At 53.5% G+C, this 284198-nt stretch overlaps 1 protein-coding gene and 2 long non-coding RNA genes across 3 annotated transcripts; 2 read left to right on the top strand and 1 right to left on the bottom strand.

The window, feature by feature from the left end:
• On the bottom strand, positions 70078-73501 carry LOC106508409. Its single transcript, XR_002338853.1, has 3 exons — positions 73417-73501; positions 72134-72256; positions 70078-71488 (listed from the first exon to the last, which is right to left on the bottom strand). It is a non-coding gene; the product is annotated as an uncharacterized LOC106508409 (long non-coding RNA).
• On the top strand, positions 74025-257214 carry TCERG1L (transcription elongation regulator 1 like). Its single transcript, XM_021073719.1, has 14 exons — positions 74025-74085; positions 76139-76648; positions 76753-77006; positions 78988-79134; positions 80073-80253; positions 113831-114016; positions 199337-199428; positions 203331-203419; positions 211784-211938; positions 224045-224114; positions 243641-243773; positions 250465-250554; positions 253403-253521; positions 256272-257214. The coding sequence occupies exons 1-14, from the start codon at positions 74025-74027 to the stop codon at positions 256426-256428; spliced, it is 2244 nt and encodes a 747-aa protein (XP_020929378.1). The 3' UTR covers positions 256429-257214.
• On the top strand, positions 185759-187162 carry LOC102166328. Its single transcript, XR_001301290.2, has 2 exons — positions 185759-186251; positions 186841-187162. It is a non-coding gene; the product is annotated as an uncharacterized LOC102166328 (long non-coding RNA).

The following is a 284198-nucleotide window of genomic DNA, read 5'->3' as shown; positions in this document are numbered from 1 at the left end:
GATGCGGCGGCATGGACAGTCCAGGAACGGCCTCCGTCACCCTTGGATGAGGGACCTGAGCCGGGTCTGCAGAGACAGATCAGCTGGCTGATTCCCTGACTGGAGGTGGGCGTTCGATCAGATTTCACGTGGAGGTGCCCAAAGGGCCTCTGGCTTCTGTGGCTGTGGTGCCAGTTTCCGCCTGAATGTTTGCAAAGCTTCGGAAGCATTTGCTCACAACAGATCTGCACCTGAGAAAACACAGACGGAGGAACGCTGGGCCCAAGAGGGAGTCCCACGGACCGCACTGCCTCTAGGTAACGCCTGCATCTCTCAGCTTCTTTGAACCTGTTACCTCTTCCGAATGGCACAGATGCCCGCAGGTCAGTGCTGTCCGTTCTTCTTCCTCAGGAGGATGCTCGAGGCACAGAGGGTCTGTAAAGCTGCTCCCGGGGGCAGAACTGCGCAGGGCTGGACCTGGACGTCTCAGACCTGGGACCCCTGAGCTCCGGTCCTCGCTGCCTCCTCAGAGCCCAGCCTCCCTGAACTGGCGCGGCCCTGGACATCCCGTGCTCCCGCTGTGCTCACAAGAGACAGTGCCCAGCCCACACGCGGGCATCATCCCCACTCTCATCCTCCGTCCCCTTACCCCCACCCCCAGGGACCTCCAGGCTGCGGCACCCCCTCCCCACACTTGGAGGCATGACCTGCGTGCCAGCCCTGATCTCTCCATCTCTTGGGGGCTTCGGATGTCCCCCAGGCCAGGGCGAAGAGGAGCACGGCATCCTGGGAAGTGCACCTCTCAGCACACGTCTCCTGGGCTGACCTTAAACTGCCAGCCAGGGTGCTGTGGTGCCCAGGTGGGGCCTCCGAGGATGCCTCCGGTAACCTGCCCAGAAGGTGCCAAGGGAGTCCTTCTCCAGGTGGCCCCCATCCAAGGTTTCATGCCACCCCCATGTCTGCGACGCAAGATGATCGATCGTAGTAAGAAGCTGAATCCACCACGTGGCTCCAACAAGCGTCCCGCCTCCACTGAAGGCGCCATAGCCAGTCCAGCCCCCTCCCCGCGCCCCCCTGAGGCTCACCAGCCCCTCCCGGGCCCCCCACCCTGCACCACGAGCACGTGCTTCCAGGAGGCCTCGTGGGGGTCGACTGTGAGCGCTGGGGGACGTGGGGCCACACAGGAGGGACGTGGCTTCCCTGCCTTCCCCTTGGGGCCACTCAGACCCGGGCCATCCTCACTGTCCCCATCTCCTCACCTGCAGGGCGCCTTCTACCAGGACGGGGAGGCGAAGCGAGATGACGCAGGTAAGCCCACCCGGGGTCCAGCGCAGAGGGTGCTCCTTGAAGCCAGGCGGAGTTCCCGTTTCTTTTGCCAGAAATGACACATCCTCTCGTCGGCTCGGTGAACTGCCCTGCCCATCTCCATGTCCTCGTGTCCATGTCTGGTCCTGCTGGAGCCACATCCCCCCTTCCCGAACCCTAGAGACCACTGTTCGGCCACAGGGGGTGGGGATTTGTCGCGTGTCGGCGTCTCCCCCCGTGAGGGAGGGTCTCCCCCGTGACCGCAGGAGCCCCCTTCTCTGGATCCTGCCAGTGTCTCACTCAGTGCTCATCTGGGGGGATTTAACTGTCTGTCCTTGGGTCCTTGAAGAAATGACATTTATATCTGTTTCAATGCTCCTCACAGATAAGGCTTCTGATGTATAAAACGTTTTTGCGTTATTTATTGCCATTTCCAGGAAGAAAATCTGAGTTTAGATCTGAGCCATCAATATTGCTGAGTATTTAGAGCCCCACGTTAATGTGTGATTCTGAAGTAACCCTCTCCATTTATTGGTCCTGCTCCTGCATCCCAGCAAATGGAGCCTACAGTTCTGGGTGAATTACCAGCTGATGCAGTGGTGAGTGAGTTTCAGCTTCTTCGTCGCCTCTGACTGGTTACACTGGTTGGCTTGCTGGGCACAGCCCAGATGTCCCCATGAGAGGCTGCTGGTGACTCGGCCAATTTCCTCGTGATTGACAGCGAGGCCGGCTGCGGGCTGCACAGGGCCCGCTGCAGCTTGGTGCCAGCCGTATGCACCTGCAGACCCAGGTGGGACCCCTGTGCCTTGCTGAAGGACCAGAACGTGAGATGAAGCTGACGTCTCTCTGCGTGGGGGCCTCTCCTGTGACCTGTCGCTGCAGGGTCCCTCCTCTGCTTGGTGCTTTGCACTGTCTCCAGCAGGTGCCGCTGGGGGATGGGGGGGCGCCAGCTGGGCAGTTTAGGTGACTGTGGCCTCTGCCAGTCCAGCGTTTGGAGGTCAGCTCAGCCCTAGGGCCTGGGAGGGTGGGCAAGGGGGTCGGTCCCCCGTGTGCCCAGCCCACCGAGCTGGAGCTACCCAGCCAGGATGTCAGGTCAGGAAGGCAGCGGCGGGGGGTGGGTGGGGGGGTGGCAGTCAAGGCTCGCTCTCCCGACCTCTGCCTGTGTCCCTGGCCCCAGGACACAGCTGGAGGGCCTTCTTCCCATTCTCACCCTGCAGGCAGCTCTCCTCCCACCCCTTTCCCTCCAGGCTGTGCTAGGAACTCACTTTTCCCAATGCTGCTTTGGCTCCCTGGGGGAGTTAAGGGGACATTCGCGGCGTGGCTGCCTCCCTCCCCGGGTCCAAGGTGGGAGCTGCATTGTGCAGGGTTCCTGCCAAGGGCCACTTCATCCAGCGTCTCCAGGAGCAGGTAGAACCCTTCGCCGGAGCAGAGTTCCCAGTCAGAAGGCAGGCCATGCTCTCTGGGGCCCGAGAGGATGAGAACAGGCGGCCTTCTGCCTGCCACGGTGGCCGCGGCGCCGAGATGGCCCGAGAGCCAGGAAGCACCCCCCGAGGAGGAGCAGCTGCCTGTAAATGAGCACCTCCTCCCGCCTCGGACTCTCCCGAGCTGCTCTCCCGATGGTCCGGCTTCTCCTGTCCCCAGATGGGGCCTCATCTTCTTCCCTTTGTGCATCAAACAAGGCGCAAACTTTGATCTAAAAATGGAAAGTGCTGGAAGATTTTCAGGGTCGATCTCCCGGCTGATCCCCGTGCAACCTACTTTTATTTTATGTTTTGGCCTTGAGGGGACGATCAGACCATTGCTTTTATGCTGGGATGGTGCCTCACGGACTGGCAGGAGGCCAGGAGCTGCTTTGTCCCTACAGCCCTGGCCGCAGCAAAGCCGTCCACTTCTCGGGGGGAGGGGGCGGGGGGGTGTGATCCAGGTGGGCGCTGTGCAGAGGGCCTCCTGCACCAGGGTTCCTGGTGCAGCAGGCCTGGCCATCCCCAGATCTTTCATGGCCAGATGGAAACGGGCTGATGCACTCTGGGCCTCTCTGGGGTTTGGTGCATTAGCCTCGGGTGGGCGCGTGGAAAGCACGTCCTCTTGTGCGTGTGGATTTCTTAGCCTCCCTCCATCCAGTTGACGCATGGCCTGGAATGCGCCAGGAAGGGACTGACTTTCGTGCCTCCTCCTTGGGCCTCTGGGAACCCCTGGGACACCTTAGTTGCCCACCAGCTGAGCAAAACAGGCAGCTCAAGACTCGCTCTCTAAACATCACTGAACATTATCCAGTCGCAAGTAACTCATTTTAATGTCATGAATGCAGAACTGTTTCTTCTGGTGGTCAATACATATTTACCAGGCCTGGATCTGAAAAATGCCATCCTTTCATCAGCATAAATGTTGCCTGTTTATGACAACAGAATACCCAAGGCAGCTCTTGTCACATCGGCACCACGTTAATTAGATTAAAAACGAACCCTCCACCTCATTAGCAACCTTTAGGATTAGGGACTACCCGACGTTTTGCAAATCTGCTCATTTTCAGCAGAAGGGTTTGATGCGGACGCGGAGGGAATCCTTAACCAGCTGGGATCAATACTAAGAAGACTCGAGACACGGGGGCTGTCTAGATTGGACTGTCCCCAGACTTGTAGGAGATCAGCGAACACTGCGCTTGCTCCTGGAGCTTCGAAGGATTTTCACCGGGAGACGGGAGAGCCGAGAAGAGCTGTCACGACCTGGCGTCTGAGTGGACGCTGCTTTCCAGGGCGAGGACATGCACACGCAGGCGACAGATTATGATGAGAAAGGAGGCCCATCCAGCGCAGGAGACGTAGGTGGCTGAAGTACAGGAACTCACAAGTCACCACCCACCGAGGCAAGAGACACAAGCTCTCAGGCTCCTTCTGCACACTCACAACCCCTGACCCCAGAGGCCAGGTCCTTCCCCAGGGCCACAGCCCACCCTGGCCTCAGGCTCCTTGGTGCCATCCTGCTGCAGCTGTTCACCCACATCTGGGCAGATCACACTAGCTTGGCTGTAAGAAGAGAGCTTCCTTTGTTTTTAAATCCTATTTCTAAGAAAAACTCGATGTTTGTTATCAGTTCCCAAAAGCACAGAGCGAGGGTTTAAGTCAGCCCTGAATCTTTCAAGGACCCAAGGATATGCTGTTGGAGCAGGTTGAATGCCATGTCCCCAGGGCCCTGGGGTTCTCCAGAAAAGCAGAGCTCACCGGATATGTGCACAGAGAGACTTCGCATAAGGAACTGGCCCGGCCAGTCCTCACATGTGCAGGACAGGCTGACGAACTGGAGACCCAGGGAGCGGACGTTTCCGTTTGAGTCTGAAGGCAGGAAAACCCAATGTCCCAGCCCAAAGGGAGGTGAGCAGGAAGGAGTCTCTCTTACGGAGGAGCAGCGACCTTCTTGTCCTAGTCAGCCCTTCAGCTGCTTAGATGAGGCCCACCACACTGGGGAGGGCCACCTGCTTCACTCCATCGACTCATTCAAATGTGACTCCCGTCCAGAAACAGCAGGAGTGGAATTGGACCAAATTCGGGGCTTCTTCCGCCGAGCCAAGGTGACCCAGGAAATTAACCATCACACACCCCATAAACCTCAAGGCTCATGCCCATGATGCACCACCTGGGTTTGTCCCCTGAGCTGCCTGAACCCTCCGTGTCCCATGCGGTGGCCCTGGTTTCACACGCATCTGGTCCTCACCTCCAGGTGAGTGGTGGTTGGCTCACTGCCCCCCAGCCTTAGCACCCATGCGTCCTCCCCCCCAACCCTCACCCCCAGCATGCTCGCCACCCCTCTCCTGGCAGCTGACCTGGAGGCTGGCTCTGCCTTTACCCTGTTCTCAACCTGAGGGTCCAGGGCAGGGTCCAGATCGGACTCAGCTCAGCACTCAAGGCAAGTTGGAAATGGAGACTAAGCCTGATCAATAACCACTGGTGTCCACTCCAATGCACACCCAACATACGAAAGGGCCAGTCGCCAAGAGTTCCCTCTCAGCTCCGGGGCACAGGGCAGCCTCTGCCTCTGAATGGCGCCCAGGGGCAGGGGGACCCACAGCCAAGGCTGCGTTGCTCCAGGGGCGGGGCTGAGCGGGCATGTCTTTGGGATCACACTTGGTCCTCTTACCCTTCTACATGCTGTCCCCCTGCTTCTGTGTCTCATGTCCCCGAGGAATCCTGTCTGACGCTGGTTCACGAACCTGCCGCCTGGCCGTCTCCTGGCAGGGGGTCCCCTCCCCAGAAAACACCTGTGCCGAGAGCCGGATCTCTGATGGTCTGGTGGACCTGTTCCCCATGGAGACCTCGTCTTTCTTGAGAGGGTTTTCAGCTCCTTGTCTGCCTCCATCCACAGGCAATGCAGCATCATAGTCAGGTGGTCCTGGAGTGCAGCCGGAGGAACGGAAGAAAACCACTCGGTGTCAGAGCTAACGTCTGCTGTTCTCCTTTCAGCGACACTTCTTCAGTTTACTGTTGCTTTAGGCTGTGAAGTGGGGGAAGCAGGCTTGGGGCCAGATCTGGGCCGTCCTCAGAAGGGCTTCACTGGAGGCGCACTGGTGTTGGTTGGACTGTGGGCTTTTCGCATCTACTTACATTACAGCTGCAAGCCTGTTGCTCCAAAAAATCAATAATTAAGCAAACAAACCCTGTGTTGACTTTTTAATCGTTTGTTTGCATTCCTCTTGCAAACACAACAGACCGTGCAAAGGTGTGTGTGCCAGGCACCCGGGAGGGAAGAGCAAAGCCAGCTCAGGACACAGTCGGTGCATCAGAACCAACGCCGGATGGTCCCGCCTGAGAGAGGAAGTGACAAGTGATGAGGCTGACGTAGGCCTTTCAGAGCGAAGGACACGCCTGCTTCCTTTTCCTGACTTGGGGTTCGGGCAAGATAATCAAAGTCAATGTGGGGGCGCTTAGGGTGTAGACCTTGGCAGGTGGTGGTGGAGGGGTGGCGAGGAGGCCAGGGCACCTGAGCAGGAGCCTGTGGGCACAGGGCTGCTCTTAGGCTGCCATCCTGCTCTCTCTGTGAGGCTCTGAGAACCACCTGGACCTTAGCGTCCACTGAGCCAAGTGCTGACATCTGGCTCTGCAGTCACCAAACTGTGGCCTGGAGAAGACCCGCCACCCACAGGGAGCCATGCCAGCCAAGCGAGGGCCTGACTGTGCGGCTTCCTGTCCAGGACCAGGAGGGGCACAGTGGAGGCGGCACCTTTTTGTGAGGGTGGCACCATGTTGTGGGGGTTGAGAGTGGAAAACAGAGCCCAGTCTGCTAGGCATTGGCTGGGCGCCCTGGGGAAAGGTACTTCTGCTCCCTGTGCCTCGAGCTTCCTGGCTGGAAAGTGGGGCAATAACAGTATGTACTTCCTAGATTGTTGTGAGGAGGACAGGCCTCGAGGCGGGCGAGATGCCGAGGGAGCAGGTGCTTACACTACTGTCCCTGGCCGGCCCCACGAACCCTGACAAAATGCAGCTGGGTCCCTGGGTTCTGCCCTCTACTGTGGCCTATGCGGAGGCGGGCCTAGCGCGGTGAAGAGCTCTGTCCTGTGACTCTTGGGCGCTTAGAGGCCACCTGGAACTTGAGGATTCACACTTTCCTCGAAAACTGAGTGCAAATAAATCATCAAGAGAGGGTGGAGGGTGTGGGTGCCGGGAGCGGGGCTGGCATTGTCTAGACCCTTGCCGTGAGCTTGGCAGAAACATTTTTGAATTAATCTGCCATACAGGACACTCTGCAAAATATTATGGAATGTTTCATATGTGCAAACTGTAGCTGCATCTTTATGTTCTTAATTTCAGCTGTATCTCTTGGTTAACGTTCAGAGATTTCCAGCAGGCTAATTTAAAATATAAATACAAATCAGGCATCCACCCGGCTGGTCCAGCTTTCTTATCCAACTCTGAGAATTCCACCCGCCTCCTTGACTCTGGCCTGGGCACCTTTCCAGCCAAACGCTGACCCCAGGGCATGAAACAGAGTTGCAAAAATGAAAAAAAAGAGTCTACCCTGCTAAGTCTTTTCTGCTTAGGCAACACACAATTACCTTCGGAATGGATAGTGAGGACCTCCTGGATAGACCACGATGGAAAACAGTCTGAGAGAAGGAATGAACGTCTGTGTGACTGGGTCACTCTACCGTACAGCAGAAACTGATGCAACGCTGTCAATCAACCACACTCTAATGGGCATAAGACAAAATGGAAAGAGCAACGTCCACGGCGAAGGCTCCTGAGAAAAGAAAAGGTCTGAGACACGTGGCAAGTGTACTTGGTGGCACAAGCCATCGTCCCGCAAAAGCTGGACTTGAGGTCAGGGAAGGGTCAGGACGGATTCCCGCCCAGAGCCTTCCAAGGACCTTCAAGCCCCAGAAGGATCAGGGCCTCATCAACCAGGACACTCTGTGCACACGGCACTTCTGCTTCGTGGGGACTTGACTTCCCTTCCCCTCGTAGAGGCTGCGATGTCCTCTGAAAGGTCACTCTTCGCTTAGACCCCAACTCGTGTCAAGGGCCGGCTTTAACCATCTCGCAGGCACAGCTGTCTTCAGACGGTGTCCGTGCCAGCAGGCAGTTCCTCCCGTCACCCGTCAGAGGGCGTCTCAGGGGTCCATCCCAAGGCCAGCCTGCCCCCAGCTCTTACCCAGGAAGAATGAACCTCCACACGACAATAAGACTTTTCCTAAGTGTGGACGTTAATTTAAGATGAGGTCACGCTGTTGGTGGCTTAGGTTGAGACAAACAGTCCCTTCGGCCTCCTTGCTGGGCTGTGCAGATAATCTCTTTGTGCTCTTGGTTCTTTGTATTATCTTGGAAGGCAAAGATAAGCAGCCTCTAGTAAATTCCATCAAGCTCATCCTTATTTCTCTTTAAGTAGCCCCCTCTGGAGCCTCTTTCACATTATTAAAACGTGGTTAACGCTTCAACCATGTCCATTGTAGGGTACAGACAGTGGGAATCCACAGGAATGGAGGGGTCCTTCCCAAGTATCGCTTTCTGGGTTTTAGGCTTTCACGGATCAAATCTCTCCTGGATAACACGGGCAGATGAACCCATCTGCAGGGCTGAGAACTTGAAGAGGAGAAGGTCAATGGGCACAGAATTCAAGGTCATGGACAGGCATAGGTTAGCATTAATTTCTTGGAGGGAAATGTGTCATTTATCTCCTAGGTCACAAACAATTGTTGAGCAACTCAGATACAGAGATGTGAACTCCTGCTTTCAAGACTCCCCTCCTGGAGTTCGTGAGTCCAGTGTGTGTGTGTGACTCGGAACATGCACCAGAGGCATCATCCTGTGGCTGCTGGCTTCCTCCTGGTGGGAGCAGGGGCTGAGCCTGGTGGGAGCTGCAGTCAAGGCTCAAGGCAAGGAAGGCTCCGGTCCAACCCCGTGGCTTGGCTTGCAGAGACAGCCAAGAGGGGGCGTTCTCGAGGCAGAGGCAGGCGTGTGCACTTGCAGAGGAGTCTGCACCGTGATTGGCTTCCTCCAAAGCCTTTGTACATGGAACCCTGATCTTGGTGTTCACATGGGGTGGTTTGCGTCAAGAACCAGATGGCTCCCTTGCGCTGCGTGCCATCGAGTGATCAGCAAACCGCCTGTTCTGGAAGATCAAGGTCTGAGCTTCTTCCCTGATCCTTTTCATGTCCAAAAAATATGAGCTAGTAATAATTGACCTAGACGAGCCTGGTTTGAGATTTAGACTCGCACAGGTACAAGCACCTGGGCTTCTCCCAGGCTGAGTGCTTGTCCCATGGCTCAGCGCGGGTGTTGGAAATATCTGCCGTGGACACAGGCTTTTTCCTCTGTCTGGCGGTGCGTTTTCTGCCACGTGCTCCTATAGGTGTCGGTGGTGTGGACTCTGCCCAGCTCAGAGTCCAAGCGGATGGAGGGAGGAATCCACACGAATTGGCTCTGACTCCACAAGCATAGAGGGACAAGGAGAACGGGATTTTCTTCAAGGTAAGGCTGAACCTAGGAGGGTGCCAGCACAGCAGGGCCACTTAGGAATGGCCTGAAAAGAAAGGCTACCTGGATTGAGCCGGCTCCACACCAAAGTGGGTCCCACCGAGCCGTTTTGTACCAAGGCTGGTGTGGAGCCTCCTGAGTGAACTCTGGATCTTGTGGAAGGGGGTCCACCCCCGAACCAAGGTGAGAGTCACCTTGCACAGGGCCCCCACGGCACAGGTCCCCATGGCACACATCGCTGCCAACTTCCAGGGTGCTGCGCTCAGCCAGCTGCCTGTGGCGTGGCGCCTGAGTTGGCAATTAGCACCATCCGCGTCTGTACATGTCGCTTTTTATCACTCAAGGTACTTATAAATAACACCGATTCCATCAGACGTACTGGCTCTGATTTGCTGGCGGATGGCTTTATTGAGGAGAGACGTTCCATCGGGTCTGGCCTCTCTGCTTCCTGAAAGTGGACGCTGAAGAAGAACAGGCAATGTTCAGTGAGGGCTATTGTCGTGAGATTGCAAAACTCATTTCTTAGTGAGTATCTGGGATGAAAGAGTCTTACACATCCTCTGATCGCCCTAAAGGGTCTGTGTGTCTATCAACACCATGTCTCGACTCTTTAGACTGCAATATTCATGCTTCTGCTCCTTGTGGCAAGTGGCCAGCCTGACCCGGGTCAGGGCCCATCCTCCAGTGTCAACGGCCTCGTTTCACCGTGTGAAAACAGCTCCATGAAATAGACAAGCTTCAGGCAGGGGGCTGAGCATAGGGGTAGAATTGGCTGGGGTTCTGGTGTTTAAATACATGGCTTGAAGTTCAAATCGATGCATCCTGTCAGTTGTTTCATGTAATTTATTACGATGCAAGAAGATCCACAAAGTTGGTAATTATTATTTATGAAGGTCTGTCTCTTCCACCTAAAGCTGAATCAGCAAACATGATTGAAATGATAGCCCATTAGAAACCCCCCCTCCATGCAGAGCTAAACATCCCGCTTGAAAGAACAAAACCCAAATAAAAATGCATTGTGTTGACATAGTTTTTGAGCACATTTTTTAAAAAACCAGGAAGCTCTGCCGGATGTGAGGAATTTGGAAATATGATTCAGAAAATGGTCTCCACCTTCCTCCAACTTGAACACGTAGCTGGTGCCTCAGTTGGCTAATAGCCTCTTTGCAGCTAGAAGAGAAATTGAATGTCTGCCTCTGTGACCAAGGGCACTAGGGCAGCGGAATAAGCTCAGCGTTTACGTTTGAGGCGGCTGATGTTTCAGCATATGAACAATTCAATTTTCCATAGATGGGTGCAACATTTCCGAAGGTCCCTTGGGGATGGTGGGATATGTGATACCGCCTCCCAAACACTAAGACGTAAGTTTGTTCAGAGTATCAGTGTCCGTCCCCTGAATCCATTGCTGCACCATGCAGACCGGCCGGGGCACTGTCACCACAGAAACGGAGTTTTAGTTCCCGACTCATTGCCCAGGAGGCCACAGTCCTGACAAGCCAGGTGGCACCTTCTCCGAAGAGCTGTCCCCAGAGCACAGACTCTGGGGGTCAAGGCCAGGGGAGCCGCCCACAAGCAAGTGGTCAGAAGTCCAGGAAGGAAGAAAGGGCCAGCATTAAAAGGGACCACGATGAAGCCATGAAGCCAGCCTGGCTGAGAAGGACGTCACATGGCTGTGGAAGCAGGAGGCGGGACGACGGAGTGAGTGCACCAGCTGAGAGGTGCATGGGGACCCCACTCTGTGCACAGAAAGGGTGGAGCCCTGCCCATCTGAGCTCATTCCCAGGACAAGAGGCTGCCCAGGGCCTGGACCACAGCAAGGCTGCCTTGTTTTGGCAACTGCTCTGGATACAGTGCCTCTCTGCTCTCCCCAGGGCTAGCAAGGATTTGGCTACATCAGAAATGCCATCCAGGAGTTCCCATTGCAGCTCAGTGGGTTAAGAACCCGACATAGTGTTCATGAGGATGTGGGTACAATCCCTGGCCTCGCTCAGTGGGTTAAGGATCCGGCATTGCTGTGACGGCGGCTTAGTTCTCAGATGCAGCTCGGATTGAACCGCTAGCCCGGAAACTTCCGTGTGGCCATTAAAAAAAGAAGAAATGCAGTCCAGAGAGGCCAGTGGCCAGAGAGGGGACCGCTGTAATGAGTAATGGATTGACAGTATTACCCAGCAGCCCGCCGTGCTGAGGTGGGTGGAGGAGCTGCGGAGAAATGCTTGCAGGGGGTACTGAGCTGTGGAGACCCCCAGAGATCCTGGCAGCACTCGTTTCCTGTGACACTTGCCCTCCAATGACCTTGAAACCAATCCAGGTTGTGCAATGGCCCAATTCACAGCGCTGTGTTTGAGGTCCCTCTGGAGAACAAGGAGCATCTGTGAAAACAAATGTCTTATTTTCCAGACTTCCAAGTTCGTGCAGAATCTCATAGGAATTAACACCATCTAACCAACGGCTGCTCCTCTAAGCATCCCTTAGAGGCATAAGTTAACACAACTGACTGCTTGGACCTCGGATTAAAATTTGAGGGTGAAATGGCAGATCACCCTACAGCAGCCAAAATCTCAGATGCACCATGGAAAGGGCAGTGAGTCTGCCGTCTCTGTACCGAGGACAGTGCAATCAGGCTGACTGTGCCACAAATAATTCCACTCATTGATTGCTGATGAGATGCGGGCTCAGCGCCCACACCCTCAGAAGCCAGGGTTGTTTGTAAGTGTAGCTGAGCTGTCCATGTTCAGATGCAGCAAGAGAGGTGATGCAAATGAGAACCAGGTGCATGTGGGGGCTGATTCCTACCTGGGTGCCTTGTGTTGGGGGTCCCTCCAAATGCCCTGGGTATATGAAGCAATTTCGGTACAATTAAGACTCAAATTATATAATCGCTCACATTTATAATTAATTACATTCCACTTCAATCATGATTTCTAATTGATCCCAGTCTGTTAGCTCAGCACCTGGAGACCTTGGTGACACTAGGAGCCACTAGCAGGTGGCCCGGCCCCCTGCCTCATTGCCCATACTCAGTACTCCACTGGGAAAAGGTTTCTGGCAAGCACAGTGAGTCTGTGTGCCGTGCACCTATGCCCACAGCACACGCCCCATGAGGGATGGGCCGTGTGCTGGCAGATCAGAAGCTGGAGAAACAAAAGGCAGACCGGAAGGCTCTAAGCCCCCGCGTCTGAGAAGAGAAGAATCCTGGTGGTTTTGGAGAACTGGACTCAAAGCCAGCTCAGCAGCATGGACCACACCCACCCTCTTCAAACAAGCCATACCTCTGCCAGAATGTAGGAGACTAAGCATACAGGTAGGAACCACACTGCAGGAGTTGGGGGCTTGCCAAAACCACGGAAAATGGCAATTGTGTGTGGCCTCATAGTTTCTGGAAGAATCTCCAAGCCCCAATCAGAGTCATCAGATGATCTGCCAAATTAGTGCTAGAAATCACTTTAACTAATGAGAAAACTGGTGCGTGAAGTGTGCGAGAAACAGCAACGTGGATATATCAGAATGTGGTCCAAACCTTCTTTGTCATAGGCGCGGCTGCTCTCTGAGTGTTAGGCCAGCATGACACCCCGGCTTATGCAGAGAAGCCCATGCAGGAGCATGTGGGGTGGGGGGAGGGAGTGGGATGGACGGGGAGTTTGGGGTTAATAGATGCAAAACTATGACATTTAGAATAGATAAGCAATGAGGTCCTGCTGTACAGCACAGGGAACCATAGCCTGTGATTACTTGTGAGAGAACATGACAGAACATGAGAAAAAGAATGTTTATGTATGTCTGACTTTGCTGTACAGAAATCATCAGAACATTGTAAATCAACTATAATTTAAAATTTTTAAAAAAAGAAAGAGTGTGTCCTTCTGAATGAACATCCTGTGACTTTCCTGTGGCGTCATGGTGCCAGGTCAGAACAGGCCTCTTTCACTTGTATTGAGAAAGAAGCCCTTTCCTCAATCACACAAAGACACTGTGTCCGCTAGCGGGGGTCCGAGACTCTGGTGGCTAAAATGTCAGGGCCCAGAGGGTTAGACGGCCCAGGTGTTGACATCCTTTGGGGTGAGCATGGATGAAAAGGGATGGTCCAGGCGGTGGCCAAGAAGGATGGCGGCCCCTGGGATGCTCTGGGGAAGGTACTGGGGGAGCGTCCTGGCTCCTGAGTCCCTTAGGCTCTGCCGTATCTCCCTTTTGTCGAGTCTGGAGGGAGAGGCTGGCGGAGGGGTGAGAGGAGCTCAGAGAAAAGTAAATGCAGAGGGAGATGGCGGAGAAGCAAGCTCTCCCGGCACTGCCCCCAGGGAGCTCCTTCTGTCAAAAAAGTGCAGACCAGAGTGGGGGCAGCGCAGAACGGGCTTTCGGCTGCTGAGGCTGGTCCACGGCCGCTGTGGCCAAGACAAACAGCTAGAGAGGGACACGGACACTCCCTGTATTTGTTCCAAGGGTGCGTGTCAGAGACTCGGGACTGAGGGACACGGTGCCAGAGGCGGGGGGCTGGTGTGGATGCGGGCGCTCCAGGCGGGGTCCGCCACGGCGCCTCGCCCAGACCCGCGCTCGGGGCTCTGCTAGTTTAGAGGCCGATTTTGACAGCTTTTCCCAGGTCACAAGTTCTGTCCGCTCCACAGACGGGCAGAGTAGAAGGGAAACTAAGATGACGTCAGTGATGAAACCAGTAGGAATGAAGGATGCGTTCTTGGCTTTTTCCTTAATTATTTTTTCAGTTTGTCTCTTTAAAAATGTTTTATGATGGTTGATTTACAAAGTCCTGTCAATTTCTGCTGTATAGCAAAGTGACCTAGTTATACACACACATACTTCTTTTTCGCAGAGCTTTTAAAAATCATGTAAATAAGCAGTGTCATGCCAGAAAGAACACACACAGTTGATGAAATTAATCTGTAAATCTAAAATCCCTTGGCAAGAATCTTTTTAAGAATTCCTTGAGTCTGGTAAAATTTTTAAAAAAGGTTCAATATACTCATAGCCAAGAGAGCCACAGGCTTTCTATCATTCAAAAGAAAGAGACAAGAAAACAAGCGTTTATTTTTATTTATGAGTCAAAAATCAGGTTTGACACGAAGTCATCTGTTTTACTGGGATTTGTGTCCTCAAGAACACACAGCGTGTGGCCACATGTGTGTGTGTGTTTGTGTATAGACAACTGGGCTTTTTAAAATTAAGTTTATTTTTATTAGGGTCTATCTAGTTGGTTTCCAGTGTGGAGTCAGTGTCTGCTGGACAGCATAGTGACCCAGTCACAAATGTGCCATACCCACTCCTGGGCTTTTGCTTGTCCTGCTTTTCAGGGCTGTACCCATGCCTGTGGTCATTCCCAGGCTAGGGGTCGAATGGGAGCCACGTCTGCAATCTACACCACAGCTCACGGCAACACCAGATTCTTAACCCAGTGAGAGAGGCCAGGGATCGAACCTGCGTCCTCGTGGATACTCATCGGGTCTGTTCCCACTGAGACACAGCAGGAACTCCTCTGGGTTTCTGAAACTCTCAGCATCATGAATGAGAAACGCTGGTGAGCTGGCAGCACCGAGGCTGATACCTGGGCTGTGTGTCGGCCCCAGCACCGAGAAGCCGAGCTCTTGCCAGCCCCCCAGGACCCCGGGCGGTGAAGCCTCCCCCAGGACATCAGGAAAGACTTCTCACTGCCCGATGTTCCACACGTTCCTCCCAGCAGGCGTCTGAATGTTTTCCTGATGGTCATACAATGAGGGGGATGCAGCCCCCAGTTAGGTTCCCCAGCTGAAGGCTCATCAATCAAAAACCTCTGCTCACCTGTTCCATGGGGCCTGCGCGGTGGGACGGGAATCCTCCCGCTGCGCCAGTGTGCACGCAAGAAGAATTCCACAGAATCTAAAATATGTGGGCCGGATGGAGGCTGATAGTGGCTGGTCATGAATAACATGAGCCAGTAATTCCGGCTGGAGACTTATCCCTCGGAGATGATTACGCAGATAGAATGAATTTTTCAAAATCTTTTAATGGTTACACACTATTCTAAGCTCTGGATGGATGTACCTTTCTTTCCCCTTTGTGTTTATTTGTATCTGACTCTTCCCCCTCCAATCCGATGCACCATTTATGAAAATGGCTAATTTTTCAGCAGGATACCTTTCGAGCCCTAGCCGCACAAGGTTGGTAGCAAGGGTCTTAGAATTTGAGGAAGCCCCGCATGAAGTTTCAGATGGCCCAACCCCAAGTCTGCAGAGCTGTATAATTGCAGGTTCCAGCTCCGCGTCTGGAAATAAAAAGAATAGAGGACACGACGTATTTCCAGGAGGAAGCAGTTGCATTTGCTTTTGGCGGTTAACATTTCGGGCCAGAGGGTGTTCACTGCGGAAGGTTTATATCAAGTATCCAAATAAAGCCAAGGAGGTGGGAATCCTTGTGGATTTAAACATCCCCGCCCCGCATGTACCTACATGCCCACACACTTCCACGCACTGTGCTGGGTCTCGTCCACTGACGGCCACCTCAACGGCCACGGCAGCAGGGGTTGGAAGGTCAAACAGGAGACCAGTAGCCAACGGCTTTTGAAAGGAGCTGCTGGGTGTGGAGGTGAAGGTGTGGGTGTTGGGGCCAGACAGCCCTAAGCTGGTGTGCGTTTGGGGGCCGGACGGCCCTAAAGTCTCTGGTGGTGACAGAGCCTCAGGCTGCTCTGAGAAGTGACACGGGGTAACCTCATGGGCTGTTGTGAGGCCCTAGGAGGTGGGTGAATAACTAGCATGTGGAAAATTCATGTCCCCACGTTGCAGAAGTTCAGAGTATCCTCTCTGCTTCCCAGCACCTGGCTCTCTGCTTGCGCCTCTCACCTGAGATGCCAGGCGCCAGGTGAGCCGTTGCTTCCCTGTGCCTGGGACCATCCCAACCCACAGTCCCAGCCACAGGGGTGGTGGGCACCTCTTGCCCTACCTCATCCCACACACCTCCTCTCACTCCCAGAATTTGGGAAGACGCTGATTGTAGTGCTGGTAAGAACACGACTGGGAGCCGAGGCGTAGGAAACAGTCTGGTCCCTTCACAGCTTAACTTAAGACCAGGAACTATAATGCATGAATTAGTCTAATAACAGGTGATTCCCTATTAAGCATTTACGCCTGTTCAAAGACAAAGAACAATTTATTGACCTCAAAGATCCCAACAGAGGACTTGATCCTGTCTTAGGTAGAGTTTTGTATGTATCATTTTTTTCACATATAGTAAAAAAACCATTAGAAGTGGTTGTGTAAATATTTCCATTTATTTTCTGTCATTCAAAAAGGTTGCCAAAGAAACAGTAAGCATTCTACCAGCACGGATATCTTGTTACTGTTTTCCAAGAGCTGATCGCTGTGACAGGCAGACTGTTGCACGCCCCAGGATGCTCACATTCCCCTTCTCAGAACCTGTGACCACAGTAACTCACATGGCCGGGGGCGGGGGTCAAGGCTGCTCTGACCAGGGGACCTTCCAATAGGGGGGCTGACCTGGCCGGATGATGCAGAAGGCCAGTGTCATTTCAGGGTCCTTAAAGGTGGAGATAGAGGCGGAAAAGAAGGATCAGGAAAGAGACGGGACCCTGCAGCCTTGATGGTGGGGAAGCAGCCTCGGGCCAGGGAATGCAGGCAGCCTGGAGGGTGGAAACGCCAGGGCACAAGCCCTCCAGGAGCCTCGATTTCAGCCCGAGGAGGCAGGGCTGGACATGCAGGCTGCAGACGGTGAGGTGGTGAATTCCTGTTGTCTAAGCCTCTGTTCGTGGTGACTTGTTACAGCAGCAACAGAAAACGAATACAGCAGCCTAAGGGATTTAAGTTATATACATGTAAATTACATACAAACACATATGTATTTTACTGGTAGTCGTTTTGGAGAGTGAAAAAGGAGCTGGCACTGCCCTTAGTCATCTGCTTCCAGAAAACCCACAGAGAAAGCGGGCCGAGGCCCCCTTGGGTTGTTGAGAACCAGCTCTCCAGGGGGTGCTGGCTGGAAGATCCCCCACGTCCATGGTGACGATGGGGTGGCCCAGCTGTACCTGGGGGGTATGTACAGGTGGTCACTGAGCCAGCTGCTCCTGGGGGGTCCCTGATGACACTGCCCTCACAGGTGGCTGGTTTTCAGGGCAGGGAGGGTCAGCGAGGGTGTGGCATGGGCACTGGGGGCCTGGGGGCTGCCTATGGGTGGGCTGGCTGATGGCCTTCAGACAGGTCAGAGGTGAGGCAGTGCGTGCAGAAGGGGTGGGGTGGAGAGGGAGGCTGCAGCCCTAGACGGAGACCGGAGTGGGCCCCATGGCCCCTCCTATTCCAAGGTGCAGTGCCCAGCAGCGCCCCTGCTGGACCGAGTCAGGGAATCTCATGTCTCCACCTCAGCCAGGAAAGTTCCATCACGTCCACGGTGCAGGGGGCACACTCAGGCACAGAGGTCAGAGCCCAGGCCAGGGAGAAGCCCAGATTCACATTCAAAGGTCTGCATCCAGCTCTGCTCCTCGACCCCCGGCCGGCCCAGAGCAGTGGACAGAAGGCCGTCTACACAGCGTCCAGGTTTGCAGGGTGCGTCCACTCCTTGCTGGCCCTTTGAGGCTGCAGAAACCAGCTCCTGCTTCTCCCACCTGCTGGCTCTTCCTCTGTGGACCACGCATGGGCAGAGCCTTGCGGTCTGTAGAGGGGACCCTGCCATCACGACGGACCCCAACACGCCCAGAGCCCTGCCACCTGGGGCCCAGCTCCCCTCCCCCCACTGTGCCCGAGGCGGCGACGGAGGGGCTTTGGTCGGATGGGCCCAGGGCTAGTGGCTGGTTGCTTAACTGGAAACAGTCCATTGAAAAGGAATTCCTTCAAAAATAAGAGTCAAAGCAAACAAAGAAACAAAAAAGGAGATCATGCTAAATGTTACACAGGTTACATTTTTTGTTTTAAATGAAACATAAACACAGAGTCTCCCGTGCCACTGGGGGTGGAGCCAGGCTTTCCTCCCAGAGGCCCTGCCATGTGCTCAGGGCTGCTGTCCTTTCCCTCGCAGGGGCCACTTGTCAAGGTCGCTTCTGTGTCGTGGTCAACACATCATCCTCCAGCGTAGCAGCCTGAACGGCTCCTGCTTTACCTGCCAGGCTGCTGCAAGCGGGGGCTCTGTGGTCGTCTGCGAGGTGGCCTGATGGGGCCATCGGCGCTGGCTGCCGCCCCCTCCGCCCCCGTGCACCCGGCACTCTGCGAACGAGCCCTGAGCAAAAGGAAGTTACACCCGAGCCTCTCCGGAGTGAGACGTGTCCCGGGTCCTCCTTCCTGTGGGCTGGGGGTCTCGGGACCCCAGGAGTCTGCCCTAGAGCCCGAGGCTCAACCCCAAGGCAGTGCCCACCGGCCCCTGAAGGTGAGGAGAGCCGCTGATGGGACCCCAGAGGTGAGGCGAGGCGTCTGCTGCGCAGGGAGGAGCCCTTGGGCGGTTAGGGTGAGGGTTGCTGCTCCAGATTCATAAACCAACCATGTTTCACTGTGAAAACCCCGCAGGGGCTGAAGAAATTCAAATATGGGGGCTTCTCTGTCTGGGGAAGTGTGGTGGGGTGGGGGTAGGGGTGGGGGGCCTGCGGGCACAGCTGGGGGCAGAGACACCCTCCCTTCCCGGAGCCTGAAAATCCCCACTCGCCCGCTGCAGGGCTTGGCAATCGCTTTCTTTGACTTGGGAAAATCAGGGCATTAAACCCCACTGTGCTCCCACCACGCCGGTGTCTGCGCAGAGGCTGCGGAGGGAGGGAGGCACAACCAGCTCCCCCGCCCCGTTTTGTTTAAGTTTTGCCTTTTCTAATGAATTGCTTTTCTTGGCATTAGCTTCCTGCGTTCGTAAAACATTAAATTGGCATTTAAAGGTTTAAAATATTCCTTTCCAATGTCTCTGTGGATAATGAGGAAATAAAGCAGGATATCGTATGCTGACGTGGATGTGGAGGTGGCGTCTCAATGTCACTTTTGTGACACCACCACTACTTCCTGCAGGTGTAGCAAGTGGTCAAAGCTGCCGGCAAACGGGACCTGTGATCTCATTCATCCCACACGCCGACCCTGGCAGGTCAGGAGGTCACTGAGGCGGCTCAGGCTGGGCTCTGTCCACCCTCTAACTGGCAGAGGCTGGGCTGCGGAGGGCGGGCTGGTTCCTGGGCGTGAGGTGCCCAGGGGCTTCCAGGACTGTGAGGCCAGGGGTCTTCCCACGTGTTCACGCACTGGGTGGCAAGAGTCTCGTTATGGGCAGAGGGGAGGCTCGGGAGCCGTTCAGGGAAAATCAAGCTGAAGGCACGGGGCATCTTGCCAGTGGGTGAGAGTATGGAGTTCCTATCCCCTGAAAAAAGATTTTTTAAAAATTATTCGTAACACCTTTCAGAGCGGAACGTGATAAGGATTCGCCAGGTGGGCACCTGCAGTGGCAGGAAGACATGTTACAGCAGAGGTTTGCAGGGTCCGAAATGTGCCTTGGGGCGAGTGTCCTCATTCCGCGGACTCATTCCTCGGACTCAGGCTGGGACGTCACTTCCTGTTGAGCCTTGTGGGGGCGGGGCGCGTGCTCCGAGGGGGCGGGCAGACCGCGCTCCTGGGATCACGCAGCCCCTCTCCCTGACCAGCCCTGGGCCGGGCATTGGGCTGGGCACAGGATGGGGACAGGCCCTGGGAAGGGACACAGCCCTGGCCTCTGGGGCTACGGTCCAGTGGGGGACACACAAGTCCAGTCACCACACACTCGGCGGAGGCTTCCGTGTCACAGGTGTTCAGAAGAGGGGTCTGCGGTGAGGGGCGGGGGCCGGGCTCGGCTGGGCTGGGCTGGGACCAGGACATCCTCTGTGGGGTGAGAGCTCCGTGACAAGCAGGGGGTGGCAGGAAGGATGGGGAGCAGAAATGCGGAGAGCGCAGCATGTGCAAAGGGGCTGGGGCCGAGGAGGGAGCTGGGGCCGAGGAGTGGGCTGCAGCCTGAGGACCTGTTAGAGCTAGGGTGAGACGATGCTAAGGGGTGGGGGGCTGCCCAGACAATCACAAAGCTGTGGTCACATCTCTCTACCTAAATTTTAAATAAGTAAATTGTGCTTAAAGTCAGGTCATCGATGGAAATCTTGACGTCAACTATGGTTTTAAAAGGAATTTCATTTTTCCGTTCATATGTAGTCATCTTTGTGAGGGGTTTAATCAATGTAGAGGAATTCAGTCATTTAAAAAACTGCACTTTGGGTTGCTCGGGGTTAGAAAATCTCATTTAAAATATCCAACTTTAACAAAAATCATATTTAGCCACTGGTTTAGTATGTTTTTAAATTCTTTTGTGACAAAACATTTTCTCCATTTATTATGCTTCGGGCGAATGCTTGTCAGGGCTAACAAAAGGACATTTCTTGTCACCTCAACTCTGGACGTTGCCCTGATTTTGCAGACAGAGGCTCACTTGAAGAAAACAGTCTACGAATCCCTCTGTGAATCACCTTTTTGGAGACCAGGGCGGCTTTGCTGCCTGAGTGCGGAGGGCTGGTGTTCACGACAGGGAGCCGAGGAAGCCCGCTGTGCAGAATGTCTCACACACACACACACACACACACACAAAATCTCTAATTCTCGTGTAGTGCCAGTGTAATATTTAAAATGGTAAAGAAGAATCAAATCTGGAGTTCCTGTTGTGGCTCCGTGGGTTAAGAACACAACATAGTGTCTGTGAGGACACAGGTTCGATCCCTGGTCTCATTCAGCAGGTTAAGGATCTGGTGTTGCTGTGGCTGTGGTGTAGGCCAGCAGCTGCAGCTCCAATCTGACCCCCTACCCTGGGCACTGCCATATGCTGCAGGTGTGGCTGGAAAAAAACCAAAACCCGAAAATTCTTTCAACTTTAAAAGGTTTAAGAGATTTGGATTCTAAACTTTGTGTAATGGACACAAGCCCAGCCCAAGACCAGAAAGCCTGACCCCCACCCCTTTCCATCACCCCTCCCCCTGCACACCCCCTTCCCCCCAGTCTCCCCTCGCAGGTTGCAGCCTTTGTGCGGGTCCTGGGCTGGGCTGGGCTGGGCTGGGGCGGGGCTGACCCACACTCGGATGAGATTCTGTCTCTAAGGCTGATTGACCAAGGCCATGGCAGAGGCACACAGGGTTGAGAAGCTCTGGCTGGGGACAGGGGCACACAGGACAGTGGTTCTCAGCCTTGGCAACCTGTAGCATCACCTGGGAAGCTGGGAAACCTGTCACACCTGGAAGGATCGGAACAGAGTCTCAGGTGAGGGAGTCAGGAGCATTCCTAGACCCCTGGGTGATTCCAAGAGCAGCTGAGGCAAACCTGCTCTTGGGAGTGAGGCTGGAGCTGGGGCTTGAAGGAGGAGGCGGGGGGCCTAGGAGGAGGGTGAGCGGGGCAGAGAGTGTTGGATGGAGGGCAGAAGGGACGAGGGGAGGATGGAAAGCAGCAGAGTGACAGCAGGTGGTTGGGCGGGCGAGGCCTCCTGTTTCTGGGGGGCTTTGGCTGTAGCCAGGCGTCCCCTTCAGGAGGCTGCTCCTTGGAGCATCACAGCCACATTGGCCGGAGGGGCTGCAGGTTGCAAAAGCTCCACAGGGACCAGGGGAGAGCCCAGACATCCTGGGTCCACTACACCTCAGCTCAGGCAGTCACCTGCCCTTGGGAGGGCCCCCTCTCCCTAGAGACCCGGGGGCATCTTAGCATCTTGGCTGCTGATGGTCCCACGTCCAGAGCTCAGGGCCCCTCACTGCCCACGGAGCTCAGCTCCTGGGCTCCTCCCCCAGCTCGGACCACCCGGCTCCCAGACCTGAGAGAGGCTCTGCCAAGGCTTCTTGGAATCCTACTTCGTGTTTGTTGAAGGGAAAATAGGAGCTGGTCCTTGGTGAAAATGCAAGTCAGTCACATCCTGGCCCTGCCGTCAGGGAACCCTGTCTCTCTGCTAAAACGACTACAGCGGAGCATGGGCGGAGATGGAAACGGAGTTAGTTAGAATCTGGTTCCCGCACCGGCGGATGGAACGTGATGAAGAGGGACATGGGTGCTGCCACCCGAGATCCACTCCACCTCCGTCTGCTCGCCCGCCCCCACCTGGGAGGCCCCACCATTGTCCAGGGGCTGCAGTGAACGGACGTTTGGTGAGGAGCTGGAGGGGTGTGGACAGCTGTAAAGAGGCCTTCGAAGCTCCAGTGAGAGGACCGCGCGAGCCCCTTTGGTTACCTGCCGTCATCCTAGAGGCACCGGTCAGGAGGGCTTGTTGAGAGCGTGGAACTGCAGGGGCTGTACACCAGGCCTGGCATCTGCACGCGACCCAGACCACCTCAGGGCGCTGTCCCCAGGGGGCCTGACAACTACGGTCCAGGAGGAACCACCAGAACCGCTGTGTGCTTCAGTTTTGGAAAGACTGTGCTGAAAAATCATTAAATAGATGCTTTGCGGCAAAACCTGCACTAGCTAATGTGCATTCTGGATTCCTCAGAAGGAGATCTTATCAAGTACCTCCTAGATTTAGTCATCCACGGGACATTTCTTTTTCCTTCAAGGCATCTCTTGGGGCTGGTGTTGCAGAAAACGCATTTTGGAAAATACAGTTTCATACCAATTTCAGCTCCAGCGCAAAAAAAAAAAAAAAAGACAGTGTTACTACCAAGGAATGGGAATTTATAAAGATAAATTAGAGATTCTAGAAGTGAAAAAATATTGACGGAAATGAAAAATCTGTTGTGGGGGGGTGTAACGGCAGATTTCAAAGGACAGAGAGGGATGCGTTGGGAACAGGAAGCCAGGCCAGCAGGGCGTATCCAAACAGAACCACGGTGAGAAAGGGTCAGTGATAAGACAGTTGAAGAGCAAAACTCAACCTGCTGTGACGTTCTAACATACCTGCAATTGGATCCCCAGGATGAGAAGAGAGTGTACACGGAAAGAAGAAAAATTCAATGACAAGGATTCAATCCGATTAGCAAGGATTCTCTGAAAGGAAGAAAGGGATGCTGGAGGCCGAGGAGGCTGGACTTTGCAGGGCAGAGCCTCCCAGGAGAAGGAGCCCTAGACATGCACGAGGGGGTCCCTGCGAGCCCTTGCCTGGCCACTAACCCGAGGAGGCACCGTTAGATTCTGTGCGCTGGACAAAACCCGGTGGCAGAAGAGGAGGTCCTGAGCTCACGGGGGCATCCAGCCTCCAACCAGCAAGACCCAGGAGGCTGCACTGAACGATGACCAGTCCCATTAGGGACCAAGGGGAATCCTACCTTAGACATAGCGACGCTAGACGTGCTCTGCAATGGCATAAAATCAAGCAAGCAACACAACCAGCAGATGCATCACTGACTTGATCTCATCGCACACGCGAAACTCAGCTTAGGACAGACTAGACCAAGAGGTAAAGGCTCAACAACACAGCCTCCTGGAAGAGACGTGGAGTCCATCTTGGATTAGGCGGCGATTTCTTATCATTCTTAATCATAAATAAAAGGAGTTGATAAGCGGGTCTTCCTCAAGATGAGAAGCTTCTACTCATTGTCCAGGACCATTAAAACAAGAAAAAGTAAGCCACGCGCTGGGAGAGAGTATTTACCACACGTGTAGTTGGGAAGAGACGTGTATTCAGCACTTAAAAAGAGGCAGCACAGGGTGTGGAGAGGTGACCAGTAAGTATCTCAGCCAGCTCGGGCCACCGTCACGACGCCATGGACGGGGCAGCTTCAGCATGTGTCCCTCACGGCTCTGGAGTCTGGAGGACAGGGAGCAGGGACCTGCGGGTCTGGTTCTTGGAGGGGCTTCTTCCTGGTCTAAGGATGGTTCTCCTCCCATCCCTGCGCCACAAGGTGGAGAGACAGCTCTTGTTCCTTTCCCCCTTATAAAGGCACTGGCCCCGTCGGGAGGTGCCCCCATCATAACCGAGTCATCTCCCCGAGGCCTCCCTCCAAACGCTGTCACGTCACAGGTATTTACACTCCGCAGCTGAAGTCGGGGGTGGGGGGCGAGGACGAGGATTCAGTCCATGGCAACCTAATTAAAAACAGGCAGATGCAGATATTCCTCAAGAGAAGATATCTGGCTGACCACTCAACACACAGAAGACAAAACATCTTCAGTCATCAGGGAGAATTCAAAGCAGAACGAGCACTCTCCATTCAATTTTTGCCATGAGCCTAAAAACTGCTCTAAAAGAGTCCACTAAAAACAAAACCCCCAATGAACTGACATTATTCCTCTACCAAAAAGGCTAAAAATGTTGTAAATGAGAATATCCCTTGTTAAGTAAGAACAAGGAAGAGCTAGGAATGTGTGCTTCAGAGGTTGGGAGTGGAAGACTCTACATCCTGCCTGGGACAGTTTGACAGCTTCCTATAAGGTTAAATACTCACTTGCCATAGGACCCAGCCATTCCACGCCTGGGCATTGACCTGAGAGAAGAGAAAACCAGAGCTCAAAAGGAGATATTATGCTGTCTCACGCATAACAGCAAAAAGCTGGAGTTGGTCTTATGTTTCCAATAGGATGATGGTTAAACATTTTTCGAAATAGTCATACAATGAAATAATAGTCAATAATATAAGTGAGAAAATACGGATATATGTGACAGGGATGAATCTCAAAGACATAATTTCCACCAAAAAGAAGCGGGACACAAAACAGTACACGCTGCGTAATTCCACTTATCTTAACGTGGAATTCTAGAACCATGAAATCAAGCTATAGAGTCAGAGAGGGGTCAGTGGCTGCCTCAGCACAGGGGTGGGGAGCTTGAACAGAAGGAGCATCAGGGCCTTTTAAAGGTGATAAAAATGGGTTTTTGTCAAAACTCATCAAGCTTTTTATTCAAAATAAGTGTAAAATATGTAAATTGCAGTTCAGTAAACTTAAGACAATGTTGTACTGTTACATCCTCAACAAAATTGTTCAAATTGAAACAATAGATAATATTGAGCGTTTGAGGAAGCCTAGAGCAACTGGAACCCTGACATCCTGCTGGGAGGGATGCAAATTACAGTGACATTTTTTTGAAATCTGTGTGGCAGTTCTCCTATATTGAAAACAGCATATAACTGAGCAGTTCCATTCCCAGAAAAGACTCCAGCAGAAATGCACACACGTTTAACAAAATGCACGGGCTAGAAGGCCATTGCAGCATTGCTGGTGACAGCTCCACGCGGAAGGAAACCCAGATACCCATCCTGGGTGGCAAGGATTACAACAGAATCCCGCCTGGCAATGAAACAGCTGGATTGCAGCTGCATGGGTAGCATGAGCAAAGCTCACAGACCTAATTCTGCTTGTATGACACCTGCAAACACACATTGTGACCCTAGTGGCACAGAGCTCAGACTACGCAGGTACACTCTGCTGTCACAGGGGGGATGTGGGCTCCCCCGGGGGAGGAGGGTATGGGGACAGGACGTGCGCTCCACGCGGGGCAGGGCGGGGGCGTCCGTAAATGAGGTTTCCTGACCTGACTGCGGTCACACCTATTGTCAGTCTCCTGAAAGCCCATCGCACTGCGCTTTCATGTGGGCAGCATTCTGAATGCCAAATAAACGGAGACAATTATATAGAAGGCCTCCCGAACACGTAAGTGTCCCAGTGGAATAATGACGCAATATTTTGCCAGAATTCAAGAAACACGAGCTGGACAGAAAACACAACCACCCAGGTGGGTGGTGACAGAGTGCTGCGAGTCGGGTGGAGGTGACAAGATCCAGGGAAGGCGACAGGAAATTCAGAGCCCAGCCCCCGTCCCTATGGGCCCCTGATGGATCCTATCACGGATGTATTTTTCCTGGAACAATCTGGCACACGTCTTTGCCTGAGTGCTCTTGTATTTGCAAAAATGTGTCATGACTGATACTGAGAGCTTTGTGAGTGTTCCCAGGATCCTAACTCGCTGTGGGGGGAAGAGACGGTTTTTCCCTAGGATATTTGGTATTTACCAGTCTTTTTTTTTTTTTTTAATGGCCATACCCTTGGCATGTGGAAGTTCTGCAGCCAGGGATGGAATCCGAGCTGCAGCTGCAACCCACTGTGCAACTGCAGCAACGCCAGATCCTTTAACCTACTGCACCCGGTGGGGGATCTAACCCTGAGCTGCCACAGTTGGATTCTTAACACACTGTGCCACAGCAGGAACTCCTTGCCAGCCATTTTATACATTTATTTATAATAAATAAGCTCAGCAAAGGGCGTGAGTACAATGCCATCATACAAAGTCAGTAGTCATCCTTTATGTTGCTTTGAAAATGTGATGGGGTGTCAGGGCCTGAACATGACGAGGGTGAGTCTATACGGCCGGCCGTGAGCAGGGAGGGTGGCAGGCAGGTAAACAGAGCAGGGGGAGGGGGCCTGTACACAAGGAGGCCCCCACCCCACCTGTGTCCCAGAGCCACACATGCTCACTCGGCCGACAGCTCAGCTTTGCCGTCTCGTATGTGGTTTTATAGAATGTGGTCTCAAAAAGTCCTCTATGCTCCAGGAAGGGATGGATTATTTTTTTCAGAAGGATTATTTGGAAATAGACAGCCCATGAGGAAACTAGACGTCTGTCTGGCACATCCTTCCCCTTGTTTTCTACGGAATACCACTTATTCAAAAGTAGTGATGTTGAATACATTTGAACAGAAAGAAATACACTTCTGTAAGTGCATGAGAAAAAAGTAGGCTTGGAACCCCAAATACTGGGTGAGATTGTGCCACCCCTGCAGTGTTGCCAGGAAAAGAGCCGGAAGCCTGGTGTGCAACCTCACCGCCCAGCAGGCTGCATGGAAGCCAGTGGCGGAGAGTGAAAGGCAGGCAGGACCCTGGACAGAGTCCTGAGTTTCTGTTTCTGTTCAGGGTGATCCAAGACCTGAGAGAGAAGACAGGCGAGGAACTAGCTTAACTTGCTCAGGAATCTCGCACCAGCAGTCAGTGAAGAAATCGGGAATCACTCAGTTCAGTCCCTCAACTACGTGAAGCAGCCCGTTCAGACACCACTCACTCTAAGTCGAACCCTGTGTTTCAGCCTCTAGTTCCTGGAATTTTGTTTTGAAAGATTTTCATTTTTATTTTTCAAATGTTAAATCTACCTGGCAAAGCAGAAGACCTAACTTGCTTACTTACGGAGACACTCTGCTTTTGCCAAGGTTGCTGAGGGCCCAACAGCAGCCTGATGACACCGCAGTCCTCCCGTTCCACACCAGAGAGGGCTCTTGAACCCTCTCATCACAGACAGCATGAGGGACCCTTTTCACACTTAGCCTCTCCCCAAACCCACCCACACAGCCACTGGGCCAAGCGACAAACTGCCCTGGAGGTTCCATTCTAGGGTACAAAAACAGTGCACATCTAATTGCTCAGGGGAGCGGAACTGCTATAGTAAATGAGGCAGCTTACTTTGGGAAAAATTATCATTCCAATAATGAAGGAGAAAAATGCGTAAGATGTTTTAAATTCTTGTGTAGAACTAACGTTCACACAGCACTCGCTTTGTGAACCACGCACACACAATTATCTGGGGCAGAAGCAATAATTTAATTTACACGTCAGAAACGCAGCCAAGAAAACACAGAACAGCTTGGGAATGTGATGCTGCCAAGTAGCACAATTTAAAAACTCAACTTTGTAAGGAAAATATTTCTCCTCCCACTCCTGCAGTGCCCAGAAGGGAAAGTCCCAGGAACCCTGGGGGCTGGGGAGAGAGGGTGACAGTCACCGTGGGTCCCTGACCTACCCTGGAAGATGCAGGGCAAGGCAGATAAGGTTCTGAGCTGCCCAGGCGGCCGTGCCCAGAGAGGGAGGGACTCCTGGGGCAAGTTGCAAACGGTGTTGTCTGGTTCAAGGTCCTCCATTGCCTGTGGCTGTGAAGCTGCAGGAGAACCTTGCCCCCCAATTAAGAGAACAAGTATAGGAGCCCCACTTGGGGGTTCAGAAAGCAGATTCTGGCTCACAGACTCGGCCTCTAGAGAAGTCAGATTGGACGATCCATGTGGTTAGAACACGCACTGCAGTGGATCCTCCAGAGCGGGGCTGCATCTGCTCCTCTTCTGTCCCTGCATGTGACACAGCCCCCCGCACCTAATGGGTGCCACCTGATGTCTCTCAACCAAACAAACCTAATAAGGATGCCGGTCCCAGCACAGCAGAAGTTACCTCTACCATCTGTGGGCATCACTTTGGACCCGTGCCCCAGACCTGCTGCCAAGACCCCTGAGTCCTCACGCCAGAGGAGGGATCTGGGGTCCCTGGTGGCTAATAAACCAGGTCAAGGTTGCACTCCCAGGGAGAGGCCGAGCCATGATGGGAGCCACATGTGCATGTCTTCTGGTTCCAGAGCTCTGTGATTGCAGTGGGACTCCTGGGTATGAGAGCATCAACACTGCCTCGAATAACGAATAACGCATTTTGCTTAGAAAGAGGAGGGGCCTGTAAATGGCAGACAAGCACAGCATGTGGAAAGTTTGTGCATGGAATAGAAAGTGTCCCTGCAGAGGTGCTGGACACCAGGTGCTTCATCCACTCTCGAGTAAGCTGGGCATCAGGCACAGGGCCCTCAAAAGGAAGACACCCCGGGGGCAGTGGGGGCAGCTGGTGGTAGAAAAGAATGATTGATGGCATGGCACAGGCATGTTAGAGGAACTTCCGGTTATTCTGAGAAGCATCAGGGGTGTTCTGACTGTCATCGCCAGAAAAGGGCATCTGACCTGGATCTTGAAGTTGGAGTCAGACAGGACGATGACGGAGGGGGGCCCAGGGCTGGCAGGGGAGAGAAGCTCGTGGCTGCTCCGTACAGAGCCTGTGGTGAGGGAGGACCAGGAAGGACCTCAGGGGGGTTGGGGAGGGAGTCCGGAAGGTCAGGGATGAGTGGGGGGTGTCAAAGACCTACTGGGAAGGTCTGGACACCGCTAACCCTGGGGGACCACTAAAGATGGCAGAACATGACATGCAGAGAGAAGCCCACAGCTGGGAGACCTGGAAGAACTTGGCCGTCGTCTCTGACTCAGACTTACAGGCAGCAGGGTGGAGAGGATGGAGAGATGTTGATGGATCCAGAGGATCCAGAGACAAATGCACTAGAGGTGGGTGGGGTGGGGCATGTGCGTAGAGAAGCTAGTAGTGAAATGCCGAGAGCAGGTGTTTGGGCAGCGGTGGCATCTCAATCAGAGTAGGAATTCAGGAGGAACCAGATGTTTGGGGATCTTGGGAAAAGATAATGTACTCTGGCCATTAGCACGAGGAGTCAGCTCTTCAGCAGGAACTCAGTGGAGCTTGGAGTTCTGGATGGTGGGGGGGGGGGTCAGGACCAGTGATATTTGAGGGGTTCAGCGGCATGTAAGCGAGGTCACTGGGGGGGAGTTACATTGAAGGAGAAGAGGTGGAGGAAGGGAATGGATTCGAGCAACACCCAATGGGAAGTACGGGCTGGGGGAGCCTACGTGGAGCGTCTTGAGGTGTGGTTAGAGGCAGAGGGGCATCTGGAGAGGATCGGGGCAGGGGGAGGGGGAGGCAGACGTGGCGGCGAGGCGCACAGTGGGCAAAGCCAACACCTGTCCTCACCCTGGGAGGGAGCTCAGCTGTGACCCCGGCAGACCAGGCAGGTGCCCAAGGGGCAAAGCGTGGAATGTTCTTCTTCCATCTGGAATTAGAGCCCAGGGGCTCAGAAAATGTTTTGAATGAGTGGATACAGGAATGAACCTCTCTTCCCTGTAAGACTGAGGTATGAGCTACAGAATCTGTCAAAGGGCTTCAAGGGATGCCTGGTATAAATTTGCACCAATGAAACCCTCAGTTCCAAAAGTGCTTGGTTCATTCACTCGGCAAAGTTTAATTGAGAACAAATATTGCCATTAAAACTCTCAAGACCGCTGCCCCAGGCGCCTCAGCCAGTGAGCATCAAGGGGCCCGTTGATCTCGAGTCTAGGACCCTGTAAGGCCTTGGCTGTCATTCCCTTTGGAATCTGTAATGGAGCCACCGTGCTTCCCCGGGGACGGCACCCATCTTCACCCACAGCTACACTAGGACCCCTCACGCAGGGCAGCTCTGCCTGGGAAGTAGGGCCTCCAGAGTAACGTGGCTTTGGATCCAAATTTGTTGCCCCCCGATGGTCTCCTTGGTCGTGGGACATCTCGGTTTGGAGCAGAGGCTGTGCTCAGGAGAAAACCCCCTCCTTGCTTCATCTCTGGGAACTTGGAGATGGGGTTGTGAGAAGCCAGTGTTCTCCCAAATCTCTCTTGCAATGAGTAACTGCCTCTTGGCAGCAGGACCTTCTTCAAGCATCCCATTTCTCACCTACGGGAATTCTTTGAAGTTGAACCAAATGTCCATGAACCAGTTCTTGTCTGAATTTTATTGAACAGATGCAATTGAAATGGAAGGGCCAGAATATTTTCTGTGTAAAATTAGCATGTCTTTTCCTCTCAAATGCTGATGAGCCTCAATTTCTGCAAGAAATGCCTCCATTCCTGCCTCCAAAGCTGAGCCCAGGCCAGGTCTTCCTGGGAAGAGTGGGATTGTGTGGGACAGTCTCTTACCAATAATGGGGTGCGATCCTTAGCATAGCAAACCAGAGCCCCTAGAAGTTCTGGGTCCTGGTCAGCCTCTTGAGTGGCCACATCTCCACAAACTCTCCGGTTGATATCATCGGCTCACAGTTTCTGGGCTCTGCATGGTGGTCTGGAGCCTCTGTATTTCCTGCTGTGATCAGCATGCCTGCTCTTCAACAAGGCCCAGTCCTCTCTCCCTCCCAATAAGTGCAAGGACAATCCTCCAGGATGGGCTCAAAGTTAGGTGGACTGCATGACTCCTTGGGGGCAGGATTGCTATGGGTTATCATTTGGCAAGTGTTTAACCTTCAACACCAGACACACTAACAGTGTTCAGATGGTGCCATTTCTAGGCCTGGCCTTTACCTCTGATTGCTGAGTCTCCCCTTGGAGGAAAGTTGCTCTGAAGAGGTCCCAGAACATCCTATTTGCATGAGCAAGAAATTCAACTTTGTCTGCACACTCCTGGGGTCCATGAGATGTTTGTTACTGTGGCATAACTTTACCTATGCTGACAAATACATCTGCTTTGAGTACTCTCAGCTCCCTCTTCTAAGTACCACCCAGCGTCTCCTTTCCTTGACAGTCATGGTGAGGAGCTGCCTCTGCTCCTTTAGGCTCCAAATCTCCTTTGGAAACTTTGTATCCAAACTCACTGTTGGCTCTCTTGGGGAACTTGTCAGGCTCCATTACAGCTGCTCATTTGCATGTCTGCCTCTCCCTGTCTGGCTGGAGCTCCTTAAGGATAGGCATGGTGTCTGTCTTATTTACTGTTATAGCCCCAGCGTGTGTTCAGGAATGTCTGTTAAACAAATGAGTGAATGAAAGATTTGCAGAGACAAGAAAAAAATTGCATGATGCCAACAACTACTCACTAATTTATTGCAGATGTGAATTAGGGGTATTTTATGTTGGGTTTGTTTTAAATGGTAGACGCATATTTTACTGCTGCTAGAAGTTGACTTTAATTAAGCAGACACTTCTGCTGAAGTTGTTTTGGTTTACTCTCTAAATGTCTTGTGTTGTTCGTGAACAGTTCTGCTGGTTACTTTCTCTCCAGCCATGTGGGAGACTAGAAGGCAGTCTGGATTTCGTGAACAGATCTCTGCTTTTGCCTCAAAATGTAGTCACCTCAGATGTGAGTGGACCCCTGTCTAAGTGGGGGCCCTGAGGATGGTGTGGGGCTGGTGGGTCTCATTCTGGGGCGTGAGATGGGCTGGGAGGCTAGAGAGAGGAGTCTTCCCCGCCTAGTAAGGGAATGGTTCAGTCTTCCACGTGAAGTCTTTTCTGGTTCTATTTACTGCTCTCTCACCCACATTTTGGCTCATTTACTCTCTTTTCAACTCACCATGGGGCAGCATTTGAGATTCATGGCAAACAAGCCACAGCCCCTGTCATCAAGGTGCCTGGAAGTTCTTTCTCTGGTTCTTGATATGCTTAGTCCATGGACCTACGATCCTTCCCCCCAGAACACATGCGCGCGCGCACACACACACACACATACATACACACACACACGCACACAGAGACACATACGTATGTGCACATGTATGCAGGATGCATATTCACACATATACACACATGCACATGCATGCATGCATAGGAGGACACACGTGCACACCCCGACCCGCAGGCACAAACACACATGCACACGTGTTGAGATGAACACAGGCACACACACCCCGACTCAGCTGGGTGGGAGTGGGCTGCTGCATCCAGGGTAGCCAGGCAAGGGGGGTGCCAGGAAGCACAGCGCTCTCCGTGGCAGCTAAGCCTGAAATCTTTCCAGCATAACCTTCAGAGGAGCCATGTACATCCATGGAGCATTTTAAGAGATGCAGTAGCACTGCTGTCACTGGGATATGGTGACACTTTTCCTGAGCACTGATACTGCAATCTTGACTTAACAGAAGGGACATTATCTGCTTTTGGAAATTTCACCATGTGCTTTTTCTTCTCAACTTCAAAAGCAAATGCAGGGAGCCTGCAGACCACGTGAAGAGATAATCAACTGCCTTCAGGAGGGAAACTGCTGAGATGCGACAAAGCTCTGGGAAAGCTGATGGGACTGGCCATCACGCCCAGCCCGCCTGGCTGTCTGCCCTTTCCTCCCGTGAGCCTCCTTATTAAGGGAGAGTTAAGGATTGAGGGCGTCACTCGGGTGACTCAGAGAACCTTACTTCTGTATAGGTCGGAGCCTCTCACTGTATTTGTTTGAAATTTTCCAACGGGAACTGACTCAGCTCTATTACGAGATTTTAGCTCATCGTTTCTGGAAGGGAGAACACAGAGCAGGAAGAGAACCCTCAGGTTTGCAGCCCCCGATGGTCCCTGTGAGAATTTACCAAGTGCTTGCTCTGCAGCGGGACCTTCCTCTTCACACTCAAGACCTCGCCTGGGCCAGGAATGCGGCACACGGGACGTGGGTGCATGCCGAGGACAGGCTGGGCGAACGAGAGGCTCGACTCTAGAGGGCAGTGCTCTCTATTCTTTCCCACCAGCCACAGTGAGTGATGGCCGGGAGAGGAGGCCGCAAGAACCAGGGGCGTAGAGATGGGCTGCCCGTGCGTTCTCCCTTGGGTCCTTCTAGTTCTGACCCTTTGCCAACATCCACAGCATTGGAACATTTTATGCCTTTGAAACAAAGGAATTGCCTGGGAGAGAAACCCTGTGATCCAGAGAATGGGATATTGAACTCCTAACGCAAGGGGGAGAAAGAGCTTTCGGTTCTCTCCTTTGGGGGCAACCCAGCTATGTCTCAGGGCTGGGGCTCTGGTTGGGAGCTGCAGAGCCAGAAAATCAGAATATTTCTTGTTAATGTGGAGGACGGAAACGGTTCTGCTGAGTAGACATTTTCCCTCCCGAAAATCTGCAGTAATTGATTTTTAAAGCTCCTGTTGAAAATGCTATCTTTCCCATTCTTTTCTCTGTTGTGAAAATATGGTTTCACGTGAGCACATTTCCGATCCTATCCCATCATATTTCTATGCAACAGCTAATAATTTTGTCAGATCCTTTTGCCAGGAGATGCTCTCATATTTCTTCACCCAAACTTTCATTTGTAAGCAGCAAGGCTGCCTGAGCTGATCTGGAAATTAAAAATCAGGAATTATCTTCACAAAGTGACAGAGACATGATATGCATGCTTGACTGATTTTGAAATGCCTGGCAATTAGTAAAGAGGAAAACTTCTGTTCACCCACCATCTCTTTACAAAATAAAATATGTTGCATCTCCAGAACCTGTGGTCAGCATTTGGAAACCCAGATCTGGAATCATGTGATTGGCCTCAAGAGGTATCAGCATTCCACACTAAACCTCATGATTCTAATGAGCTGCATGTGTGATTCAGGGAAATTCCAGGGCATCCCCATATCAGACGTGCGCTACGAGCTTTCTCTAAAAGCCCATGTGTGACAGCATCGTGCAAGCGCCATCGTCCAAGATAATCTACCGTCAGGCTGATAGCGAGGGAAGGGCCAGGATGACTGAAGCCCACATGGTGATTTGCGGGGGCCTGTGTCCCTCACATGGAGCTTCAAGTTGGATGAGAACCGCTAACAAGTCAGGGTACAGACAACTGGTTTTATGAACACAGAAATAAGAGCCCATCAGAGCAGCCTTTTTGCCAGTGGGAGATGTAGGTCTTGCATCTCAGTTGAACTTGCGTGTTTTTAGAAAGCATCCCCACTGAAGGAGCATAACGGCTCTGCCTTGTTCACCACACTTGGTTTAAATTTTTAATGGTGCCCAGTGATTTTTAACACTGCAGGATTTGTGGGGTTGGCTTCCAGTCTTTAGGGTCCAATCGATCCGTATTCCTGAGGTCCTTTGTGCCCTGGGAAATCTCCTCTGTCTTGACAGTGATCAAAATCCCTCTTGTCAGAATCTCGGTGTTAGGAAAACTTGGAGACAAGAGTTCAGGGGGAAGGGTTAGCAACCACGGGCTCAATGGCACAGCACCTTTTCCGTTGGAACTGGTCATCTGGGGGGTGGGGTGGGGGGGGAGAATACGAAAATCTAGAAGGAGGAAATGGTTGCTCTGTGACCCCAGAGCAAACCTAAGCCAGTCGGATTGGGAATGCAGAGGGGAGCTTGGGTGATGTGCGGGAGCTTGAGTTCAGGGGGAAACCACAGCTTGTGAACCACAGAGCGTCTCTCCCTGGCACGTGTTCTCACCCTCATTCTTACGGAGAGGTTGGCACGGGGAGGGGACAGGGACATCCTGAGCATTCGCTGGCTGTCCTCCTCGATTCTATGCGGCAACACTTCCAAGGGAAGGCCTCTCCCTGACACTGAGCTCTGAGCTGCCCTGGACTCTTGAGACAAACCCGTTTGGAAGGAGGACGATTAGCCCCCTGCACGGCAAAGGGGAGGAGAGGAACGGTTGGCTCACGCTGGGAAGAAAGCCTCGATAAATGGGAAGCTCGGGAAGCTCGCCGCTTCTGGCATTGCTTCAAAGCATTTTCAGCTTCTATTTTAATAAGGTGACATTGAAAATAACCGCAAATTTCTTTTTAAGCTGAGAAAATGAAAAATCTCTTGGGATATTCCCTGCCATAAAAATATGTCCACAAGTTCGGTGAGTGGGGTTCTAAATTATAATCTAGACGCTCCTCGAGTTGTCCTGTGACTTTCAGCCCCAAGTGGTCCAGTGACCGTCATCACTGTCTTCTGCCAGGCTCGGAAGAAGGTCAGGAAAGACAGTTCCTAGGGCTGCCCATCCCTTTGATCTCATTAAGTGATGAGATGGCAACGGAAGCTGCTGCCTGACAGTGAGGGATGACACAAATTCAGTTCCAGTGAAGAGAAAGCTCGCCCTGCAGTGGGGGACCTGAGCCCTGGTTCCTTCAGCCACTCGCATCCAGCCAGCCAGCCCCGCGGTGCCCGGCTCTGTCCAAGGTGCTGAAAGCCCCGCGGTGCCCGGCTCTGTCCAAGGTGCTGAAAGCCCCGCGGTGCCCGGCTCTGTCCAAGGTGCTGAAAGCCCCGCGGTGCCCGGCTCTGTCCAAGGTGCTGAAGACACCGCCGCGAAGACAATACATTACCTTGTTCTCCAAGCGGGGTGTAAATGAATCCAACCAGAAGACTGGCCCAGGTCACAGAGCCATACACTAACCTACAGACCTCTGAGCAACAATAAATGCATAGTTTTAGGGCAGAAAATCCCAGCAACAAAGTCTCTGCCTCCTGGAACTTACAGCTCCAATCTGAGCACATAAATACAGAGAATAAAGCGAAAACAAGTGCAGGCTGTGGTAGCTTCAGTGGTAAGTGCTATGGGGAAAACCAAGCAGATGTGACAGAGGGGTGAGTCACAGGGGTGCCTGTGCCCACAAGGGCACAACTCCTCATGGGGCTGAGCCGCCCCCGGTATTAGAGCGATGGCGAGGAGGCCACATGGGAGGGGGCATGGCAGAGGGGGGAGGGAGGGGCAAGGCAGACTGGGCAGGGACTGGCCGGCCCAGACCTGAGCTTCATTCTGAGAAGGGCATCATGGGGGGCAGGGACGGAGCCGCACATTCCCTAGGAAGGCCCTCTAGGTGAGCACAGGTGGGGCAGTGAAGGAGCAGGAAGCTGTGGTGGTGCAGGACAGAGGTGGGAGCTTCGGGGATCCGGTGTGGTGGGGCCAGGGTGCCGTCCAAGGCACACGGATGGAGAGTGACAACGGAGGGGATGTGGGTTTGAGGGCAGCAGAGGAGCCCAGTGTCCAGTGCTGCGGCCTGAGCCTTGAAGGGCAGGGACAGTGACATGCGAGAGTAGGGAGGTTATTGGGCAGCAGCCAGCCCACCTGAGGACTGGAGCCCAGATCTGAAATGAGAGCATTTCACCTGGCATGATGAAATGGCATGATGACTCCTCAGCCACATCCGGGCAGGGGGGCAGCAAGCAGCAGGCATGGATTGGGTTGAATCTGGTTGGTGGTTTGGTAAGAAAAAAGAGGGTAAAAGAGGGAGGGTGCCCTCGAAGAGTCGCCGTGGAGTTGAGGCAGGAGGAATGGGCTTGGCAGGAGGGAGGGAAGGACACGAGCCGGGGGTAAGGACCCTGGAGTTTTCGTGTGGGCTGGGGGCCCTGCAGCCAGGTGGGGGTGCCAGAGGGGTGGGCTGCAAAGCAGAAGGCAGGATTCAGGGGTGAGCACCTGGGTGCTCGGAATGTAAGGGAGCTGTGGCTCTCAGAGCTGACGAGGGCGCACGTGTGAATTTGCACAGGAGCAGCCACGGCGGGACAGGAGAGAAGGTGCCCAGGAAGCCTGCGTGCTGGCGGGTGACTTAGGTGAAAACTGAAATGACCCCAGACTTCGGTGGGGTTGAGGGAGGGAGTGACAGTGGGGCAGGAGTGTGGACAGTGGGTGGGGGCCGTCAGCCTCAATCTGGGCAAGGGCTGCTCTGAAGTGTGACAAGCCAACAACTAGCCCGAGGAGCCCAGTCTCCTTGGAGGGCCTGTGGGTGGGGGATGGGGCTGGTGTCCCCAGCCTCAGGTGAACCCAGAGGCCTTGGTTACTGGGCTGTGGACACTGCGTGGACTAGGCTCCAGGAGCCACATGAGAAAGAGGCTTTCCGGTGCCCGCTCCGTGTCCCCCACTGCACACTTGCCGACCCCAGTGCTCCGAGGTGGTGTGGGGGGAGGGGCAGAGAACCAGCCCATCACCAGAACTATTAGCCCTGCTGGGGTGTAGCATCTGTAGTCGACTAACACTGCCTGTTTGTCCTCACCTGCCAGGCAGGTCAGGTTGTACTCTTGCTTCTGTATTCAAATAAAGAAACTGATGCTGGAAGAATTTCACTGTCTCATGGAGCCTGGGCGTGGCCAGGGTCTCCTCTGCCTCTTAGGCTCCTCCCACTAGGCTGGCAGGGAAACCCCTGGGCAGTTGCCCCTGGTAAGTGGCTGTGAAGCTCCGAATGGGGCCTGGCTGGCCTGGTGAAAGGGAAGGTCTACAGCTGGCAGCAGCCCTGTCCACGGTCCCGAGGCCACTGTGGGCACCGATGGGGAAGTGTGCTGTGGGGGCCAGAGCCCTCCCGAGAGTCAGCCCATCTGCAGCTCTGCCCCCACCCCCACCGCCAGCCATGAGGATCTGCCTGTGCAGTTTCAGAGTCACTCTCCCCCAGTCACCTTCTTCCAGGCAGGTCTCAGGTCTCCTCTGGTCTCAGGGCCGCCTCCCTCCGAGGAAAGGCTTCCGTTGTCTGCCCAGTGGGGGTCTGGGGTCGCCCCTTCTCTGACTCTGAAAGCAGAGAGCTGAGGGTCTCCAGGCCAGACCCGGGCCTCCACACGCACGGCTCTGCATGAAGCAGGATAAGGCGGGAGGGGCTGACTGTGCAGACACCCTGCTCCACGGAGGCTCCAGGACGGGCCCAGCACCGGCAGTGAGACCTTTACCAGTTTCTAACTCGGGAACAAGAAAACAGGGGCGTCTCTTCCCAGTTTGGACCCTAAACACTTGAGCAGGGAGACGGGCAATCGGCGTCAACCCCGCCAGTCTGCCGGGCCGGTGACAAGTCCAACGCCAGCCCGGGTGTCGCTGGAGCACTGTGCGGACCCCAGCTTCGCTCGCTGACTTTTAAGTAAGGCAGATCCCCCTTCCTAAGGTGCGTGGGCCGCCAGGCAGGTGGAGGCCTCAGAGCCAAAACTGGGGTTTCCTGGAGAAGGATGCCTGGGACAAGCCTGCAGCATCAGCACCTGCCTGAGCTTGAATCTGCCTGAGCCCGTCGTGGGGGCTTAGGACTCGCTGGCTCCGTGACACTTTCGTTCCTTAAAAAATGCCTCTCTGTTGTCTCTATTTACATCGCCTGTACCTGCCTTTCTCTCTGTGTCTATACCTACACTCTGTGTGACACACACACACACACACACACACACACACACTCCTGATGGCTTCTCAGAACTCCTGATACAATTGGTCGTAACAAAACATAAATGCAGATGAAATTTCTATGGCTTTCTCCTGGCAAATATTAGAAGAACCCTAACTTTCCCCACCCCAACTTCTGCCCAGATATCAGACAAAACACATCTAATCGGGAGCTTGGGGGCAAAGGGAGCCTGAGACATCTGTCACCTGCTTCCAAAAGGACCACGTCACGCTGAGCTGCTTCCTCATGTGGGAGAATTTTATGTGAAATTATTAATTCTGAAAGCAAAATTGTAAATAAGCAGATAGTTTGAATGCTCTGGAGTCCAAGTCACTGTCCACTTAATTTATCCCCCAGAAGCTGGCAAGTTGTGTCAGAAATTGAGAACTCGGGGTGTGGGGGTTGATACGCTCCGCTTTTGACAAAATAGCCAAAAGACATGACAGCAACAGCCACCATGTAGCCCTCAGGTTATTTGTCACAGGAGGTTATTTTCTTTGTTTTCGCTTATATTCAGGAGGAGGTCAAGGCCAAGGGCACGATCACAGTTTGAAAAGCCCTGGTGACGGTCAGAAACAAAGATGAGGCCTCCGCTGAGCCTCCAGACCAGCCAGCTTGTTTCAGGCCCCACAGGCGAGGTCAGGGCTGGGCCCCTGGGAGATGCAGGATTGAGAAGCATCAGGAGTCAGGCTGGCCCTGGGGCCAAGACGGCCCTGGCTGACCCGGCCCTGCCTGTGCCCCTGGGCGGAGCGAGGGGCCTCTGGTGACACTGGCTGTCTATGGACATCCACCAGTGAAGTGCAGCTTATGAGGCGCTGCACACACTCCTCTTCCAGACCTTCCCGCCCCCCCCATCAGGGCTCCTCTGTCCCCCCGCCCCCCACTTTAAGGCACCCTCCAACCCCTCCTCCTGAGCCCTGTGCTGCCCTCCCCATGGACTCTGGCTCCTGATGGCCAGCAGCCCATGGGGTCCAAGGCCAAGCAGTTAAAGTAACAACAGAAAGAAATTCCTCCTTAGAAGATGGGATGAGGCGGTGAGGGGGCAGAGAGAAGGGTGTTGAAATGGCACGCATGCCCCAACCACTCATGCATAGATAGCCTCTGCCTCTCAGCACTCACAGTGAAACACAAGGTCTGCCCGTTGGTCACTCAGTTCCAATCCCTCTATTAGCTCTCAGCTGTTTGGATCAGATGCAGAGAGACAGAAAGAAGAATTGGGGTTGGGAAGGGCCTCAGAAAGCAGGGTCACCTCAGGCATCCGCGGAGGTCCCTGGTCTGCTGGGGGCTCAGCTGGAACAGAGGCGAGACTTGTGGCAGGTCCGCAGTGCCACACTTCATGCCAGAGCCCATCAGTGTGTCTTGGCGGGGTTTCCACTCACCCAGGGCCTGAAGGCTCTGCCCTTCCCCCTCTGCAGGGGCACAAGATACAGACGGAGCCCCTCTCTGCCCACTGCCCGTCCGTGAGCCGCCCCGGTTTCCCTGCTTCCACTTGGCTCCTGCGTGATGCATCGGCGCTTAGGAGAGCCATCCACCGAGAGAAAGCCCACCCTCCTTGCCTCTCCCCAGCCCGCCCACGGCTCGCTTTTCCACTTCTGGGAATAGGTAGTAACTTCAGAGACTGAGATTTCATCAAGAGACTGTTGCCTTCCAGCAAGGACAACTGCAGTTTGGCTCTTCAAGATTTATGGACAATAAAAAACCCTGCCCCCATAAAGAAATGCTCACCGCAGCCACATGATGTGTCCAGCGGCAGATTGCCGAGCAGGAGAGACGTCTCTGAGATATCATTCTGTTATGCCGGCTGCCTTTTAACCTCGGGGTGTATTGTTTGCATCAGTGGTGAGGAATGTAAATGCGTCATAATTCAGCTGGTTGCACCAGCCGGAGGACAAGCGCGGGGCTCCAGAGAGAAATGGGCTCGACTAAACAATAGCCTGGATAAATATTACACCAAACAGCAAAGCTCTGGGGAGCCCCTGATCCCGGGTCATAAAGACAGAGCACGGGTTTCCCTCAAAGGTGACCGGCGCCACTGACACTGAGGGAGATGGTTTCCTGTCCGCAAAGCCACCGCCAGTGCCTGGCTTGAGGCTGCTGTATTTGCATGTGTCGAATCCAAGGCAAGAGGGCACCAGGAATTAGGCAAGTCAGAGGCCTCTCGTGGGGGCTCCAGGCTGTCAGCCTCCTCCATTCGGTCTCAGGCGCCCTCCTTCCCCCCCAGCTGAGGGGGTCACAGGATGCTCTGAAGAGGAAGTAAAAACTCAGCGTGCTTACGCTCAGACCGCAGCATACACGGCAATGGCCCGGGGAGCTCAGGGGGAGATTTCGCCTCCCAAAGCCTGGGGAAGGGCCTGGGAATTTGCACTCTAGTGAATGCACAGGTACGCGAATGAGATACAGTCCACCGCCTCTCTGTGAAAAATGCTGCCCTGGAGGATGACGAGGGAGGGACAGCCTGCTGCGTCTGCTCTTCCAGAAGAGCAAGTGCTGCTCCGGGTGAAAGAACCAAGGCCAAGGACCCGAGGCTCAAGACCAGGAAGGAACAGAGGGGCTGCTGCAAGCTGGAGGACACGAGGAGAGCAGCTCCCTTGGGGGTTGACCAGAAAGCGCAGCTGCTCAGCGCCGGCCAGAATGAAGGCAGTGGGCAGGTGGCCCTGCCAGGGGGCCTGGGTGTGTAGCAGGCTTTGGGCTCAACCCCAACCTCCCCAAGGGCCACCTTAGAAGTCGTGTGGAGGGATTACTAGTAAAAATCTCCCAGAGTGAAAGCTCCGGGCGACAGAGGGCACATTGCCAGATGTCACTGCAGAGCCCTGTACGGGGAAGAATCCAGCTGTCAGAGCCAGCCCAATGGACGCATCAGATGGCAGTGGGGCAGGGGCAGCTCACGTCCACCTCCAGCTCCTTCCAGAGGCCTCACTTGCTCTTAGAGAAGGAGCAGCAGCCAGGGAGGGCGGTACCAGGTGATGCAGGCTGGCAGGTCACCATCCCCAGGCCCTGCTTTCAGCTGCCACCTGGAAGCTTGGCAAGAGGAGGTGACAGCGCAGGGAAGCTCTTCCCAGGAAGCTTATGTTGTCTGGTTAGGACTGGGACCGAGCCGGCCGTGTGTAAACCCAAACGCCTTCTGCCCGAGACCCGGCGTGTCTTGGCCAGAGTCCTCACCGGAAGGACTCCGCCCAGGGTGGTGAGAGGGCCAGCCTGCACCAAGATGCCTCCTCCTGACCATCCTGTCACCACCATGGGCTGGCATGGGCTCTACGTGGATGACCAGGCCCTGACCACAGGCACATAGCCCCCGGCCTGGGTCCAAGAGTAGGGCCGCTGGGGCGCAGGAGCCACAGGTGAGCACTCTGCGCAGGTGCACACCGTGGAGGCTTCATGGGTGTCGGGCAGTGGCTTGTCTTTGCTCTGGCAGCTGAGGGCCATGGGTGCCAAGGGCTTCCCCGTCTTCAGGGGGCTGATCTTTTGAAGGTCCCTGTGCTTTATTTCCTGCTCGAAATCCTGGAGGTTTGTGGGCAGGAGTCGCAGGGACCCTGGTTTTGCCGTCAGCTTTGTCACCTTGATGCAAAGCAAGTGATGATGCGAAAAGCAAGACAGCCGCACAGCGCACATCTGCACCGCACTTCCTCCCAGGCACTGCCTCACCTGCGCTTTTCAGATGTTTCAACTAAAGCGGTTTAATTTTTAGATGCTTGTGCATCTCAAACAGCCTCAGTGGTCAGGAGACCTTCTGACATGTGATGTCAGCTTTGTAAGTGGTCGATCATTTTAAAGAAAAGGAAAGAAAATATTTTCATCCAGTTGCCTCGTCCACGGCACCTGCTCGGTTTGTCTTCACCGTCCCTGTGACTCCTGAACCGGGGCAGGTCAGCAGGCGTCTGGCCAGCAGGGCTCGGACAGGGGTTGTTGGAAGGAAGGAAAGGAAGGAGGGAGGGAAGGGAGGAGAGGGCAGTAGGAGACGGGGAGGGGAGCGAGGCAGAGGGACAGGGACACGGCTCTGCAACTCCTCAAGCCACCTTGTCCGTCGATCTCCACACTCCAAGATTGCAGCCCCTGTGAAGCTGCCCCGTTGGTGTTTAATAAATACCTATTGTTGCATAAACAAGTTGGATTGTTGAGCAAATATTTCTCGAGGTTTTTTCCCACCTAGCTCTGCACCAGCTGCCGACCTGCGACACCAAAGAAGCCTTCTGCCTCATGGGACCGACCCAGTGTCCGCGCCGTCCACCCCGCTCCCTTTCACTCGAGAGGACCCCACTTGGCGTTTGGGTGTCTGTCACCTCATCCTCATGCCCACGGAGTCACGTGATGTTCCGAAGACGTTCCCGGGTTTGAGGAGGGTGACTGTTCACACCGAGGCGGATCCCAGGACGTTCACGCCCCCAAGCCAGTGGTTTTCCTTGGGACATCTCTGGACCCCGCTGTCTTAGACACAGGAACAGAAAAACCACGAAGATAACCTCAAATCTAGGGAACTTCATCCTGTGTGACTTAAGGATCCCGATTTTAAAAGGTATAAAAGCACGTGTGGTTGATATTTTATTTGTTGCTTCTAAATCTCTCTATATATGCATCTATCTCCCCCACCTCCACACACACACAGTCCCTACTGATCTTCTCTCCGTAGCTGAAGATCACTGCTGGTGTCCAGAGAGCCAGACGCAAAGTGAGATGCTGCTGGATCTTAAGGGATTTTTCCTCCGCGATGGCAGAGGCTGTGTCCCCTGGGGACACTGGGTGAGCGCTGGAGGTTTTGGAGAATGGACGTGTCCTCCTCCACGGAGCCCTGGGGCATGGGCCCTCACCAGCCGTGGGCTTCCATCCTGGCCACCCCTGTGAGACTCAGGAGAAGGGTCCTTCTTAGGGGCCCTGTCTCACTGCAGAGGGTCAGTCTCAGGCCACAGCACTGGGCACCCAAGCCTTGGCTCCTTGTTTGAGATGCCCCTGCTCAGCGGTGGACCCCTGGCCCCTCCCATAGCTGAATCTCCCATCCCACCCCTGATCCCCCCTAGCTGATGACTGGGGTGTGTGCCAGTGTGGCTAGGCTGGGCCCTTGGGTCCATGCCACAGGCCACAGAGGGCACGGGCGGCTGCTCTGGCCCACAGAAGCCATCCGTGCCACAGGGTCCATGTGCAGAGGCAAGCTCCTTTTCTAGGCCCGGCTGGTCTTTTTGCCATTTCTTGGGCCGCTCCCACGGCACATGGAGATTCCCAGAATAGGGGTCGAATCGGAGCCTTAGCCACTGGCCCAGCCAGAGCCACAGCAACGCAGGATCCGAGCCGCGTCTGCAACCTACACCACAGCTCATGGCAACGCCGGATCGTGAACCCACTGAGCAAGGCCAGGGATTGAATCCGCAACCTCATGGTTCCTCGACAGATTCGTTAACCACTGCGCCACGACGGGAACTCCCCAAGCCCACCTTTGAAGGGGGCCACGGTCAGGATGGCTGTCGGAGAGAGCCCTGCTGTGCGATGGTTCCCAGCACTGCCCAGGCTTGCGGCCCTTTGCCGGCGGAGCCCCCTTGCTGACCACAGACCCGGCCAGGTGTGCCCTGTCACAGGCTGTTGCAGACATGCTACAAGCACAGCCTGGGGCACTGGAGTCCCAGTGCTTCCCTCTGCCTTTGCCGTGTCCCTACTGCTGCAGGAGGATGGCACATGGGTGGAAACCAGGTCCTTCAAGGGTCTTTGACAAAACATCATAGACCCACCGATGGCCACCTGAACTCCAGACGTGTGAGAGAATCTGGCCAGCTGGTCAGCCCACGGATTCTTGGGCTAAGTAAAGGTTTGTGGTTTGATCCCCTGAGTATGGGGGTCCTTTGTTACGCAGTGTCCTGGGGCAGAAGATGACTCATTCACCTGGACTCCTGAGCTGACAGCTGCCCACCAGGCCCAGGGCCTCTCCCACGGGAGCCAGATGCCGATCCAGGCCTGCGCGGCTGGGGTGAGAAAGACCAGCCTGGGAGGGGTCCCTCTGCCTGTGACAGAGCTCAGGGACACTGCTTACCGCAGCAGGGGAGGGCTGCCTGCCAGATCTCTCTGGTCCAGATTCCCTGGTGATTAGAGAGGGACCGAAGGATCACACCAAGGACCTCATGGGGGAAGAACAGCCAGAGGCTGGACGGCTCCCTTTCACGAAATGAGAGTGGCGCCTTCCTGGGAGCAAACTGCGCTTCTAGAGAAAGAATGAGTCATGGTCATGAAAGCAGGAACGGCAAAGCCTGATTTTTCTTTCTGAAATGGAGTGTCTAATCTCACCGTAAATGCGGCTGCATGATGTGACAAGCTTTTATAGCATGATGATATAATAATCAATACTAAAAAGATAAAATGATGCATTTGGACAGTGATGAACCCAAGAAGAACAGGATTGGTAGAATTAAATTAAACAAAAATCTGAAACAGAAACAGACACTGCCTTCCCATTATTTGAGCTATAGAAAAATTCATTTCTGTAAACATTTTTTAAAAAGATTTCATCCTGTTATTTCAGGACCTCAATTACTCTTGAAAATGAGACATGCTGGCAATTTAAAATAGCTTCCTTTTAACTCTTCAGTGCCAAAGGACAACATAAAAACCACTCTATTTTAATGAGTAAAATTTACATGTACTATTGACCTCGCATGCATCCCGTCACATGAAATATCCCACGCCCTGTGTCATGTGATGTACCCTCTTCCTTTTACTCAGTTGACATTCAAAGAACTGCTGAGAATCAAAAGAAATATCACAGAAATTTTGCTTTTCCATAGTTGAAACAGAGGCAGGGAAAGAAACATTTCTCGTGGACACAGGGGCACAAAGCCGAAATTCCCACCGAGCCAGCCCCCAGCGTGTGTCTCCTTCAGGAAGCTCCTGGGGGAGGGGGGAGGCCCCATTGAAGTGGAGATGAACTTTGGGGCATCTGAATGCTCAGGGAGAGCTGCCCTGGTTCCTGTGGAACAGGATACTGTTACCTGGCAGCCCAGGGACGGGGCTTCTGCGGAGCCTGGGCTGCACTGGCGTCCCAGCACGGCGTCTGCGCAGCCCGGAAGACCGGAGGGATGGCGGGGGTCCACCAGTGTGTCCACCACCTCTCCTCTGAGCTCCCCTGGCCGCTCTTTGCTGGGGCTGGTGATGGAGTCACTCGGGCTGTCTTCTGGCAGAACTGACAGGCAGCCTCTCTCAGCGCTCCAGCTTCCCTCTTTGATCTGAGAAGTCTTTTGGTCCTTATTTCTGCCTCCGGACTTGCCTAAGACCAGTCTCCCCATTTCGCCTCAAATTGGCCACACTGGAACGGTGGCCGGTTTCTGCAGCATCTCTTCAGATGAAGAGCCAAATATCTCTGCTGCTGCCCCTGCCCCGTACCTGTGAGCCTGGAACCAGGAGCCCCAGCAGCGCCAGAGCAGCAGCACGAACTCCATTCTCCCCCCTCCATCCCTCCCTCCCTCCCTTCCTCTGTCCAGGCAGCGTTTATTTAGGGCCTGCTGTGCACAGGCAGATGAGTTAGACTTCCTGTCCTCAAGAAAAGCAAAAGAAGGAATACTCAGCAGTGTAATCCAGACATATGCAGTGAGCTACTGGAGGAGAGCAAGGTGTGGGAACAGAAATGCCACAGAGGTAATAAAATGCTTCATAGGTGAAGATACTTGATTTAGGCCTTGAGGTATGAGGAGGAGAAACAGTGGGTAACCTTCTTAAGGCAGAGCTCACGTAAGGAAAAGACTTTTGTACCATGGAAAAATGAGCAGGGGCCGGTAATTCACAACAGAAGTCAGACACACTGACACTAGCAAATAAACATCTTTTAAAAAATGATTCAACCTCAGGAGGAATCCAATCTATGTAAATCAAAACTGCAAAAAGAGATTACTTGCTGCCAGCCAGATTCCGGGATTTCAGAGGGCATGGGATGAACCGACCACACTTCTAAACCACGAGTGAACGAGACGTATCAGGGAGTGTGAGAGGTGAATACCCTTTGTCTTCCATGTTCTGGGGATCAAGGTGTGTGTGCAAAGACTTTCGTGCAATTTCTTGCACATGCTGGGGAACCTGGGAAGCCCTAAGTATTCAACCCAGGAATACGGAATACTCATAAGTGGGTCATCAGGTAGATGTTTAAAATCATGTTTGTACGAAATGGTTAGAGACATGGAAAAATAGTGGTATACATTAAATTTATGTTATAAAGTTGCACCTAATGAGTGTTACCAGGGCCTCATAAAACTGCGTCATTAGGGAGTAAGCTTTCAGATGCAAGTGACAGTAGGGACTTAGCGTGTCTTATAAATAAGGGGCTGACTGTCATCCCTAACAGGTCACTTGGGTGCGGGTGGCCCAGGGACTGGTGTGTTCCACTTTCAGGCACTTGGCCCTCGCACTGCCATCCTTTCCGTCGTGGTCCCGTCCTCAGGCTGGTTCCTCCTGTGCCCTCAAGACGACTGCCAGCAACACGAACCCACAAGACACGCACAGCTGTGTCAAGATGGGAACCAAAGCAATAGACATCTGGCCCCTTTACATATGTGTAGGATATAAAAATATTTTTTCTTTCTCTTTTTTTAGCACAGCACCCACAGCATATGTAAGTTCCCAGGCTAGGGGTCAAATGGGAGATACTGGCCTCTGCCCACAGCCACAGCAACATGGGATCAGAGCCTCGTCTGTGACCTCCACCATAGCTCATGGCAACCCCAGGTCCTTAACCCACTGAGCAAGGCCGGGGATAGAACCTGTGTCCTCACAGACACTATGTCAGGTTCCTAACCCACTGAGCCACAATGGGAACTCCAAAAATATATATTTTCTTCTTTTAACTCTTTCAACCAAGTCCCTACTGGGCCAGCCCTTACATTCATTGACTGTGGTTCTCTATGTCCAGGCCAAAACTTACTTCTTGGAACGAACAAGACCATCTGACGCTCGCTTTCTGATGGTGGGAAGGAGCTGTGTTGCCTGGACACGTTGCCCCCTCATATCTGAACAGGGTCCAGAACTTCGCCAGCAAAGACTGGGAGGCGAGGAATAAAGAGCAGCTGGGAAGACAACCAGCAACTTCCCACAGTATACATGGAGTCGAAATAAAGAAAGAAATCCTGCAAAAAAAAATTAACAGTAATGATGCCTAGGTTATTGTGGAATTAGGGTTGAATTTCATTTTCTTCTTTCTGCGTCTGAATGCTTACAGATGGCTTCTATCAGCGTGTGTGCGTGTGTGTGTGTGTGTGTGTGTGCGCCCGCGTGCGTGTGCGTGCGTGTGTTGTGTTTAAAAGACAGAGAACAACTAAAAGATAATTTGAAAAGAAGTGTCTGTATGAAGAAGTTTGAATACACGTGAGGCTTGTTTTGACAGCCTGTAATGAGCACCTATAGTCACTAAAAATGGATATTTCAGCAGAGGGAGTAGATGAGGTGTGTATCAGAAGTATCAAGACAAAAGTTACCTTGCCTTCTTAAGAATTTCTGTAGAATGGCAGAGGGATAAGAGGAGGCGAGGGCTGTGGATGCCAAGACCAGTTGCTCAAAAACACGAACACAGAAGACCAGACTTGAGAGAAAACTTAAAAATAAAACCAAGAAGGTAGAAGGAAGACTTTGGGAAAGACAGTGTGTGAGACAAGTGGAGAGCTATAATTTTAAAAACAGAAGTATTTAAGGTTAGAAATAATAATAGGTAATTGTAAATACAAATGCATTTACTAAAACTAGCAGGTGGTAAAGAAAAGCATAAAATAATGTAATTCCACCTCCATCAATGGCAGATTAGCTTATACAGACTCATCTCCACTCCATTAACTAGAGAACGTAACAAAATATGTAAAACAAGATTTTGGCGTCTTTCATCAACTGGCCATTTGAGACGCAGTCCCTGGGAGAAGGTAAACAGATTATCCAGCCTTGTCCCTTCCTTTTCTCCCTGAAGGCATTTGCCAGACTAGCACAAGGAGGGGACCCAGTGGTGCGTGACCATCTTGCCAGCTGAGGACACAAATCAGAGTTTAGCAAGGCTGATGTGGCCAGAATTCACCAAGCAGCTCACCGGAGAGGAAGGAGCTATACAGAAACTTTCATGAGATACCACCATAGGTCTGGCTGAATATCAAGCTGCACGGGAACAATGTGAAACTCTAAGAGATCGGTGAAAGCATGACGGCTGCACGACTGTAAAATGCACAATTCCCACAGCTGACACAGAGCGGGAAGATGCGTGGCTGGGCAATTAAAGGATGGGGCTTTACTGAGCACCAGATCCTTTTTCAAAGACCTCATGGGAAGCGACAGTATACTGCGGCGTTCATCGCACGTAGTGGAGTGAAATGAATGGAGAGGACATAAAGGGTGAAAGCGAAAACTGAAAGATACAGATCTAAGTTTCTTACACTGAGCAGGAAGTCGTAGATTAGTAAAGGCTGGTGTGATAGTTTCATCATGCGTATTCCCTCAGCTTCTGCTAAAAACAAACAAGAGGTTTCGCTCATAAGCAAGGGGGAGAGAAAACTTAAAAAAACAGAATTTCTCAATCCATCCAAAAGAATGGCGAAAAAGGGGAAAGTGGGAAAAAGTTAAAGAGGAACAGATGAGACAAACAGAAAATAAAAAGCAAAACGGTGGGCTTACGCCTAACCACACCGATAAGTACATTAAACACAAACGGTCCAGGAAAATGAGAAGACGGAGACCATTAGCCTGGAAAGAGGCAGTACAATTGCGTGCTGTCTTTCCGAAATGCACTTCAAGTGTAAAAAGGGGGAAACATTTAAAAATAGGAAGATGACATACCTCGCCACATCAACATTAGTAACAGAGTCTTTACCTGGCTCTGTAAGTCACAGAGCAGCTATAATATTTTCGGAAGTTTTCAGAAAGAGGGTATCTCCTAGGAAATAAATAGCGAACTTTCACAGTGAGCAATGGGTCAATTCTTTAGGAAAACTTAATGTTTTACGTGTGCACGCACCCCTAACAAAGCCTCGAGGAACTTCCGGAATTTAATGAAGAGAAGGGAGATCAAAACTACAGTCGGGTATTTCTCGGCTCCTCTCTCAGTTGTCTAAGGCAAAGGAGGCATAAACTCCGAAGGACACAGAAGACTTGGAAAGCGCTTCCAGCCAAACAAACCTAGTGTTCACTGAGTACTTCATCCCGCAACAGCGAAACACACACTGCTTTCTCAGTACGCAGGAAACATCACCCTGATATGCTGGGCCACCACAAATTAAACTCAATTTCAGAAGGTTGAAATCACACAGATTATCTCCTCCGAAAAAACTAGAATTAAACGAGAAATTTTTAAAATCTGGAAATTTTCTAAGTACTTGAAAATTTAAAATATTTTAAACTTCTTGTAAAAAACACAATTTTATCAAAATTTGTGGGATACAGATAAAGCCAACAGAGAGACGAATGTGGAAATTTAAATGCTTATATCAGAGAAGAAGAAGGTTTTAAAATTAGTCAAAAACCACCTTAAGGAGTTCTCACTGTGGCTCTGTGGGTTAAGAACCCAGTGTAGTCTCTGTGGGGATGCGGGTTTGATCCTTGGCCTCAATCAATGGGTTAAGGATCCAGCACGGCAGCAAACAGCAGTGTTGCTATGGCGGTGACGCAGGCCTGCAGCGGCAGCTCTGATTTGCCCCCTAGCCTGGAAACTCCCATGTGCCTCAGGTTCAGTCATAAAAAGGGGGGGGGCTACATTAAGAAGCTGGGAGAGGATGTCCCCTGGTGGCGTAGTGGGTGAAGTATCCAGCGCTGCAGCAGCTGCAGCGTGGGTTCAATCCCGGGCCCAGGAACTTCAGCATGCTGGCCAAAAAAAAAAAAAAGAAAAAGAAAAAAAAAAGGAAGAAGTTGGGAAAAAGAGAGATGCTATAACCCTAAAGTATGTAGAAGAAAGGAAAGCCAGGGACATTTTTTAAAAGGACAAAGAAACAGGAAGTGATAGATTAAAATATCCACAGAATTGATGATTTTCTATTTAGACTTATCTTTAAAAATGGAAAAAATACAAGTTATTGATACCAGGAATGAAAGGGGTGATTTCACTGTAGATACGACAGACATTAATAGGATAAAAAGAGATTAGTCGGAACAACTGTATTTCAATAAACGTGAAAAAATAAATGAAATTGGCAAATTCTTTCAGAAGTAATAACGTACCAAGAATGATACAAAAATAAATGTCTCTTATCCAGCAACGCAATTGATTTTACATTTGAAACCCACTCACAAAGGAAACTGCAAACCCAGATGGCATCAGTGGTGAATTTTCTCATGTTTAGAAAAGATGTAATATCAATATTACATAAGTTCCTTCAGAAAATAGAGGGAGGGCACTTCCCAAGTCATTTATGAAAAATATTACAAGAAAGGGAAGCTACAAACCAATAGTCCTCATGAATATGGATGCAAAAATCCTTGGCTAAATATTAGCAATTCAAATCAAGCAATATATAAGAGAATAACATATTATTATCAAGTGGTGATTACTCTCAGAATGCAAGGGTGACTTTACATTAAAAATCAATCATTTTAATTTACCATATTACAAGAATAACAAAAAAGTGACCTCAATATATGTGGGAAATGTGTTTGACAGAACCCATCCCCAAGGAGCAAGAAATAAATTCACAACAAATCATGAATAGAGAGAATTTCCTTGCCCTGCTGGAGGGCATCTAAAATAAACTGTGGACCTTGTTACATGCTGACCTTGCTAAATTCATTTTATAGGTTCTCAGTGCTTTTGTTCTTTTTTAAAGTTATTTTGGCCTTTCTGGTTTTTTTATACACACACACACACACACACACACACACACATTTTTTTTTTTTTTTTTTTTTTTTTGCTCTTTCAGGCCGCAACAGCGGCATATGTAGGTTCCCAGGCTAGGGGTCAAATCGGAGCTGCAGCTGCTGGCCTACATCACAGCCACAGCAACATCAGATCTGAGCTACGTCTGCAACTCAGATCTGATTGAACCCACAAGCTCATGGTTCCTAGTTGGATTCATTTGTGCTGTGCCACGACGGGAACTCCTCTGGTTATTTTTAATTTTCATGTGATTATACGATCTGATTTCAAGATGTATGATAAGCTACCTTAATCAAGAAAATGTGGGGAGTTTCGTTGTGGCTCAGTGGTAATGAACCAAACTAGTATCCATGAGGTTGCCGGTTTGATCCTTAGCCTTGCTCAGTGGGTTAAAGATCTGGCATTGCCGTGAGCTGTGGTGTGGGTCACAGACGCGGCTCGGATCTGGCATTGCTGTGGCTGTGGCGCAGGCTGGCAGCTGCAGCTTGGATTCCACCCCTAGCCTGGGAACATCCATATGCCGTGGGTGCAGCCCTAAAAAGACAAAAGGCAAAAAAGAAAAGAAAAAGTGCAGTTTGCATAAGGCTAGGTCAATAGAGCAAATGCACAGACTATAATGTCAAGGTAAGATAGTGGATAATAGCCTTTTCAGAAACCACTTCCCGAATGGGCAGGACCCCTGGAAATCTATTACCCCATACAGGTAATAAGAACACTAAAGCACTGTCAACATCAATTTTTTCAGGACTATGTAGATTAACCATAGCCTAGAAACAATCTGAGGAGCATTTATTCAAGAAGAATGGCTGAATCTTGGAACTGTATTCAAAACATAAATAACCCATACAATTCAATAAGAAGACAAACACTCCAATAAAAGTGGGACAAAGGTTTGGACCAACCTTCAACAAAGAAAAGTGTTAGGTTATCCATAGCTACCCATGAACTCTACGCTTTAAAACAAGTGCGTTTTGTTGGGTGTAAGTTAAATCTCAAGGCAATTGACTTCAGATTTGAACATTCCAGATATTTTAGAAAACATTTGACAAAGCAATAGGCATGAGTGGCCAGTGAGCACATGAAGAGGGGCTCACACATCGTTAGTGATCACCAAAAGGCACCTGAAGCTCCAGGGGGAAGGACTACGTGTGCACTGGCACAGATAAAAGCTTTAAATCTCAATTTAAAGGGAAAATAACAAGCACCTAGAACCTTCTATATTTCTGAGGAGGCTGAATAAGGCACAGCCATTTTGGACAGTTTGGCCACTTATTATAAAGTTAAACATACATTTTCACATAACCCAGAAATTCCACCTGTATGTTTACTAAAGAGAAATGAAAACGCATGTCCACATAACAACTGCATGCAAAGGTTTAGAGCAGGTTTACTCATTAAGCCCAAACTGGAGACCACCAAGAAGTCCATCTGCAGGTGAACGGATAACTGAGTTTGGGCACAGCTGCGCAGTGGAGAACTCTTGCAGTAATAAGAAGGAACATAAAAGCCATCCTCATAAAAAGATGCATGAATCCGAAAACACTGCGCTGAGCCAAAAAAATCAAGATGAAATAGGCGACTATCACAGAAATGCTTTTACATGAAATTCTGGAACATGCAAATCTTACCAAGAGAATAGTAAGCAGGTCAGTGGTTGCCTGGAGCCTGGGGCAGCCCTGGGGATTGAGTTCAAAGGACATTTTGGAGGCAGTGGGCCTGTCCTAGATCTTAGTTGGAGGGGTGGTAGTTGCACTGGTGTTTATATTCGTAAAGACCCACATTCAACATGGACACATTCGTTGCATAAAACATACATTTCAATAAAATTTATTTGAGGCCCAAGAAGAAAAACAAACAAAACCAAGATAATTAGTGCTTTCTGACAGCAAATTCACCCATGCAGGAATTTTAACTTGCGAAATGTCTCATGTTTCCCCAAATTCTAGGAGACTCAACCACACATCCGGAGAAGAGTACATGGCCAGGTGACTGAATAACAGTGCGGGTCCCTAAATGGATGAATTGTGGGCGTGAGGTGGCATCTGGGAACCTCCCACGAGGGAATGGCTGGTCCTCACGTGACAGCGACAGCGTCACATGGAAGTCACTTTCAGAAAGTTGTGAGTGGAAAGGGGGCTTTTAAATTGAGAAATAGTTAATTGACGGACTTGTGTTAGTTTCAGGTGTACAACAAAGCGATTCAGTTCTGTATTCTTTTTCAGATTCTCTTCCATTATAGGTTATTATCGGATGTTGAGTACAGTTCTCTGTGCTATAGAGAGAGTCCGCATTCTTTTAATCTATTTTATATGTAGCGGTCATATACATTAATCCCAAACTCCTAATACATCCCACCCCTTTCCCCTTTGGTAACCACAAGTCTGTTTCCTGTGTCTGTGAGTCTCTTTCCGTTTCGCAGATAAGTTCATTTGTGTCATATTTTAGATCCACGTATGGGTGATATCCTACGGTCTCCGTCTTTCTCTAACTTACTTCACTTGGCGTGATCGTCTCTGGGTCCATCCGCGTTGCTACAGATGTCAGTGTGTCATTCTTTTTGATCTTGAGACAGTCAGCCAACCAAAACTCTGTTCACTGGAGCCTCTGGAGGCCACTTCTCCTGCTGCCTGCCCAGTGCTGAGCAGGCTGTTCCCCTGGCAGCTCGTGTGCATGGCCAGGGGGCGGGTCTCCTCAGCCCGTTTCACTTTGTGCACAAGACGTGGACACTGAATGTGAATGCCTGCAACGTGCCAGACCTAGAGACCTCAGGGGTCCTGCTTGAGGCCAGAGTGCCGATGCGTCAGGACACAGACTTGGGCACTTGCCGTGAAGTATAGAGTGCGGCATCTCCCAAAGGGACATTCTCGTGTTGTGTGTGGCCAGTCCCAGGTGTGGGACTGTCCACGAGGCAGCTCTGAAAACGTGAACAAAGTGTACCGCAAACTGGATTCTTTGCAAAGTGTAAATTCTCGCGGGCTGTCCTCCTTGGTTGAGATTTCTAACTGTTATCTAAAAGCCTTTTTCCTGGAGCTCCTGCTGGGGCTCAGCGGGTAAGAACTGGACGTTGTCTCTGTGAGGATTCGAGTTCAATCCCTGGCCTCCCTCAGTGGGTTAAGGGTCTGGCATTGCTGTGAGCTGTGGTCTAGGTCGCAGATGCAGCTCTGATTCAGCCCTTAGCCCGGCAACTTCCATATGCCTCAGGTGCAGCCATAAAAAGAAAAATAAACAAACAAACAAAAATAAATAAAAGCCCTTTTCCTTCCTGCAGACTAACAGAGTTTCTAGCTAAGACACCCCCCCACCAGGTCTAAGCATTGGATTTCCCAGAATCCACTGCAGACAGGTAGGCCATGTGACTAAAGAGCACCTGTAGGCTCTCAGTGGATGTGCGTCTTTGGAACCTTCCTTAGAGATCAGCTGGCAGGCACCTGGTGACTTTTCTTCTGCCCTTCTTCACTCTGCTCAGCTAGAGCTCGAGCTCTCTGGGACCACACGGAACGTACCAGGAGGACTTGTTCCCAAAGTCGTCTGGGAACACAGCCTGGCCCTGGATGCTTGTCCTCAGTCCTTCTACATGTAACAGAGAAACCCCCCAACATTAATGCTTAAACAAAATAGGTGGAAAAAGCAGAGAGAGGTTTATTTTTGTTTACTAATTAGCTGAATCTAATATCAACCATTGGCAGGAAAGTACATGCAACTTTATTTCCGAGATTATCGTAACTGAGGAATTCCTATCAGGTGCCTTTATAGAGGAAATCACCTGTCTTTTGCAGAAATGAAGAGGGTCGGAGAAGCAAAGAAAGGGGCCCCAAAGGCATCAGCTCAGAACTTGAAAGGGGGCACACGGGAGCCCCTGTTTACCTGACGTTACTGGGCACAGAGCAGCCCCATGGGCCCTGCGAATGGGCAGACCCAGCCTACACCCTCTTGGAAGCAGGGTGCAAAGAACTCTGCTGAGAGGGGACGTTTCCCTGGCTCTGCACTGTCCCTCAGGGCTCTGAGGTGAGTGTTGGGATGCCCACTCCGTTCCCCACAGGAGATGGAAGCGCAGGTGTTAAAGGCCTTGCCGGGTGTTGCTCAGAAAGAGCTTCAACCAGGACTTTAACCCTGACCGTCAGGGTCCAAAGCACGTGTCGTCCAGAAAGCCTTCCTGGAGCTCACCAGCCCACCGAGGATGAAAGGGGGACAACAGAGCAGGGAGAGGTAAGGGGGTTGCAGGAAGGAAGTGAGGCTGCAAGAAGAGAGAGCCAGGGACAAAAACTGCCAGCATCAAAGCACAGACTCTTAGAGTGAAAGGCAACCCACAAAAAGAAGATACTTGCAAGTCGTGTGTCTGATAAGGGGTTAACATCCAAAATACATAAAGAACTCCTACAATTTAACAATAAAAAACAAAGAACCTGATGGAAAAATGGACAAAGGACTTGAATGAACAGTCCTCCAAAGAAGACTCACAAATGACCAAGAAGCACATGAAAAGGAGGCTGAACAACACTAATCATTGGGGAAATGCAAAGCAGACACAAAGAGATGCCATCTCAGCTGCTAGGCTGGCTGCTATGAAAAAAACAAACAAACAGACATCAGGAAAGTTGGCGAGGAGGTGAAGACGTTGGAATCCTGTGCACTGTTGATGGGAATGCAAAATGGTGCACCTGCCAAGGAAAACAGTATGGTGTGTTTCCTCCGAAAATCACAGGTAGAAGGACTGCGAGATGCAGCAGTCGCGCTCCTGGGCGTACCCCCAAAGAACGGAGAGCAGGGTCTCAAGGCGATATTTGTACATCCACATTCGCGGCAACATTATTCACAATTAGCCGCACGTGGAAGCAGTTCAACCGTCAGCCGTAGATGATGGATAAACAAAAGCGTGGTCCATACGTACAACGAAGCATCAGTCACCCTGAAAGAACAGACACTCTGACACGCGCTGCAGCATGGACTGACCTTGAAGACATCATGGCACGTGGAATAAGCCGGTCACGAAAGGACAAACGCTGTATGAGTCCATTTTTTTTTTTTTTTGGCTTTTCTTTAGGGCTGCACATGTGACATATGGAGGTTTCCAGGCTAGGGGTCAAATCGGAGCTACAGCTGCCATCCTGCACCACAGCCACAGCAACGGAAGATCCAACCTACCCCACAGCTCACAGCAACGCCAGATCCTTAACCCACGGAGCGAGGCCAGGGATCTAACCTGCAGCCTCATGGTTCCTAGTTGGATTTCTTTCCACTGCACCATGACGGGAACTCCATGATTCCACTTCTATGAGGTCCTTGGAATACTCTGACTCATGGAGACAGAGTCTAGATCCTGGCTTCTGGGGGCTGGGGGAGGGGAAGTGGGATTTGTCATTTAAAGGACAGAGGTGAAAAGTTCCCTAGGGATGAACACTGGCACTGGTGACACAAAGACAGTTGCGCCCTCCATGCTATGGAACTGTGTGCTTGAAAAAGTCTGAGATGACGGATGTGATGCGGTGTGTATTTTACTATAATTGTTTAAACTTAAAAGAACATAAACGAAGGTACACGGAGGCACTGGACCAGGCCTCCTCCCTACGGACAAACTGGGGAAGAAGAGAGGAGAAACCAGACTCATCAACTGCAGAATAAACGAGGGGGATGAAGCAACCTGCTGGGAGCACTGAAACTAGGGTGCATTTTGCCAAGGTGGCCTTGGTCCCAGGGTGGACAGAAGTAACTGTAAAAATGATATGGAAAAGAGGTACACACAACATTTTTCAGTGTCTGCCTCCCACCATCCACCCCCCTGAAATATTCTAAATAACTCCAGGCGATCCGCTTACCAAATGTCCTCTGATGCGAAGGCTTCGCACCGCAACCCCTTCTTGGCAAATTGTGAGAAATGATGAAATAGCGTGTGGGCTGATGGTAATTAATGCCTCAGAAAAAGTCTGTCCTTGGCTTGAAATATGACTCCCTCCCCATCAGCGGAGGGAGTGTGGGTTTCGCTTGGTGCTGGCGGTGCGGCTGGGTGGGTGGGTCTCTGGTCCTTCGCACCTTCCCCCCGACACCCAGAGAAGCCCGGGGATGCTTTGGAAATTGCCTGTCTGGGTCATTGACATTATCGTTGCAACAAAGCCGACTTATGTTTGCTGGAAAGGGTTTTGTGTGCAGACTGACAGACTAAAAGAGGACCAGTGTCCTTTTGTATTTGTAAGAGATTTTGCATCTTCTTGGTCTTCTACACCTAACCGTGATTGGAGGCGGCAAGGGCGCACTTGCAGGCCGACTGCATCACTGCCATGGATTCCGTGGGTCATGGCCACAGCATAGGGTCCTTTCACCCACGTTTTCATTCATTCCTTCATTCCTTCCTCCCTCGTGCACCCGGTGGTCTGCCAGGCCTTGCTGGAATGCTTGCTGTGTGCTGACCTCCACACTGGGTCCCGGGAGTCAAAGGTCTTCCAGGTTGGGAAGGGGACCAGCGCCCCTGTTTCACAGCCCCCTGGCGGCGCCACGTGGACCTGGAGGATTCGGTGAGAGCTCTGCCTGGAAGGGCCAGGCCCACACAGAAGTGGCTTTGAGATGAACTTGGAGAGAAGGGAGGGTTTCCGCAGAGGGAGGGCATAGTCCGGCCACACCACGCCCCCCGCCCCCTCCGCGGACTCCGGGCTGGATCACCCCCCACCTGTGACAAACCTGCCCTCTGCCTGCCCTCACGGAGGTTCCTGGCTTCATCCGCGCAGCCGTGTCCACTTGGGGACTCTGCAGGAGGAAGCCTTGGCCCAGGGAGGAAGCCTCTAGAAGAGGAGCAAAGGAGGAAACGCTGGCCCCAGAAATCTCACTGGAGCTCACCGCTGGCCTCAAACCCGTTTTCCCTCTCCGGGCCCTCCTGGCAGGTTTGCGCATGCGTGATCCATTTCATCATCCTTCTCTGGGAGTTCTGTCCTGCTGCTCCCAGGCTCGGTCCGCCGGGAGGAATCCGGGAGACACGCCGTTCACATCAGGAGGCCTCGGTCGCGGGCGAGCTTCCTTCCACAGCGAGGGGCCGCTCTGGTGGTCTTCACGGCAGCAGACACGACTCTGGGCTCCAACGGGTGGAGGGCGGGGGTGGGGTGGCTGCACCGTTCCTGGTGCTGGGAACGTGCTCAGGCTCTGGTGTGAGAGCCACCTCGCCTCTCACCACCCGCCAGCTTCTGCCGAGCCCAGGGATGAGTGCCTGCTTCGGCATCTTTTATTCATCCGCCCTTCGAGAAGCAGGTTCCCCGGGGACATCCGCAGCCGCGTGAGTGATGGTATTTAAAATCGTCTTGCCACTTGAGAGTAAAAGTGGAATTATTCTTGTAGCTCAACTCATCCATCTCTAAATATGACTTTGTGATGCTTTTTGCTATGGAAGGTCAAGTTTGAATGAAATACCAGGAAGGGCATCCTTGGTGGCTGTTTGCTGTGTTATGCTCTTCCTTAAGGTATCTGAATAAGGGATTCATTTTGGATGTTGTTCAAGAGAAGACTCTTGTTCTGCAGCAGGAAAGCAGCCAGATGTTCCCTGAGAGCGGGGACCGCCTGTGCATCACACCAAGCTGGACCCTGCAGAGCAGGAGGCTTCCTCAGCTGGGGCGGGTCCTCACCCCGGCGAATGGGAGCTCCCCAGCCTGTGCGGTCCTCTGAGGAGGAGCTGGAATCGTGCAGACCAACGTCGTGGTGCAAAATCATGCTCATCTTTTCATTAAAATCGGGAACGGGAAGGTTTAGAATCCTGTTTGCTGACCTCCACAAAAAGGTCACAGAGAGACGGGGTGGCATAGAGAGATGGGGCTTCCGTCACGGAGTGAGGAAGCCAGGGTTTTAAGAGAAGGTCACCAAGAGGTCCATGCTGCTCCAGGTCCCAGACGCGTTGACAGGCCGGCATGTGTGCTCACCACGGGACCTGTTCCTAAATCCCCGTGGGATGGTTCTGCTGTGCCGTAGGTGATGGACCTATTGCCATGGCTCCAGGGCTCTCCTTTGTTGCTATTCTCTTGTTCTGTGATGCTGGACATCAAGGCCGGGCGGAGGGATGTTTCCTCCGAGGGATATTTGGCCGTGTCTGGGGACATTTCTTGATAACTATGATGGGAGGGGTGCTACTGGAACCCACTGGGGGAGAGGCTAAAAGTACTCACCACGCTGCAAGGGCCAGAGCAGCCCCTCAGTAGAGAATGCCCCAACCCAGGTTTTTTTTTTTTTAACACACTGTGAACAGCTTCATTGAAATATATGATACACTGCCTATTTAAAGCGTATATTTAAAGTATATAAACCAAAGTGCCTTTTAGTTTATTCATAGATGTGAGCAACTATCACTTCAGTTTTAAGCATTTCATCACCAGAGAAGAGAGCCTGCAGCCGTTTATCCATCCTGCCCTGATTCTTACGTTTCCTCCAGCCTTAAGCCGCCAGAATCTATTTTTCTGACCATATAGACCCGCCTGCTCTGGACACTTCATAAAATGTAATATGTCATCTCTCGTGCCTGGCTTCCTTCACTTGACACTCTGTGTTCAAGGTCCATCTGTGTGTAGCAGGTGTTAATGCTTTACTCCTGTTTATGGCTAATGTTCCACCGGCTGGGTGTGCCTCTCTGTGTCTATCCATTCATCAACTGATGGACATCACGGTTGCTTCCACCTGCCGAGCTAATTCCTGACAAAGGCGCACAAGCAACTCAAGGAAGGAAAGATATTTCTTTCAACAAATGGGTATAGGAGCCGTTGGAATTATATAAGCGAAACAAATAAACATGAACTATGACCTCTAACTCACCCTTTATTCAAACTTTAATTCAAAGTGAATCATGGGCTTCATGTGAAATATTAACCATGAAACTTTTAGAAAGAAAAAAAAGCACAGGAGTAAATGTTTGATATCTGGGGTTAGGCACAGAGTTCCTACATTTGACACTGAAGATGGGACCCATGAAAGGGAAAAAATTATAAAAAGGACTTAAATTTAAAATATTTTGCTCCGTGAATGACTTTGTTTGGAGGATGAAAAGACAAGGTAAACACCGAGGAAAGGTTTGCTCATCACCTCTCCGACCAAGGATTGTTGTGTCAGCCGTGGCCAGCATACTCGTAACGCCACCATCACCGTTAGTTTTCAGTAGAGTGTAGTTGACACACACTAGCGTGCCATTTCCGCTGTACAGCGCAGTGAGTCAGTTAGGAATATGCAGACATATTCACATTCCTTTTCTTACATTATCTTCCATCATGATCTGTCCCTGGAGACTGGACATAGTTCTCTGTGCTGGACAGCAGGACCTCCTTGCTCATCCATTCTAAACATAATAGTTTGCCTCTGCTAACCCCAAACTCCCGTCCATCCCACTCCTTCCTCCCTCCTCCCCTTAGCAACCACAAGTCTGTCTCCGTGTCTGTGGGTCTGTTTCTGGTTTATAGATAGCTCCGCATGTGCCATATTTTAGACTCCACATATAATATGGATATCACATGGTATTTGTCTTTCCCTTTCTGACTTATTTCACTTAGCATGAGACTCTCTAGTTGCACCCATGTTGCTGCAAATGGCATTATGTCATTCTTTTTTATGGCATTATGTCATTCTTTTTTATGGCTGAGTAGTATTCCATTGTGTATATATACCATATCTTCTTTTTTTTTTTTTTTTTTTTTTTTTGTCTTTTGTCTTTTGTTGTTGTTGTTGTTGTTGTTGCTATTTCTTGGGCCACTCCCGCGGCATATGGAGGTTCCCAGGCTAGGGGTTGAATCGGAGCTGTAGCCACCGGCCTACGCCAGAGCCACAGCAACACGGGATCCGAGCCGCGTCTGCAACCTACACCACAGCTCACGGCAACGCCGGATCGTCAACCCACTGAGCAAGGGCAGGGACCGAACCTGCAACCTCATGGTTCCTAGTCGGATTCATTAACCACTGCGCCACGACGGGAACTCCATATACCATATCTTCTTAATCCACTCATCTGTTGATGGACATTTAGGTTGTTTCCATGTCTTAGCTATTGTAAACAGTGCTGCAATGAACATAGGGGCACATGTATCTTTTCAAATTATAGTTGTGTCTGGATAGATGCCCAGGAGTGGGATTACTGGATCATACGGTAGTTCTATTTTTAGTTTTCTGAGGAACCTCTGTCCTGTTTTTACTAGTGTTGCACCAATTTACATTCCACCCACAGTGTAAGAGGGCAGAACAGTCATAACTCAATGTTAAAAAAACAGCAATCCCGTTAGAAAATGGGCAACGATATAGGAGACATGGCCACACAAGTTTAGTCAGATGGCAAATCAGCACATGAAAGAAGTTCATAGTATCACCAATGAGGGAAAGGAAAAGTAAAACCACCAAGCACACACCTGTCAGAATGGACAGTTTTTGTGAAGTGTGGCGCCAAAGGCTGGTGAGGCTGGGGAGAAACTGGATTTCTCACACAGGGATGTGGAGTGGTAACGGCACTGCACAGCAGCGTGACAGCGCCTCGAAAAGCTACACTGCCTCCCGTGTGACCCAGAAACTGCACTTCGGGACATTTATCCCAGGGAAATGCAAACGCGTTTAGACAAACCATGTGCGTGAATGCACGTGGAGGCTTTCTTTATCATAGGCACACTCGGGAACCATCCAGGGGGCCCTCCGTGGACAATGGTTAAAGAAACTGTGATGCAGCCACACCATGAGATACAGCTTGACTGTGAAGAAAAACACACTCCTGCCGCTCAGGTCAACCTGGGTAAATAAACCTCCCGAGAACGACGCTGAGTGACGAAGGGCCACCGCAAAGGCTACACGTCACAGAATTCCATTTGCGCGACGTTCCTGAACTGACAGAGTGAGAGAAATGGAGGTGAGATTAGGTGCCCGGAGTTAAGGAGTGCAATTGCCTGCGCTGGACTATACTAGGGCAACATCGGCGGCCCTCGTGATGGTGGAAGTGTCCTACTTCTTGGCTGTATCTCTGTCCATCTCCCGGCTGAGTGCTGGTCCATAGTTTTGCAAAACTCTTACCTGGGAAGGACCGGGTGAAGGTACCCAGGGCTGCTCCGTGTGATTGCGAACCATTGCGTGTGCATTGATAACTATCTCAGTGTAAGCATTTAATCTTTTTAGGGCCCCATCGGCGGCATATGGAGGTTCCCAGGTTAGGCATTGAATCAGAGCCGTCGCCACTGGCCTCCACCACAGCCACAGCAGTGCTGGACCCGAGCCACATCTACGGTCTACACCACAGCTCACGGCAACCCCGGATCCTTAACCTGCTGAGCAAGGCCCGGGATCAAACCTGCGTTCTAGTCAGATTTGTTTCTGCTGAGCCACAAGAACCTCAAGCATTTAATTTTTAAAAGCATAAAACAAGTGGTTCTCTGTGATAGAACTCTTGCTCCTTAGAAGTCTCTTATTTTGTTTTTACAAGACAAGCTTACACAGAGTGAAACACACAGATCTTAGGTGGAACATTTGAAAAGGCTTGATAGATGCTCACACCCCTGTGGCCTCGTCCACTCAAGGTATGGACGCTCCATCATCTCAGAACCTTCCCCTGGCCCCCCCTCAAGTCAATCTCCACCCCCATAGCAACCTCCGTCCTGATTTCTCTCACTGTACCTGACCTTCGCCTGTCCGTGGGTCTCGTACAAAATGGGCTTACCAAATTCGTGTTCCCTCGTGTCTGGTTTCTTTCCCTCCACATAACATTGCTTGGTATTCATCAGTTTAGCAGTTATCAGTAATATACTCTTTTATTGCTGAGGAATAACCCATTGTCTGAATATGCCACAGGTTACTTTTCCATTCTCCTGCTGACAGACATTTGAGATGTTTCTAATTTGGGGCTGTTACGACTAAATCTGCTAAGACAGTTTGGATGAGCCTATTTCAGACCTAAGGTCTCGGGGATCTCAGGTCAGTAGCTCGGAGTGAGATTGTTGGCCACCTGACAAACAGACGTCCCAAGCAGGGGACCCCCCGTCCCTTCTCCTCTGCAGGGCACGGGTTCTGGTCACACCACAGCCTCGTGACGTTCAGAATGGTCAGTTGGTCAGTTCTTTTGTTTGTTTCTTTGTTCATTTTAGCCACCCTGAGGAGGTGCGAAATGGTATCTCCCTTGGGTTTTAATTTGCCTTTTCCCTGGGAATTAATAAAGTTCAGCAAATATTCATGAGCTTACTATTTCATTGCATCGGTCATCTGTGTACCCTATTCTGTGAAATGACCTATTTCTTATTGGACTACTCTTGTTATTCTTTCATTGTTGATGTGTGGAAGTTGTTTATACAGAATGGATATTCTTTTTTTTTTTTTTTTTTTTTCTTTTTAGGGCCATACCTGTTGTACATGGAGGTTCCCAAGCGAGGGGTCAAATCGGAGCTACAGCTGCCAGCCTACACCACAGCCCCAGCATCGCCAGATCCAAGCTGCATCTGTGACGTGTACCACAGCTCACGGCAACGCCGGATGGATCCTTCACCCACTGAGCGAGGCCAGGGATCAAACCCGCAACGTCATGGTTCCTAGTCGGATTCACTTCCACCGTGCCACGACGGGAACGCCTAGACTGGGTATTCTTTATGCCGGATCCTTTGTGAGATATGCGTGTTACAAACTTCCTTCTGCCAGTGCGTGGGTTGTGCTTTCATTTTGCATGTGGTGTCTTCCAAAAAGCGAAAGGTTTAAATTTTGACGCACACTGATTTATCTGTTGTTTCTTTTGTATTTCATGCTTTCTGTATCCTCATTTACTGTCAGCTCGAGGTTGGGAAGATTTCCAAACCGTGTTTTCTTTGAAAAAGCCTTCACACCTTTGCATTTTACTTTCCGTTCTATGACACACCTTGCATTAAGTTTTGTGTGGTATAAGATGGGGGGTCGGCTGCTTGTTGTGTTGTGCTGTGTTTCATATATTTATCCGGTAGTTTCAACACCATTTGTTGAAAAGATTTTTGAGGAGGTTTTCATTTCCTGGTCCTTCTCGCCCTTTACACTCGTATACATATTTTAGAATTAGCATATCGGGTATACATACACACAGTGTATATATATATGTGTATATAGAATATTTATCCACACTTTTGATGACTTGTTTGCATGAAAATGATACATTCTTTTGGGAAGAACTGGCAGCTTTGAAATATTGAGTCTTCCTATCCATATACATGGTCTTTCCACGTTTTAAGTTTTTTTCAAATAAATATCTTCAGAAAGTTATGCAATTTTAGCCATAAAGAAATTACACATTTTTTCTTGCATTACTCTTAGGAACCTCATTTTTGTTACTATTTTAAACATTACACATGTTTAAAATATATGTTCCTCTTGCCCGTATTGCAAAAATGCAAATAATTTTTATATATTGATTTTTCAAAACTTGCCAAACCCTATTTTTATTCTTTGAGTATTTGCTCTAGAAATTCTAACATGCATATGAAATTAAACTGTAGCATCTTTTAAAATGTGGTATCTTTGCTTCATCCCAGCGTTACATGCTATTTTTGTGCAGTGTGTTAGTTCTAACTGAATTTTTGCCTCCGCCAAGGACCATCAGATCGATGCAGGGTGTATTCCACGTGAACTTGACTAATTTCTCTGCTCAATGCTCCTGCCGGCGGTCTCGACCTCCCTCCCGGCTTCATTTACCTTCTTTCCCTAGTACCTCATTATAAACCCCTTCGGTGAGAGTCTGTGGGACTAAGCGCTCTCCGTTTTTATTAGTTTTCACCAGCCTTTACTTTGCCCTTGACTTGAGAGTCCGCAGATGTTGGGGACGGTGTTCCAGAGTTATCAAAAGGTGAACTTCCTTATCATCTTTTACGGGGTTTTTCCTGTACATTTGCTGATGGCTACATCTGTCTAGCTGTTCTATTGGTTACAAACAGAGAGGTGTCAAAATTTCCCCGTGTGTTTACTCATTTGTCTACTTTTAAAAAAAACTCTGCTGATCATTATTTTTTACACTTTGAGGTTATGTTATTAGGTACATATACCTTCAGAAGGATGTTATCTTCCTGTATCATCATATGCTGCTTGTCTCTAACCCGTAATGCTTTGATATCGGGGTTCTTAGACCAGCTCTCTTTGGACGAGTGTTTGTAGCCAAGGCTGTCCCTGGTGTTTGGGTGGCCCTGGGCAGATATTTTATGTGTGGTACCATCTATGAAAATCATTTCATTTACAAATATATTAGAGAAGCCATGGTCCATTCGAGGTGCCACCATTTGTCCACGAAGGTTTAAAACAAAGGACAAGAAGCAGGTTTACTCTCCACTCGGCGGGCACGCGTCCGGAGATGCTCGTCGTTCAGAGACGTCGCCTCTTCCTGTTCAGGTCCAGGAATCGCCTTTTTGTTATTTATTGCCAAAGGCACTGTTCCCAGCATCGTCTCTTGACAGGCGACAAAGACGGCCATGCTGTTGTGACCCACGTACGTGGCCCTGGGAACCTATGTGCCTGGAACAGCCTGGGCCTCTCACCCCTGCGGTTTAATGCAGCATCATTTCTCCAGAAGCCACTCCATCAGGGCCCCTGCCCTTGAGCACTGGCTTCGAGGAGCGCTCAGATCTCATCCTTGGGCATCCCCGATGGGGAACATACCTGTGAGTCTCCTTTGGGGCACTGGGGGATGGGCTGGAATCCGTCACACTTCCAGAAACTGGGACCTAGAGATTTCCGTATATCCGGGAAAATATCTGGCCATCATCTCTGAATTGCCTCTCTCCTCTTTTATCTTTTTCTTCCTTCTGGGAACACTTAAAGTTGCACACAAGCCCTTTTACTTCATGCTCCATGCTTCCTCCGCTCCCTTTCACATCATCCAAAGCTTTCCCGCTGCAGTGTTTTCTAGGTCTTTCCTTCATCTGGCTCTCGCTCATTTGCTATCTTTCCAGCGACTAATCAGCTTTTCAATGCACACATTGTGTTTTCAACCTCAAACACTGCGTTTCTCTTTTCTAAAATGTTTATGACATCAAGGTACGGATTCACTTAGTTGTTTTTAAGAATCTTTTATTTTAAAGGAAACTTCAGGAGTTCCCGTCGTGGCACAGCAGAAACGAATCCGACGAGGAACCATGAGGTAGCGGGTTCGATCCCCGGCCTCACTCAGTGGGTTAAGGATCCGGTGTTGCCGTGAGCTGTGGTGTAGGTTGCAGATGCGGCTCAGATCTGGCATTGCTGTGGCTGTGGTGTAGGCCAGCAGCTATAGCTCTGATGAGACTCCTAGCCTGGGAACCTCCATATGCCACAGATGTGGCCCTAAAAAGCCAAGAAAAGACAAAAAAAGGGGAAACTTTAATACATTATTATAAAATGTTTTTAAATGTTTTTGAGAGTGCCCTAAGCTATTTAAATTGTATTTGACGATGTTGAGCATACCTATTCCATATTCCATGTCCTGTAATGTTCTAACGCTCTTCATCTGTTGGGGTCTGATCCTTATGTTTTAATCTTCTCCCACAAACCCCCATCACTCCTTTCCTCTACTGCTTCTTGCTGGGCCATGTCCCTTTGATCTTCCATGGTGACCTCCTCGAGCAGCATTTGCTCTGTCTTCCTCCAGAGGGTTTATTCTTACTGCCAGGTGCCTGGGGCCACCTCCCATCAGGGACCACTTCAGAGATGTCCTTTCCCATGTGGGGACCATCCGTGGTTATAAATGATCCAAGGAGGCGTTCTCCACCCACCGGGGAACCCTGCGCAGATGGCAGGTTTCCAGCCGTCCCCTTTGTCAGGACAGTCTTCCTGGTTCACACGAAGGACGCTCCCTCCTGGATCCCAGCTCCACGCAGGACTCTCTGGGGCAGCCTCCGCCTGTCCTCCAGCAGCCGCACATGTGGGCATGTGGGAACCAAGAGCAGGAGATGTCCAGCTCAGAGGATGGCTTCAGCTTGGTGATGTCTCCATTTGGGGTTCTTCTGTCACTTTTGGTCTCTCAGGAACCACTCTACTTTTTCTCCCCAATTCAGCCCTGTCTTTTTTCAGTTGTAATCCTACTTTAAGAAAATGCTTTGAAATGGAGCAGGCCCCTCTGGGCTTTACCAGGATCGACCACATAGTCCCCTTCACCCTCCATTTGCCTTTTGTGGAAAAACTTTGAAGTCACGGAATAACTCTAACCAGAGAAGTGAGAAAATGCAGAGGCAGAGGAAAACAGTCAAATAAGAGCAAATAAGAGTTCAGTCATTAGGCGAAGTCGCGGACTTTAGTTCCCCCTCCAGGGCTGGATCATATTCTGAGCCGTCCCTGAGAGCTGCCTTGTAGACACTGCAACCCCCAGCAGGTGAAGACGTTAACGACTTGATGACCAGCTTGTAGCCGTGACAGATGCTCCTGCAGCTCTGAGAACTGGCCTCGAGAAAATGGGACCAGACTGACCCTGGAGCGAAGACGAGCTCTGCCTAAAACGATCCAGGTGAGGCTGGTCAGACCACCCACCAGACGTCACGGTGAAGGTCAGAACTGACTGTGCTGTTTCTGTACACAGCCCCTCCCTTCAGCTGGGAAGGCTCAGGTGCACTGGTTGTCAGTGGGAGGAGTGGGCCTCTGGACACAAGCCCCCCGTCCCCCAACCAAGGGCAAGCCTCTGAAATAAAACAAACACTGCTTTCCACCAAACTTCGTCTCCAGTTTTGGCTTCAGAGCCCACTTTGATAACGGTTTGTCTAGAAGCTTTGTTCAAGACACACGTCATGTGGTGAGCGTGTGGGGGAGTGCTGGGTCATTATGTTCCTGGTTCTGAGAACACGATGCCCACAGTTTACTGTCCAGAGGCCCCTGTGCAGCTGGCAGAGGTTGTCCAGATGACTCTGGACCCCCGGTGAGGGCCCTTCCCACTCCCAGGAAGTTCTGTCACTGTGCCTGAGGCACCTGCTAGGGTGTGGGTGGACAGCTGTAGTCACCCGTCCTGAGGCAGGAAGACAAGGGGGTGACAGGTGGCCCCCGGACAGGGAGTGAGGGTAAGGGGCCCAGTTAGAGCCCCATTGCTGGGGGAGGGGTGGGACAGACCCCAGGGGCTGCCGGGGCCCCCAAGGGCTGTGTGGGGGAGGAAGAGGGGAAGTTAGGGGATAAAGGGGCTCCAGTCATGGAGAGGCGGCCAACGTCCTGCAGAGCCGGCTCTGGGCTGGCCTGAACCCGGGCTGGTCCCCATGATGGTCGGAGCTGAGCCCAGCAAGTCACCTCTGTGCAGCCCCATATGCAGGCAGCACACAATTTTATCATTCAAACCAGAAAGCGATGTGGCTGCACTCAGCTGAGGGCCGCCTGCAGGCTGAGGCACCGCGACAAGGCTCGCTCCCCTGATGTTTGTCTCTGCTCGTGCAGAGCGGGATGGACAGGAGCTGCAGGGCTATGGGGAGCATCTGCATTGACCTGGAGGCGGCAAGGCAGGGGCAGCCAGCCTGTCGCTTCTGGTGGAAGTGCAGCTTTCACAGACCAGATGGTCGTTCTGGTCAGAAAGAGAGGCCAGGGGAGGGCGGGTGCCACTTAGAAGAGCCACACGTGGGCAGGCACTCGCCAGGCTCAGGGTGGCGCTGGCTCTGCAGGGCCGGACCTTTCATGGTGATGGCCCCCCGGGCACCCTCTCTCTTCTGCAAACCAGTCTGTCCATCTGCAATCCGTCGTGGTCTTTCAGGTGGAAGAAGGAGCACTGCCTGCTATTATGGGCTGGATGTTCATGCCCCCCTGAAATCCTAGGTTGAACCCCGCCTCCGCTGAGTCATGGTGTTGGGAGGTAGGGTCTTTGGGAGATGATCAGATGAGGTCATGGGGCCTCCGGGACGGTTCGGTGTCCTTTCAAAGTTCCCAAGAGAGCTGGCTTTCCCCCGCCCTCTGCTGTATGTGGACCCGGGGAGAAGATGGCCATCTGGGGACAGGAAGCAGCTCCAAGCCAGGCCCGGGCTCTGCGGGCACCTTGTCCCTGGATTGACTGCCGCCAGACTCTGGAGAGCAAAGGTTTGCTGTCCAGGCCACCGTGGCTACGATAATCTGCCATGGCAGCCGATGGCCTAAGACACCTGCCTATTCTCTCACAGAGCTGCTGTGTAAGGCCATGGTGACACAGCAGTGACAAAGGGCTGAGGAGTGGTGCATGTGCTGCAGGGCAGAGAAACCAGGTCCGAATGGGGCACGGCTACTTTAACCCTTATCAGCCTCAGGGACCTCCCACCTCAGTGGGTCCCGCTGGCAATACCCCCCACGGTCTCCCTCTTTTGCCTCCAAAGGACCCCTGCTAAGTTGACGTGACTTCTGTGACTTGCTTCCAGCTTCCACTGGGGGAACAGCCTACGAAGGTGGCAGGACTCTTAGAATCACAGGACCACGGGACGCAGAGTGAGCTCAGGGGCTCCTCCCTGCATGTTCCCATTGGCTCGACCCTGACCTTTCTCGTGAATGGACGCCTGAGGTCCAGGGGCGCTGGGGGCTTGGCCCGAGGATGCTTGGGGGAACAGATGCCCTAGGAGCTGCTCAATGAGGATCGGAGCCTGGGGGGAGGGCCTCTGCCCCCAGGTTCTGTGGAGGGTCTGCATGGAGGGAAGCGTCTGCCTTAGGACGAGTTGTCTGCCCTGTCCAACCTCGTGGCCCCTCCAGGAAGCTCCTGGAGCAGGTGGCGGAGCAGAAAGCTGGTGCAGCTGTCCCTCCCCAGCTCCCCATGATCACCTCACCCTTGGAGCCCCTGCTTCGTGGCACACCTTTATTTTACTACTCAGCTCCTTAAGTAATCAAAACGTTTGCCCATCTAATTCTGAACGTGGAGAAAGGCCAGCAGTCGGGTGCCCCAGAGATCGGTCCCAAGGCAAGTATATTTCAGCGTATTTGTTAATGAGTTGGAAGAGCCAGAGATAGAAGGTTAAGTGGCAGAATTTGCTGAATACACAGAATTATTTAAGTTAACGTTCGGGGAAGAAAAAATACAATCTAGTGTGAAATTTTCCTTTTTCCGTCCCCCTGAGAACGTTTTCCAGGTGACAGTCACGAGGCCGGTCAGTGGTGCAGACAGTACTTCGGCCACCTCCTCCTTTTCGCCCGTGGGGACAGAGGAAGGCGGGGAATTAGGACTTAAAGGATTATGACCAGGACTCAGAGTGGCCTCCTCTCAGGAACGCATGCTGCTTGGTAAAATCAAAGGCTTTCGGAAAACAGCTGCCAGATCAGACCCGCCACCGGGAAGGGAAGCCTGCCAACACGTCCCGGGGCAAGGACAGACGTGTCACCCTGAACTGGACGTGACCCCCTGTGGCCGGTCTGCTGAAGGACCCCACTTCCACCTTCTCAGAAGCTCCCATGCCTGGTGTGAACAACACACCACAGCCTGGACCTGGACACGGGTGGTCACGCCACCCAGGGAGCCTGTGTGGTGGCCTTGCATGAGGGCGGCTTGGATGCTGCGGACAGGCGGGAAGGTGCGCTGTGACCTTCAGCACTCTGGGCAGCTCTGGTCCTGGGGGTGATACAGGCCGTTCTCTCCCCAGGAATCTTGCTCTTCCAGGGCCTCGAAAGAAAGGTGCTCTGGGCTATGTCGAATTCAGGCCCAGCGCTTGGGAGCTCGTGCTAACTTGAGCCTGGTTGGAGCTGCAAAGCGCAGCCTGGTACAGGGGCACCTCATCAGCCTTGGGAAAAAGGGAGGCTTTCAGGCACTAACGACCAGCGCGTCTCCGCTGCTGGGGGCCCAGCAGGGCTTCCCAGACCTTCTCCTGTGCTCCAGGTTGAGCCTCCAAACAGCAAGACTGATAGTCCGCCTTCTTTCCCAGTTCAGACCAAGCCGCTCCTCCTCCAGAATTACTTCCAGTTGTCTGGGCGGAGGTTACACGTTTCCCAGTCGTGGCCCCTCTTGCGAGTCAGCCAGTGGCCCGGCCACCATGTAATCAAGCTGAGTGACAGCCCACCGTGCCTCTCCACGGGGACACGGGGACACAGGACCCAGGTGATAGGAATGCCTGCCCCCTCCTCTGCTCTAGTTAAGAAACCTGGGGAACCAGTGCTGTATGGTGGCCGGACAGCAGCAGGGGTCACACCACGTCGGCTTCCTCTGCCGTGAGAGCCTCATGCTCCGATGGGACGAAGAACTGTTCGCACGCACACATGTGAGTCCAAACTGAGGCTCGATGTCGTCTGGTGGAGGCCCGAGGAGCACGCATTGTGAAGGCTTTCGAGTTGCGGGGCTGGGCTCTGTAGATAAAATGCTCATGATTTCAAGTCGCCCAGCCCCACCCACCAGGCCAGCAGATGAGTGTGCTGAGACTGAAGCTGATAAACCCTGTGGCCTTTCAGCATCTCCTCTGCCCGCCCTGTCCTAAGTGCCCCTAAACCACATTCTATTAGGTGAAGGCCCCTCCCCCAGCAGCAGGGGTCACAGCCCTGGACACCAGAGGGCACAGGCAAGGCTACAGGCAGGGGGCGGAGGCGGCAGGACCCCCGACACTGCCCCAAGCCTGTCCCCGGAGTGCCCAGCCAGCCACTCAACCCTGGCCTTCCTCCCCTCCCAGGTATTCCTGGGTCAAAGAGCACAAAGACCAGGACAGGGGAGGGGCACCCTCGGAGAAATGCTGGGCCAGGCCCTCTCCCACCGTGGCCTCTCTGGACCGGGCCCCTGGTGTGAGCGGGTCACACTGCCGTGTTTGGTGCTGTCCTCCGCCCCCAGGCTCTAAGCTTTGCAGGGGACAGTTGTCTGCTCCCCGCCTCCTCTAGAGCCCGGCACCAGGTGCCCTGTGGGGGTCCTGGAAGTCACCTAGTTGGCTGGACCCCAGTCCCCTCTCATCTCCCCGCTGGGCACCCTTCTGCAGGACCCAACCCACCAAGCCCTGGCTGCATTACCGTCTGTGGTCATTCAGCTGCCCTGTCTTTGCTCCCTCCGGGGACTCAGGAGGATCCTGGCTGGGCTTCGGGCCAGCATGAGGACTGCTCAGTCACTGGACACGACCAATTTTTCAGTAGGTGCTGGGGACAGAAGAAGGAAGAATGCATGGTTCCTGCCACCCAGGGCTCCCCCCGCCAAGCTGCCCCGAGAGGCATGGCGGCTCCAGATCAGTGTGGAAGTGCTCCGGGGAGGGCGGCGGCTGTGGGCACCGGGAGGGGCATCTGCCTTGTCCTGAGCATCCCAGAGTCAAGCCTGAGGTAACCGTGGGGGTGCCTGCTCTTCAAGGGCCTCATTGCGCCCCACAAGCCCAATGCACGTCAGGACCTGGGACAGCGGACATCTGCCCTCGAGAATCGGAGAAGTGGGCGGTCAGGCCAGCAGGTAGGTGGTTCTTTATAACCAGACAGGCCCGCCACTGGCCCACGTCAGCTACAGATTCCCACTCGGAGCAGACTCACCTCCCTCCTGCATGGCTGTCTGCCCTGCTGTTGATAAGAGGGCTCCTCTAGGAATTTTTAACAATGTGGGGAACTGCTCATGCTACAATGCTGTGTGGAAACTAAGGTTTAAAACTATTTATTAGGAAATGCAATTTACCATAAAGCGTAGTATTATGAGATGCGCTATAACGCAATGCTCATCATCACATTTTATACAGAGAGGAGTAGAAACAAATACTACGGAGAGGAGATCAGCAAAGGTTCAGAGTCCCGTTTTCCTGTGATGCTTTTCTATATTTTCCGGACACGCTGCAGTTCCACTTTTATCATAAAAATCCTAATTCACTTTGACAAACAAGCGCACGCCCGCCCCTCCAGGGCAGTTTCACACGACCAGCCACCTCAGCTTATCTCCGGGTTTCCCGGAGCACTTCATTCCCCACCACCTGACCCCTGAGGGCCTCTCCTCTCCCAACCTCTGCTCTCTGCCCTCAGCGAGGGGACAGCTGCGCCTCTCCATCCTCTGGCCAATTCCAGTTCTCCTCCCAAGACTTGGCTCCTGGCTCCAGGCTGGAGTGTCCACCTGGGATGTGGGTGGACCTTCCCAGCTGTCCCTCGGAGCCTTCAAAGTCGTCCTGTCTAGATCAACCCCCTTCTCTGCTGCTCACCCCCAAAGGCCCGGCATCCCTGGGGAAGATTCCCAGCTGCAGACTCTGGGGTTGAGCGGAACTTGGAGAATCACTCTTACACTCGCCACTTCTCACCCATCACTGAGTCAGGCATCAACATGCCAATCCCACCTCTTGAAGACGCCAGCCTCCCTCCAGCAGCAGGGGCTCGAATTCCTAGCTTTCATCCAGGGCCTCATCATCAGCTGGCGAATCTACAGTAAGAAGGACCCGGTCAGACCAGCGTTTGTTTTGGAAAGATGTTCCGGCAGTGTGAGCTGGTGGGCAGGGCAGGGCCCTGCAGGGGGACACCTGTTATCACCTCCCCCCACCCCCGTTCCTCTGGGGATTATTTTAACTCTGTAGGTCTGGAGGAAGCATCTTTCTCTTTCTCTTTGGGGAGGGGACTCTTTTACATTTTACTTAGACGAGAAAATAACTTGGAAAAAAAAACCTCCCACAAGCTTGTAAAGTCTTATTTCATTGATCTCTCCCTAATACCCAACATTCTTTTTTCCTGAAAGGTAATAAACAATTCAGAACTCATTAGCGTATAAGAATAATTCACAGGTTTCTCTCCGTGTGGGTCGCGTCTTTCTCCAGTCTGTCACAGATTAGCTGGAAATTTCTGCTGGTTTTGCCTGAATAATAAGGACAGGCTTAAGATTGTTTTTATCGGTTAGGGGAACTTGAGACTAGGTTGTGATACACCCCTTCACAAGGAGAGTTTCTCAAGAGAGATGAAGAGGCAGGAGTTTACGGGGTGCCAGCCCAGGGCTGACCACCTGGGGGCGCTGATAGGTAAGTACACCTGCCCACCAGCAGCTGGATCTCGCTGGCACGAGCCTCCACTCACAGATGGACAGTCCCCTGTGAGTCCCTCAAGGGGGACAGGGCTCTCTCTTAAACACCCCTGGGAGTAAGAGCATCTGGTGGGGGGGGGCTTCTCTCCGTGGGGGTGTACAGCTGTTCCTGGGTTGACTGGGGTGCAGGGAAACCTCGAGATGAATATGGCAGAAGTAGGGGATAAGCCCAGCTCCTGGGCCCCCATAATCACACAAATTGACTAATTAGGGAAGATCGCTCTGCATCTGTGTCGTCCTCTGCTGTGTCCCCAGAATTCAGTACACAGCACTGTACGGAAAAGGGTTCAAGGCGCTGTAATGGATGAATGCAGTCAAGCCCATGGCAGGAGGTAGCGAAGGGGTCTGGGCTGCTTTGAGGCTCTTTGCGTGAACATGCTTCTGATTTCTCAGCTCTTGTTCAAAGCCAAGCAGTTGCCCACGGCATCCTGTGCTCAGGCCACCGGAAAGCCCTGGGGGCGGGGGATAAACATCACCAGCTGACAAAAGCTGACTTTAGCAGAACCACCCCAAGGACAGGGCTGTGTGGTTTGTGGTTCCCCCCAGAGTGCTTGTGGGTGTACCCACAGATCCTGGCTGAGCTCTGCTTCCCAGGAGTGTGGGGTCAGTGCATGTTGCACTTGACTTTTGCCGAGAGCAACATGGAAGCCAGGCACTGCCAGCCTCCGTGCAATGGAGAGAGGACAAACAACCCCTCTTCAGACAGGACCCTTTAAGGAGTGCACCTGAGCCTGCCCAAAGCACCTGCCCCGATTCCTCAGTCCTGCCACAGCTACCAAGACCAAGACCCTTATATCCCAGGTATGCACACATGCAAATATATGCGCATGAATTAAGGGCTTAAGCTGACGAGTAACAGCCTTCTAATCTGCAGAGCTTTCTGATTGTAGGTGAGAAAAAACAAAATCTTGCCAGAACTTTTGCATCAAAGAGAAATAAACTTGCTAATTGAAAAATGGTTCGCATGGAGGAAAACCTGGAGATGCCAGCTATGCAAATTAGCATATGCCTGGATCTAGAAGAAACCATGCCAGGCCAGGAGGAAATTAAGCAAATTAGGAGAATGAGGGAACAGCCCTGGGAGCAAATTGAAAGCTCTCCGGTGCTTTAGTTTCTCTCAGGAAGGAGGTCCGTGGACCTTCCAGAGGTGAAGACAGCTGTGTTTGGAGAGTCCCAGGTGTGTCTGTGAGGGTACTTGGGTGGTTGCACGCTCCCCTGCCCAGGTCAGGGTGGGCTCTTCATACAAGCTCTTAAAAGCATGCTTCATAATACCTCCTGTCTGCACGGGGCCCCGGAAGGCCCTTCGCCAAATGCTCCTAAGACGCACCGGGCTTGCGCTGTTATTTGCGGTGGGTTTCTCTGGCTGCCGACGACCTACGGAGTTCATTAGCACATGGAAGTCTTCCCCCAGCTGTCGGCACAAACTGCCCAGCGCTGGGCTGGGGCTCAGAGTGGGGATCACAAGGAGAGACATCGCTAACGAGGTCAGCTGGGGCGCGCGCCGCCTGGCGGTGACTGGTGTAACCAGCGCGGAGCCAGGCTCCTGTGCAGGCCAGCCGAGCCGGGGTCCTCGCAGGGAGGGGTCGGTCCTAGGTCCCAGGCAGCTCGGGTTGCACTGCAGAGGCTGCGTGCGGTGCGTAAAGCAGGAGCACTATTCTGGGTCTGGGAGAATCTAGGGCCAGTTCACAGTGGGCGACGCCAGCGACAACCGGACGTTCTGTGCAAAGGCCCAGAGGCGACCTGCCTGGAGCGAGGCGCCTGAGCTGGGGGGCGTAGGGTAGGGGCTGCAGGCAGAGGACACGCTGGGAGCTTTAGAAAAGCGTTTGGCAGATTTCCCAGAGAGAGAAATCTACCTGTCGCCAGTGGCAATCCGTGCCCACTTGGCGTCGGGGGCCGCGGCCAACATCCTCTCCCGGCCCTGCGCCCTTGACCCGAGCTAAGCCTGGCAGAGAGCGGCCCACGTGCGGTCCTCGCCGGCGCCCCCCGCCCAGCCTGCGGGCGGGACGTGCCTGACTCGGGCGCGGCCACCTTGGCCTCTGCTCGCGGCTGCGGGTGGATTCCGGGTCCCGGCCCCGCCGTGCGCTCCGTCCGCAAGAGCCGGCGGCCTTCAGCGGCTGCATCCGAGCGCCGGGCTCCATCTGCGGGATCCCAGCCAGGAGCGCCCTCAGATCCCCGCGCCCCCACCCTGTCCCCTGCCGCCCGCCGCAGGGGGTCCGGGGACCCTTGCTGGCCGGAACCTGGAACCTGGGGCGCGGCGTGCCGGGCCCGGGCCCGGGGGGCGGCGGCGGCGGCGGCGGCGGCGGCGGCGCGGGCGGCCGCGCTTGGAGAGGAGGGCGGCGGGCGGGAGGAGGGGCTCCTCGCGCGGGGCAGGGGCGGAGCGAGCGGCCGCGCCGCGGAACCAAGTGAGTTCGCTCCGGAGCCCGCGCCGCCGCCGGCCCGCACCTCGGGCGCCCGCCGCCCCCGCCGTCCCCGCCGCCGCCGCCCGCGCGGGGATGTAGGATGCTGGTGGGCGCCAGGCTCCAGCGGCGGCGGCGGCAGCTGCAGCAGCAGCAGCAGCAGCAGCAGCCCCGGCGGCGGCAGCCTCTTCTCTGGCCGATGAATGCAGACCCGCCGCCGCCGCCGCCGCCGCCCTGGGTTTGGATGGTCCCCGGCTCCGCCGGGCTGCTCCGGCTGGGCGCCGGGGTCGCGCCCCCGCCAGTTCTGCTAGCCTCGGCCCAGCCCCCCGCCGCCCCGCTGCTCCCGGGGCTTCCCGGCTGGCAAGCCCCGGGCGAGCCCTTCCTGCCGCTGCTGCCGCTGCCCTCTGCGCCAGACCACGCCGCCGCCGCCGCCGTGCACCACTACCCCTTGCTCAACGGGCAGGTAACGTGTCCCCCGTCCCCTGGTCCTGGGCTCAGGGTCGCCGGCTACACCCTCTGCCCCCCGGCGCGGCCCTCACCCCGCTCCGGCGGCTCTGGCCCTGTGGCTCGCTCTTGCCTCCCTCGGAGGTCCTCGGCTCCCCAAACCGTCAGGGCGCAGCCCGGCAGCCATGCACAGGCAACAAAGTTCATGCTTCGACGTCCCGTGCTGCCTCCCGGCAGTTTTTGCGGTGTTTCCCTCGGTCTCTCAGCTGAGCAGTTTGGAGACCCGCACCCCAAGGCCGGCGTTGGGACCGCCTTGGCCATAACTTTCGCCCGGGCCGAGGTCGCTGTCCAGAGAGCGGTGCTGAAGTAGCCGACCCGGAGCTGAGCCTTGCAGCTGCGGACCGTGGCCGACTTACCGAATAGAAGTTAATACTTTTACAGTCTCTGCCAGGCTTGAAAAGCAAGCTGGGAATCAATACCTATTTCTGATTGTTATCTAGTTTTTTCCCCCCATTTGAACATAGACTCAGGACAATGCTTAAGGAAATGCAAACCAATGGAAGCCTGCAGGGCAATCCTGCCATTAACACTGAGAAATGCTGGCGGTGATTCCCACTCCCGCCCTATCTCTGCCTGAGCCCACCGAATTAGCCAGGGTCACATTGTACTTTAGAAGAGTTTGGCGTGTAAAACCTGGCATTAAAAAGGAAAAGTGACTGCACCTTTGATTAACGGTGCAACAGAGCAAGATAAACTGGTTTTGGCAAGAGCCATTGTTTGCTATGTAACTATGCAGATGCATGTAAATCAGGGAATAACATGTATTTTATTCCAGTGACTGTCCTCATTAGCATATTCAAATGAGTAGATGTTAGACTACACCATTTAATTAATTTAATTCCAATATTATCTTGCGAGCTTTTCTAAAAGATGTTGTTAACTCTTCCTAAACTGGTCTTTAGACTTAATGATATACCACATATGTGACGCTGAATATGGTATTTTGATGTGTGATGCGGTTCATATTGGGGGTTTTCTGAATAAACGTTGGTAGCTTTTTTGGTATTTTGTAGGGGTTGTTATAGCCTAGTGCTACCACTAGAGGTATATAATGCCAAGGAACTATATTTTTTTCCCTGAATGTAAAACTGCATTTTTTTTCTTGTGCAAATTTAAAAAGAAAAATCTCCCCCAAACTTAGTATTAATCTTCAAAATGTTTTGTGCTGCATATTTTCTGTTAAATAACAATATTTAGAACCAGAAGAATATTTTCACATAACAGGAAAATTTATGGTTTTAAAACAAATACATATTGAAGCCTTCCATATTACTGAGCAATGATTTTATTCTCCACCGACATTGAGTTAATTTAATTAGGGAGACTGTCTCCTAAATTGCCTGCTCCCTTTCCATGTTTGCTCTGCATGGGGCTCTTCAGTGACGCTATAAGCTCACTTGAAATTTCTCTGCCTTGAAATTGATTTGCATTTGTGAACCTTGGGAAACTTTGAATCTTAACCTATTTGAAAATACTACTTGTGCATGTCTAAAAAATGATAAAGGTAATTAATACAAAGGGTTATATGGGAAAGACTGTCACAAGATACATCTCTCTGCTTGCTTGAGAAAAGAATCCAAGAACGATAAAAGGAACACCCAGCATTTTGCCTTTCCGTTGTGGGTTCTCATTTTCTCAGGGCAGAAACCCATTTCTTACCATCTTCCCATGGTTTTGTGCTGAGCTCTTTCTTAATATTAAAGAATGTGGTGTTGCTAATGGATTGTGGTGATTCAGAGACAAAAATGTTTATAAATTTTTAGAATTTCTGAACATTTATGGGTTTTTTTTTGGACTGGGAAAAAGGAGATTTTTCTCATAATCAAAGAGATGCATTTTTAAATTCCCTTTTAAAGCAGCTCTCCCAGCATCTTTTGGGACAAAGTAGAGTTGATTGACATAAGCTAATGAGCACGCCTGTCTCTTCTCTTGGGTTTTAGTGGCTATTTGGTGGTCATTCTCCATCAGTTGGACTGTCCCCCTCTTCTGCTGTGGAATTGGTGCCCATTTTCCCACACGTCTGCCCATCCGTCCTTGCACCTTCTGTTGGGAAGAGTTGGATAGACAAAAGGATGCCTAACTGCAAGGTAAAAAAGGAACTCATTTGATTGGATAAATGTGCTTTAATTCTTAAGTTTTGGGGTCTTTCTGCAATGAAAATCACTGTGTGTTTCTACTTTTTAATCACAATAGATTGACCATCTAGGTCTAGAGAGAAATCTTTTTAGAATAAGATTGATCTGTTCAAAAGCACCAGTAGATGGTGATGGTGGTGGATTTTGCTTTAGCTTAAAATATTCAGATTCCATAGAACAATATAAAATTTCGAATTCTGAAACAGAATCTGCTTTTTAAATTTTTCAGTTTTTACATCTGTAACCATTGATCCAAATCTAGCTTTAAACATCATTTAACGCATGTATACCTTTCCAAAGCAAGTTTTCCTTGCTATCATTGCTTTGAGTGTTCGTCTTCCTGATGGTTTATCTTGGCTTTTGAATTCAGATATACTGGCTACACTTAGTTTACTCGAAAACCAGCAGAAAGTAGTACAGTGACTTGTATGACACACTGCTTACCTTGCTGGGATAATTCTGTAATCTTTCAACTGGCTGCTGGGCAGAATTAGCCGAGTCAATAGCTGAAGACCGGGCCACCGGATTTGACCAGAGGTGGTTGGTATCAGAGTTCTATGGATCCTCGGGTTTTAAGATGGTGCTTTTTTTAGAGTCTGTTCACATAGAATCTGCAGCCTTCCATGTAAGACAAGATAAATAGTTTGCAGTGTTATCTTTTTCTTTTGCTATCTTTTTCTTTTTTCCCCTGTGGCTGCTCCTGCAGTGTATGGAAGTTCCTGGGCCAGGGGTTGACTCAAGCTGCAGCAGCCAGCCTATACCCAGCCACAGCAACGCTGGATCCTGAACGCAACAAGTAAGGCCTGACCCCCCTGAGCCGCAGTGGGAACTTCCCCAGCCTTTAGCTCTTATCGTGTGCGTGGTCTTAATTGTTGCTTTCTTTTGCACAGATCTTTTTTAACAATGCCTTTGCTCTGGACTCAACGTGGATGTATCCTGAGGAATCAAGATTGTTCCATGGGCACGACAAGCCTCAACTGTTGGGAAATCAAGTAGCCTTGTCTCTGTCCAGGCCAGCTCCTGCCTCCCGGCCTCTTCCCACTGTGGTGTTAACGCCTCAGCCTATACCAGGTCGGTGCCCAAATAGTGGGTTTTTTTTTCGTTTGTTTGCTTTGGCCACAATTTAGTTTTAGATGTAAAACTGTATCTGTCATTTTAATGAAGCAATTCTTTCAATTGTTTTTCAGTAAAACATAATTCCTTTTTCATTGGGTGCGATTCCTTTTTATAAAGAAATCGAGTTTAGGGTAGCTGAGTTGCTATTTTTTGGAATATGGGTCTGCTTGAAGGTAAAGAAGTGGCTGAGATGGTTTGTATAGAATCGTATTTTTATGCTCTATTTTTAGAATTGGACCACATCTTCTGCTGGTAGCTCCTAATAGGGGCCCTAATTGATCAAACAACTCATTTTAAAAAATGTCACATATTTGGGGTAAGGTGCAGCACTCCCTGGTCTGAAGGACACAGGCTCATGTACGGTTTTTGTGAATTTTGTCTTCACGCAGTTGAGGTGGTGCTGGTGGTAGTCTATAAAAGAGTGCTGTTTGGAAGATGGATTTTGTGCTATCTTTGGAGCCTAGTGACCTGAAAGAACATTTGTCTGGAACAGACTCCCCTGAAATAATCCCTAGCTGACAGATTGTATAATAAATCTATGTAATAACAAGAGAAAAACATCATCTTATGAATTTTTAAACTGATTTTAAAAATCACCTTAACATGTGATCATATTACAAAAGCAAATGCTGCCTATGCCACAGTTACCTCACAACACCTTCCATTCTGGAATATTTTATGACTTCAGAATTATATTATCTTCCCTGTAATTTGCTACCTACCCAGCTTGTCTCAATACGTAGCCCCAAAATTTAGTAAGGAGGACATGTTCCTGTGTCTAGTTCAATGCTGGTTTACGGGATATGTCTATTTCCTTCTCTCATCGTCTGGCTTATGTGTTCTCATTTGCTATGGGTCTCGTTTGGTGATGTCAGGAAGCACACTCGACTCTTTGTGTCCTTTCACAGACCTTAATGATTCTTGGCTGAAACTTGCCTTTTGTCCTTGTGACCATCTATTACCCAGTTCCTCAAATCTGAATAAGCGTCACACACACACACACACACACACACTTACACACAGTTTACACTAAGGTGATCCTGATTCCCATTTAATTGAATGATCAGAGGCAATGGTCAGAGAGCATGTGTTATACAGGTATTCCAGGGCTTTCGATGCCTCGCTTCACATACAAAAGTTTAATATTTTAGTTTCCCAAGACATGGGCAATACTGTCACTAAAATAATCAGCAAATTTAGTTTAAAGAATAGTGAAACTAGTTCACTGTTCCAGTAAAAGCTCTGAGTGACCTTTCCTCCTGTCAGCTCCCTCTTGAATATCCCGTAGACATTTGCAGCACACCTTAATCCTCTTAAGAAATTCATACTGTGAACATGCTATATATACATGCTTAGTTGAAGAAGCTTATGACAAATTATCCTAGCTTTTCTATCAAATAAATAATTTTATGTGCCATCATGTGGCAAATATTTTATACTTAAAGCGTATTTGTGTTCCTTTTACCTTTTGACTTTTTGAGTAATCTACTTTAAAGGACAAAATAAAGTAATATTTCTTCCTAACATGGTCGATAATAGAATAACCAGCCCTCCTAACCCCATCTGCTGCTTGTCAAATCTCTACTTTTATTCTTCTCTGGATATTCTCTTTTGGATTTATGAACCATAAGAATATAACACGGCCTTACTTGTCTTTTGGGGAGTAATGTATCTGTCTTCAGAAGTATTTTTAATAACAGTCAAATTCATTTGTTTTGAAATAAGAATTTCTGAACTGCTTCATGAAAATTTTGATTTTTCAGAATTCTTAGAAATTACTATTCTGGAAAGTATGTTTTAAATGACCTTTAGTCCAAAGAACACATTTAGGGGATTGTTTGTATGTTACAAACTGTTGAAGAACCTAGAAGGTGGAACAAGAAAAAGTCAAAATAGGGTCAGTTTCTGGTGGGTTAAATGTTGGTACATTGTTTCAATTGTAGTGTAATTAGTGAGAAAATATAGCCTCATTAAAACATTTTACATGTAAATTTTCAGATATATCGTTAAAAATTATTTTACAATTGTTATTACGTTTTATATCCTGTTATAAATCGATAAATTTAAGTACTATATTTGACTTACATAAATTTATATATTTATAAATATAAAATATATCATGCGTTTTATACAATGCAGTATATATTATATAATTGATAAGTTGATCCATCTTGTAAATTGTTATGTACAGAGGTAAATGGTCTTAGAATCGGATATATTTTATTCGTCAAAGAAGCATGATGAGACTTCAGAAGAACAAGGATAGTGACTCAGACCCACACTCGTTTTAAATAGGCTTGGCCAGCTCAGCGCTTGTTTCTTTCTTGGACAGACAGTGCACTTGTATAATAATCACTCCTGACAGTGGCAGTATGAACCGTGAGCGCAAATGATGGGACATGAGAAAGTGGTTTTGTTTGACTGAGCGTGTGGTTTGCTGAACTGAGTTAGAAATCACGATGGGCAGAGGTATCCCGTGGGTGACCACCGAGGCTCATGTTAAGACGGCGCCCTTCCTGATCAGTCACTGGTTAAGAACCAGATGTGTGGTGGCAGGGTCTCATACAGTATTAGCGCAACTTGAATGAAGTTGGGAGCACCTACAATTTAATAAATATCTTGAAGGGCTTTTTTTTTAAATTTTTTAATTTTTTAAATTTTTATTTTTTTAAAGGACTTTGTTGTTGATATAGGTTAGACTCATCATTATATGCGATGATAACGATGATGATATACCATTTTACACAGACCCAAAGAAAGCCTGTTGGCCACCTGGAAGCATAGAACTGAAGGTCAGCCATGTTCTGCTGGTCCTCTGTAGGTGGCGCAGGTGACACAGGAGGGGTGTAGGAGGTGCAGGTGATGCAGGAGGTGTAGGAGATGCAGGTGGTGCAGGAGGTATAGGAAATGCAGGAGGTGCAGGCAGTGCAGGAGATACAGGTGGTACAGGAAATGCAGGTGGTGTAGGAGATGCAGGCAGTGCAGGAGATGCAGGAGGTGCAGATGGTGTGGGTGTAGGAAATGCAGACAGTGCAGGAGGTGCAGGCAATGGGCTTAATGGGAGGTTTGGGTGGTGTGGGCAGTGCAGAAGCAGCTCCTCAAGGAGCCTTCACTACTCACACTCTCCTGGGCATGCACCCATCTCTGTGGGCCTGGAGTCTCCCTGTGGATGTTGAACATAAGAGGAGGGTCTCGGGAAGGTCATCAAGGATGATCTCCAGGGGCTGATGTGCCCGAAACCCACCATGAAGACTCTGCAGAACTTGACCAGGGGAGGAGAGGGAATGAGAAGTGGAACCTGCAGAGTCACAAACTCATGAGGAATGTTTTGTCAGGTGATGACAAGCAGTGGAGCAGCCTAAACTGAGGAGGAGAGCAGGTAGCAGACCAGGAAGTGGTGGCCTGGGGCTTCTTCTTGTGAGACTGATCCAGTTATCTTAAAGGGCCTGTGTAAGCCCTGGGCTCTTTAGAGTGTCATGGGACTTCCCGTTGTTCATCAGCTCTGGAGCTGTAGTTTATTCAAGAAAGTGTGAACCTGTCCTTGGAAACAGAGCAGCAGACAAAGAGAAGGCAGAATCTTCTCACTGAAAAATAAATGCGAGTCTACAAAAATATGCACAGTTACAACTGTGCTAGAAACTAAAGTCTCTAGTGAATAATTTAGCCACTTTTAAAGGAATTGTCCCTAATTACAGTGTGAATGGGTTGAACTAAGACCTAGGATTAACTAAAATGCATTCCTGGGCATCAGAGATCCATTCAGGACCAGACTGCAGGACAGGCAAGAAAGCTGAGGCCAGCACAGGCTGCCCTCCTCTTCAGAAGTCTCTGCTCTTAGGACCTGGCCCCATCACTTTGCCTCTTCTGTCAACATCTCCCTTCTCCTGTGACATGCTGAGTCCCTCTTCATCCTGGGGAGAGATGGGCTTGCCTTGCTTCTGAGGATATGAAGTTTGTCACAAGTAGAAATCGGGGCAGGGACCCTAACAATGAAATATCTGAAAAAGAAATAAAGAAAACAAATCCATTCACAATAGCATGAAAAACAGTAAAATACTTAAGAATACATTTAACCAAGGAAGTGAAGGATCCGTACAATGACAACTACAGGACTTTGATAAAGGAAATAGGGAGTTCCCATTATGGCTCAATGGTAGAGAACCTGACTCATAACCATGAGGTTGCAGGTTCTATTCCTGGCCTTGCTCAGTGGGTTAAGGATCTGGCATTGCTGTGAGTTGTAGCATAGGTCGCAGATGCAGCTCAGATCCTGCATTGCTGTGGCTGTGGTGTAGGCCAGCAGCTGCAGCTCTGATTTGACCCCTAGCCTGGGAGCTTCCATATGCCGTGTGGCCCTAAGAAGAAAAAAAAAAAAAGACTTTGATAGAAGAAATAGAAGAAGACAAAATAAATGGAAAGATATCCCATGTTCATGGATCGGAAAAATTAATATTGTTAAAATGTTCATATCACTCAAACTCATATGTATTCAATGCAATCCTCATCAAAATTCCAATACCATTTCTCATAGAAATAGAAAAAAATCCTAACATTTGTATAGAACTGCAAAGACCCTGAATAGCCAAAGCAATCCTGAGAAAGAAGAACAAAGTCAGAAATATCACACTTCCTGGTTTAAAACTATATTATAAAGCTTTAGTAATTAAAACAATGTGGAACAAGCATGAAAATAAGCACATAGACAAAAGACCAATGGAAAAGAATTGAGAGCCCAGAAATAAACTGTGTATATACAGTCAATTAACATTTGACAAGGGAAACCAAGAATAGTCATTGGGGAAAAGATAGTCTCTTGAATAAATGGTGTCTAGAAAATTAAATAACCACATACTGAAAAATGATACTAGACTTCTAACGTATACCACTCACAAAATTACCCTGAAATTAATTAAAGGCTTAATCATAAGACCTGAAACTATAAAACTTCCAGAAGAAAATATAGGAGAAAATCTCCTTGGCATAGGTCTTGGCGGCATTTTCTACTATATGACAATAAAAGCACAAGTAGTGAAAGCAAAATTCAACAGGCGTGACTATATCAAACTAAAAATCTTTGGCATAGCGAAAACAACAGAATGGGAGAAAACATTTGCAAACTGTATACTTGATAAGGAGTTAATATTCAAAATATGTTAAGAAGTCATAAACCTCAGTAACAGCAACAACAGAACACGAACAATCCATTTTAATGAGAGGAACTGAATAGACATTTCTCCAAAAAGACACAGAGATGGCCAATGTATATATGAAAAGATACTCAACATCCCCAGACATCAGGGAAATGCAAATGCAAACCACCATGAGGCATCACCTCACACCTGTTTGAATGACTGTCATCCAAAAGACAAGCTGTAACAAAATGTTGGAGAGGGTGCGGAGAAAAGGGAACCCTACACACTGTTGGTGGAAATATAAATTGGTGCAGCCAATGATATTCCACTGTATTCCGTACATGGAAAACAGTATGGAGGCGCCTCTAAAAATTGAAAACATACCTACCGTGTGATCCAGCAATTTCACTTCTGAGTATTTTTCCAAAGGAAATGAAAAACCATTATTGAAGAGATGATATCTGCACGTCCACAGCATTATTCACAAAAGCCGAGACAGGAAAACAACCTAAGTGTCCAGGTACGGATGAATGGATAAAGAATATGTATAAAATATCATGCAGCCATCAAAAAGGGAAGTCTTGCCATTCGCAACAATATGGATGGACCCTGAGGGCATTAGGCTGAGATGAGCCTGACAGAGAATGACAACTATTGCATGATCCCACCTCTGACAGAATCTGAAGCAGCCACATGCATAGAAACAGAGAGTGGAGTGGTGGTTACCAAGTGGGAGGGATGGGGAAACGGGGGCCACGGGCTACAAATTCCCAGCGATAAGATGCGGTAGGTTCCGGGGATCTAACGTGCAATGTGGTGACCATGGTCAACAATGCTGTTTTATATACGGGAAGGTTGCTGAGAGACTGGATCTTAAATGTTCTAATAAATAAATAATTAGAAGTTCTCAAATCAGTAATCTAAATTTCTACTTTGAGTCAAGGGAAGAGAGAACTAATTAAACGGAAACACGCATAAGAAAGGAATTGTAAACGTAAGAGCAGAAATCAAATAAATTAATAACAAAAAAATAAGGAAAAATCAATTAAAATAGAAGCTTTTTTGAAAAAGAAAGATAAAGCAACTGGTTACAGAGCCTAAGAAAAAAGAAGAGCAGCACTGCAGATTGTTGATGTCAGGAATGAGAAAAGGGACAACACCAACAACGTAACAGGAAAATGGTACAAACTACCACTTGACAGTAAACTCAACAGCTCATACGAAAAAGGCAAATTCTTTGTAAATCACAAACTACTGTGCTCACTCAAGAAGAAACAGGAAACATGAGTAGCACCATATCGACTAAAACATTAAATCCATAATTTCAATCCATCCAACGGAGAGATTCAGGCTCAGATAACTTCACTGAACGTCGACCAACATTTTAGGAAGAAATGACACCGAATTTAAATAAACTTGTGCAGAAAGTAAAAGCAGGAATAACATTTCCCAAGTTATTTTCCTCTGAGGTCGGCAATCCTCTGATACAAAAAACAAACAGATATTACAAAGAAAGACAATAAAAGACCAATGTACTTCATAAACATAGAAGCAGAAATCCTCAACATAATATTAGCAACATATAAAATTGACGGTACATCATGACCAGGTGGGTTTTCTTTAGAATGAAATGTCCGTTCAACGTTAGAAAATCAATGTTATTCACTTTATCAAAAGAACAAAGAAAAACAATATGATCATTTCAATAGATGCAGAAAATGTATCTGTCAAATTCAACATCTATTCAATATTAAAAACCAACCAACCCACCTCTACGTCAACTCTGAATTGAAGGGAACTTTGTCAAAATAAATAAATAAATAAAATAAAGGGGACTTTGACAGAGGATATCTAGGAAGGAACCACAGCTCACACTCTGTGTAATGGTTAATGCCTCCTGTTTTCTCTCCAAGTTGGAGAACAGGCAAAGATTTGTGCTTCCACCACTTCTACGCAAAACTGTACTGGAAGTCCTAACCAAAGCCTTGGTGGAAAAAAAAAAAAAAAAAAAAAGGAATGAAAAACATACAGACTGAAAAGGAAGAAACAAAACTGTCTCTATATTTAGGCAAAATTGTTGCCATCTAGACCATCTCAATGAGCCTACCAGAAGCTGCTAGTACCAATAAGTGAACTTAGCAAGGGTGCAGAAGACAAGGTGAGTGTGAAACTCAGTTGTGTCCTTGTATGACCAGTAATGAACAACCAGACATTAAAATAAAATAGCAGTATCACTAAAGCCCCAAACCCAGTAGATATCTATGGATTAACCTAACAAACTATGAGTCCTGAAAACCACAAACCATTGAATGGAGAAATCAAAGACATGAATTGAGAGAGAGAGAGACTTTGCGTTAAGGAGCTGGACGCCTCAGTCATGTTGAGATGGCAGTTCTCTCCGAGGTGACCTATGAATTCTGTCCAATCCCAATCAAAACCCCAGGGTCACAGAAATTGACAAGCTGATTCTATGGCTGATATAGAAAGCCGAAGGAAGTAAGAGGGCCACCACAATGTGGAAAACGAGAGACACCTGATAGAGCGACAAGAATGAAGGTTTTGTGGAACTGGCAAAGGGAAGGAACAGAGACTAGCCAACCACAGTAACAGAGCCTTCAGACACACACACACACACACGCAGTCAACTAATTTTTGACAAAGGTGCCACGGCATTCAATATAGAACAATTTGCCCTTTCAATACATGGTTTTGAAGCAGGTGACTATTCCTTTTTAAAATAAATAAATGACCCTTGACCAATACCTTGTATCATACATAACAATCAAAGTTGCAAATAGACCAGATTTTAAAGCCAAAGTCCTAGAACTTCTTGAAAGAAAACATAAAAGAAAATTTTGTGATTTAGGCAAAACTTTTTTAGATATGACATCAAAAGCATGAACCATAGGATACAACGCATTCATAACTGGATTTCACCAAAATGAAGTACGGTCGCCCTTTGGAATGACTTTCAATACAGTGAAAAGGAAAGCCACATACGGGGAGAAAATGTTTGTAAAGTGGCTATCTGATAAAGAATGATCTACAATATATAAAAAACTCTCATAAGTCAATAATAAGAGAACAAAGAACCTAGCAAAACATGTGACCAGACGCATTACCAACAAAGATATGTGATGACAGTTGAGCACATGAAAACATTCTCAGTGGTATCTATCATTAGGGAGATGCGAATTAAATCCATAATCCCTACACACCTGTTGGAAGGGCTGTAATTTAAACAATGCATGGGCAGTACCAAGTGCCTGTGAAGAAGGGGGCAGCTGAAATTTTTATAGCCCTTTGGTGGGTGTGCAACATGATACAGTTGCTTTGAGAATCAGTTTGACTGTTTCTTATAAACATTCCTGTATAATATACCCAGAAATCTCACTCCTAAGTACTTACCCAAGAGTAATAAAGAAATGTTCCCCCCCACACACACATAAATCAACTGTACACAAAGGTTTATAGTGGCTTTATTTGTAACCAACAAACCTAGGAATGGTCCAAATATCCATGAACTAGTGTGTGGATTGACAAACTTGGAAACCTCCAAACAACAGAAGCAGAAGCAACCAGAGTGGACTTCTGATATGCACAGCCATGTGCCTGAAAGCCAGGAGCATCATGCCGAGTGGCAAACCCAGGCTCAAGCATTTGTATCGTAGATAAGTCCCTTTCCATGACGTTCAAGGAAAAGAAAAACTGTAAGACTCAAAACAGAGCAGTGGTTTCAGGGACTGGTGGGAGGGGGACATTGACTGCAGAGTGGCATAGGGACCATTTGGGATTTGTGGACACCCACCTACTGGTGGTGGTGGTGATGGTTCCATAACTGCCTTTGCTGAAATTCAGAGACCCGCACATGCAAAGAGAATAAATGCCGCTGTAGGAAATTATGCCTGAATGCACCCAACTGTTTATTCTTAAAGAGAGAGACACTCCCAGTAAAATGTGCAAATTTTAGCTGACCCAGGCTTGAACAAATGAAACAAAAAATTGTGAGACAACTGGAGAAAGTGGAACACTAATATTTAATAATTTAAATTGTTAATTTTGTTAATTTGTAGGTGTTAGTAAGAGTTATATGCTTGTGCTTTTAAAAAGATCCCTAATGGGAGTTTTTGGTGTATCCATGAGGATGCAAGTTTGATCCCTGGCCTCACTCAGTGGGTTAAGTGTTGCTGTGGCTGTGGCGTAGGCCAGTGGCTGCAGCTCCAATTCAACCCCTAGCCTCAGAACCTACCGATGCTGTGGGTGTGGCTCTAAAAAGCAAACATAAAAAATTACAAAAGTAAAAAGATCCCTTATATTTTAGAGATGCTTGCAGAAACATATATGGCTCAAATAAAATATGTTGTTATATCAGTAATGCAGGTGTGGGGGCTGGGGAGTGTGGGTGTAAAGATGAAACAAGCCCAGTTAAGCTGCGAATTGAGGAAGCTGGGTGAGGGGGACATGGCATTTGTTACACTATTTTCTATTATTTGACTGTTGAAAGTTTTCATAATAAAAATTAGATAAAAATAGGGTAAAAAGTCATGCCATGAAGCACACTTCAGGAAATCACGAAGCAAGATTTTATAGATTTCACATACCTGCCACCGTGCAACAAATAGAAACCTTAAAACAAACCACAAGGAGACACCCAGCAGCCTTGAAGTTAAAAGACTAAAAATAAATGAATGAGACAGAAATCAATATTACAAATAAACCTTTTTATAAAACAAGCAAACATGATGTGCCCATATCAGAAGTCATAAGTTCGGGAGTTCCTGTCGTGGCTCAGCGGAAACGAACCTGACTAGCATCCATGAGGAGGCAGGTTCCATCCCTCGCCTCACTCAGTGGGTTAAGGATCTGGCGTTGCAGGGAGCTGTGGTGTAGACTGCAGATGCAGCTCAGATCCCGAGTTGCCATGGCTGTGGTGTAGGCCAGCAGCAACAGCTCCAATTCGACCCCTCTCCTGGGAACCTCCATGTGCTGCGGGTGCGGCCATGAAAAGACAAAAAAAAAAAAAAAAAAGCTAAAGGCAGTGTTTCCTACATATTAATCGTTATTTAAATGTAGCAGCAGGGGTGAGCCTCTCTTCATGTGCCTTGGTCAAAGCATGAAGTTCCTGGACACACCATCAACACGAGGAGATGGATCAGAGCTTCAATAGGAATGAAACTAGAAAAGAAAACAAAGAATTTTCTAAAAATGATATATTTCAACTGGAGAGACACACGGAGGGCTTGGGTAGGAAAACGAAAACTGATGATGCCCGTTCTTCTCAAGTTAATTTATGGGCATATGATCATGCCAATTGTATTGCTTTTTTGGAGTGTGAGAAGATCATTTAAAATTGTTGCTCATGGAATACACACATGAGATGAACAAATATATCCTTTAAAAAATCTAAAAGAGGGGTTTAACTTACTACCCTTAAGTTACGTGAGTGTTTTAAAATGTGTACTAATTTACATATAGATTAATTCAATGAGTTTTAAAGGAATTGTTATATAGGATGATATTTTAATACCATAATAAAAAATAGACATAAACAGATGACTCAGAATAACCATAAATGATCATTATGCGATATGTGGCTTTACTCACAAGTAATTCAAGGAATGCAAATGTAAGTCACGGAATGTGATACTCCCCCTATTAAATTAGCACAGAAGTTCAAAAAACCTTGATGCTACTTATCATTTTGCAACAGGACAATAGAACATGTATCTATTCATGCATGCTCTTCAGCGTAGTTGGTCCTGGTCATGCGAGTGGACTTTCAGATCCTTTAAAAATATTAATATAATTTGACTCATTGATTCTCCTTCTGTGGCAAGTTAAAGAAAGAACAAATACATACGTACAGGGATTCAGCACATCGTAATTTGTAATACCAACAGGAAAAATAAAGTCTCAAATGTCCATGACTAAATAATTGGTTAAGTGATTTATGATGTATCAAGAAAAATGAGCAGTCTTCGACCATTAGTAGAATCATGTTTGGAAGATTCTTTAGAGAAAAGAAAATGCTTTTGTTTTTCCAGTAAATTTTCAAAAGTAGGTTCCCAAATTTATGAACAGGATGATACCAGTTTGGAGAGCACTGTACACACATACAGACATGCTGACGAGAGGGAAGGAAGCACACGAAGAAGTGAATAATGGTTATTCTGGATGCTGGGATGAGGGGCCGCTTTTATTTCCAACTATGCATTCTTTTATTATCTTTTTTTTTTTTTGGCTTTTTAGGGCCACACCCACAGCATATGGAGGTTCCCAGGCTAGGGGTCCAATCAGAGCTGTAGCTGCCGGTCTACACCACAGCCACAGCAATGCCAGATCCAAGTCACATCTGTGACCTACACCACAGCTCAAGGCAACGCCAGATCCTTAACCCACTAAGCGAGGGCAGGGATCAAACCCGCAACCTCATGGTTCCTAGTCGGATTTGTTTCCACTGGGCCATGATGGGCACTCCTTTTATTTTCTGTTTTTAATGAGCAGGTGTTATGTACATAATAAAAATGCCATAAAATACATGAAAATACTTCTTTCTTCTTCATGCCACTCAAAGAGAGACTATTACCTGCGACTTGAGCCTCTCATCAGCCATGTGACTCTGACACAACAGCTGTGGAGTTGTGTCCATCTGGTCCAAAGAAATGGCCGGGCTAAGGCGAAGCTTGATTTTTAACCCCTCATCGTATCTGGGAAGGAGGCCTGCTCCCTCTCACAGGCCAGCCTCAGCCATCTGGAAGGGCCTTGGGAAGAGGGCTTTCATGTCCTCCTTGGAGCCAACCCTGCGGCTCCTTGGGGCAGCTGGCAGCACTGGTCTTCCCTGACAGTGAGCGTCCCTGCAGGCCACCCATCCTGAGCGGTCTGGTCTGTCTTCACCTAAGACTGTGTGTCCAGAGAGGGTGATAGGGTTGGAGTGGAGAGTAAACTCTCCGTGGAGCTCCTCCTGGTCAAGAATCAGCCTGACTTACTGGGAAGTAAATCGGAGATGCCACCACTGTCCCTCGGCCTCAGCTTTCTAACTTGGGGTGGGGGCTGCCCAGGGATTTCTGCAGTAAAAGGGTAAACAGATAAATCTTTCGGACTCCACCTACTACTTAGAGAGTGGGGCAGACACACTGCTTTCACATCGTGGAGAACAGATATTTTGGGAGAAAAATGCACATACGTCTGACTCTTAGAGATAACAAGAAACCCCCAAGGGCACCTCAGGCTCGTGGTGGCCCGTTTAGGGTCTGTCCTTCACCCAGCTAGTACATCGATGCCTCCTTCCAGTTTCCAGGAAAACTGTGGAGAGGGGGAATCCAACAAGTACTGTAAATTATGCAGTCTGGAAGATGTCAGAGAAATCCTCGCATGTGAAAAACGTTTATCCAAAGCCATCGTCCAATAGGTTGTTTGAAATGCTGTTTTTAGAGAAGTGACTTTGGAGTTCCCGTCGTGGCGCAGTGGTTAACAAATCTGACTAGGAACCATGAGGTTGTGGGTTCGGTCCCTGGCCTCGCCCAGTGGGTTGGGGATCCAGTGTTACTGTGAGCTGTGGTGTAGGTCGCAGATGGGGCTCAGATCCCATGTTGCTGTGGCTGTGGTGTAGGCTGGCGGCTGCAGCTCTGATTGGACCCCTAGCCTGAGAACCTCCATATGCCACAGGAGTGGGCCTAAAAAAGGCAAAAAAAAAAAAAAAAAAAAAAATAGGGAAGTGACGTGACAGCGTAGACTTTTGGTGCCAGACTCCCTGGCTGGATCCCCGACACTCACCAGCTGTGTGGCGTTGGGAGTGTTAGTTCACTTTTCTGTGCCTTGGTTTTCTCTTCTGTAAAGTGGGGCCATTTCAGGAGTGTACTGCATTATTATCGCAGTATTAGTCATGGCTGTAAGTGGCTAATGTCCTCACAGCGTCTTTGATGCCGGCACCGTTCCTACTGCCCTACACAGATTTCCCTACAAGATGCTCCTCCAGGCAGGATGGAGGCAGATGCCTCCTTGGAAACCATTGAGTGAGCGAGCTCTCACTTCGGATCACTTCATGTTTTCTAGACTGTACTTCAAGGCTCCATTTGTAGAAAATTGGCTGTGTCCCCAGATCCAGTGGTAAATTATTCAGACATCACCTCAAATTGAGTGACTGCCTAGATAATGAAAAAATTAAATGAGATTTCTGCTTACCGACATAACTCATACTGTGTTAAAGAACCAGGAATTTATGTCCTGGTGCTCACTTTTGTCCTTGAATTTATGGGTGACATTCCACAAAGTAATGCATTGGTTTGTGGAAACCTGAGGGTTCTAAGTTACAGATATGATACTGAATCATTGTACTAGAGCTGAGATACCATTAAGAGATAACTAAGATGCAGTTCCTGTTGGGGCACAGCGGAAATGAATCTGACTAGGAACCATGAGGTTGCAGGTTCCAGCCCTGGCCTCGCTCAGTGGGTTAAGGATCCAGCGTTGCTGTGAGCTGGGGTGTACGTTGTAGACTCAGCTCGGATCCTGTGTTGCTGTGGCTGTGGTGTAGGCCGGCAGCTGTAGCACGGATTTCCCTAGCCTGGGAACCTCCATAGGTTGTGGGTGGGGCCCTAAAAAGCAAAAAAATAAAAAAATTTAAAAAAAAGAAAAAAGAAATAACTAAGAAAATGCAGGTTTCATGATAACTGCGGATTTAAAATCTCGAGCAGTCACGGTTATCCTCATACTTTCTTCTCGGAAATTTCCAGATGCCGATACCCGTTCTAAAGCAGCCTTCCCCAGTGGAAATAGGATGTGAATCGGGCATGGAATTTAAAATGGTCTGGTGCTCGTCTTTTAAGAGAGTGTAACAAACCATGCAGTTACTTTCGTAACTTATTTCTCGATGGATCTAGAGCGCTATCATTTTTCTCACGTAATCAATCACCATGTAAAACTGGCATCAAGACCGTCACCTTATTTTGTTTTGCATCATCTTGGAAACCCAGTCTGCACGTGACACTCCCTCCCACGGGACAGCGCAGCACTGGAAGGTAAAAGCCGCAATTATTTGTGACGATCCAAAGATCTCTTGCTGAGTGTGTTTTAGAGAGACCACTCGATACGCATTTCAAATTGAGGCAGCATTTCAAAGAAATTTAATTCATGCCTATTCTGTGAACACCTTGAATTTAGGTGACCTTTCTATGCCTACAAACTTATAAAAATAGCATCTGTTTTATCTTACATCTAAAATATTTTGAAAGGTGTAAACTTGTAAGGTGTACATATTTACAAATGGCCTTTTATCTTATTTTTTAATTAAAATTTTTTATTATGGTTGATTTATAATATTTTGTCAATTTCTGCTGTACAGCAAAGTGACCCAGTCACTCTTACACACACACACACTCACACACACACACGCATGCACGCATTGTTTTTCTCATATAATCTTCCATCATGTTCTAATCACAAGTGACTGGATATAGTTCCCTGGGCTAAACAGCAGGACCTCATGACTCATCCACCCCAAATGCAGTAGTTTGCATCTACAAATCCCAAACTCCCCGCCCCTCCCACTCCCTCCGCCTCCCCCTTGGCGACCACAAGTCTGTTCTCCAAGTCCCCGAGATTGTTTCTCTTCTGTAGAAAGGTTCATTTGTGCCATACTTTAGATTCCACATGTAAGTGATACCATGTGGTGTTCGTCTTTCTCTTAATATGAGAATCTCTAGTTCCATCCATGTTGCTGCAAATGGCATTATTTTGCTATTTTTTATGACTAAGTAGTATTCCATTGTATATATCTTCCACACCTTCTAAATCCATTTAGGTCGTTTCCAGGTCTTGGCTATTGTGAATAGTGCTGCAGTGAACATACTGGTGCATGTGTCTTTTTGAATGAAAGTTTTGTCTGGATATATACCCAGGAGTAGGATTGCTGGGTCGTATGGTAGTTCTACATTTAGTTTTCTGAGGTGCCTCCATACCATTTTCCGTAGTGGTTGTACCAATTTTCATTCCCACCATCAGTGTAGGAGGGTTCCCTTTTCTCCACACCCCCTCTGGCGTTTGTTATTTATGGACTTATTAATGATGGCCACTCTGGCCAGTGTGAGGTGGTACCTCATAGTAGTTTTGATTTGCATTCCTCTAATAATTAGTGATGTTGAGCATTTTTTCATGTGCCTGTTGGCCATTCATATGTCATCTTTGGAGAAATGTCTATTTAGGTCTTCTGCCCCCTTTTCAACTGGGTTGTTTGCTTTTTTCCTGTTGAGTTGTGTGAGTTGCTTGTATGTTCTGGAGACACACATCTGGAGATGCCCTTGTCGGTTGCGTCGTTTGCAACTATTTTCTCCCATATTCTGTAGGTTGTCTTTGCCTTTTATTTTAATACATTTTGTTTTTCCTAACTTAAGGATCATTCGTATGTGAGGTATTGAAAAATTAGAGACTACCAACATGTAGAAAGAAGAAAAATAAGTTATCCACAGCTCCCGTAAATATTTTCAAACAATGCTAACGGATCAATGCATTGCCACGTATGATTCATGTTGTAACCACAGTTTGTGTTTCTCTGTGACTTAATGTTTTAATATGTATATTTCTCCATCACAGTATCAGTTAGTAAATGTCATCTTTAATGAATTTTTTAAAAGCCAGCTGAGTCAGAGTTTACTTAACATAAATACACCAGAGGGAACTATTTCCAAGTGTTCGCTGTCTGCAAACACTTTGAAGGCAACTTAGCATCATTTCTTTGTAATAATTTTCCGGACTTCTCATTGGCGTCTTCATCTAAGTTGCCAGTCTTCCACTTGTTTGAAGGACACGAGGCTGCTTGGCGGGAACCACAGACGTGCTCGTGCTCAGGGAAAGGATTTGTTTCTTCCTTTCCCTTCTCGAGCTCCTTAGCTTTGCTTCTAAAATCTCATTTTTGCCTTTGCTGTCCAGGACTTTGAGTGCCGCATCTAATGGGGTAGTGACGCTAGACACTCCGCAGTTCCCATTCCAAGGGGACACAGCTAACACTTCCCACTAACAATGACGTGTGTTGTGGTGTTTATTAATGACCCTTCCTCGAGCTTGGGAAAGCTCACTCCTCTCCTAGTTTGCTAGTGGTTATGGATTGTTATCGTAATTTAGGGATGGAAGATTCTGTGTTTTGCATTTCTCTGTCTCATACTTTTCTCCTTTTGGTCTATATTGCAAAGCAAGGTATTTTTTAAAATTATAACATCGCATCATTTTTCTTCCTGGGATAAACTCGCCTTTTTCATGACCCATGGCTCTTTTTGTTCAAAATACTGCAGTGTTTGTCATGACTTTGCTCAGGTTCATGGATCTGTGTTCCTGTGTGAAACTGCCCTGCTGTTTCCTTTTCTTCTACTCGCCTTGCCTCCTTTTAGTGTCAAAGTTGTATTGATTTCGTGGCATCAATGGAGATGTGGTCCCTCCTTTTTTAAATCTTTGGAAGGGCTTTGCTGTCTTAAAGGAGGACACCAGACAATGTGTAGGACTTGCTTCTTTAAACATGAGGTCCTGTCTTTCCAGGATGTTTAACGACTGACTTATAGGGTATTTAATGGTCCTGTGACCATTCTTGCTATTTCTTATTCTTGAGGGTAGGATTGACGGCTTTTCTTCTCTTTTAGCAGAGACTTTGTTAGAGATTTATTAGAGACTACTTTTATTAGATATGCTGGGATTTTTAAGGGAATATCATCAAGTGGTAACATCTCTCTGTTTTTGCTCATCTGAAAACGTTTACTTTTTCATTTTTAAAGGATGATTTTTCTGGCTCATTGTAAATGTTTCCTCAACTCTCTGAAGATATTATTACAATAATTTGTGGCACGTATTAATTTCTGCTAAATTTTCTGTTATTCTACATGACGGCCCTGTGTGGGTAAAATCTGTCTTTACTCTCTGAATTTTGTAGCTATTCCTCTTTGATTTGACGGCTTACAGTTCCATCACATTGTGTCTAGATCGGATTCCTCTATTTATCTATTTATTTATTTATTTTTGCTTTTTAGGGCCGCACCCGAGGCACATGGAAGTTCCCAGGCTAGTGGTCTAATCAGAGCTTCAGGAGCCGGCCCACACCACAGCCGAAGCAATGCCAGATCCTTAACCCACTGAGCAAGGCCAGGGATCGAACCTCCATCCTCGCGGATGCTAGTCAGATTCGTTACCTTTGAGCCACAACGGGAACTCCTAGATCTGCTTCTTTTAAAAATTCATGACTCGTATGTTGTGCTTCTGTGGATTTATGTCTTTCATTTCTGGGGGAACTTTCAAATGCTGCTTTTTCTCCGTTATCTTCATTTTTTCTTTCTGAAATGTTGATAAGGAATATTCTAAATGTTATTATTTTAATCCCATATTTGTCTTCCTTTCATACTATTTGTCTTTTGTTCTCTGTGCTGTATAATTTCTTTGGATATATCTTCCAGTCAATACGTCTCAATTCTTCTGTGTCTAATCTTCTGTTTCAGCCCTCCATGAAGTTTTTTGTTTTGAGAATTATCATTTTAATCTCTAGCACGTCCTCTGCCTTTTTTTTTTTTCAAATCAGCTTCATTGCTTACAGTGTCTTGATCCTTACTCCTCTTAAAAAAATCTTATACATAATTAGTTTATATTCTGTGCATGAAAATTCTAATATCTCTGGTCTTCGAGGGTCCAGTTTTGTTGTCTGTTATTTTAAGGCCTCTCACTCCTGTTGCCTCTGCCTCTTTTACCTGGCGTTCTTCAGTTAGGAAGTTATAATTGGATCATAGTAGGTGGAAATTTAGCGGGCCCAGGTAGCTTATGCATTCCTCCAAAAGGTTGTGCACCTGCTTCTGCAGAACTAAGGGGTACCACTAACCCAGGACCAGACCCACCTCCGCCACGAAGATGGAGCCCCTGCTCAATTCTAAGATCTAGACTCAGCGCCAGCAGCTCACTGCTGCCCAGCCCCCCCATCTGCCCTTGTCCGCCACTTGTCCACCCAGGGCGGAAGGTTTTCTGGGGCTGGGGAGAGGTGGGACCCTTGGAGACTGCTTCTGTTTGGGAAAGTTTAGCAAAGCAGCAAGAAGCGAGTATCTTCAGTGAGGTTCTTTCCAGGAGTTGGGGAGCCCCTAGCATACCTGACTCATCACACTGCTAGACCCCGGAGTTGGCTCAACTTTTTTAGCTCGGAAGACTGGGCAGTTCACTGGCCCAAGCCCACTTATCTCTACAGCTGTATAATAAGGACTATTCATTAGAGTATATATTTTTTGTCAGATTGCATATCCTTGTGATCTGCTAGCCAGGCAAAGGGCTTAATTGGTAGGTTCATAGATTCCTCTTGAATTACGGATATCACAAGGGCTTTATTTTCATCAAAAGTTAGGTCCAAGGAGTACCTGTTGTGGTTCATCAGGTTGAGAACCCAGCATAGTGTCTGTGAGGATGTGGGTTCAATCCCTGGCCTCGCTCAGTGGGTTAAGGATCCAGTGTTGCTGTGAGCCGTGGTGTAGGCTGGCAGCTGCAGCTCTGATTCAACCCCCAGCTTGGGAACTTCCATATCCTGCAGGTGCAACCCTAAAAAGAAAAAAAAAATTATGTTCAAGACCTGTAAGAAATTAACTGTGAGGAGTTCCCTTCACGGCTCAGGGGTTAACGAACCCAACTAGCATCCATGAAGATGCAGGTTTGATCCCTGGCCTCACTCAGTGGGTCAGCAATCCAGTGCTGCCATGAGCTGAGGTGTAGGTCACAGACATAGCTCGGATCCCGAATTGCTGTGACTGTGGCATAGTCTGGCGGCTACAGCTTCAATTTGACCCCTAGCCTGGGAACTTCCATATGCCCCAGGTGTGGCCCTAAAAAGCAAAAATTAAAAAAAAGAAAGAAATTAACTGTGAGCAACAATGTTTTTGATGAAAATTAAATATCCCATTCCCCCCCCACTGACATTTTTCCTTTAAACATTCGGTGTCAAGGTCATGCAGGCCAGAATGCAGGTGGCCTTGTCTGTCTAGTCTACTACTGGATCCCCCGCACCTGGCAAAGTGTCTCGTCTCTAACACCATGGCAGATATCAAATCAATAATCAATACCTCAAATATGGATTGAGCACCTGCCTTGTACCCTGTACTGGTGTATGTGCTAGGGAGAGAGCAGTAAAAAAAAAATTAAAAATTCCGCTTCCTTAGGTCTTAGATCTTACAGCCTAACATTTTGTGCATCTCTTGGTGTATTAATAGACTAAAATACTCCTGGTGGGGAGTTTCCAGACCTAGTCTTTCAGTCTCACAATACCTGAGGCTACCGTTCCTGGTTTCTATAATGAAGAATCAGTTCTCCAAGCTTACTAGATACTACCAGCACTGCAAATGTTGCCCCAAATTGGATGAGGAATCTTTCTTAAAAAAGTATAATGCTTGTTTCTAAATCTCCCTGCATATCATGGCCATATTTGTCATAACTGCATTTGTTGAATATGCATGTACGTGTGATTTCAATGAGAATTCTCAGAAACTGGAAAGCTTAAGATCTGAATATCTAGCTATTGTACGTGGCTTAGGAGATGGCGATTTGGGTCAATTCTTTCTAAGTGGCTTTGCAGAAGAATGGTTCTACATTTTTATTGGGCAGTATTTACTTTTAGGTATTGAGGGTTGTGTGCAGGACAGCGCAGGTGTTTTGAACCATAACATTCATACAAACTTAGTGTCCTCTTGAAGGAGAAGAACCAACATCGCTAATAGGAATTAGGGCTTGAGAGTTGGGAGAGGTGGTGCAAGTGAGTACCTGGCAGGTTAAGCCTTGTCCGCTTCAAGGCAGATCTGCCTTTGGAAAGAATAGAAAGACAAGTGGTTCCCAATGGCCAAGGCTGGCATTTTCTTCTTGTGGTAATGACCTAGTGGTCTTAGATTTTACTTGCAATTTCCTTGTTCCTCTGGCACCAACACAAATGCTGTTTATATAAACAATATATTATTCACCCTTTTAAGGAAAATAAGTATTCATTTCAGGCAGCATTATCCTCAGCAGAGCGGGTTTGTTTGTTTTTTTTTTTTAATTGGAAGTGAACCTCGCCTCGCCTCTGATCTCATTAGCCTGTTTGCCTTCATCCCCCGTGGCAGAGACAAACCGCAGGTGGCTCTCCTCCTGCCGTGGGAGCAGCACAGGGCACTCTTCCCACGCGTTGCCACGAGGCCTCGTGACGGACACTTGGACATGTCTGAGGATTCGGAAGAGGACGAGGCGGGCAGGTGGGAGGCAGAGAATGGGCTTTACAAGCTGCAGGAGGAGGAAGGAGGCGCGAGACGGTTGCTGTTAGATGGTTGCTGGGAGATGGTGAGAAGGAGGCATGTGGACCCGGGGGGCCGAGGGAGAAGGGCCTCCCAGAGGAGCACGGCCGCTCTCACGGGCAAAATGTGATTGACTCCGAAGTCAGGATCTCATGTTGAGACGGAAGAGGAGGGCAGAGCTTGCTTGGGTTCACGGATGGCAAACCTTTTCTTTATGCTGGAGGGGTGAAGGGACGGGGCCCAGGAGCCCTGACTCAGAGTCCCTCTGGCCGCAGAGCCCCTGGTGACAAGGCCCGCCGCTGCCTGCCCTGAGCCTGTCACAGGTGCCTCTCCAAGGCTACGCAGGTAAACGAGCTGCTTCCACCTGAAGAGACAGGGGCGTGTGTATCTTCCCGCAGGCACCGATGTCCCGTGTAGCTTAACAGCCAAGGACGCAGCCTGGCTCTGCCAGGCCTCATTACAGAGAGGGCCTCTCCCCAGGGAATGCCCCATGGGGGCAGGGAGCATGGCTGAGAGAGCCGTGTCCCCACCGCCCTGAAAGACAGAGGGGCGGCTTCGAGTGGGTTTGGACACATTTGCTTTGGGCGTTTCGGCGTCTGCGAGCGGCTGCAGCCCGGCTGCGCCCATGCGTTATTCCCTCGGGCTCTTGAGGGGCTGTTTCCCCGACAGCCCAGGGGGCCTGCTGAAGCAGGACAGTCCTCTCAGGACGCTGGAGTCAGGCCCCTCCAGTCGTCTTCACTTTCCGCCTCTTCGGTTTGGGATTTTCAGAGTCCAGGCTCACGTGGTCTTCTCTCCGCATCACACGTTAGACTCGTGACCCCAGTCTTCCAAGTGCCCCTTCTCCCAGGCGCCTCCACTCTGCTCCTGACCTTGGAGGTGGAACGATCCTTTGGCCTTCCCTGGGCAGGCTTTGGGCCACAAGAAGTCTGGGTGTGGCAGGATCCCTGGAACTCAGCGGCAGGAGCAACAGCGACGGGGAGACACACTGCCCCAGACATCCTGTGCTCCTGCCTGCCCGCCGCCTTCCTGCTACCCCCCTCCCCGCCCACCCTGCCCAGAGGCGGCACAGGTGCAGAATGCCTCCTAACGGTCATGACAATGACAGGTTTTTATTTTCACATGCGCTACACGCAGGCACGCTGCAAGGGCCTCTCTGTGCACAGGGACGTGCTCCCTGGAGGCTCACAGGCCACCACGCAGGTAATACAGTCCCCGCCCACCCCGGGAGCGCTTGGTCCTGCCAGGAGGCTGGCCTGGTTCCAGGAGGGCCATGTAGAACCAGACCTCACAGATGCCCGAGCTGAGGTTCTTAGCCTGCTCCAGGCTCCCTGGGCGGGGTTTGCGTGTGAGGGGCGAATTCTGTTCCCTAGGCCCCTGTGACCGCAGGGGTAAGCCCTGCCACCCCCACACCGATGCCTTGATACTAAAACCCAAATTCTTGTCCCCCTGGGGGAGCAATTCTACAAGGACAGGCACAGTCACACCTAATTTCGCTGCAACACGAGTTCAGCACAGCAGCTACGTATGATTGAGAAAGTTTTTCTGAAAATTCCTGTCTTTGAGATTTCTATTCTCGAATACTGTGTGTCTTCAGCGGGGCCCTGTAGGGAGCCCAGTTCCAGAGGCTGTTTCCTGGGAGAGTGTCTGGGTTTGGGGGAGTGGAGCTGTCCGTGTGGACGTGATTATCCCAGCCCATCCCTTAGAGCCCCACCCACCGCCTTTCCAGGTCTTGTGACGGACCGCACACCTGTACCAGGGATTCAGGGGATGGAGCTGCTCTTGGCAGGTGCAGAAGGGAAAGATGTACTTGGTGTCTCTATTATGAGACACTCAATCATCTTAATTTCTAACGAGGAGCGGAACCTCAAAGCGGGAAAAGTCCTAAAACTCGTCAGCTGGTTGATTGTGCCGTTGTCTAAATGTGTCTCTGAGAGACAGACACGGCTGAGGATAATTCCCTGCGCTTTATGGCTGCCGCAGGCTGTTGTGAGACAGGTGAGAGGTGAGTGTAAATTGTGTGCGTGGAGCATGATGAAGTGGCCGGGAGACAGCTGCCTGGTGGGGAACGGCGCCCTGTGCTGAGCAGCGTCCCTGCTTTTGCTGTGGAACAGACTCCGGGGACTTTGTCCCGCTTCAAGGTCACTGAAACCTCGGGCTGCCTGTGAGGGACAGAATCCACCTGCTGTGGCTTTCAGGGGAAAATGCATTTATTTCAAGGCAAACAGCAAAGTTCTGCTGACGCCACTGTGTTCCATAGAAAATGACGCTCCTTGCAGGCACAGCCGCACACACGCTGGGACCCTCACCCCCATGGGTGGCTGGATCTCCCCCAGGGGTGGCTGGATCTCCCCCAGGGGTGGCTGGATCTCCCAAGGGGGACCCCACTAGAGTAAAATCAGAAGGAGACTTGAACCAATTGAACCCACTAAGCCGCTCATGGAACGCAACCCCCAGGAAACGGTTGACTAGGGGCTGTTCAATTGACATGCATTTGCTAAGCACCTACTGTATACACCCCCGGCCATGTCCTCTGAGTGTGAAGACCCTCCTGCCTTCAAGGAAGTCATGAATGTGTGTGGTCATGGGTGTTCTGGTGGGAAGTGAGTCTGGGAGGGCAGTTTCCCCGCTGAGCCAGCCCCGGAGTCCAGCTAGGCTGGCGTGCATGCTCTTGTCACCATCCTTTGCCACCCCAGGCCCTTGCGCTGCACACCCACTCCTTCTCTCCAGAGGAGGTGCCGGCCCAGAGGGGAGGCTGGGCTTCCATGCTCAGTATACATTATTCTCAGTCTGTCTGTTGTTTCTATCTGTCTTTCATTCTTTCTTTTTTCTTTTTTTTCTTTCTTTCTTTTTTTTTTTCTTTTTGGGCCATAACTACAGCTTATGGAAGTTCCCAGACTCAGGGTCAAATCGGAGCTGCAGGTGTCAGCCCACACCAGAGCCACAGCAATGCAGGATCTGAGCTGTGTGTGTGTCTGTGACCTACACCACAGCTCACAGCAACGCCGGATCCTTAACCCATGGAGCGAGGTCAGGGGTCGACCCCACATCCTCATGGATCCTAGTCAGGTTCATTCCCGCTGAGCCGAGACGGGAACTCCTGCCGTAGCTTCCTGATGAGGATGGTTTGCCATCCTGCCTCTTCCCGTTTCCTTCCCTGACTCAGTCCCTTCCAGCAGTCAGGATGTTCGCTTTACCCAGTATTAGCAGCAATTTGTTCTTTAGGGTAGTGCAATTAATCTCCAGTTTTAATAAAGTGAATATTCACATTATTGCACACAAGTTACATGAAATCATAAAAATAACAGTATATTAGCATCTCTAAGCTGACACACAAAGCTAAGTGAATTCACCCCCTCCCAGTAACTCGTACGTCCTTGCCTGGCACCAGGGGCTGTGGGGGCTGGGGGAGCTGGGCACCCCCCCCCAGCAATGCGTGTGGCTCCAAGGGAGGGGTTGCTGTGCCGCGGTGGGGGTGGGAGCTGTTCACAGTGACGAGGTGGCTCCACTGCACTGATGAGTCTTGTGTCTTCAGTGTCCCCGAGAGCCACACCCTCTGCTGCTCTGCTCGAGGGAGGGGACCCAGCCAGGTGGGCCCCCAACTGGGAGGGGAAGGCTTTGGTCCCTTCGAGGCACTGGGTCCCATCTAGCTGGCGGCCCCTTCGATCTTATGGTCAGGGACATAAGGGACCATCCGTTACGGGATGAGGGGCTCCAAGCCCACCGTGGGGGCCTCAGGGTCTGTGCCCACAGCCTGGATATATTGGGGTCCATGGGGCATTGACTTCTGGGCGTCCTTGGAAATGTGTAAGGATGTGCGGTCCAAGCTGGAGGGAAGTGAGTCAAATAGCAGCAGCGCCTCCTGTTGGGAAGAGCTGGGCACCAGCATGAGTCCCCAGGGAACCATCCAGGCTGCAACCCTCCCTTTGAGGAGCGGTTCTGTGCCAGACACGCCTGGAAATCAGCAAAGGCCAAGAGGGCTCTGTGGCCGGTGAGGGATCTGTAGGGAAAGCCACCTGCCGAATGCCGAGATGGGGGAGGCAGAGAGGGAGATGCTGGGAGGGAAATTCAGCAGAGCTGAACATGCGCCTCTGGGAGCCGGGCTGGCGTTACCGAGTTAAGTCCTGTGACCCCAGCCTGGCTCGGGCCCTCAGCCTCGGGTTTTCCTTTCCCGCCTGAGCAGCCAAATCACGAAACCGAAGCTGAGATCTACACACAGGCTTTGCGCAGTGGCCGAAGGAGAAGCCGGAACTTAGTTCTCTCACTCACATGGCAGTTCGGCTGCACCTGAGGCTGTGGATCCTTAACCCATGTGTCCCGCGGGAACCTGGGTGGGATTTGGATTTAAAGAGTGAAGACAAGGGAGGAGGTGAGGCTAATGATGGGCAGGGCTTTCCAGAGGCAGGTGCCACCCTCATCCCTGTTTGGTCTGTGACTTCTTGGTCATGGCCCTCGGGTGGGTGTGTCCTTTGGCTGCTCAGGTGATAACGTCTCACTGCGGTTGCTGGAGATCAGGTTTGTCGCCATGTCGGTTCCCGCTGATTCCATCTGGTTTTGGTTTTCCGCTCGATACAGCTTCCTTTCTTTGTCTCCAGGCCCTGGAGATGTCATTAGTTCGTGTCCGAGGCGGTGGGGCAGGGGGTTGCTGGAGGGTTTTGAGTGAGCACCAGCTCTGGCCTTGCTGGTGCGTCTCCACAAGCAGACAGGACTGAGGGGTGGCCGTGGGCGCCCCCTGCTGCCCCCCCTGCGGCCGGGCTCCACGATGAGCATCGTTTCAAGGGACCCGGTGAGCCTTTGGAAGGGAAGAGGACTTGGGTCCCTCGGGAAGTGCCACCCCCGTCCCGGTGCCTCTGGGTCCAGGACCTCGGGGTTGGTGCAGGGACAGCACAGCAGGGAAACAAGGGGACAGAGCTCAGAGGCTGTCATGCTCCTACGACAGATGCGCCAGGCCAACAGGCTGCTGTTCCGGTGACCAGACGGTGGGAGACAAGAATGGGGCTGCGCTTTCCATCCAGGCAGCTTTTCCTCCGGGCGTGGCCCTCCCATCACTGACCCTTCTTTGAGGAGAGGTCCTGATATTTTCCTCTTCCCCAGAAAGAGGAGGAAGAGGGTTTTCTGGCACGGGTCGTGCGCAGGCTCACACAGAAGAAGTGGGCGGGGTGCCCACCCGAGGGCTGAAGAGCTTGGGGTCCCCTGGGTCAAAGGGCATCATCAGGAGAGCCCTCCCTCCAGGGTCCGAGACAGGACTCGGTTGCTTGTGGGCCAGCCTGTAAGGGGGGGCGTGGGAGGACACGGGAGATGCCCTCGGGGGGGGCTTGTGCTTGCTCCATGGTGGGAGGGAAGCTGGTGGTTCCAGCGGGGGAGGGGAGAGCCCTCCTCCCTCTAGTCTCAGGCTCAAGGTTTGCACAGGCACCCTGGGCACAGCGTGGAGGACGGAGCGGGGTGATGTCAATGGCAGGTTGACAGAGCCACTCTCCTGCTGCCACTGGGGGTTCTTGGCAAAGGGACACACCCACAGCAGGGGGGCACAATGCTGCCCAGGGGCCAGGGTGGCAGAGAACAGCACAGTGGGTGCCTTGAGCAGCTCCTGTCCCACCAGAGCACAGTAGATACTGCTGCAAGGTGAGAGTGACCTTGGAGCTGGGGTGACCATCCAGCCCAGATTAGGGTTCACTTCCTGGGAACGTGGGAACATTTAGCTGTACTAGGAATTGCTCGTTTCCTTCAGAAAATCACCGGAGTGGCAGCTACCAGACGACATCAAACACGCATGCGGGGTCTTGGTGCTGGCCCGTCGCTGGCACACCAAGGCCCGTCTGTCACAGCACTTCCTAAACAGAGCTGAGTGAGTGCTGAGGCTTCCTTCTGCCAGGAGCAGGGCGTCAGCACACAGAGACATGAGGCCCTGGCAGGACCAGAGCTAGGAAGACGCATGCTCTTGACCTGGGCCCCTCATTCTCCCCACCCCGGGTCAAGGGCGCACATGCTGCCAGAGACCCCAGACCCGCCTCCTGGTAAAGCCCTCATACCTGTACTGCTGCCTGATGCCACCTCCCGCCCAGACCTTCGTGTTTGCAGAAACGATGACCAGCTGGTGGATGCGCTGCAGGAAGGATCCACCGGAGCTGAGGCATGTGCTAAACGGACGTAATGAACAAAAATCAGCACGGCGTGTTGTTCTGAGGATGTGGCTGCCGCAGCACAGCCCTGGGCGTGGGGGTGGCTGCTCGTCATCTCACCCCCGCCCCCGCCCCCCCCCCGCCCCCACCGCCGCCGCCACCGGCATCCTGAGGTTAAGGTCTCCAGCTCCACGAGGTGTCCTCAAATTCAGATGCAAGTCAGAGGCCTTCATCCCACTCTTTGTAAAGGTACGAAGGTAAATGTCCAGCTTTTTATCGGCCCTGCAACCGGCTGGCAGTTACAACTCCAGGGATCCTCCGATGCGGGAGCAAGCAGCCTTCCAGGGACCGCGGTGAGGGTCCCCTCCAGCCAACTCTGCAGAATGCAGCCAGTGACGGAAGACCCTCAGGCCGAGAGCGGGCGCGCGCCCCCACAAGCCTAGGGGAGCAGGAGCAGATGGGGCCGTCCAGGCCAAGTGGACACCCCTGAACTTGCAAGGTGCCTGATCAGCATCTCAGCCTGAGGCCAGGTGGTTCCAGAGCCCCTACCTGTCCCACCCCCACTGCCTGTCCCAGCCCCTGCCTGTCCCACCGCCCCAGTCCCTGGGTGCCCAGCCTTTCTCTCCCTTTCTTTCTGCCGAGTCCAGGCGGGAGCAGAGTCCAGCTGCTGGCTGGGTTCCAGTGTTGGAGGCCGACGCCGGGCGGGCGTCAGCAGTCAGGGTGCCTGGAGCACAGCCGCCTGCTCCCGTGAACATCAGAGTGTCAGGGCCCAAGATCCCTGTGGGGACGGCAGGCGGGCTCTGGCAGCACAAAGGAGCAGGTTCTCCGGAGGCTCCAGGGATCCAGTCGGAGGGAGGGGCAGGTGTTCAGCCGGGTGGGGTCCTACACCAGCCCGGCAGAAGGGACTTGGGGCAGACACGCCTGGCTGTAGAGTCCGTGCATCTCTCTCCAGCGCTTTCTGTGAGTCATTGACCTTCACTGACCTCACTGAGCCCTGCTTCCTGGCCCCCAGTAGAGACCACGCAGGTTCCCGTGGCCGTCCTGGGCTTACTCAGAGTAAAAACGCACACGTCGCAGGTCTGGCCATCAGAGAAGGGGGTGGAGGGCTGTGGTGGGACGTGGCGTTGGACTGTGAACTCAGCCGGAAGGAAGTCCCCCCCGCAGGGGCCACCTGCCTCTGTCCTCTGGCCGCCTTCAAGGGAAGCACATGGTTAATTACTGTTTTGCTTAAAACATTGATTTTTATAAGTCATCCTTATGGGATAGCATTCCTGGCTTATCTCTTAGCTGGCTTAGCAGGTTTTTTTTGGCTGGAACACTTATCTCAGTTTATTTACTCAACTAAGGGAGTCTCTGTAGTCCTCTGGGGAAAGTGAGTTAGGATAATTACTTATCAGTCGAGCAATTCATTGAGTGCTGCTCATCTTCCAAGACTCGGCTCAAGAGGCGTCTCTGGGGAGCTGCTGGCATCCCAGGTCCCATCGGCCCGCGCCTCCCGGCTGGCATCCTCAGACCGCGCGTACCTGCAGTCATTACCTGCCTGCATCCCACCTCCTGAGGCATCGTCTTTCAGGCCTGAGCTGTGCGGAGATGCCGAGATGCCGAGATGCTCCATAAAAGTCTGACTGAGGGGGTGGGGGTGGGGGAAGGGGTGGAGAGGGAAGCAGGGAGCCGCCAGCAGCTCCCCCGACGCTGGGCTCCAGATGTTTCCTCCCGCGGATGTTCCTAAGCCCTCCTGCCACAGGGCACGCTGCCTCTCCCACCTGCCCGCGAGGATGGAGCTCACCTGTGCTCTCCGTGTCTTGGGGGGAGTGGGTCCTGCTCCCACACGGGTGCCTGGGTCTGCTTACTGTCAACACGCAGCGCACCTGGGCAGGGCGGGAGCCTGGCGGGAGCCTCTCGGGGGTGAATCGCAGACTCGCCTCTCTGTCTCCTCCACCAGTGGTGACAGTGATTGTATCAACGTCGTCATTAACTTCCTGTCTCCCCCGATCTTATTCAGGCAATTTTGTGAACTAACTGGTGAGTGATGCAATTTGATGTAACCAGATGAATTCAGAGCAGGTTAAAAACCACCTTTCCACTTCTTTTTTTTTTTTTTTTTTCTCCGTTTTGGTTGATTCATCATTTTTGACCGCAAAATCGTGTGCTGCTAAAACTCCCATCTCTAAAATGCCTTGGCACCTGTTTCTTTTTTTCTCTTTCGCTGGCCACACCCTCAGTATGTGGAAGTTCCCAGGCCAGGGATTGAACCCGCGCCACAGCAGTGATAACACCAAATCCTCAGCTGCTAGGCCACCGGGGAACTCTGGCACTGGTTTCTTTTAAATCGCTGTTAGTTACCTTCTCATTCTTTGCTGTGGTCATCTTCATTTTGAACAAAAGGTGAAGTTCATTAAACAAATGCGCCAGGTATCCTGTCCCTGAGGTCTGCGCTTGGCGCTGTCTTCTCCTAAAGGGAAGGCTGAGGATCGCACTTCCCTGAAGCCCTGGGTCCTGCCAGCAGGTCTGTCTCTGAATAGAGCCAACAAGTGGTTACATTCCAGTGAGAACACCTGCAGTGAAATCATGTAAAGCAGGAATCCAGAGGCAGGAAATCTGAATTTACAAAGAAACATTTCCATACAGCTTCAGAACTGCCTCATTAAACTGACGAGTGTGCACCCTAAAATGCTTACCCTATTTTGACCCCGAACACGTCCATTCTGGAACAGGTGATAAATGCACACATTGTCACATTTATTTATAATAGGCAACACCTACTCTGGTGGGGGCCGGTTAGTGAATACCTCTAATGTGTGGCAAGTCCACTGCCAGGAATACTGGGCTCCCACGAATAACTGGACATTTATTCTATGCCTTGTGGGAGAGCAGCGCGTGCAGCGTCCTGGCGGGTCAGCACCCATATGGCCAGACTGTGCCGCTGGAAACTTCCAGTTGGCTGCATAATAGAAGGTCAGCGGTACTCAGCTGGGGCACCACACAGACATTTTTATGTGCTAATTTACTCCATTGTATACTTTTTCTGTAATGTGTTTTTATTGTTAAGTAAGACAATATGCATTGAATAGTGGGGGGTTTTCCTGACTTTAAATCTGTTTGTGACCACGGAGAGACATCACTACAGCCCTGCCAGCACGTCCCAAATGCAGATCACGGATGCCAAGTGCTGGTGAGGATGTCACAGCAGGAACGCTCCTTCACTGCTGGTGGGATGCAGAGTGGTGCAGCCACCTTGAGAGGCAGTCTGGTCATTTCTTCCAAAAGGCTCAAGGCAGTCCTACCACGTGACCTCGCGGTCACATTCTTTGGTATTTCCCCAAGTGAGCTGAGACCCCAAAAAAACATGCACACAAATGTTTAGAGAAATTTTATTCATAATCATAATTACTTGGAAGCAAACAAGATGTCCTTCTGTAGGAGAAAAGATAAACTCGTCCATCTAGACAAAGAATATTATTTGCTAATAAAAAGAAAAGGGCTCTCGTGCCATGAAGAGATGCAAAGGAGGAATTCCTGCTGTGACAAAGTGGGTTAAGAATCTGACTGCAGTGGCTTGTGTTGCTGCAGAGGTGTGGGTTCAATCCCCAGCCCAGCGCAGTGGGTTAAAGGATCCAGCGCTGCTGCAGCTGCAGCTTAGGTCACAGCTTCAGCTCAGATTCAATCCCTGGCCCGGCAACTTTCATATGCCACAGGTGCAACCATAAAAAACAAAAGAAAAATACAGAGGAACTTGAAATATATCAGGCACACCTCGGAGATATTGCTGGTTTGGTTCCAGGCCCTGTTATTAGAGGAATGTGGCAAAAAAGCTTTTTTTGTTTGTTTGTTTGTTTTCCAAGTGCATCTGAGTGTTACATTTACACTGTAGTACAGTTGACTAAGTGTTCAATAGCGTTCTCTCAAACAATGTACAGACCTCAATTAAAAAGATTTTGTTGCTGAAAAATGCTACGCATCCTCTGAGCCGTTGGTGGGTTTGTCATCTTTTTGCTGGAGAATCTCTGCCTGGATGTTGAAGGCTGTGACCTAATCAAGGCGGTGGTTGCAGAAGGTTGACGTGGCTGTGGCAATTTCTTAAAACAAGACAGCAGTGTATTTGCCGCATCAGTTGACTTCCTTTCAAAAATGACTTTTCTGTCGCAGGCCATGCGGTTTGACAGCAGACATTCTGTAAAAACTGGAGTCAGTCCTCTCAAACCCTGCTGCATTATCAGCTAAGTTTGGGTCATACTGTAATGCCTTCATTGTCCTTTCAAAGTCTTCCCAGCGTCTTCACCAGGAGTAGATTGCATCTCAAGAAAACACTTTCTTGGCTCATCCCCGAGAAGCAACACTGCATGTCTTCAAGTTTTATCCTGAGATGCAGCGACTCAGGCACATCTTCAGGCTCCACTTCTAATTCTAGTTCTCTTGCTGTTTCCACCACATCTGCAGTGACTTCCACCCCTGAAGTCTGAAACCCCTCAAAGCCATCCATGGAGGTTAGACTCCACTTCTCCCAAACTCCTGTTGCTGTGGATCTGTTGACCTCTTCCTGTGATCACAAATGTTCTTACTGGTGTCTAGAATGGCACATCCTTTCTGGAAGGGTGTTAATTGACTTTGCCCAGATCCGTCAGAGGCATCACTATCTATGGCAGCTCTAAGCCTTACTAAATGCATTTCTTACCTAAGAAGACTTGAAAGTCAAAACGCCTCCTTGATCCACAGGCTACAAAATGGATGTCGTGTTCGCATGAAAACGGCATCTCATCAGAGCTTGTGGGTGACCAGAAGCTTTGTCAATGAGCAGTATTTTTGAAAGGCATCTAGTCTTTTATTTTCTCTGAGCAATAGGTCTCAACAGTGGGCTGAAAATGTTCTGTAAACCATGTTATAAACAAGCGAGCTGGCATCCAGGCTTCATAGTTCCCTTTGCAGAGCACAGGCGGGGGGGCCTGAGCATGATTCTTACAGATGCCAGGAGTCTCTGGTGGTCGACAAGCATTGGCTTCAGCTTAAAGTCACCACCTGCACTGGTTGCTTATTTAAACTACCCTGTAGGAGTTCCCGTTGTGGCTCAGTGGTTAAGGAACCTGACTAGTACCCATGAGGATGCAGGATCGATCCCTGGCTTGCTCCGTGGGTGAAGGATCCAGCGTTGCTGTGAGTTGTGGTGTAGGTTGCAGACGCAGCTCAGATCTGGCATTGCTGTGGCATAGGCCAGAGGCTACAGCTCAGATTTGACCCCTACCCTAGAAACTTCCTGATGCCGCAGGTGCGGCCCTAAAAAAAAAAAAAAAAAAGAAAATGAAAATCACTAATTATTGTAGCTGGAGCTTCACTCACCGCAGCTTCCCCCTCAGCACCTGCTGCCTCCCCCACACGTCGATGTTACTGAGGCGCTCCCTTCCTTGAGCCTCGAGACACGCCCTCCGCTGGCTTCAGACTTGTCTTTTTCCCTTTTTAGAGCAGCACCTGCGGCGTATGGAGGTTCCCAGGCTAGGGGTCCAATCTGAGCTGCAGCTGAGGTCTACACCACAGTCACAGCAACGCCAGATCCTTAACCCACTGATCAAGGCCAGGGATGGAGCCTGAATCCTCACGGATACTAGTCGGATTCGTAACCCCCTGCGCCATAAGGGGAACTCCCCAGACTTTTCCTCTGTGGCTTCCTCTCCTCCCTCAGCCTTCACAGAACTGGAGAGAGTTGGGGCCTTGCTCTGGACGAGGCTCTGGCTGAAGGGGAGCCTGGGGCTGGTTTGACCTTCTGTCCAGACCACTCACACTTTCTCCATCTCAGCAAGAAGGCGGCTTCTCTTTCTTACTGTTTAGTGTTCCCCGGAGTCGCACTTTCAACTTCCTTTGGGAACTGTTCCTTTGTGTTCACAACTTGGCTAATGGTACCAGTCATTGGCCTAGCTCAGCTTTCTTTCCTTTTTTTTTTTTTTTTTTTTTTTGGTCTTTTTAGGGCTACACCCACGGCACATGGAGGTTCCCAGGCTAGGGGTCGAATCGGAGCTGCAGTTGCCAGCCTACACCACAGCCATAGTGACACAGGATCTGAGCCACGTCTGGGACCTACACCACAGCTCATGGCAATGCCAGATCCTTAACCCACAGAGCGAGGCCAGGGATTGAACCCATGTCCTCACGGATACTCGTCAGATTCGTTAACCCCTGCGCCATGACGCGAACTCCTGTCTCAGCTTTCTACCTGCCTTCCTCGCTGGGCTTAGTTGTTTCCACTTTGCGGAGCTAAACAGACGGAACCTGTGGGGGAATTAGTTTCGCATTTGGCAAAATTCATAGAAAGTACAACACAAACTGTGAACCTTAATGCAGAGCAGGGACTCTGGGTGAGGATAATGGATCGGCGTCGGTGGTGCCGTCAGGGGTAACAGGTGCAGCACCTAATGAATAGGGTGAGAGGAGGGGAACAGGTGTGGGTGAAACTGTGAGAATTTCCTCTCCCTTCTGCTCAATTTTTCTGTAACCCTAGACCTGCTCTATAAAAAAATTACATTCAGAATCTGTGTATGCCCATCAGAGGACATTTGGAAAATAGGGAAAGACAGAAACCAAGAGAAAGTCTGCAGGCTCTGGCACTGAGTGTGCCCTTTGGATTTAAAGTAAGAGGCATGCGACTCTGTCCCTAAGAGCTAGGATGCTTGGCACCTCATCATCCAAGTGACAGTTTGTTGACTGAGTGGCTACATAGCGTGGAGATGGAATTGACGTAAACTGAATCTGCTTCCTTTACTGAACATGGTGTTGTGTGCTGCGGCAAAGTCGCTTCTCTCTAAGGCGGGCATGTCCCCTGATGACTGTACACGTCCGATGACACACAGCTCTGTGCACAGGTGACATCTGGGCACGTTGAACGTGCATCACATTTATTTCTGGGACCATGGCCAGGGCATGGACATGAAAGGGGTTCCCTTGCTCTTGTTTTCTGGGTGCTTGTCTGTTGCGGAATGAAATGGCCTCGTCTCTGTGGACACCAGGCATTCCTCGCTGACCTCCCTGTCCCCTTCTGCAGGTGGTTGTCACAACAGCCTTAAGCCTGTCGGCAGCAGCCCCACCATTGCCATTGCAGCTGCCGCCGCAGCCATGGTCTCTGTGGACGCCGAGAGACGTGGAGGCCCGTCCCCCTCCAGCGTGCAGCCCTGCCACTTCCTGACGCTGGCGCCCATCAAAATCCCCCTGCGGAAGGCGTCCTTCTCCGGTAAGCACAGAGCCCAGGCTGTCAAGGCCTCGGGCCGGCTCCAGCGTCCACAGCGTGTTGAGCGAGGCAGGGACACACCTGCTCTAGGTCTGTGGCTTCCTGGGTTCTCGTGCAGGACAGCCGGGCAGGAGACTCGGCAAGGCTTCCATGGGCTTGTTCATCTTCCAACCACACGACGGACCTCAAGGTCTTGTTAGTTAGTCACTCCAGGCATTTTCTGCCATAAAGCAGAGTGTTAAGTTTCTGTGTGAAGAGATGAGACGTCCCTTTGCCAAGTCTTTACGGGGAGTGATGCACACAGCTGAGGAATTTCTGTCTCATGTGTTGCTTGGAAGAAGTCAAGGCAATGTTCTAGAAGATGGTTAAGCATCTGAGTTAATGAAAGAAGAACTAGTACAAAGCCCTTACGGAGCCCTCGCTCCTCGCCTGGCCAGCTGGGCCTGCTCTGAACACACGGGTGGGTGGGGTCCTGTGCAGAAGCCACCAGAGCTGTGGCTGAGGAGGGGGAGCAGGTGTGAGTATTGGGTTCCTGCGTGCAGTGGGCGTTCTGTTCTGAGGCCTTGGGGCGGAGGTGGGGCTGGTCGACGATCTGGTGTCGGGAGCCATGCTGGATGCAGGGTGAGGGGCTCAGGAGGAGGTGGTCCTTGACTGGTTGCAGCCGTGTGGTCCAAACACATTCTCAGCCATACAAGCCCATCTGCTGACTGTCACCTGGTGAGCGCACGTTTGGGGCCACCCTTAAATGTAGCTGGAACGGCTGTGTTTCGTAAGGTCTGGAGGCACGAGCTAATCTTGCTATTTGAGTTTTAGTTTTTTAATGTGATTCAATAGGACTTGGATAGAAATTTTGTGGAATTATAATATGAATTTTATACTCGAGTTCATGCTGGAAGGATGTGCTGGTATCAGAGCCTGGATTGCAAGGTTCTCATTGACACACACTCTTTTTTCATGGCAGAAAGAGAAAAAAACCTAGTTTCATTACTTTCTAGTTTTGGAAGTGTTTTTGGTTTTCTGGTCTTCTTCTGGCAAGTCTGATGTGGTTTTCCCAGCATGGGACCTTGGCTTCTGCATTTCTGTGTTGGCCTGATGGATTCATTGGTCAATAGAATGCTGTATTCTCAAGAACCAAATCTTATTTCTATTTCAGCGTGTTTGTGAACATGCACTTAGGGTTTGATGGGGGAAATAAATAAAACACATGGATAATCTCTTGTGTGGAACGTAATTTATAGCTGTGTCAAGATTTTGGTTCAAATCCATCAGTCCATTGGCATTTATTAAGGATGACTTACTATTTTCTGAGCAAATTAATCTCAGAAAGAACCCGAACCAAACCCTGTGTACTCCGGGGACAGCTTCACTCTGCATGTCTCCTACGTGATTGATAAAGCGACATAATCATTAGGGTCTTTTCCATGTTTGTGTTTATAAGGCTCTCTAATCAAATTTGCTATAACGTGCATTCCGTCAGAAAAGGACACCTTCCCCACGACCGGGCTTGTAGATAACTGCCACAGCAGGGCCAGAAAGGCAGAGAGACAGCACTCAGCAGGTGGCTTCAGAAAGGGCCTTCGTAGACCTGTTGATCCTTTTGGTCTGAAACTCCCACCATTGCAGAGGGTGAAGCGGGAGCTTGGGGCCTGGGCCCACGAATGACCCCAGCCTGGCGGGCAGCCTCGGAGCTCTTTGGCCAATCTAGGCATCTGTGGTGGGCGGGGTTCTGCCCAGGGCTGCCCCTGTAAGTGGTTTGTGGGGAGGCAGGACCACCGAGTGAGGTCGCCCTGGCCCTCTGGTCTTGACGTCAGCAGAAGGGATTTGAGAGAGACTGGCCGTGCCCGTGATGAAACCCGTCCCAGAATTTCCCTTGAATATTTTAGAAAGGCCTGAAGGAGACTGAGGGCAGACAGTGTGTCTAGCAGAGCTGTTGTTTTAGCCACTGTCAGTGGCCCCGCAGAAGGAGGGTCCCTGAGACTGAAGAGCTGATGGTCCTGACGACCTTCTCAGGGAGGCCCAAGCGTCTGCTGAGACATTCCTACCCTGCCTTAGCACAGGTGCACTGCGAGGGGAGGGCAGAGGAGGAGGAGGGCTGGGGGGATGGGGCCAAGGGCACGGGAGGGCATCGACACCAAAAGAGATTTCATGGGCACGAAGAATACACCTCTCCATGAAGTTTGCTCCACATTCAAGTCGATTTTATAAAAGCTCATGAACTTTAATTTTCCTGCTGATGAGCGATCCTGTTTTTATTCAGAAGCTAATAATCCCTATTTTAGAGAAATGAGTTAGACTATATAAAAGCCAGTAAAAGCCAGATAACTTTAGAAACCCTATGCGGCTTAGCTTTGCTGTTCTCAACGGGGAGGGGGGGGCAGTTTTGTCCCCAGGGGACATTCCAATGGCTGGGGACGTTTTTTAGTCATCGAAACTTGGAGGTTGCTACTGGGCTCTAGTGAGTAGAGACCAGGGCTTCTGTTACACGTGCTACAACCAAGGACGGCCTCGTGGTAAGGAGATATCCAGCGCCTCCATCGCGAAATCCTGGTTCGTGTTCTAGAACGCCGAGAAACCCGGTTGCTGTGTGAAGATGCTCCCGTGGGAGAGTTCTGGTCCAGTAGCAGGAGGACCCCGAAAGGAAGAAGGCTTAGGACTGGAGAGATCAGCCTCAAGAGTGGCTGAGTCATATGCTGTGGACGTGATTTAGAATTTCAAATAAGATAGCCTGTTTATTTATTTACTTACTTATATTTTGTCTTTTTAGGGCCACAGCTATGGCATATGGAAGTTCCCAGGCTAGGGGTCCCATTGGAGCTGTAGCTGCCACCTACACCACGGCCACAGCAATGTGGGATCTGAGCCGCATCTGTGACCTACACGGCAGCTCACGACAATGCTGGACCCTTAACCCACTGAATGAGGCCAGGGATCAAACCTGTGTCCTCATGAATGCTATTTGGGCTCGTTAACTGCTGAGCCATGACAGGAACTCCAATACCGTATTTAAAGAACCCCTAGACCAGTTCTAAATTCAATCAAATGTGGGTTTTCTCTTTCGGGGTGTTGCTGACAGGTGCAGCCCTGTTAGTCCTGGCGGCTGCTCTGCGCAAGGACACTGCGCCCATCCGGGGGCTCCTGCTGACCTTGTGCTCGCAGTCCATTCACTCACCTTCCCCTTCCAGCCTGTGAGTCGCCCGCTGTTGGTTGTGTCGCCCTGTCCCTGGCAGAGAGGGGCACCCGGGTACGCACATCGCCCGCAGTTTCTCAGCAGCTGTCCACTCTCTGTAGTGGACACCCACAGGCTTGATACAGCCTGTTCTGCTTACGTGACTTCTTTCCGATTTCTCCCACGTTTGTTTGTGAATCAGCCGCGAGGGAGGGGAGCGTAGGCAGAGCTGAGGGTTGACCTGGAGGGGTTTCGTTTGTGGGCACTCAGCGTTTGTGGGAGCCAGTGGTTGAAGGTAGGGGTGCTGTGGCTCCCTTTCCTTCTGGTAGGTCTCAGCTAATCCACAGTTGCGTTGTCCCTAAACCTTAAGAGTTTCAGGTTAAAGAAGGAACACATTTGTGAGAAAAGTGTATCTTGTCTCCTATCTATTTCTCAGTTTTTAAGGAGAACGTGAAACTTATCAGGGGAAAATATGAGCCGACGTATTAAGAACCACTCTCCTGGCTGGAGCCTGCCTGACCTGCACCCCCTCAGCTGTGCTCCTGCATGTCATGTGGAAGCTGGAGGCAGGTGCCCACCCTGGGGAGATACAGGTGCCAGGCAACTCCAGCATCGGCCCCTGTGTGATGAAATAAATGAAGCGATTTTTAAAGAATGAGGGTAACTATTTTTAAACTTTTGCCCACCATTTCATAAGCATTCGAGGGAGAAAGTTAGAATAGGAGTGAGCGCCGTGGTCTCCAATACAGCAAGAGACTGTCGAACGCAACTAATAAAAAGTACCATCTGCCTCGGAAGGCATTTACCACCTGTTCCTTTGCTTCCAGAACCATTTAATGGTCTAAATTTAACACTGTGTCCTGCCACAGAACAGCTGGGAAGTGACGGTTCTTTTTTCTACCAGGAACTCACCAGCCAGGCACATAACAAGGCAGGAAGGTCGCTGAGCCAGGCTCTCCACGCAGTGCTCCGTGGGGCTCTCTGCTCCGCCGGCTGGTGGGATCTGCGAATGCTGGAGCGGGCTCCCCAGAACAGCGACCCAGCCCTGGAGATTCAGGCTTTTCTCTTCTTGTCTGAGAACTGCGACCTCCTCCATTCGAATCAAAAATGTCATGCATATTAACGTTGTAGAGATTTGTAGAGACACAAATTCTGTTGCAATGTAATTGCTTACACTCCACAGTGCCTGGGACTCTTCTGGGAGAAAGATATATGTGTTTCTGATGGAGAGATTGAGCTGCTTTTGGTAGAAAAAAATATTGGATTTTAACAAACCCAAATGGACTTTGTAGAGTCTGTTTTTCACACGAGAGGTCATATTAAAGATGCAAGATACGCACAGGCAAACCAGTGTCATGAGGCTCAGGCCGTGTCAAGTGCAGCGTTTTCTAAATGGAGAACCTGCTGCAAATCTTTCCATCAGGAAGTAGGCATGTTTTCGGTTTCGTACCTAGAAAAGTCTTCCTGGTTAGGGTTTGGGTTCGGGTTAGTCCTCTAGAGAAGCAACCTGCGTGCTGTCGCCTTCCCTGAGACACCAGCTGTGTTCACCACCTGCGCTGCTAGCTCCAAATCACCCTTTCTTTGCAAAGAAAACGTGGCAAATCCACCAGGCACATGCGGGCGTGTGTGTATGTTTATTCCAAGTACAAAGAAGGCCGATACCCCTTGGAGCCCAAGAAAAGAGATGTTTCTGTTCCCCTAGCGTCCCCCTCCACCCAGCCTCCACCCTCCCCCGGAATAATTACTTCCTGAATACGCGCCAGTCATTCCCATGCTGTTTTTGGAAATACGTTTATGTTTAAGCATTATTTCTTTTTTCTTTTTCTTTTTTTCTTTTTTTTTGGTCTTTTTGCCTTTTCTTGAGCCGCTCTCGCGGCATATGGAGGTTCCCAGGCTAGAGGTCCAACCGGAGCCACAGCCACAGCAACGCGGGATCCGAGCCGCTTCTGCGACCTACACCACAGCTCTCGGCAACGCCAGATCCTTAACCCACTGAGCAAGGCCAGGGAACGAACCCGCAACCTCACGGTTCCTAGTCGGACTCGTTAACCATTGCGCCACAACGGGAACGCCTCAAGCGTTATTTCTAACAGCATAGTTCAGAGTTTCGGCACTTTTTGAATTTTACGTCAGTGTAATCATGGTTGGTGGATTCTCCCGTGATGGCCTCTTTTCCCTAAAACAATTTTTTTTGTGTAAAGTCGTCTCCCCCGGCGCTTGTAGGTGTGATGCTGTCGCGTTCACTTTGGTGCTGCATTTGTCGGTTTCTATGAATCCGGGTAAACAGACCACGCGCCTCCGATCCACTGTCGGGAGGCAGGTGGGCAGTTCCCTGAATGACCAGGCACAGCTGTCCCCTCCTTCCTTTTGGACGCCTGCCCCCCCGTTACCCATCCTGGGTTCGGCGGGGGGAATCTTTGCACAGAACCGGGGTGTGCAGGACCCTCTCTCGGGTGTGCCACGCGCCCTCATCCTGGGTAGTAACTCACCCGACTTTATCTCAGGCCCGTTTCTCCCGCAGGCTCTAGGCTGACAGGCCCAGTTTTTCACTGGATGCTTCCTGCTGGGCGACTGGTATCTCAAACGACGCTTTCTAAGAAAAGCATCGATTTCCTACCCATGGTCCCGCTCGTAAAAAGAGCCAAAGAACTGGTGTCTCCCGGGGTCTTCGGGGTCCGCGCTCTCCTGCCCTGATTCCGAGACCACAGCCCAGTCTGCCTGGCGTCTGAGCCCAATACCTCCAGGCGTCCTGGGGGGCCTCCTTTTGCCTGATAACCTCACACGGGGCCTCCTGACCCAGACCCCAAGCCCGACCTCTCATCCGGACCCACTCAGCTCCCGCCTCAGAGGCTGCTGCTCGGGAGCACCCTGCTCCCCCCTCTCCCACCTCTCAAATCTCTGCACCAGACCACGCCACCCCCTGCTCCAAACTCCCAAACACTGTCTCCCCTGGAGCTTAGAAGCGACCCCAGACTTTTCCCAGAGGGTCTGCTGCCCACTGCATGTGACCTCCACCTGAGCCTCTGCTGCCACTGAACCCCCTCTGCTTTCACACCGTGTACCCCCCCCAGCTGTGCGGCTGCCTCAGGCCCTTTGCACTGGCCACTGCCTCCCCTTCGAGGTGCTCCTGCATCACTCAGGCCCAGCGGAGCAGCCCCACGGCCCTCTGGTTCTAAAGTCTCAGGAATCAACACTCTGTCACCTGTTTGCTTCCTCCGGAGCGTTTCTCATTGTCTGGAATTATCTTGGCATCTGCTTCTGGCTGGTTTTCTCTGCTGCCCTCCACCCGCTGAAGGTGAGATCAGGAGGCCAGGCCTCTCTGTCCTATTCACCCCCAGTTTCATGCCAAGGACAGTGCTTGGGGCAAAGCTGTTGCCCCTTGATGCTGCTGTGGGGCATCGGCGCCCTGTGTTCTCGGTAAGAGAGCGGGGGGTGGGGACAGGCCTGCTCCACCAAGCTCGTCTTCTTCGAAGCTCGACCCTCACAGGCGAAGTGGGGAGCCACATGCCAGGCTTTCCCAGCGGCGCCTTCCAGCTGCTCCTTGACTGGACGGCCAATCGGAGCTCAGCAGAAACCAGGCTCTTTTTTTCTGTCTTCTGAGGGCCGCACCTGCAGCACATGGAGGTTCCCAGGCTAGGGGTGGAATTGGAGCTGCAGCTGCTGGCCTACACCACAGCCACAGCAACACGGGCTCCGAGCTACGTCCGTGACCCACACCACAGCTCGCAGGCAACACCAGATCCTTAACCCACTGAGCGAGGCCAGGGATTGAACCCACAACCTCACGGATCCTGGTCGTGATACGTTTCTGCTGCACCATGATGGAAACTCCGAGAAACCAGGCTCTTTTCGAAGGACTTCAGAGGAGTGGCTGTTCTCCAATTGCCAGATTCTTGAAGACTGGCCTTTCCTGAAATCCCAAACTTTCACCCTGAGACACCTCTTGGACCCTGTGCAGCTGAGGGACAGAGTGGGAGGTGGTCGAAGACCCAAGTTCCGAAGCCTGGAAAGGGAGAGCAGGCCTGGACCGCAGCCCCATCCCGAGGGCTCTGCCTTTCTTCTCTGGGCGCCACCACCTCCAGCCCCTCCCTCATCACCCTCCCGCCACCTGCCCCTTGACTGGACTGCCGATTTGGAGCTGAGCAGGAGCCAGCCTCTCTCTTTTTGTTTTCCTTTTGGTCTTTTGAGGGCCGCACCCCTCCCCCTCCCCCCTCCCCTACCCACCCCTCCCCCATCATAGTTCTCATTCAGGACTAGAGCAGTTGTGCTAAAATCCATGGCCTGATGACCACGACTCTGGTCAGGCTGCTGGGGCTGTGGGGACATGACCAACCCAAGCAGAGAGGGCAGCGAGGCCACACTCACACACATCAGGCATGTGGTCTGGACCCCGGGGCTCATGCTCTTCTGGGGTGGGGGGTGGGTGGGTGGGGATGGAATTTTTAGAAGGATCCCTGAAGGGCTGAGAAAACAGGTCCGCCCGCAGACGGAGGGAGGAGGGGAGAGCCAGGAAGACTGGTCTCCAGTGGGGAACAGCCTCTAAGAGGCTCGGCTGCTGCATCCGATGCTGTCGCCATGGCCACCAGCCAGAGCGCTGTCTCTGCGTGTAAGTCCCTGTGACTTGGCGTGAAGCTTTCTGTAGCCAGAGCAGCTGCCCCTTCCTGGGCCGGGCCTGTCATCTGACCCGTGATAACTGTGCTGTTGTAACAGCATCCGAGGCCAGTGTCTGAAGAGTGGCATCTGGTTGGGGATGCAGGAGGGGACGAAGCACCCTGGTGTCTGCGCGCTGTAGGGTGGGGTCCAGGGAGCACCTAGGGGCATCCGCAAGCCCAGCCGTCCGGTCTTAATTCCCAAACGACCCGCTTGGGGCATGAATAAGATCAACAGAGGGCTGCACACGTGTTGGGGACAGAGTAAGAGCTCCTGAGCCTCTAAAAAGACCTGACCGAGTGGCCCAGACCCCACAAAGCCCTGCCCACCCCCGCAGCCCCAGAAAGCTCTCTGCTCTCCACCCCGGCAGAGTCAGCCGTCGGCCCTGTGGTCAGGCAGGGGGTCAAAGCGCTGGCCCAGGAGCCAGGGTTGCAGGTGTGCCTGGGCAGGTGCGAGCTGCCTTCTGCAAGCAGAGCTCTCTTCACAGGTGGAGACCCGTGTCCAGGTTCTTCTGTGAGAGGGCGGACAGGACCGTCTGTGCCGGGTTCCCAGCTCCCAGCCCGAAAGCTTTGCTTTCCCACAGAGGTTGAAAGGGAGGAGGCCATGGCTTGCGTTCCCACCAAGCCGGCCACGTGCGCGTGCCCGTGGGCCAAGGCCAAGGTCAGGTGGACCTGGGGGAGCCAGCGGGAGCTTGTGCTTCCAAGTTTTGCCGGGGGACGAATGTGTCATTTGCTGATGTGCACATGTGGAAGGGGACCTACGTACACGCGAGGCTTTTCACGAGAGAACAGGAGTTCCCGTCATGGCGCAGCAGAAACGAATCCACTTGGAACCATGAGGGTGCAGGTTCTGTTCCTGGCCTCGCTCAGTGGGTTAAGGATCCGTCCGGCGTTGCCGTGAGCGGTGGTGTAGGTCGCAGACGCAGCTTGGATCTGGCATGGCTGTGGCTGTGGCTGTGGCCGTGGCCAACAGCTACAGCTCCGATTTGACCCCTGGCCTGAGACCCTCCATATGCTGCGAGTGTGGCCCTGGAGAGGACAGCTCTTGTCTGGGACTCACAGATGCAGAGCTGGGGACCAGTGGCGTGTACATGCTGTGTCACCCTGAAGGATCCAGATGTCCCGAGACGCTGTCCCCCTTTGCTTTCCTTTGTTTTAATTGGGATGTCGCATCTGCTGAGGCCGCTGCTGAACCTGCACCTGTCTACTCAGGACGATGGACTCTTCCCGCAAAGTGTGTAGAGAAAATCCGAATTTTCTTAAGTAGATTTCCTTAATCCCATTCCCCACCCAATACCCGCCCCCTCAATTCCTGAGCACCTCCAGTGTGGTTCCCAACTTGATGGGACCAGGTCAGCGACCACCGCGTCCTGCCCTTTCTGGGGCTGGTGGGTCCTGCGGGGAGCCAGGCCGGGTACATAGGACATGAACCCGGTCCTAGGATGGGTGCCCCCAGCAGCCCATGAGCATGGGGAGAGGGGCTGGTGAGGTGGGCAACGGGAACCTCTAGGGGTGTGAGCCCCCTGGCGGTAGGGTGGCTGAAGGTCCAGCATATTCTTCAAGCAAGGAGGAAGGAAGCCGGGTTCTTTTCCCACCCATCTTGTGAGGGCAGCTCCCGAAGCCTCTAATTCCCTGGCCTGTCTGCCCACCCCACACCTAAGCCCAAACTGCTACTCAGACGCAGCCCCGGGGCAGCAAGAGTCCTAGTGGCTGTGGGCGGAGGCCCCTGGCATCCGGGGTGAGCACTTTGGGAGTGTAGGGGGCAGCGGGCAGTGCCAAGAGCCAGGTGCAATGGGGCCCTCTGCAAACCAAGCTGGTTGGGTGACACCGCCGGTGGGCGGGGTTGGTTTTGTGACCTGGCCTCCCCTAAAGGTCATAACCATCCAAGCTCAGGGGTGGGGCCATGGAGACGGTAGACTCTTCTCAAGCCGTGACAGTTCTTGCCAGGGTGGGGGCAGGGCCTGGATGCCCGCGGTGTGGGCGCAGAGCATCTTCCGAAAGAGGCTTCTGTAAAAGGGACTCCCTGGCTCCCAGTGAACTGAGATGCTGACCTGGAGAGGAGGTCCTCGGGTTCCAGGACATCCTTCAGCCCCCCGGCCTCTCTTGTCCTTAGGACACCTCGCCCCCTCGGGGGTCGGATGGTGACATTGGCCGGGCCAACAGGAAGGAGCTGGGTGAGGGGCAGGCGGTGACTGTGCGGAGAGACGGGGCCATGACTGGGCTCGGCCCTCGGGACCATCCGTGCACGGTGGGTGTTCAGTGAGTGTCCACGGGAAAGGGAGGCAGCCCGTGGACGTAGGAAGAAGAGGCCAGCAGAACCACCGTGAAAAGCAGAGGTCCATGGAGGTCCAAGCACCAGACCCACAGTGGGGGCCCTGCGGAGATTCAGAGGGTGTGTGAATCAGGGGGAGCCCCAGGGGCTAAAGGGTGCCGTGACCTTATGGCTGGTGGCAGAAAAGGGGCTGCGTCCCGAGGACCCAGCAGGGTGATGTCGCCTGAGGGGTGTCTGCTCTGAGGAGCTGTGAATCCACGGATCAGGGGCCCCGCACTTTCCAAGGTCAGGGCAGCCCCACCCAGGCCACCAGGCGCAGCTCCTGCGAATGCCGTCATGGTCTAGTGCTCTCGCATCAGCCCGCTGGGTCTTTGTCGTACACGCAGGGCCCCTGCGTGTCTTCCATTGTGCTCGTTTGTTCTGTTTTGGACACAGCCAGGGTCGGGGGTGGGGGGGGGCGCTTCCCCAGTGACACTGTTGGCGATGCTGGAGCTTGGACCAGGCCGATGGTGACGGGGGGAGTGGTCTGACCTGGGTTCATACTGAAAGTACACACGGCGGGCTGGTTGGCAGACTGCGTGTGGGTGTGAGAGAAAGACCGGATCAGGGTGGCATCGAAGAGCTGTCCCGAGCATCTGGGCAGATGGAGGTACCCGTCATCACACAGGACCATCTGGCAGGGCTGCCTTGGGGCTCTTTCTCTGACCTGCTTCTTCCTGCGGCATCGGACTGCATCGCTCTCGCCTTAAACGGCATTCTTCTGTGAAAGCCCCCTACTGCTGGTCTTAATTTCTCTCATCTGATTTTTTTTTCTCTCATCCTGCTTGGTTTCTCAATCCAAGCAGACCTGGCTCCTCCATGCCACAGAAACAGCTCTTACTGTGGTCACCAAACACTGGATTTTCCTGAATGCGTTTTCTGTCCTCCATCCTGACCGTTTATCAGCATTCGATGGGCTTCCTCACTTTCGCCTTCTCAATACATCCTTGTTTGATTTGCGTCTGGGTTGCCACAAGCCTGGGTAATCCCGCCTTCTGGGGTGCAGCTCCCCATGCCCTGTGTGCCCCCTGTTGCCGCCACCCTCCAGAGACAGAGCCAGCCCAGGTTCAGTCCTTCCTTCTCAGCCTATACACTGCTTTGCAACACAACTGCCTGAGGGATGGGTCCAAACTCCCAGAACCCCCCCCCCAGTCCCATGGCTCAATTGTCACCTCCACTGTTATCCCCCGATTTCTGCCTCTAAGGCTCTCCCAGTTCCAGACTTGTGTGTCTAGGTGTGTCTGTGACATTCTCACTTGTATGTTAAGAGCCACCTTGCACTGAACAGATCCTACTGGGCCTGAATGTCCTTGTAAGTCCCTCACATAAGCCATAATGTTTATTGTACTCATTTTTCTCAAGGCAGCATCTGGGGGAAATAAAACAGTAGGGGCTGTGGGGTGGGAGGAAGGGCTCATGCTGGACATGGCTAAGGGCTGGGAGGCAGGGACCCCCGTGGCTCTCTGGGCCTCTGTGGTCTCTGAGGCTGTGCTCTTGTTCCTGGAGAGGTTGCGTAGGTGTGATACGAGGCCGGGGTCCACAGGGAGGAGCTCACTCCCCACACCAGCCAATCTGCATGAATCATGTAGGGAGTAGACATTCTCCATGTTTCATAGAATCATTATGTTTGTTAAAGATTCATCTGGACTTGTAAAAGGACAAGTGAAAGGATATGTGCAAGATACAGAACCCAATTAGTGAATAAGCAAAGGATCTGATAGATGTTTCTCCAAAGAGGACGTACGTGTAGCCTATAGACCCGTGAAAAGATGCTCGGGATCATTAGCCATCCGGAAATGCAAAGCAAAACCACAGTGAAGCCCCACTTCGCACCCGCCATGGCTAAAGTAAAAAGGCGACAATGATAGTGTTGGTGAAGGTGTGGAGAAGTTGGGACCCTCGTACCTGCTGGAGGGAATGCAAAATGGCACAGCCACTCGGGAGGCAGCCCGGGGTCCCCAAGGGGCTGAACGTAGAATTCCCGGAAGACTCGGCAGTTCTGCTTCCAGGTACAGACCCAGGTGTAGACATGTGCTTTCACACGTCCACACAGACCCTCGTACCCAGGTGTTCACAGCAGGGTTATTCAGAGCGGCCCCCAAGTGGAAACAGCCCGGATGTTCTCCAGCCAGTGAGCGTGGGCGTTAAATGTGGTCCATGCACCCGTGGAACGTGAGTCAGCAGAACTGGGGCGCCGACATGGGCACGCTTGGAAAACGTTACAAAAAGTGAAAAAGTTGGTCTCCCCAACCAAGTTCTTCCACGACTCCGTTTATATGAGATGTGCAGACTAGACAGAGCCACGGAGACAGAGAGTAGATGAGGGTGGGATGGGGGGTCCCGGGTAGAAAAGGAAAGTGATTGCTAAGAGGTCGGGGGTCTCGTTTTGGGCGACAGAATTTTCCAAATTTGGTTGTGGGGACAGTCGTACAACCCTGCGCATCGCGTGAAGACCACCGCCTTGGACGCTTGAAGTGGGTGAGCCAGAGGGTGGGAATTAGAGCTTCAGAAAGCTGTTACAGCGAAACAAATGTGTGCGCAGCCCCAGTTCACCCCCGCCCCCTCCTGCGGGCAGCTTCTCGGGGAGGGTGCCGTGCCCCCGAATGAAGAGACGTGTGGAAACCACCTCGGGCCCCAGCCGTTAAGCATTCCTCCAGGAGAGAGCGGGCGTGGTCTGTCCTACCCACTAATTTCAGTAATTTTTTTTTTAATTTTTTTTTTCTTATTAGGGCCATAGTTGTGGCACATGGACGTTCCCAGGCTAGGGGTAGAATCTGTGCTGCAACTGCTGGCCTACGCCACAGCCACAACATGGGATCCTTAACCCACTGGGGGAGCCAGGGATCGAACCTGCGTCCTTTTGGATACTAGTCTGGTTTGTTAGCACTGAGCCACAATGGGAACTTCGGTCATTTTCAGCCCTTCCTTGGTATCTTGGTAGATCTGCATGACTGTGGCCATGGGCACATCTGAGGCCCGGGTCCTTCATCAAGGGATGCCCAGGCCTGAGAGGTGGGAGCTGGGATGTCCCCCACTGCCTGCTGCACTGGTCTGGCCCCTTGCCCAGGCCGCTGGACTGGAGGGATGGGGGCCCAGGAGGAGGGGCTGTGGGCGTGCTGGATGGACGGATGGGGGACGCGGGGCGGACTCAGAGCCCGAAGGGGGCCAGGCTGGCAGCTCTGAGATGGGGTCAGAGAGGAGGACCTGCCATCGTTTGCAGTGTCTGCTGCTGCAGGATGGGCTAGGCCTGGATGCCTCGACCTCCTGAACACTGAGACAGGAAAGCTGCCATGGCACCTGTAAGCCGAGAGTCCACATCCTGGCCAGACGCGAGGCCAGAGCAGCACCCACACATCCTGCGAGTTAAGTAACTGGTAAAACTGTGAAATGGACCTAACCGTTTTCCCGACTGCACGGAACGTTATTTTGGTATTTGTGTTCACACGTTTGGGAGCGGCTGCTCACACCCTTTCCTGCAGTGATAACAGGGAGGTGACCTGCAGGCCAGCGTTGCTTGTAGCAAGCAGTCCTGCCAAAACCGCCGACGAGCCTTCAGTGTCTCAAAGAAGGAGGGAAATTGGGAAACGCACGGCTTTGCCGGAGGGAATGGTTCGGTTTACCAGCTGCTGTTTCTTTCCCTTTTTTCAAACCCAGATAGCGGTTCCTCCTGTGTCTGTAACGTCCTGCCCTCACCAGCGCCCTGGACCAGGACTGGACCTGGCAGCCAGGAGCCGCTGGCTGTGGTCAGGATGCTCAGAAGCCCCCATCGTCCCCCAGAGAACAGACAAGAGGCGTCCCACGTCCTTCTCACGGAGGAGCAGGCAGCCGGGGTGGGTTCCAGAGGCAGGACGTCGGCTGCAGGGAGCAGCCTCCTTTCTTCCCAGCGCTGCCCTGCCCTCCCAGCTCCCTGCTTCCCAGGCTGCGGTTCTGGCACCGCCTGATGGAGGGGCTGGATTCTGGTGCCTCCAGGCAGCCAGCTGCCCCCGCCTCCACTCCAAACCCCGTGTTTGCAGGTCTGCCCCTCCGCCAGCCCTTCTGGAATGTTTCAACTCTCCAGGGAGAGCAGCACAGAAATGTAGCCCCACGGAGCTTCAGAGGAAGCAGCGGGAGAGGCTCAGGTGTGGCCCCCTCTGCTCCGGGGATGGGTTTGGGGTTGCCGTCGGGAGCAGTTAGACCCACAGCTCTGGATGCGTCTCCGCGGCTTCTGCGTCAGGATCCCTTCAGGCTGGAAACCTCACACTCATCACACGTTTCCTCACAGGGGAGCCACGCCAAGGAACTGGCTTGATCTTTCTGCCTCATTTTAAAGCGGATAAGGATCAGAGGGCCTGGCATTCCCATCCAGAATCCGTAACGTTTCCTCTGGTTTGCTCGGAGACTCACACAGGTTCACGCTGTGTGCACAGGCGTGCAGGATTGTGTGCAGGGTGTGCGCGAGGGTGTGCGAGGGCCTGCGCTGCCGGGGGTGGGATTTGGGCAGGACCCGAGGCCGGGGGACCAGGGCTGGTGCTGTGGGGTGGAGGGAGGCAGCGGATTTCAGAACCATTTGGAAACGAGGGGACGCACCAGACTTGGGGACCCGTCCAGGGTGGACGGTCGGGAGAGAAGTCCGCAAGGATGCGTCCTGAGAGCCCCTTGGCTGTGCTCTTTTGTGCTTCTTTTCATCATCTCTTTGTCCTGTCTTTTCTTTCTTACTCTCCTGCCTCCGGAAACTTATACCTTGTTTCCGCGGTGGGGCTTGGGGCTTGTCTGGGGGCGTGGGTATGTGAGGGCACTGAAGGCAGGGACCCCAGCGGGGGCAGGGGGGACACAAGCCACGTGCAGTGGACGCCTCATCTACGCACTCACGTCTCGAAATTTGATCACAGTGGGCCAGAGCGTAGGTTACAGCTAACGCACATGCTCAAACAGGGGCTCCTTTCTAGAAATTAATTGAAATGCACACACGAGGCGCTACTCACGCCCAACACAAAATAGCTTTGAGTCATGTGACGTTCCTTGCTCCTTCTAGTGAAAATGTGCCAGTTGTGTGGTGTGTGTGTGTCTGGTATGTGTGTGTGGTGTGTGTGTGTGTTCATGTGTGTGCTCACAGCTGCGCACAGGCATAGTCCATCTTCCCACCTCTCCCTGAGATGGTGCTGTGTTCATTGCTGAATGAAGTCACTGTCTGCCTCTCTGCACACCCATGACCTTGGGAATCCCTGAGCCCAGCCTCCTGAGAGTTGGATGCAGAGGGTGTCTGGGGAGGGGGTTTGAACACAGTACTAGTGACTCTGTCCCTGGAGCATGTAACTCTGGGTGCCAACCAGTGGCACCCCTGCCTTTGGTGCTTAGAGGAGGATGATGCCAAAGGGCATCTCACCCCCTGCCTGGTGATGGTCCCACCTGGGGGGCAGAAGGTGAGCCCAGGCTGCTCTCTGAAGGGAGCCTTGCCTCTGCTCTGACTCTGGCCACAGCCCCGGGGAGCCCTGGGTTCTGCACAGGCAGGCACAGGCGTCACAAGGAGGAGCCCTGTGCAGGGGTGCGGGGAGGAGGGCTGTCTGAAGGTCCCATGCTGGGGGGACCTTTGTTGGGAGAGGATGCGGAGAAGATGCGGGTGGACAGGACGCGGGTGGAGAGGATCTGGGTGGAGAGGATGCAGGTGGAGGGGACACGGGTGGAGGGGACGCGGGAGGGGGGACGCGGGAGGAGGGGACGCGGGTGGAGAGAGGATGTGGGTGGAGGGGATGCAGATGGAAGAGAAGGCTCTGTGGAAGGAAGTGAGTGCCCTTTACAAGTGAAATTACTGCAGGCACTTAGGAAGCTAAAGCCGATGTAAACCTCTCATAATTTTTTTTTAATTTTATTATTTTAAACCTATTAACAACCTATGATGTGGGCTGCTATTTCCAAAAATAATTAATCATAGGCAAACTCAAAGAATTCCGAGGAGGTTAAGCTGGCAGGCCTGCCTAATGGATTAAATGCTGTAATTAATATTGCTCCTGCGGCCTCCTTCCCCGCCTCTGTAATCATGTTTCACTGACACTTTTCCCAGTGTGCGGTGGGTCACAAGCCCTGCTCTGCATGCCAGTGGCAGAAATACCAGTGAGGCCCCTTGGAGAAAGTGTGAGAGCCTGCTGGCCCTTCTTCACACAACGCTGTCTCCTGGGCCTTCTGTGCTCTGGTGAGGAGGAGGCGCCTGGATGCAGGCTCAGTTCCAGGAGGCACCTGGGGTCCGGGCATGATTGGCGGTGACAGCCCCAGTGTTGTCCCATCTCTAGGCAGGAACTTGCCTTTTTCCAGGTGCCGCCACAACTGCCCTGAACGGGCTTTTGTCCACTGGCTGCCCTATAGGACCTGCCTCTTCCTGTAATGACCACAGCCCCTCCTGCTCCCAGGCTACTGCCCCAAGGCCAGGGTGTCCCGGCCAGGAAGACGCCTGGCCACCTATGCTCAGGAGACAGAGGTGCGCTAGGTCTTTGCTGGCCTCCGATCCGCCAGGGGAACAGCATCAATCTTCTAGACAGCAGTGGGGCAGGTGGGGGCGCCCGGACCCTTGAGTCACACAGAGCGCTCTGTCCAGAGGGAAGACAAAGGCTGACCATGACTTCACTGGGCGTGAGCAGGAGGAAGCCGTCCCCACGCGGTCACCTGGACCAGAACCCATCAAGGACATCCCAGCACACCCGGGACACCTGGACGCTGAAGTCCTGGCCGGGCTGGTGGCGGACCTGACAGCCACACTCTGTGGGAGCTGGCTGCTGTCTTCTCTTCAGCCTAACTTTCATTCTAATTGTACCCCCGCCCCTACTACGTGCCTGTGGGGGACACTGTGCCTGCATCCTTCGCCATACACCTAAGTCATCCTCAGAGGCTCTGCCGAGAGCTCCCTCCCTCCCTTACCCCCAACACCCATCCGCCAACCCCCAGGTGCGCTGCTCTATGGCATGATGCATCCAGCACGTCCCGTCTGGGCTCCGGTTCCACCGGTTTCCCTTGGGGCTGGATGACCAAGCTCAAGAGCGAGGGTGTGCACCCCCACCCCAGAAGCTGCTTCTTTCAATGGCTGCCTGTTCTGCAGTTTTGCCGGTTAACCTTTCCATTGTAGCCAGACTGCTTATAGTTTTATTTCTGTAATTGTCCATTTTGGGCCATGGCAACTACATCCCACGAAAGATGAAGAACATTATTGGCCATCTTTGGTTGCGTGATGGGAAACTGAGCCTCTGCCCACTAACGAACTATCCCATGCAGTGGCTTCAGAGAGTGACCACTTGTTTAGCCAGTGACTCTGTGGGTCAGCCCTTTGGGCTGGCTCGGGCAGGTGAGTCTCCTGCTGGTTTAACTCTCTTGACAACTTTGTGGCTTTCCTATGTGTTAGAGGCAGTGAAAGCCACACCCACATGAATGGTTGAAATAGAGTCTCAACAACCACAGGCTTAGGCTTCTGTAGGATTGCACCTGCACGGTGTCTTAGAAGCCTGTTCACCTCGCTGCTAGACGCCGCCCTGCATCCTCCACAGTGTTTTACAGCAGGCTCATTTCTCTGGCTTCTGGCTAAGGCTTCACTTCACTTTCAGGACCGCTTACCAGCTGGGGGCCCGGGAATGGGAAAGGGTTTCTTTTTCCAACTCAGCAAGTCCTGCTGTCTCATTTCCACTGCAAACTGCACAGTTCTTTCTTGAGCTTGTCTTGCTGGCCTCCTGTCTCATCACAAGCAGCCGAGAGGCTGACACTTGTAGCCTTCTGCCGGCACAGGATCTTCTGAGGTCACTGACTCGGGTCCCTGAGTGTATTTTCCATCTTCCAAGTGACCGCAGGCCGCGGCCTTGCCGATTGCCTCCGTGCTGCATAATGGGATCCAGCCCCCACTTTCCGCCTGGTCCTGATGTAAACGCCGTGCTCGTTAGGTTTCTGCCTTAACAGCTCTTTCCGCAGCCCTTTCTGAGACCGTCACCCACTGCTAGAATAAACCTCCCCAAAATTTAGGGACTGAAAACAACCACCACTGACTCAGCTGCTGAGCCCTGGGTCTGTCACTCCGGGCCGCTCCCTCACACACCAGCTGCCGCCTTGCCCGGGGTCGGCTGCGTCCAGGGTGGTGGTAACCACATGTCTGTCCGTCGGCTCTGCAGGAGGAAAGGGGGACAGACACGTGCAACCACATTTTCCACGTGGAGGAGGCTTCTCGGGTCAGCGAAGGGGGCAGATGCCAGTGTGCAGGCCGCTCTCCAGTCCCTGCTTGTGTCTCACTGGCGACGCAGGTCTAGCGGTCAGAGTGAGGGCTGGCGTGGGTGGACGTCCAGGGGCTTGGACACAGCGAGCTGGGAGCCCCCAGGAGTCCGTCACCGCCACAGCCCCCTCAAGAGTGGAGCGATCTTACCCAAGCCCACGCAGTGAGGCTGTATCGTCTTAGGCGTTCCAAGCTGAATCCTCTTGCAGTACACGACAGGTAAATACAACCCTAAACTCCTAACTCTCCTTCCTCAGGAAGGGCGATGACCTCCCTAAGGCGTGACTCCCTGTTCTATAGTCTGAGGGCGGGGGCCCACTGCCCTCCCAGCCCACCCGGTCCTCCCTCGGGCCCCACTTACCCGGCAGGGGCGTTGATTGCTAACCTTCTCTAATCACCACTGAGATTCTTCTGGAGGCATTCATAGACTGGCTCTAAAGTTAAGAAACACATTGATGAATAAATCAACTTTTTTCTTTTCTTTGTAGGGCTGAACCTGCAGTTTATGGAAGTTCCCAGGCTAGGGGTTGCATCGGCTAGCTAGGGATGGAATGTGGCCACAGCCACAGCCACAGCCACACGGGACTCGAGCAGAGTCTGCGAGCCACAGCTGTCGGCAACGCTGGGTCCCTGACCCTCTGAGAGAGCCCAGGGATTGAACCCGCGTCCTCCTGGATGCTAGTTGGATTCTTAACCCACTGAGCCATGAAGGGGACTCCAATCAATAAATAAATTTTCAATGAGATAATTAAGAAGATGCTGCTCCAGAGAGAGCCCCACCCCATCTGGGACCACATGCCATCAGCAGAGCCAGACAGATATGGCAACTCCTAATTGCTTCGAATCATGCCCGGTAAAGCTTGGCTTTCCTATGTGTCTTTGTCCTGTGGTTCTTTGCTCTGTAGTCTCACATGTTTCCAGCATCTTTTTCAAACTCCTCACTGCGCTTTTTTTCTCTGGGGGCCCCTCCCTCCTCAAAGCATCTCTCTTTCTGGTTCTCCTGCTCCTGCGGCTCCCTCCGGACTGGGACGCTAGAACCCCACACCACACTCTGCTGGCCCCCAGCCTCGACCTCTCTCCAGTTGAGAGTCTCCTTCCCTCATCCTCAGCCACACTTTCCTGGAGCGTATCCTGAAAGAATGTCCCAATGCAAACGCTTCAGACGTCTTTGATGTTTAAAATTCTCCCTCGCCTTCCAGCCTGATGGGTAGGTTGTGCAGTTACACAGCCTTTGCTTGAATTGTTATTCCTGTGAACATTTTTTCTCATTTTTAAAAGTTTTATTGAGGTGGAGCTGATGTAAGGTTAAAATCACTTCTGCTGTGCAACAAAGTGATTCAGTTACACAGGTGCACACACCCGTTCTCTTTCAGAGTCTTCTCCCACCTAGATTGTCACAGAACTCTGGTTCCCTTCAAGTTTTAAAGCCATTGTTCTAACATCTCCTAAACTCTGAAGCTGCAAAGGCAAAGGACATTCCAGGAGATGTGACTTTATAGGTGACTTGGGTTTGCTTTGTAGAAAAATGCAGTGGTTACGGTACGTTTATCTCTGGGGGGTGGTGATTTTCTAGTGATAGGATACATTCTCCAAACATTAATTTTGTGGGCGTTCCCATTGTGGCTCAGTGGGTTAAGAACCCAACTAGTATCCATGAGGACACAGGTTTGATCGCTGGTCTTGCTCAGTGGGTTATGGATCCGTCATGGCTGTGGCTATGGCTTAGGTCGCAGACGTGGCTCAGATCTGGCGGGGCTGTGGCTGTGGCATAGGTCAGCAGCTGTAGCTTGATTCGACCCCTGGCCTGGGAACGTCCATATGTTGTGGGTGTGGCCCTAAATAGAAACAAATATGTATATAAATTTTGTGGGAAATTCTATGAGATTTTTCAATACAAGTATCCACGTTCTTCTTTATCTCTGGGAAGTTCTCTTCTGTTTATATGTAAACACGCACATATTCACACGTGCGGTTAATCTGTATTACGTGTTATATTGTTATGTTATATTCATGTATCAGGGTATATGCTATATATAGTATACAGCATAAGGGATTATAAAGTATACTATATACAATATATGTACTGCATTATATGTAGTACAATAAAAATGAGTGTTACATACGGTCTGTTCTATGTACCCCCCGCCACAGGCTGCTGCTTGGCTTCTTGGTCCCATGAGGGGCCATCTGCCATCGGATTGTCCCTCCTGGCTCTCTTCTTTCCTCTCACTTTTCTGCCTCTAACTTTTTTCTACATCCTGGGAGAGGTCGTCATCTTGGTTTTCCAAATGAATTGAATTTTTAAAGCGTATTCGCGAGTTGGAGCATGTTTTTGCATCCTCTGAGCATCTAGTTCCTGTGAGGCATGCGGCCCCCCTTCTCCCCCTCCCCCGTCCCTCTCTCCCCCTCCCCCCTTCTCCCCCCTTCTCCCTTCCCCCCATCGCACTCATTCATCCTGTTTCTGGGTTGGCTCGGCTCTGCTCTTCTCTCACCTCATCTGCTTCCTCCTCTCTCCTTCCTTCCCCCCTCCTCCCCCTCCCTCTTCTTCTCTTCCCCCCTCCTTCCCCCTCCTCCTTCCCCCTCCTCCCCCTCCTCCTTCCCCCATTACCCCCCCATCGCTCTCACTCATCCCATTTCCAAGCCGCTCTGCTTTGCTCTCTGCCTCATCCAACCCAACCTCCTGGGTGGCACTTTCTCTTTGAGCAGCTGGCTGTCTCCCTTGCTCCTGGGTCTTGTCCTATCTCCCTCCTGAGTGCAGCTCTTCTTTCCTAGGTGAGGGGAGGCTTGGGCATGGCTGGGGCAGCTTGGCCAGAGCCTCTCGGGCCTCAGCCACGTGACCCTGATGCCTCTGACTCCAGTCACCTGGGCTGCTGGCTCCCTCTGCTCCTCACCTCCCTGAAACCTGGGGCCCCTCCCCTGGTGTCTTCCCCCTGCTCCCCCTCATTGCTGGTCTTCTCTGCTCCCACATCTGTATTTCCGGAAGGGCTGGGCCACAAGCATGTGTGCCTTCTCTGCGGTCTCAAGGCATCACGATTGCTTAGTCTTCGAGAACATTCTGCAGACATCCCCCCACGAGGCTAACTCCCACTCGGGGGGGGGGGGCTCTGCTTGTGGCCACTGTCACATCTCCATGCCTGCCCTCAGGATCGACCTTCACACATCCGTCCAGCAGCTACTCATCAGGTTCTCGCTTGTCCCCGGTGCTTGAGGTGTCAGTTTATGAGAAAGGCCAACAAACTGCTTGCTCTCAGGAAGCTTCTGGGCCAGCAAGAGAACCAGGGAATCAGCCCCTTAAATGCAGGCAGTGAGTAAAGGAGGCCGTGCAGGGGCAGGATGGGAACATCCCTGATTCCTCTGCAGACAAAAAAGTGCCTGTGGCCAGAAGGGGATGTGGGCGTGGGGCCACATGGCGAGGGCACTGCCTGGCAGTCTCACCCACGGGTCCCTGCTGTTCCTGCCCAGAATTGGCGTGACAGGTGACTGTCCCCCAGACAAGGCCACGTCTCTGCATGGAATTAAAGTTGGGGGTTGACATGGTGTGGCTGGGCCCCCAGGGCCAGCGTTCTAAGGTCACATCCCATCCTAGGGATGGGCAGCAAGTGGTCCGGGGGCGGGGGGACTCTCCCCCCAACCCCAGGGCCCCATTTCCTGCCCCCACCCGACCTGTGCCCAACTGGCTGGGGGCGCAGTCCTCTGTATTCCGGGGACTTTACGATCCGCCCCCACCACTGGGAGGGGCCATGAAGAGCCCTGAAAGGGTCTTGGCTCTGACCCAAGCCGCTGTGGGGTCTCTGCCGATTAGGACGTGGCTTCAATCACCTTTATGGAGGAGCCAGGGCTGAAAGTCAAGTGGCAAGATTTCCACAGCGCAGGAAGCAATTTCTCCTTGTGTGCGCGGAGCCCAGGTCTTCAAGGTCAAGCCCATAAAAACCCTCTGCTTCTGCTGCTCCGCCGACCTCGCTGTGCTTTTTATCTCAGCAGTTGGGCTCTGAACGGCCGAGGCATGCGGCAGGCCCTGCAAAGAGAAAGCGGTGCCTGTGGCGTTTGAGGTAGACGTCTGATAATTAACCAAGTTGTTTCCACCATTTGACCCCTTGTCAAAATATGCAGCCAGCTTTCTTTCGAGCTAATAAAGAAACAGATAACAAGCGGCATAGTCTTTGGTCGACGTGGGTTTATTGTGGGAGATAAGATGTACGTTGACATTTAATTCTCGTTTTTTCTCTGGGCGCCCCATGCGTGTCCTCGGCAGCCGTCTCTCTATCTGCATATCTTCGGTTCCCATATCAGCAAACAATTTATGGACTGTTTATGCCTTTGTTTATGCCGAGAAAGGCTGCTTTCAAGTGAGAGCGTGGCATTCGACGTCATTAAAGGGGCAGCAGATGTGACTGCCTCTGTTGAGAGTGAAAGGCTGTTCCAGCGCGGCTCTGAGCTGCACTGTGTCCCCACTCCAGGGACCCTGCACTGTGGACTGTCCTTCAGGGAAAGGGCCCTGCCGGCTTCCGACAGATGGAGGCCCATACATGTTACTCAGGGCCTTTGCTTTTATGTTCTTGGAGCTCCCGTGTTTGGGGCCAGGAGACCAGGCAGCAGGCAGGCGAGCTGGCATGCAGTGCCGGCCAGGGATGCCCCCATGACAGGAATGATGGCTCCTGCCTGTTTCTGATCCCTGTGGGCAGAGGGTCCCAGGCAGCCAGCTCTCCTTCCTGCAGCCTAGAAGCTCGGCCATCGCAGGGCCTGTCTCCAGCCCGCTGCCCCGGCACTCCTGGAGTGACCAGCCTCCCCGGAGTGAGCTTCTAGTTGGCCCTGGTGCTTGTTGCTCTAGCTGATGCTGCAGGGTTGCGAGTGCAAGCGTCATTTCTTGTTTCCACAGAGTTGCGGGGCACTCGGACCAACAGCCGAGATGATGACCGCACAGAGAAGCCTGGCCTCTCCCTGGATTAGCTTCTTCCTGTTGTTCCCTGGGGGCCTGCGCTGGCTCTCACCGGCACTCATGCCATCCCATGTGCTGGCATTTTGCACATGGTGGGCCTCGGGTGACGTTGGAGGAGAGCCCCCTCCCCCCCGGAGAGCGCTGGCTTGCTCCACTGAGACCTTCTTTGGGGCTGCAAGCTGCGTATCTCCTGCAGAAATGTTTCAAAATACCAGATTCAGGGAATAAACAGAACCAGCTGTGCTCCAGTGAAGATTCCTTAATGAGGTGGCCGTGCAAACTGGACGGCACACATTCAAGGTCCTACCGTGGGCAGCACCAGACTGAAAGGCGAGCCTGACTCAGGCCCTGGCAGGGTGGGCTGCGGTGGGAGGGCTGTGAGGGTGGCAGGAAATCGGGCAGTCCCTGCCATCACTGATGGTGCCGTGATTGTCCAAAACACAGTAAAGAAGGTTGATGAAGACAAGGTAGTTTATTTCATCATGAGTTAGGAGTGCTCTACATTGGGGGCGAGAGGGCTGCACGTAATACTCTGAAACCCATAAAAGAACATGTGAAGATGAGCAAATGCAACTCAGTTCTCAGCACAGGTGATAAAAGGGCATTGCAACTTGCAAACCCTTAGGTGCCGTGGGGGGGCAGCCCCTTTCCACCTGTTGGGCCTGTTTAAAGGAGAAGGGGTTTGGCCAGTAGAACCATGGAATCGACATTTTCCTGCCCAGCTGACCTCGTGACCAGCTGCTCAAGCAACGTGTGCAGGTGGTTCCCCAGTCGTTGCCAGTGTGAGCACAGGTCTGGCCATTATGAACCCCTGGATGAATGGTCCAGACGTGTGTAAAGTTGCTGGCTTGTTTCTAGTGTCTCAGGTTCAACCATGAAACTGCCCTAACCCCACTGCCTGCATTAAGGCTGTGGAGTATTTGCCCTCAGTGCCTCCTGGTCTCCATGAAAACTCTGCATGGACTTGCGGGAGCCCCACGGCCTCCACTCGGATGTGGGCTCAGCCAAGCACAACGCGTCGCGGTCTCAATCCCCTGCTCATTCAGCAGAGAGTTACTGCCTGTCTGCCTCGCGTCAGCACGAAGGACACGGGGCTAAGTGGAGTGGTTCCTGGCCTCGCCAAGCACACAGTTCTGCAAATAACAACAAACACCCACCATCACAAACCACCAGGAGCTTCAAGTACATCTGAGAGAGAGAATTCTCTCTTCTTTGGAAAACATTAACACCCTTTTAAAGTATGGCAGGAAACGGTGGCGTTTTATGCGAGCCCCTCAGGTTATCCAGCTGCAAATTTATTTCATCAGGTACAACAATGACACTAAGTATTAAATTGGTGGATGCACTAACTAATCTTCCTTTTCTTAGTCACTCATTTCAATAAATAATCATTAAGTACCTACTATGTGCAAAGAGCTGTTCTTGGTCTGGAAATCCTTGAGAAACAAACTAAAAACCTTTGCCCTTGGGTGCACATGGCAGCAGGTGAAGCACATGCAAGAGATGAGGTATGTTAGGGGTTACGCAGAATGTTGGAAAGTGACTGTGTTATGGAAAACAGACTGCAGACAATAAGCGGACGCACGGAGCAGAAAGAGGCTGTCGCAGTTTAAGTGAGGGGCAGAGAGGCTCACTAGGAAGTGACCTCTTGGGCAAAGCTGGGAGGGGGTGAGGGGCTCAGTGTGTGGCTACCTGGGGAAGATTGTGCCAGCAGAGGGATGGCCACCATGGAGACGCAAGTCGGGAGCGAGGCTGTTGCACTCAGGGACCAGCAGGGAGGCTGAGACAAGTGTGGTGGGAGATGGGGTTGGGTCAATGATAGGGAACTGGGCCACGGAGGAATTTTTGTTGCTGAGTCCAAGCCCATACTGCTTGCTGCATGACAGGCAATAAACTGAGAGACAAGCTGTTGGGACAAGAATAGAGATTTTAGTCAAAAAGCCAACAGAGGGAGTTCCCATTGTGGTTCAGGGGGTTAGGAATCCAGTTAGTATCCACGAGGATATGGGTTTGATCCCTGGCCTTGATCAGTGGGTTAAGGATCCGGCATTGCTATGCGCTGTGGTGTGGATTGCAGATGTGGCTCGAATCTCATGTTGGTGTGGCTATGGCTGTGGTGTAGAGTGGCAGCTACAGGTCCAATTCGACCCCTAGCTTGGGAACTTCCATAGGTGCAACCCTAAAAAAGGGGGGGGGGCAAACAGACTGAGAAGATGGTGGACTAGTGTCCCAAAAAACCATTTCCGGCTTCTTCTATAGTAAAAGCGGGGGTGGTTGCAAACTTCCCGGTGCAGGAATCCTTTGTTCTTGCAGCTGTTCCCCTAAGTCAGGTCACAATGTTCCGGCAAAGCTCCAAGACAAGTATTACTCTCCGTTCTGCAACTTTGTATCTCTATATGAATGGAAAAGCTATACCTTCAAAGGTCAGAGCTCTGAGAATGTATATTTCAGGTTATAGGCAACATTCTTAACCTGCAGAAATGGAGTACAAAGCTTAACATGAAAGAAACAGATTTGGATGGATGCAGGTTTGTTCTTCCCCTTTACTTTTTCTAGATTGACCTGCACGGCGACTCTGCAGGCTTGGGATAAGGATGTGCCACCATGTTTCATGGTTAGAAAGTACCAGTCTGACTGCTAAGAATAAACTGTGTGGGGGCAAAGAGTGAAGCAAAAACTCACACCATAAAATTTATTGGAGTAATAGATGGTCCGTTCACGTCAAATTGATGTCAAACAAATGGATCAGATGAAGGTCTCGTCCGCACCCGTCTGTAGGGTCCTTGGACTCACTCACTTGCCTTAGTGCTTTCTTCCCAGAGTCTGAGCTCCTGATGGATTCTCCTTATAGACACAGGTGTCTCCACACAGTGTCCTCACCCCTGGGTCATCAAGATCTGTGATCCAACTCAGGGAGAGAGCTGATTAAAAGATTTAGAGCTCTTCTACCCAGTGGGGATGGCTGTGATTGAATAGATGTCATTTTTTAGCTACAAACGAGCTAAATGCTATGATGCTGTGACAGGAGGGTGCAGGCATCACCTTCAAAGATGGTTCTCGATGTTGTAGTTAACTCCTGACCCCTCCGGTCCTTCTCTCTTCGAGTCAGGAAGCACTAGTTCCCTCAAAACTTCCCTGTAAGAGCTTTTCATAATTTTGTTATAAGCTTCCGTTTTCATTCCCACAACTTTAGCAACTTGGTGTACTTAACAGCTAGTGATAAACTGCAAAAATATTATTACGCATAGCAGTCGTTCATGAGATTACACTAGTAAAATTTGCTTATTTTACTATGAAGGGCATTTCCAACAGCGTACTTGAAAAGTGTATTGGATCTTTCACATGCAATGGATTGGGATTGAATGGAGCAGGAAATAACCAAAATAAAAATACTTGATGATCTGTTTCCGAGAATTTTTAAGGAATTAAGTAACTTCTCAAAAGCTTGGTGGAAATTAAAACTGCAAATTCTTTTTGACTGCGACATATTTGATAGTTTCAAAATTCATGATTTAATGTACCATTAAAAATGGATTATAAAGTTATGTATAACAATAGCACTCACCAGGGAAAACATCTGGATGAGAAAGGGTGAAAATTTCCAAAAAGACTGAGAAACTTGAACGTTAATCCAAATTTCTGTGTATGTGAGCGTGTATCACATAGGCACCTACACATGAATGTCATACACCTGTGTGTGAACAGGATCTCTTGCTTATAAAAACATGATGCTATGAATGAAGAGAACAAGTAGAAATATGCGAGTTAATACAAACGCAGAATAAATGAAACCTAGCTAATAACTGAAAAATGCACATTTTAACGACGAGATCTTGCTCTTTGGCTGCAGGATCCCTGCCCCCTCTTCTGTACCATTTCACCCTGTGCAGGAGAAAGTGGCGAAAACAGAGGCTGCTTTTAGCCCGTAAAGTTGGGGTTTTTTTTTTAAACGTTTTGGGAAAAATTGTATCGTTTCCTTAAAGGAGTTGGTCTCCTGTGACCAATACTTTTCCTTGGGGGAATTTACTCTCAGCGCACAGGAAATTGACTCCAGGCAGAGGTCTCTGTGATACTTAAAATTGGCAGCAACCTACCTCTCCAACAGTATCGTACATACACTATTCTTTGATATAACTGTTCTGTGTAGCCCTTTAAAAAGGCCATTTACAGGACTCCGGAGTAACATGAAATGCTGATCGCACATGGTATTTTTCAGATGTGGAGACTAGAGGCTGGTGGGGAATTTCAGAAGATGAGCCTCGGTCCCCAGCCCCCATCTCATGAGCTGGAGAAGGCACTTGTGTGATGGAGACAGGACGGAAGGGGCTTCCAGCCGCCTTAGAGCAGCTCCCGGCTGATGACTTTCCATGCATGACCTTTCCAGGCTCCTCTAGCACAGTAGCTTCTTTCTTGGCGATTGTCTACATGTTGCAATTTACAAGGGAAAAAACAAAAGCTATTTCAAACCTCGTTTCAGCACTCATCAGCCTCTCACTCGCTGTCTGTGAACAAAAATGAGCTCTGGACCCCAGCGCAGGAGATGGGTTTGGTTTTGCACTTTCTCAACGCCTCTCCTGGGAGGCACGGGTGTGCTCGTGCTGGTTTTAAGTGCGAGAGGTGTATCAGTTTGCTCTCCTCCCAATGATGCCGAGTAACAAGCAACCCCATCCTGGTGGTGGGCAACAGAAAGGGTCACCTGGGCAGCTGCACAATGGGTCAAGGGGTTGGCTGGCAACCATAGGGCCAGGATGGTCTCATACTGAATGGTGGGTGTCCGCCACAGCCCTCGTCTTTTGGCCAGGCCCCCCAGCCATTGTCATGGAGATGCAAACGGGTGAGAAGGAGCCAACCAGGTGGCACAGGTGCTTGAAGCCACAGCTACATCGCATCCGCTAACACACCTTCAGCTCTGGGCCAAAGGGCTGAGGGTCAGGGAGGAGGCAGGACTGGCCCATCCAGGAAGGGCCGCATGGAACCTGGCCGTGGTCTGCCACACACGGGAAGCATACGTGAGCCCTGTGCTCCGAGTCATCCGCCCACTGAACTAAGAGGAGCTCTGCAGTCTGTCTACAAGGTCTCTATTCTCTTTAAAGATTCAGTCTTTTCGGGAGAAAGCTCCCCATCAGGGTTGGTTAAGGCAGTCTTTTTGGAATGCTCAGTCTGCGGGTGACTTCTGATCACCTCTGCTTCTGCAGGACAAATCTGTCATGTCCCTATAGTGTTGGGGCCTCATGCCCCCCTGGGTGTGCAGGCTGGTGTCCCCCGGGAGACTTGATCTGAGACCTTCTGATGAGCTCTGCAGGCTGTTAGCCAGGTCTCTTCATGGGTCTGTGTCCCAGGCAGGGTCTTCCTGGCTTGATGGGCCCCCTATTAGCTCGGGGAGTCTACGGGTGGCTGGAGGTCCACTGTGCCCCAGGCAGTGCCCCACCCCCAGCCCCCCAAGCTCACTCCATCCCCTTCCTCCTGCCTCCATGACCACGTCCTGCTGCAGGAAGCCAAGGAAACCTGAAAGGTCATGGAAACCCCTACCCGAGCATGGGGTGCCTGCCAGGTGGGTCTACCTGCTGTTTGCACCCAGGACCCTAAATGGGGAAACCAAGTCCCCCCAGCCCCCAGTGGTCCTGAGCTCTGAGACAGGTGAGTCTGCGTCCCCCTGCGAAGTGGAGGTGAGAGCTGATGTCCTGGGTACACTCTGCCCCTCAGCCCTTACCTTCTCGCCTGCTCCAGAGGCCACGTCTCTCCTCCAAGGCATGTGGGTCCCCAACCAAGAGGAAGGCCAAGAGCAAGGAAACACCAGAGAAGGGCCTGACATGCTTCAGAGCCCATCCCCTGCACGGCACCTGCCTGCAAAGTCTGGACTCCGTCATGTGACTCACAGCTGTGGCTTAGTAGGAAGTGGCACTGCCAGGGGGGTTGGGGTGAAGGCTGAACGGCCAGGGTCCAGCAGGGCTGAGGGTGGCCTGAGGTCAGCCTGGTTCCAGGGGCTCAAACTCTCTGAGCCTCAACTGTTTGTGGAGCCTATGACATTTGCCCCTAGGTGTAGGGCTGGGGAGGTGGGCACGTGCGCCAGGCACATAGAGGGCGTGTAGAAAGCTGTCTGTCTCCATTACCCAAGTTGGTTTCTTCATTTTCCAATGACAGCTCTGTTATCGCAGATGGGGAGCCCCCCGGGGGAGCAGCTGAATGACCTGGTGGCCCTTGACTGTCCGAAATGCTTAGTGTCACCCACCCACCCTAAAATAAAGGTTGCTACCACAGGCCTGCTAGGGCAGTAGTTGTGACTCAAGTGAGGGGCCCAGAGCCTGGGGAGGCACTTGATGGCCAAGCCACCAGGTCTGGCAAGATGACGAGGTCAAAGCCCAGCTCCAGATCCGATGGTCCTGCCACCGTGGCCCCAGTCATGACCATCCTTTAGCAACACCTGCTTATGCATTTGTCCTAGTTCAGGGGTGGCTCTTAGGGTCTGTTTCCTTCCAAGCAGATGGAAGTACTTGATTTTAGCCCAGCACATGCCCCCTGGAGTGCCCCCCCCCCCAGTGCTAGCGTGGTGCACGCTGTACCCCTCAGCCCCTTTGCCTTGGCTGCCACATGCCCGCTGGGAGCTGCCCCCACCCCGGGCTGGTGCAGGCCTGGCCTCTCCGCAGCCGGGGAGCCCCGGCAGGGTCTGGGAGCTGCCCCCAGGGGCAGGGCTCTGAGAGCAGCTGCTGTCAGTGGACGTGCTGGTGACCCCTGTAGCCCCCAGCACTGTAGCCCCGGAGTAGGGCCAGGGGCTGCACGTCCACAGCTGTGGACCCCTCTTTGCTGATGGGAGAATCTCTGGGGCCTGTTCTCTGTGGGTTCCCATTCCTTCCACACCAGCTTGCACTGCCTTACAAGGTGGCTCACCTGTCCCTCTGTCTCAGTTCCCGTCTCTGTGGCGAATATTCCTCTATTTCTTGGGTTGTCTGGGGTTTCCACGCGCCTCCCAGAATCAGAGGTGGACTGCACTCACTGGCCCATGGCCTTGCCACTTCCCGTCGCTCCGCCCTCGCTCTCACCCAGACCTGCGCCTTTGGGTTGAGTCCGCGCAGCCTCGTGCTGGGGACGCACGTCCACAGACCCCTGGCCCTTGGCAGGTGAGGGCAGGAGCATAAGACACGCGTAGGTCACTGACTGCCCAGGTTTGTTCTCCTTAAAGATCTTGATGTTTTATGTGAAGGCTCTTAGCTTCCCCCGAAGTCCATCCATCTGGACTGAATTTGAATTCTGGAGGAAGGTTAGCCTCGCAGGCTGGAACGCGGCCCCCCTGGCTGGGAGGGGACTGACGGGGAGGTTGCCCCGGGAGGAGACACTGGCACGTCACTGAGGGTGACCTTTCCTGGTCCCTGCGGCCCCTGGAGACGGTCCGGGTTAGTACTCCTGAGATGATTCTGAGAGAGCAGAGGGCGGCTGGGGGCTGGGCAGGAGAGCGTGGCCTGAGCGGGGGTGGGGGTGGGGGTCAGCTTCAGAACACGGGAGGCTTGGGGTGACAGGGGCAGAGGTGGGACCGCCGGGCTGCAGGGATGAGAACCGGGTGAAGGAGAGGTCTCCTGCCTTGCGTCCGGGCTGCTGCGCAAATTTTAAAAATGACGGTGAACAATCCCAGGCTGTTCAAACTCCAATCCCCGCTGGCAGCAGGAGCAGATTCCCCTTTCCTGCTAAAAAATGAGGCATCAGGGTCATCACCCCTGAGAGATGGACGTGTTAGCAAGTGTGACTGTGACCTGTGATGAGGGCCGCGCCCCCTAGGCTGTGCGCTCTTGGCCTAACCCACCCGTCTGTCCCGCCTGAAGTGGCTGATTCCGAGGCGGCAGCCCGATGGGTCTCCGAAGTCCCGCCAGGTGCTGGGCCGAGCGGAGAGGTCAGTGCAAGGCAGCCGCGGGGGGTTCCATCGCAAAAGATCTGGCCTCTCCAGTATCCCCTCCGGGCCTGAGCCTGGTGGTCCCTGGAGGGGCTGCCCGTTCAGGGCTGAGTCAGCGTGTGGGGTGGGCTCCCTCCTGCCCCCGGCCCTGACAGGGGACCACGGCGCTGGGAGGAGGAGGAGAGCCCGAGGCTCTGGGGCGTGAGTCCGTCCACCTTGTCCGCACACGTGGCCCCCAGTCTTTCTGATCTTCGTTTGGCAGCCCCGGGAGGGCCACCCTGCCCTCTGCGGGGACAGGAGCTGGTGGGGCTCCCACTTGCTGGCCCTGGTGGTCACTCCTCATTCAATCCTCATTAAAGGAAAGCTCCCTGCCCAGGACCAATGGCCATGCCCGTGGAACGTTCTGGACAGCAGGCTTCTGACAGGGTGTGGCTCTCTCCCAGGACCTGCGGGGTCTGAGGACCAGGCCAGTTTCTAGCCTGACTGTTGTGAGGAGGCCTGAGGCAGGGGACACACCTGGGGGAGCAGGTGAGCACCTGGCGGAGGGGGGGGGTGTTTCCTCTCTGGCCAGAGCTCACCTGGCCTCTGCTGCCGGGAGCTGGCACAGGGGCTGGCAGGTGTAAGAACACCGCCCCCCCCACCCCGCCCCAACCCAGTTCCGGTCTTTGGTTTCAGTACTTTGCAGCAGGAAACCTCAGTTTCTTCCAAGTCTAGCACAAACATTAAAAGACAACATTTTCTCTGTCCACATGCCCGCAGGCAAAAACAGGATTTCTCTTTGTTCAAATTGAACTTAGCTTTTGTTGCCTGGGCTTTTAAACTTATAAACTATAATTATTTTTGATTACATGTATTTACTGTGCGGCTAATTTACTTTGAATGCCTTGAAATTGAATTTGCGGAGGTATTTCTCTCTCTTTCACACCAGCTGTTCCATTGATTACCCCTCTCTCCTCCAGTTGTCTTCTTAATAAGACCACGCTTCAGCTCCTTGGCTGCAGAGCAGAAAACTGCTTCTTCTGAATGCTGATTTCCATGGCCGAAATCTTAGCGTTTATGGCTCTGAAGGAAAACTTGGAAACCCAGTCACTTTCGGATGCTCCAGTATCCTGGAAAGGCAATCACCCGTTTCTGGGACCGTCTAGAATTCTGCTGAGTGGAGAACTGTCAGGCAGGTTAGGGGTTGAAGGGAAGCTCCCATCAGAGTCTCGAGCGTGTGACTGAAGTGTGTTTCCTTCAAGGGATTTCATCTCATTAGGATAATTTAAAACAAAGTCATTAGTTTTGAATCTGCATTCATGAGGCTAAGGACATTTTTCTTTTTTTAGTTTTTTTTTGGCCCCCCAGCAGCATATGCAAGTTCCTGGGCCAGCGATGGCATGCAAGCTGCAGCTGTGACCCACGCCACAGCTGCTGCAGTGCCAGATCCTTAAGCTACTGTGCCTGTGTGGAAACCCCAGGGGACACTTTTCTTACGCTGAAGCTAATGTGGGTGTCATTACGCACACAGACCACTGGTGGGTGATGGCCAGGGTTATGTGTTGACATGGAAATTTTCCTTGATCTGCATCTCACGGAGTCCATATCCCGGTACGTTGTAGGGACCGCTTCGGCACCAGTTGTGAGATCTGGGGTTTCTCTTCCAATGTGTGGCTTTGGTCATCCGCTGTAAGTGGCACCTGCATCTTGAAGGTAATCAGCGTGTGTCCTTGTCTGAAATGAAAAGCAAGTGCAGGTGCCTGAAGGCAGGGCTCTGAGCAGGTGTCCTTGGAGTTGCTGCCTTAGTGCAGACTGCCTGCGTGCTCCCCGCCCCACCCCGTTCTGAACGTTCCCAGATCTTCTGTGAGCCGGTCTTGGGTCCTGACTCATGGGTTGGCCTGACTCAGTGGTGCTGCAGGTCCAGCCTGAGCTGCCTGGCCAGGTCTCTGTCTCTGGGCGTTGCTGTTGGGCGCCCACGTCTGGGGCACATGGTCCATTACAAAGGAAGCTTCATGAGCCTGTAGTGGTTTTGCTGTCCTTGCAGTCTTTGTCCCCTGATAAGCTAATAAAGTGCATGAGGCAGAAGAAGCTCCAGGAGAGCATCCCAGGGGAGCGAGCTGGGACCACGGCGCTGCCCGAGCTGGGCCCTGGGCAGGGGCGGCACCCCCAGAACCCTCTGAACCCGCCTGTGAGATGGGATGTCCAGGTTTCCCCTCGGTGACATGTTGGTGACGTCGGTGAGCAGCAGCGCTTTGGGCACCACAGAGGCGCAGTGTGGAGTGACGAGCTGTGGTGAGGAACCAGGCTGGGGTCGCCGCGTGTCATCTCCAGATTATTCCTGCTCTGTCTCCAGTCACCACAGACACGTTCTGCTTATCCCTGCTGCAGAGTTCCTACAGCAGAGCTCCTTGGAGCAGAAACAGCGGTTTCATCAAGATTGGACCTTGCCAGAATTGCTTCTTTCTGGTTATTTCCATGGACGATTGGTGCTTTCTTACGTTTTATCTGGGAGAATTGCAGAGGGACTTGGGACAGCGTGACCGGGGGACCCTTGGGAAATGCCCAGTGTTGGAGGGGCTCGGTGGGTGAGGGGCAGAAAGACGGGCAGCCCTGACCCGGAGCTGAAGACCTGCAGGCCAGTGGGGCCCGGGCGAGGCTTTCCCAGGACGGGCATCCACAGCAGCCAGTCCCTGAGCCTGCGCCTTTGTAAAGTCACCACAGCAGGAGCCAAGGTGGCCTGGTTATCTTGTCACCTGGTTGTCTTATCACTCAGAACAGAGTCAGATGTTTCAGGAAAGTGCGCTCAAAAGAGGTCAAGCAGCAGTAACCGCACAGCAGCCGGGTCGGAGCGTGTGAGTGTGTGTGTGTGAGTGTGTGTGTGAGTGTGTGTGTGTGTGTGAGTGTGAGTGTGTGTGTGTGTGTGTGAGACTGTGAGCGTTTGCTTAAGCACGCTGTGTGACGCTGGGCGTGCATGTGCACACGGGGACAATCTGGTCTCACTTTTGGCTGTTGGTCATTAGGGCCAAGACACTGGGATCTGTTTCTTTTCTAAGAAAAGAGTCAAAGGAGAGACACTGGGGCAGAAGGAGTGATCGGGAAAGATGCACATGAAGACACCGTCGTGGTGCCGCGTCGGCCTCCCCGGCGCAGAGCAGGGCTCCGCTGCGGCCACGAGGGGCCTTGGGGGCAGGGCCCGGGCGCAGGGAGGCGAGACGGCCCGGGAACCTGGCGGGCAGGCCTCTGCCGGCTCTTCCTGGGCCGCTAACTGCCCCCCGGGGGTGCCGACCTCTCTGAGCCCCGCCCCCTGGCTGCAGAGGCCCCACGTGGAGGAGGAACCGGACCCAGGGAACTGGGGAAAGGCAGGGCTCTGCGCAGGACACACGTCACGTCTGGTCTCTGCCCCCCTCGATGCACAAGCTGGTGGGGTGCCCTGGGGACCCCGCGCCTCCTGGCTGGTTCATGGGGGGTGAAGAGCTGGGCTGGCGCTCTGAGCCCCCAGGGAGGGGCTGGGGGACAAAGCACCGTCGAGGAAGCAGTTCGGCTGCCAGGTTGATGCTGGGCCACAGGGAGGCCGGTGCTCAGACTGGGCATACTCCCCCCGCACCCTCACTGGTGGACCCGGGCCCCTCTCGCGACCTCCCCAGAAGGCTCTGGATTGGGGGGACCTGGTCCATGCGTGAGGGTGTGGGACAGGACCCGGTGAGGATGCCCGCGGGAGAGAGGCCGCGCCCATGACCACATGAGAGCTGTCCTCTCCTGAGCGGGACGGTCCCAAGCTGCCAGGCCAATCTTGATTGTCCCGTGGAGCCTCACTTCTAGGAGTTGTGCAGGAAGCCTTTGCAAAGACCCGCCGTGCTGCGCAAGCTGTGTAAGGACCTGAGACTCTCTCCTCGCTCCTCTGGAGCCTTAGTCCCCAGGCCACACGCCCTGTGGTCACCTTCTGATCTCGGTGGAGAAATCATGGCAAGTCTTCCGTCTGCCAGTGGAGACCTTTCTCAGAACGCGGGGTTTTGTGGAAAGAGGCTGGTGCGTTTTCTAGGCTGCTGGGCCATTAGAGGAGCAGGGATGCACACGTGACTAGTGAGCAGAGAGGTAGCTCAAAATGCAGCCGTCGCTGTCCAAGCAGAAACAGTGCCTGCATAATTCTGAAGAGTTTGTCAGATTTGGGACACGTAGGGACCTGAGGAGCATCAATAATTCGCTCCCAGAATGAGTCGTCCTTTTTGCCAGGATAAAATCAGCGCCTCAGAGCAACAGCATCGTGGTGGCCTGGAGCCTGTGGCCGCTTCACATTTGCTATGTCACAGGTGACACGGCTGAGCACCAGGCTGAGGAAGGCAGCCTCTCTGCGGGCTCGGGCTGCTGCAGAACGTGGGCTGCTCCCAAGGTCTTGAGGGGTATTGTGTGTTTCCTTGTTCCCGGGGCATGAGGACCTGGGAGCTGCAGGTGGCAGGACGCAGGTGCAGTGAGCACACGGCAACCACGCCCACCTCCCCCATTCTCGGCAGGCTGGGTGGGGTCCCTGTGGCTGGGTGGCCATGGCTCTCATGTGAGACGGGGTAAGCAGTCTGCAGAGACCCCCGCTTCTTGCTGGAGGATGTCAAGGCAGCTGGAAAGCGGTCACACTGCCTTTTGTCTGTGGGCGACGTGTCCTGGGCTCTGTGTTTCGTGAGCCCCAGGTGGCAGCCGGGGACTTGGCTGGCTGTGAAAAACGGCACCAGGGACACAGATCTGTTTTCATGAGCAGTCAGTCACTCATGGACTGCTAAGGCCTTTGGCATGTCTGTGAAGTGTGTTACTGTGGGTGCTGGGCACCTGCTACCTGCCTTTGGGAGTCTCCCTGTGGCGCCCTGGTCGGGAGACCTCGCCTGCCGCGGGCTGACAGGCTGCGTGGAGGAGGTGGGTTTCCAGCTGTGTTCTTTCTTCCAGCTGTGTTCGTCCTCCCGGCCGCCTTCCCCCATTCTCCCCTGGGGGATTTGTCCCCAGGGCACCTCTCGGCAGTTTCTGCAGAAGAGGCGCTGAGAGCAAACCCCAGTTCAGTTTACTGGCCTTTTTTACCGTCTTGGAACTGCTTACCTCACAAATAAGAGCACGCTTCTCAGAATAAAAACCGCGTCTTGCTGTATCTTGGTAGGTCCATGTCTAGACTGGTTTAGCCTAAAAGGAGAAGCACGGTTAAATCTTTTTAACAAACAGGAGATATGTGCTTCGGGAATCTTTGTAAATTAAATGCATATAAATATACGACGGGCATTACTGGTGAACTCTGCCTTTAAAAAGAGGTGATTTCCTTGATAAAATTTTAAGGGGCGTCCCACTCTGATCGTCTTGGAGGCGCAGGTCTGAAAACCCTGAACGTGCTCTTTCTCTAAAATCGGTTGATGAGATCGGAGACAGCGCTTTGGGCTGAAAACTTGCTGGAGGCTTCGGTGGGACACGCGGGGCTCAGTCAGGGAGAGAAACTTTCTATTCACTCTGCTCTGTCCTTGGGAGATCCGGGGTCTCTAGTCTGACCCGTTACCTGGAGAGAAGCTGCCACTCTGTGCGGGGGGACCGGCCGGGCGCGGTCCTGCCCCCCACGCTTAGGATCCGGGGTCAGCCCTCTGGTGTCTGCAGAGTCGGGGTGTCCGTCTCTCCCAGGGTCCCTTCCGCTCATCCTCTGATCCTTCCAGGATGGACGGAACCAACCCTCTGGTTGGTTCATCAAATCTGGGAAGGGCAGGGCTCCCCCAGTGTCACAAAGTCGTGGTCACAGAGCATCGAGCATTTGTTTGACGCTTGCTCACATGTTAATTCTGCTCGCAGTAAGCACTTCCTCTCCACCTGCACTTTTTATACATCTCGGCTTCTGTGACCCTCCAGCCAAGCCTGAGAAAGTGCTGTTCTCACCTCCGTGTCACAGAAGAGGACACGGCGGCCCAGGCAGCTTACAGACAAACTCCGAGGTGCTGAGTCCAGAGCCAGCACCCCGGTGTCTGGTCCAGGGCCCGGGCTCTTGACCAGGACGCGTAGACGGTGCAGCGTCAGGAGGGAAGCAATGGAGGCCTCCGAGGAGCGGCCGGCACTGCGGGGCTGGCTTTGTGCTTTGTTTTCCTTTGGTCAGTATGGCAGCAGGTGAGAACCAGGCACAAGTCTGGGTGTGTGCCGCGTGGTGTTGGGAGGGGAGTGGTCCCGCGGCTCTGCTCTGAGCTGGGCCCCCAGACCCAGCTGGGTAGTTAGAGCTCCACCCGGGCTGGGGTTCAGGCCACCCTCCAGGAGGGTCTTGGGGTGGGCTTTCAACTGCAGCGTTGATGGAAACGGCCAACTTCGGCCTTGCCTTCTGAGTCGTGCTACAGAACACAGTTGTGTAATGGTGCCAGTTCTGGTTTAAATCGCTTATGGTGGCATAGATGGGAGATGCAGGTCGATGAGTCTTAACTCCTGTGGCCGTGGCCTTGGAGTGCCTGTCCATCAGTGGGCTTGGTGCCCCAGAGACTCCCGAGGGGTGGGCCTGGCCGGAAAACCTACCCCAGGGGCCGTGAGGCATGTGGACAGCGGGGAAGTGCCCCACGTAGCTTAGGGACAAAGGCCACAGGCTACAGAGTGGTCTTGGGCCAAGGGTCACTCAACTTCCCCAACAAATATTCATTGTGCCCACTGTGTGCCAGGCTCTGTGACAAGCATGGGGGGCACGCGGGAGCTGAATGGCCCGGCATTCATGTTGCTGCTGTGGGCAGGGACCACTCAGGGCAGAACGGGTGGGCTGGCTGTGAGAGTGATGCCTAAGAACAGCCCGTGGCCAGAGAGCGGCCGGGACTCTGCCAAGCAGGAGGGGGCACAGGCATCTGCATGGGGGCCTGGGGTCGACAGGGCCACTTCAAGGTCCTTCCAGGAGCAGGGCCTCTGGCCACCTGTGTGTTTTCTGCAGCTGGAACACACCTGGGCCGCGGAGCTTGTGCTTCTGTCTTGGCAGAGGAAGCGCTGGTACCTTTACAAGTGATTTGCTCCCTCTGTGAAGACAGTTACACCAGCAACTCTCCCGGCTTTGCCCAAATGTCCCTTGACACTGAGCGGTCCCTCCAGCCGGGGGCTCCTGGGCACGTCCCCGCATTCCTGGTGCCACTCCATCATCTCGTGATGAAAAAGGGCAACTAGGATGCTCACCCAGGACCTGCCATGAGGGCTGACGAGGTCTCCACGATGTTCGGACCAGCGCCAGGACACGGTGCCCTCTGGATGGCACCAGAGCAGACTGTCCTGCGAGGAGCAGAGACTCAGGGCTCAGGGTTACGTGATTCATTTGACAGCTTTGCGAAGGGGGGGTCCCATCGTGACAGAGATGGTGGCGAGGAGTCTGCCCTAGAACAGGCACCGACCTGTGTAAACCAATGGAAAGAAATAGAATCAGTGACAGTGGAGGTTAGGCCAACGTTGATAAATAGACTACATGGCAAGCAGCTCTCATGAGTCCACACGTCCTAGAACTTGTCCTGTGGCGCCATCCGCGGTTGGGCTGCTCCGTCCCACACCCCGTGCTCGTGGACCCACACAGAAAGGAGGAACTTTGGTGTGAATTGGGGATCCTGTTCCCTGACTGGGGACCCTGCTGGTTTGTGCCCCCAGGGGCAGGAAACATGGAGGGCCCCGGGCTAATCGCAGGCACAGGTGCTCTGCTCCCTCCGAGGGGCTGGACGGGGTTGGCAGCCCTCAGAACCACCCAAAGGCCTCCCCTTCCCTCCTGCCTCCTCGTTTCAAGGCGGCTTTTGTCTTGGCCTCTCGCCATGGGCTCCCAGATGAGGGGTGGGCTCCAGACGATGCATGGGCCAGCTTCTAAACCACTGACCTTCAACCTGCTATGCCCAGTGCCCCAAATCAACAGGTCTCCTAATAGAGAAGGGAGACAGTTACCAAAGTGGATTAATGTTTACTGGGGTCTGAACTCACTCTGAGTTGTCATACATGAGCTATGAGTCCACATGCGGTGTTGTGACACCTCCCAGGCCAGAGAGGCGCCAGGATACCTGTGGGGGCGGGGAGCAGCTGGGCAGCGTTCGTGCCTGGAGTGGGGGTGGGTAGCCAACAAGACGACAGGGTGTTTCCCCGGGTGCTGTACCTTCCTGGGTTGCGAAACAGGCGTTTCTAGCGATTTCATTGCTCTGTTAGATGCCCTGGCGCTTTCCAACACTGCATTCACGGCGCCTTCTGTGAAACATAACGTGACTCCTGTACTGTTACAGCGATGAAATCAATGTGCCAGGAACACACTCAGGGTGACGGGAGGAGGGAGGTGTTGGCCAGAAGGGACGGCCCGTGGGGAAGAGTCAGACCTCTGATGGCCCAGGCGACTCTGGCCACCGGCTCTGCCTGCGGCTCACGCCTCGGGGGGCGAGCTGTTCTATCCCTTAGTGACGAAGCCAGCCACCACCTAGGGTCAGATGGGAGCTTTTCCCCTCACCTGGCTTTGCCACACAGCTGTCATCCCGGGTTCTGGTGCTTGAGTGCCATCGCTGGTGGCGGGGAGATTGAATGAGGGAGGTTCTGCAGGTGCCAGATACCAGCCTGTGTCTCAGACTCGCACCTGCTTCAGTCCTGCCTCCTGGCTCCTTTGCCACCCACCAGGCTCTCTGGACACTGGTGTGTTCCTCTTCCACCTGCAGGCAAAAGCCTGTCCCCTCCAGATCTGTCGGGACATGGAGACGCACGTGACACGCCTCCTATGACCAGCATGTGGTTGGCATGAAATAGGCTATTTTATAAAATGCATCAGCATCTCTCTGCCCCCTGTGGTCAGTGGAGGTGAAACCCAGTGGCTCTGGGCTGTGGCAGGCTGTTTGCTTCGGTCTGTCCTTTGTCCGCTGCCGGAGCCCCAGTAACATGGAAGAGAAAGGCTGGTGCCAGAGAGGGCGTTCCTGCCTGTCCCCAGCTGAGGAGACTCAGTTTCCTCCTTTGTCATACATGAGAGAGATCATAAAACCTGCTTTAGAGTTTCTAAACCAGGTCCAGGCCCGTTTTATCCCAACATTCTCAAAACTGAAGGCCTTACTGTAGTGAAACGAGCAGGCAGCTGTGGGATCTGAGACAAGAGATAGGCAGACACTCTAAAGGTTCAAGGGCTTAGTGCTTCCAAAGCAGCCCCTGCAGGCTGTGTGGGCTCCACTTTGCCCCAGTCACCACCCTGCCCTATTGTCTTATGCCTGACCCATTTGGGCTTTATTGCACGGTGGGACTGTTTTTCTATTGCTCCATCTTCATCAAGGGCAGAATGAACAGGAAATGACTCACTGATGTTCCTGAGTGGTTTTTGTGTTTTGTTTTGTTTTTTGTTTTTGTTTTTGTTTTTGTTTTTTGGCTGCCCCACTGCACATGGAGTTCCCACATCAGGGATCAGATCCAAGCTACAGTTTTGTTTTAGGTGGCAGCTGCGGCAACACCAAATCCTTAACCTACTGTGCTGGGCCAGGGGTCAAACTTGTGTTGTAGTGCTGCACAGATGCTCTGATCCAGTTGTGTCCCAGCGGGAACTCTGAAACTGTTTGTACTTAAAATGAAGGGCTTCTCTTCTGGTCCAGCTCTGCCTTCATGGCTGATGCAGGGGCAGCACCGGGCAGCCCAGGCCCAGCTGTGCCCATGGCTGGAGGTTTGCTCAGACCGGGGCACCCGCAGCAGCAGCAAGTTGGCCTCCTCTTCGTGCTCTGGTTTGCTCAGTTTCTCTGGGTTTGCGGTCTTGCTGTTAAAGATGTTTTTGTGCGTCTGCAGCAAACTCAGTTTGGTCTTGTCTTTGCCTAGTTTCTGGGTTTCCGACCCACGGAGGTCAATAAACGCTTGGCAGCCACTCTCTCCATCGCGACTTTGTCCAAAGCCCTGGGTGGGGCCACCTCCCCCCGCCCCCAACAGCCGCTCCGTCCAACCAGAGCCAACACAGTCCAGGGCTGGGCCAGGAGTCCTTGGGGCCCGCCCCCCGCAACAGGTGCTTGCACCCAGGCTGGGGTCTGCCCTTCCCCGAGGGCTGCAGCGTTCCTGCCATCGGACCCCTTCGTCTCAGCAATGAAGACAACGAAGACGGAGCCCAGGGCGGAAGGCTCGTGTGTCTGCCAATCCCGTTTACTTCGTTCCGATCAAACTGGCTCGGAATTAAAATTTCCCTTTATGTTTGAACACACCTTGTAAGGTAATTTTCTCTTAGCTGTTGACGTGTTAATCTTACCTGGCGGGCCATTCATGTCTGGCTCGTGGGGTGCTGTGGGTGGGACAGGAGGTTGCAGGTGTGTGGGGCGGCAAAGCCCCTGGGACAAGCGGGTGGGAGGTCTCCAAACGGCCAAAATCTCTCCGTGGGTCCGCACCAGCCCTGTTTCTAAGTAGAGCAGCACCGACAACTGCGAATAGAAGTGTCACACCCAGGAGGACGGGGAGGGCGCTGGGGGCAATGACCGAACCCAGCCTGGCCCTGGCCCTGTGCCCTCCAGGCAGGCTGATGGCGCTGGCTCTGAGCGCCCCTTCCCCAGTGTCTGTGGGGACGTGGGGACATGGGGACCAGACAGTGCCTCCTAATAGGGCTGCTGTGAAAATTGAGTGGCAGTGCCGCTGGGGCACAGCGGGTTACGCATCCCGCCTTCAGCGGCTTGAGCCTCTTCAGAGGTGTGGTTTGATCCTGGCCCAGTGCGGTGTGTCAAAGGATCTGGCATTGCCGCAACTGCAGCGCAGGAGTCAGTCCCCGGCCCGGGAACTTCCATGTGCGGCAGATGCGGCCATACAAAGAAAAAGAACATTCAGTGAAAAATGTATAACAGGCTTGGGGATGTGCAGGGCGTGGAACAGGCCCCCGCTGTCGTCATACCATCGGCGGTGCCAAAGTCCTTCCTTCAGCTGAACGGAAACCTGTCCCCACCCCCTCGTGTCTGTCACCTCCTGAGAGCCAAAGGCAGTGGGAAGCTTGGCGGGAACCACGGGGATGAGGGAGGAAGCGCCTTCCCCTCCCGATGCTCGCTGACTCCTGCACGGAGGGCGTGGACTGGCCCCAGCCTTTTATTCAGCAGCTCCATGTAGACCCTCTGCTTCCTCGACCGCACAGGCATCTCTTTCCCAGAAGGAGGGTCCTGATCCCGGGAGCAGAGGCCGAGGGGGAAGGTGCTGCAGAGGCTGAGGAGCCCCGCGTCTCCAGGCCTGGCGGGAAGGAGGGAGGAGAGAGGCCGGAGCGTGTGGCTCTGTCGGCTGGGCTGACCCGCAACCGGGCACAGGGAAGGCGTGTGAAGCTGGGGCGGGCCACCGGTCTGACCAGAGGGCCTCACCTGGGATGCTCAGGACCAGCCAGACTGGCTGAGATGTGAGCCCTGGCCCCTCAGAACCCACCCCTCGCTTGGCGGGGTCTCGGAGTAGGTGCCAGGGACGCCAGCGGGTCTCTGCAGGGAGCTGGGAATTCACACAAAAATGCCCAGTTCGAAGTCAACAGGCTCCCCGAGTTTGGTCTGTTTTACATTAAAATCGTGTCCCCACCCTCACACACAGTGAGTCAGCATCTGCTGGGTTAAACAGACTCACTTCTGCAGTGTCCAGTGTCCTCACTGCAGGATGCCCAGCAGCTGGGGGGGGTGCATCTCGGGACCCAGGAACCACGGTCCTCCCACTGAGCCGTGCACCTGGCCTCTTGTGGGGCAGGTGTCTGGTTTTCTCCTTTTTTGTCTGTCGTGCAGGAGCAGAAGCACCTGCCAGCGCGACTCCTCTCATCCGTGTGTGAATGGCTCTTCAAATTAGGCATTTGCTCAGCAAACACAGCAGAGAGCAGGGTACAGCGTCGCATTTGCTCAGGGCTTACCTGGAGCCTCGAGGTGCTTTGCTCAGATGAGTCCATGGAGCCATCCGAGCAGCACTGGACACGGGCCATTGTCCAGAGCAGCAGACAGGGCCCGGGGCAAGCGTGCCGGACAGACAGAGGGGCGCCCAGCGGGACAGGGATTCCCTGAGGCTGCAGGGCCCCCGGAGTCTGTGCTCTTAGCTGCTCTCTGAGAGTTTACCAGGAACTCAAAGGACAGAATCATGTGTGAATACCTTGTTCTAGGGAAGAGTTATTTTATTATCGTCTGAGCTATCGCTCCAGCGACACCTGCTTTCTGTGTTTGAGTTTCTGTAGGAACGTCCTGGAGGCCAAGCCCCCCAGCATCTCAGGGGGGCTTATGTTCAGGGGCTTATTCTGCAGAGTCTGGGGGTTCCTTCCTCCCACCTTGAAATGAGCCATGTTCCCAGGTGTCAGGGCTGCGCTGGCCATGGGAGGGGGGCCCTACCTGGCTTCTAGGGGGCTGCAGCTGCTCCTCAGGCCCCCCACACACCTGCTCCTGGCTCACCTCACAGGAGCAGAGAGGGCCACTTTGGGGCTGGCGAGAGATGGAAGTCTTCAGACCCAGGACGTGCTGAAGGTCGCACAGTGGGCGGAGGGGAGGGCGCCTTTGGAATTTTTTGGTAACGTGTGCTCCAGGGGCGTGGCCCCATGTGAGGCATCTTTGTCAGCGTCACAGCCCGTGTCATCCGGGGCCTGTACCAGCCGTCTCTTAAACCGTCCTGACTACGCACGCCTCAGCAGCTTTCATTTATTGTAAAAGGAGCTTTTATTTGCATGTGTGGCTACAGCATTCACAAGTGAATTTGTTGTTTGATTAGCCATCAGTAAACGGGCCTAATTTAGTAGTGTCAAGTGTCCTGAAGAATCTTGGAATAGCAGACTTGTGCGTGTGTGCAAATTAGAAGGACCCGGGGACCCTTCAAAGAGTTCTCTGCGCCCATTTGTCCCCTGGGTCCTCGTCCCTTTCATTTACTGTTCTTTTGTGGAGACCAGATTTCACTGCGGGTTCACTAGGTGACGTCTAGTAGCTGTGATCTTACAGATGCCATTTCTAAATGAACGAGTTTCCCATCATGGCGAATGAGTTTCCCATCATGCCTTTAGGATACTCTTAAGGTCAGGTCGTGGCTCTGGACCCTGAAAAGGATTTTCAAGACCTTTTCTTGGAGACCCTTCAAAATAAACTGGGCCGTGGGGCTGAGGACCGTGGAGAGAACGGATAGTTTTCCAGGCTGGTATCTGAGTCTGAGATGGTGAGGGCAGGTGGAGTGAGGCCACAAGGAAGCAGACAGAAGCTTATCTGACCCTGCCCACACTTCAGGGCATCAGCCGGGTGCTGAGACAGCCTGTCGTCCACCTGAGCACCTTGAGTCTCAAAGCCTTGGAGCTCTGCTAGACAGGACCACACCGAGAATTAAACTCAGCTGGGAGGTTTTAGAACTGGGAGCAAGTGTACGCTTCCAGTCTGAAAATACAGTGCTCTCTAAGTCAAGCCGGGGTGCTAGAGTGCTCCCCTAAGGCAATCCCGGCATCCCGGATGCAACATCCCTCTAATCCCACGGGAGCAGTGATAGTAGGAGCATCGGTCATCCTGCTCACGTTGCCAGCCCGTGGGAAAGCGCTGGTCGGTGCCAAGACAGTTCCCTCCCCAGATGAGGATGCTGAGGCCCAGAGGGGGTGTACCTCTCTCCTAGGAACACACAGCCAAAGGGGCAGAGGGGTCTCTCTGTGGAGTCTCCTCCCTGTGCTTCCCCAGGCAGCCCCAGCTCCCACAGAGAGAATGCACACTGCTAAGCGTGTGTGTGCACACATCTGCACAAAGCTTACAGTTACTGCGTCTTATCCGCGTTGCTTCACAACCTGGGGAGAAAAAAGTGAAATGACCTATGAACCACTGTGCGCCTTCACAGCAACGACCCAGGGATGGTTTGCCCGAGACCTGTGCTGTGGACTGTACTGGCTCTTGGATGACAGGTGCTTTAAGGTTCATGCCTAATCCTTTCAACCAGAGGTGTTCAGGAGGTGCCTGTGGGCAAGTGGCCAGGCGGCCAGCTCTCGGGCACTTCCAGGGGCAGAGTCCCCTCTCAGGCCCGCATCCACATCCAGAGGAGCCCTCCTGTCCTGTGCTGCGGTGCTCAGTTCAAAGCTGTAAACCTTAAGGACGCAGCTTGCATGCATGGAAGAAGCCCTTTAGAAACTTTCTCGAAGATGCCTTCCTTTGGCTGAAACTCGGGCTGCAGACTGGCTGTCCTTCCAGAGACAGGGAGGTGAAGGAACGTGTCCCTGGGCCCCAAGGCTTAACGTGTTGGGCAGTTGCGAGCTTCCAGCAAATCTAGCATCTGAGTCCTGGGCTCTGCGACCTCTCGCCACCCCAGTGTCCTGTTCCACCACACTTCCCCACACTGTGGGTCCTTGTAAAGGGTTTTCCTCCAAAATAAACCACCCCGAAGTCATAGTTCCTTTTCCAATTTGAATTAGGTGTTAATGATTCAGACTTGAACCAGTGTCTTTTCACCTGTCGGCCATTTGCTATGTGTTCTTTGGAAAAATGTCTATTCAAGTCTTCTGTCCATTTTTTAAATCGGGTTTTCATTTTTTTTGATGTTGCATTGTATGAGCTGTTTATATACTTTTTTTTTAATTTTATTTTCCCACTGTACAGCAAGGGGGTCAGGTTATCCTTACATGTATACATTACAATTACAGTTTTTCCCCCATGTTTATATACTTTTAATATTAACCCCTTATCGATCATATCCTTTACATATATTTTCTCTCCTCCCGTAGATAGTCTTTTTGTTTTGCTGATGGTTTCTTAAAGCTTTTAAGTTTAATTAGGTCTAATTTATTTATTTTTGCTACTATTGCCTTTGTCATAGGAGAAGCAGACAAAAAAATATTGCTATGATTTATGTCAGAGTGTTCTGCCTATGTTCTCTTCCAGGAGTTTCATGGTTTCCAGTCTTACGCTTAGGTCTTTAATCCATTTTGAGTTTATTTTTGTGCATGGTGTTAGAGGATATTCTAATTTCATTCTTTTATGTTTAGCTGTCCATTTTTCCCAGCACCATTTATTGAAAAAAAAAAACTGTCTGTTCCTCATGGTATATTAATGCCTCATTTGTTGTAAAATAACTGACCATAAGTGTGTGGGTTTATTTCTGGGCTATTTCATTCCAAACAGATCTATGTTTCTGTTTTTGTACCAGTACCATACTGTTTTGATAACTGTAGCTTTGTAGTATAGCCTGAAGTTGTAACAGGGAAGAACAAATCTGGCTTCATGTTGGATCTGTTCCTTTTCCTTTAACCTCACTTTCAGTTTTGTCTTCTGTCACTTGTGCTTAGTCATCCTGGCTCTGCACCTTCTGCAAAATGTTGCTGCCTAAAGCCTGAAATAGTATACAGGACAGCCTATTCTCCAGACTATGGCCTTGAAGAGTATGCCATTTTTAGATTCAAATTACCAGAAGAGAGAAAAGAATTTGTCTTGTTGGGGGTTTACAGGAACATGGTGACCTGACCTATGTGGATGGCTACAAGAACAAAGGGTCAGCTAGCAAGAAATGTGCAATAATTAACCACACCCTCCCTCTTCCTACCTCTAAAAGGGCTTTGCTGGAGCCTTCAGGGAATTTGGGTCTGTTTTAGGCACAAGCTACTTGTCTCCTGCATGGCCCTGCAATAAACCTTTCTCTGCTCCTAATTGCGACATTTTGGTACTGTTTAGCCTCACTGTGTGTCAGGCACACAGACTCGTGTTTGGTAACAAAGTCAGGATATGTGATTTCTCCAGCTCCACTCTTCTTTCTCAAGATTTTTTGGCTACTTGGGGCCTTTTGTGCTTCTATTCACATTTTAAAATTATTTGTTCTAGTTTTGTGAAAAATTCCTTTGATGATTTGATAGGAATTGCGTTGAATCTGTACACTGCCTTGGGTAGAGCGTCATTTTTTAAAATTAAAGTGTAGTTGGTTTACAATGTTGTGACCATTTCTACTGTGCAGCAAAGTGACCTAGTTACCTATCTATCTATCTCTACTATTTTCCTCTTACTATCTTCTATCACGCTCAATCCCAAGAGACTGGATATAGTCCCTGTGCTACAAAGCAGGACCTCCTTGCTTATCCATTCTATGTAGGATACTTTGCATCTGCGAACCCCAAACTCCCAGTCTATTCCCACTCCCTCTCCCTTCCTCCTTGGCAACCACAAGTTTGTTCTCTATGTCTGTGAGTCTCCTTCTGTTCGGTAGATAGGTTCATTTGGGACATATTTTAGATTCCATATATGAGTGATGTCATATGGTATTTGTCTTTCTCTTTCTGACTTACTTCACTTAGTATGAGAATCTCTAGTTGCGTCCATGTTGCTGCAAATAGCATTATTTTATTCTTTTTTATGGCTGAGTAATAGTCCATTGCATATATGTACCACACCTTCTTTATCCATTCATCTGTCAATGGACATTTGTGCTGTTTCTATGTCTTAACCATTGTGAATAGTGCTGAGATGAACATGGGGGTGCGTGTATGTTTTTGAATAAGACTTTTGCCATTTTAACAATATTGATCCTTCCAATCCAAGAACGTGATATATCTTTGTGTTGTCTTCAATTTCTTTCATCAGTGTCTCAGCGTTTTCTGAGTATAGTTCTTTTACCTCTTTAGGTAGGTTTATTCCTGGCTGTTTTATTCTTTTTGATGCGATAATGAATGGAATTGTTTCCTTAATTTCTCTTTCTGATAGTCCATCACTGTCACTGCACTGAGATGTTTCATTTCACCTTTAAGCTGTCACCCCGGGCTGCTCACTGGTGAGGGTTGTGCCCTCTGAAACTTGGGAGATGGTCCATGGAGTTCTCACTACCCTCCAAACTTGGGGCCTCTGTGTCCTCAGTTTGAGAGCCCCTGCTCTTTAGTTTCTAACTTCTGGGTGCAGGAGGGTCTCACTGAGGCACTGAGAAGAAATGGGAAAGCTGACACTGGACTGATGGACCCTCACAACATAATCAACAGCTGACTCTTCTCCAAGAGTGGATCTTACCTCATCCCATACAAACGATTACTGTGGTTCTCTGTACTACTTCCTGTGTTGGCTAATTTCATCATAAAAATGTCTCCTTTCACTGATGGGATGTGGCAGGTTGTGGTGGAAGTATGACTCCCAGCGTTCGGTTTTCTGATGTACACGAGCCCATGTTTGAGCAGGGGGGCAGGAGAGGGGGAGGCTAGACTGATGGGAACCCATCTTTTGCTGCCCGGCTAGGTTCTCCTCAGGGATGCCATCCCCTACAGGGCCTTGGTTGGGCTGGGCTCACTCTTCTGGGTGCCCTGGCCTCAGCCAGCCCTCACTCCCAGGTCAGTGTCCAGTGCACTTCCTTATTTTGCCCTAGAACCCTCCCTGACCTGTGCCTCCATGCTTAGTCTCTGGCCATGGGGTGCTCCCTGGTCACAATGCTAGGTGACAGTCATACATGCGTGGCAGAGCTCAGAGAGACCCGCGAGGCTCCGGGGAGGAGATGCATGAGGAGGGGGTGGACATTTAGAACTGATGCTCTCGCCAGGGAAGCCAGCCACTGCCCAGAGGACTGGAACACCTCCAGCTTGGTTCCAAGGTGCAGCAATATGAGTGATAATTGAGGGATGCCCAGGAGCAGTATCTGGATGGGTGTCAGGAGTGCCAGCCTCGCCTTCCCGGCAGTCATGGTCTGGTGCTAGGAAACACACCTCTGGCCCAGCGATGAGGAGAGTGGAGCTGGTTAGCACTGGACAGTGTCAGGGCCCTAACAGGTGGTTTAGGGCTTAGACGCCAAGGTCCTGAAGTCTCATGTCTTGGGTTCAACATTAAGCTTTTTCGGGTAAAAGCTGTCTGATCTTAGGCAAGTCACTTTACTCTTTGTTCTTCAGTTTCTTAACTGTGAAATGTGGATGTTTTAGTGCGGAGGGTAGAGGGAAGATTTGAATACTGTATGTAAGGATGACTAACGCATGGCCTTGCACAGAGTTAAGTCTCCGAAAGTGTCAGCAGGTACAGTGAAGATGGTGATGGAAGCTGCCATGGTGATGGTGATGGCGGTGATGGTGACAATGGTGGTGACTGTGATGCTGGTGGTGGTGGTGCTGGTGGTGGTGCTGGTGGTGGTGGTGATGCTGGTGATGCTGGTGGTGGTGGTGCTGGTGGTGGTGCTGCTGGTGGTGGTGATGCTGGTGATGCTGGTGGTGGTGGTGATGGCAATGATGGTGCTGGTGATGCTGGTGATGGTGATGGTGGTGGTGGTAGTGCTGGTGGTGGTGGTGCTGGTGGTGGTGGTGATGCTGGTGGTGGTGGTGGTGATGGCAATGACGGGAGGTGGTGATGACGGTAGTGGTGGTGACGGTGATGCTGGTGGTGGTGGTGCTGGTGGTGGTGGTGATGCTGGTGGTGGTAGTGCGGTGGTGGTGGTGATGGTGGTGGTGGTGATGGCAATAATGGGTGATGGTAATGGCGTAGGGGTGGTGATGGTGGTGGTGGTGCTGGTGGTGGTGGTGATGCTGGTGGTGGTAGTGCGGTGGTGGTGGTGATGGTGGTGGTGGTGATGGCAATAATGGGTGATGGTAATGGCGTAGGGGTGGTGATGGTGGTGGTGGTGCTGGTGGTGATGATGGCAATGACGGGAGGTGGTGATGACGGTGGTGGTGGTGACGGTGATGATGGTGGTGATGGTGCTGGTGGTGACGGCGGTGTGGTGGTGGCGGTGGAGATGGCAGCAGTGCTGGCAATGATGGGTGATGAATGCCAACGCTGGGGGAAGTGTCGTGTCTAAGAGCAGCATCCCCATCACAGAACGGGTCCAGAACACCAGGAAGCGAATTGCAGCAGGAAGCCCTCCACCATCCCCTGGGGCACGAGTGTGGGGTAAGACACAGCCGGGGGTGCCTGTGTCCTCAGGGGCCAAGACGCACTCCAGGCTCGGCAGACACGGTCCTGATTTAGGGCACCTCACCTAATTCTGGTCCTCCCCGATGGAGGCCTGCGGGCCCAGGTTGCCCCATCAGGCTGGCTCCTTCCTGTACTTGCAGCTGGAGGGCTGGGTGGTGCTGGGCCTGCCAGCTGTGCCACCCCCATGGCATCTGTAGTGGGACCTCCCTGCCCCCTGTATAACTCTTGGCTGCCCTCCTCGGAGCACAGATGTGCACACTGCAGGCAGAGTCCAAAAACAAGCCTCAGAAAGTCCCCAAATAGGACTGAGTCAGAAGGGGAGAGTGAACGCAATGTCTCCAGACGTTTTATTTTGATTAAAACATTAAAGTGCATGGCAGCTCCTTGTGGAAATTGTAAATCTTTACTGGAGGAAAATGAGAAAACAGGAAGGACGTGAAATAATGGCTTGGCGTTTCCGTGAAATAATGGCTTGCAGTGCCTGCTCGAGTTTACATGGGGAACTGGGTATTGTTGCTCCCAAATTAATTTTTGGAAAATAAATTATTGACTGCAGATATAATTTATTACTAATGAGCAAAATATGTTTGTAACCCGGGCCTGATGGGGTGGTTAGCAAAGCTGGAAGGAGGAATAACAGGAAGAGGGAGGAGGAGGAGGAGGGCGCCAGCCCAGGGCAGACCCGCTGGGCTCCTCCTGACCTGAAGTCCATCCCGCAACGCTGGGCACCCAGGACCCTTCTTAGCATCCTCAGTGACTTCGTCACCAGGTTTGTATGGCTCAGCAAAGCCACTCCACCCGTAGGAGGCCAGGCCTGGATGCCGACCATGGTCGGTTTTCCAGGAGAATCTTTCTCCTGTTTTGCCCTTGACATGGCCCTTTGGCTGTCTCCCTGCCAGGCGGGGCTTTGCAGCAAGGGACCCCTCAGGGGCCAGCTGACAAGAGGGACCAAAGCAGGGAGGGCAGGTTCTCAGCTCTGCTCAGGGTGGGCTCAGGGCTGGGGGCAGCAAGGAAGCAGGAGATGCTGGCATCGCCTGGGAGCTGACACCCCTTGCAAAGCTGGAGCCCTAGGGAAAGCCAGCTGCGTCACTCCCACCTCAGTCTCTGCATCTGTGAAATGGGCCTAAGAGCCACTCCCTGAGTTCCTGGGGCTATGGCAGTAACGAGAGAGGGGGACATCAAGATGCCTGAAAGTCTGGGGCTACACTGAATCTCAGGTCAGCCCTTTTTTTGCCTCCTGTTACTCTTTATTTCAATGATGTTTCTTGCTTAGCCAAAAATATGTTTTCAAAAACTAGGAGAAGTATGTTTCCAAGTTTTATAATTCTCACTTTTGTTGGTATGACCAGCTCACTGAAATTATGAGAACTTCATCATAGTCTAATCCAGGAATGCTGCAGTTATAGGTGTACAGGGTATTTGTAATACAGCTATTTGGGGGGTTGTATCATTAAGGTTCTGATTATTAAGCTATGATATTTATAAAGCATTTATCTTTGAAAATTAATATTAAAAACATAAAGTATTCTTTCAGCTTAAAATTATTTAAGTGCTTATATTTCCTTAAATAATTTAAAAATGTCTTCTTTCATAACTTATTTTAATAAAAATTTAATTAATGATCAAATATAATGATTACTGTCATGCTGTTGTGTGGTGCTGGTCATTGATGGGGGAGACAGAGGGGGTTTCAGCTGCCAGAACCTGCGGAATTTGAACAATTATTCAGAGAAGGTTGGCAGGCTTCACAGGTGGTGGGAGTTATTTATTTTCTATTTCTAAGTACATTTATGTAGACCAGTTACATTTGTGATAATAGAGGGATTTCATTTCCCAGGCCATGTGCATATAAAAATGTCTGTTCCTCTAAGTTCTTGGTGATTTCTTTCTTTCTTTCTTTCTTTTTTCTTTCTTTCTTTTTTTTTTTTTTTGTTTTTTAGGGCCACACCCACGGCATATGGCAGTTCCCAGGCTAGGGGTCGAATCAGAGCTACAGCCGCGGGCCTCCACCACAGCCACAGCAACAAGGGATCTGAGCTGCGTCTGTGACCTACACCGCAACTCACAGCAACGCCGGATCCTTAACCCATGGAGTGAGGCCAAGGATCAAACCCACAACTTCATGGTTCCCAGTCAGATTCCTTTCTGCTGCGCCACGACGGGAACTCCATCTTGGTGATTTCTTAATGATTTTTAAACAAAATTCCGTTGAAAATCCTCATGTCAGTATCAGCTGCGCCCTTGCCCTCCTCTGTCCCCCTGGAAATATCCGTAAACTTGGTTCGTGCTTCTCCGTCAGTGGCTGGTGGCGGCCCTGAGCTTCTGTGTTTGTTAAGAATGGGCTGAGAAGGGGGTTGGGGCGGGCAGCCGTGGTTTTCCTCCTCCTGAGCAGCGGGCAGGTGGGGACAGATCACAGGCCACTGGGACCTCAGTGCTGTTTTATATTTTGACTCCGACCACGCACCCCTGTCCGCTAAGATGTCACCACCCAGAGGCTGGATGGGCCTGGGCTGGAGCCCATCGTCTCTAGAGCTGGTGGTTCCGGATGTGGCCGGAGCCAGGGAGCCGAGCTGGGGCAGGCCAGGCTGGCGGACCCTCTGGGGCGCAGTGGCCAGGGCGGCTGTGAAGCTCTGTCCCAGCCTGGACTGTCACAACTGAGATAATCTGGTGTCCCCACGTGGAGGGACATTGGTTTAGGGTTCCTGTGGGGGCAGCGCTGGGCCAGGCCTCAGAGCAGGTCAGTGGAGGAAGGCCAGGCTTGTGGACCCTCCCAGGCGTGGTGGCCACAGTGGCTCAGGTGACAGGGCTGGGGGTAGCTTATGAAGCCCAGCTCTATCCTCTGGTCCTCAGGCCCTGGGCTGTTAACATGGTCTGGGATTTAATTTATAGATGGAAGAATTAGGTCACATTTCCTGGGTGGGCTCGCCACACCCCACGGGCCCTGGGTCAGGGAGCAGACGCAGAAGCAGAGACGCTGAGGCCAGAGCCTTCTCGGAAGTTCCTCAGAGGGAGCAGGCAGGGCAGGGAGCAGCTCAGGCCCTGCGGGCCTGGGCGAGGGTGGTCTCCGTGGTCTGGTTCTCCCCTAGCAGGGGAGACCTGTCCTGCTGTGGAGGCGGATGGGGGGTGTGGACCCTGGACTGGCTGGTGCGCAGGGGCTCTCTTCCAGGCCGGGGAGCCCAGCAGAGGCAGCAAGCCCGGGGGAGGGAGGGAGGGCCGGCTTGCGGGGCAGGTCAGGCCCCTGGGGGTCTCCCACATCAGCCCGAAGCTGGCTGGCCTGGGGGACTTTCGAGGGGAGTTTGGCGTTCAAACCCTTCCCTGGCTGTGACGCTCTTCCTTCCAACGATGCTGCTCCGTCAGAGACCCACTTGGAGGTTCTGGATGGGCTTGGTTTTTCACAGCTGATTTGCGTCTGGAAGGTCACAGAGAGGAAGGTCGCCCCGCCCCGGCCCCTGCACCTGGAGAGGAAGGCCACGGGGAGCCCTCCGTGTGCAGGGGCTGTGCTGTCATCCCGGCGGGGATGCCCTGCCTCAGGCTGCAGCACCCCTTCCTCCATCTCTAGTGTCTGCCCTTGGGTGTTCCTGAACCCCAGCCAGCTCTTCCTTGCTGACTGGATGCCCCGGCGGCAGGTAAAGACAGGTGCAACTGATGGGAGAGGATGCCTCCTCGGGCCCCTCCCGCAGCCTCATCCTGGCATCAGGCCTCGGCCAACAGCACGTCTCTCCATGAGGCTCAAGCACAAATGAGCAGCACCCTTGCCAATATGAGCTGATTTGGGAAGCTCAGGGGACATCACTATGTCCCAACAGAGCCTTCCTTCGGAGAAGCTGGCATCCCCTGCCTGGAGCAGAGGGGGAAGGGGGCCCCCAAGGGCTGGGCTCAGAGCGAGGAAATGTGCCCACGAACAGCCGTGCAGCTCTCTCCGGGCCGCTCCCCACGCCGGAGGCTCCCGGCTCAGGTCTGAGGCAGGCAGAGGCTGCTCCCCGTTAGGAGCAGAGGAGGGTGCGAGACCACCGGCTCCCTGGTCTCCCTCACACACCCTGGAGGGAAGCGCCTGCCCCAGACCCTGCTGGGCCACAGGGAGCCCCCGATCTTCCCCGATGCTCCCCTACCCTTGCTCCTGATGGTCTGTGCGGTGAACCCCAGCCTCCAGCCTCCCCGTGAGGCCCACTGGCCCCGGCCGTCAGTGCCCCCATCCCTCAGGGTCTCAGCCCTCCCTCCAGGCTCCTAGGGCAGCAGGAACTCTCTCCGCGACGCCCGGGTCCCTGCTGCAGTCGCTGGTTTGGGGTACAGCTGCTGCGGCACCCTCCCCACACCTGCCCACTGGCTGTGGTCTCAGGGTGCTGGTCCCCGTCTGTGTGGCTCACACTCAGTCTCCACCATGCTGGTCACACGCAGAAAAGGGCCACGATTCTGCCTCCTGAAGCCAGGTCCTCCCAGCCCAGGCCCAGAGCTCCCCAGACCACTCTGTCCAGATGCCTGTGTCCGAACCAGCCCCCGAGGCCACCCGGAGGACCCTTCCCCGCTCCTCGCCGCTTCCACCTCCTGGATCGTGGCTCCTGGTCACCAGACCAGGCCTTCTGGGGGGAACCCTCCACCTGCCACGTGAGCATCCCCCGTAGGAGGTCAGGTGGTGCCCAAGGCACCGTTTCAACGCTGTCTGTGCTTCTCATCCTAGAATGCAGAGCCCCCAGCCGGCTCTCCAGATTGGGCTCTGGTGAGGGCCTGGGCAGCCGACTCTGCCCCACAGAGATTCCCAGGGCCTGCAGACCCGCAGAGGCTCAGAGGTGGGGCGCTGGGGAGAGAGCCCCCCCCCGGTTCTGTGCCACCGGCCATGTGCAGGACGCCGCATCCCGGGACTCGCTCTGCCTCGGGTCCACTTGCGCGCTGCGGGCTGGAAGCATCAGATCCTTGCAAGGCTGGGCCCGTGGGGTCCGCGGCCTCCGTGAGGCAGCCCTAGGGGGAGCGCTGCCTTCACGGGCGGGCAGCGGTGCCCTCTGCGGCTGGAGCTACTTACCAGGACATCTTCATTTTTTCCAAATAAAAGTTCAGCCTCCTGTTAAAGCACTTGGGCGCGCGAGAGCGGCTGGAGTGAGGCAATTCCACAGAGAACTCATTGTGGGCATAATTCACACCTGATGGAGTTTTGTGGCAGACGCTGTTTCCGAGTCTGTCTCCTTCTCCCTTTTCTCTCCCTCTTTGACTTTATTGCCATTTTTTTGACATTAGGAGAAATTGAAAACCTGTTTAGATTTCATAGCCTCACATTTTGGACGTAAGTGACGCAGCCGGTGGCCAGGATGCGTCTGATTTCACGGCTGGGCGTGACCCTTCCTTCCCTTCAACTACGCAGCGCTCGGCAGAGGAGCTGCGTTGGGATGAAAGGATAAAGTGCTCAGATGAACGTTTTCTTTCCGTCTTTAAGGGAACCACTGACCAGGTACAAAAGGCAGTAAAACCAGGTGTGAGGAGACTGGTTGAGGGAGCACGGGTCTGGTTATGAAACGAGCCAGTCGCTGTGACGCGGCTGGGTTCTCAGAGCGGCCCCAGCAGGAGCCCCGGGGCCGGTTGGGGGCCAGGCCCAGAGACCAAGGCCTGGTCCTGAGTGCACGAGGCTGAGGCTGGGGCTCCTCGGACCCAGACCTTCCAGCCTGGACGAGAACCTCCCCCGGCCCGTGAGAAGGCCGGGGCGAGGGGGAACGTTCTTCCCCAGACCCCATCTCAGAACCCGGGACAAAGGGGCCTTTGGAGCTTGGTCTCGGGTTTTCGTCCCTGACCAGCATCCTGCGATGGTTTCCGTTGGGACCAACTCAGAAGCAGGAACCACACGCGTCGCCTCTTCTAAGAAGAAACCTATTCCAAAGCGTAAGCGGGTGAATAGCGCCCCCCCCACCCCCGAGCCACGTCTGCTGGGAACCTCAGAATGTGACTTCACTTGGAAGGGGGGTCCTTGTAGACGACCTAGTTTGGGGCTGTGAGGTGAGGTCTTCTTGGGTTGAGGAAGGACCCTCTGTCCAGTGACCAGTGTCCTGACAGGAGAAGGACCGGCAACCAGGGATCAAGGCCACATGAGGACAGAGGCAGAGATGGGGGTGACATGACCAGAGGCCCAGGAGGGACAGAGCCACCAAGCTGGGAGAGGAAGGAAGGACCCTCCCCCGGAGCCTCAGAGGGAGCGCAGCCTGGCGACACTGTGACTTAGGACTTCTGGCCTCTAGAGCACTGAAATAATAAAGTTCTGTTATTTTAAACCAGTTCATGGTGACTTATTTTGGCAGCCCCGGGACACTGAGCCATAAGAATTCTTCGGAAAAATGGGGGGGGGATGTGCGATGCAAGCGACACCCCCTCCTTAGACACCTGTCTCCCAGGCCTCCTGCCTCCCCCCAGCTGCGTTGCTTTATCTGCTCTGGGACTCTTCAAAGTCCAGGCTCTGACGCATCTGCTCCCTGCCGAGCGCTGACCTGATGGAGCATCCCCTCCAGCAAGGGGCCTCTCCCTTAGGGCCTCTGCTCTGGAAGCAAGGCTTCCCTGAGGGCGCTGCAGGTCTGTTGGTTCGTTGTGGCCTCTGGAGGAAGGAGGTTAGACCAACGTCCTTCATGCCGAGGATGCATGCAGGTGGCTCCCCCTGCGCCCCGCCCCCAGAGCCAGCGGGACGTGAGAGCCTCTGCCAGTGTGGATGGGACACCGCCCTTCAGAGAGGCCTTGGCGGGGGCCCACCAGCCCCGGGGGGGCTCTGGCCCTCCTTCCCGTGTCTCAGCTGCGCAAATGGCGGGGAAGAGACCCCGTCCCTTGATGGGGTTTTAGGGATCTGACTGCGGTGGCTCTGCACCAGGATTCCTGTTCCCTCCCAGATCCCTGCCCAGCGCCCCTTTCACCTCCTCCCTCCCAAACAGAGTCAAGTTTGCAGACCGTTGAGAAGAAGGAGCTTGTCTTGGATGGGGAGGGGCGGGACTGGACCCCTCCAGGCCCACCGACGCGGCTCCTCCCAGCCACAGCTCCTGGGACCTTCCTCGCTGCACACCCTGGGCCCCCGAACCTTTGCCGTCAGAGCAGCGACAGCCCAGAAGGTGCCACAACCCTTGAAAGGAATAAAACTCAACAGAGGAGCCCAGCAGCTGGAGCGTCATAGCTACGTGCCTGCTGCCGACGCGTCAAACTATTTCACTGGTTTCTACAACTTCCTGGAATCCACGCCAAGTGACCCAATTAAAATGACAGTAATGAAGAGCAAACATTATGTCATCATCTCCTACAAAAACGGCCATTTTCTCCCTGGGCGAAGCCAGCTTTGGACACGGCACCTCTGTCCCCTGAAAGTCCCCAGGGCAGGAGGTTGACGCCAGATCGCCCGGATGCTTAAGGGGACCCACACGAGGCCCCTGATGGTGGACCCTGGGTGACCTGTGAGCACCTGGCAGGTGGAGCCGGTGACGCCAGCCCACTCCATGGTCTGTGACCCCATCAGCGCGCTCTCAGGGGGTCCAGCCCCTGTGGAGGTGTCGGGGTGTAGCTGGGATGTGGCCGCTGGTCCAGGACTGCACTTCCCTGCAGCCCTGGGTCAGGGTGGCCCGTAGATCCAGTTCCGACCTGCTGACAGAGCCAAGTGATGGGCGTCGTCCCCACCTGCCTTTGGTTCTGGCCCCTCTGGGGCTCTGGGGAGGGCAGGACCCCAAAGGAAGGGACTGTGTCCCAAAGCCACCGCTGCTGACGCCTCGGGTCTTAGGTGGTGACTCATCTGCAGCCTGAGGGGGTGAACACTTCGGGACGTTTCCGAGGAAGAGCTTACAAGGCGCATCTAGGTGTGCGCGGGGCCAGCTTGGGCATTCCACCAGACACGGCTTGTCTGACGACAGAAGAGCCGTCTCGGGGACTCCTTTGTCCTCATTCTCATTAAGCATTCTGTCCTTGGCCGAGCTGAGCTGGCCTGAAGCATGGCCCCCGGGGGTGGCACCGCGCCACACGTGGGAAGTCAAGAAGCAGAGCCTCCTCCTACACACCTGCTCCCGTGCATCGCCTGCTCACGGCTCTGAGGGCTGGCGGTGGGTTGAAGCATCATTCAGAGCCGCAGTTATGACTCCTTGAGAAGCCGTCAGTCATTCAAACTCTTGGAGGGCTGTTCGCGGTGGTTCTTGAGTCTAAAAGAGGAGCTCCTAGCACGGGTGAAAAACCAAACAGAGGCACCACTGCGGGGTCTTGCCCCTCCCCCATCATCCGTGAACCAGAAGCGGCCTCTTCACCCCAGATGGCCTCTTAGGATGGCAACTGGTGAACAGCAATCATCAGGCAATTTTAAGCTGAGGAGTGTGTCTCAGTAGACCAGAGACTTAATTATTTAAATGTTTACTTTTTTTTTTCCCTAATTAAGCAGTACATTGCGAATGGGTCCTATTCAGGAAATGGAGACAGTTCAGAGGTACATACGCTCTGCCCTCCCAGCCCTCTTCTCCTCGCAAAGGAGCGTCTATCAGCTGCGTGGCGTGCTCATCAAATACTTCCAAGGCCTCATGGCAGTCACAAGTGTTCATGGAAAGGAGAAGGATTTTTTTTTTTAAACCTGCATGGGGTTGTCTAGCACGTGCATTTCTGACTTTTTACTTAGCAACAGACCTCGAAGACCAAAATTCAGTGATGTAGAAAGAATTTCCATCTTAACAGCTCTGGCAGTACTCTGTGCTTTCTGCATAAACATAGTTATTTGCTGTTGGGCATTAAGCTGTTTCTTTTTCTTTCTTTTGGAGCCTGGGGAAACTCGAAGTTTATTTTTTGTTTTTTAAAGTTGTATTGAAGTATAGTTGCTTTACAGTGTTGTACCATTAAGCCGCAAATAATTCTTCGGGTGTTTTTTGACAGACTTCTTCATGCAGGTGGTGGAGCATCGGGTGGAGTTGGTGAGAATGTAATTTGTTACAGTGTTTCTGGAAATAAAAAGTGTTGCCACAGACCAGATTTGCAGTGGAGCGTGTGTGAAACAGTGAGATGCCGTGTCTCGGTAGCACCTGGTTCAATATGAGTTCTCTCCTGTTCCAAACACACTTCACGTGCAGCATGTGCAGTGATGGTCACAGCCCCAGAGCTCACCTGAGCGCCTGTGCCCGTGGCCGGGGACCCTGCAGCGCCCCCCCCCCCCCGCCCCCGCCACCACCTCGAGCCCGCTGAGCGCGTCTGCGTGTGTGGAAGCAGCTCCAGGTGTGGCCACTGTCGGCAGTGATATACAGGGAAATGGAATTCCATTGCTAGTCTTCTCTGGAGTAACGCACTGGGTTACAAAATGATCATGTGACGAAGCCCTGGACACGAATGCAGCCCGAAAATAGAGGAGCAGAAAGAGTTGTAGAAGTATGAAAGACTGTTGACATAAATAACGCTCTAGTATTTTTTCTTGACTTGGTGAGATATAGATGTTTCTAATTTTCAGAATATGCTGAATTTTCTTCCCTCATCCTAAGAACGGTCTCCCTTTTATACCTCATTTTGGTTTCGTAATTGCATGGGACTTTTCCTCATGAGACCCCAGGACTTGGAGAAGCCCTGCTCCAGCTTCTACGTGAGTTTTCTATCCTGGATCACTTCAGCTGGGCAGACGCGTTTCTTGGTAAAGATTCGGGTGTAAGGGAAGTATTCACGAGGGTTGAGTTATTGGCTCATAATACTGGGTTATGGACAGTCTCTTTTTGCTTCATTTTGCATTTTGTTCCTTTACAAAAGTCAGAAAAAGCAGAGGGAGAGGGGAGCCCATGGGTGAGGCTTCCAGAGGGGAGCCTGAGTTGAGTTCCAGTGGAAGCTGTGATGGGACTTCTGGTCCCTGAGGCCAAGGGACCAGGGCGGAAACGGAAGTGCCGAGTGTGGGAAGGGGAGGAGGGGCTGGGCTTCCACCTGCAGCTTGTCACTGCCTCGCTGCGTCTCTACGGCAGCACCTACTCTTTTACGTTCCGCTGCCCACTTCCCCCTTTCTGCCTCCTTTTGAAGGCCAGGTCAGGGCTCTTCCTAAGTACCCCCTTCTCTAGAATGTTCTTGCTCTCCCTCAGCATCGCTGGTACCCACAATACACACCCTCCCACTCACACTAAGAGGGAAGTGACTGCGCCGTTGTCGTCGGAAAGATGATTGGGTTTTCTCTAGATGCGCTTTGGTTCTAATTAACGGCTTGGTACCCCTCCAGTCTGGCAAGGCCGGGTCAATCCATTCAGGCCTCAGAAAAGCTGAGACTCTGGGCAGCGGCCCCTGCTTCCACGGCCCCTCCTGCCCGCCCTCTGAGTCCACACTGGTGGAGGCTCAGGCCGGTCACAGACGCACTTGCAGGGCAGTGGGGGCGGGGAACCTTCCAAACCTGCAGAGTGTGCGCCAGCCTCGGGCCTGGGCACCAGCACCCCAGCGCCCTTGGCCCAGGGCCTCCCGCGTGCTGCCCCCTCTGCCTTTGGGAGGGAGGACGGCCCGCCTTCTCCGCAGACGTGGGGCGTGATCACACCGTGGTTGCGCCCCCATCTCGGGTTCACGGCGATCACAAGTGAGCAGAGCGGCTGTCGCCGAGCGTTCAGATGGCGCTGAGCCTGTGAAAGTCCCGTCGCCAGGCAGAAGTCAGATCTCCGTCTGCTGGGACAGACGGTGACCTCACAGTCAGTGGACGTTACTCTCTTCCTTACACCAGGCGCCCCGTACCCACGGCTGCCAGGGTCAGAGGTTACCCCCAGGCTGAAGCTGTCCGGCTGGTGGGTCAGTGGGACCCTGAAGCCCTCACACACCGCATCCGCCCAGGGACTGGCCATGGGCTTGCTCAGTTACTAGTTTACACTGTATTCCGACCATCTGATCAATTTCCTTTATCCATTCACTTTTTATCCATTGATTTTCCCTTTACCAACCACCCAACACCCCAGTAAGGTTAACAAAAGTGAGGCCACAGCCAGTGGTCAGGGCGGCTGATCCTTATTCATCTAACCTAGTGTGTCCACTGCGTACCAGCCCCCGGCCAGGCTCAGGACGGGCTCTCTGTCCCCAGGTGACATGGCTAAGCTGAGACTTGGATGCAGGTGGCTGTGCTCCCACCCCTCGCCTCCTGCCCCCTGCCCCAGGCCACTAGAGCATGAGCAGAGCTCCTGCCCCAGTGTACAGGGGGCCCTGCGGTGGCGTGATGTCTGAGCCAGGCAGCCACACAGGAGGGAGGAGCAGGCCTGGGGGAGGGCAGTGGAAGTCCCAGGCCAGGGGAAGAGCCATGCCTGCAAGGAGAGCAGGCGTGTGGGGACCAGATTCCACCAGCACAGGAGATCCAGGCACCTGCAGCAGGCGGGCTCTCTATTGGTCGGTCTGTGGGCCCCTCCCTGGCAGTCCTCGGGGAGAGGAGCTGGCAGATGGTCCAGGAGAGCCTCTCGGGAAGCGAGCAGCCTTTCTGTGGCCATTTCAGGAAGAGGTTCCCAGTGCTACTCGACCTTGCCATTCGGGGAACTCCTTTTTCATTGTCAGCTCCGTCTCATCAGCTGGTCTGGTTATTCTCAATGTCCCAAGCCTTTGGGATGCGGGAGTCTGGGAGGTGCCCTTCCATCCATCCGCACCTGGTCCCTTGTTTCTGAGCTGAGATCTGCACCCAGGCGTGAGGAGGACGCCGCCCCCACCAGCCACCTGGGCTGAAGACCAACAGGCTGGGACTTGGGCACGGTGCTCAGAGCGCCAGGGCCCCTGGTGGTTTGCCCATCTCCCTCTCGCCTCTGTTCCCTGTGCTCGTCAGAGCACATCCCAAGTCCTTGGCCCTGAAACACAGCCGGGATAGAACTGCAGACACCAGAAGGCCTAGCTCTCTCGGGGTTTCTGCCTCGTCCATCAGGGACCTCAGGAAACAGCAGTGAGAACCTCAGTGATATGTAACACATATCATCCCAGATGTTATCTGAAATAGTGTGTGTGTGCGTGTGTGTGTGTGCGTGCGCGCAAAAATACATGGTCAGATGGGGAGTTCCCACCATGGCACAGTGGAAATGAATCTGACTGGTAATCATGAGGTTGTGAGTTCGATCCCTGGCCTCACTCAGTGGGTTAAGGATCTGGCGTTGCCGTGAGCTGTGGCGTAGGTTGCAGACGAAGCTCAGATCCTGCATTGCTGTGGCTGTGGTAGAGGCCTACAGCTGTAGCTCCAATTGGACCCCTAGCCTGGGAACCTCCATCTGCCACAGGTGCAGCCCTAAAAAGCAAAAAAAAAAAAAAAGATGTATTGCTAATAACAATTCCAAACATTGCCTGGCAATGCAAGGTTGCCACAAACCTTCAGTTTGTTTAAAAAAAATAAATAAAAAGCACAACCTCAACATCTTCAAAATAAAGCAGAGTGCGATAAAATGAGGTCTGCCTGCATCCAAATATGTGTGCACAGGTCCACGGGGAGCCGAGCCCGCTGCAGGGCTGGTGTGTGGTAGGGAAGGCATTTCCGATCGAGGGGTGAAATGGACTGTTGGGGTGATGGCGTTAAGATAACAGGGGAGTCACCTGGGGGATTGCAAGGCATATCCATACCTCAACCTTCACTGGATAAGGTCCTGATGGAGCCAACTATGACACGCAAACGGACACCGTGAAAGTCCCGGGGAAAATGATAAGAATTGCTACCAACCTTTGGAGAGAGGCAGGTCTTTCCCAAGACAATTGCCGAGAGACAGAATGGTGGCTTTGATCCTTTAAACTTGGGGCATAGAAGCTGCAATCACGATCGCAGCCACAAGGACTCTGCAACTCTTATCCTGGGCAGAAGGGCCCTTAAGTCCCTGTGACAGCAGATCCAGGGCAAAGGGCAAACGCGTGAGGACAGGGTTCACAGGAGAGGAAGTCCGGCACAGAGGTCTTGTCAACCCCTGGGTAGGCACTCTGATGCCATGGTAACCACTTCCCCCTTTTTTAGGATGTAAGTCCCGAGGGGCAGGGGGTTTCATTTTCATTTCTGTTCCTGCCTATCCCTTCTCCCAGGCCAAGAAGAGTGCCAAGGACCCAGTAGGTTCTCAGGGGTATTTGTTGAATGGAGGAGTTCAAGTTAAGCCAATCCCTATTAAGACCTGCATCTTCACCCGTCAGGTTGGCACCGGTCAAGGATGCCCACTGGGAGGTCAGGATGCAGGAAGCCAGGCACTCCTTCCAGGTGGGAGGCTGTCACCCATTACAGACAAAGATGAGATGGTCAACTTGGCAGCGTTTTCAAAACCTCAAATCACAAGGAGCCCCTGACCCAGCTCCTCCCGGGGGGCTGACCTCAGTAAACCCCATGAAGGCGGGCGGGTGGGTGTGGAGCTGTGACAAGACCTCTGACAGCAAAAGACTCAAAAAAAGTCTCCTCCATCTTCCTGGGGGAGATGAACCAAGGCTGGAGCATCCGTGCCCTGGGTGCCGGCACCGTTAAAAAAAGGCCAGTGTGCACTCTGGTCGCCTGGCTCCTAAGGGTACAGGGTTTTATCTGTGAAAATTTAAACTGATTTACAAAGAAATGTAGGGTCACGTCTCCCTTCCACTTGCCAGAAATCCGAAGTCTAACTACCGAAGCGTTTGTGTGCGACGTGGTTGGATTTTTCCGTAATAATTGTCCTGAATTCGTGTTAACTGTGTGCCCCTTATTGAACGTGGGAGTAATTGAAATGTAGAAATTCCGCTCTCTTTCTCGATGCTAATTAGATGCTAATTAGATGCTGGGGCTGCTTACCAGTAAAATAGCTTTCATATACATGTGCCTCTTATTTCAGGAGTTCCTTTCTCTCTGGCTGGCCTATTTATTTCCAAAGTGGATAAAGTCATTGTGCAGGGAAGAGGGAGCTTTTATCTCCCTGTGGAAACCTCGAAGCCCATTTTCTGGGTGTTCTGCATGGGACCCGCAGAGCAGCATCATTTTTATTGTGCTCTGTTGCATCAGGCGGTACCTTCATGCGCACTATTTTAACTCCTAAACGTTTGCCATCAGTGAAACTAATTGCATCAGAAACAGCCAAGGAACTTCACAAGCATTCAAAACACATAAATAACACCCCCAATTAACCACCACGACGCGAGCTCTCCGTCTTCTTGTCAAAAGCCACGTACTCCCGGCTCTAATTGCACCCAGGCGGGAGGTGGAGGAGAGGCTGCCTTTCCCCAGGGAAAGAGCATCTCAGAGCCGCGTTTAGCCTGCAGGTCCATCCCTGTCCACCCGGCCGGCAGGAGGCTGCCTGGGACGGCGCCCCCTCCGCGGGAGACAGCGGGGTTCTTTTCCTCTCTTGACCTGTTTCTCCTGCGCCCCCACGCTGGGGACAGCCCGCTGCACGGGACCCTGAGGCTCCCCACAAGGACCAAGTGGCCCAAACCCACCATCTCGGGTAGCATTGCCGTGAGGAACGCGGAGGCGGTGGCGGGAAGCTGGGAAACCGAGGGCCCGAGGGAGAACCAAGGAGACCCCGGCCACAGGGGCGGGAACCCAGCCTCTGGTTCTACATCGTGGAGTTTAGGGCACCGTGAGGAGAGCCTGGCACCTCACCCCAGACCTGCCCTCCTTATAAGCACAGGAGGGGGAGGGACAGGGCGGGGTGGGGACGGCCAGTCCCGAATGAGGCCCCTGGTGGAACAGCAGCAGAGCCGAGAGCCAGCTGGGATGCTCCCTGCTCGGCCTCTTGGATGTCCCAGTGGGACGGCCTCCCCCACAGGACAGCTGGGACCCTGACGCAGAGGTCACGCAGCCCTAGCAGAGACCTGCTGCTCCACAAATCAGCCCTTCTTTCAACAGACCCTCCTGCTTGCTCGGGAGCTGGGGTGGGGGTGGGGCGATGGTGAACTTGACCCTGGTGCCCTCCATCCCCAAGGTCACTGTCTTTGGTGTCACAAGTTTCTACCCTTTGTCCAGCTTTTGGCCTGTGCATCTCTGTCACCCTGGGAGCTGCCCTGTGTGTCAGGACCGGAGGACTTGCCTGTGGCCACGAGGGCCACAGCTGTGTGTCACTCAGAGAGGCGTGAGGCGCGGGGTGCCGGTCCGCTGAGCTGTGGGGAGAGTGCGGGTCCACCCGTGATGGCTCCCCCGATGCCACGCTTGTCCCCGGAGCTCTGTATAAGTATCACCCACTTAGGCTAATAGCCGTTCTGTGGGGAAAGCAGAGACATTATCTTTATCCCTGAGGGACTGGCGAGAAAAAGCAAACCAGCCAAGCAGCAGCAAGGGTGTTGAGGGCATCTCCGTGGATGAGCTGGGACCTGGGTCTAGAAGCTTCCGTGCCACAGCCCTCCTGCCCGTCCTCAGACCTGATCCTCAAGGACAAGGGTCTTCCTAGGACCACAGCTGACGCTTGGCCCCTGCAGCTTGCTGTCCTCCTTTTGTAGGAAAATAGGTTTTCTTTTTCTTTCTGGAACTTTCTAGATGGACGCTTGTCACCAGAGTTTCAGATATGTTCTTGGCATGTCAACACCAAACTCCACAGCCATCAGATCTGAAGCCTTCAGAAACCGTCCCCTCTCAGTCTCGGTTCTCTTTCTAGGTCTATTCATTGGAGGTTCCACTTCCTGGGCTAATTCTCTGTATCTCTGTGTTTCTCACCTGTGTCTTGTTTTGAATGCAGTAAAATTCACACAACACACCATTAGCAGTTTTGAAGTGAAGGACTCAGTGGCATTTGGCACCTTCACGGTAAGGTACAGCCACACTTCTGTCCCGTTCCAAAACATTTTCATCACCGCAAAGAAGACCCCCAATCAGTCCCTCCTCCCTCCCCCAGCCCCCTCCGTCCCCCACGCTGTGCCCTGTGGGTTTACCTGACCTCACTATTCCACGTGAACAACATCACACAAAGTGACCTTTGTGTCTGGCATCTTTCACGCAGCATCCTGCGAAGGGTTTATCCAGGTAGGAACAGGTGTCAGGGCTCCATATGCTTCACGGCAGAGTCACATTCCACAGCATGGATGGGAGAGACCACGTCTTGTTTATCCAACCATCCGTGGTCACCTTTGGTGTAGTTTCCACCTCTCGGCTGTTAGGAATTGCCCTGCGGTTTACAGGGTTTGTTGAGTACCTGCTTTCCATTTTTTTGAGGGGTGCAATTGCCAGGTCTTATGTTGATTGTGTGTTTAACTTTTTGCAGGCCCCCCAAACTGTTTTCCACAGCAGCTGCCCCATTTTGCATTCCCACCAGTCATAGGTGACGATTCCAATTTCTCCATATGCTCGCCGACACTTATTTTTCTTTCTTTCATGTTACCGTTCTGGTGGGTGGTTTGAATTTGCATCTCCCAAGCAACTAATCACGTCGAGCCGCCTCTTTGTGGGCATTTTGGCCATTTGAACATCTTCTCTGGAGAAACAGCTGGTCAAAGTCATGTTCATTTTTTAGTTGGGTTGTCTTTTCCTTGTTAAGTTGTAAGAGTTCTTTATATATTGAGGATACTAATCTTTGTCGGATACATAATTTGGAAATATTTTCTGTCATTCTGCAAGTCATCTCTTTATCTCTTGGTATGGTCTTTGGATGCACAAAAGTTTTCAATTTGGGCGACACGCGAATTATCTCTTCTTCTCTTTTGCCGCTCGTGCTTTCAGTATTGTATCTAAGAATCGATTGCCAAGTCCAAGTTCAGGTCTCTCTCTTTTTAAAATCCTTATTGCATTCTTCTCTAGTTGGGGGTATTTATGGGATGTTGACTTTCAAACCCCTATTCATTTTTTTTCTATTTAGATGATACGAACATATATCTATATTAAAATATATGTTCATATAAATACGTACATATTTATATATATTAGCTAGAGCGTGGGAAAGAGATCTTTGGGGGAATATAAATATAAGCGACATAAATATGATAGGAATTATTTATATATATTTGTATATAGTTTCCTAGGGCTCATTTACGCTTTCTCGTTATTATTGTTTTGTTAGCATTTGTTCTTCCTTCATGGATAAAGTACCTTATGAAGTCTCTGGAAGGACCATCTGTAAACGTGACGAGACCCTAGCTGGGAAGCCTCGCCTTTTGCCCTCTGTTGCATGAGCTCCGCTGTCACTCTCAACCTGAGTGGGCAGCTGCCCTTGGGCTTTCATGCTGCAGACGTGCTCAGGGGTCCGGCCGTCCTGGGCTGCCCAGCCGCACTTTAGAATCAGCCGCTAGAAAAGCGACCACTGTGTTTTCCAGCCGAGCCTCTGGAGACAGGCTTCATGGGAGGTTGGGTGCGCCGGGGGCTGGCCTTTGATGGAATGGAAATGGATGGAAGGCTCCTTCGGCGACTTCAGAGGGGAGGTCTCTGCTCTGGAATGGAAAGCCGCCATGCCCGCTGCCCTGGCTCTTGCCAAATGTCGTGTCCAGTTTCTTATTTCTTTGCTGATTCGTTTCCCTTTCGTTTGATTGCTCTGCTCGTGGGAGGGGACGGATGGACCAGGCCACTTAGCTCCTCTCGTAGCTGGTTGGGGCTCCGCCTGTGTGCACACGTACCCAGCCAGTCCGCATTGATTAAGCATCCGTTTTGTGTCAGTCACACAGTTGATTTAAAGTAGGTTTAAAGATGGCTTCTGTTTTCAGGGAACTCACAGCTATGAAATGAGTCATTTAAGTAGGATATGCTGGGAGTCGCCGCTATGGTTCAGTGGGTTAAGAATCCGACTGCAGAGGCACGGGTTCGATCCTCGGCCCAGCATAGTGGGTTAAGGATCTGGTGTTACCTCCTCGGTCCAGCATGGTGGGTTAAGGATCTGGTGTTACCTCCTTGGCCCAGCATGGTGGGTTAAGGATCTGGTGTTACCTCCTCGGCCCAGCATGGTGGGTTAAGGATCTGGTGTTACCTCCTCGGCCCAGCATGGTGGGTTAAGGATCTGGTGTTACCTCAGCTGTGACACAGGTGGCAGCTGAGGCTCAGATCCGATCCCTGGTCCGGGAACTTCCTTATGCAGCAGGTGCAGCCAAAAAAAAATGTGATATGCTGGAATAGAAATATGTATCAGGTATTTTAAAACCCAGAAGGACCTGAGCTCCTTGCCCTGGGCAGCGCGCTGAGAGCAGGCTTCACAGAGGAAGGCAGAGGTGGCGCTCTTGGCAGTGAAGGAGGCGGGACGCCGGGCAAAGAGGGAAGCGAATTCCAGCAGGTGGAAAGCTTGCGGGCAGGGTGCAAGCGCAGAGAGAAGCTGGAGAAGCCCCCGGCCCAGCCCAGCCAGAGATGCGGGTCAAGGCGGGGAGGTGACTTTGGCCAAAGGGGTCAGGTGGTCCCCGCTGAACACCAGCGCCACAGGTGGCAGCTAAAACTGCAAAGACATGGGTCTGACCTTGTGGTTTGCCTTCCAAGAAGGAGCGGTGCCTCGGCTGAGAATCTGACTCAAGAGCTGAGAAGGGGACATCGCGGAGGGCAGAGCAAGGAGGGGCAGCCCCGAGGGGAAGGGCCCTGAGTGCCCTTTGCGGGAGGGCTGGGCCATTATGCCAGACACGGGGGACAACTCCATCCTGTGCTTGTCTGGGGAGGGGCTCCAAGCAGGAGGGGTCTGAGAACGAGACACGACGAGGGAGAAACGGGCTGGATTCTTTCCTGTGGAGCAGGAGGTGCTGTTGAGGTGCTGGTTCAGGGACCAGAAATTCTGCTTCTGGTGGACAAAGAGCCGACCAAGGGGTAACTGGCCGCCTAGACGTAAGAAAAGATAAAGCTTCCATAGGGACCTTCATTTGTTTCCCAAACAAAGGGTCTCTTTGTACCAGATGCTTTGTGGAAGGTGTAGGATTGACTGTTTTTAATTTTTAATACCTTTAAAAGAGACAGTCACTGAACAGATGGCCAACAGGCACAGAAAAAGATGAGCCACATCAGCCATTATTAGAGAAATGCAAATCAAAACTACAATGAGGTACCCCTCACACAGTCAGAACGGCCGTCATCAAAAAGTCTTAAAATAAATGCTGGAGAGGGTGTGGAGAAAAGGGAACCCTCCACATTGCTGGTGGGAAAGTAAATTGGTGCAGCCACTATGGAAAACAGTAGGGAGGTTCCTCAAAACACTAAATATAGAACCAACATATCACCCAGCAATCCCACCCCTGGGCATGCATCTGGAGAAAACCATAATTCAGAGAGAAACATGTACTCCAATGTTCACTGCAGCACTACTCAAAATAGCCAAGACATGGAAGCAACCTAAATGCCCGTCAACAGAGGACTGGATTAAGAAGCTGGGGTGCATATATACAGTGGAATACTACTCAGCCCTAAAAAAGAATGACATCATGCCATTTGCAGCAACGTGGATGATCATAGAGATGATCACGCTAAGTGAAATACATCAGAGGAAGGTCAACATCATACGACATCACTTATATGGAAGCTAATAAAAACGACACAAAATAACATTTATAAAACAGAAAACACCTCACAGATTTCTGAACTCCAGCGTTTGGTTATCATGGCGGGAGGGATAAATTAAGAGGGTGGGATTGACTCGTACACACTACTGTATATAAAATAGACAACTGGGAGTTCCCTTCATGGCTCAGTGATTAACCAACCCGACTAGGATCCATGAAGATGCAGGTTCAAGCCCTGGCCTCGCTCCGTGGGTTAAGGATCTGGTGTTGCTGTGAGCCGTGGTGTAGGTCACAGACTCGGCTCAGATCCCACATTGCTGAGGCTGTGGTATAGGCCTGCAGCTGCAGCTCTGCTTCGACCCCTCACCTGGGAACTTCCAGATGCTGCAGGTGTAGGTCTAAAATAGCAAAATAAATTTAAAAAATAAAAGTTAAAAAAAATATATATATACCTAACGAGGACCTCTGCATAGCCCAGAGGTCTCCTCAATATTATTTGAAAACCTATGTGGGAAAAAGAATAGACATATGTATACGTGTAACTGATTCACTTTGCTGTACACCTGAAAATAATAAACACTGTAAATCAGCTATACTCCAATAACATCTATTGTAAAAAAAATGATTTGCTTAAACCCATCAGGGAGTTTGGGGTTTTTTTTTTTTTGCACATCAGCTGTTCCCGATTCCTTGTCGGCAGCCTTACAAATAAACTGTCCACTTTCATTTAGTGCGCGCCAGCGGTGCAAGCGCACACGCACGAGCAAGAGAAAGAAAGATGAAAAATGCAAATTCCTCGGAAAACTTCTACTCCATCTGTAGCCAGGACACAGGCACCTGGCCTCCTTTTTCCCATCATTCCACGTACCTGCCCTTGTCAGGAATGTACGCGTGTGCGGGGATGGGCTGGCTTCGCGCCGGCCTCCGCAGAGGCATCATTCTTTCGGGTGATGGGAGCTTTGCTCTGACGCCGAGCCCCGTCGGGCTGTGTAGCTGCCATGACAGATCAGCTCGTGAGCACGACGCATTTTTTCTCCAGTAGCTCACAGACCAGCAATTCCCGGCCTGTGTTTTTGTTAAAGGTTATGTTTGCCTTAAACTCATTAAAACCGTTTGTATCAAATGACTGGAATAACTTCCTTTTGAAAATAGAGAAATAACCGAAAGAAGTTGGTTTACGAGGAAAAAAAAAAAGAGGTCCGAGTTAATTTCATCAACTGAGATGAGAAGAGCACTATTAAGTTTATTACACGTAAATGTGAAAATAAATAAGCTTGCTGAGGACTGCATTTTCATATAGATTAGTCTTTGAAAAGTCAGAGCTGCCTCCGCGTGGGCTCTCTGGAGGGGAACCAGCCCGCAAATGCTGCAGCGGCAGGTGTATAGACCCAAAGGCTGCCACCCTCCAGTGTGCAGAGGCGCTGGGCAGCTCTCAGGAAGCCACCTTTGGTTTGTCATATGCACAGTTACAAGAAACTTAAGGACTCTTTCGTGCATCGGGCATCCAGCCCTGTAAGAATCTGTTCCTTCAAATCCTGCAAATGGGTGAGGCTAGGATGAATTTATCAAAACTCATGATTTATCTCCAAGGGAAAGTCGTAAACAGACATTCATTCCTTTTAAAATATATACCTAGTGAAGCCTTGCTGGTGCCAGGCCTCCAGCTAGGGGCAGGGGACGAAGCACCCGGCTGTGTTTGGGCTCATCTGCCCTCTGCGTGTGCTTTCCTGTCTTCTGTACAATGACAAGGCAAGATGAACCTCTTTTTTCGGGGCAGTGCCCCAGGGCAAATGGAGTTTCCAGGCCAGGGATCAGAGCCGAGCCTCAGTTCTGACCTACACTGCAGCTGTGGACACATTGGATCCTTTAACCCACTGCACCGGGCTGAGGATCAAACCTGCATCCTGGTGCTGCAGAGACACTGCCAATCCCATTGGCCCACAGTGGGAACTCCCACGACGCCCTTTTAAGAGGGATGAGAAAATTCTTCAGGCCTTTTTTTTTTTTTTAATGTCCACTCACAAGGGAGACTTGGGTACCTGTACAACTATCTAGAATATTCAGCAGTGTGCCCTGCTTTAAAGCCCAGAGATGCACACACAGAGGCACAGATTCACTGCTGCATCAGGATGGTCTGGACTCCTGTGTCCTGATTTGTAGCTACATCCTAACGTGAGGGTTGGCAGCTGGGGAGGAATGAATGGTCTGTCCCATCCTATTTGCAAAGGAGCGTCAGAAGTGTCCCTGAAAATTCTCCTGATAGAATAATCGCCACCACAATTTTTCACAACATCTGATGAGAAGAACAGGCTGCATTTTGCAAAGAGGAGAGCTGATCCGGGGGCCAGGGAGGCGGACGGCCCCTCTGCTCCTGACTCCCAGGGCCCTCGGGGGCCTCCGTGTGGGCTGGGGTCCGCTCTGCCTGCGCGCCCCCAGGCAGACCCTGTGCGGTAGGTGAGGCTGACTCGGGAGGCTTTGGCCCAGAAACCGCGAGGGTCTACTGCAGGAGCACACCCTGCGCCCAGCACTGTTCTCGCGGGATCTTTGGGAGCACACCCTGCGCCCAGCACTGTTCTCGCGGGATCTCTGGGAGCACACCCTGCGCCCAGCACTGTTCTCGCGGGATCTCTGGGAGCACACCCTGCGCCCAGCACCGTTCTCGCGGGATCTCTGGGTGCAGCCAGGGCCTCCCCGCGGTGTTTCTATGGACCGAAGATTCATATCCTGCGGAGGCCTGCGATGAAGCCCTCACCCCGGGGTGATGGGCTTTGGAGGTGGCGCCTTTGGAAGGGCATTAGGTTCACGTGTGGGCATGTAGGTGAGGCCCTGCTCGTGTGATCAGTGACTTTCTAAGAAGAGACACTGCCGTGTGAAGCCAGGTTGATAAGGTGGCATCTGCAGGCCGGGAGGCGCACCCGCATCAAACTCCAGGATGCCAGCGCCCTGCCCTTGGACTTCCGGCCTCCAGAACCTCCTGGAGAAGTACATGCCCGTGAAAGCCGCCTGGTCTGCGGAATTGTGTCGTGGCAGCTGTTGCGGACCGGGGCTCTCTGTCCTGCTCTGTTGGAAAAGCTGACACCCAGAGCAGGTAGGAGATTGTCCGCATACTTCAGGCCCGGTAAGTGGCTGAGCCGGGTTCGGCTCCCAGGCCTGTGTGATTCCGGACACCAGCCTCCAGGCTAAGCCCAGTCTGATCCCCCGGGCCTGGCGGCCGCTGTCCCATCCTCCCTCACTCTGAGCTTCCCGGACCAGGTGAAGGGAAGGGTGGTCCCTCGGGGAACCCGCAGCAGCGCCCCCTCCTTGGCGGGGGGCCCAGCCCCTGCAGGGGAACCCGAGGGACGCTCTCACCCACGTGGACCCGGGAGGTTCCCAGGCTCGGGGAGGCTCGTTCAGTTCCACAGCAGGCAGGGGCGCTGGGGGCAGGCCGCACCCGTCCTGGCCTGATGAGACGCCCCTGAACAACCAGGTCAAACCCAGAGGCCCAGCCTCACGCCTCCCTTCACCGTGACCATTGCTGATAATGACACACACTCGGCGATGATAATTCCTATGCCAGAAACACAGGCGTCGCCAACGTCCCTTCCCTGTGACACGGGTTTTACTGCTGCACTTCTTCCTTTTAACATAAATGTTCCTATCTGATACAAGTTAATGACGTGATTTAGGATGTGAATATATTTAATCATGCGTTTCTCTTCCATATCCAGCTAAAGGTTACATACAAAGGTACTTTGAGGGTGTTTTCGAGTCTGAAGCCACGGATGCTCGTGCCGAGATAACCGCAGTGTCAACTGCAGTGTCTGGATCCCAAGAGTCCAACACTTCCTTTTAGCATCGTCAGTGTGCTCCTGAGAACACTACAGGCCCCTCTCGAACTTGGTTGTCTTCTATGAAACAACAGTAACAGTAGACAGTAGCCTTGGAAGCAATCTTCAGTGTGAAAGTACCATTTAATTATTGTATTGCGTGTACAAAACACGCTATAATATATACTATATACAAGGTAGTGTGTATAATATTATTTATGTTGACAATGTCGTGTCTTGGCATATTTTTTATCTTTCACTGCTCCTGGTCACAGCCACACGGGTCATGAGCCCTCTGTCCTTGGAGGACTGCTGTCCCCAGAGTGGGGACTTTAGAACCTGCTGGTGTCACCTCTCTAGTCAGACCGGAAGGCACCGTGGGGGATGGGGGGCATGGGCCAGCCCCTCCCAGGGGGACCCGCCTTAATCTGCCCCGTGACAGAACGGTCACCTGCAGGCACCGTCTCCTTCGTGGTCTCAGGTTCTGTTTGTCTGCTGTGGATTAGAGGTTGGCGACTTTCCGGTGAACCTCAAAACCCAAAGCAAATACAAATCCGTGAGCCTTGCTTAATAAGCTCAGATTTGAAGACATTGCAGGGAGCCCCTGCCTCCAGCCCTCGGAGGCCGTCTTGCTGGTGAGTGGGTTTTGCCTAACTTCCCAGCGGCTTCTGGGCCACTATGCAGTTGGAGGAGGTGGCCCCCCAAGCGGACGGGGGATCTGGAAGCTGAGGCAGAGCAGGCTGAGTGCTCCTCACACCCCTGCATTGGGCACCCCTGAATGTACGGAAAAGCTTATAAATTAACTTAAATGATGCTGATTTAGGAGTTCCCGTCGTGGCACAGTGGTTAATGAATCTGACTAGGAACCATGAGGTTGCGGGTTCAATCCCTGGCCTTGCTCATTGGGTTAACGATCCGGCGTTGCCGTGAGCTGTAGTGTAGGTTGCAGATGCGGCTCGGATCCCACGTTGCTGTGGCTCTGGCGTAGGCTGGCAGCTACAGCTCCGATTCGACCCCTGGCCTGGGAACCTCCATATGCCACGCGAGCGGCCCAAGAAATGGCAAAAAGACAAATAAAAAATTGATTCTGATTTAGATGTTTCTATATTTATAACTTGAGCCACTCCAGCCCTTTGGCACAGCTTGACCTGTCACCTTGACCCAGGAAAGGAACAGAGGTTTTGCCCTGGGGCAGTTCCCAGGTGCAGTGCCCACCTGGGTGGCCCCTGGGACCCTGTCAGCCTGCCCTGCGAAGGCCCGGCTCACCCTCCTGGCCCATCTTCCCCACCATGCCCACAGGAGACCCCCGGGGCCCTCCAGGCTGTGACGTTTGCTCTGTAGGCTGACCTGGTGTCCCCACAAGAGGGGACCACAGGGCCCCCTCAGGAGCCTGTCCCCGAGGGACCAAGTCAAGCACTGGGGAGCCCGTCGCATTGTCAAAGCCTTGAGTCCCATGAGGGAGTAGCTCTGCCTCTGTCGGAATTGCTGTGTCTTCTCATTAAACAATTAATCCAGGGCTCCCTGGAGTGTGCTGGAGTCCCCGTCTCTAGATCCTCTTATTTAACGTGATGAAAGAAAGAGGCAGCAAGTGTGGAAACTAGACACTAACCTGGCGGCATCTACACTGAGGCGGATGCTGGGTCCTGAGGGATCTGGGGACGTGGGGGGTGGGGAGAGGCCAGCCTGGGTTGTGTGTGTTCCCTGCAGCCCCCGGGCGATGGCGACCTCACCTCTGGAGTGAGGGTCTCACGACCAGCTTCTAAATGAAGGCCAGTGCCCGTGAGAGCAGGGTGCCCTGTTTCTGAGGGTGGAGGAGCCCCGCCTGTGGGGTCGGGTCTTGGAAGCACACTCAGCAGTGAGGGGCCTCCTTCAAGCCTTTTGAGGCCCCCCAGGAGGCGTGAGATGCTAGCCATCACCTCTGTCAAAGCTCAGCTGATGCAAGGGAAGGCCTTCCAACTCCAGGCCAGGCCAGGGCCACAGCCAGGAGGGTGCCCACCCGCAACCGGAAATTTCACCAGGCTCCTGGGAGCATTGCCCGGGGCCGCTGTCTGCCTTTAAAACCCTCATCCTATTAAAACAGGCAACCTGGGTGCAGAGGCTGACAGCTTCAGGCTGCCTTCCTGGGCAAACGTCACCACGAGGCTGAGTCCTCAGGGGCCCAGGGATAGACCCGCCCGCCGGCCAAGGTCTGCACCTCTGCCATTTTGACCCCACCTCGTAAGACCCTCCCTCCCCCGGGGGGCCCTGTGGAAGCAGCTGTGTGTTAAAGCTCCGAAGAGGACACGGGGAGCTTGCAAACGCCTCAGGACAAAGGGAAGGAGGAGACTTTGTAACTGTCCAGGTCGGCAGAGGCTGCTTAGCTAAGAAGTGGCAGCGTGCCAGGCTCCGTTGCTAGAGGAAAAAGATAAGTGGGAACAGGCTGTAAACTACAGCGGAGGGGCTTAGGGGCCGGCCGGCTGGTGTCTGGGAGCGCGGGCGTCGTTAGAGGAAGCTGAGGTGTGGATCCAGAGCCCGCAGGCGTGGGTGGCGGTGGAGATGGGGTCGGGGCGGGGGCGGGGGCGGGGGCGGGGGGGTGTGTGTCCTCGGAGCCCTCTCTCCAGCCTCTCACCTTTTTCTCCAGCGGACGTGTCTGATGCCCGCTGCTGGCATGTGAGCTGTAGCCGGGGAGGCTCGCCCCTCACCCGTGCTGCGGGCTGCACAAGAAATGGATCGGTGTCCGCGGAGCCGGAGGAGGGAAAAGGATACACCTGAACGTTTCCAAAGTCGCTGCCCATGTTTTGAAAGCCATGCGTCGTACATAGAGCTTTTATAAAAGAGACAACTTATTTTTGCTGTCACCTGGAGACCAGAATCACAGGGCTGACCTTCTGCTGGTTCATTTCCACACACACGTCTGCTGCCCCCACCCTTTTCTGAGCGGAGCAACCAGAGACCAGTAACCTGTCCAAGCAGTGGACTTACCTGCTCTGACGACTGAAAAATCATCAATACAGTAGTCTTGTGTGTGCGTGTGTGTGTGTCTGCGTGTGTGCGTTGCGGGTGCACCATCACCTCTCGGGTCGGTGGCACCCTGGTGCCAGTTCAGGTCCCCAGGGTGATTCTCAGGACACCCTCTGCAGTGCAGGAGCCTTGCCTGGGGTGTGCCCTTGACACCTGCGGCGAGGCGGAGGGATGGGCGGCTGTTGTCCTTCTCTCAGTGGCTGTCGCTGCCGCGCTGCCCCGAGAGGCGGGCGTGGCTGGGCCGACGCAGCCGGCCCTGCGAGAAGGATTTGTGCTTTGGAGAGAAGGCTGAATGCTGTGCTTTCTCAATGCGCTCTGCCCGAGCCAGAAAGGAGTTTTAAATGACGGTTTGCCGTCCTCCGGGGCCTCTCTCCTCGCTGTCCCCCTCCTCTTCCCTGGGCCCAGTCTGTGGGAAGGTTCTAGCTGGCCCACCATACATCTGACACACAGAATATTTTCAATTTTTCTCTGGAAATTGTCTCATTGAGTGTGTCTCTTTTGCCTTTGATCTCCCTACTTGGGAGTGATAATTAGAATTTTGAACATACATTTTGAAATTGCACAGGACTGGTCTGCAGCTCACCCATTCATCCTTCAATCACGTGTTCATGGGAACGGGGAGGCGGCCTGGGCAGCTGGCCCTCCTGGTCACTCCCTGGGCATGCATGGTGCCTGGACGCTGGCCTCCTCTGGGCCCTGGCGGGACACCCTCTGTTCCTGGGGGGCTCTGGTGCCCAGGTGACTTTGGAGCAGCTTCTGGGCTGGTGCAGAATTGGGGCCGTTGCCATCACAGACCCTGACATTCCTCTGGGCCAGGAGACCCACGTCCCGGGACGGGCAGGGGCTGTGCCCTTCACTCTCCTGCAGAAAACGGGGCAGGAGTGCTCTGACCGTCCACGCTGAGACCCTCGCCGTTGGGCATGCAGGTGTCCCCCGTCTCCGCTCTTGTATGGCTCCCCATCCTCCGAGGTAACTGCCTTCGTGCGTGAAAGGACGGGGCTGCTTCAGGCTCTAGAACATTCGGGTGAAGCTGACCCGTCATCTCCACAGCCGCTCTGTCCCACGGTGACCTCGGAGCCTTGTCAAGCCAGTCAGGCCAGCAGCAGGATCTGGAAGCTCTTGCCTGGGGTCTTGGCTGGGGTCACGGGACTGGGGGATGGAGACAAGTTCCAGAAGTGGCCTAACAGCCGTGTTACAGGATGGGGCCACGACGGGGGTGGGGCCAGATACGGGGGCGGGTCCATGTACGGGGTGGGGCCAGATAAGGGATGTGGCCACGTGGAGGGTGGGGCCAAGCACAGCGCTGGGAGCCCTACGGAGGCGGGGCCCCCTTTCTCTGAGTGACCCTTTCTCGTGGAGGAAGCCAAGTTCCAGTCCTCTAATGTGAGTGTTTTGAAAACCTTTTGTTCCCACAGAGGGAAAGCCAGGATGTTATAAACAGGTAGAAAATGAAGTCTCTGCAGCTTGTCAACACTGTGAAAGCGCTGCCTATGAAACATTTAGGAGGACCCAGAAATGATGTGCCATCTTCCTGAAAATGATCTTCAGTTTCAGTGGAGGCAAGAACTCCTTTGCCAGCCTTTGCTGGGGGCTCGGGAGCGGGGGGCCTGGGCGAGGCCGGTCCGGAACTCAGGACCCAGGTTCCTGCAGCCCCAGGCACGTCGCCCACCTGACCCTGGGCCCTCCAGCACACAATGTCCTGAGACCCTGGGCACCACTGCTCTGCTGGCCCTCAGAGCGGGCCTCAGAGATCCCCCTGCCATCCACCGTCTGTCCTTCACCCGGTGTACCGTGGCCCCAGCCCCGTGGTGGCTCCAGCCCATACTGTGCAACACGTGGCCGCCAGGACTTCCGGCATTGCCACTGGGGCGTGGCCACTGCCTGCACTGTCGCTGTGTTCTCTGTGACATGCACTCCTGTCTCGGCGACTGTGTTGGTAGTGGACATTCCAAGCCCAGCTTCAGGCCCAAGCAGCTGTGGTCCCAGGGGTCTGGGGACTTTGACTCACAGCCTCAGGGCCCTGGCCATGTCGGCCACTCTGCAGTGACCTGTCTTGAGAAGGTGGGAGACCCCAGCCTGTGAGCCCGAGAAGGCGAGCAGGAGAACAGAATCCCCGTGACCCTCGCCTTGGCCACATCTGCTCGCGTCCGCGCTGACCACCCAGCTGCCCTGCAGCCTAGAAACTGGCCCTGGGAGAGGGGCTTCAAGGAGCCCAGGCCTCTGCCTCCCCTTCCCGTCTCCGAGCTGGGTGGCCCTCGGGTCTCCTGGGGGCAGCTGGGGGCAGGGACAGAAGGAGCACCCTCTCTGCTCGCCGCCCCCCCCCCCCCGCCGCCGCCCCTGCCCCGGACCAGCTCCACAGGCCCACGTGCCCGTCTCCTAGTTACCGGCTTCCAGCCCTGGGACCTGTCTTTGTCTCTCCTGTCCCTCTGGTCCCCAGGGCAGCAGCTCTTGCTAAGTCACCACCTGGGCTACATTGAAACTGGACGCTGGCCACACCCCCAGGGACCCACTCTCTTTGATAGTCTGGGTTTTATAGAGGAGACAGACTCTGAAAATCAGTGCCTTGTCCAGCCTCATTCAGAACCACACGCAACACACCCGAGTGTGTCATTATTAGTAACTTAAACATAAATTATGTTTTCCCCTTATTTTATTATTTTATTTTATTATCAGAATTTTCCCAAGGAGCTCAATACCACTTAAATTGGCAAATAGTTCCATCCCTCCCGAATGGCTTATTTCGTATCCTGGAAAATGGCTTTTACCTTGTCTAGTTTGCTTAGGGGCCAAATGGGATGATTTTCTACTTTGCCTGAGCATCACGGGAATTATTTTAAGACAGCACTTGCGGGGAGACGGTGTTCAAGATTCAAATTCCCCTCATTATTTCCCAGAGTGGACGGTATATTATTTGTTCTTGAGGCGAGAACATTCATATTTGGAAGCGGGGGTCACTAGATCACGGCAAACACAGAAAATGGGACCCGTGACTCCAGGATTGCAGCCTAGCACCTGAATCCAAGACAAGCCTCTCCGGGACCGGAGGTCACTGGAGAGAGACCCCTGTCGCCAGGCCTGGTCCCCTGCAGTGACCGGTCTGTGCGTGCGGGCTTCACCACGTGGATCGGCTTTGTAAACCTTCCGGTAACGGCCAATGGCCTGCAGCCACCAGGCAATTCAAGTCACCCTGGTGTCCCCCACCCCCAACCTCACGGGCACCCCCAGGAAGTCACTGCTGTGTCCTGTGCACAGATCATCTGTGGCTCACAGGTCCCCTCAGTCTAAGAGATTTCTCACTAGTTCTAAGTGTGTTATTGGAGGTTGATTCCAAAGGAACAGCTCATCAGAAGTCACTGCTGGTTTTCAGAATAGAAGAGTGGAGTGTCTCGGCTGTCCTCTTCCTTGTGGCTCATCCACTTCCATCGTCCCAGCAGGAAACCCGGTGACTGTTCTCACTGGCCCTCCTGGGTCCCTGTCTGCATCTCCCGTTTCTTTGGGATGACCCCCAAACAGTTCCAGAGAGCCTGCTGACTTTTGGAACCCCGGAATGGTGAGAAATTTAGGAGATTAGTTCATTTTGTAGGTGATGAAACTGATCCAAGAGAGGACAAAATGTGTTGGGAAAAATGAGCCTGAACTTCAGGCTCCTCCTTTGAGTGAGAAGCTGCTGACAGATCTTCATACTTTTTTGACACGTCGGATAATTTGACTTGTCTGCAGGAGTTCTTCATTTGAATAATTTAAAGAAGCAATTTTTAAATGTTTAAAAAGATCCCAGTGCCTTATTCAATATTAGTAGCCTTGGCTGAATCTCGGGATACACAGCTGCTGTCCCGTTACCATCATATATAAGCTGTCTTTGGTCTGAGCCCAGATTCCAGCTGGTGGCAGATCCCCAGGACTCTCAGAAAGCAGGTGGCTTAGACGGGGACTAATGACCAAGAGGTGAAATGCCGGGCAGCTGGCACGGACCCCTGACCCCAGATTAGAAGCCTGCAGGCCCACCTCACTCTTCTTCCAGCCAAACGAGGTGGACCGATTGCTGAGCCAGGTGTTTGCACCGCAAAGTCTTGCCCACAAGAAGGAGTGTGGCCTTTCTGTCCCCTTTGTTCGAGGGGGCACATTACTGCCACTATTCACTGTCCAGGTGCTATTGTCTGTTCCCCTTTGGTCTGTCGCCCTGGCCACTCCCTGCAGCATTTTGAGAGAAGATGCTGTCAAACCGCCCACAACACCCCCTCCCGCCCCAAGCAGCTGGGTTGTCCTGGATTCGGTACCCGCAGGGATAAACATGCTGCTCAGTGGACTGACGTGGCTGTTTTCACGCAGGCCCCCTGTCTCCTTCCTGGGCCTTGTCGCTCGGCCCTGCCAGGAGGAAAACCAGACCACAGGCCCTCTGAGAGCTCTTCAGGTGGCGGAGCCGGGCTGGGTCAGTAAAACTGCGCAAACAGAGGGACCGTCCTGCCTCCCGCACAGGCTGGAAATGTATCAAGTGTCCCCACCCGCTTAAGCGTCCAGCGTTTCCTCCATAAACAAGCTCCCTTTGACCCCAAGGGAGCGTTTGGCGGCAACATCATGGGGTTTGCGGAGAGGCCCAGAGCACCCAGCGGTCAAGCATGTCAGGGCGAGCCCTGGCGGGGCCCTCAGGGAGCCGCAGCGTCAGCTCTCCCAGGACCGACGGGGAGACGCAGGCCACTGCGAGGGGACCCGGGTGCCCCGCTCAGCCGCGTAGCAGGTGCCTGGGCAGTCAACATCTGTGAGAAAGGGCTGAGTGGGGCCAGGCCCAGCGTCGTCACAGGCGCTCTGGGGGCGTGTGCGGCTTAGGGGCTTTGAAGTGGCCATCAGGACCGTCTCAGGGACGCGGTCACAGCGAGCGGGGCCATGCGTTTATCCGTATTTGAAGAGCTGATTTTAACCAAGATCAGTGGTTTTCAATCAAGGACAACGATTGGGATGCCTTCTGGGGGGACAGGGGCATACAGGTGGGCAAGCCCTCCCTCACTGCGGACGGCGCAGGGGCCTGCTGTCAGTTTCCACACACGTCTATTTTTTTACGACGTGTGTTATTTGCACAAGCTGAGAAGACGCCGCTTGCCTTTCCGGTGATGCCAGTCGGCTGTGTCTTCAGTAAGGAGCCCCCAAGTTGTCAGGTAGAGGGCGTGGCCTGGGAGGCTCACGCGGTAGGCGGGGCCTGGGGGCGCACTCGGGGGCGTGGCCTGGGAGGCTCACGCGGTAGGCGGGGCCTGGGGGCGCACTCGGGGGCGTGGCCTGGGAGGCTCACGCAGTAGGCGGGGCCTGGGGGCGCACTCGGGGGCGTGGCCTGGGAGGCTCACGTGGTAGGCGGGGCCTGGGGACGCACTCGGGGGCGTGGCGTGGCGTGGCGTGGCGTGGCGTGGCGTGGCGTGGCGTGGCGTGGCGTGGCGTGGCGTGGCGTGGCGTGGCAGCGCACGCATCCCTCCTCCTGGTAGGGCCGGCGCCGACTGGGAAGGAACCCAGACCACGTGCTCAGCTAGTGGTGCCCCCGCCTCCGGCCTCGGTGCAGCCGTTAGACAGTGGAGCCCAGGGCCGTGACCTAGCCGAGCCGCCTCGTGGCAAGTTCAAGCTTTCCTCCCCCTCCCTGGGCCTTGGGGGTGGTGTTGGCTTTCTTCTATTCTCTGGTCTCCGTCGCCGAGCAGGGATCGAGGGTCTCGGGTCCTTCAGGCAGTTCTGGGGAGCTTTTGCAGCCTTGGTGTCGTGGGCGAGGCAGTGTCCCTATGTCCCCGGCCACTTTCTCAGGGGAGCGGATCTGGCGGCCGTTTCAGACGCCACCCTCCATGGCTGTCTCCTTGGCGGTCCCCCCGGGCGGGCCCTCATCCTCTTCCAGCTGGTCTGGAATTCCCGCTAAGGCCGCCGGCACCCCGATGTCATTGCAGACCCTTTGCCCATCCTGGGCACCGGCTCCCCATCCTGTTCCTCAGCTGCAGTGGCGAGAAGGGCCGGGTTCCAGAACCGGGCCTCAGATGCCTCCTGGCAGATCTCGCTCCCCTTTGCCACAGGGTGGGCAGCTGGTGGGATCTGGGCATGGGCTAAGGCCCAGACGGGCTCCCTGGTCCAGACCTCGGAATGGGTTGGGGGCTGCGGGACCAGTGCTGACAGGGTGTTGGAGAACTGGCTCTCGGTCTGACACCGTCCCCGTGCTGGCTTCACGGCTCTTCCCACCAGGAGAGGGAAGTCTCATTGCTGGGCTGCGGGTTTTAGAGCCCTGGCTGGCCACCTCACAAAGGGGCTCGGAGTAACGGAGAGGCCTGGCCATCCACGGGTAGGTGTGGACACGGTGGCCCCGATGTGGACGTTGGTGAGGCCCGCATGGTTGACTTGGGGGTGAGCTGTCCCGACACAGGACGGGGAGACCTGAGGAAACAGCGTCAGTCTTACCCAAACACATCACTTCTGTGGGGACTGTCCACATGTTTGGTCCAGGTCCAGAGCTGGCCCTGTGGTGCCCGGAGTGAGACACTTCCTCACCAAGGGCAGTGGAGCAGCTGCCCTGCAGTCTGGACCCGGCTCTGCAGCTGTAGGGGTGCCAGGTAACTATGCCCACTGTGGGCAACATGGCCCCACGTGGGGGCAGATGAAGCCCATGCACACACAGATGCACACACTCACAGGCACATGCATGCATGTGCATACACATGTGCACACACACACATGCACAGAGATTCACATACATTGGCACACATGTGTGCACACATGCACACTCACAGGCACGTATGCACACAGGAACACACTTGCATGCACATACACTCATGTGCGCACAGGCAGATGCATGCACATACACACTTGCACACAGAGAAACACACACATGCACAGAGATGCACACACATTGGCACACATGTACACATATATGCACATTCAGGCACTTGTATGCATGCACACACACATGCATATACACACATGCACACACAGAGATGCACACACAGAGATGCACACACAGTGGCACGTGTATACACATACAGGCGCACACACACATGCACACATAGGCACATGCGTGCATGCACATACACAGATGCACACAAACGGGCACACACATACTTGCATACACACACTCACAGGCACGCGCACACACACACACACACACACACACAGTGATGCTCGTTGTCCCTGTTAACTCCATTCCTCGGGGAAGGCGCTCCCGAGACCTCCCCCTGGATTGCATAGACAGGAGCTCCAGGTCCAGTGATCCCTCCTGGACTTTCCAGGGCCTCCTAAAGTTTCCTGTGGGTCAGGCTAGTGCCTGGTTGGATGCTGGGGTTTTCTACTAGTCCTTGGTCCTGACACCCTGGTTAATCTGTTGCCCATCACTGCCCACAGACTCTACTAGTCCTTGGTCCTGACACCCTGGTTAATCTGCTGCCCATCACAGCCCACAGACTCTACTGGTCCTTGGTCCTGACACCCTGGTTAATCTGCTGCCCATCACTGCCCACAGACTCTACTGGTCCTTGGTCCTGACACCCTGGTTAATCTGCTGACCGTCACAGCCCACAGACTCTACTAGTCCTTGGTCCTGACACCCTGGTTAATCTTCTGACCGTCACTGCCCACAGACTCTACTGGTCCTTGGTCCTGACACCCTGGTTAATCTGCTGACCGTCACTGCCCACAGACTCTACTAGTCCTTGGTCCTGACACCCTGGTTAATCTTCTGACCGTCACTGCCCACAGACTCTACTGGTCCTTGGTCCTGACACCCTGGTTAATCTGCTGACCGTCACTGCCCACAGACTCTACTAGTCCTTGGTCCTGACACCCTGGTTAATCTGCTGCCCATCACTGCCCACAGACTCTACTGGTCCTTGGTCCTGACACCCTGGTTAATCTGCTGCCCATCACTGCCCACAGACTCTACTGGTCCTTGGTCCTGACACCCTGGTTAATCTGCTGCCCATCACTGCCCACAGACTCTACTGGTCCTTGGTCCTGACACCCTGGTTAATCTGCTGCCCATCACTGCCCACAGACTCTACTGGTCCTTGGTCCTGACACCCTGGTTAATCTGCTGACCGTCACTGCCCACAGACTCTACTGGTCCTTGGTCCTGACACCCTGGTTAATCTGCTGCCCGTCACTGCCCACAGACTCTACTGGTCCTTGGTCCTGACACCCTGGTTAATCTGCTGCCCGTCACTGCCCACAGACTCTACTGGTCCTTGGTCCTGACACCCTGGTTAATCTGCTGCCCGTCACTGCCCACAGACTCTACTGGTCCTTGGTCCTGACACCCTGGTTAATCTGCTGCCCGTCACTGCCCACAGACTCTACTGGTCCTTGGTCCTGACACCCTGGTTAATCTGCTGCCCGTCGCCACACGCAGACTCTACTGGTCCTTGGTCCTGACACCCTGGTTAATCTGCTGCCCGTCACTGCCCACAGACTCTACTAGTCCTTGGTCCTGACACCCTGGTTAATCTGCTGACCGTCACTGCCCACAGACTCTACTGGTCCTTGGTCCTGACACCCTGGTTAATCTGCTGCCCGTCACTGCCCACAGACTCTACTAGTCCTTGGTCCTGACACCCTGGTTAATCTGCTGACCGTCACTGCCCACAGACTCTACTGGTCCTTGGTCCTGACACCCTGGTTAATCTTCTGACCGTCACTGCCCACAGACTCTACTGGTCCTTGGTCCTGACACCCTGGTTAATCTGCTGCCCGTCACTGCCCACAGACTCTACTGGTCCTTGGTCCTGACACCCTGGTTAATCTGCTGACCGTCACTGCCCACAGACTCTACTGGTCCTTGGTCCTGACACCCTGGTTAATCTGCTGCCCGTCGCCACACGCAGACGTCTAGGGCTACGTGACAGCGTAGATGAGGATGAAACCTTACCCTGTTTTCACGTTCAGCATCACGTTCCTGCAGCCTTCTGCTCTCCTCCCAGACGGTCACTGTGCAGACCACCCACGGAGCCAGAGCCCACGTTAGTGACGAGCAAAGAGTGGCACCAGAGTGTGACCAGTGTGGACATGCCTCCCCCCTACCCCCATCAGAACTGTGGCCCAGGGCGTCCCATCTCAGCCCCTGGCTATCGAAGCCCAAGAAAGCCTGGCTCTGCTGCCTGTGCTGGCTCCTTGTCCTTGTCAGGGAGGCCTGTGTCCCATCAGTCATGACCCACGTGACCTGGTCCAGGAGGCTGGCCAGCCCCACTATGGGTGGTGCTGTGTAAGCCCAGGGGGAGTTGCTGGGAACTTTGTCCTGAGGCCACAGTGCGGTCACACGGTGTGGTCGGCCTCGCTTTCTGTGGGATGCACTGTGTGCGCCACCACTTTGAATTCTCAAGGCTGCTGTTTGTCCTTGTTCGGTTATACAAACTGACATGACAAGTGGATACTCATGACGGTTGCTTTGGCCCCGCAGATAAAAGCAGAGAACACAGCCGAGCCCCCTGCCCGCCAGCCCTGATGCTGCACACAGAGAGGAAGAGCCCGGCGGAGGACGGAGAGGACAAGGTTGGTGGCCGTAAACACCACAGCTGGGGACCAAGGGGCCCACACGCCCTCCCCGCTGGGTTCCCCCTGGCCCTCGGCTGTGCAGGGCCAGCCCCAGCGGGGCAGCTCCGGAACCCTGCACAGGGTCGGGCGGTGGGGTGGGCACAGCAGCCTGGCCTTCCCTTCCCTAGCTGGGTCCGGAGCTTGCGGGCCGGTGCTGCTCAGAGGAGCTTGGGCAGTGACCCTGGCATCCTACGTGTACTGTCTGCATGTCTCAGAAGGCATGTGCAGGCCTGGGCTTCCCGGCCCGAAGCCCCGGGACCAAGCGGAAGCCTGCAGCTATTTCCCTGCTGCACTAAACCCAGTGTGCGTTTGCATTTTCTGAGCACGTGAGGATCTCAGGTCCTTCCTTTTGCTGTTCCTCAGACAGCACTTTACGGGCCGAGGGGGAGTGCATTTCCCATCCCACGAAGCCAGCATTTATTGCTGCCTTTGAAAGTCACAAATGGCCCTTGATTTGCTCTGATCTGTCAGGTGCGCCAGAGGCCTCAGTCTGCCCCCTGGCTTTTCCTAAACAGTTTTTCCTCGTTGGCTGCTGGCAGGTGCGTCTGCCTCAGGCCTGTTAGGTCCCCGCCCCCTCTGGTCTTCACGCCAGCTCCCCATCTGCAGTGACATCCCTGGGGACCGTCACTGGTGGGTCACACCCGCCCCCCCCATCATTAATGCCGAGGCCACGTGGCGTAAGTGGATCACGGGCGTTAGTGCCCATGAAGCTTGCTCCCCGTGGGGAGCCAGCCGTGGGGTTTCTCGGTAAGGGATGGATCTCATGCCAGAATGACGTGTTTCTCCCGTTGGAGCTCCTTCCTCTATCTCAGGCTCTGAGTCTCATTCCCTTTCATTACTTCTGCGTGGAAAGGCGGCGTTTTATGCCATGATGAGCCATTTCCATCACCAACAGGAAACCCTCACCAGCGTGAAAAGAAGAGGCGACCTTGGTAATTAGCAGTGGGGGGTCCCAGCGGCGCCGAGCTTGAGCTTCTGTCCCGGTCAGGAGTCACGTATTTACTCGGATCACTAGCCTGGGACGGGGCTGCTCAGGGTCCCTCCTTGGCTTCCTTGGTCCGTTAGGTTCATAATGAAAATCCCCTCTCGTTTCTCTGATTGGATCAGTAATATAAACCCTGGTCTTAATGTATACTTAGTACTTTCATTTTTTTTTTTTTTTTGTCTTTTTGCCTTTTCTAGGGCCACTCCCGCGGCATATGGAGGTTCCCAGGCAAGGGGTCTAATTGGAGCTGTAGCCGCTGGCCTACACCACAGCCACAGCCATGCAGGATCCGAGCTGCGTCTGCGACCTACACCACAGCTCATGGCAACGCCGGATCCTTAACCCACTGAGCAGGGGCAGGGACCGAACCCGCAACCTCGTGGTTCCCAGTCGGGTTCGTTAACCACTGCGCCACCGCGGGAGCTCTAGTATATTCACTTTTCACCAAGTGTTTTGAATGCTCCCTGTTACGGTGATTGTTTATCCCGACCTCATCCTCGCACAGGAGACAAAGACAGTTTCTGCTTCTCAGGAACTGTGGAAGTCACTCATTCAGTGGAACCTTCTGGCACCCTGGGGGGCCTCAGGAGGACCCCAGTGAGATGCCAGGCTGGCGGTGCCCGGAGCAGACCACGGGGTCCTGGGTCCTCCTGCGCCAACCCTGACAAGGCGCCATCCCGCGGGGCCCTTGCTCGGAGGCCGCGCTGGGGCTCGTCTGGATGAAGGGGCTCCTCCCGGCTCCCCCCGCCCATCCTCCGGCCTCTGCCCGCGGCTGCCATTCGATCCCGATGATGTGGCCGTTCAGGTGTGAGTGGGCACAGCCTCCCTCGGGGGCCACCGGCTTTTCCGGAGCCCGACCTCCCTTGTTTGGGGTCTGTCTCACCACTTACACCTTTGGGCATCTTTTACCTTTATATTTGCATTTAATTGCTTTTTCGTTTAGGGCAACACCCAGGGCACGTGGAAGTTCCCAGGCTAGGGGTGGAATCGGAGCTGCAGCTGCCAGCCTACATCACAGCCACAGCTGCAGCAACGTGGGATCCAAGCCACATCTGTGACCTACACCGCAGCTTGTGGTGATGCCAGATCCTTAACCCACTAAGTGAGGCCGGGGATTGAACTCATGTCCCCATGGATACTGTGTTGGGTCCTTAACCTGCAGAGCCACAGCAGGAACTCCTGTATTTGAGTTTCATGCTTCTGGGCCCCCATAATCCAGCACTTTCCATTCTGAGGACTGTTCGACAGGAGACCGAGAGGGTGGAAATGAGTATTTGTCCTGGTGTGGCCCCTGGGGGCCCTGGAACGAGCATGTGGGCTTTGGGGGGAAGCACTGTGTCCCTGTGTCCTTGTGTGGCCCTGTGTGGCCGGCCCTGCAGGGGAGCACAAGCATCGGCGTCTTTGACTTTGGGCCATTCCCGCAAGTGGTTAATTGTTCCCTCACCTGCACCGCCTCGCAAAGCACTGATGGTGATGAGGGCGGAAACGGATTCTCAAATTCTAGGCTGACATTCCGTTTTCAAAAAACGAATCTAGAGCTTGAATTGCTCCTGACAGTCTCAGCTTGGAAGCTGGTTGCTGTTTTGAATAATGGACGAGTATCTTTTAATCGCACCTGGTTTTCCTAGAGAAACAACGTGGTTCTTGTTATATGATCTAGATTCGAAAGTAAAACCATGGAAACAGTTCCTCATCCCTGGAATTGGTGGTGCTCACTCTGATTTCATTTCCGTCTCACAGTGTCCCCCAAACTGAGATGGGACTGTCTTTAAAAAAAAAAAAATTCCTCCCTGTGATTTTTCAGTTACACCTGTAGGAATTTGGTTCTGTTTCTCTTTAACAAGCTCGGATGTCTGTTGTACCTCAGGGCAGCTAATAAGTCGTTCCAAATCTTGGATCTGTGTTTATGTTGGCACTAAAATTGCCCATATTTTCTAATTTAAAACAACTTTTCAAAAAAAATTTAGGAGTTCCTGTCGTGGCTCAGTGGTTAACGAATCCGACTAGGAACCATGAGGTTGTGGGTTCGATCCCTGACCTTGCTCAGTGGATTAAGGATCTGGCGTTGCCGTGAGCTGTGGCTCAGATTGTGCGTTGCTGTGGCTGTTGCGTGGGCCGGCAGCAGTAGCTCCAATTGGAGCCCTAACCTGGAAACCTCCATATGCTGCTTGTGCGGCCCTAGAAAAGGCAAAAAGACAAAGCAAGCAAACAAACAGCCTTTTCTCTCCACCTTCTATCCATAATGAAAGTGATCACGTGTCCCAGCCAAAGGTGCACTTTGATTTTTTTCATTAACTTTGGGGAGCAAATCTTCCTTTTCTCCTGGGGGGTGTCCTGTGCAGCTGGTGTTTATTTTCTGGACGAGGCAGAGCGTCTCAGGCACAGTGAGCACCCCGATCTCTGCACAACGTGAAACACAGTCTGGACCCTGCCCCCGCTGGATGCTCCAGAAAGAGGGGTTGTCCCTGGAGTGGGGGACACTGCAGGGGCACAGGCTTGTCCCTTCTTTCTGCTGGGCTCCGTGGTTCTCTGCCGCTAAAGGCTGTGCGGGCGGCACAGTGACTCCAGCCGCTGGGTCAGCCCATTTCCAGGGAAGAATCCAGTGGGCTTTTGTGCCCCTGAGACGTGGAGGCGTCCAGACCGGTCTCTCAGTGGCCACTGTCTCTGCAGAAGCAGGCAGTGTGGCCAGTCTGGGGGAGCGAGGGGACGTCTTAGTCTGGGTCACTCGACACGGTCGGCTGTGTCTGGTCCCTGTACAGGCTCTGCTGGGGGCGGGCCTGTCGGCAGGAGGTGGGTCATTCTTTCCTTGGTCGCCTGTAATGGAAGAGCCGTGGTGACTTTTTAAGAAGTGCTCTCCCTCTCTTTCTGTTGGAAGGCGCCTCCATCGATCCTGGTGACGGGAGAGGACCGTGCAGCCAAAGGAACAAGACCGGTGGCCTCCACGCCCGTGCCCGGATCCCCCTGGTGAGACGCCCAGAGCCTGGGCAGTGGCCAGAGTCCTGACTGGTCCCGGCCTTTGCTAATTGTCCCCAAAGAGAGATGCATGCTTCTTAGGTAACACGGTGCTAAAAAATTCATGTGCACGTCACGGCACGTGTGGTGCCGCGCTGCTGTCACGTTCCGGCGAAAGAAAAAGAGCGTTTAAGTGAGAAGTTATGCTGCTCCGATAAATTTGCAAATGTGTATGAAAGTAGTAACGCTGCTGCCTATATAGCCTGAAACGGCAGCAAGCCCTGGGCTTCAAAGGCCTTTCCCTCTCCTGCAGGAAAAGCGTAGCTGAGTAGCTGTTAATTAAAGATGCGCTTGGCACTGCCAGGCCCCGTGAGGCTCCTGATCCGTGAGTGCGCTGCACGCAAAGCGCCCTCCGCAAGGGAGCCACCGACTCTGGTTTTTTAAAATGTCCTTTTATAATAGAGTAATTTGGAAGCAGAAGAAAAAGGTTATTATAGTAAAAATTAGTTTTAAAACCGGGAGATGAGAGTGCAGCATGCAGCTGGGAGGATCAACCACTTTTCAAGACGGAAGCAGAACCTCTTGTATCTGCCGCCTGTGCCGTCTGGCTGCGAGGTGCCGACCCAGGTCCCCGGGTGGGGCGCCCACCTCACGCGGAGGCTGGGCGATGTCCGACCGTGGCCCTGTCCTGGTCACCTGCTTCCCGCGGTGCACCAGGCTCTGAGCCGGACAGGGCATCGGCTCCCCCTTGCCCATCAGTGACTGGTGTCGCCGGGACCCAGGGGGGCCTGTGGCTGAAATGCCGTGCACGGTGGGGACACCTCACCTGAGGGGCTCCTGGTGCTGACACTTGGTGACACGCTGTGTTTCCAACACTTCAGTTCACATGGGTTCTGACACCGACTCCCACAGACCCGCAATCCCTCAGGCTTCCCATAGCTCTGCCCCTGCTTCAGACCGGCCGCAGCGGGGTCCCCGGGCTGCCCGCACCTCTGCCCTGCTGATTGCCAGCTCAGGGCTTCCCACAGCCTCCTCTCAGGTTGGGCGATTTGCTGGAATGACTCAGAGCTTCGGAGAGTGGATCCCTTATGATGACGGGGTTTTTATGTAAAGGACTCAACCCAGGGCCGGCCGGATGGAAGAGATGCAGAGGGCAGAGCTGGGCAGAGGGGCTCGGAGCCTCCTCTGCCGCCCCCGCCCCCCTCACCTGGCACGCCCCCCCTCCTGAAGTTGGGGTGGGGCCAGAAAGCCACCCCTCGCATCCCAGGGTCGTCCTTGTGTGGCCAGCCCCACCCTCCCAGAGTCACCTCCTCAGCCTCTAGAGTGTGGCCAGAGGGGCTCCTTGTACAGAAAAGATGCCTCAGTCCATCATCTAATCCAAGGGTTTTAGGAGCTGGTTGTCGGGAACCGGATGGGGGTCGGAGCAGCCTAACAGGATTTGTAGGTTATAACGGCACAGGCGCTGTTGCTTCTGTACCCAGCTCCTCCCACCCGGGCGTGTAAGGCAGGTGCACCGAGAGGTTGCGTCTGGGGGCGAGGGAGTGACTGGGTGCAGGGTGTGGTCCCGTCACTGCCTCCTGGTGCCCCGTTGGGGTTAAAATTGGGTGGAGGATGCGACCTTGAGCCCTAGAAGCTTCCAACTGGAGATGCGGTTTTAATGCCTCAGTAAGCCTGTGTGACGGTGCCGAGGGCATCGTGGGATCCTGAAAGCCCCGACCCGCGTGGCGGCTCCCTCTCGCGTGGGTCTGTGGCCCGTCAATTACGAGTCAGGCTTCCAGCCGAGTGGGGGGCCGTGCAGGGGAGCCGTCCTTCCCTCTGCAGTCGCAGGATGGGGAGCAGGCGGGGGGCGGGCTCTCCTGCTGCAGGAGGGCGGCCGTGCCCGCAGGCGGGTCCAGGCCGTGGGGGCTTTTCGAGGGGGACTGAGACCGCTGGCTGGGCCTGACGGTCACTTCCCACCCTGCTCCTCACCGGCGCCTTCCTGACTCAGGCGCAGCAGCCCCGGGTTAAGGGTGCAAGTGTTCACAGTGGAGGGGGCCCTCACCCTGCGGGTGTGGGGGTGTGGTCTCCCTCCAGGCTGTGGGGGGCTGCATGGGGCTTGTCCGACAGCTCCCTGACCTGGGCCTCGGCCCCACGGAGGCCTGGGTAACACCTCGCCCCGTGAGGACCTCAGTCTGCGGCCCAGGTGAGCTCTTCTGCTCCAGGCTGTACCTCTTGCTCCCAGTGGGCTCCAGGCACGACCACACCCCATCCAAGGGGTTGGCTGGCGGGCAGCCCGCGCCTAGGGCAGCCAGGTTCTCAGGAGACGAAGACAGAGAGCCCCCCAGGGGTGTGGGAGGCCAGGGCACTGCCCCCACCTGCTGCCTGAGCCCCTGACCCGAGGGCAAGCTCGGGCTCACCCCTTGGTGAGGGAGCGCATCCTCGGACAGAACTTTCCAGGGCGCGGGCTGCCTCTACTCGCCATGCGCAGGGGTTCTTCTGGGGCGTCCAGTGAGGTGGGGGCACTGGGGCAGGGACGGTCGCAAAGGCGGGGCCCAGGGCCCCCCACGGGTCCTCAGGTGCCGTCAGCAGCAGTGCTGACCAGAGGGCGGGCAAGGAGGCCAGCAGCTCCGGTGCTCCCCTGAGTCTCTTTCTCGGAGCAGGTGCCCCGGCACCCGCCCTTCTATTGAATCACTGAGTTCTCCTTCTTCCCTGGACGGTGCGGCCTCTCCCCCGACGTCCACCGGCCATCGTGCCCATGGCGCCTCCCGCCCCTGAATGGGACGCCTGGGCTCGTGTCGTAGCGCAGGTTGCAGCGTAATTGGCATCGTTACTTCGTCCAAATCTGCTCCTGTTTTCAGGTGTGTCAGTACCAGAACAGCACTGTCCCGCCGCTTCGGGAGTTTCTGTCTCTTCTTCCTCAAAACTTGGCTTTTGACCCAGATGGCAGTTTGGGGGCAATTAGACCGCTCTGTGGTTGGGGGTTATTAACATGATTTTCTTAGACTTGCTGGAGACGTGGGAAAACATCAAAAGTCATTGTTAAATAAACTAAAATCCATAAGCTCTTGGCTCAGGTGACAATGAATGCCGAGGCCAAGGATTAATCACCAGTTTCAATTATCGAAAAGACTACGGAGTTACAAATAATGAGCAATTTTCAGAAAACAAGAACCATCGAACCCTGGCTTCAGAATGATACCATTTTCCGAAGATCAAGATTGATGCAGTACCCGTTGTGTGTCAGTGATGTGTTAATAGCAAACCCCAAAGTCTTTCTTTAAATGCCTTGGGAGGAGACAACAGGGTGTTTGAAGAAAGCCGAGGAAGATGCCGCATCAGTCAGAAAGTTGACATGTTCAGAAGCTGCCTCTTCCCGGCAATGCTGAGTCTTGATTTTTCGGTAAGGAGGGAGGTGGTGAAGACGCAGCAGGTGCGAGGAGCGTTATCCAGAGCACCACGGTCTGTGCCCACAACACCGGGGACGGGGCCGTCACTAAGGAGTGGGCACCAGAGCTTAGATTCCTGCGCGGAGTCTGGACGGTGGGCAGGAGTGATATGCCCACTGAAAACAGGAAGAGATGCACCCTTGTGGAAACATCGGAGAGCCTCGGAACAGCTGATCAGTGTTTTGAGAGCCCAGCCACGCTCCTTGTTCCTTTTACGTTAAGAGCAGCTGGTTTATTCTGACTTTATTTCATATTTTAGGACCTGCTCAATGACATCTTCTTATTTTGTTCATAACTATTAATTTATTGAGCGTGTTCCTTTAAAAGTAGGTTCCCTAGATTTTTCTAAACATTGGGCGATGCGTACATACATTTGACTTTAAAAAGACTAACATTTAAAATTATGTTCTAGGATGGAGTTGGTAGAACTCTTCCAGAAAGAAAGGAAGGTTTCCCGAAGTGTCGCATGTATGCTGGATGTTTGACAGGAGGAAGGGGACTGGGTTCCAGTGAACAGGACAGAGGCTGGCTGGTCCCATCAGTTCCCCAGGTCCCAGCTGCCCTGGCTGAGCTTGGGGACTGCAGGGCATCGCTGGTCTCTGAACCCTGACCACCGAAGGGAAGCTGACTGTCCCTCTGTCCACTTTTCGTAATCGAGTTTTGTTATGTCCAGGAAGGGGCGTCTTGGGGAGGGACGCCGATGTTCGGTAGCATGTCAGCAGACGGTTCAGGCAGGTGCAGGGAGGGCACATGGAGGCTGCCGTTAGATCCGCATCTAAGGGCCTCCGGGGTCACAGCGCCTGGAGTGTGGGCGTGGGACGTACCCTTTCCGGCTCTGCCCCTGGCTGATGTTTGCATCTCCGGGTGGCCTTGCTTTACTCCTGGGACAGTGACAGGCTTCCGGGACCTGTTGCTGGCCCTGCCTGTGTCGGGGGTGGGGGTCCTTAGGCAGGGCAGGGAAGCAGCGGTCAGATTTCCCTGCAGTGAGAGGCCCAAGGTGCGGACGCCGGACTCCTGACGCTCTTGACGGTGTAACAGCAGGGACGGTGACTCTGAGACCGTCCCTGAGGCAGATGCTCCTGGAAGCCTCCCTGTGGTCGAGATGGAAGGTGTCTGTTCCCTGCAGACTGTCTGGGTTCTGGGGGACCTTCTGATGCGGGCAAGTTCCCGAGGGCTCACTCTCTCTGCAGGGCTGAGCGCCGGCTCCGGCAGACCACAGCCTGGCACTTCTGTGCTGCCCCTTCTTCCAGGGCTGGAACACTGGACCGTCAGTTCAGGTGCAGTGCAGGGCCGGCAGGCAGCATCTTTCAGGAGTTACGCAGAGACTTTTGAGCAAGGGCATAGATGGCCCCTGGCTGCCTAGGTGGCCGCCACGCTGCCAGGGTCTTGGGGACCTTCCGATGCCCAGGTGCTCGGCTCCCAGCTTCCCCTGCACACGGGAGGCATTTTCTGGGTCTGGCCACTGTCCTCACCTCCAGCCAGCAGGTTCTCTAGTCACACACGGTCCTTCACCAAGTGACATCGGTGTCGTGAGGCATGTAGTCGGAGACGGCAGGGCTGGAGACCAGGCCGAGGGGGTGAACGAAAACCAGCTGGTGCGTCCCCTGCTCTCAAGACCCCCTACAGCACGACCTGGCTTCTGACACGGGCTGTGAGGTTTTCCCACATGGAGCGACCCTGCGGCACCAGCTGGGCGTCCTGCAGGCCGACCATCGGACACTGTCTGCTGGGGACACGTCACACCCACGGTTCACAGCTCAGTCCCACAAGACTGCACCCCCCCACACATGTGCCGACTGAAAATCCAGGTTGTCACCTGCACTTCTGACCGACCAGCTGCAAGTCCAGGTTTAAGGACCCTGTCTCAGGTTTGATCCATTTGCTAGAGCACCTCGCGGAACTCAGGAAGCAGTCTGCTCACTGGATCACAGTTGTTACAAAAGGAAGCAGCTGGGGACAGCCAGAGGGACGCGATGGCAGCGTGGGGCGTGGGGAGGGCCTCAGAGCCGCCGGGCCCTCTGCAGGCACTGCTCTGCCCAGGTCTCCACTGCCCGCCATCCGTGGGGGTTTACCGGCTTTATTCTGTAGCCACAGCTGGGCAGGGGTGACGGACTCAGCCTCCAGCCCCTCTGGGAGGGGGCAGGATGTGCTGACCCTCTGATCCAGAGTGGAGCCCTGGTAACCGGGCTGTCCTTGGGGACTGTCCCGAGTCCCTCCTTGAGCTAGGCAGGGCGTGGCGGAGGGCCTGGGCCGTGGGTGAGATGCTCCTCCCACCCGACCCCCCACCCCTCCCTTGGGAAGGTTTTCGGGGCTCCCTGCAGAAACCTGGAAGAAGACCAAGCAGGCGTTTCTGGGTGTATAAGTCCCAGCGTCACCCGAGAGAACGCAGGAGCCAGTGTCTCCTCTCTTCCTGGAACCTTGGTGTCTGCAGGCCCCACGGCGCCACACCCAGCCCGCCCCACGGAGCCCGGGCTGCCCAGTCCTGGGGGTCAGCCCGCTCCTGGAGACAAAGGTGGCAGAACAAGGAGGGGGACAGAGCGGAGGACACCGAGGTGCTGCCTTTTCAGCTCCGAGATCTCAGCTCTGAGGAAAACATCCTGCAGACCAGAAGCCCCTCCTGGGACAGGATGCGGGGGTGGGGGCAGGCACAGGTGGAGGGAGGGACCCAAGTGTGTCCCTGGCGGGGGCGGGGGTAAGATACAGACCCCTCCCCACTGGGCTGCGGTGGACGCTTGGGGAGAGGAGCGGAAACCCTTGCGTCTTGCAGAGCCCAGAAACGTTGGGTTTGCTGTGTGAGGTGACTGGGGGTTCCTCTTGGAGGACAGACCGGCGGCCCCGTTTCCTGCTCGAATCCAGAGCTCCATCTCTTAGGGCTGCTGAGTGGGGATGCTTTGGACCAGCCCTGAGTCTGTGCACTAATTATATCCTCTGGGACCCGGGGACAGTTAAAGAGAAGAGCGACCATGGCAGCCTTCCAGAAATTATGCCGTGTGATTAAAGAAGGGGAACATATATACGTATTACTTAGAATGTGCATAAAATGATACAGGAAATTAATTTTGCATGTTCCAGCTGGCTTGGTCTGGTGGAGACCAGCCGTAACGAGGGGGTGGCAGCTTTCTCCTGGGCATCCCGTTTGTTTGCCCTGCGCCAGCTCTTGGTGCCATTCCTCGAATGTCCCCATGGCGCAGGAACTGGGTCCTTTGTAGCCTGGGTGTGAGCAGGTGCCTGTGGTTGTCGTCCCTCGCCGACTCCTGGGAGATAACGCCCACTGAGCCCCTCATTAGCTCCACGCTTCCCTCGTGGGGGAGGCTCGCTGGGTGGGAAGGAGGGGATGAACTTGCCACACTTGGGTGCAGCCCGCGTCCAGAGCTCTGGGTCCTCCCTGTGCCGGGGGTATGCTGTGGGCATCCGCGGACACGGTAGCCCTGAGCCAGCAAATGTACCGCAGAGACCCCACCAGCGCCTGGGACAGCTGGCCCGAGGAGGTCCCCATGTGTAAGGCTTCTTTCCTAAGGCGGTGGCCAGGCTCGGAGCCAGAGGGGAGGGTGCGCAGGCCTCAGAGAGAGAACGGGCCGAGTCCACCTGCTGAGAAACACCTGCAGCCTCATATCATGGGGACTTTTTGGAACCCAGGTTTCCCGGTGTGTCTTCCTCTCCAGGGAAGGACCCCTGCCCTCAGCCAGCTCAGGTGGACGTGACACCTGTCAGCAGCTGCTGGGGTGGAAGCTGAAATCCTGTTGCTCTTACCCGCCTGGTGGCACGGGCCAGGGCCACTATCGGCCCCTAGCCTGGGAACCTCCATATGCCACAGGTGCAGCCCTAAAAGCAAGAGAAAATAAAAAAGAAATTAAAAAAGCAACCTCTTTGCCAGCCAAGTCCTGCACTAGAAGGAGGCACACGGCTTCCCTCAGGCCCCGAGAGGATAGGCGCCCCTGCCCAGGCTCGCTGCGGGAGGGGAGGCCTGACGCACTGGGCAGGGATCTTGTCCAGTCTGCCATGTTGCCCCTCACCTCCCAGCCCCCAGGGGCCCACGAGCCGTCCAGCCTGTGGTAGAGACGGGCCCTTGTGTCTGGCCGCAGTTTTCCCGCGGCGAGGAGCGTGCTGAATAATGCGAATCTCACGCCGTCCCCAACCTGTGCGACAGTGGAAGGGAGGTCATGGAGGGTGAGAGAGGCTCTCAAGGTCGCCTGAAGGTCAGAAGCAGGTCTGAGCTGGAGGGTGTGTCCACCAAGAAGAAGGGTCGTGGCCTTCCACCTGGAGGACCAGGCCAGCAGTTGCCCATGCTGTGGGGACAGTGCTGGGGTCTGGGTCACTGCTGGCTGGAGGCAGGTCCTGATGCTGGCACCCAGGACTGAGAGGGGCCCGGGTGAAGCCCACTGACCAGTCTGCCCCCAGCTCAGAGTTTCAGCTCCACAAATTCATCAGCTCACGGCCCTGGAGGCCGGAGTCCAGCACGGGTTCATGGGGCTGGTTCTTTCTGGAGGCGCCAGGGAGGAGCCTGTTCCTGGCTTTTCCAGCTTCTCAAGGCAGCAGCATTCCTGTGTCCTTCCTCCACAGTCAAGGCCAGTCAGGGAGCATCTCCTGATCGCTCTCCCCCACCCGGTGTGTGTGTGCGCGTGTGTCTGTCCGTCTGTCTTCACACCTCCTTCCCTGCTCTTCCTCTTCGGAGGACCCTGTCAGGACACTGAACCCACCTGGCCGGTCCAGGCTGCTCTCTGATGGTGGCAGCACAGCCGGGATAACGCCTGTGAATCCAGTGGGATAGCACATGGGAAGACCCGTACGTCACCCTGAGAGCCGGCCAGCAGTGGCTCCTGTTCTTCATACGTTGCGTGGTAGCCTTTGCACATGTGTGGATTTCAGCCCTGAAGGGTGTTCTGAGTCTGGGCCACGTGCAGGCTCCTCCAGGCTCACAGGGAAACTAAGCGCGGTTCCCGTGTCCACACAGGTGCGTGGTCTGGACAGGCGATGACCGGGTCTTCTTCTTCAACCCCACGATGCAGCTGTCCGTCTGGGAGAAGCCCTTGGACCTGCGGCACCGCGGGGACCTCAACAGGATCATTGAAGACCCTCCCCACAAGCGCAAGCTGGAGGCGGCGCCAGGTACGTGCGCACCTGCTCTTCTGAGCTAAGCTCTGCTTCACGAGGAGCGAGCGGGAGGGGAGCACGCCTTCCCTGGTTGTGTTGCCATTGATTTCGAGGGACCCGTGTTGCTCGTTCAGAATTTACTCGTTAAGTTTTTATGACGCTTCTGCAGAAACCTTGACTCTTCCGCGGGGTCAGCTCTGGCTTTCTTTGGGCGTCACGTCTCGTTCCTGACCCAGAGAAGGCCTCTCATCCCTTCGCCGCGCCAGACTTCCTTTCCAGCACAGTCATTGGCCAGCATTTAATTTTTGTTCCAAATGTCGCATGAACGCCGTACGAGACCAGATGTCGCAAATGGGAGCGTGCACCCTTCCACCTCCCGCACGGCTGAGGCGGTTTAGGTGACGTCCACCCGCTCTTCGCTCGGAGGCTGGAGGGGGGCGCGTGATGGAGGCCTGCAGAGGAGGGGCTCGCTGGGCACAGGCCCCGCCCCCAGCCACCGCCCCCTCGGCAGGCCCCGCCCCCAGCCGACCAGCCCCAGCGGGGACCCTGCCCCCCCCAGCAGACCTTGGTTCCTGGAGAGTCAGAGAGCATTTCAAGTTTTCAGAAAGGCTCCTTTTGGATTCGGTCTGCTTCCTTTTTCATGAGCTGCTGTGATGGGAAAGGCCCGCCCCCTGAGCACATGGGTTGAAGCAGTGCCGGCGTCTCTGGAGACAGGAGATCGGGGCTCCCAGGCTGGCCTGCAGAGCTTGGCTGAAGGGCCAGGAGGTGGGCTCTTGACCTTTGGAAGAGCGTCTGTTTGACTTTCTGGGGTGTGTTTTGGGTGTGCAGTGATACGTTTGAGCCCACAGGTGACAGGCATCAGCCCAGTTTTAGCCCCTTCAAGGGCTAAATGGCACTTGCGGAGACAGTGTCCTAAGCTCTCCATGCATGTTTCAGTGTTGCTGAAACTCAGCCTCTGTCTGGTGTTGCTGAATGGAAACTTGGAGACGGAATTTGGGGTGAAGGAGAAAAAGGGAGCTGTTTGTGTTCCTTTGCCAGGCAGAGGGGGCCACAGAAGCTAATGCCCCAAAGACTGTGTCTTCCTTGGAAAGATGAGGAGGTGGTTTTAAGGTCTGGGGCGTGGAGTTCGGACGAGGGCTGTACATGAGCATCAGGGGAGGGGGCGCTGGCGTTGTCTCTCAGAGCTGGTGTGTAGTGGCCCCGGACTGGTTCTCCTCCTTCCCGCATGAAGAGGCTTCCTCAAGTAGCTCTTCCATTTGTTGGGGTTTTAGTTGGGCAGAAAGGCTCAAAGATACTGTTGGGTACATGGATGGAGGAGGAACCGGGACCTGCCCCCAGGCTGCCCTGCTCCTCCCTGGTCTCTGCACCCCCTCCCTTCCCACATGAGCAGCTGCCCTTTGGACTCAGCGGAGGTCATGGAGGCTGAGGCTTTGTCCCTAAAAAGAGCAAAGGAGGACACAGCAAGGCTGGCGTGCCCGGGAGCCCGCAGGGCCCTGCTCGGTCACAAGAGTGCCGGGAGACGTGGGGACGATGGCTCTTGCAAAGCTGGCAGGAGTCTGCTGAGAGTGATTGGCGTGGGTAGCACGTTCCTCTCACTTAGGAGAGCGAGCCCCCCACCCCCCGCCCCTGCAGAGTCACCCCGGGTCTGCCGACGTTGGGAAAAGGAGGCGACGTAGGCGCACGTCGAACCGCATCTGGGAGGTGGGGCTCTGAGATCAGGGATGACAGGAGCGGGCCTTGTGCGTTCGTTTCCTCCTTTGATCAGGGGCATCCACGTTTAAACAGCGTGTTCTGCACGCTGGGTGAGGCCGAGCAAAACTTCTCACCGGAGTTCCCGTCCTGCTCAGCAGTTGCAAAGCTGACGAGCATCCATGGGGACACGAGTTGGATCCTGGCCTCGCTCAGTGGGTCAGGGATCCAGGGTTGCCGTGAGCGGTGGTGTAGGTCACAGATGCGGCTCAGATCTCACGTAGCTGTGGCTGTGGTGTCGACCAGGCAGCTGCAGCTTGGATTCAGCCTCTAGCCCGGGAACCTCCATGTGCCGTGGGTGCGGCCCTAAAAAGAAAAAAACAAAAACAAACCAAAAAAAACCCCGCCTCATAGATACCCATCTCCCAAGGTCCTCAGGTCCGAACATCGTCAGGCAGGCGCAAGAGAGAACAGGCCCCCCTGGGCTGTCCTGAGCCCACAGACCCCCACGGACGCTCAGGGGCCGCCGTGTAGCAGAGGTATTTATTTGCCTGTAGGCGAGCTCTTGCTGCCTTCCTCAGCTTGCATTCTTGGAGATATTTGGGTGCTGTTTCTTCTGTTTTTTTTTTTTTTTTTCTCTTCCAAACCGCGGTAGGCACGAGAAGAAAGGGCGTCATTAACAGTCGGTGCACAGCGGCTGGCCCGTGTCTCTTCTCCGGGCCGAGGGGAGTGGGGCTGAGAGCAGAGTAGGATCCGCAGGAGCCTCGTTGGTCAGCATCCATTTCAAGGCTTGTGAGGACTGTAGGTGCAGGACGACGATCACAGATTAACTTAGAAATGGGAAGCGTTTACTTCCGCAGAAATCGACTCCAAGCCAGCAGCACTGATGCCGAAATTCGGCCTCTGTCTGCCGGTGCCGCATGGAAGCACAGAGACAGAGCTTGGGTAAAGGAGAAAAAGATAGCTCTGTTGCTTTGCCAGGCAAAGGAGGCCACAGCAGGCCGATGCCTTAAAGACTGCCCCCTCTCTGGAAGGGGTTAGGAGATGGGGTTTTTTTTTGTCTTTTTTTGCCATTTCTCGGGTCGCTCCCGCGGCACATGGAGGTTCCCAGGCCAGGGGTCCAATCGGAGCTGTAGCCGCCAGCCTCCACCACAGCCACAGCAACGCAGGATCCGAGCCGCGTCTGCAACCTACACCACAGCTCACAGCAACACCGGATCCTTAACCCGCTGAGCCAGGCCAGGGATCGAACCCGCAACCTCATGGTTCCTAGTGGGATTCGTTAACCACTGCGCCCCGACGGGAATGCCAGGAGACGGTTTTATAGTTCGGGGAGTGGAATCAGGATGAGGGCGTAGATGAGGATCGGGGGAGAGGCGCGTTTGCTTTGTTTCTCGGAGCTGGTGTGTAGCGGCCCCAGGACTGGTTCGGGTGGTCCTCCTTCTTCCCGAGCGAAGATGCTTCCTCAGGCAGTCCTTCCGTTTGGTGGGGTTTTAGTTGTGCAGAAAGGCTCAAGATACTGTTTATGTGTATTCCTCCAGGAGGGACTGGGACCTGCCCCGGGCTGCAGGGTTGTCCCCTGACGGCTCCTCCCTGGTCTCTGCACCCCCCCCCTTCCCACATGAGCAGCTGCCCTTTGGACTCAGGGAAGGTCATGGAGGCTGAGGCCTCGTCCCTAAGAACCAGCAGAGGACATAGCAAGGCTGGCGTGCCCAGGAGCCCGCGGGGCCCTGCTCAGTCACAGCACCCGAGGGACGGAGGGGGCTGCCTGGAAAGCTGACTCGGAGAAGGGGCAGAAGCAGAAGGAGGGAAGCGCGTGATGGGGACAGGCCCCCAGCGCGGCTGAGCCTGGGCCTTCTTAGCATTTCCATTGATTTGTAGCCTGGAGGCTTTTACCGGCTTAGATTTCGGTCCGGGGGCCTCCTCGTATAATTAATTGTAACAAGAACCTGAATGGCCTGGGTCAGCGATCAGGACTGCCCTTCACCTTGCTGCCCTGAGTCTCGTTTTACACCTGGAAAGGCAGAGAACGGAGCCTTAAATCCGACAGACGCAAGCGGAAATGCCGGATTCAATGTAACGTCGAGGCCTGTCTCGTCGGCCGCCAGTGTGGTGGCCCCTCAGCTGCCCAGTCCAGACGGACGCGGGATCATAGACTGTGAGGCGGTTGCAGAAGGAGCTTGAACCTCACTTACTCGTAGAAGCAGAGGAAGAGGTTTCCTTAGGCGGGTATATTTTAACCTGAATCTTAGAGGTACGCAAAGGACGGCAATTCTCAACTTGCTGCTGCAGAAGGGAAGTGACCTGTAAATGCAAAACATCTGATGTCCTAAGAGCCACTCACCTACGCTGTTCTGTTTGCAGCAAAACGATTAGGACCGGAAGGATTTCCGGAGGACTCAGGAGCCGGGACCGCGGAGCGGACGCCCTCTGGCTTGAGCAGGGGGCCTCCCCGGGGGGCAGCCGGCGCGACTCATCACATGGTCTGATCCTCATTATTACAGGGACCAGCTCCAGGGGAGGTTGCTCTTGGTGTGGAATTGTGTTTTTCACATTTTGTTCAACTATGAGTCATCGTAGGCTTGAGTATATGAAAAACCTGTTTGTCCTCTGAGATGGAACAGTTAGGCATATTCCAGTTGGTATTCGTCATTTTTCAAGAGGCAAAAGAAATCAATGCATGTTACAAAGTAGCTGCCACCTCCAGCTGCTGCGAGGTTTAGAGGGGTGTGTGGGTGTGTGGGTGTGGGTGTGGAAGCGCACGCGGGGGTATCCGCCACCGAGTGGGAGCCACAGTGTCAGGCAGCCGCGGGAACAGGATGCGGAACTGCCGGAAGCGCCAGGCCGTTCGTTCATCCTTCGCCAGAGGGGGAAAAGGTCCCTTTTCTTCATTCCGTTTTTGGTGCCGAGGGACTCAGATGAAGCCCTGAAGTCTGTCTTAATTATCCTGCAGTGCGTCCGGGTTTTTATGGCTCCAGCGGATGTGCTGCTGGCTGGGAATAAATGCCCCTCGAACCAAGGGGAAAGGAGAAGTACCAGCCTTCACCCGCATCCGCCGGGCGCCCTCCTGCGCCCCGGCCCTACCGGCTCTTCAGGGAGAGGAGGCCACACTCGCGCTTGTCTCCCCACCAGCCTTCAGCACCTCGCAGAGCGTTGGGGGCTCCGTGCTTCCACTGTGTTTGCCGACAGCACCAAGCAGCGGGTAGAGTTGCCTGAAGAAAAACCGCAAGTGTGGCTGCGTTCCATTGGCGGACTCTGCGGAGGACTCTTCTGGTGGGGAGACAGCCTCTCAGATACTCTGAAGAGCCCTTCCCGAGAGAGAAGCGGGGAGCAGGCTGTATAGGAGTTTTTGCTGAGAGAGAAAAGAAGGCGAACCTCAAAATGTCAAGGCTGAGCACACGAATCAGCTCAAGCTAACGATTTGAGTGCTGTGCTTTGTGTGGAAAGAGGCAGCTCCTGGACACAGTCCTTAGACGTGCACGTTAAGTGTCCGGGCCAGCATCCTGCTTTCCTCCATCGAGTGCCCCCTGCACCTGTGCCGTCAGGCAGCCGCTGCGGCTGGTGGCTTGCTGGCTTCCGCATCCTCTGCTTACGGACATGGCAGGCAGCCGTTTTTGGTCCGCCGTAGGAGTTGCTGGCAGTCGGGCCAGTGCACCTGCTGCTCATGGCGGCCCTGTCCATGGGGGATGCCGTCCCTGCTGCTGGAAGCGTTTGGTGTTGTCCGGTGGGAAGTGCCAGGGGGGGATCAGATGAAACCCCTGTGGGCTCATCCTCTTGGGGGTGGGGGGAGGCGGGGCAGAGCTGGGGAAGGGGTGCTCCCCGAGTCTCTCTCCTGCCTCGTGTCTCCCGAGGGTGCCGCCTCTCCATGGCTGAGAAGGACAGGAGGCCTACGGGTAGCGAGGAATGAGGAGGTGGGATGGGGGGCCCTGGAGGGATAAAGGGGCCCTCGGTTCCTTAATGTCCGCCGGGCCCCAGGAGGTGGGCGCCGGCCCCATTTCCTTCCTGTCGCCACCCTAATGAGGCTTAGACCACCTGCATTGATTACCTTCCAGTCTGGGTGTCAGCAGCCCAGTGATGTCTCACTGGTGCTGCAGCTCCCTTCTGGAAGCTCCAGGAAAGAACTCTCTCCCTGCCTCTTCCAGCTCCGAGAGGCCGCCTCTGTCCTGGGCCGAGGGCTCTGCTCCCCTTCAGACAGCAGCACAGCATCTCCCCGTTTCCCCCTGTCTGGGGTCCCTGTGGCCACACTGGGCCCACCTGCGTGAACCAGACTCACTCCCATCTTGGGGTCACCTGCTCCCTCCTTCATCCTCCTTGTCCTGCAAGCTCATAAGTCACAGGGGCCAGGGGTCAGGGAGTGGACATCTTTAGGGACCATTGTTCTGCAATCCTCTGGCTTTATAACTATTTTAACCAACAAGGAACTAAAGAGAAGAGATGAGTTGCCTTGCCCAGGGTCACGCTTCCATCCGGGGAACCGGGATTTGTACCCGGGGGGGCTGACTCCAGATCCAAGCAGGGGCAGCCTCGCCAGGCGTCTTATTAGCTAGCACAGGAGAAAAATGTGTTTCTGGAAAACATTTTGCTCCCTGTGTCTGACACAAGGATAGTCAGGTGCAAGGGGCCTGGCGCTTCCGCGCTGCTTTGTCCCCGACCCGTAATGGACGTGGCTCAGCTTCTCTTGGCTTCAGTCGCTCTGTCAACACTGGAGTCATTCACATTCAAGACAGATACACACCGACAGCGACATTCATCGCGCCAAGGAGGGCACGAAGCCGTCCCTGTGAGTAAACACAGCTGTGCCCTGTGAAAGGGCCACTTTCCCGAGCTTTGTTTGCCCAGGAACAGCGTGCTCTGACCTGCACATCACAGGGGACAGGTGCCTGGCACTCAGCAAGGTCCGGCACCGCTGGAAAGGCTCCGGCTGCTGGTTCTCCTAAGTCCGAGCATGTGCATCGCTGTTTGTCCACTAGGACTCGGGGACGAGAGAGGCTCTCCTGGTTCAGGGTCCGGCCCCGCCCCCGGCTCTTTGGGAGGAACGACGACCGTCACCTGGGACCTGCGTTCAGTCCACATCCTGAACCCCCCCCCCACGCCCCGGGGCCGGCCTCTGCCCCCTCTCTGCACAGTGGATGGACCAGGCGGCTCTTGTTAAGCCCATCATCAGCATCCTCACCCAGGCTGCGACGGGACCCAGATAAGGCAGGCAGTGGAGACGGGTCCAGCCCTCCAGGGGATCCTCTGTTGACAGACGTTACCAGGCAGCCTCGGTGGGGAGGCATCGCGGGCCTGCAGACACCACGGGTCTCGAGGACGCTCTCATGGCTCGTCCCTCAGCAGGGCTGGGGCTCAGCCCGGTTCCCCGATGCGCCCAGACGTGGCGCTGAGAAGGAGCTGTGTTCTCTCCCGGTGCCTTCACTTCCCAGGGCTGTCGAACAGGAGAGACGGGAGCAGCATGTTTCAAGGCGGTTTCCCCAGGAACCCAGGGCATCAAACTGCCCTCCCCCCGGCCCAGGAGGGGCAGCCGCTGTGCCCGCAGACCTGTGAGGACCCCCCAGGCGGGCATGGTCTCAGGAGCTGGCAGAGGTCTCGGCTCAGGACGCCCCACACTGGAGGCTGAGGACTCCAGAGGCCGGGTGGGAGCACCGCATCGCCGTGTCTGCAGGCACCCAGGTGGAAGGGCTGACCTTGCCCCGAGGGGCCATCCCACTGATGCCAAAGCCCCGTCTTGGGCCAGCCCCCAGGTGTGGGGCGTGAGAGTCTCCAGGTTGGAGAAACTCTGGGGTCCAGTTCTGCCGAGTCTCTCGCCCGTGTCGTGACTATCAAAGCCGTTTAACCTGCTGACGGTCTTTTCAGCCAGATGCTTGCAGACTCCCCAGAACTTCCCCAAGGTCTCAGGTCCTGGGGTTCGCTCAAACCCCCAGGAAGGCTGTATTGCTCCCCCGGACGTGGGGCAGAGATGTCACCGTGGGCCTGTTGAGTCCAGAAGCTCGGGAGCAGAGCCTGCTCAGGCAGTGACCGTGGCTGCTGCCTTTGTCCGGTTCCCAGGCCGGAGCACCGTTGTCCCTGGATCCCAGGAGCAACCGAAGTGCTGGTTGGGTGGTCTCAAGTCACATCCCTCCCCCGCACACCAGGCTTCTCCTCCGATGCAGACGGGCTTCTGCAGGTCTCAGGCGGGGCTAACCCGGGACTGTGCCGATGGGACCCAGCTTCACAGGCTCCGAAAGCATGACATTTGTCTCCCTGCCCCAACCTCACCGTGCGCTCAGCGGCTTTCTTTAAAAATGCAAAAGCCTCCCCTTGCTGGTTAAATGCATAGGAGAATAGATGTCGAAAACAGGTGGATGTTTGTGTCTTTCTTTAATAGAGCAGCTGAGGCTTCGACACGCTGTCCTCCCTGTTCCTCTCCATCCTGGGTTTCTCTCCAGCTCTCCGTGTTTTGAGCTGCCCTCTCTCGACGCCACCCCCACCCCGGGCTGGATGCCCATCGGCTCCCCCAGCTCCATCCAGCTGGTGGCCCTCTGGGCATCTGTTTGTTCATGCGAGCACGTGATGCTGCTACACGAGTCTTCTTCCTCGGAGCGTTTTACAAGTATTTCTGTTGTACCACTTGGTGGTATTGGAACTGCCAGCTCAGGAGGCACATGCATTTCACATCTGGACAGTCCTTGCTAAGTCTTCCTCCGAAAAGACGGACCTTGCCACTGAGTTGTTGGCCGTTAGTTTGTCGTGTATTCCTGTGAAGTGCGTGTTTGTCTTTCTTACTGAATATTACCTGGAATCTTATAAATCAAGGAGATCAGTATTAGAGCTATGGCATGAGTTCTGTATGTTTCTTTTGATTTTTCCCATAAGACAAATTGATCTTGAAATGTTTTTCTTATTGTGGGAAGACACGTAACATGAAGTTTGCCTTTTTAACCATTTTTAGGCGCACAGTTTAGTGGCAGTTAATACCTTTGCGATGTTGTATGACCCTCGCCAACACTTCCATCCTTTTCCTCACCCCAGACGGAAACTCCCTGACTGTTTATCGATAACCCCCCGTGCCGCTGGTGGTCCTTCCCAGCCCCTGGTGACCCCTCCTGCTCCGCACCCCTGAAGGTTTGTTCTCTACGCCTCACCTAAGTGGAACCAGGCAGTGTGTGTCCATTAGCGACTGGCTTATCTCACCTAGCGTGTGCTCGCCGGGGCTCCCTGTCACAGCAGCTGTCAGCGCGTCTTGGCTCTGCAGAGCTGAGTGGTGTCCCACACTGTGTTCACTGGGTCACCCCCGAACACTGGGGCTCTTTCCCCCTTCTGGGTACTGTGAGCGATGCTGGTGGGAACGTGGGCACACACGCATCTGTTTGAATCCTGTGTGCAGTTTTTTGGGTAGATGCCCAGCGTCGCGTTCCTGCTCAGACACTCACCTGCGTTGACTGACCTCTTTGAGGAGCGGCCACAGCTTTTCCTGCAGCAGCTGCCGGACTTGACATTCCTTCCAGCGACACTCAGGGGCCCCACGTTCGTGCCAACACGGGCGGGTTTCCTCTTAACAAGTGCTCTTCTCCTGTTTCCCTCGGAGTGTGTGGGGCGGTACCTCGTTGCGGTTTTGATTCGCGTTTCCCTGTTGACTGCCTGTTGAGCATCTTTCGTGTGCTTCTCGGCCCTGCGTGTCTGCCGTGGAGACAGGTCCAGTTAGGTCTTTGCCCTCCGTAGGTGGGTTCTTTCATCTTAGCCGCTGTTGAGTCGTAGGAGTTTGTTTAAATGTATTATGAACACTAATCTCTTTTCAGATATTTAACTTGCGAATGTGTTTCCCACTTTCGGGGTTGCTTTTTCACTCTGTTGATCATGTCCTCTTTATGCACATTTTTTTTTGAAATTTTTATTAAGTTCAGTTTGTCTATTTTTTTCTCTTATTGCCTGTGTTTTGGTATCGTATGTAAGAGGCCATTTTCAAACCTAGGGTCGTGACCGCTTCCCCCTTCATTTTTGTCTAAGACTTGTATGGTTTTAGCGAAGTGTAGTTTTTTCACCCATTTTGAGTTAATTTTGTATTTGGACTTGCTGTCAAGGGCCACTTTTCTTGCGAATGGGCCATATTTCTTCTTTCTTGGTGTGCTTTGCTGTTTCCGTGCTGCCATCTGGGCTTTCTGAGTGTGACCGCGTGACAGCCCTGGAATTGTGTTTGCGGCTCCCCAGGGAATTCTGATTTCTGCTCCTCCAGTGGGGCTGTCCATTTGTGACTTCGCCAAACTATTTTTTCTTTTTTTACGTGTGTGCTCCTCGCCAGTTTCAGCCCCCAGACTGGTTTACGTCCCGTTATCTCTGCGGGCAGTGAAGGACGGGCTCCCCCCCCCTCCCCCGCAGGCGGCACTGTCCTAGACTTTGTCCAGGTCTGAGGAGGTGCCAGTGTCTGGAACCCTTAACCCGTCTCTTTCCGGCTCGGCAGCTGTGTTGGTGGGGGACGGACGGCCCGGGACCCCCATTCCGCTCTTTTTCCTGATGTTCCCTCTGGGCTCGTCTGTTCAAAGGCAGTCAAATCGATGGTTTCCTTTATGGCCTCTGGATCTTGTGACTCGATCAGAAAAGCTTCACCCATGATAAAATTGTTTGAGACAAACAAAAACACTCAAAAAAAAAAAAAAACCCAACCTCTTTGTAATTTAGAAAACCATCTTTAAACGCTTCCTGTCCCACCTTTGGCCTCCCCGTGTGTCCTCTGCGGGGCGCGGGGGTCCGGGGCGTCCCCGCCTCGTGTCGTGTCCTGTCTCCATGGCTGCTCCTCACTCTCCATCGTATCCGCCTGAAGGCCGAGCAGACAACACGACCCCCTCCTTCACCCCCCAGCGAGAGCCAGCGGGGACAGGGGGCCCCAGGTGGAGGGGTGCTGGTGGGCGTGGAGGCTGAGACGGGGAGGGGGGCCCGGGGTGAAGGCGCTGAGATGGGGCGCCCATGGGACCGTGGGAGGGCCGGGCAGGAGCGGTGGTATCCATGTGCCTTTGGGGTCACAGCAGAGGGGGGTACTGGGGGAGCCGCGGGTGGGCGTGGGGGGGGCATGGGAGTGAAGGGGTGAGCTGCCCCCTCCCCACGTCCGTTCAGTTGTCTCACAGGGCTCTCTCTAGACCACTGGTCCTGCAGCGGGACAGGGAGGGGGACATTTGGCGACTTCTGGAGACACGGATGGTCGTCAGGCCTGGAAGGACTCTGGGCACCTGCTGGGGAGAGACCAGGGCTGCTGCTCAGCCTCCTAAGCTCGGGGCGGCCCGTCAGGCCGCCCCACGAGTCACCAGCGCTGGGGTGAGGAGCCCGGAAGGCCCCTGGGCTCCGGGCGTCTGCTGGGGGGTCTCGCTGGCCCCACGAGGGCGTGGTGGGGTGAGCTGTGGTGTGGGTGCTGCTGGGTGGTGCACAGGACCTGCCCTCGGTGGGAGGGGGCCGTCAGGACCAAGACCCAGGCCGGGCTGGGGGAGCCGGACCCGCTCATCTTGCTAACAGCCCCCGCCCCGTGCCCTGAGCGCCCGCTGTGAACACACGGGCCAGGGCTGGGGCTCAGGGCTGGCGACCGAGGCACAGCTGGCACTGCAGACCGCGCCTGTGGAGAACAGTCAGATTTTATCAAAAGAAAGGCTGGGAGGCCTTTGCAGTTGTGGGAATTGATGTGTGTTCCCGTAAACCTCGCATTCATCACGAGTTCATTGCAGAGCCCCTCAGGAAGGACGGGGGTTCAAGCCGTCCTGGGGACGGGGGGTTGTGCTGCAATGCCCAGCCCCCGCACCTGTGCCCACATGGGCACATGGTTATGAGAGAGTGGTTTCCTGGGTGACAGACACGGAATGAAAAACAGGCCAGAAGGCAGTTGGGATGCCAGGGAGCGTGTGGACATCATTCCGCCTGTCAGGACCAAAATAATAATGCTCTAGAACCATCTCTCTGCTCGTTTTTCCTCTTCCCTTTTGGAGACAAATATGAAACACGGGAGCACCTTTTTACTTTTTCATTCCAAAAGCTCATCAAACATTTACAGGGCCAACCTCTTCAGGATGTAAGTAGGGGACCTGACTTCACAATCAATTTGGCTTTCAGAAAGGAGACGCAGAGACAGCAGCGCGTGCCTGCCGCCTGCCCGAGCCAGCGGGTTCAGGGCAGCGGGAAGACGGTGGGGAGGGCACTGGTCCCGGCCTGGTCCTGCTCGAGGGGCTGGGTCCACTGGACACCCCCCCCCCCAGCCTCTCCAGGGCCGAGGTAGAGGCGGCTCCTCTGCACAGAAGCACGGCCAGCTGCTCCTCTGCTGGGGGCGGTGGGGGGGGGCACCACCTGGGCGTAGGATTCGAGGTGGGTCTTAAGGAAACCGGCTTTCTTAGCTCGCAGCCAAGTCTGCTTGGAAGCAGGGCTTCCCGAGGGTTGGGTGCGGCCCGAGCTCGTGCTAACCGCGAGCACGCTTCTCTTTCAGGCGACCCCAGCGATGGATCGAGCTCTGATGACGGCAGGGAAGCCCCCGACGTGAAAACCAAGAGGAATCGGTAGGTGGCCCCGTGCCTTCCTGTGGGGCCGTCCTGGGGGATGAGCAGGGGGAGGAAGGACAAGCGGCTCATTTTGACCCAAGTCCTCGCAGAGGCCGCGGTCCCGGTTCCCTCTCAGTGGCTGTTCTGGGGACCTCGTGTCCCTTCTCCCACCTCCCCGGGCCACTCCCAGCCCAGGCTCTGCTTCCGGCCCGAGGAGGGTGGGGGCATGGAGGGCCCAGGGGGTCTTCGTGCTGGGGACGGTGGGTTGGGGCCCACCTCTGTGTTTTGCTGGCTTTGGGACTTTGGGCCAGGTGATCCCACCCCATTGCTGATTCTCCCCGCAGCGTGCGGGATGCGTGAGTGAGAAGAGGCTGTGTGACTTTCTGCCTGCATCACAGTCTGCTTGTGGGGACTGGGTCGTGGTCACGGTGCAGGAGGGGGACCGTCCTTCCTTTCGAGCCGCAGGAATGATCCTTCCCCTGGAGCCTGTGGGAAGGCCCAGTCTGGGTCCCTGTCCTGAGTTCCACCAGAGGGGTAAAATCGCGTCACAGTTCCTGAAACGGGAGAGGAAGGGCCACAGGGAAGGGTGAGGGCACGTCTAAAGGGACCCGAGAGGCACTTCCTGAGCCGTCTCGGTGCCCGTGTCCTGGCAGGGCCGCCCTCCTCTCCGCCCAGCGCTGCCCCTGGTCCCTGGCCGGGCTCGCATGTCCCACCCCCCATCATGGGACACCCAGCCCTGCAGCGGGAGCCCCAGAACAGCTGTCAGGTTGCTTCTGCACCGGGTACCTTGTCTTGACAGGTGTGCCTCAGAAGGAGGAGACTTGCAGGGGCCGTTGTGTGCGGTCCCAGGAAGATGCGGTGCTGACACACACTTTTTTTTTTTTAGTTTATTATTTTCCCACTGTACAGCAATGGGATCAAGTTATTCTTACATGTATACATTCCCCCCCCCCTTTGTTCTGTTGCAACATATCTAGACAAAGTTCTCAATGCTACTCAGCAGGATCTCCTTGCAAATCTATTCTAACTTGTGTCTGATAAGCCCAAGCTCCCAATCCCTCCCACTCCCTCCCTTTCCCATCAGGAAACCACAAGTTTTTCTCCAAGTCCATGATTTTCTTTTCTGAGGAGATGTTCATTTGTGCTGGATATTAGACTCCAGTTATAAGTGATATCATATGGTATTTGTCTTTATCTTTCTGGCTCATTTCACTCAGTATGAGATTCTCTAGTTCCATCCATGTTGCTGCAAATGGCATTATGTCATTCTTTTTTATGGCTGAGTAGTATTCCATTGTGTCTATATACCACATTTTCCAAATCCAGTCATCTGTTGATGGACATTTGGGTTGTTTCCATGTCCTGGCTATTTCGAATAGTGCTGCAATGAGCATGCTTGTGCATGTGTCTCTTTTAAGTAGAGTTTTGTCCGGATAGATGCCCAAGAGTGGGATTGTGGGGTCATATGGAAGTTCTATGTACAGATTTCTAAGGTATCTCCAAACTGTTCTCCATAGTGGTTGTACCAGTTTACATTCCCACCAACAGTGCAGGAGGGTTCCCTTTTCTCCACAGCCCCTCCAGCACTTGTTATTTGTGGACTTACTAATGATGGCCATACTGACTGGTGTAAGGTGGTATCTCGTGGTAGTTTTGATTTGCATTTCTCTAAGAATCAGGGATGTTGAGCATTTTTTCATGTGTTTGTTGGCCATCTGTATATCTTCCTTGGAGAAATGTCTATTCAGGTCTTTTGCCCATTTTTCAATTGGGTTGTTGACTTTTTTGCTGTTGAGGTGTATAAGTTGCTTATATATTCTAGAGATTAAGCCCTTGTCCGTTGCATCATTTGAAACTATTTTCTCTCATTCTGTAAGTTGTCTTTTTTTTGTTTTTGGTTTCTTTTGCTGTGCAAAAGCTTTTCAGTTTGATTAGGTCCCATGGGTTTATTTTTGCTCTTATTTCTGTTGCCTTGGGAGACTGACCTGAGAAAATATTGATGTCAGAGAGTGTTTTGCCTATGTTCTCTTGTTCTCTTCTAGGCGTTTGATGGTGTTCTGTCTTCTGTGGAAGTCTTTCAGCCACTTTGAGTTTATTTTTGTGCATGGTGTGAGGGTGTGTTCTAATTTCATTGCTTTGCATGCAGCTGTCCAGGTTTCCCAGCAATGCTTGCTGAATAGACTTTCTCATATTATGCTCTCGCCTCTGTCAAAGATTAATTGACCATAGGTGTCAGGGTTTATTTCTAGGTTCTCTATTCTGTTCCATTGGTCCGTATGTCTGTTTTGATACCAGTACCACACTGTTTTGATGACTGTGACTTTTTAATATTCAGACTTATGCCCCCTGCTTGGTTTTTGTTTCTCAGTATTGCTTTGGCAATTGTGGGCCTTTTGTGGTTCCATATAAATTTTTGGATTGTTTGTTCTAGTTCTATGAAAAATGTCCTGGGTAATTTTATAGGGATTGCCCTGAATCTGTAGATTGCTTTGGGTAGTATGGCCATTCTTACAATATTGATTTTTCCAATCCATGAACATGGGATATCTTTCCATTTCTTTACATCTTCTTTAATTTCTTTGATTAATGTTTTATAGTTCTCGGCATATAAGTCCTTTACCTCCTTGGTCAGGTGTATTCCCAGGTATTTGATTTTTTAAGGTGCAATTTTAAAAGGTATCGTATTTTTGTATTCCTTTTCTAATATTTCATTGTTAGCATACAGAAATGTGAGTGATTTATGAATGTTAATCTTATATCCTGCTACTTTGCTGAATTTATTAATCAGTTCAGGTAGTTTTGGGGTTGAGTCCTTAGGGTTTTCTGTGTATAGTATCATGTCATCTGCATACAGTGACAGTTTTATCTCTTCTCTTCCTGTTTGGATGCCTTTTATTTCTTCTGTTTGTCTGATTGCTGTGGCTAGGACTTCCAAAACTATGTTGAAGAGCAGTGGTGAGAGTGGGCATCCCTGTCTTGTTCCAGATTTGAGTAAGAAGGCTTTCAGTTTTTCTCCATTGAGCGTTATATTGGCTGTGGGTTTGTCATAAATGGCTTTGATTATGTTCAGGAATGTTCCCTCTATACCCACTTTGGTGAGAGTTTTGATCATGAATGGATGTTGGACTTTGTCAGATGCTTTTTCTGCGTCTATTGAGATGATCATATGATTTCTGACTTTTTTTTTTTTGTTAATGTGGTGTCTGACGTTGATTGATTTGCGTATGTTGAACCATCCTTGTGAACCTGGGATGAACCCTACCTGGTCATGGTGTATAATTTTTTGATATGTTGTTGGATTTGGTTGGCTAAGATTTTGTTGAGAATTTTTGCATCTATGTTCATCAAAGATATTGGCCGATAGTTTTCTTTTTTGGTGGTATCTCTGTCTGGTTTTGGCATTAGGGCGATGGTAGCATCATAGAATGTCTTTGGGAGTCTTCCTTCTTCTTCAACCTTTTGAAAAAGTTTAAGGAGGATGGGCACCAGATCCTCTTTATATGTTTGATAGAATTTGCCTGTGAAGCCAACTGGTCCTGGACTTTTATTTGTAGGGAGTGTTTTTATGACTTCTTCAATTTCATTTCTAGTGACTGGTCTGTTCAGTTGGTCTGTTTCTTCTTGACTCAGTTTTGGCAGGCTGTAAGATTCTAGAAAATTGTCCATTTCTTCCAGATTGTCAAACTTGTTGCCGTATAGTTGTTCATAGTATTCTCTTACGGTTTTTTGTATTTCTGCTGTATCCGTTGTGATTTCTCCTTTTTCATTTCTAATTTTGGTTATTTGGGTTCTTTCTCTCCTCTTTTTAGTGAGTCTGGCCAGGGGTTTGTCAATTTTGTTTGCCTTTTCAAAGAACCAGCTCTTGGTTTTATTAATTTTCTCTATTGTTTTTTGAATCTCTATTTTATTGATTTCCTCTTTGATCTTTATAATTTCCTTCCTTCTGCTGACTTTAGGTCTTTTTTGTTCTTCTTTTTCTAATTCGTTTAGGTGGAGGGTTAAGTTGTCAATTTGGGATCTTTCTTCTTTTTTGAGAAAGGCCTGTATCACTATGAATTTCCCTCTGAGCACTGCTTTTGTGGCATCCCATAGAGTTTGAGAGGTTGCATCTTCATTATCATTTGCTTCAAGGTATTTTTTAATTTCCTACTTGATTTCCTCATTGACCCACTGGTTTTTTAGTAGCATGTTGTTTAGTCTCCACGTAGTAGGTTTTTTTCTCATTTCTTTTCCCATGGTTGATTTCTCATTTCATGGCGTTGTGGTCAGAGAAGATACTTGAGATAATTTCTGTGCTCCTAAATTTGCAGAGGTTCCGATGCTTCTCTTCCTCCGAATGGGCACAGGCTGCTCCTCGGGTGCATGCTTGGCGCGTGGCCCCCGTGGGCTCTCAGGCCGGTCTCCAAAGGGTCCTCAGCCCCTACGGAGTCTATCTCCAGGAGTCACTGGAGGTCCCGGATGCTGTGGACCTGACTGTGCGCCAGCCTCTCAGTTACCTCGCGGGGGATTTCGGCTTCTCGCAGGCCGGCCGCCGGACCCCGGCCCGGGCTCTGGAGCCTGAGGCCGAGGGAGGGGCTGGATGAGACCCCCAATTCTCCGTTCCCATCCATGTCTGCCCTCTCGGCCAGGGCATTGGTGAGGTATCCACGGCCAAGGAGCAGCACACAAACCCAGGTCCTCATTGCGTCCCAGGGCGCTGGCGGCTCGGCGGGGAGTCGAGGCCGCGGGGCGGGCGCCCCAGCCGGGCTCCTCCTCGGAAGCGCGCGGGGGCCACACGGGCCAGGCAGGGCCCGCCCGCCGCCACCACCGCCGGTGCCGCCGTGAGCACACACACGCGCTCACGCAGGCAGTGAAATCCATCCAGGCCCTGCGCCCCGCCCTCGAGCTTGCCCACCCTGCAGTGCCAGCTGCAGTCTGGCAGCCCCGGACTGGGAGGGAGGGGAGGAGGCCGCCGCAGAAGTGCCACCGTCGCTGGCTCGCCTCTCTAGGGCCCCAGCGGCGGCCGAGGGCAGCGCCCAGAGCTGCTACGCCCAAGAGGCCGGACTCTTCTACTCGCTTCTCACCCCGTGGTTTCCTGGGCAGGACCGGACGGCGGGAGGGGGTCGGAGGGAGGACGTGCCGGCCGGGGCCGGTGGCCAGGGCTGGAGTGGGCTCTCTGACAGAGGCCTGTGCGGCCACAGAGTCCCGAGCGGGTTCATTATTCCTTCCTTTTCCAAACTCTGGCTTTTCCCACTGTGCACCCTCACAGAGTTATTTTGCTGCCCGGGGCGCGGGTATACTGTCATTTTAACTGATGCCAAGCAGACAGTGCAGAACTTTCCGGAAACAGTGCAGGAAGGGTGTTGAGGTCCTGCTTCCTGGGGTGAGGAGACCTGGGCTGCTCTTGGCCAGGACCAGGGCCGCCGTGACAGTCCCCGCCCAGCGCCCAGCCTCGCAGGTCTCTGTCTTCCTGCTCCTCCAGTTCCTCCCCTGAGACGGTCGCTTCGGGACTCAAAGGACACTTGGGGCCACAGAGGACGAACACCGAGGCCTTCGCGGGGGCCCCGGGCTCCAGGAAGGGGCATCGGGTGCCATCTCGTTGAGCGTGGGCATCTGCTAGGCCCGTCTCTGTGGCCTTTAGCTACACAGACGTCATCATATTATAAACAAGAGGGGCTTCCTGAGACTCGGGGCGGGGGTGCAGTTCGGCTTTTGCTGGATGCCCTTGAACCTGGGCAGGAGGGAGAGCTCGGGGGCTCCAGAGCAGCGGGTGGTCCGCCCGCAGCCCCCAGCTGTGCTGGTCCTCCCGTGGGACCCGCCGCCACTGGGAGCTCTTGGCGTTTAAATACCGTCAGAAGCTTCCTCTCGGCTGTCCTCACCTGCACGAGTTCTTGCACGCCTGAGCCTCGACTTTGACGCACACGGGTGTTTTGTGGAAGCTTCTGGCCTTTGTCGTTTCCACACCCGCTGGGCCCACAGGCCCTGTGTGTGCCCAGGCCCAAGGTGGCTGCCACGTCTCGGGGCTCAGCCCCTGGTGCCTCTGTTCTGCCCCTGAGATCCGGGCCGACAGTGCTTCCGTGGACGCTAGGGGGCTGGACCTCGGGTCTGGAATATTCTGAGAGTCCCAGCCATTCCATTAGGAGCCAGTTTGCACCAGCTGCACCCACGCTGGGTGTCGGATTTTCACAAGGCTCCCTCCCAGCACGGGCTGCAGGTCACCCACTGGGTCACCCAGCGTCATGTGGCACTTTTGTCTATTTGGGGAAGGTTGTCACTAAGTCCAGGGACCCCTCAGGCTTCTTTATCGTCAGACTCTGCCTCCCCAGCAAGAGGCCAGGCTCCAAAGAAACTGCCAAAATCAGTGCCTTTTGACTTACCCTTTTCTATAATTAATGTGATTTTTTTTCCTCATCAAAAAGCACTCACATGCTTCTGCAGAGTGACACTGCAGCAGCCATATCCTGGGGTCTAAGAAATGAGGGACTGGGAGCTCCCTGGTGGCTCAGCAGTTAAGGGTCCAGCATTGTTACTGCTGTGGAGCAGGTTCGATCCCTGGCCCAGAAACGTCCGTGTGCCAAGGGCAAGACCAGAAAGAAAGGAAGGAAGAAACAGGCTTGTTTACAAGGGACGTCTTGAAAGATGCTCTCCTCCCAGCATCTCTCGTGCCCCCTGGCCGGGGTCGTGGACATTCTGGCGCAGATGGCGTTAAATCAGTTGTGCATTCACTTCAGGTGCAAATAATACTTTTCCTAAAATTCCCTGGACAGAGAAATCCGTCACAGCGACAGGCTCTCAAATTACCCCGGTATCTCGCACTCCGTGGTGAGAGCCACTTCCGAGGGCTCCTTGTTTCGTGTTTCACGGAACGTGTTTGTGACTCATGTCCCACCTTCCCTGGGACTGGAAGTGGACTATTTGCTTCTCCCCTTTGTGGGCAGTGCCCCAGGGTTCTGCCAGTTTCTGACGTGTAGGGTGTTTTTTTTTAATGGTTCAGACCTGCGTTGGGAATGTGCTGTCGATTCAAAGAACTTCGAATGTGTTTCACATAATTGAGTTGAGTTATTTTAAGGCTTCAGCAAAGGTGTGTCATTTGTTTTAAAAACCAGAGTGAAATTATCCACAAAACACGTCCGTGGAGACAAGGCCAGTGGGTTTGCCTGGCTTCCCGCGGCTTCACGCGGCGCGAGCTTCTGCCGTGGATGAGAAGGGGATTCGTGTCGATTCCTTGCTTTCTGTAGGGTCGCAGAGGGAAAGTATTCTTTTGAGTTTTCAAATAGCACGGGCCCCGCAGCTTTGGAAATTTATTTACGTTTCTCTGCCGTCTGGTTTCTAATTCCTTTGCCGTGAGTGACCAAAGGCATCTCTCGTCTGGGAACCTTGTTTGCTGTGACAGTTTGGAAACCCTGGGAACGCCCAGGTGGTGGCTTTGCATGTCCGTGTGAAGGTGACCTTTATGTCAGGTAGGTGCTTGCTTGGGGTCCTAGGCAGCCTTGCCTGGAGACTCAGGTCCGCGAGAAGGACCCTTGTGGTCATTTTTCTGCTTTCCAGAAACCAAACATGCTTTTCATCACTCTGCCCTTGACAAACCGAAGTGGCCGAGACACACCCAAAGCAAGTCCCCTGGCCTGGGCTGTGTTCTTAAGGACTTTGGGGGCAGCCCGGGGAGGCCGTGCCCGTGCCCGTGCCCGAGCCTGCATGTGACCCTGAGGCTGTGCTTGGTCTGCCTGCAGTTCTGCCCCGACCTGGCGGCCACCTGGGGCGGGAGCGTCCGTCCAGGACACAAGATCCTCATCCAGAAGACACGACGAAACACGGAGTTCCCTAGCGGCTCAGCCGGTTAAGGGCCTGGTGGTGTCCCTGCTGTGGCTCCGGTCGCTGCTATGGTGTGAGTTCAGTTCATGGCCCGGGAGCATCTGCATGCTACAGCCTCAGCCAAAACAAAGACAAACAAAACAACTAAGTGTCTGAAGGATTTGCAGCCTGTACTCCTGACTCTGTCGTCATGTCACATCCACCCCTAGCGAGGCTGCCGTGAAAGGAGAAGAAACCCTCCTTTTACAGGCAGACAGCTACTGCCCCCGGTGTGAGGGCAGGGGACGGCCGAGGGCTCGGCATCCGGAGGGGCCACGACACCAGCTCTTCCAGGTCTCGCCCGTGATTTCCAGAATCCCGGGAAAGTGAGCAATTGACAAGGGAGAGCTCTGCTCCTTTGAAATGTGCAAAAATGAGGCTGGAAAATACGTGGGCTCTAAATTAGGAGCCCTGACGCTCCATCTTTACAGGGTCCCCAGACAGCAAGAGAAGGGCCCGCGTTCCCGCTGGGTTCCCCTGGCCGCAGGACAGGGTGTGTGTCCTCGTGGCCCTGGACGTGCACGGGAAGCGAGTTATTACCATCCACTTACCTTGAAGTTCGTCTTCGCACATAGTTCATGATTGTAGTGGACCCACTGTTTCTGGAAACCTGTGGTGCTGTAAGCAGTACGGAGTCTGTGCCCCCTGCGTTCGGGGCTCCCAGCGGGGGCGATGCCCGCTGCTGCTGGCGAGAAGGCCGTGTGCACAGGCAGCCCTTTGTCACGGGGTTTTAATTTGTCCTCTTAGATCGAAGCCTACCTATTCCCTGGCATTTATTTTCTCTTCACTTAGGAATTTCTGACAGGGGAGGCCAGGAGCCTACACACAGCCTGAGGCCCGCGCGTCACACCTCATAGGACAGCAGGTGTCGTTTCCCAAGTCTGGGGGGACAGGCCGAGTTCTCTTTCTCTCTCCGTGAGGCTTTTCACCCACGTGGAGATAAGTCGGAGATCTGACTGTGCGGGGGCCAGGCTGGAGTCCGTTGTGGAGCCCCTGACCTTGGAGGGCCGTCCCCGGTTCTTCTTCATATCTCTCAGCCTGCCTTTCGCTTCCTTTGACCCCGCAGTTCCGTGGGTGCTCGGCCTTCAGCTGTGGTCATGGACCCTCAGGCTGCGTGTGCAAAGGGGAGCTGGCGGGGCGGCCTGGGGCCCGTGCTCGCTGAGACCGGAATCTCCTTCCCCAAGGGGTTCATTCCGCGGTAGTGAGCGAGCCCGCCCGCACGTCCACTGTTTGCTGGGGACCTGGGGCCCCCCAGCCTCTGCCGACCATCTGCGTCCAGCACGGCGCCGCCCACAGGTGACTGTCCCCTGCCTGCGGAGCAGCAGCGGCCCTTCCCAAGTGGCGAGAAAGGAGATCCTGTTTTGTCTCCAGCCCTGAGGTCCCAGCCCAGTACCTCACAGCCACATGGCCCGTGCTGCCGGGGTCCAGGCCCTGCACGTCTGGGAGCTCCCCCAGACCCAGTCTCCCGGGTGGGATGGGGGCCTTCTGCACCGTGTGGGCCGCGTCTCCGGCAGCTGACGGCGCAGAGGAAGGCTCAGGCCCTCGGCGACAGGTCGGGGCCTGGGCGGGCAGGGCGGATGGATGAGCCGCCGTCCGCTGTAACGCTTCCTGCACCCCCGCCCCCGGCCGCCGCGTCCTCTGTCAGCACCCGTGGAACACACGTCACTGCCGCCCTCTGTGTGGGGCCCAGGGGACACACCGTCGGTGGCACCACTTCCTGTCTCGGCCCCTGGCTCAGGCGGCGGCGAGTGGCAGAGCAGTCAGGGGCTCTCGGTGGGCTGCACTCTCCCCGCCGCCTTGGCTTGGGGCGCCCCACGCCCCACGTGGAGCAGCAGCCCCGCCCCCTTGGCACAGGGACCTTCTGCTGTCCCCACACCAGCCCACTGGCTGATTCCCGGGCCCCCCTGGGCGCCCGGCTGTCCTTGTCCTCTGCAGGACAAGCACGGGTCTCTGCGTGGCTGGAGCAGACGCTGCTGTTCCCGCCGGGTAGGGGAGGGCGCAGGGGTCAGGCCTCGGAGAGACCCTTGGGCTCCACGGCTGCTGCGTCCCTGCCTTGCTGCGTCCGTGATAAAGTGGCCGGGCCTCCCACCAGGCCGCATGGACCTCAGGCCATTGGGAAGGTGACATGCTGCTTGGCTTTTAAGGGATAAGCAGGCTTTTGACAGGTTTCTTGACAGGGGGCCGAAGGGGCATCCAGGAGGGGGAGGAGGTGGGAGAGATGGGCTTCCTTCCAGAGGCGGGTCTGCCCTCGGCCCTCCTCCGTGTGGCCGCGTCACTCCGAGCGAACCGTGAGATCCGGGTTCGCCAGCGGTTCCAGGCACGCCACCATCCCCGGGCGGGGGGAGCATCTTGCACCCCCCCCAGGACCCGTGGTCTGTGCAGCCCCCGTGGTCTGTGCAGCCCCAGTGGGGGCAGCCTGGCCCCCGTCTCCCGGGAGAAGGCCGCCTTTGCCCTCCTTCGGTAATTACTGCTCATTCACAGTTGAACTGTTCATTCTCACGCCTCCCGCTGGCCGCGAGCTGAGCCTGACCAGGTGGGGATGGGGCGGGAGGGGGCCCTGGCCCGGAGGAGGAGGAGGCGGAGGAGGTTGCCCTGAGCACAGGGAGAAGCCGAAGGGCAGGGCGAGCGTGGAGGCGAGGGCAGCCTGGTGGGCTCCGGAGGCGGTCTCGGGGAAAGCTGAGATCTTAACCGGACGGGGGAGGAGTCTGTCAACACAGCGAGAGTGGCCCGGTGGGAGCAGTGAAGAGGGCGGAGTCGATTTACACACTGTTGCAAGTTTTTATTTTTAATTTTTATTTATTTATTTTAGGGCCACATCTGCAGCATATGGAGGTTCCCAGGCTAGGGGTCGAATTGGAGCTATATAGCTGCCAGCCTACACCACAGCCACAGCCACACCAGATCCTTAACCCATTGAGCGAGGCCAGGGATCGACCCTGCGTCCTCATGGATGCCAGTCAGATTCGTTTCCGCTGAGCCACGGCGGGACCTCCAGGTTCAGCTTTTTAGTGTGGAGAGTTCGGTGTGAACCGCGGAGCAGGCTGCTAACCCCCACGGACACATCCCCAGCTTCTGCAGAGACCTCAAGGCCGACACGGTTCTCCTTCACTCGGATTATTCTGGAACAAGCCCCAGCGCTCACAAGCATTTCATCTGTTAAGTGTACCAGGGCCCGTGACTAAGCCATAAGGATTTTAAAGTATAACCATGGTCACATCTAGGAAAACAAACTGGCGTGCCTGCTGTGACTCAGCGGGTCAAGAACCCACCTAGTCTCTGAGGATGCGGGTTCTGTCCCTGTCCTTGCTCGGTGAATTAAGGATTCATTCTGTTAATGTTCGTATGTTAATTATGAATGAATTAGCGCGGGGCGTAGGTCGCAGCTGTGGCTCGGGTCTGGTGCTGCCGTGGCTGTGGTGCGGCTCTGATTTGACCGATTTGACCGATTTGACCCCGCGCCCGGGAACTTGCGCATGCTGCAGGCGTGGCCCTAAAAGGAAAGTAAATAAACAAACAACAATTCCTTAATATCATCAAGTAGCCTCCCAGACATTGTTCACATTCCTCGATTGTTTATATTCTTTTACAGTTTTATTTTTCAATCAGGATCTCAGGTTTGTGCCTTGTCCTCTGGGGCCCTCTCCTAAGTCTGTTCTAATCTGTAATCTGTGGGTTTCTTTCTTTCCACCTCAGTTTTGTTTTTTGTTTTTCTTTTTTCTTTTTTTTTGGCCACATCCTTGGCACGTGGAAGTTCCCAGGCCGGGATCGACCCCGTACCCCAGCTCCACCGGTGCCGGATCCTTAACCCAGCACGCCACGGGGAGCTTCTCTCTTGTGGTTGTTTTTGAAGAAATCAGAATTCTTCTTAGCTGTAGAAGGATAGCCTGACTGCTGGTGTCACTGAATCGCTGTCACGTGGTTTCACCGAGTCTTCTGGCCCCAGAAGGTTCTGTAAGTCCATACTCAGATCAGGAGGCTGTGTCGGGGCCGAGGTTATAAGTGTTTGCGGAGACTCCTTGGGGCACTTGTTGGGTTGCTTCCATCAGAAAGCGTGTGGTGTCTGGCTGTCCGTCCTTTGTGGCGTGAGCAAGCGACTTGCCCAAATCTTGGGTTTCCAGAAGGATTTTTTTCATGCTAATATTTTAATCATATTATTTCATTTGCAGTTGTAACCTTGACTGTTTTTGTAAAGGGAAACAAACCCTCGGGAACCATGTGGTTCCCTCAAGTATAGTTCAGGCAAAACACCCAAGATAAAGGCTTGGCTCTGTCCCTTTGATGCTGATTTTCCAAATAGCAGGTTGGTTCTCGAGCTGTCTCCAGGGACCAGAACCCATGGTGACTCCCTGGATTTGCACGCCGGTCCGTTGTAGTTTTTTAATTTCAGTCCCCAGGCGACAGAGCACGTCTGCCTCGTGGCGGTCCTTGGTGCCCTTCCCGGGTGTGGCGCCAGACGCCACCACAGCTCTTCCACGCGGAGGCGCTGCTCTCGGGTCGTGTGGCCGTGTGTGCTCTTTCACGGCCCTGGGCTCCTCACCGGGGACTCCAGGCCACGCTCGGTCCTGCTTCGCCGTCTGCCGGGCCCCCATTCTGCCTCCCTTCCGTCTCTTCTCTCGCTTTTGGACTTTCCTCCCGTCTTCCCCGCCCCCTGGTCTCAGAGCCTTGCCCGCGGCCTGTATTCTCCTCGCGTTTGTGCACCTCCTGCTTTCTCCCTCATTTGTAAGGGGCTTTCCCCCTTTTATTTCTAATTTCTTGGATCTCTCTGATGTCTTTTCACACCTTTCTTTGGTCTGAAATCCTTTTTCCCCTGAATTCGTCTATTCTCATGTTTTGCTGCTCTTTCATAGCGCCTCCCGTTTTCTCTGAAAACTTCAGCTCATTTTCGGAGTCCGTAAAACTTGCCTCGGGGTCTCGGGCCGTCTTCTGCCCCGCCTGCCTGTGTGGACGCTGCCTCGGTCTCGTGTCCTGCGACGGCGCTGTGGCTCCGGTTCCGTTGACGCCGTGCAGGGAGGGGGTCACCGCTCGTGGTGTCCGGGCCCCCCCCCACTGTCGTGCAGTGCTGGCCTCTGTCCCTCAAGCCCTTCACTTCCCAGGGTCACTCCCCCCCCCTTGCTGGTCTTATCCTATAAGCCTGCACCCGGCTTGTCCAAACCCCCGGTCACCTTGGCCCCGTCACAGTTTGGAGCCAGGCAGGCCCCCAGCTTCAGTGCCCCCACCACCCACATCAGCAGCCGCAGTCCAGCGGCTGCCCCTCCCCCTGGGGACATCACGGGCGGGCGGGGCTCCGGGTCCGGGACCAGCCGCTGCCCCTGTCTCGGCGTCAGCCGTCTCCGAGGCCCTGAGGCCGCTTGCATGTGGGTTCGTGGGTGCCTCACCCTTGGTGTGAGAGGACTTTGTCTGTGGGCTTCTGGATTGTCAGCTCCGCCTGCCTTTGCGTGAGGACCTGGGGAGATGAAACCGCTTCCCTCTGCCCTCGCTTTATTTCGCATTGTGAGGCCTGCTTTGCTTTAAACCTTAGATCGGAGTCCTGTCCCTATGGTGTTTGTGATTGGGCTGTCACATATCCTCCCGTGTTCCCCAAAAGCGCGTCTGGAGGCAGCAGGTGGAAGCAGGAGGCTGGTTTGGTTTAGTCGTTCTTGCTGTGATACATAAGCCATGATGCAGCCTTTGTGAGACGCACCCCACGTCCACAGCCCAAGAGCGTTCCAGCCCATCCTCAGGGCTGGCAGGGGCAGCTGGAAACGGCCTACCAAGGAGACGGGGGGCGCCCTGAGTGAGGGTCCAGGTTTCCGACACAGCCACAGGCGCCCTCCCTGCGTGAGTGTTGAGGCTGAAAACTGGAGAACGCAGATCTTTCCTGGTTTGCCTCGTGTGAGACCATTTGTTCCAACCCACCTGGCAAATTGTCTGAGGCCCCATAAGGCAGAGATTCACAGGAACTCTGATTCCTGCAGAATTTCGTACGTGTCTCCCACCAGATACAGACCACAGTGCTTTGATGATCAATTCCTAGCCCTCCGCCCCAGAGGAAAGAACCGGCTCCACCCCACCCATCAAATTAAATAGCAGGTGAGACGTCACCCAGCTGAGCAGCAGGCTGGAAGCCGGCCTGGGGCGCGTTCGCGTGGCTGTGCAGAAGCTGCCAGAGACAGTGAAGGTCAAGAACTATTACCAGCGTCACCGTCGCCACCACCACCGTCACCAGTAACAGCACCGTCACCATCACTGTCACCACCGCCACCACCAGTAACACCACCGTCAGTTCTCATCACCACCAGCATCACCACCGTCACCCCCGTCACCCCCTCTCAGAAGTGCCGCTGTGCCGAGGACCCTCCCTCACCACCTCGGGTTTCCCGGCTGTCAGCTGGGGCTGAAGACCACGGCCACCGCTGGGGCGTGACAAGGACTGAATGGGGTGTTGCAGGTCAGGTGGGAAGAGGGCTTGCAGAGTTTTCAGCAAATACCAGGCTTTCACTGTTTGCACGTCAGCCCTTAAGCAGCGAGGACTGTCGTCATTTTGACGTCACAGATGACGGAAATGGAGAGTCGGGGAAGTGGTGGAAGTCGGCCGGAAAGATAGAGCCCGTGTGTGGGGAAGTCCAGGTTCAAAGACACCTCTGTCCACATCAGACCTTGAGGTCACAGCGGCCCTGCCTCCCCGCATCAGGCACGGACGGTGTCGGTCTGGTCCTCCTCCTCCTTCCCGTTTGGAGGGTGAGGAACCTGGGGCTCCGGAGGTTGAAGACAACCCGGAGGAGAGTCTCCGTGAGGCCCGCGAGGGGCTCCGAGCCCGAAGCCCCGCCCTCCGCGCCTCCGAGCTGCGTGTGTGGCGGCTGCAGACCAGGGCACGTTTACACCCACAGCCTTGCTTCGCACGTTCCCTTGACGCTCTGCCCGGTGAGGACAGACGCACCCCCCAGGGCTCACGAACACTCTGGGAAAGGCACCTGCGTGGGGCCAAGACAAAGGCCGGGGGGGCGGCAGCTTCTCAGGGTGCCTGAGGGCGGGCAGCCCGTCCCTCTAGAGCACGAACCTGGAGCTCCCCGCCTGGCATGGGCTCCAGGGCGTTGCAAGACAATCTCAGCCACAAACCAAGTCTCCCAACATTCGTTGACGGCTCTGGGCACCAGCACAGAGCTCAGTGCCCGGCCCAGCCCTGATGCCACCCACGGGGCTCACCTGGCACTTAGAGGAGCAGGTCCAGACAGGCCCCAGCAGCAAGAGCATCGTGCGTCCTGCCTCCAGAGGGCACCTCGCTCTGTGCACATGGTGCACACGGCTCGACCCCCAGGGGCACGGCCAGGTGACCAGGCAGAAGCTCAGCCCAGACCTACAAGTGGACAGGGGCAGAAGCAGCGTGGTGGCCGAGCCCCGAGGGTGTGAGGGAGCAGTGGGGACGGGTGTGGGCGGGTGGCGGGAGGAGGACCTGCGGAGGGCTGGGTCCTGCCGGGCTGACCCGGCACTTCTCGTCCACCTCAAGTTCTGCCCTCAGGCAGCCGTCCGATCAAGGCCATTTCTCCAGAATCTCCAACAGCACCGCTAGGGAAGCGCCTGCTGGCGAAGCAGATTAAGGACCTGGCATCGTCCCTGCCCTGGCTCGCCTCGCTGCTCCGGTGCAGGTTCAGTCCCTGGCCCAGGACTCCTACTCGCTGTGGGCATGGACAAGAAGAAATGGTACTGCTAGGAGAGCGGGGGCAGGAAGGAGGGGGGAGGAAGACGCTGAGCGCGGGCCGCTCGGGGGAGTGACCTGGGTTGTCCCATCCAGTTCTCACGCCCCTGCAAGGGCACCCTCGCTGCGGCACACGAGGGCACAGGTGTGCACACCAGGTTTGCCCAGTTGAGGCCTGGACCTGACGCCTCCAGCTCTGTGCTCTGAGCCTCGGCCCATCTGGGTGATGCGACGGTGCCCAGTGCTCAGTGAGCACAGGGTCCAGCCCTGAGGCTGCCTGCGTGTGCAGTTTTCCTCTTATCTGAAGTTTTTGCAGTTAATCTGCAGGCAGATGAGGTTCAAAAATACCACATGGAAAATTCTTGAAGGGAACGGTTCATCGTTTTAAATCTGCGCCGTGCTGCCTGCCCGTCCCGCCGGGGCGGGAGCCCTCCCTCCATCCAGGGTGTCCCATCCGCTGGTCACTTAGCAGCCGCCTTATGGTCGCCAGATCCATTCACGGTCACAGCCTGTGTGCAGGTGACCTTTATTTTCTTAACGGTGGCCCCGAAGTGCAGAGCAGTGATGCAGGCGACCTGAATGCGCCCAAGAGGAGGCGGAAGCTGCTCCCCGTGAGCACAGAGGTCAAGCTTCTCAACCTCATAAGAGCAGAAAATGGATCATGTGCTGAACCCACTCAGATCTATGGTAAGAACAGATCTACCTCGAAATTGTGAGGAAGGAGAGAGGAATTCATGCTCCGTTGATGTTACACCTCACGCTGCAGTTACGGCTGCGGCACGTGGTGAACTCAAGACGGAAAAGACGTTGAATTTGTCCAGTGAGATTTTGAGACAGAGCACGTCACATGACTGATTACCGTGTATTGTTATAAATGTTCTATTTTCTCATGTTTCCACTGTCCGTCTCTTACTGTGCAAGACGTGTGCAGGTCGTCATAGCTGCCTGGAGGGAAGCCTGCCGCCTGCGTGTCCGTCTCTAGGAGTCAGTACTAACCAGGGCCTCGCGCACCCCTGGGGGGCCCGGAACACCTCCCCCAGGGCTGAGGGGCCCACTGTACCGCTAACTGGGTCGATGGGCGGGGCCTCAGATGTGCTGCGATACACGTCCCAGGTGTGCACCTGCTAGGAAGCCAGTCGGCCTTCTCCAGCTCCCTCTCCCCGCCTCCACACATAGGCTGGACAGTAAAACCACTGTCCTTTGACCTGTATCAGGCAGCAGGTCTGTGGCTGTCATTTCTCTGCCAGGATCACCATTCTGACCTCAGGATGGCTCCCCTGAAAGATGCCAGAGGTGGAGCGAGGTGTGTCTGTGGTCCCGCCCGGCAGATGGGCAGGTGCAGTGGCCCGACTTCCCTCAGCCCAGAGAAGCAGATGAAAGTGCGTCGTCCGTGAAAAGACCTCCTGCATGTGGAATTCGGTGGCACCGGGTCTAGTCTGGTGCATTTGCCAGAATACCGTGCTGCCCTGTGTGCGTGGCAGGAGCAGAAAACCCTGGCTCTCCAGGTCACCCCCGAGGGACAGACACGCCCGTGCACACGCCCACCTGTCACGAGGGGCTCAGCTGGGCAAACTTAGTGGCAGTTGGAGGGCTGAGGGGAGGGGACAGAATGGTCGGGAGAGGGCGTGGCCACCCTGGTGTCTCTAAGGGGGGGGTTGGGAGGCGGGGGAGCAGGGGGCGTGTGCCCGGCCCCTGGGAGTGAGGAGACCCCAGGCTGCAGCTGTTCCCTGCCCCCCACAGCCAGCGAGGCTTCAGGTACCCAGGGACTGTGCCCTGGGGACCCTGCCTCTCACCCTCCATACAATTTTGGCTTGAGCTGTTTTTTTTAAATATTAGGAATTAACATTTTTGTACCCAAATCATTCAGCCATGAGAATATTTAAAATATGTTTAGCAAGTTTGCACTTGCTCTTCATTGATTCTCACTGAGCTGATAGCTTTGCGATCTGGAGGGCATCCGGTGGTTCCGAACAGAATGCTCTGTTGAGTGAGCCGTCACGCGTGACCATCGCAGAGCGCACCAGGTTCGTATTAATCTCACTTCGAGGCACAACAGTGCGAGGCGTGTTTCCACACTTCCGTTTTTAACTAATGAAAATTTATTACAAAGAAACCCTAATTATACCCTTCAGAACGTGATGCAATTGCAAACCCACTGGTAATTTTCTTTTTTCAAAATGCCACATACTCGCGTAAGAAGCACGGAATGTAAGTTCTCCTGAAAGAGCTGGTCTATAAATAAGATTCCCTAAGGGGCTGAGCAAGCAGTTTCTTTTCTTTGCCGATTTTGTATGAGGTTGGATTAATCCGTATCAGAGCCCTGATGCATGAAAACCCTTCTTAGGCGTAGAGTGTGGGATCTTCTCAGCACAGCCCCAGACTGGTACCTGACGTATTGCCACAGTACCCTGGACAAACACAGGTGCAACGGGTGGTTGTTTTGTTTTGTTTTGTTGTGTTTTGTTTTTTTCTTTTTAGGGCCGAACCTGCAGCATATAGAGGTTCCCAGGCTAGGGGTCAAATCAGAGCTACAGCTGCTGGGCTGCACCACAGCCACAGCAACACCAGATCTGAGCCACAGCTGCGACCTACGCCACAGCTCACAGCAACGCGAGGCCAGGGATTGAACCTGAATGGTCATAGACATTAGTTGGGTTCTTAACCTGCGGAGCCGCAGTGGGAGCTCTGCCCCGATGTTAAGTGACTGTATGACCTTGAATGGTGCGTCTCCTTCTTCCCAAATGTGGGACTCATTCGTGCCCAGGCTTCTCTTTGTACCTCCTGGAACACTTCCCAGTGGTGACAGCCACAAGTGGCTCCAGACAGTGTCAAGCGCCCCGGAGCAGGTCCCCCGGAGAGAGCCTTGGTCTTGACCTACGTCAGAAAACGTGGATGAGGCCACTTGGACCTGCCTCTCCCGGGCTGAGGCTGGGCTTGCGAGGGAGCAGGGAAGCACCTGCTCTATGAGTGCCTGTGCGCTGCCCTCCGGCCCCCGAGCACTCAGGATGCGTCCAGGACGCAGGAGGCATGAAGTCACGTGCTCCCAGCAGGCTTCCCGTGACAGTCGCCGGCCTCATGGGGCCTTGAGCCGTCAGAGAGGCGGCCTGTGGAAAGGGTCTGTGCCAGCGTGTTGGTGTCACCGTCCGAGGGCCCTGGTCCTCGGGGGGGGGGCGGGGCTGGCTGGGGGGAGGCCCTGCAGGGGGGTCTGTGCATCACGGCTGAGCAGGGCCGGGTCCCCGAGGAGGGTCGGGCGGGAGAGTGACCGTGTCTGCATTTGGCCAACTGTCTTCTTCCAGCAGCAAACGTCACGGTGTCTCATTCGGAGGTGTTCCAGATGCTTCCAGCATGAGTGCAGAGCCGTGAGGAGGTCTATCGCATGGCTGGTTAAATAAAATCATGCTTCCACAGGCCTGCCTCCCCACGCTGGGCCCCGCGTCCTCCTGTCCCGCGTTGGCCCTTGGCTGAGGCCAGCCCGGGGCTGGAGGAGGGATGGACTCGGGGCTCAGGGGCCCAGCTCCCCGGCCTGTGCGGGTCCCCAGGGTGTGGTCCCCCCCCGCCGGTCAGGGCAGCTCCCTTTCGGGTTAGGCCTCAGGACAGTGTCTTCCGCCCCCGAGTGGTGACAGAGAGGCTCCCAGCTGTCTTCCATGCATTTGTGCAGAATAAAGCCATCTCTGCAAACCAGCGGGGAACCAGGTCTCTGCTCCTGCCATCTGTTCCAGGGGCAGGTCCCCTCCGTCCCCTCAGGTGACCGCGCTTCTGGCGGTGAAAGCTCTCAGTCTCCTGCTGGGCGCCCTCTGCCCTCCGGCTCCCTCCCGCTGTGCCCTCCTGTTAGGGCTTCAGTCTCACTCCGTCCCAGAGGCTGCAGAGCCGTTTGCCTCCCGGGAGGAAAAGTCTGCGCTGTGCCAGGCCGACTGTCCAGGGCGCCGTGGAGCTCCGAGGACCTTTGCTTCCTAAGAGTCACCTGGAGAATTTAAAAGCTTGCCGCGAAAGGCAGTCCGGTCCCCAAGGTCACATTTAACTCTCTGTGTCCTGTGCCCTGAAGGACGGAAGGCCACATGAGTCCCGGGCCCGAGGCGGCGGGGAGCGGGGACACGGGCACCAAGACGCCACCCCAGATCCTTCTGCCCCTGGAGGAGCGGGTGACCCACTTCCGAGACATGCTTCTGGAGAGAGGGGTAAGGAGCCGGACGGGCAGCGGGGGGCCGTCCCTCGGGCGCAGGGCCCTTGCCCTTCCTCACTGAGCCGCAGGTCCGGCTGGGTGAATCCAGGGGCCAGGCGATCTGAGGCCAAAGCAAGTGCCAAGGAGCCCTGCCTCGCGTCCTGAGGGAAAGCGGGCTGCAAAGAAAGGTGTGACGGCACCAGGGCAGCAGGATCCACTGCTGGTGGGAGGGGCTAGGGGGTCCCAGGTGCAGGTCTCCTGGGGGGGATGGCCATTGGCATCGTGCAAAGAAAGCGCCCGTGCTGGTGGCGTTCCTTCTGGAGCCAGGCCAGCTTCCAGGGTCCCCACTCCCTCTGGTGACCTCAGGAAGGGGCGGTCACACCTGTGGATTTGTCCAGGGGCTTTTAGATGACTAGGATGCTTCAGTCGTGGGTCACTGCTGAATCTCCATTTGAATTGAGGGGAGACGTTTTATAATGGATTCTCCTTCCAGTGACTTTCATTCCCCGCTTTGGCTTTTGGGGATAAAATGAGCCTGATAAGAACCATTTAACTTAGCCCAGTGGGATTTCTCCTCAAAATGAGACTGAAGGCAGAAGGCAGCGATGGGAAGCTGTGTGCTGAGGACTGTCTCGAGCGCTGAAAACAGCCTGGGGACTCGCAAAGTCTCTCTGCAGCCAGCACCCACCCAGGTGCTTCCTGCTTGGCCCTCCCAGAGCAGGTGCAGCTGGGAACCTGTGGAGAGCCAGGGGAGGCCCTGGCTCCCCCAGAGCGGGGGACTGAGCAGCGCTTGTCAGGGTCGGGGTGGGGGGCGAGGCCTTGGGGCTGCAGGGGAACAGCAGGTGCGGTGCCAGCTCTTAAGGTGGGAAGTAAGAGGACCTCAGCCACCCCCGTGGGAGACCTCTTTCCTTCGCACCGGGAACGTTCACTCACGCACTGCCTTGTCTGGAGACTCCCTCTAAGTGAGACGGGGCCCCTGGCGCAGGGCCTGGGAAGGGAGAGTGGCCCTGGGGCCTCAGAGCTGCGATGCAGGGCGTTAGGCCTAAATTCCCACGTGTGCAGAGCCAGCCGGGAGCTGAGAATGGGACCAGCACCAACACACAGCGCGCCCAGGCGTTGTCCCTGGTACAGATAGAGGATGCGCTTTAAAAGAAAGGTAGACTTTTGGAGTTCTCCTGCGGCCCAGCGGGTTAAGGGTCTGGCCTTGTCACCGCAGCAGCTCGGGCCACTGCTGTGGGACGGGCTCAGTCCCTGGAACTGCCACACGCTGCAGGTGAGGCCACGAAGACAAGCAGAACCCCAGCAGACGCAGTTTGAAGCCTACGGTTATGAGGCTAAAGGGCTGTTTTCAAACCTCCCTCCACTTGCAGATTTCTCTTTCTCAAGCTTAGAGATGATTTGATTAAGACGTCCTGCGGGATGCAATGGGCTTTGAAACAGTGGATGCTCCTTTTCCTTTTTCTTTTTTTTTGTCTTTTTTTTTCCTAGGGCGGCACCCCCAGCATATGGAGGTTCCCAGGCTTGGGATCTCATCGGAGCTGCAGCTGCTGGCCTACCCCAGAGCCACAGCAACGCGGGATCTGAGCCACATCTTCGACCCACACCACAGCTCATGGCAATGCCGGATCCTTAACCCACTGAGCGAGGCCAGGGATCGAACCAGAACCTCATGGTTCCTAGTTGGATTCGTTAACCATTGCGCCATGACGGGAACTCCTGAAACAACTGATGCTTCCCTGTGAGGTGTGTCTGCATGGTTTTATCTCTGTGTGTTGGGTGTGTGAGGAGCAGGGTGTGTGGGCTTCCATGTGCTGTGTGCTCCCCGCCGCCCGCACCCACAGCAGGCACCACACGGTGATGGGAAGCCTACCCCTCTGCCCGTCGTGCTGCCCTGCTGGCCCCGGTCTGCTCTCCGCTCGGCTCAGCCCCCCTTCAACGGCAGAGACGCGCCAGCAAAGCAGGCCTTGCCCCAGCTCAGGCGAGGAGACCGGGAAGCAGGGGAGCTCGCAGCCCTGGCTGCCCCGGCCCCAGAGCAGTGGTCCGCTGGCTGCGTTTCCTTCTCCAGCTGCCCTGGGAAGACCCGGCCCTTGGTTCCATTTAGACGCCGTCCCTGCTATGTGAGGGGGCCGTTTGTTCTGTGCCTCCGGACTGGCCTCGTGGTCCTGGAAGCCGGGAACCCCTGGTGGCCGCTCTGAGCTGTCTTATCAGCCTCCCCCCGGCCCCATCCCCCTGCTCCCAGCTGACACATGAGCCACACAACTGCTCTGTGTCCTCCAGCGTCACCAAGTCACCGCCACACCTCTCGACTGCAGGGGTGGGGACGGTGCAGGAACCATTCTGATTCCGGGCGTCTGAAGGCACCTGGCCAGTCTCTTCCAGCGGAATTAACTGGAAGCTGTGACTGGGCCCCTGAGACGTGACAACACGAAGAGCATTTGAGAAAACCCCTCATCTTAGCGTCTGCATGTCCACCTCTGGATTTTGGAAACCAGCCCAGCTGACCTTCCCAACACGGCAGCAAACTAACCTCCGCGGAGACCAGGGCCACGGGAGGCACCGCGCCATCCTTGCCAAGGATGCTGCCGTCCCCGCAAGGTCCTCGGGGCCTCAGTTGAGGGGTTTTACCAAGGAGGCTTCCGGTGGGTTCTCACCTCATCGAGTGGGGGCTCCGCTCAGCCTCCGGCTCTTAGATACTTGGTAGGAGAATCAGCAGAAGCAACACGGGAACGTCCGGCGGTGTTCTGGATTTTCTCTGGGAAGGGTTAGGGTTAGGGTTAGGGTGGGGGGTGAGCCTAGACCCCCGTCTTACAAGGATTTCGGGAGAAGCCCACGCGCAGCTCCTGCGTTGCAAAGACCGCCCGGAGGCCCCGCGATGTCATAAAGCAGCGCGGGCCTTTATGCCACGGGACTTTATAAAGTGAGCCGCCAGTTTATGAGCCCCTCACGCTCAAGAGGATTTGATGGCTAAGCCCGTCAGATTTCCAGTTGCTTAAAAACGAGGCTGGAAAGGTCGCCGTGTTCATGGACTGAGTGATTAATTCGATTTTTTATTGCATTCTTCATTCAGCGTCTCCACTCGGAAATTCACGCACTTGTGTGCGGACCCCGTCAGGGTGTGTGCATTTCCGGGGGGCGGGAGGGGCGCGGTTTGGCGCCTCCCCTGGGGACTACAGCCTGGGGAGGGGGCCTTTGGGTTTTGCGGGTTTGTAATGCGTCGGGGGAAGTTTTTGCTTTTACATGCTGCCATCAAAAATGTTTCGCCGAGGTTTACAGTAACATTTTAAAATGGCTTAAAAGGAGAAAACAGCATACAAATTTTTAACTTAGATGGAACTTTATGAAATGGACTATGTTAAAAAACATTGGTTCAGCCGTGGTCCACCACAGTTGAATCTTGGCTCTATGGTAAAAATTTTTATTTGGGCTACTTTAAAATCTATTTAAAAAAAAAAAAAAAGACTGGAAGGCAAGGCTCCCACTGATGATACATGTCCCTCAGCGTAGGACTTGAGGCGCTTTCTTAAAATCTATATTCTTTGTATTTTGCGAATTTTCTGTAATGAGCAGGCGTCCTTTTATAACACAGTTTTATTTGATGATGTGCTCTGTGAGAGGCTGAAGAGTCGTCACAGGAACACAAAGCAGATGAGCTTCCCAGGGAGGCAGACTGACCTCCGGGAGACGATGCCTCAGGTGTCCAGGGCTCAAGAGCTACAGCGCAGGCGCCTCACCTGCAGGACCAGCACACCTGTGACAGGTGTACCTGTACGTGAGGATAACCAAGCCCCTCCCCCCACCGGGTCCTGGCCCCAGAGCCACTACAATTGCAGAGGGAAAGCCGCTTGTGCATCCGAGGGACAGCACCAGCTGTGACCCCGCTGGGAGGTCACGGGAGAAGGTGCAGCTGCCGGACGGCGGGGAGACACCTGGAGAGAGCCCTGCCTCCGCCTCACTTGGACCAACTCTGCACCACCAACCTCGTGGTCACCGCCTGTCCCAGCTCAGAGGGTGTGCCGTCTGCGAATTCCTCCTTCCAACACGGACTCGGATCTACACTCCAGAGGTCCCCTGCACGGCCGGCCCCTGTGTCACTCAGTCTCCCCAAGGCCGCCCACTGCCCGGGAGCTGGCGCAGGGTCCCCCACAGAGGGGCCCCAGGGGGCCGGAATCAACATCAACGGTCCTGGAAAGTCTTTTCCTGGCCCCTGGGAAAGCTGCGCCTGTGTTTCCAAGGGAAGCGGCCTTCAATAAAACGTCTTTAAGGCACTTATCTAAACAGATGGGGTTAAATGAATAATCTGCTATTCAATTAATCCTGCTCCTTTATAGACGGAAGTTTAAAGAAAGCTCTATTGTGGTTTATGCGAGTGAAACAATATAAAAGCAAAACCTTGCCCTGACGTATTAAAAAACCCGCAAACCCAAAGGCCCCCTCCCCAGGCTGCAATCCCCAGGGGAGGCGCCAAACCGCGCCCCCTGCCAAACTCCCGGAACTGCACACCCCCTGACGTCCCCTCCCTGCAGTACCCAGAGCTTAGGCCCTGGCTCCTGCGAGCACCCGGCATCTGGCCTCCTTCCCTTCCTCTCCACACAGGGCCCTGGTCCCTGCAGGTCTGGGGCTGTCCTGCACATCTGCTCCGGCGTGCATTGGCCTCTTCCCAGCCCCCGGAGCCTCCTTCACCCCTGAACCCCCAGGTCCCCAAACTTCCCGAGCCTGGCCTTGGCTCCACAGCAGCACCCCCAGCACACGCTCCCAGGCCCCTTCATGGGTCAGGTTCCAGCATCGCCAGCGATCGAGACTCAGCTCCTCCCCAGGCTGGACGCCTTCTCTGTGTCCCTGGCTCCTGGGCACGTCTGGGGTGCGGGCACCAAGGCCCTTCGGGAAATCGAGAGTTGACGTTGACCTCACCTGGGCCGTGGGCCTCCTGATCTCAGTGGCTTTGCCTTATTTGCGCTGAGTCTTCGGCACCCAGCTTGGGGCCTGAGGCACAGTCAGTATTTAGTCAGTGTTTTCAAATGAAGGAGCTGTTTCTGGATGATTCCACCATTTCTCTGCTCCGTCAGCTGGGAAAGTCTGGACGCCACGCCCCATCTGGATCTCGGCCTGATACCTTCCCCAGGACAAGGGGCCAGGGCTTCTCAGAGAATGCTGATTCCAGGGCCAAGGCAGGAGAAGTAGGAGCTGAGACTGACACATCTCGAAGGTCCCAAAACCCAACTGTGGGGGGACCTCCCACGGACGCCGGAGCCGCCGCCACGGCTCCCTGAGGCCAAACCTGGAGGGATTTGAGCACCGGAGTCTGTGGAGTCGAATTAGACTGTAACCCACAGAAGGAAATGAGTCCCCCTGAGTCTCCTCTGATTTAGTTGGATGATGGGACCAGCGAGTACATTCGGGCGACTGTCCCATCCGGAAGAATTCCAAGGAGTTCACCCCCATCTCCAGAGGCGGCCAGACCCTTAAGTGTGGGCCTCACAGGGTCACTTCCCTCCGAAGGAGGTGAAACGGGGTAAGAGGAGTGAATTCATGGACAAGAGCCCTGGCAGAGCCTCCTCAGACACAAGCCGGATCCTCAGCCCAGTGCGCCACAGCAGGAACTCTGGCGAGAGTTTACGCTGGTGCGCTCTGACCGCGGCCGGGGATCCAGGCCAACGGCAGCTGTGACAGGTCCCGTGGATGGGCTGGGACGAGACGGGCACCTTCCCCTGTGGCTCCCTCCCCAAACGCCCCAGCTCACCCACGAGGAGAACCGGGCAGATCCCAGCTGGGGACGCGTCCCCAAACACCTGGCCAGCAGTCCTCAGCACTGCCAGGTCATCCGATCAAGGAGAGAGAAACCGCACAGCCCAGGGGAGCCCAAGCTCACGGGAGGCGGATGTCGCATGGCGCCCTGGGTGGGGTCCTGGCACAGACGCCAACCAGGTAGAAACGGAAAAACTCTGGGTAAGGCGTGGGCTCCTGCGAAGAGTCATGTGCACAAGTGAGGCTCAGGTGCTGAGGCAGAGGAATTAGGCGTGGGGTCGACGGTAGCTTCATGTTCTTGCGCATTTTCTGTGGATGTAAACTCTCGTCAGAGTTCCTGCTGTGGCGCCTTGGGCTGAGGATCCGGCTTGTGTCTGAGGAGGCGGCTGTTTAAGGAACTGGTGTTGCCAGGTCGCAACCCCGGCCTGGATCCCGGCCCTGGCCCGGGAAATTCCCTGTGCCGCGGGCGCGGCCTAAAAAGAGAAAGATAAAATAAACGGTTGTAAAGAAAGTAGTTTGTTTTTTTTGTTTGTTTGTTTTTTTTAAAAACAACCTGCCAAAAATAGCCTTAAATGTTGATTAAAAATCCGTTAAAGTTGTGCTAAACTCCGACTCTCCGACTGGAGCCTCCGGCGTCCTGAGGATTTTCACCAGCGTCATTCTCCTCTTACAGCGTGGCGTTTCCGGGTGTCCCAGCGGCAAATATCACTGGGGCTGTAGATCAGGGCACACACAAGCCCCTGGAAGGCATCCAGGGAAGAAATAGTGTCGTGAGTCCAGAAATTACGTTTTCTGATGCTCTAAAGATTGATTTTCCTAGAAGTTTGGCTCGCGTAACGCTTTTAAACAGCACGGCGTCCCTGACGCCGGCGTCTTGGTGCCGTTTCTCCCCATCGAGCGTTTCCGTGCGACTCCAGGCTCAGCAGTAGATGCTAAAGGCAACGCTGTTGAATGTCTTTCCTCAGGTGTCGGCGTTTTCTACCTGGGAGAAAGAATTGCATAAAATCGTGTTTGATCCGCGCTATCTCCTGCTAAACTCCGAGGAGCGGAAACAGGTAAGACGGGAGGTCCGGGCCGGCCTCAGGGACCCGGCGTTCTCGGGACACGCCGCAAGGGGGACGCGCCATCCCGAGGTCCCTCGCTGCCGGCGGGGACGCCGGGAGGACGGCCTGTGGGCTTGTGAACCGCACGCGCTCCGGGTGCAGGGAACCTGGTCACTGTTGTCAGTGAGCCGCCCGCTCGTGACCTGTGAGACAGGTACTCACGTGCCAAGATGGAAACGCAACTTCGGCAGCACGGCCCCTCCTAGATGACTGGTAGAAAGATCTTAGATAACAACGTGCTCTTTTGTCATAGTGATAATAGTGAGAGGGGTGCAGGGAGCAGTTACAGCGTGCGTAAGGGATGGATGCTTCTAGAAAACAGCCCCAGAAAGCAAGAATGGACTCGAGGTAGCTGACCTGGAGGTCATTTTCCAGGACACTTGACAAGGGTCTCCCCTGGCTTGTTGACAAGTGACGTCACGGAGCCAATAACATTTCCCAGTTACGCAGTCGGATGGTGGGACGGGTTGTGCTGACTGACAGGGAGCAGCTGGTGCTGCAATGGCTGAGCTTTCGCAGCCTCATTGGGATCTGGTGGTTCCTGGGGCCCATCTGAGAGGGGCCCTGAGATGAACTCTGGAAGGATCCAGATTCTGGGTCTGCATCTCCGGTTCCTGCCCTGTCATGTTCCTCCCTCCCTCCACCCTCTGAACCCAGAAGGATGCACGTGGAACGTGGGTGGTCCGAGTCCCTGCTGAAGACAGAAAGCCCCACGAGAGTCGAGAGTCGTCTCCAGGCCTCGGGTTAAATGCCTGGTTCCTAAGAGAACGCCGACCCCTGCAGTGCAGTGGTGTTGTCGTTTCTGTGCGACGTGGCCGAAGCCGAGTGGGTGAGGGAACCAGCGCCTGGGCCCCATTCAGAAAGCAAGTCCTCGTGACAAGTGACTGGGGCTGGCGAGCCCCAGTCCTGGCATCTGAGCGGGACCTGCTGTCCCAGGGCATTTGCGGGGACACCGAGGCGCCTGCCCCCGTGCGTGTGCATCCGTCCTTCTGTGGGGTGAGCAGGGGTCCAGGCTGCTGCTCGGACCTGTTTCCATGGCAACAAAGCGCCCACTTTCTTCCGTGGAGAGATAATGGCCCGTGCTCTCCCTTTTAAAAAGTCACTCCTCACTTTGAGTAAAACGGGTGTAATTTGTTAAAGAGGAGAAAAAACCTGTGACATTAAATGTCAGCAGCATAAATAAAGCAGAGGGTAGAGGGGACGGGGTTAGAGGATCCGTGGTTCTAGAGAGAGAGGAGAGCAGCTGGGTCTCTCCTGCCAGCTCTGACCCCACTGCCATCTGGAGTCTCCATCCAGATTGAAAATTAATAGAGCAAAACTCCGACTGATGATGGGGCCACGCGCCTTTGTTTGGATGGAAACCCTGCAGTCACCTTTTTCATGAGCCTAAATTCTAAGAGAACCGAAGAGCTTCCGTTGCCACTTGCCTTGAAGGTGAGATAAGCCGGTCATGTTCTCCCTTAAATACAGACGCACGTGCTCCATCTCAGTCCTGTTCCTGAGTATTTCATTTCTCGATGATTCTTCAGGAGGCACGTAGCATTTTGTATTTATGATCCTATAAAGACTTTTGCCGTCGCTGAAGTGGAATCTGAAACCATCAGGCAGAACCAGAGGAGACCTCTTCTGCCCGGGAAGTGATGGAGGCCGTGACCGGCCACGTGGTCTCTTCCCGGCCACGTCCTCCGCTGGGATGCCCGAGACCCCCTAAGCGCTGGGGCCACATCCAGGGTCTGCGGTGGCCAGCCGCTCGGTCGGCACAGACCTGCCATTTACTGGCCTTCCAGGAGCAGACGTGGGCTTTTAATGGTCTCTCTCTGTTCACATCCACGTCTAACGTGTCTTGAGGCGTGGAGAACGTGGGGAATGGAACTGCTGCCTTCGCTCTCTGGGGGCTTTCGTCTCTGAGTGACAGTGTGCTAGTGTCAGCACAGTCGTTGGTCTTGTTCTCACCCAGGGAGGACCCTCTGGTCGGCTGCAAGGAGGGAGGCCCCGGTGCTGCAGGTGCCCAAGAGCGGCTTCCGGGCGGCGGGGGTTGTCTACCGGCCACTGTCCGTATCCCTCGGGGTCGGGAGATGTTTTCCTGTCGATGTTCAGAGGCCTCTTCTGGTCAGGCTGGGAGCGGGAGTGCGGGGCCTGGGGGTCAGGCCCTCCCTGGCTGTTTCCACAGTGCCCAGGAGAGACTCGCCTTGTTCACAAGAGCCCCTGGGGAACCAGAGCCGCGTTCCTAAGTGGGTATTTGGAGATCAGGGTGTGGGAAATCAGAGATGCGGGCTTGACCTTTTTTTCACTGGTTTAAAATCAGTGGCATTTGGAGACTCAAATGCCAGTTACGTTGCCACAGATTCCTAGAACAAATTATGCACTCTCGTGTCGTGGTGCTGCCAGCAGGGATGTGAAAGTCGGCGAGACAACGCATGCAGGTGAAGGCTGCTCAAGGCGTTCCCAAAGGAGAACTATCCAAACCCTGGAGCTGAGGATTTCCGAGCTGTGCGCCGCTCCCCCGACCACAGCCTTTAGAGAGGACTGTGCACCCTGGATTCCTAAGGCTGATTCAGGGTTTGACCTGGAGCTGGTGCCCAGATGTGGGGAAGCACGTTGACCTCCTGGGAGAGCAGGTGCAATTGTGCACTCAGTTCCATGGAAACGCCGCAATTGAAGGCTCTTGCCTCTCGCTGCAGCCACTGTGAAAAAGGGGCTTATCCAAGATTCTGTCTGTTGTTTCACCTTGTGTTTGAAATACAAGATACCATTTCTGATATGCCTTCTCATAATAGTTCTCTTTTGTGTGTGTCTTCAGATATTTGAACAGTTTGTCAAGACAAGAATAAAAGAAGAATACAAGGAAAAGAAAAGCAAATTGCTTTTAGCCAAAGAGGAATTCAAGAAACTTTTAGAGGAATCGAAACTGTCACCCAGGTAGGGCGAAAGGGTTACCCCTGGTGACTTCTGGGGCTGTAAACTTAACAGATTTTGTAGGAGGACTTTTAGTCTGTTTAGGTTAAATCATGTAACATGTGTCCCATGGTTATCAAAAGTACAATTTTAAAAACGCTTTGGAGGGCGTTCCCGTTGTGGCTCAGCGGTTAACGAATCTGACTAGCATCCATGAGGACACAGGTTCGATCCCTGGCCTCGCTCGGTGGATTAAGGTGTAGGTCGCAGGTGTGGCTCGGATCCTGTGTTGCTGTGTCTGTGGAATCATCCTAGGAACCCCCACATGCCACAGGTGCCGCCCTAAAAAGCAAAAAAAAAAAAAAAAAAGAAAGATACGCGTTGGAGGAAAGCCAGCCTTCTCCCCAAGGGCCCCCTTCCCCGTCAGCCCAGCAGCTGTTTGTTCATCAAAGGCCCCCAGCCGTTCCATCCATGCTGTATGGTTTTCAGCAGCTCTGACTCCAAGGCTAAAATCACTCAATAGGTCAGCCCTCTTGAGATGGGGCTTAATTCTTGATCTAATGACCAGGGGCTAAACATGCAAAACACTTAAGACACAACAACAGCAAAAGAAACCCCACCAGCCCCCTGGGTTCCGTCCACGTGCCTGGCGGTTGTTCAGCATGTGAGATGATGCTTCACACATGCAAAGGGGCAGAGCGAACTTGGCCTTCAGCTCATCCAAGGTAATCAGGCATCATCCCCATGAACTGAAATAGGAAGATGACGTTAGAAATTAGAAAAGTCCATAGGCTTAATTCTTCTTTAAAATTAGCTTCTGTTGACTAACATTTAAAAGTAATACATGTGCTGTTTTTAGAATTTATAAAACTAAATTTTATGAGCCAGAAATGATTCATTTGGAAGAATTTTTATTTCAAGTGGGGACATTATTTTCAAATGGGTATTTAGATATTATTATTTTAAATAATAATGCTGACCTTATGCCTTTTTAACAACACGTAAATCAACCGTGTTTCAATGGACACTGATGTTTGCTTTCGGTGCCGACGTGGCATCTACAGTCGGATCAATAATTGGTTCATTCACTTGGTCGGTAATGGGATGATGTAAATTAATGTCTGTTTTGTTGTCCTCATAAAAGTTTTCCAGCTACTTGCAGGATAGACATTTTCTGAAGGGGGGGAAGAAAACAAAACAGAACAGGTGCTCCGATTACCGCCATCCTTGCTTAAACGCTAACGTAGAACAGCAGATGCGGGGCTGATGATTTGTAAATCGTGGTTGTCTAGGAGGACGCGGAGTTGGAGCTGGGGCTTGGCTCTGTCTTCCCACAGGGCGACCCTGCCCCTCCTTGGCCCTGGCCGTGGGGCACTGGACCTCATCTGAGGGGGTCTAGCCACCCGCCTCGTGGGTGACCAGGAGGTCGGCGTGCGGGCTGCGGAGCCAAGTCCCGGGTGCCTGGCAGGTCCCGGAAGCCGTCGTCATTACCACGAGTGCCGTCCTTAAAGACAGGCAGCCCCTGTCTTCTGTGCCTCCACTGGCAGAATGTTAACGATAAGCCAGCTTCTCCCCTCCCATGAGTAATTAGGAGGGTAAAGGAGAAAGACTCAGGATGTATTAAGCAGTTAGGAAAAGATCTCACACACACACGCACACACACACACACACACACACACACACACACACACACACACACACGGAAAGCGGGTGCTGGAAACGAACTCGCGCTTCTTTGAGATCAGGTTTCATCACCTGCTATTTTTCAGAAACGTCCCCTGGGCCGGTATTACTTTCATAAGCATGAAACTGTTTTATTTCAAAGACAGCCAAGTCTGTGGTGTTTCAACCCCTTTCAGAGCTCCTGCTCTTAGGCTGCCCAGCCCTGGGCTGGCCTGGCTGGGTGTCTGGCAGCCGTGAACGCGTCCACCAGTGTGTGGGCGCTTAGCACGTGGCGGCTGCTGGGCTGGACACCCCGGATGCCCCGTAGAAAACCGAGCGGATAACCTGCTTCCACTCGAGCAGGGAGAGGCGGTAAAACTGCACAGTTGAGGCTTCACAAGGTGCCACCCTGACTGGAGCCCCCATGGCAGCTCAGTGGATTAAGAACCCTACATAGTGTCCGTAAGGACGCAGGTTTGATCCCTGGTTTCGTTCAGTGGGTTAAGGATCCGGTGTTGCTGTGAACGGCAGTGAGGGTCACAGATGCGGCTTGGATCCCGTGTGGCTGTGGCTGTGGTGTAGGCCGGCAGCTGCAGCTCTGATTCGACCCCTCGCCTGGGAACCTCCATGTGCCTCGGGTGCGGCCCTAGAAAAAAAAAATGATACCCATGAAAGAGGGACGCTCAGGCCTCCGGCCTCTCGTAGGGTCTGGTCCTGACGCCAGTGAGGGGAGAGCTTTAAATGACGAGGGAAGGGCGTGCCAGGCAGAGGGAACAGCATGAGCAAAGACCCCTCAGGGAGGAGCTGGCTGAGAACGGAGGGGACAGAAGAGAACCTGGGTGGCCCGGGCAGAGACAGGGCCGTGGGCCGCAGGAGCCCAGACTGGGACGCGGCCCAAGAGGCAGGGGAGGCCAGGCCCCTGGAGTCCCGATGCGGCGCTGGCAGGTGTGCCCCGGCCCCCGAGGGAGTGACGCGCAGCCTGGGGAGCAGGCGGCGTCGCGGGCACAGTCCTGTCCCCTGGCGGCCGAGCCCCTGCCGAGCGCCCCGGGTTGTGGGAGGGAGCTCCCGGCCACTTCCTCGGGAAGGGCCTCAGCAAGCTTCCTGTCTTCCAGGAGCACGTTTAAAGAGTTTGCCGAGAAGTACGGCCGTGATCAGAGGTTTCGACTTGTCCAGAAAAGGAAGGATCAGGAGCATTTCTTCAACCAGTTCATCCTTATTCTGAAGAAGCGGGACAAGGAAAACAGACTCAGGCTCCGGAAGATGCGATGAGTGTGACGCAGCCACGGGCCGAGCGTGGCCGGGGCGGGGGCCCGCGCCGGGGTGGGGGCCGCGCTCTCAGAGGATTTACTGTTTCATATTGAAGCTCCCTTTTGTAACGACGTTCAGAGTTTGATGCATTTCTAATCGCCATGGTACATCGCTCCCTTAATTGTTTTAATTATGCAAATTACATGTAATATAGACAAATTATAAATCCACTGCAGGTTTGTAACCCAGCAGACGCGGGGCCCATCTCTCACGCTCTCAGGGCGTCGTCACGAGTGGATCGGATTGTTGGAAACGTCTGGAAACCCCGGGGAGTCCCCCCCCCCCGCGGGAGGGTGTTGTGACCTGGGTCCCCACGTCTTGCTGTGGTTTTCTGAGTAGCAGAGGCTGTTCATTGTTCTCCTGACACCTGTGACCATGGACACATGGTGGCCCCCCCTCCCCCCCGAGGGTCAGAGGGGGATGGCCACCCCCCCGGGGGCGTCGGGCCTGGAGAAGGGGGCTGCCTGTCTGCAGGAGGTCCGACTTTAAAAAGAATTATTTTGTACAAAATCATCCTACTAATATTTGAGTTATTTTCTTGTATGCCCAGAGTTTGCATGAGATTTTTCTCACCATCTTTGTATAAAAAATTTTAAATTTTTTTGAATTAATAAATATTTTAAACCAGTGTATTTTTGTGGCTCAGACGTCCAACACACTCTTAAGCAACAAAATTGTGTTCCTACCAACGATACTCTCACTGGAAAGATTCATAAAACGTTTAGGATTGCCCACCAGGGCTGGAAACGTACTACCCGAACAGAAATCTCGCTTTTCCGAGTTGCTAGCCCCGGGTGGAACCGCATTGGATAAAACTCCAGCTGATTAATTATATTCTGTAAATTACTGCACACCTGTTCATCGGTTGCAGATTTGCGGAGTCTCTGGAGTCTATTCAGATTCACGGCCTTTGTCCCCAGCACGCAGTGGCACCTGCCCCACCTCCCTTCTTTCTCAGCACTTGCATCCCCAAAAAGAACACGTTCTGGGAGTTCCCGTTGTGGTGAAGCGGAAATGAATCTGACGAGTAACCAACCATGAAGTTGCAGGTTCGATCCTTGGCCTACACCCCAGCTCGTGGCAACACAGATCCTTAACCCACGGAGTGAGGCCAGGGATTGAACCTGCGTCCTCGTGGATCCTCATCAGGTTCCTTAACCTCTGGGCCACGAAGGGAACTCTGTAATCATGAACTTGGATCTAAGCGACGCGCTTGAAGGTCGTAGCTGGAACGACATACACTTTCTGTGTCTACATCTAAAGTGACGTCTGTCACTGATCAATTCTGTAGGAGGTGGGAGAGCACCTTGGGTCCAATCAGACCAGCCCTCAGGGAGAAACACAAGTTTGAAAAAAGCTGGTTTATCTGTGTACCTAGACTGCATTTCAGATATTTGCTCCTTTTCAAGGCTGCAGAAGTAACTCACCTTTTTTCAGTCTTCTGCATGTATTCAAGTTACGGTGAAAACACAGTTGACTAAGGTTTAAGTGACAACTTCTTTTAATTTTGGCACATTTTGCTTTTGTTTTCATGCCACTGGCATAGCTTGGGTTAACTCAGTAGCAACTTCGAAGCAGTTAGAATTAGCAGGCATGGAGCCGCCGATACATGGTTGCCAGAGACCCTGGGGGTGGGCGCGGGGTGGGGGGGAAGAGAAATGGGTGAAAAATAGAGAAAAAAGAGAACTCGCATCTGCCATCTTCTCTTTAAGAAAAATATTTGTCAGAACCCGAGAGAGTATCCGTCAGCTAATTGGAATCCAATCAAAGGACAAAGGTGAGTATTGGAGGAAGAGATGGGTCTTTCTGCCTTTGATCGATCGGTTAAAACCTCCATTCCTGCCCCAGACGCCAGAGCTTCAGGACAGCGTGGCTCCAGTCCTGGCCCCCTGGTCACCCTCGGCTTCTCTCCCTGGTGTCACCCACACAAGAACCCATCCTGCAGACTGCGCTCGTCCCCCAGGCATCCCGCGCCCAACGCCACCCCTGGGACCCAGGTTGGCAGCGCCCCTCCCTGCTCCCCCTGCGGCTGGAGGACCTTGGTGATGCCACATCCGTCACTTCCTCAGCGTCTCGGACCCTCTTGCCCAGGGCAGACCTCTCTCTCTGAGCTCAGCCACTTTGATCTCCTGGGGCGGGGGGCGTTGGGGGGGCAGCCAGAATCGGCGGGGCGGGGGGGCTGGACCTGGGCCTCCCTGGCTGGAGCAGTGTGATGGGCGTGGAGCCGACCCGGGCGAGCGTGCCGGACCCAGCAGACCGCGCCCAGCCGTGTCTCTGTCCACCCCTCACACCTCTCCTTGTGCCAAGTGGTTTGTTCTTACTCGGTGTTTACTGGCTTCACTGTGTGGTAGCTCGTGGCTTCCTTCAAATGATCTGCCTCAGACGGTTCATCAACCAGAGCGAGAGGAAATTGTCCCTCTGTCTCCCCCCGCCCCCAAATATGTAAACTTTGCCTTGTCCTTGTCCCTGAAAATGCGTCAGGTGTGAACCAGGTGAAGGGCTTCTGCTTATTCCTGAAAGGCTCTCCAGGTAGTAAGTAAGGCTTCGTGGGGTCCCTGCTGTGCAAGGACTTAAGGAAAAGCGCTTTAAAATCCACCGCGCTGGCCTTTGCAGACGAGGCGGTCAAGAAGGGGCAGCCCTGAGGGCAGGGGGGCCACGGGGAGAGAGGAGGGTGGGGCCGCGAGGTGGGGGGACTCAGACGGCGCTCAGGAGAGAGGAGGGGGAGGCAAGCAGAGATGTTTAAGGGGATCCGGGGACCTGCTCCTGCGATAAACGCCCTCTTCCTCCTCTTTCTGAGAAATCATCTTTACAATGTGCGTTACACTTGGAAGTGTTTTCATGCTCAAGACAATGCCTGCTCATTGCAGAAGTGGGGGCCCGGAGACGTGACCTCGCTTTCGGGGGGCAGGGCCTGGGTGTGTGGGGGAGGGCGAGCAGTGTCCTCCCACGTCCAGTTTTGTGACAGATCACCTTTCCAAAAACGCCATCCCCGCCCCCAGCCCGGCGCACACACCCCCGCGCCCTCGTGCCCATGTCGCTGGTCCTCCTGACGCGGGTGGGGTCGGGCGCCGGTCTGCTTCCCACAGGAGAGACAGACGATGTGCTGAGGCTCGCAGGCCAGGTCCTGGCGGTGGCGCGGGCTCTCTGGCCCTCCTGAAGCCCCAGACACAGGGAAAGGCCAGGTGCACGGTGGACCCCGGAGCAAAACAGCCGAAAGGGCTGTGCCCTTGTTCTGAGCCCCACGGTTCGGAGCGAGGGTCAGAGCGAGGTGTAGCCAGACAAGCTCCCGCGCTCCCGGTCCTAGCCACCCGGACGCTTTACAGGTCCGTAACGGAAACAGCGTGGTGGTGACGCCTGCTCCCCGCCAGGCCCCGGCCGAGGGCCCCCTGTCCTCTCCACTATCCCCTGAGCTGGGTCCCTTCTGCTTTTATCCTTCATCCTCAGAAGACCCCTCACGTCTGGAAGGGCAGGCCGTTCACTCTCAGGCATGTGGACGGTGACGCAGGGACCCGTCTGACTCTGGAATCTGGGCTCCAAACCACCACCCTCCCTGGCCCCTGACCTCCAGGGCACGAGGACACGAGGGCAGCGTGGTTGGAGGTGGTCATCTGGTTACTGCTGTGGTCTCTGCACGCGGGTAGAGAAAGAATTTTCCAGATTTAAACCAAGGTGGAGAAAGGGCAAGTTTATTGAGGCAAGGGACGCTGTTGGCACAGTGGGCAGACTTCTGACCGGCAGGGAGAACCGACCCTGGGCGCGGGGGTGTGTCTGTGTTTACAGCCCGGGGACAAAGAAGAGTGAGGCGTGGGCTTCCCACACACCTGCTGACCTGCTGGTCGGCTGGGGAAGGATGGGGTCTTTGGATACACCTGCTGGTTGTTTGGGGGCGTATGTTGCCCTATAGGGCCAGGGTAAGGGGAGGGCCACATACCTTCCCGAGTGGGGGGCAGGGAGGAGCAGGCCAGGTTGCAGGGGGCGGGGCAGCCCTCAGGAACATTGTAACGGTGACACTGAGACCGGTGGGCCGCTAAGGTCTGGTCCTTCTTATCTCCTTGGGGAGGCCTTGAAGTCCCAGTCACCGTGTGTCCTCGCCCCAGGCCCAGCTCGAGTGCAGAGTCAAGTGCTCCAGGAGGGGGAGGGGTGTGGCAAGGGGGGGGCAGTGAGGGAGGAGGGAACAGCACAGAAAAGGGTGTTGGGACATCTTACTCCAGCAAAGGGAAGGGGTGACTTTCAATCGTGGGTGACGCCAGCTGGCAGCCCTCGCCTCGCTGCATCTCCCCGCGCGAGCCCGGTGGGGACCTGAAGCCGTTCACTGCGCACGGCTCCCTGTTAACTCGGCACCGGGCCCCGCTTTTTCAGAGGCAGTTCATGTTGGGCGGTGTGTGAATTTGCGGCGCCGGCAAGACCGTCCTGAAATGATAAAGTACTTCCAGCCCAGTCCCCTCTCCCACATGCTCCCACCTGCGTGACCTCAGTCTGCAAACGGCACATGGAAAGAGCTGCCCCTGCTCTGCGGCACCGCCTCTCCGCACAGCCAAGTTCGCCATCAGATGACTCCGCCAGCTCCTGCTCTTGGACGCCCAGCCCGGCGATCTGGTCCGCACACGGCGAGGAAAACCCGAAAGCTGGGAGTGTGCAGACCCGGAGCCTGCAGCTGGATGACGGCTCCGTCGCCATCCACCAGGGCGTCAGGGCGTCAGGACGCCGCCGCGCACAGCGGGGTGAGCCCGGAGCAGGCCTCGAGGAGCCGCCCCGACCACCCTGTGGAGATGGGGCTTCACCCTGGTGCGCCTGCCTTTAGCAGTTTGGGCCCAAACCAGAGAGGGCCGTTGTTCTCCCGTTTTGCCTCTGTCCTTAGGATCCTGGCTTGACTCCCGGGCTGGCATGACCTGGGAAGGCCGTGTCGCCTCCAGGTTGGCAGAGGGTCTCATGTGCAGGTCAGCCCCCAGGAGGGAGGTTCCCCTCGAGCCCGCAGCAGCCTCCTGGCCAGAGTCCAGCTGCTGCCCCTGGACAAGCTCGGTGGGTCCCTGACCTCATTCACTCCTTTGTTCCAATCGTCCTGGGTCACGTGCTCCAGGAGCACCTGCCCCCGGTCAGGACTCAGCTCACCTCTGTCCAGGTCAGTCCTCCACCTGCCCGCCCGGCCCTGGGCAGCCTTCGGGGGCCCACCTGGGGACACCATCAATCCTCCAGGGGTTGTGGACACATTTGGGTCAGTAACTTCTGCCCACTGGTGGGGAAGGTCCCAGACGCAGGCGGCAGCAGGCCGCTCACCTGCTTCTCGGGGGACACTGAGCTTTGTCTTTCGTTGTTTTTAAATTGTTCATGGAGCTGGGATAGAGAGGAAAGGAAAATAAGGGGCCTGTCTGTCCATCTGTCAGGTCCCTCGTTTTCAGAAATGGCCCCGAGCTGATGGGAGTAGCACAGGTGACCTTCCTGTCCCTGGCGGCCAGCAGTCCCGCCACCCGCCCTCACCATGGGCTCCAGGCCCTGCCTGCACAGCAAGCCTCATGCTGGCCGGTGCCCGGTGTCGGAGGCCTGTGCCCGTGGGCCGGCCAGGCTGGGGGACACCTGCCCGGGGCCGTATCCCGAGTCAGAGAGCCAGTCCCCTCCCTCTTGAGCCAAACATCGTCTCCTCCAAGGCCCTCTCCGCCTCCCCCTGCAGGGAGGGCCGGGACCCGCAGCCTCTGCTCAGCTCCAGCTCTGCCGGCCTCCCGGGCAGGCCTTTAGCCCGAGAACACGGCTCTTCCGCGGGAACCAGAGGCGGGGTTGCAAGCAAGGTCTCACCCACAGGCCTGTACCCGTGACGCGGGCCCGTGCTGTCCCCTGCCGGTCAGGCTGGCCCAGGTCAGCCGCAACCGCGTCTTATGGAGGGGCTCCTGTCCTTCGGTCTGAATTCGTGCTTCTCTGGTTCTGCCGGGCTGGGACCTCGTGAGCTATGGGAGGGGACTCACCGGACACTGGTCAGAGCCAAGATCTCCCCCACCTGCTCCCGTGTCTGTCTCTCGGTCCTGGAACCAGCTTCGCTGCCCCACCCGGTCCAGCGGGATGGGGTTCTCTGGGGGCGCAGAACGGGGTCGAGTTCCCGGCTGTGGAATAGGAGAGAAGGAGGTTTTGGCGAGAGATGACCCTGTGGCTTTGTGGCCCCTGAGGGCAGGGCTGGCGTAGAGGCCTCTGTGTGCCCTGTCGGCTGGTGGCGGGGTTCCACCCTGAAGTGCTGCTGAGCCAGCAGGGCGGAACGCTGATGGGCATGGACTCGTGTGTGTTGTGTTTACGTGTCTGTATGTGTACACCTGTGTACAGTGTGTGCACAGCTGGTGATGGTGTCTGGTACATGAGTGTGCACCCCAGAAGCCCCTCTGTCCACACCCCTGTCCCCCAACCCACGGTCCTAGGACAGTCCCTTCCCTTGAGGCTTCTGGGGGCCTCAGGGGGCTGGACGCCTGCCCACCCCATGCCCCGAACTCTCTCCCGTCTCGGCGGGTGTGGGCCTGCCTTCGGGGAGACGCCCCCCACCTCGAGGGGCAGCAGCTGGGAACATGGACACACAGGGCCTCGGTTCCCGGGGACATACGCTTCCCCCTGCCGGAGGAGCGGCCGGGTCGGTGGGTAAACCCCCAGCTTGAGTCACCTCTGCGTCCCTCAGACACGGGCCTCTGTGTTGCTGTCCTTTGATTCTGCCTGCAACGCCTGGGAATCTGGGCCACCCGCCTCCAGCCCCGCTCCCGCCACTTCCAGTGACTCACCTTCTGGTCAAACCCGTGGAGCAACGAGTCGTGGTCCCTGCTCTGCCAGCTTCCTCGGTTCTCCAGTACGCACGTCTAACGCCAAAGTCGGAGGCCCACACCCCCACTTTTTGGAGCTAAGACTAATGGATTTGAGGTGCGCACTGGATCCAGATGTATCGGCAATTGTGCCTCCTTCTCCTCTGTCCCTCCCTCCCTCTCTCTCTTTCTTTCTGTCTTTCTGTCTTTTTAGGGCCACAGCAGTGGCATATCGAGATTCACAGGCTAAGGGTCTAATCCGAGCTACAACTGCCGGCCTACACCACAGCTCACAGCAACACAGGATCCTTAACCCACTGAGCGAGGCCGGGGATCGAATCCATGTCTTCATGGACACTGGTCGGGTTCGCTATTGCTGGGCCACGGTGGGAGCTCCATCTCTCTTCTCCTCTCTTGCCTTTTCTAAGAGGGCACACTTCCCTCTGGGACGTGGAATGAGACATGCTGATCCGCCCCCGGCTTCTCCAAGAGAAGTCCGCCTGTGGCTGCAAGCCACCCACCACCCCCGTGTCTTGAGACGCTGTCCATCCCCGCCCCGCCTGCCCGTTTTCCACCCGAGCGGGTTTCCCTTCAGGACAAAGGCCCAGGTTGGAGAGAGCTCGCAGGGAGCTCGTGTTCACGGCCACTAAATTTTGGCTAAATCACAGGTCCAGGGCCGTGATGGGAAGGCATAAAAGAGGCCCACAAAATACAAGGGATTTTTAGGGTTTATTTAGGACATAAAAGCAATATTTATTACGGTCCTGCACATAATAAATATTTCTTGCCACATGCATCATCACTTTGCAACTTACACCATATTTTAGAAATGGAAACGGCCCATAAAGGCGCCAGCGCGGCCGCCGTGAAGGCCCCGCAGAGCCCTGGCCTCGCCGGGAAGCCCTCCTTGCACTGATTCCTGAGGCCCTGATCTCTGGCCGACTGGCCAGTTCGGAGAGGTCAGAATGGGCCTGTGGAGGCAGGCGGGCGGGGGTGGGGGGCGATGGAGATGGCAGGGATGGGGGCGCAGACCCCCCCACGTGAGCTGGGGAGGGCGCCAAGAGCAACTCGGCACCGCGATTCTGCACTTAATCGGCCCTGCAGAGGTATTCTTATAATCCCATTTTCTCATTATTCAGGCTGAGTTAGGACAGAGGATATATAACCTGATTATGCACCATATAATGTATTAAGCCAGGAAGGTCTTAAAATTAAAACATTTAAAAAGAACTATCTGGGGAGGTAGTTAAAATCCATTTAAATCCTTATCAAATAATGAAAATATCTGCAGAAAAAAAAAAAAATCGCCTCTCAGCTGCGTGTTCACTTCTGCTATCATCTGTGCTTTAGTCTAAGAGTCTGAAGACAAATCTACATGAAAATCTTTAGGATTCAAGTGTTCCTGTTGGCCACAGGCTGAGAAAGCAGGCCAGGTGCAGGGCGGCTTTTTAAAGGGTTCTTAATCGCGTAGGGTTGGTGGCTGCGGGGTGGAGCGGTGTCCTCGGCCTGTTGCCATCCTCCCACCCACCCCAGCAGCACCGCCTTCCCCTGGACTCGGCCTGGGGGCAGCGTCGGGCAGCACAAGCCACCCAGTCCCTCCTCTGCGGCCTCCAATTGCCCTCCCGTGGGTGTGGTCTTGATCCGCTGTTTCCAAGCCTCCTTCAGCCCTGAATCCCAGGATCCACCTGCCAGGTGCCGATGGGTCCCCGGGTCGCCCTGTGCCCAAGAGCTGAGCAGTGCCCCCAACAGCCGACCTGGCTGGTCCTGTGGGTGGGAGGCGCCAACCCCATCCCTCCCCAGCCCAGTAGCGGCTGGTCCCCTCCTGACCTCCCAGGCGTAGGATGGAGCCAGGGAGAGGCCAGAAGCCCCTCTGCCACCACAGCCACCAAGCTGGGCCCTAAAGCTCAGGCTGCCAGCCCACAGCAAGCTTCCTGGCCCCCTCATTTCCTGAGGACCTTAGGAAATAACTCTCTCACCTGATCCGGTTCTGGTTTTGCTTAGTGGGTGGCCTGGCTCTGCAGAGGCCCAGGGAGGAGTGCGACTCCCAGAGCAGGGTGGGGACAGCCGAGGAGGCCCCGCTCCTGTGCCCGGGCTGGGAGGCTTCCTGGCCTCAGCCGTGTCCCCGGGGCGTGAATGAGGTCACCACGGAGGCGTTCTGAATGCTCGGAGCCTGGTGAAGCCTCTCATTGCCTTTATGCCTATTTCATGAATTCATCACTCCCCCAGCCGCCCTGGCACCAAGTAGACAGAGGCTGTTTGGAAGCAAAGACGGAGGCGAGGGGAGGCCACAGGACACACTGGGGCCGTGGGGCCTGGGCGAGGGTGATGAACTGGGGACTGGAGCCCGGGCACAGGCTCAGTGGCCTCTGCGTTGCTCAGCGCGGAGCTGATGGCACCCAGGAGGGGACCCCAGCCAGGCCTGGGGGTAACCTCTCACCTGCTTGGCAGCAGGACAGCTGGAGCCCCAGACGGGAGCACGGGACCCCTGACCGGGACCCAGAGGCTGAGTCGTCCCAGGTCCTTCGTCTTCCCGTTTCTGAGCAATGCCGTGGACTCCCGAGCAGCTCGCCTGGGAGTGTTAATGGGACTGTTTCAAGCACAGGGGAGGGAGACAGAGGACTGGTCCCCAGGCAGCCAACCCCAGCAGGAGCCCCAGGCCCCGCGGCGGGTCCCAGACGTGAGGCCACATGGGAGCAGGGCCAGGGCCGGGGCGGAGGGAGGAGGATCCTGGGCACATGCCCAGCACCAGCGTCGGCTCAGCCCTGCAGGAGGCTTGGCGCACAGAAGGCCCTGCACTGGTTGCGACAAAGAGCGAGAGTCTGGCCATCGAGGCTCCAGCCCCCCCGCCCACCAACGTGCAGGCTGCAGCCGGGGGCCGCCCTGACCTCCAGCGCCAGAGCCCAGATCTCATCTTTGTTCGGAGAGGTTAGATGCTGGAAGCTCCTCAAGACTCAGCAGAGCAAGACCAAGCGATGACCAGCCCGGCCGGCCCCAGCAAAAGCCCGTCGCCCCCAGGTCAGCGGAACCCGGCCGCTCCCGCCGCGAGCGGCTGCTTGGTTTCTTTCCAGTTTCAGTTTCACGTGCGTCTCTTGTTTGGGCTTCATTGTGCTGTGTAGACCGGTTTCCATGGCAGTGACATCTGTGAACCTCAGCCTGGTTCTCTCTGAAGACCAGATTCAGCAGGTGTGGCAACTGCTGCTCCGAGGGGGCCTGATGGGGTCCAGCTGGGTCCTTGGTCATGGGGGGCCCGGCCCCCGCCGCTCAAGGTCAGCCACCCTTCCTGTTTTCTTGAGTGTAGAATCAGCTGCACACAATATAAATTTGTGATGAAGGCCCAATAATGAGATTAGGACAGAATTTACGTCTTTAGGAGTTTATTGAGAGTCTCAGCAGAGTTGTAGGAAATATTGATTCATGAAAAGATTTCTTTTCTCTGAGAGACGCAGTGAGAACGCTCTTGGCCGAGTTCAATAGAGAAGCAGGAAAGAGTGTCGCCCCAAACCCCAGGCCCAAGGGCTTGTGTTCTGAGCGGACAGTGGTGCGTGGTGACCCCCTCCAGGGCTGGCCGAGCTCCCCCTGCTGACCAGGCCCTTCAGGGAGCCCGCAGGCCTTGGCCTGTGCCCCGGCTCATGGGCCAGCCCTGCGGCGAGGTCACAGGTGTGGTCACGGGTGGAGAGGCTGAGGAGTCAGTGCTGGGGACAGGTGTGGCTCCCGCTTCCAGAGCCTTGGCGGGGACTCTGGGGTCTCCCGTGGGGAAGGGCTCAGGTGCCGCCGTCAGGGCAGAAGCGGGCTGAGGCTTCAGGGGCCGGAGGGAGACGTCGAGCCGTGGTTGAAGATGTGGCTTGTGTGCCGAACACGCCAGCCCCTGGGGCTGCCCCCTCCCCCACCAGCACAGCCACTGGGCTCTGCCTGGGCCTCGCATGTTTCTAGTTTCTAGTCTCTTCCCCCCAACCCCCATGTCCTAAACAGCTTCGTCCTCGAGGGGCTGCCGCAGTCCCTTCTGCTTTGCAGGGACCCACGCCACACTCTTCTCTCCCTCAGGGTCCCTGGGTGCTGGGCCCATGCCTGGAACATCACACATGGGGTCTCCTTCGGGGTCAGGGTCATTTCTGTCCTAGGCGACCTGTCACTGTCGTGAGCCCCAGCCAGCGATTTGATTCTGCTTTTCCCAGGTACCTGGACAGCATTTAGTTAAGTGCAGCCCGGATGGGCGTGTGGTAGGGACACCGGGCCAGGCTGGGCATGGGGGTGGGTTCAGGGTAGAGGCAGCTCGAGCTGTGTGGGCCACTAGGATGTGGGGACCACTGTCCCGGTGGACCGTGGACCTGGGCATGTGTTTTGTGCTCACACTCCAGAAGGCTGGGTGCGTGGGGCCCGCTGCACGGTCACGTTACCGGGTTCATCACACGACACAGGATGAAAAGCGCTGGAGCAAGGGCTCTGTGTGCAGGCGCGCGCGTGTGTGTGTGCACGCATGTGTGTGCACGTGTGCACGCACACATATGTGCATGGAGGGGAAAGGAAGAGAGGGCCACGCGGTGGGTGATCCGTCCCCGCCTGGACGGCAGGCCTGCATGCAGACGGCAGCACAGCACGAGATGCAATGCACGCGGCACCCACACACCCACACACGCTGGGAAGTGCCAGTGTGCGCTGATTGGCCACAGGACTTGTTAAAGGCATGACTTCCTCTGGAAATACAAATTTTATTTTGCTATAAAAACGTTTTGTAACGAGCACGTTAACATCGGCAGCTGTCGCAGATATGAGATTCTGGGCGTGCAGACTCCTGCTGAGCAATTTTACACGCGTATGTTTAGAGGCACCCCGCTTACGGAAGGGCTTGGTTTTGAGGAAACCCTGAGCCTTGAAGACAAACCATACAGCCAGGGACAGGACGAGGGAACCAGGTGGCTCTGCCCCTGCCTGGAGGAGGAGGACGCAGCTGTCACCTGCTACCTGCAGAGCCCTCTGTCCCCATGTCCAAAGGGCTCAGGGCCCCCCCAGTCCCTGTCACAGGGACACTGGGTTTTCTGAGGGATTCCTTCTCTTCCAAACAGCGGCGGCTCTGACTCACCTTTCCTCTTAGTGACTAAAGAAACCGGCTCACTTTGTATGCATAGAATCACCGGGTGTTACCCAGGTTCTATTAAAAAAATTTTTAAACCTACGAAAACGTTTAAACATTGTAAAACAAACACGTACATGTTTTTCAAATTCCTAAGTTTTCACCAGTTTGCTCTCTCTATGTACACACATATACATCTCTAAACACACACCTTCTTCCTAAATGATTCGAGACTGAATTTAAGGCATCATGATTTTTTACCCCAAAATGCTTCAGCAGGAATCACCAAAGAGTAAACACTCTTGCCCACCTAACCAGATGCCACTGCCACATCTAGGACACGTTAATTCCCTGTGGTCAGCGCACGGTCCACAGTCAGGTTTTTGGTTTTGTTGTTGCTGTGTTGCTTTTTAGGGCTGCAGCCACAGCATATGGAGGTGCCCAGCTTAGGGGTCCAATCGGAGCTGTAGCTTCCGGCCTACCCCAGAGCCACACGGGATCCGAGCCACATTGGTGACCTGCACCACAGCTCACCGCAACGCCAGGTCCTTCACCCACTGAGCGAGGCCAGGAATCGAACCCACATCCTCGTGGATGCTCGTCGGGTTTGTTAACCACTGAGCCACGACGGCAACTCGCGCAGTCAAGTTTTCTCTGTTTGTAAAAACGCCTTACACTGTCCCTTCTCCAGAATGCCCTCGGTTACACTCCCTGGACTGGGTCACACCTCTTTGGACACTTAGAGTCCCAGACGCTCCGCTCCACTTCCCGGCCTTTGGCAGAAGACCAGCTCCAGCGCTTGGGATCATAGGCTCGTTGCCTAAGACCCGGGACTGGCGTTTCAGCTCGGACCCCACCGCAGCCTCTCCCCTGCGCCTTGTCAGGAAGGCACTGGTGGCGGATGGAGCTTGCTCGGTTGCAGGTCCCCTAGTCCGGTCGGGTGAGGTCCTTGGAGACGCACTTCGCGGTGCCACGCCCCCCAGGGTGGCCCTCTGAGCCTGGGCGGACGCCCTGCTCCAACCAGTTCCCCCCATTGTCCCGAACCATCCCTCCCCTGGTGGCGAAATGGGGGGCCTCGGGGTCACGTCGGTAAACAGAAACCTTCCTTTCTAGCCCTTTCTGTCTCACGGGCATCTGGATAACTAGGTCTTTTGATGTGTTAACACCTGTTATCACCAGCATCCGTTTTAGATGCACAAATTGTTGCAAACGTGGCCAGGGAGGGCTCCTCGAGGTAGGCAAGCATATCCTCCTGCCATGGACTCCTTTGCCTTCAGCTCTGCCTTCGTTCTGCAACCACGAGATGCCCCTCTCCCTCTGCCAGGCTCCAGGGAACCTGACTCTTTTCAGTGGGCAGATAGAGGCGAACACATACAAACATAGACGTTCACACGTCACACACAATTACACTCGAGACACGTGGAGTATTCTTTTTACATTTTTATTTAAAGAATGAATGTCTTTGAGATCGTGGGTTTATAGTGCCAGTCCCATTTCAAAGCCAGCGTCGCGGGCTTCTCTTACACCTTCTGCCACTCTGTTTGGTTTCCCTGCTCCCACCGTGAGAACTCTCATCCCCAGTGCCTTTAACGAGGGTGCGACTGCATGTGCTCTTTCCCACAACAGACACAAAATAGTCTCACAATTACATCATTGCACTTTCAGCAGTAAACCTAATTGAAATTCAAAACTGAAAGTCGTTGTTCTCCAAATATATCCCGCTAAGAGTAGACAGAATTATTTTTCTGCGTGGTGTTTATTATAAATTTGATATACCCTTGGGTCCACGTAGTTCTGTTTGAATTCAGCTTTATGGCTTGCTTTTATTTCCTCATTCTTAATTAATTTCATTTTTGAGTACGTAACACATTTACGTGGCTCAGAATCAAAATTATAGAGCAGAAGAACCAGGCGCCTCAGTCCCGCTCCTGCCCCTTCACTCTCTTTCCACCCACACCTGGTACACGTTCGTCTTCCCGGGCTGCTTGTGCAAACGATCAATGATTGTACGGTACGTGCCTTGCTTTGACTTTTGCTGTTGTTTTTACCTTACAGGCTTAGAAATCAGACTTCAGATTACCAAAGGGGAAAGTGGCCGAGGGATAAATTAGGGGTTTGGGACCAACCTACGCGCCACTATGTAGAAAGTAGATGACCCACAAAGATCTGCTGTACAGTTCAGGGAACCACATGCAACCTTCTGTAATAATGACACGGAAAAAGAATCTGAAAAAGGGTGGATATACGTCTAGGTGTAACCGTTTCCCTTTGCTGGACACCTGAAACTAACCCAACATTGTAAGTCAACTCTAATCTTAAAAAGTGGAGCAGGTTCTGTCCTCAGGGCTCAGGGCCCTTGCCTTTCTCCTGCGTCCTGCGGGCAGACCAGCAGGGGGTGCTGTGGTCCACGTGCCCCTCGCCCACCGGGGATGCCGCCCATGGTCTGCCCAGCGAGGAACGTGCAAAGCCACGTGGGTGAAGCAAGAGCGATGTATTTATTAGGGCGTCGGAGGGAATGGGCGGAGCTCCAGATGGCGCCAGCCCTGACCGGTAGGAGATGCTGAGCTGAGAAAGGATGCGTGGCGGGACCTGTGGCTGGAGCTCACGCCAGAGCTTGCGGCAGGAACGACAAAGGAGGAGGAGGGAAGTGGCGGGGGAGGGGCTCGAGTCCCCGGGGGAAGAGGCCACCCTCTGCGGCAGTGGTTTTGCTGCTGCCCAGCGGGAGCCTCCACATTCTGGGGGAGGGTCTCCACAGCAGGTCTCCAAGGTCAAGAGCCACATGGGGGCGGGGGGGCGCTGTCTCCATCCTCCGGGGAACCTGTCAGTCCCCAGAGGGACAGTGCTGCCCTAGCAAAGGCACAGCGGAGGCGGTTCACCTGTGAGGGGGGTTCCCAGGGGTGGACCGCGGGGCCAAGTCTCTTTCCTTGGACGTGGGTTCCCCTGCCCAGGCGGGGACACGCCACCCTCTGCCCCGCGTGGGGCTGGGGAGGGGTCTTCCTGGCCAGGAGGAGTGTGGTCGGCTCAGGGATTCCCGCTCATCCGAGAGCAGAGAAACGGGTCAGCCGGTTGTGTAGCATATTTACTCTCCCTTAGGAATGAAGCTGTAAATATTTCCTCACAGGTTGCTGTTTATTTAAACTCCTTAGGGGTTGTGTACCACACAATTTGAAAAGTATGCCGTCGTGTTTGTCAATCTTTTGTTTTATTGCTTCTAAATTTCGAGTTCCAGATTGAAACGCTTTTCTCACCTCTGGGTTACAAAGAAACCCACGTTGCTTTCTCCTAGTATCTGCATCTCTCTATTTTTATCTTCAGATGCATCTCATTGTCTTATGATGAGGGCAGAGAAAGATGGACCAGCTGCCTCGTCGCTGATAATACGCGAAGAATTTATATTTCCCTGAGATTTGAGAGATTCTCCCTTTAAAACATATTCCATTTCCACATATAATTGGGTTTATTTGTGGATTTCTAGCTTCTTCTGTTGGGCTGTTGATTAGTGTCCTAGTATTACACTGCTTTATTTGAGGCTTTGTCATATTTTTAACATTTAATAAGTTTCTTTTCATTGCTTTTGATTTTTTAAAAGATCTTTTGCATTAGCATCCCTGTGATATTTAGAATCTCCTTGTTTGGTTTCAGAAAAAAGTTAACTAATTTGCATTTATGTTGGTATCACGGGAAACATACCTTAACCTGAGGAGGCTGGCGTCTTTATACATTTGAATCGTCCCCGCCCAAAAGAGAGGGTGCTTTTCTATTCGGCAAGTCTAGTTTTTCTGTAAGTTTTCCTCATGAAAGTTCATTCACAGTTTTGTTAAGCTTATTTTTTTCTGTGTTTTTTTTTTTTTTCTTTTTACTGCTAGCTAAATGGTGTTCTCTAATGCACCATGTCCTCTGTATGGTCATTGTTTGTGTACACAAAGGATATTTATTTATTTATTCTCTTTTTACAGCTGCACCTGCAGCACATGGAAGTCCCTGGGCTAGGGGGTTATTGACGCTGCAGCCGCAGGCCTACGTCACAACCACAGCAACACCGGATCCGAGCTGCATTGGTGCCCTACACTGCAGTTTGTGGCAACGCCAGATCCTTAACCCGCCGAGTGAGGCCAGGGATCCAACTCACATCCTCATGGATACTAGTCGGGTTCTGTACCCACTGAGCCAAAAGAGGAACTCCTCAAAAAAACTTTTTTTGTTTTTTAGGCCCCACCCATGGCATATGGAAGTTCCCAGGCTAGGGTTCGAACTGGAGCTGCAGCTGCCGGCCTGCACCACGGGATCCTTAGCAACGCGGGATCCTCAGCAACGCGGGATCCTTAACACCCTGACCAAGGCCGGGGATTGAACCTGCATCCTCATGGATCCTAGTCAGGTTCATTAACCACTGAGCCGTGGCAGACACTGTCTTGAAAGATATTTATTATTTTGCTAATTTTATATCCTGATACTTTGTCAAATTTGTCTTGTTTTTGTGTGTGTTGGTTGTTTTACTTTAGTCACTTTAGCTCTATCCTTGACTCTCCTAGGCTTTCCGGGAATATTCTTACACCGCTGCAAACAGGTGAACAAAAATGACTATTAGAAATCCAGGAGGGAGTTCCCGTCATGGCTCAGTGGTGAATGAATCCGACTAGGAACTATGAGGTTGCGGGTTCAATCCCTGGCCTCGCTCAGTGGGTTAAAGATCTGGCGTTGCCGTGAGCTGTGCTGTAGGCCAGTGGCTACAGCTCCGATTAGACCCCAAGCCCGGGAACTTCCATATGCCACGGGGGCAGCCCCAGAAAAGACCAAAAAAAAAAAAAAAAAAAGAAAGAAATCCAGGAAAAAGTTGTTTGTTAAAACAAAATGGGAAAGGAGAGTCCCCATTCCTCTTGCATCCAACGTTGTTCCCTCCCGTCTGATGGCACCACTGAGGCCCCAGCGCAGCGTCGGGTTGGCCTGGCAGTGGGGGCACAGCGGCTCCCACGTCTCCTTAATAGGAACCAGCCCGGCTTTGGGACTCGAGGATAGTTTATCGCGTCAGGGATGTCACCGTCCATTCCTAGCTAACTGAGCGTTTCTGCTGCTGCCACCTTTCATCAGGACCGGGTTTGAGGACCTGGGGGAGGTCAGGCTTCAGCCAGGGCTGTGTTCTCAGAAACCGCAGTGAAAACCGCTAGGGATGCTGTGTCCACCCCCCCTGCTGTGAAACCTCTGAAACGTGGGCTTGTTCTGGACAGGGAGCCCTCAGGACATGGGTCCCCCCAGCAGAAAGGCATGTGAGATTGTAGGAGCCCAGACTGCAGCTTCTGTGTCCCGCGTGTGTGGCCCTTGTCCTTGGTGGTGGGACACGGGACCCACTTGAGTGGGAGCAGCCCGGCTCCTGCGAGGACCTCCCAGGAGCGGAAGGCGCCCCCGCCCATGTCCTCCCCCAACACCAAGCCAACTGGCCTTAGGGGAACACCTGCCGGGCCAGCCAGTTTGAGCACCAGCTGAATTCATCAACGGGGTGGGATTAAGCTCTTTAAAAAGCTAAGTTCATTGCTGGGTTTGGTGCTATGTGCAGGTATATGTCTCATGGCAAGTCCCTCCGTCTGGCTCCTGTGCTCGGGAAGAGCCCGGGATGCTATGCCCGAGCCTCTCATCCTGTGCCCGCTGCTGTGGGGCTGAGCTTCTGGGGGCGCTTTGAGGAAGTACCACTCCTCCCATCACCAAAAACCCAGGGAACGCCCTTCCTCAGAGCAGGTGCAGCCCCTGCTGCTCGAAGGCGGCCCCCAGCCCTTGGGATCCGGCTGGGAAAGGGGCAGGACCCACAGCGGCCCCTTGTCAGGGGCTCTCTTAGTGGAGCTGCAAGCTTGGCTTTGAGGCTCCGTAGATTCAGAGGCAGAATCCCAGATGCTGGGGACCACCTGGTCCTTACTGGCGCCACGAAGCCACCGTCAGCACAGACTCGCATACATCTCGTGTCATCAGCAAACAGGTCTTCCCAGGACACAGGGCACCTCTTCCAGGACGAGGCTCCAGGACAGCCGGCCCCACCATCAGGTGTTCCTGGTGAGTCCGTTGAGACCAGAGGCCACCAGCAGGGCTGGGAGGACACGGAGCTGGGAGCTGCAGCTTCCTCCAGCCCCAGTAGCTTGTGTGGGATAAGGAGCATCCCCGCCCCCTGGAGAGGCCAGCAGAGGACAGATGGGGAGGGGCCAGGAAAGAGCAGAGCCCTGGAGGCTGCAAGGACAAGGACACGGGCCCTCTGCTCGCTCCACAGGAAGGATTGAGTCTGTGTGCCTGGTCGGGAGCTGGGATTACAGGCTGAACAGAAGTCTCTGCTCGTGCTCCATGGAGTTTAAAATTGAATCTTGTTTTACTTTCAGTTGATCACACATGAGGAAAGAGACTCACTTTCATTTCTGTGTGTCTTTCAAGATGTTTGCATTTCAAGTTCAAGAGAATTTATTCCTTGAATCATCACTGGCCAGCCCTGAATTTCACTCTTGTGAATTAAGTCAGGGATGTATGCAGAATATGGACTCTCTTTTCCTATTTTTTAAATGTTTTATTATTTATTTATTTTTATGGCTGTCCCTGTGGCATATGGAAGTTCCCGGGCTAGGGGTTGAATCAGAGCTTCAGCTGCCGGCCTACACCACAGCAACTCGGGATCCGAGCCGTGTCTATGACCTACACCACAGCTTACGGCAACACCGGATCCTTAACCCACTGAGCGAGGCCAGGATCGAACCCACATCCTCATAGACACTGTGTCAGATTCATAACCCGCTGAGCCACAAAGGGAACTCCTCTTGTTTTTTTAAACAACTCTTGTTCTGCTTTTCCAGTAGTCATTGATTTTATCCTGTTATTACTGGAAGACGGTGCACAGATGCAGTGTGCCCGTCACTGCTGACTTTCAAGACTACCCCAGGTTTCCCAGTGAAAATCCACGCTTCCAGGTTCCTTCAGGGTTATTTTCTCACCTGCTTGTAGCCCCCCTGTTACTTCTGTATCAGGAATGACGTTTTCCCAGCCCGACGTCCTAACCTGGACCCATCACTATACTGTCCAAACAAAGAAAGATGCTGTAACTATATGAGTCTGGTCCTTAGAAGGCACCGCCTCAGAACCCATCACCTAAGTGGTCCGAGGAGCAAAAGAATCTCCCACAGCTGAGTTTCTGCATCCCAAGAGGCCCCATCCCGGGAACTGTGTTTTCAAACATAGTTCTATAGACTCAGACTTGCTCCCAGAGGCTCTGGAAGCCCCATATCAGCCAGAGGAATAAGGAGCCCTGGGTCCCTGGGAGAGCCACCAAGGGGCCAGGGGTGGGGCGCGGGGCCAGGCAGCAATGCCCTAGGCCTTCAGTGGGGTATAACTTAGGAGCTGGCCTAGCTGGCCTGGAGATCCCTGTGCCTCCAGCGTTCCCCAGCCGTGTGGGTGCGGGTTGAATGCAGAAATGCAGTTCCCTTGAAGGGGAGGGGCAGCCCTTGTCGATTAGCTGTTATCCAAGAGTCACTGAGACTCAGTTGTTCAAAGAAAGATGTTTGAATGATCAATAGCAGAGAAGAGCTGGGACCGTTCTGGAAAAGTCTTCGGATGCCGTAATCCTTAGCAAATGGAACAGTGTGATGGTTTTGAAAGGATGGAGAGCTCGGAGAGACAGGAGAATCCTTTCACAGCTGGGCCTTCCTGAATCTGGGGACTTAATATTTAATCAGGGAAATACTGCCAATCAATTGAGGAGAGATGCATTAGTCAGTGTAATCTTCCAGGACAGTTCTCTTTTCTTTATTTTATTGGAGTGTAGCTGATTTACAATGTTATGTTAATTTCTGCTGTACAGCAAAGTGATTCAGTTATACATACGCTCTTCTTTATATTCTTTCCCATTATGGCTTATCACAGGATATTGAACTGTATCGACAGCAGGACTTTGCTGTTTATCCATTCGATACATAATAGTTTGCATCTGCTTATCTCAAACTCCCCATCCTTCCCTCCCGACCCCTCCCCCTTGGCAACAGCAAGTCTGTTCTTTGTGTTTTGAAAAAGGGGGGGCTTAGTAAAGGAATATTTTTAAAAAACCTTTTAAAATCACACCAAAAATAAATAAATAAAAATAGGGAGTTCCCATTGTGGTGCAGTGGAAACGAATCCAACTAGGAGCTGTGAGGTTTTGGGTTTGGTCCCTGACCTTGCTCAGTGGGTTAAGGATCTGGTGTTGCCATGAGCTGTCGTGTAGGTCACACATGCAGCTCGGATCTGGCATTGCTGAGGCTATGGCATAGGCTGACAGCTACAGCTCCGATCAGATGCCTAGCCTGGGAAGCTCCATATGCCGAGAATGCAGCCCCCCCCCCAAAAAAAAGGGATAAACCTGACCAAGGAGGTGAAAGATTTATATGCTAAGAACTATAAAACATTAGTAAAGAAAATTAAAGAGGATTCAAAGAAATGGAAAGATATCCCATGCTCCTGGATTGGAGGAATTAATATCATTGAAATGGCCATGCTACCCAAAGCAATCTACAGACGTAATGCAATCCTTATCCAGTTCCCCATGGCATTTTCCACAGAACTAGAACGAATAATCCAAAAATTTATATGGAACCATAAAATACGCAGAATCGCCAAAGCCATCCTTAGGAGAAAAAACCAAGCAGGAGGCATCACTCTCCCAGATGTCAGACAATATTACAAAGCTACAGTCATCAAGACAGTGTGGTACTGGTACCAAAACAGACATACAGATCGATGGAACAGAATAGAGAACCCAGAAATAAACCCAGACACCTACGGTCAATTAATCTTCAACGAAGGAGTCAAGAATATAAAATGGGAAAAATAGGAGTTCGTGTCGTGGTTCAGTGGTTAACAAATCCAACTAGGAACCATGAGGTGGTGGCCTTGCTCAGTGGGTTAAGGATCTGGCATTGCCATGAGCTGTGGTGTAGGTTGCAGATGTGGCTCAGATCCCGAGTTTCTGTGGCTCTGGTGTAGGCCGGTGGCTACATATCCAACTTGACCTCTAGCCTGGGAACCTCCATATGCTATGGAAGCAGCTCAAGAAATGGCAAAAAGACAAAAAAAAAAAATGAAAAATACAGTCTCTTCAGCAAGTGGTGCTGGGAAAACTGGACAGCTGCATGTAAATTAATGAAACCAGAACACAACTCACACTATGAGCAAAAACTAACTCAAAATGGCTAAAAGACTTAAACATAAGACACCATAAAACGGGAAGAGAACATGGGCAAAACATACTCTGACATCAACCGTACAAATACCTTCTTAGGTCAGTCTCCCAAGGCAATGGAAATAAAAACAAAAATAAACCAATGGGACCTAATCAAACTTACAAGCTTTTGCACAGCAAAAAAAAAACCATTTAAAAAAAAGACAAAAAGACAACCTACAGAATGGGAGAAAATAGTTTCAAACAATGCAACAAACAAGGGCTTAATTGCCAAAATATACAGACAACTCATACAACTCAACAGCAAAAAACCAAACAACCCAGTTGAAAAATGGGTAGAAGATCTGAATAGATATTCATCCAAAGAAGACATATGGATGGCCAACAAGCACATGAAAAAACGTTCAACATCATTAATTATTACAGAAATGCACATCAAAACTGCAGTGAGGTACCTCCCCACACTGGTCAGAATGGCCATCATTAGTAAGTCTACAAATAACAAATGCTGGAGGGGGTGTGGAGAAAAGGGAACCCTCCTGCTCTGTTGGTGGGAGTGTAAATTGGTACAACCTCTATGGAAAACAGTATGGAGGTACCTTAGAAACTATACATATAGAACTACCATATGATCCGCCAGTCTCATTCTGGGCATCCATCTGGACAAAACAACAATTCAAAAAAAGGCATGCACCTGTGTGTTCACAGCAGAGCTACTCACAATTGCCAAGACGATGGAAGCCACCTAAATGACAGATGGATGGATTAAGAAGATGTGGTGCATATGCACAGTGAAACACTGCTCAGCCTCAAAAAATGCCATTTGCAGCAACATGGACGGAACTAGAGAGTCCTAGAGATTCTCATACTAAGTGAAGTAACTCAGGAAGAGAAAGACAAATCTCATAGGATATCACTTACAGGTGGAATCTAAACTATGGCACAAATTAACCTATTTACAGAACAGAAACAGATTCGCAGACGCAGAGACTAGTGGTTGCCACAGGGGGAGGGAGTGGGATGGAGGGGAGTTTGGGGTTAGTAAATACACACGATTACACTGAGAATGGATAAGCAATGAGGTCCTGCTCCATAGCCCAGGGAACTGCGCCCAGTCTCTTGGGAGAGAACAGGATGGGGATGAGATGAGAAAAGCATGTACATACGTACGACGGGGTCACTTTGCTGCACAGCAGAAACTGGCACAACACTGTAAATCAACCAAACCTGAAAGGAAAAGAAAGGAAGAAATAGAGAAAGGAAGAAGGAAGGAAAGAAAAGAGAGAGGAAAAAAGAAAGAGGAAGCGAGGGAGGGAGGGAAGAAGCGGGGCCTTGGGTTCCTACCCCACCAGATTTTACCAGAATAAAACCACGTGGGGCTAAATGCAGCAGCAGAGCTCTGAGGAGGGAAAGGAAGACGTTTAGGAGATCATTGCCAAATATCTGGATGAGTGGAAATTTGGGGGGATGTTTCTGTTTTTATTTGAAGCACATAAACAGTAAAAGAAATCACAAGAAGATGGTTTTCTTTTGGATATGACTAAATAAAAATTTAAAACACTATTTGGACAGCATATGAGGGGTTCCCGTCGTGGCTCAGCGGTTAACAAACCCAGCTAGCATCCATGAGGGCACGGGTTCGATCCCTAGCCTCGCCCAGTGGGTTAAGGATCTGGTGTTGCCGTGAGCTGTGGTGTAGGTCGCAGACCGGCTCAGATCCCACATTGCTGTGGCTGTGGCGTAGGCCATCAACCACAACTCTGATTCGACCCCTAGCCTGGGAACCTCCATATGCTACAGGTGCGGCCCTAAAAAAATAAGGGAAAAGAAAAAGAAGCGCATGTGAAATGGTTTATCCCCCACTGGCAGGAGTTAGGGGAGAGGATTGCTATAAATATACCAGGAAAGAGTTAATTTCCTAAATGACAAAAACTCAAGAGACATTAATAAAGCCTTTTGTTTCTTTAATTGAAAAGTGGTTGAAGGAAATGAGTAAATTATTTACAAGGAGATCATTGATAAGCCAACTTAAAAATTATTCCGATTTGCTGGCGATTAGGGAGCGTGTTTGTCACAATAGTGAGGTATTTGTTACTTGCTAAGTTAGAAAAGTTTAAAAGATAATGACAATAGTTATTGCCTGTTAGGGAAGAAGGCAGTGAACTTGCTTCTGCTGCTTAAGGATTAACAGGCACATTCTTCCTTGACTCAAATAATTTGACCTGCCGATTCCTTTTATTAATATCTTGTTTTCAGGAAAGTCAAACTGACCATCAAAGGCTTCTTTGCAAAGGCACTCATCTCAATATTATCTGTAATGGGGAAAAAAATGCAAAAATCTTCTGTCCGACAATAGGGAATAATTAAATTGTGCTAACAGATCATGCAACAGATAATTACCATCACCATGAAAAGACTTCTTGAAAATTGTCAACAACTTGCGAAAATTTTACTGCACAGTATTAAGCAAAAAAAAAAATCAGGATATAAAATTGCACATTTGGTATAATCTCAATTATGTAAATCTATGTGCATAAGCCCAGAAGAAAATGCAGAAGAATTTAACAGCGCTTACCCCTGGGTTATGGTATCATAGGTCTTTAAGATGTGTTTCTTCTTTAAAATACGTGTCTCTTTTATAATTTCTTATAATATGTTTCACCTTCTGAAAGTAAGAGTCCTTCACATAAAGAGCTGAACTGGTCTCTCGCAGCTGAGGCTCAAAACCCCAAAGTCACCGTGTAATCACCTCCTCTGGGGCTGCAGCCTTAGCCCACTTTCTGCAAAGCTCAAATCCTCTTCTGGTCTCTGTGGATTAAAGAAGCCTCTCGTCATCCATCATTACACATTTATAGATCTTAATTTTCCACTCTGTTTTTTTTTCTTTCTTTCTTGGTTTATCGTTATTCGTTTTATTTTATGTTTACGATGGAAACACAATTTCGGTTTCTTTATTTTTCTCCTCAGAAACAAGCACGATCTGCCACGGGGCAGATGCGGCTCAAGGAACCTTTCAAGGGACAGTTGAGGAGGGACCCTGGCCTGTCCCCTCAGGGCACCGGAACCCTGGCCTGAGGCTGGGTTGGCAATGGGCTTTCCGAGGAGCCCTTGGAGGGGGAAACTGGGTGCCTTTGGGGGAGGGAGGGCCCCCCACCTCCCCAGGACCCCCATCCCAGCACCTGGGCAAAACGACCTTGGAGATGAAGCTGGACGATCTGTGGGAAAGTGCTTCTAACCTAAGATGCTTCGGCCTGGACTCGAAGCAGATGGAAGCTGCACCTTCTGAAGCAGCGGTTACAGCCCCCGGCACCGCCCCCAGCCCCGCCCCCTCCGCCCACCAGCCCTGGGACTCAGGGTCTGGAGGCCCCTGCATGATGCTCTTGACCTCCGGAGGAGGACCCTGGGGGCCCGCTTCTGAAAGGCCCACCCTTGTCGTCGGGCCAGGCAGGCGGGCAGCAGGTCTGGGCAGCGGGAGGGGGAGACAGGCTTGGCCTTGGCTCAAGGTCAGAGACGGGCCCCAGGGATCCGCTTCTGCCTCTGAACCCCTCCAGCTGGACCTGCATCTGTCCATTCCCTCCTGTCCTGGGTGCCCCGGGACCCTCCACACGCCCCCCCCCCCACTTCAGCAGACCATCAAAGGAGGCGCTGGGCCCAGCCAGCCGCGGGGGCCAGGACCCTGCATCTATGGTTCCCACCGCGGCCCTGGGAGGCCAGAGGTGATGTCTCTGTTTGAACCAAGGCGAGGGCTCCAGGCCCTGCGGGTTCCACCTCCAGCTGCCCCAGCTGCCAAGATGGGAAGTGCTGTCCACCAGCAAGTACTTGTCCCGACTTGCTGCTCTGTTTGGCCACCGTGATGTGGACAGTGGCCTCCAGCCAAACTCCCTTCATTCCGAGAAGACCCTCCACGACCCTTCTGCATGGGGCCGTGCCCTGGCTGCTGGAGCCCCTCGCCTAGAGGCCCACCTGGAGACTTCACCTGGAGGCCTCACCTGGAGGCCCTCATCTAGAGACTCTTACCTGGAGACCCTCTGAATCCAGAGTGGGAGTTGGGTTGCTCGGAATCTCCTTGCGCATCAAGGATGCTCTCTGATGTAGAGAGTGTGTGAGCCAAATGCCCCCACAAGTGGCAAGGGAGCTGGAACAGGCTCCAGGAAAACTAGGAGGAGCTTTGTGAGTGAGGTGATGCTTGAGCTGGGTTTTGAGGTACACGTAGGAGTCTGTCAGGTAGACAGGAAGCAGGCCAGAGAGTTCCAGGCAAAGGAAGCAGCCTGGGTGGAGCAATGGGTTGTTTCAGGCTGTGCCATGTTGGGAACACAGGGCTCAGAAAGACGCCCCTGAGGTACAGGAGGAGAGGGGGTGCCGAGTGTCTGGGCTGGGGGCTGGGGAGGGGCCGGCGCTTTGTGGGGCTGTGCACCACGCCCTGGCTCCTTTTCCTTTCCTTGGGAATACGTGCACTTCCCACCGCCATCCTCCTTCATGCTTATCCTGCTCTGCCAGCTCGCTCTTTCCTGGCTGCCAAATTTACTGTCCCCAGGTGCGGTCCTGAGAGAGCATCCTAAAGGCTCCTATATCCTTGGAGAAGAGGACCTGGGCGTGATGGTCCCGACGGGCACAACCTTACGGGGAGATGAGATTTCCGTGTGTGGAGGAGCAGGGCTGCCGATGGCCTTCCACTGGAGGCACCTTGGTGACGGGTAGTGGGGGTCAGTCCTGGTCCCCCTGGGAACATGACCTGCCATCAACAGTTGGTGTCACTGACCCATGGGAGTTGGAAATTTATCCTGTGCTGAGCCCAGCTTACTTTACGGTCCAGACACTCAGGGAATGGTCTTGGGGCGTTTTCTAAACCTGAGGCTGCCTCAGCTCATCCTAAGCACTCGTACGTGGTCCAAGGCTGGCCCTGTGTCAGGGCTCGGAGAACCAAAAAGTGACCTTGCTTGACCAGCAAGAGGAGGGGGCGCACACATTCAGAATGTCTGGTCTCCAGGCGTCACCGCTGGGAGATTTTAGTAGTAACGCATTCCCGCCCCTCGTGTCACAGCTGAGGAAACCAAGGTCCTTGCTCAAAACTCAAGGGAGGGACATTGTCACCCGGAGTGAAAGCTTTCTAGCTTTGATGTTTCATAGCTGTTGTTTTTAACCCAGAACTCCTGTCAGTGTCAGGAGACCTGAACACACTGGCTGGGGAGGCTGATGGGATGCACCGCCGTGCGGACTGAGTGACACTTTTAATCAAGGCCGCCTGGGCCTCTGAGCATGAACTTGATCTAAACCCGATGCATCAATGCACTGCTGCTCTGTTTTCTAAGAACAGCAGCTTCTCTCTTATCATCCTTCTTTGGGGGGGGGGGCGCAACCATGGCACGCAGACGTTTCCGGGCCAAGGATCAAACCAGCTCCACGGCTGTGACCAGGCTGGACCCTTAACCTGCTGGTCCTCCAGGGGACTCCCCATCTTCCTCTTTTATGGACATAACATGTAGATGAGCTAAACTATACTCTGCAAGTGAGTCCTCTCAGGAAATTCTGTAAATTATGCAAGTCTAGCCGTTCAGGGGTTCTTCACTTTATATATATATTTATCATGGACCTTTGAGATGCTGGTAAAAGTTATATTCTATTGATCATGCTCATAGAAATTGGCAAATAATTGTGGTCTGTTGCATTGGAAACAGCTGTCTTTCATAGAAACAAATGACTGCCTTTTGCAGGAAAAACCGTAATTTACCTCTAGTTCATCTAAGATGCTTGACACAGATGTTCATTCGACCAATAAGGCAAACAGTGCACTTAAATAATGCAGATCAGAAGAAGCAATGAGAGGTGTGTTGAAAGTGAATCTGGTGTGTGAAGGCGACCTGTCAGTCTTTGACCAGATTGATGCTGACGTTGGCTGGGTGGCCGTAAATGCTGAAAACGGGGATTTTCAAACTTCTCCATTTGCAGGAGACTTAGAGCTTGTAGAATTTGATTTGTCAGGTGAGACAAATCTATTTCTGTCAAGGAGCCAGAGACTTCTTTGAGTTCAGTGTGGGTCTAATGGTCCCACTAGTCCTCAGGTCAGGGGGTCACCGTTGAGAAGATACCCCCTCACTGCTGTGCTTCGGAAGAACAGAAGCTCAGAAGCACACACTTGGAGTTGGGTCGTGTGAACTAGTTGACCTGCTGGCGCTGGGTGGTCTCCAGGCATCTGCAGACCACGCCCCCCTTTTTTTCCTGATTAAACTTTCCATTTCGAGAGAGTTGTTGATACCTACACAGAAATCTTGTTTCTTCCAAAGATAACATCCTACACAAGATAACTAATATCACAGCCAGGACACCAGCATTAATGCAGTCGAGATACAGAACAGACCTATTCCCACAGAGACATACATCACCCAGCCCTTTCATGGCCACACACACCCTGCCCTCCCCACCCCTCCTTAGCCCTTGGCAACCACCAATCTATAATTTGTCATGTCGAGTATATCATGTAAATGGAATCACAGAGCCCTTCGGGGATTGGCTTGTTTTCACTCAACGTAATTTTCTGGAGCTTTATGTGGGTTGTTGTCTGCACAACATAACATTAATACATCAGTGCTCTTTTTGCTGATACGAGGCAGTTCAGTGTGACCTTAACCCACTGAAGAGCACCTGCATGGTTTCTGATCTGGGGCTGTTATGAATAAGCAACTATGAGCGTCCAGGTATGGGCTTTTCTGTGACCATGAGTCTTTTC

This window comes from Sus scrofa, chromosome 14, assembly GCF_000003025.6.
Source record: "Sus scrofa isolate TJ Tabasco breed Duroc chromosome 14, Sscrofa11.1, whole genome shotgun sequence".
Taxonomy (NCBI): Eukaryota; Metazoa; Chordata; class Mammalia; order Artiodactyla; family Suidae; genus Sus; species Sus scrofa.
This window is presented reverse-complemented; position numbering and strand designations above follow the sequence as displayed.

Coding starts and splice junctions, on each gene's coding strand:
- TCERG1L (XM_021073719.1), top strand. CDS start 74,025: ATGAAGAGGCAGGAGTTTACGGGGTGCCAGCCCAGGGCTGACCACCTG. Junction 77,007..78,987: donor ACCCCTTGCTCAACGGGCAG/GTAACGTGTCCC, acceptor CTTGGGTTTTAG/TGGCTATTTGGTGGTCATTC. Junction 211,939..224,044: donor CAAGCTGGAGGCGGCGCCAG/GTACGTGCGCAC, acceptor CTTCTCTTTCAG/GCGACCCCAGCGATGGATCG.